The 238,727-nt window shown below is 42.7% G+C and overlaps 6 protein-coding genes and 1 pseudogene across 13 annotated transcripts; 4 read left to right on the top strand and 3 right to left on the bottom strand.

Annotated features, from left to right (window-relative positions):
• Positions 1–87,345: 87,345 nt before the first annotated feature.
• On the bottom strand, positions 87,346–105,068 carry LOC120051271 (inhibin beta B chain-like). Of its 2 annotated transcripts, none has more exons than XM_038998041.1 (2): positions 96,376–96,791; positions 87,346–89,688 (listed from the first exon to the last, which is right to left on the bottom strand). In XM_038998041.1, the coding sequence occupies exons 1-2, from the start codon at positions 96,788–96,790 to the stop codon at positions 88,913–88,915; spliced, it is 1,191 nt and encodes a 396-aa protein (XP_038853969.1). In that variant the 5' UTR covers position 96,791; the 3' UTR covers positions 87,346–88,912. The 2 variants fall into 2 exon arrangements, 1 of the variants encoding a protein (XP_038853969.1); XR_005477248.1 differs by lacking the exon at positions 96,376–96,791 and adding an exon at positions 104,972–105,068 and having other exon boundaries at positions 89,601–89,688.
• A 59-nt stretch (positions 105,069–105,127) lies between these two features.
• Positions 105,128–109,900, top strand: LOC120051269 (ras-related protein ralB-B-like). Of its 2 annotated transcripts, none has more exons than XM_038998040.1 (5): positions 105,128–105,160; positions 106,586–106,767; positions 106,960–107,168; positions 108,535–108,712; positions 108,950–109,900. In XM_038998040.1, exons 2-5 carry the CDS (start codon positions 106,654–106,656, stop codon positions 109,058–109,060), a joined length of 612 nt encoding a protein of 203 aa, XP_038853968.1. In that variant the 5' UTR covers positions 105,128–105,160; positions 106,586–106,653; the 3' UTR covers positions 109,061–109,900. The 2 variants fall into 2 exon arrangements, with proteins under 2 accessions (XP_038853968.1, XP_038853967.1); XM_038998039.1 differs by having other exon boundaries at positions 105,133–105,242.
• Positions 109,901–112,358: 2,458 nt separating this feature from the next.
• Positions 112,359–148,556, bottom strand: LOC120051268 (tyrosine-protein phosphatase non-receptor type 4-like). Its single transcript, XM_038998038.1, has 26 exons — positions 148,155–148,556; positions 143,562–143,716; positions 131,765–131,872; positions 131,078–131,120; positions 130,903–130,981; positions 130,720–130,764; positions 130,573–130,625; positions 129,130–129,250; positions 128,750–128,837; positions 128,517–128,605; positions 127,568–127,631; positions 126,541–126,713; positions 125,312–125,380; positions 124,925–125,071; positions 124,528–124,689; positions 122,803–122,959; positions 122,554–122,694; positions 122,269–122,428; positions 121,088–121,284; positions 119,617–119,707; positions 119,420–119,484; positions 118,975–119,121; positions 118,659–118,787; positions 118,331–118,479; positions 117,843–117,978; positions 112,359–115,703 (listed from the first exon to the last, which is right to left on the bottom strand). The coding sequence occupies exons 2-26, from the start codon at positions 143,697–143,699 to the stop codon at positions 115,281–115,283; spliced, it is 3,174 nt and encodes a 1,057-aa protein (XP_038853966.1). The 5' UTR covers positions 143,700–143,716; positions 148,155–148,556; the 3' UTR covers positions 112,359–115,280.
• An 821-nt stretch (positions 148,557–149,377) lies between these two features.
• LOC120051267 (ras-related protein M-Ras) lies at positions 149,378–153,685 on the top strand. 3 transcript variants are annotated; one of them, XM_038998036.1, is made up of 6 exons: positions 149,378–149,535; positions 151,169–151,380; positions 151,677–151,830; positions 151,987–152,086; positions 152,173–152,252; positions 152,357–152,583. In XM_038998036.1, exons 2-6 carry the CDS (start codon positions 151,188–151,190, stop codon positions 152,454–152,456), a joined length of 627 nt encoding a protein of 208 aa, XP_038853964.1. In that variant the 5' UTR covers positions 149,378–149,535; positions 151,169–151,187; the 3' UTR covers positions 152,457–152,583. The 3 variants fall into 3 exon arrangements, with proteins under 3 accessions (XP_038853964.1, XP_038853965.1, XP_038853963.1); XM_038998037.1 differs by lacking the exon at positions 152,173–152,252 and having other exon boundaries at positions 152,357–153,685; XM_038998035.1 differs by having other exon boundaries at positions 152,173–153,685.
• A 19,257-nt stretch (positions 153,686–172,942) lies between these two features.
• Positions 172,943–209,839, top strand: LOC120051266 (anosmin-1-like). 3 transcript variants are annotated; one of them, XR_005477247.1, is made up of 15 exons: positions 172,943–173,223; positions 175,307–175,354; positions 180,430–180,489; positions 180,797–181,019; positions 181,299–181,483; positions 181,673–181,802; positions 182,372–182,583; positions 183,325–183,457; positions 187,336–187,467; positions 188,127–188,215; positions 188,349–188,520; positions 188,762–188,991; positions 189,433–189,574; positions 190,489–191,429; positions 208,292–209,839. XR_005477247.1 is itself a non-coding variant. In XM_038998034.1 (14 exons), the coding sequence occupies exons 1-14, from the start codon at positions 173,026–173,028 to the stop codon at positions 190,533–190,535; spliced, it is 2,001 nt and encodes a 666-aa protein (XP_038853962.1). In that variant the 5' UTR covers positions 172,943–173,025; the 3' UTR covers positions 190,536–191,880. The 3 variants fall into 3 exon arrangements, 1 of the variants encoding a protein (XP_038853962.1); XR_005477246.1 differs by lacking the exon at positions 208,292–209,839 and adding an exon at positions 200,601–201,969; XM_038998034.1 differs by lacking the exon at positions 208,292–209,839 and having other exon boundaries at positions 190,489–191,880.
• Positions 209,840–228,306: 18,467 nt separating this feature from the next.
• Positions 228,307–234,386, top strand: LOC120050731 (annotated as a pseudogene).
• A 1,327-nt stretch (positions 234,387–235,713) lies between these two features.
• On the bottom strand, positions 235,714–238,429 carry LOC120051265 (patatin-like phospholipase domain-containing protein 4). Of its 2 annotated transcripts, none has more exons than XM_038998031.1 (7): positions 238,328–238,429; positions 237,800–238,000; positions 237,590–237,684; positions 236,732–236,867; positions 236,406–236,471; positions 236,131–236,283; positions 235,714–235,942 (listed from the first exon to the last, which is right to left on the bottom strand). In XM_038998031.1, exons 2-7 carry the CDS (start codon positions 237,983–237,985, stop codon positions 235,811–235,813), a joined length of 768 nt encoding a protein of 255 aa, XP_038853959.1. In that variant the 5' UTR covers positions 237,986–238,000; positions 238,328–238,429; the 3' UTR covers positions 235,714–235,810. The 2 variants fall into 2 exon arrangements, with proteins under 2 accessions (XP_038853959.1, XP_038853960.1); XM_038998032.1 differs by having other exon boundaries at positions 237,800–237,987; positions 238,328–238,427.
• Positions 238,430–238,727: the final 298 nt, after the last annotated feature.

Below are 238,727 nucleotides of genomic sequence, written 5' to 3'. Positions count from 1 at the left end.
GTAGGCCTCCTTGCTCGCACATGCTTTTTCAGTTCTGCCCACAAATTTTCTATGGGATTGAGGTCAGGGCTTTGTGATGGCGACTTCAATACCTTGACTTTGTTGTCCTTAAGCCATTTTACCACAACTTTGGAAGTATGCTTGGGGTCATTGTCCATTTGGAAGACCCATTTGCGACCAAGCTTTAACTTCCTGACTGATGTCTTGAGATGTTGCTTCAATATATTCACATAATTTTCATTCCTCACAATGCCATCTATTTTGTGAAGTCCACCAGTCCCTCCTGCAGCAATGCACCCCCACAACATGATGCTGCCACCCCAGTGCTTCACAGTTGGGATGGTGTTCTTCGGCTTGCAAGTTTCCCCCTTTTTCCTCCAAACATAACGATAGTCATTATGGCCAAACAGTTCTATATTTGTTTCATCAGACCAAAAGGACATTTCTCCAAAAAGTACAATCTTTGTCCCCATGTGCAGTTGCAAACCGTAGTCTGGCTTTTTTATGGCGGTTTTGGAGCAGTGGCTTCTTTCTTGCTGAGCGGCCTTTCAGGTTATGTCGATATAGGAATCGTTTTACTGTGGATATAGATACTTTTGTACTTGTTTCCTCCAACATCTTCACAAGGTCCTTTGCTGTTGTTCTGGGATTGATTTGCACTTTTCGCACCAAAGTACGTTCATCTCTAGGAGACAGAACGTGTCTCCTTCCTGAGCGGTATGACGGTTGTGTGGTCCCATGGTGTTTATACTTGCGTACTATTGTTTGTACAGATGAACGTGGTACCTTCAGGCGTTTGGAAATTTGCTCCCAAGGATGAACCAGACTTGTGGAGGTCTACAACTTTTGTCTGCGGTCTTGGCTGATTTCTTTTGATTTCCCCATGATGTCAAGCAAAGAGGCACTGAGTTTGAAGGTAGGCCTTGAAATACATGCACAGGTACACCTCCAATTGACTCAAATGATGTCAATTAGCCTATCAGAAGCTTCTAAAGCTATGACATAATTTTCTGGAATTTTCCAAGCTGTTTAAAGGCACAGTGAACTTAGTGTATGTAAACTTCTGACCCACTGGAATTGTGATACAGTGAATTATAAGTGAAATAATCTGTCTGTAAACAATTGTTGGAAAAATTACTTGTGTCATGCACAAAGTAGATGTCCTAACCGACTTGCCAAAACTGTAGTTTGTTAACAAGAAATTTGTGGAGTGGTTGAAAAACGAATTTGAATGACTCACCTTAAGTGTATGTAAACTTCAGACTTCAACTGTGTATTTAACATGGCCTCGGTACTTATGAGTCATTGTAGTTTCAAGTCATTGAAGCGTAATACTCGGGAAACTGTCTGAATAAGATAGGAATGGAAAGATGTTCCTCATCCCTAAGAGACTGAGAAGTGATTGAGTACAGTTGTCTAGTTAACCCACTGTCCAGTCCACTTCCTGTGTGCAAACTCAAGTAGGCAAAACACAGCTTCAACCCTCATAGCTAAACCATTGGAGACTTTCCTCTTGTTATTCTAATCCTCTTTTCACTAACAAGCTCTTAATTCCAAGAGCAGATATGAACTAAACATTAGCCATGATCGTTCGACCGTTAGACATAGTTGTATGAAAAAGAGTCTTGGACAAAAAGTATTGTATCATATGGTTAATTATGAGCAACAAAAATATCTGGGTGTAGTTCTGAGTTACTCTGACATGCATGCATTATTCTTGTGAGAAACCCAGAATAAAACCTAGGATTCAAAATGGCCTGCCCGTGAGAGAGAAGGGTATTCCCAGTGTCTTGACAAATTGATGTCTCTGCATTCCAGGTGCTGGTTTCCTGCTTTACCGGAGCAGAGTGCAGTTTGGCACATCACAGAGTATTACTTACAGCTTCCCACAAACCATCACCACGCTTAGTTATTACACCGCGAGCTGTCAGCCAAACAAATGACTGTGACTGAACACTGAAAGGTCACAGTAGTGCAGTAAAATCACAGAGCAGATTCAGGCCCACTACTGAGCCTCTCTCTGAAGGGACTGAAGCACGGTTGTCGGGCACTTTCTTGAATTTATGGTTACGTGTACCCTCTTCTGAAAAATTGTAATCTCGTAAAAGCAGGCCACATACTGTTTATGAATTTTTAGCACAAGTAGGAAGATCACTTGTGGTGGCGTTTGAATACGAAGAATCTTTATTATTTGGAGTACCGTATGTTTGCAACATATGTGCAGAAAATGTTCAAGTTAAACAGGGTTGTTGTGCCTAACAACGGAGACCAAACAATTTGAATAGATGAATCATTTCCCTCTCAAAAGGCCCACCAAGGGTCTTCTGAGAACACACTCTGAGGAGTGTATTAGTCACTGGATGAGTCTCTAGCCTAGAAACGTTTTATTACAACAAGGGCTATCACAGACACAAGAGCAGTGGCGTGTATTCATGGATGCCAAGGGAAGCCAGGCATCCCCAAAACATTTACCATGAAACATTTTAGAAAACCCCCCATAAAATAATGTATCTTTTGTCTCTCCGTGTTTCATAATTTTCCTTCAATTTGCAAGAGGCTGAATGTATCTCACCGGAGAAAGCATCCGAGTGAGCGAAACAGTGCCCCTCGGTCTCTGTATGTGTAGGCCATCTATCTGATGCTGTCTGGTCAAAAAGAGTAGGACATTGTTGCCGCCCGTAGCATTGAATTCAAGGGAAGCCAGCGAGCATTTGGCCTCCCTTGATAAAAAAAGTAATAATAATAGCCAACCAGCGTTGAGCTAAATTGAGAGAGGTCAAACGTGAATGGTCCTGGCGAAACACCCCAAAAAGTGTCAAGGGAAGCCAGTTTGGATTTGGCTTCACTCCAATCACATCACATCGAGAGCATACGTCATTGACAGAATCAACTTCAATTGTTGCATCTTGTTGTGTTGTTGTCCGGTGGCTAGCTAGCTAGCTAAAATTGGCCCTTTCTAAATTAGCCATGGATGGAGACAGGGATTTGGACTTATGGTTTTACTTAATTCTCCATACTGGCCAATGATTATAACATTGATTCTGATTCAACCATAAATTCATACATTGTGCCCCTGGCCTGAGAGGATGGAAGTGCAATATGTAGCTAGATGTATAAGGCTAATGTTAACTAGCTAACGCTGCCCATAAAAAGGGAGTTAGGCTACCGAGCAAGCATTTTAGCCAGGTAGCCTAGGACAACAAAAAATGCATGTGTGTACTGTATGGTAGAGTCACAGATCGTTCCGTCAACATGAAAGAGAGGAGGATGGCATTGGCGTTTCTCTACATGTAGGGTGAGTCAACATGTTTTTTCTACTTGCACACACACACACACACACACACACACACACACACACACACACACACACACACACACACACACACACACACACACACACACACACACACACACACACACACACACACACACACACACACAAAAACACACAGAAATCAGAACCATGGACAGCCACATCATATTTAGCTTACGTTGTTTGGACTAAATAGGTTGTGGTATATTTTAGATGTCACTGTATTAGACTAGGCATAGGTGATTTGATGGTGTCAAAATATTGAAGTTGAAATGGTGCTGGAATAGTGGCGGCAGCTCAAGTTTTCTTTGCAACTTGCGGTAGCTCTCTGTGGTTCTAAATCAATAGCTGTTTAGTAGTCCGAAAATGTCAAAAACATGAACTTGCTTGACCATGCTGTAGGTCATGTAACTGTTTGTTACATGCAATATGTTTTGTGGACTTCACCGAAAAGAGGTTGCTCTCCGGCTATGTGATGAAACAAAGGTGTGGTTGAATTTATTCTGCCACTGTCTTCTTATTGTCTCAGCCGTAGGCCTATATATTACAGTGTCAAGGCATATGAACTAACAGGTTATAGAGCAAACAACACAATTATCACAACACATACAGCAGGTTGTAATATGTCTTATTTTTCCTGGCTTGGCTTCCCCCGGTGACTTTACCCACGCACCGCTACCGCATAAGAGCAGACCGGAGCCTGGGAATCCACACTGAATCACCGCTATTCACTATCACACGATACATATCATGATTATTTCACTTCAATTGGTGTTTCACTTCAATTGGTGTGAGAAACGATAGAGAAACGAAGCATGATTCAGTTAAGAATCCCGAGAGTCACAGTCATCATGCAGAGAATGGCTGAGACTGAGTGGTCCTGAGGGGCAGTGATGTGATGCTTCTCTCTCTCTCTCTCTCTCTCTCTCTCTCTCTCTCTCTCTCTCTCTCTCTCTCTCTCTCTCTCTCTCTCTCTCTCTCTCTCTCTCTCTCTCTCTCTCTCTCTCCTCTCTCTCTCTCTCTCTCTCTCTCTCTCTCTCTCTCTCTCTCTCTCTCTCTCTCTCTCTCTCTCTCTCTCTCTCTCTCTCTCTCTCTCTCTCTCTCTCTCTCTCTCTCTCTCTCTCTCTCTCTCTCTCTCTCTATAGGATCAGAGGAGATTGGTTGGTTGGCTTGTTGTGGACAGACGAAGCCGAGAGGAGGCGAGACGAAGAGAGGAGCCCCGTGGATAAGAACCCATCCCCTGCCTGTAAGTGCAGTATCCTGTGGGCGATCTCTTCAGGTCCTGGCAGTGCCGTACAGATGTTGAGCTTACGGCACTAACTCCACTTCAGAGGAGAAATCACCTACTAGAGGATTTAGCCTGTCACCGTGACTCAGCCCAAAGAATGACTGCTCCTCTCTCGTCTGCTAGAGATATAGGCCTCTTCAGGCAAAGAGGAGGAGGCGCTCGTCTCTAAACAGATTCACAGTAGCAAACAGGGCTCGCTCCGCTATGTGTATAGCCCAGAGCAACGAGGGTTGCGCCCTGGGCCTTCATATCCCTGAGCAACAGTGAAGTGGCATATGGGCATTGATTAACCGCTTGGTATCACCACTATGTTTTTTCATCCAGAGGCCAAATGGTGTGTTAAACTGTGTTACACACCTCATTTTTTACAGCCACAGTTTGGACTCCTTCCGTCATCTCTGCTGTTGGCAGCTGAGGCTCTAAAAGGGTGAGTAACTGTTCATCCCCAAAACCTCACCCTGATCACCAACGCCCTGATCTCCCCATTTAGCACAACATTAACCTCTTAACCAACCAGTAAGCTCCTGCTTAGAGGAAGCTGTCGCCATGACAGGGAAACACCACAGCCAGAGGAATCTCTTCAAACACCCTTAAGCCATGGCTGTAACCACTCTCCAGTCCACCAGCCACAGCTGCCAAACAGCGGCATAACAGAGTGAAACACACACAGCTCACCTTAAAATCCACGCAGTACTAATGGCTACTGACACAGTGGAAGGCCCAGTGACCCCAGCGAGGCTCTGGTGCTCAGTGTGAAGGCATGAGGGCCCACAGGATGAAGACTGCTACTGCCTCTGACAGTCCTTGTCTGCGTCCCAAGTGAGACCCTACTCCCTATATAGTGCACTATCCTATGGGCCCTGGTCAAAAGTAGTAAATAGGGAATAGGGCGCCCCTTTAGGATGCAGTCCTTGCCTTCTACAGGGAGGAGCGAGGCCTCAGAGGGCCCACGGAGAGCCCCAACCAGGTTCTGACCCTGTGCCTGATTGTAGGAGCTGGGAGCTGAGTGTGCTGCCTTGTGGGGAGAAGATGGTAAAGGGGATTGATTGCTAAGGGATAACACATGGGCTGGGTGTATACCACATGTAAGACAAGCCCTGTCCTGGGTTCTCTAGTCTGTCAGTAAGGAGTCTGTGGCTTGGCAGCGTTTCAGCTCTTTTCCAATTTCATCACTTGTCGCCCTGATCTAATACAGAACCCCTACAGGCAGGATTTGGGTTGCCTGCTTTGAAGCTATTCAGCGCTGACAAATAAGTTATCACATCTCAAGTTTCTTCCCTTGCCATGGCCAAATCATGAATGCATTTCTTTATGCGAAATCAAAACTACCCCTTACCCTCTGACACCATTCAAAGTCCACTGAGTTACTGGCACCAGTCACTGGTTTTGGGCTGCATTTGAAATGGGTGGTGTTGTTGATTCTGTTTACTTCTTTTCACTGTATGATGACATTTCTATTACTGATATCTCACACACACACACACACACACACACACACACACACACACACACACACACACACACACACACACACACACACACACACACACACACACACACACACGCACACTCACGCACACGCACGCACACACACAAACACACACTCCCTGTTGCTGTCAAAAGGAGTCAGAAGAGATCATCAGGGTTATAGCGTCCCTTCAGGAATTAATTAACTGGTGAATCAAAGCAGAGCCATAGGAACTAAGAGTCACACAACATTAAATACTGTACTGAGGACGAGGAGCAGAGGAGGAGAGAGGCCCATGTCCCCTGTGGCCCTCTGGTTCGGACCTTTGATTTCTCGTGTGTGTGTATGTGTGTGTGTGTGTGTGTGTGTGTGTGCGTGCGTGTGTGTGTGTGTGTGTGTGTGTGTGTGTGCGTGCGTGCGTGCGTGTGTGCGTGCGTGTGTGTGTGTGTGCGTGCGTGCGTGCGTGCGTGTGTGTGTATGTGATGTCTCTTGGTCTGTGTGTAATGTCTTGTCATGTGTGTGTGTGTGTAATCTGTGATGCCATTGCATGAAACAGAGCTCTGTTTTCATCATGTATAATTGCATTTGTGTTAAAATAGATTTTTCTGCATATGATACAGTATCTTAGTATGAGGGGCACAACTGGTTGGGATTGATTAATAACAATTAGAATCCAGATTATGCAAAAACAAAGATATGTGAGAGAGAGAGAGAGAGAGAGAGAGAGAGAGAGAGTAAGAGAAAGAAAGAAAGAAAGAAAGAGAGAGAGAGAAATAGAGTAAGAGAAAGAGAAAGATATATATATATATATATATATATATATATATATATATATATATATATATATATATATGGAGAGAGCGAGAGGCTCAGTGAGCACAGCCTTGCCATTGAGAAGGGTAGACACAGGAAAACCTGGCTCCCTGTAGAGGAAAGGCTGTGCAACCACTGCACAACAGCAGAACCTGAGACAGAGCTGCATTTCCTGACAAAATATAAAAAAATATAAAACAATTATAGAGTGTCATTTCCCCAAATTTGAAACCCTAATTCAAGGTTTCAAAGACCTCTGTGATGAGAGTAGGCTACCCGTCCTGTTGGGGGAGGACGCAGAGAGCTGTGGGTTGGCAGCGCACTACATTGCTGCCTGCCATAAGATGAGGGACAGTGTCTGACAGACCAATCAACCTGCACATGTCCTCTACTGTATGCTTATTGTTATTGTTCAGTGTATGGTTATTTTGACCCTTGGATATTGTTGTTACTGTTGTTCCGTTGACAATTTTGAGTCTTATTATTTTCATATTGTAAATATCCAAGGTAAGCTTTGGCAATATGTACAGTGTTACGTCATGCCAATAAAGCAAATTGAATTGAATTGAAATTTAGAGAGCGAGAGAGCGAGAGAAAGAGAGAGAGAGAGAGAGAGAGAGAGAGAGAGAGAGAGAGAGAGAGAGAGAGAGAGAGAGAGAGAGAGAGAGAGAGAGAGAGAGAGAGAGAGAGAGAGAGAGAGAGAGCGAGAGAGAGAGAGAGAATATAGAGGCAGTCTAGCTGTGAGACCATTCTGGAGTTGAGTGCTGAGAGAGAAAACACAACTCACTGTTTGTTTGATCTAAAGAAATTAAATAAATATGACCTGTAGATATCCACAGTGGTTGAGCTGAGACTCTTAAAAGCTAAACTTTTAATGTGTTGTTAAGATGGTCTTATAATGCAAGATACATCCCAGCTAGCACATTTGATTCCTTGGAAGTTATGGGAAAGTACGATTTTGGTTTTCCATTGATTTTGGGAATGAAACCATAAGTTTCCTGACTGGTAAATGTGAACGTTTTTTAAACGTTCTGAGAACAGAAGTGAAAATTTGGCCTGTTCTGGGAAAGTTAATTTTTAGGTTGCAGGGAAGTTCTTAGAACATTTTACTGTGGTTCCCTGAAAGTTTTCCTGGGAGGTTTTATTAATGTACTGAGAATGAATATTATTGATTATTTGAAGATAATCATTTAACGTTCTTAGAACATGTTTCAATAAGACTTAAAAATACTGCTAACTTGAGTTAACAGTTTTGAGCTACGACAGAAATTAATCTGCTTAAGTATTAATCATGCAAACACATTTATTTTTTATTGTGGAACGGTTTCATGGAGATTCGAACGTATAAATCTTCAGCTAGCATGCCATGTGTTTCTTGTGGTTTTAATGGAACGTTTTCTAAATGTTCTGAGACCATGACTTTAAATAGAACCATGTCGAAACCTTTAGAAAACGTTATGCTGAATTACTGAAATAGCCGCAGAGGAACGTTCTCGGAACAATTTGAGAACATAACTTAAATAGAACCATAAGGAAACGTGTAAGAAATGTTATGCTGAAGTACTGAAATTCAAACCTAAGAAACATGAATGTTATGCGCTAGCTGGGTACCCTGCACCATTCCCAGAACATTGTGGGAAGGTTGTATGCAAAATAACCATAGGACAACCACACTCTCACCAAGCTCTAACAAACAGATGGTTCTCAGAATGTTATGTGCTGGCTGGGATATTGGCCTCTTTGTTTTGTTAACATTTTTGCAAATTAAAAAAAACTTATATTAGACAAGGCAGTGTAACGAGCAGATACATAGTTGATGGAGGCTAAGTTAAACAATGGAATTAAACAAAGTTTGATTCATATTCAAATTCCCTCCAAAGATAGCAATTGGTTTGACCTGAGCCAGATGTGATGTGGTGTTGAGAGGAATAGTACAACAATGTTCAGTAGAAACAGCCAAGCTGGATAACTGTATAATACCATTTACACGAAGGTGAAAATTCATGGTATTAAAACTGACAGTTTCAAACTTTGCGGTCAGAGTTTTTCCTCTGAATCAGAGGAAAGCATAGTTTACACAACCTGACAAAATCGACTCACTTCACATGATATAATCCATAAGGACTGTGCCATAAGAAATATGTGAGGTGAGCCACTGTTTTTTAGTGGTTCTAGTGTTGTCCCCTTAGGACAGAGACAGTTTAATGTGTTGTTAATCGCCTTTGTCGATAGAGCCATAGCGCAAGTGCAAACACACACACATACACACACACAGCCTCCAGGGCAGACTGCTGTGGTCAGGGGCCTCTCTGAACAAACCAAAATATTAGTTTTATGGAGGGTATGGCAGCAATTACTACTCTTTGCTGTGTGGGAAGAAGGGAACCTCTGAGAGAGAGAGAGAGAGAGAGAGCGAGAGAGAGAGAGAGAGAGAGAGAGAGAGAGAGAGAGAGAGAGAGAGAAAGAGAGAGAGAGAGAGAGAGAGAGAGAGAGAGAGAGAGAGAGAGCGAGCGAGAGCGAGAGAGAGAGAGGAGGGGGAGAGTAAGTAAGCATTTCACTGTTAGTCTACACCTGTTGTTTACGAAGCATGTGACAAATAACATTTGATTTGAGAGAGGGAAGGGGTTAGTCATGTGATGTGATTTAGTGTAGTTTGATTGTAAATTCCCACTTCAGATAACATTTAACATTTGAATTTTTTTTACGATAACAGTATATACTGTAGGTATCTCACAGTAATTTCTCATCTTTTCAAACAGGCAGAAATAAGAATAAGGTAGCATCCAATTCGAAAGCTTATTTCACTACATGGTAATGCCAACGGTTTAAGCCTTAACCAACCTGTTATTTCTAGTGTTTAGCCAGTGGCATTTCCCTTCACCTGCCTGAATGACTTCCTAGGCCAGATAGCTTAATTGGTGCTGTGTTCTTGTTTATGGGGGATAAGATACTTTTCAATCCTCTCAGTGGGGAGTTTGACTCACTTTTCATTCAGGCATCTCCCCTGCTCCTCTCTCTCTCCTGAATACTAGACTCAACTTCTATTCCACTTTTTCAAACACTTAAGAAACCAGGAAGTCCCTCTCTTTTTGTCTGTGTTCTCTGGAGAAGAGAAAAGCTAGCAAAATCAATAAAGGCATTCGTGGAGTGGGCCAGCGGTGTGAAAACGGCTGCAGAATGACTCTGCTTGGTGAGTGTCTACGTCCCAAATGAAACCATATTCCCGATCTAGTGCACTACTTTTGATCTGGGCTGGATAGGATGCCATTTGAGAGGCTGAGATGAAAGTGGGGGGTAGGTTGATGACCGCAGCCCCAAGCCTCAGTCCCCTTTGAATAATGTGAAAGGCCCATCATTTCTTTAAATCTTTTCAACTCTTCGCTGTCTGACTGCTGGAACTCTTCATTCTGCACAATAGCAAACGCACTAAAACTTTTTTCTAATGCAAATGAACTAAACCAACCGACAGGACATTCACATAAAAACACACGTTCCAGGCCAGAACCAACTCCGTTTGGAAACAGAGAGTGGTTACATATTAGAGGAAGGTATTGATTTATTTAGAACTTTTTTAAATATTACTCATCTTCGTACATTTTGATTATAATGCTTACCCCTATTAACAACCAGCCCTAGCTTATTTTCTCTCAAATAAAAACAAGACTATTAGCAAATGCATATTCAAATGTTGTTTCATGTTTTGATTGTAATTTATTCACACATTAATAACACACCCGGGAAACATTATCAAGGAATACTAATTGCATCCATTGAAATGCACAGCAATGTAGATTTTCTGCATTGAGTGTGACTGCTAATGACTCTCAGTAGTAAACACATACATTTTCTGCTAGTTGGATACCTTTCAGATTCAGGGGATTTAGGAATGGTATCTTTCATTCAAGTAGGCTAAACACACGAAAGCTCAAGTTAAAGCTGGAATCCTTAATTGAAACAATAACAAAGCGAACATCCAGACCCAGGGATGGGCCTGGAGAAATGTAACCACGCTCAAAATCATATACATAGATAGCTATGGATGCAATGACCATCCATGATATCAAAATGATAGTTTAACCATGTTCTGAGGATTTACAGCGTTTGTATACATTTACATTGTTTACAAATATAGGGACTAAAACAAGCTTATTTTTGGGGTTATGATGGGGTACGACAGTTGAACTAAACGTATATAAAACATGTATGTAGCAACTAATGATTCTCGCTAAGCAACAACAGGGCTATGATGTCTCCTGCACAGTTTTGAGCGCATCTACTGACAAATAGATAAAGTTGCAGCGCGGAATTTGTGACATTCCAATGTCAAGTAAGTTAAGTTGAAAGTGGAGATGTTTCAAGTAATTCCGAATGGGCAGTTTTGTCTATATCTATATGATTCATGTTCACAATGTTCATAGTTTTTAATTGTTTTTATTCTGTATGGTCAACATTCCAAAGAAAACGCTGTTTTAATAGGTTACGTTAAAATACCCTTTTAGGCAATTCAAAGTAACAATTTCAAATTTGCACTAAAATGAATATTTCAAATTATTGACTAGCCTATTCATAATAAGAATACTATTCTAATAATTAATAAGAAATATGATTTCCAGAGTTCATCATCACATGCATGTCCAGTCCACCTACCTCAGTGGTGATGCCTGTGGTCGGTATGGTCTTGACCCGGTGCGTCTCCCTCGGTTCTGTTTGCCCACTAGTTCTGTACAAGTTTCAGCAACGAGATCGAAGATTACCGTTATGTCAAACTTTCTCGGTCAAAAAGAAAGAAGTAACAAACTCCTTCCAATGCAAGGATGAAATCCATAAATTATATTCTAGTAGCCTAAACACGATCAAGACTAACTACAATCCTCTTCCCAACTTCTCATAAAGTTCACCGTAAGAGTTTATGTGTGTCGACTCAACTTTTTACAATCCATCACCGAGAATAAACGAAACAAGTTTTTGAAATCGATCCTCCCTTACTAAGAAAACATTGCACGATATCGAACTTTGTAGCCTAAAGAGGTCTAAAAGGTTTGAGGGTGGTTCGTTCTTCGTCAGAAATGTGGTATTGAGACGCCAGGCTGATATGTTTTCAATCTGGTCCCTCTCATTCTCTCTCTCCCCCCTCTCTCTCTTCTCTCACTCCTCGCTAGCTCTCTGGTGAGTATTTCCATTTGCTGTACCAGATGGGCCGGGCTAGCCAAACCAACTAAGGCTCAAGGTTTAGGGAAAAGTTGTGTAAAGTTTCACCATTGTTTAATATTAGGAGTTTGACTTGCATCCAAGCTCCCCATAAGGTGTTTAAGTAAGTATGTTTTAAATATACTTATATTTCCATATTTAAAACATATTAGACTAGTTTGTATGTGTATGATATTTTATGTGTAGATAGGACTTAAAAATACGAAAATAATTGCATAATAACAACATTACATTTAGATAAATTAATAAACTTGAGTCATTTTGTAAGCTGAAATGTATGCCATTTATTTATCCTCAACAGTAAACAACCAACGCCGTTACCACCCGAATTCCAGCCCTTATTACCTCGAAGTGCAGACACTGAAACGTGTGTAGCCCCATTTAACGATTCATTCAATTAATTACATAAATTATAACAAATATGATCATTAATACCTATTTGGAATATTGGAGCCAAGAAACAAAATCTGCCATAACAAGATAATTACCCTAATGTATGCCATAGGTATTTAGTCTTACTATAATTTATTAATAATGTATTCATTTGGACAATCATATCCATCCACGGCATGTTGTCTAGCCCAATTCTTTAGAGCACCTGTGTTTGGATTATGTGTTTTGTTGAGCGGTTATTAATCAATCGAACTAACGATATTGGACATTTGGAGAATATAGGTTTATGTAATTTCTAGAATTGATACTAACTCAAATTGTATGACTTCCATTGCTTCTTGGACCATTGAAATGTTTTATTTACATGGCCGAAGTGTATTTATTGTGTATAGGCCTGGTGGTCATTGACACATTTTGGAAGGGCCTCTTCCAGTAATTGCCGTGATTGCTGCAGACAGCACAGAACTTGTCCTTTCTAACCATTCAGACTAGTTCCAGTCTAAAATTGTCAGTGTTCCAAAACAAGCATACAGATAGGCCTACGGCCTGTCACTTTATTTAACTAGGCAAGTAAGTTAAGAACAAATTCTTATTTACAATGACGACCTAGCGGCGAACAGTGTGTTAACTGCCTTGTTCAGGTGCAGAACGACAGCTCTTTTATTTTTTTTTACCATGTCAGCTCGGGGATTCAATCCAGCAACCTTTCGGCTACTGGCCCAACGCTCTATCCACTAGGCTAGGCTCCCACTAGGCTACCTTCATACCTCATTCTTTAAAAAATATATTAATATATGAACCAATATATTAACCAATGAATATATTTAACCAATAGTCCACTAGCAAGGCTGCATATGGTCATTTCATATAAAATAATGACATCTAGTGGAGTGATGGATAACTTGCACGGACAAAGACATTTAGAGAGCTGTCAATAGGTCTACCATAGGCAATTAGAGCATCCGTAGTTTACAGTGCAGAACATTTATAAATCAAATGCAATGTATTCTAAGTAACCCCATCCACCATGGTAGAGATCGGTGCATTCTACAACCCACATGGCATACTTTAGAACTCATAGAGGCCATAGCAGTGCACTGTGGGTCCATGACTGTTTTTAAAGGTTTGTTCACAAGTACCAAGTGACTTTCGCCTTGTTCTTGTGCCAGAAGGTCGTAAAGACAGACATTTTAATGAGTTTCTTGGCATCCTGTCACCAGAAGAAAAGAAAACAAAGAGAGAGGAGGGATAGAGGCCTTGGGAGGGAAGAGGTAAAGAGGTGTCAGAGTTGGGGTGTGGTTGATGGTTGCACATTGTGAGATCATACTTGTGAGATTTTTCCGTATGATCTCACACATTCCTAAAACAGCTCCACCGCCTCCTGTATACAGATAGAGCTAACGAAGTCATTGTTGCGTGCAGCTGTGGGTTTTCAAAATCCGTTAATTTGTGTTTTGTAGCATGTATTGGAAAACAATATGAAAATGAGGATGGTGAGCAAAAGGGTTTCTAGCACCGCATAATACATTTAAATACTATTGTTTCTTGTGAATGAAACATGATGAAATCAGTCTTTTTATCGGAAAATGTTCCGTTTTCGTTCTAATTTCCAGCCGTCCACCTTGCTATTCCATATTACACCACATAGCGGCAGTAAGTCTCCTGTTGTTGATACGTTGACCCTTACTGAGATATTCATTAACCATATTTCTGTTTTTGAGTGCGTTACTACTGCTTCAGTATCTGGTCCTCTGTAGCTCAGTTGGAAGAGCATGGCGCTTGCAATGCCAGTAGTGGGTGCAATTCAAATGTATACACCCATTAGTGTAAGTCGCTTTGGATAAAAGTGTCTGCTAAATGGAATATATTATTATACAGTGCATTCGGAAAGTATTCAGACCACTTGACTTTTCCCACATTTTGTTACGTTACAGCCTTATTTTAAAATGGATTAAATAAAAACAAATCCTCAGCAATCTACACACAATACCCCATAATGACAAAGCGAAAACAGGTTTTAAGAAATTTCGCAAATGTATAAAAAATAAAAACATAAATACCTTATTTACATAAGTTTTCAGACCCTTTGCTATGAGACTCGAAATTGGGCTCAGGTGCATCCTGTTTCCATTGCGCATCCTTGAGATGTTTCTGCAACTTGATTGGAGTCCACCTGTGATAAATTCAATTGATTGGACATGATTTGGAAAGGCACACACCTGTTGTACAGTTGACAGGGGACGAAGACAGTGCATGTCAAAGCAAAAAGAAAGAAAGCCATGAGGTCGAATTAATTGTCCGAAGAGCTCCGAGACAGGATTGTGTCGAAGCACAGATCTGGTCAAGGGTACTAAAACATTTCTGCAGCATTGAAGGTCCCTAAGAACACAGTGGCCTCCATCGTTCTTAAATGGAAGAAGTTTGGAACCACCAAGACTCTTCCTAGAGCTGGCCGTCTGGCCAAACTGAGCAATCGGGAGGTTACCAAGAACCCGATGGTCACTCTGACAGAGCTCTGAAGTTCCTCTGTGGAAGAAACTTCCAGAAGGATAACCATCTCTGCAACACTCCACCAATAAGGCCTTTATGGAAGAGTGGCCAGACGGAAGCCACTCCTCAGTAAAAGGCACATGACAGCCAGCTTGGAATTTGCTAAAAGGCACCTACAGACCTCTCAGACCATGAGAAATAAGATTCTCTGGTCTGATGAAACCAAGATTCAACACTTTGGCCTGAATGTCCGGTGTGTCCAGTCTGGAGGAAACCTGGCATAATCCCTACGATGAAGTATGGTGGTGGCATCATCATGCTGTGGGGGTGTTTTCCAGTGGCAGGGACTGGGAGACTAGTCAGGGTCGAGGCAAAGATGAAAAGTACAGAGAGATCCTTGATGAAAACCTTCTCTAGAGCACTCATAATCTCAGACTGGGGCGAAGGATCACCTTCCAACAGGACAACGACCCGAAGCACACAGCCAAGACAATGCAGGTGTGGTTTCATGACAAGTCTCTGAATGTCCTTGAGTGGCCCAGCCAGAGCCTGGATTTGAACCCGGTCGAACATCTCTGGAGAGACCTGAAAATAGCTGTGCAGCAACACTCCCAATCCAACCTGACAGAGCTTGAGAGGATCTGCAGAGAAGAATGGGAGAAACTCCCCAAATACAGGTATGCCAAGCTTTTAGTGTCATACCCAAGAAGACTCTAGGCTGTAATTGTTGCCAAAGGTGCTTGTAAAAAGTACTGAGTAAAGGTTTCTGTTTTTTATTTTCAATAAATTAGCAAAAATCTTTAAAAAACAGTATTTGCTTTTGTAATTATGGGGTATTGTGTGTAGATTGATGAGGGGGGAAAACTATTGAATCAATTTTAGAGTAAGGCTATAACCTAACATAATAATATGCAGCAGGAATCCAGACAGACATTTATAAGTTCTATGAAATGAATAGTCCCTGAAATCCTTTAGTAAGTCTCTGTCTAGTGGTATTACAATCACTCACAGTACACAGAGAAAGGACACTAACGGCAATAGGTGTACAGTACAGTGAAGTTAATGTACGGTTGCTGCAATTTGAATGACATCTTTGGACATTTTAAACTGGGTCTTCGATAGCTAAGGCTATTCAGAAGATAACTTCAGTCCTTTAAACACGTTTACTAAATGTTCCAATTCACATAGAAAAATGGCAATTAAATGAAATGAAGGTGGATCTGTGATCAAAGACGTAAATCTGTAATGAATCTTGGCTAATTTACCTGATGGATGGGTAGAGTTTAGTCTTCAGTAACCTTAGATCCTGAACACATGCTAGATGACCTCTGACCTTTAATATCCGCACAGGTTTCTTTGTGCCCCTGAAAGACACACACATACACGCACACACGCACGCACGCCCTGGACGAGTGTGTTTTGTATCAGATATGCTTCCTGGCCAGGCTGCATGAATAACACCCTGTCTTACTTGACCCCAGGTGACCTGTACATTTTCCATGGTGATTGATTAACAGCCCAGACTCAGCCATGTTTGTTATGAGTGAGCCACACTGTTGACCTTAACGCTGGTACAGGATTGAGATTGATCCACCATGCAGCAGACCCACAGCACAGTACCATTTGATTGTGTGGTATCATTTCACCAGGGTGGGATGACGTTACGTCACTGTGAAAAAAGATACAGAATAGTGAAATCTGCTGAATGGGTACATTCTTTGACGGGGTTCAAAGACGCAAGGAATGAATGCATCATTCACTGTCTGGTTTACTTCGTTCTGTTCTGTCCTCTTTTGTAAAGTAGAACGCAATTAGCACACTTTCATGATGTTTTTTGTATTAGATCATGACGCTCAGACTACTAATACACATTATGCACAGAAATCTCAACTTCGGATTCAGATTTATTCTTACAAAACCTCCGGATCAGGGCGTTCAGCAACAAAGACACAAATGACGCATTGGTGTCCTCAGGGGTGTGAAAGGAGTATGCCCTCCGCTGCCATCATCTATTCAGCTTCCTGCCAGCCCTACAGTTCCCACAGATCACAGAGAGCACTCTCTGTTTCCCCCTTGAGTGTGTCTGCTGGCGCCACGCCAGGACGGGCTGAGCTGCCACTCTGAGGGACGAGGACAAGGGACGGCAGGCCCAGCCCAGTGAGACCAGAGACAATGGGCGCTGACACACCGACTGACTGACTCAGCCTGGCTGGCCTGGGCTCTGTCACACACGCTCTGTCTCCTCTCCTTCTGTCTTCTCTTTCAGCCTGCTAGACCAGGTTGAGGCTGCAGTCTGCAGGGACAAGATAGGGACTACTGTAGGAACTGTTTTATTCTATGATGTTGTACTCGTGAGATGGCACTTTGTCCTTCGTACTGTATCTTCGACCAGCACCAAGTAGGACAACGTTTTAGATCTTGTGTATGTACTGTGTCGGTAACCACCAGGCATTTTCAGTGGCATTTCTGTTGTTGAAACATACTTGAACACCATAGCTTGAGGTGTGGACTGTCTTAGAGTATTGTGGCTGTCATATATCCATGATGCCATGGTCATGATGTCATTCTCAGCCAGTAGTTTTATAATGATCAATCCATTTTTTTTTTTACATCAGCAGATTTCACAAAGTGCTATTTAGAAACCCAGCCTAAAACCCCAAACAGCAAGCAATGCAGATGTAGAAGCACGGTGGCTAGGAAAAACTCCCTAGAAAGGCAGGAACCTAAGAAGACACCTAGAAAGGAACCATGATCACATGCATAGATAGATGATGGCATCATGTTCACCTGTTGCCGACCTCTTGATGGACCCAGCCCCTCTTATGTGCTCTTTTGTTCCTGGTACTACAGACAGAGTCTGTTTCGAGTACTACAGCGAGTCTGTTTCTCCGTGATACCCCAGAAGGCTGTTTATCCATTCACATGCATTGGCAACACGTTGGACCACTTGTCTCATCCCGTTGCATACACGTGTTTCAGTGTGAGAACCAGAGACCACCAGACAATCCATGTCACTGTTGTTATCCTGACTGAGAGTCTGAGACACCACACTGGACCAGGGAAAAGGGAAAGTCACACTTAAGTCATCCAGATGAGTCCTTTTGTTTTGGTCCAGTCACATCTCAGTGGACTAAGACGCTCCAGTCCTTGTCCTGCCCCCATAAACACTCAGTAAAAGGCCTGCCTGCCCAGAGCTTCCAGTGAACTCCCTCCTCTCTATTCTGTCCCAGGCTTAGGTCTGTGTGCTGCTTATTCAATAAGTGTTTATTTGTCACATTCAGGAAAGCAATAAATGCCTCATTGTTTCATTTTGTCTTCATTTATTCAATTGCCATTCCCCCTGCATTCATTCAGAAAAGCCCACTCTCTCTCTCTCTTTGATATCAATAAGCAGCTCTTCTGTTGAGCAGACACAGGACACAGAACTTGAACCGCGGGCCATTTGACAGAGACTTGTTTTAGGGATGGGAAACTCGCTGGCGTTATTAGCGCCATTGTGTGAAGCTAGCTGCATCGTGGGCCGTGGCGGCGGAGGGGCCAGGCCCTGAATGGTGCGAGGCGAGTCCACAGCGAGGGAACGACCCGGGGGAGAGAAAGGGGATTAAAGCCTGTAGAGAAAGACAGGTCTCTGGTCATTGTGCGGGCCAACGTGGGGATACGGCTTCCACGCAGCAGTGGGAGATCTTCCGGCTGCTCATTGTTGAGAGGAGAGTTGCACGTCCTGAGAGGCTTACAGCATCAGGAATCCTTTCGGCGGCAGAGCTAACCCTGTGACATCACTCTACAGACACACTGCTGTGAGTATGAGTCTCCCCAAATCCAGTCAGACTCCACTGTGAGCCCTTAGAGCTTGGCTGCAGACTCCACTAGGCTACCTCATTTTCTTACTTCAGGGTATTGGGTTGGGCACTTCTTGGTGGTGCTCTGAGTGTAATGTAATAGTGTAGTGTTTTGTAGAACTGCATAATTAAAGCTGGGATCTGTGAAAGGTGAAACGTTGCCACTGGTCACCCCAGGCACATTTGTTATTGCTTTTGTTTTGTTTTTGAATAGGAGTAGTACACACTCTGCTGTTCTGTGGCGTGTGCAGTGATGTCCGAGGGAGTAAGACAGTGTTTGTTGTTTGAAGTCATTTCATTGTTGTAATATCACAAACAACTGTGGCAGTTTCACCGCAACTATCCAAACTTTTCATGTTTTTTTTTTATCTTCACACGCAATAGTGTGTGAATGCGGCCCGCAATTCGGAGTGTTCTTGCATCCCATTGGTTCCTGCATGAACGCCCCCACCCCCAATTAAAATGTGGGTCATAAAGAAAAATCAAGTATTATCAGAGTTTTTCGGTGGCGAAGGACACTGCCTACCCGTGTCCTAGCTAGCTAGCTGGTGTCGCCCCTGCCTCACTCCTGCTGTTTACCGGAGTCCTAGCTATCAAACACAGTTCTGTGAACGACGCCGAGGCCAGGTGTTCGGCAGGCGGAAGCAAAGGGTGTTTGGCAGGCGGAAGCAAAGGACACTGTGCTTTGCTTCCGTCTGCCAAACATCTGCCCTCGCCGTTGTTAACAGAACTGCGGGAAAGCACTGCCTCTTCTTCTTCTGTGGGGTTTATCGGCGATTGGCATCCAACGTTATGGTGCGTTACCGCCACCTACTGTACTGGAGTGCCCCCGCCTCCCGCCGGTGTACCGGAGTCAAGCTTAAAAATGGACCAATAGAAGTATAAAGAGGGGTTCCTGCAGATACAGGAATGCCCACATGCAGGAATGCCCCAAGTTGCACCTGTCGCTTCACACTAGGTATCACTGTTATTGCATATTTTGAGCTGTAGGGGGAGACATAACTCAATAAGTTTAGTGTAGTACAAGTATTTTAAAACTGAGCGATTTAAAGTAAAGCATCAAACTAACAAAAAAATGTCATCACACTGGTGCGTATATAAAGCAAACGGTTTCATCATGTAGGCATAACAATAAACTACAAACTATACATTGAAAACATCTTTAATGGAAGCTTTTCAGACAGTGCCTTTCTCTCTGTCAACCCTTATGGATAGTCTAATAGTTATTCGTTGTTGACTCTATTAAGGAGAAGTTATGGAGATTTGAGTTGGCTTTAGCTTTGATTATGGTCCGAGTTCTGAGGCCCATTCAACAGCTAGCCATCATAGCATGACCACCAATGATGCTATCACAAGGTAAATCCAAAACTTTAACTGCAAGGACTTACAAAGAGAAACCTTTTGTTGATTACTGGATTGAAATATAGAGAGGCTTACTATACATCAAAACAATTTAGTACGTGGCTATAATTGGCCATAAACACTGAGTACACCAAACATTAGGAACACCTTTTGCCCTCAGAACAGCCTCAATTCGTCGGGGCATGGACTCTACAAGGTGTTGTAAGTGTTCCACAGGGCTGCTGGCCAATGTTGACTCCAATGCTTCCCACAGTTGTGTCAAGTAGGCTGGATGTCCTTTGGGTGGTGGATAGTTTTTGACACGCAGGAAACTGTTGAGGGCGAAAAACCCAGCAGCACCTGGTACCTACTACGATACCCCCATTCAAAGGCACTTACATTTTCTGTCTTGCCTATTCACCCTCTGAATGGCACACATACACAATGCATGTCTCAATTGTCTCAAGGCTTAAAAATCCTTCTTTAACCTGTTTCCTCCCCTTCATTTACACTGATTGAAGTGGATTTAACAAGTGTCATCAATAAGGGGTCATAGCTTTCACTTGGATTCACCTGGTCAGTCTGTCATGGAATCTGTTCTTAATGTTTTCTATTCTGCTCCTGAGTGTATGTTTGCTCCCAAGTGGCGCAGCGGTCTAAGGCACTGCATCTCAGTGCTGGAGGCGTCACTACAGACCCTGGTTTGATTCCAGGCTGTATCACAACCGGCCGTGATTGGGAGTCCCATAGGGTGGCGCGCAATTGGCCCAGCGTCGTTAGGGTTTGGCTGTCATTGTAAATAAGAATTTGTTCTTAATTGACTTGCCTGGTTAAATAAATAAAACAATACTCTGTGTAGAAAAAGCAACTTTATTGACACCAGAGAGCAGTAACGAGCCATAGGACACTGGCAACCAGAAGACATTGAACTTGATGTCTTCTGTGTCATGATAGAAACAGATTATTTATGATATTTCTAGATGCACAACATGATCATGTTCATGAGACGTTTTTCATATCCATTTACAGGAGCATTATGAAATGTTATCGAAATATAATTATAATAAATTAGTGCATACAGTGCATTCGAAAAGTATTCAGACCCCTTGACTTTTCCCACATTTTGTTACGTTACAGACTTACTCTAAAATTGATTTTTTTTTAAATGATCCTCATCAATCTACACACATTACCCCATAATGACAAAGCGAAAACAGGTATTTGATTTTTTTGCGAATATAAAAAAAATACAAAACAGAAATACCTTATTTTACATTAGTATTCAGATCCTTTGCTATGAGACTTGAAATTGAGCTCAGGAGCATCCTGTTTCTATTGATCATCCTTAAGATGTTTCAACAACTTGATTGGAGTCCTCCTGCGGTAAATTAAATTGATTGGACATGATTTGGAAAAACACACACCTGTCTATGTAAGGTCCCACAGCTGACAGTGCATGTCAGAGCAAAAACCAAGCCATGAGGTCAAGGGAATTGTCCGTAGAGCTCTGAGACATGGTTGTGATGAGGTACAGACCTCGGGAAGGGGCCCAAAAAATGTCTGCCGTATTGAAGGTCCCCAAGAACACAGTGGCCTCCATCAATCTTAAATGGAAGAAGTTTGGAAGCACCAAGACTCTTCCTAGAGCTGGCCGCCTAGCCAAACTGAGCAATCAGGGGAGAAGGGCCATGGTCAGGGAGGTGATCAAGAACCCAATGGTCACTCTGACAGAGCTCCATAGTTCCTCTGTGGAGATGGGAGAACCTTCCAGAAGGACAACCATCTCTGCAGCACTCCACTAATCAGGCATTTATGGTAGAGTGGCCAGACGGAAGCCACTCCTCAATACAAGGCACATGACAGCCCGCTTGGATTCTGCCAAAAGGCACCTAAAGGACTCTCAGACCATGAGAAACAAGATTCTCTGGTCTGATGAAACCAAGATTGAACTATTTGGCCTTAATGCCAAGCGTCACGTCTGGAGGAAACCTGGCACCATCCCTATGGTGAAGGAAGGTGGTGGCAGCATCGTGCTGTGGGGATGTTTTTCAGCGGCAGGGCCTGGGAGACTAGTCAGGATCAAGGGAAAGATGAACGGATTGAACTACAGAGAGATCCTTGATGAAAACCTGCTCCAGAGCGCTCTGGACCTCAGACTTATGTGAAGGTTCACCTTCCAACAGGACAATGAAGCTAAGCACACAGCCAAGACAACGCAGGAGTGGCTTCGGGACAAGTCTCTGAATGTCCTTGAGTGGCTCAGCAAGAGCCCGGACTTGAACCCGATCGAAGATCTCTGGAGAGACCTGAATATAGCTGTGCAGCGACACTACCCATCCAACCTGACAGAGCTTGAGAGGATCTGCAGAGAAGAATAGGAGAAACAACCCAAATACAGGTGTGCCAAGCTTGTAGCATCATACCCAAGAAGACTCGAGGCTGTAATCGCTTCCAAAGGTGCTTCAACAAAGTACTGCGTAAAGGGTCTGAATAGTTATGTAAATGTGAAATTTCAATTTTTTATTTTATAAATTAGCAAACATAAAAAAAAAAAATGTTTTTGCTTTGTCATTATGGGGTATTGTGTGTAGATTGATGATGAAAAAAACATTTAGTCCATTTTAGAATAAGGCTGTAACGTAACAAAATGTGATAAAAGTCAAGGGTTCTGAATACTTTCCGAATGCACTGTATGTGTACTGTTGAGCCATGTTTTACATTCAACATCACTACGTCAAGGGAAATATATTATTCTTTCTAACAAAGATATCTACATATATTTCAGGATGTTGTTTATCCCCGGAAATAATCCAAATTCATATAAACATAACGTTTTTGAAAACATATTTGGTCAAAAAAAAAGTGGTCTCTTTCATTGACTTACCCCAGTAAGTGGGCGATGGTGTCCTGTGTCAGTGGGGGAAGGTGCTGGTAGGTCAAAGTGTAATTGATGGAATGGGGGGGCGGTATATTGTATATCTTAAATGTATGCCTTTAATATATAGACATTCAGACATACACTGAGTATACAAAACATTAAGAACACATGCTCTTTCCTTGACAGACTGACCAGGTGAATCCTGCTATTTCCTTGACAGACTGACCAGCTGAATCCTGCTCTTTCCTTGACAGACTGACCAGGTGAATCCTGCTCTTTCCTTGACAGACTGACCAGGTGAATCCTGCTCTTTCCTTGACAGACTGACCAGGTGAATCCTGCTCTTTCCTTGACAGACTGACCAGGTGAATCCTGCTCTTTCCTTGACAGACTGACCAGGTGAATCCTGCTATTTCCTTGACAGACTGACCAGGTGAATCCTGCTCTTTCCTTGACAGACTGACCAGGTGAATCCTGCTATTTCCATGACAGACTGACCAGGTGAATCCTGCTCTTTCCTTGACAGACTGACCAGGTGAATCCTGCTATTTCCATGACAGACTGACCAGGTGAATCCTGCTATTTCCTTGACAGACTGACCAGGTGAATCCTGCTCTTTCCTTGACAGACTGACCAGGTGAATCCTGCTATTTCCATGACAGATTGACCAGGTGAATCCTGCTCTTTCCTTGACAGACTGACCAGGTGAATCCTGCCATTTCCATGACACAGACTGACCAGGTGAATCCTGATGAAAGCTATGATCCCTTATTGATGTCACTTGTTAAATCCACTTCAATCAGTGTATATGAAGGGGAGGAGAGGTTAAAGAAGGATTTTGAAGCCTTTGAGTCTGCGACAGGAATGGTGTTTCGATGTGCCCATTCATAGACAAGTTCTCTACATGTGAGGCTACTAAGCCCACGAAGCAGGTCTGCAAGATTCTTGATGTGTTTAGCAAGCTCAGACTCCACGTCATCAGATATGAACTTGTGTGCCTCTGCTTCTCTATCATAGACTCTCTTTCACACCGCTACATGTTAGTTTATTTTTATTTTTATCAATGTACCTTTTCAGTGCCCTTCAGTCTATTTCCTCATCACTTGCTGCTGCTCTTATGTGCGTCTTCCCTTCTCTGATTTCCTTGGCTGCTCTCTCAAGAACTTCAGGGGGGAGGGGTTTACATTTGTATACACAGGACATGACGACGTCTGCTCTGTGACAATACAAATGCACTATCTTGAGTTCACATGCATGGCACATTGCTAAAAATAATATGCGTATTATGCATAAAACGGACGAAACGCAATCATCATTGGTATGGGGTATGGTGACCAGTGGCTCAACTTACCTCACTGCTATTGGCTCAACTTACCCCAGGGCAAACATTTTGACAATGTTAGCCCACACAGCTACAAGGATGCACTTTCATGTTACTGGAGGTTTAAGACATCATATTGTAGCGTATAGAGACCCCAACTGATGTATAAAATAATCTTTTAACTATCTACTTTGGTTTAGATAAGACGTCAATTCAACATCTATTCTACATTGGTTCAACGTAATTTCATTGAAATAACGTGGAAGCAATGTTGATTCAACCAGTGTGTGCCCAGTGGGAAGCGTCACGAAACCCAAAACACAAGAAATTCATTTGACTTTGTGAAAATCCGTTTTTTGGACCAATCTTGCTTACCACTTTTCCCATGTGGTTTCATCCTTCACAGACTCCATGAAATGATGACCTCGTCCTAAATATTCGGTCACATGATTCATTTTGTGTATGGTTTCCTAGAAACAAGGGGTGGCTCAATTAACCCTTTGGCTCGACTTACCCCACTCTCCCCTAAAGCACTCTTGTGCAAGGGCATTGCTTTAACTTGGAAACAATATCCTTCATGACAACTTTTTCACAATTGGTTGATCTAACTTTTCAGTGTGTACGTGTCTATTTGTGTGAGAGAGAGGAAAAAAAAAAAATGGTTTAACTATTGAGAGACTTGATAGTTAATCTCTCGAGGTCACCCTGGTTGAAATCCAACGACATTATTGTTCGGAGAATGGCATTTTCTCTTTCAGTCCTGAAAGAAACTCTACAGTTTCCCCTTGTTATTAATGGGAATGAATGCACAATGTCCTGTGTCTCAACAGTTTCCCAAGGTACCTGTGTACCAAGGGGAACCCCCCTGACATAAATAGGATCAGTGTACACCTCTGGAGTGATGTTCTCGAGACCCCTATGACTAAACAAATTGCTCCGTGACCCCAGCGCCCCCATATTTACTTGTGACAGGTGTATTAATTACAGCCGGGTTCCCTCCCCACCCTCCTCATTACACCCTGCTCTCTGGGCCTCTTTGTGAAGGGTTTTCCAACATGAGAGTGTCTAACCTTTGACCTTTAACTCTCATATGGGTCCCCTCCCCTGGCCCCTGGCCTTGGTGGTCAGGGCCCCCAACCAGCCTTGTCTAAAGACGCCTGATTTATTTCCCAACACTCTGAGACTAAATGACTCCCTCTCTTCCCTGACCTCCCGCATTGTGCCGGATGAAGAAGCGAGAGGAGGAAAGGAGAGGAGGAGAAGAGGAGGAAAGGAGAGGAGGAGAAGAGGAGGACAGTCTTCCTTCCAGGCCAAATACAAGGGAGGGAGGCTGGGATTGGCTGCAGAGGACATGCATGAACCAACCACGTCACTGACCAAGGAAGTATTTGAAAAGGAAAGGATGTTTCCCATCTGTGTCATCTCACAGTTTGTCAGAGGAAGAGAGGGTGAGAGGGAGAGAAGGGAGACACAGAGAGTGAGAGGGGAGGGAGAGAGAGAGAGAGAACATGTTTTTAATTATCACTGGTAAATACTTGTTGAAGAAGATAAGGAGATATATTAGGAACAGCTGAGATAATCACCTGATAGTAAGAACAGAGAGCCACTTGATAACATGTAACAGTACATTCATTCATGCTACATTTTCTTTGACCAAGTCAGTCTTGGTGTGAACCAGTGGACTGTGGTTGGGGTGATGAGTGACTCCCACCCCACAGGCTAATAACCCCCCTGTGTTTTGGTGTACGTGAGGGGAAGCATAGCCCTGAGGGTAGGAAGGGGGGGTTGACGGGCGCCTCCCATGCCCCACCCTCTGTATCCCCACTCCCCCACTCCCCTGCCCATAGTATCATCAGCACAGTGGATTGAGAGCCAGCGGAGCCCTGACCTCCCTCCCTGCCACACACACACACTCCCCTACACACATACACCACTCCCATACACACTCCTCTACACACACACTCCCATCCCACTGTGCTGCTCATCTCTGTCTGTCACAATGGAACGGCAGCGTGGCCTGGCTGTCACAACCTATTATCACTGAGGCGCCCAGAGCACTCTCTTTCTTTCTCCCTTCCTCTCTTTTTCTCTGTCTTTCTCCATACCTTCTTTCTCAATTTCTCATTCTTGGCTGTTCTCTCTCTCACTGCCTCCCTCTCTCATGCTCTACCTCACTCACTGCCTCCCTCTCTCATGCTCTACCTCCCTCCCTCTCACTCACTCACTCACTCACTCACTCACTCACTCACTCACTCACTCACTCACTCACTCACTCACTCACTCATTCACTCATTCACTCATTCACTCACTCACTCACTCACTCACTCACTCACTCACTCACTCACTCACTCACTCACTCACTCACTCACTCACTCACTCACTCACTCACTCTCTCACTCTCTCGCACACTCTCTCGCACACACACACACACACACACACACACACACACACACACACACACACACACACACACACACACACACACACACACACACACACACACACACACACACACACACACACCCAGACTGGACAATAGATGCCTGCTGTCCTCTCAGATGCTGATATTTCAATCAGCCTTTGTTTACTTGGCATCATTCGTGGCCTTGGGAGATCAATGGCAGCGGTGCTCTTTGTTAGCTCTGTGAACAGGCTGGAGGAGGAACGTGAGAAGAGAAGGGAAAGGTGAGAGCAGAGGGACGTTCCGTAATATGGCTCCTCCCCCCACAGCCAGGCCCAGCACCATGGAGGAGGCCTCAGAGACCAGAGGGACCAGAGGGAAGATAAAACCGCAGCACTAATCACTGGTCTTCTCCCTCACCTCTGTCTAACCTCTGGTCGGCTCTGATTTGCACGCCTCACTTTTCACACCCTGCAGTTTGAGCCTGACACCACAGAGAAAGAGACAGCATCGCTGATTGAAAAGATTGGAGGATGATGATGGCACTAACGATGATGGGGATTAGGATGATGAGGATAGTGATGATGTCACAGTTGATGGGGATGATAAAGATGATATTGGCAATGATGAAACACACTCACTTTTGCACGTACCAGAAAAAGGTTACTATCGGAGTCTGAGCCGCCCTAGCCAGCCAGTGTTTGTCTTATTTAGTGTTTGTGGTCCAAATGTCACCGTATTACCTATATAGTGCACTACATAGAGAATAGCGTGTCATTTGGAACGCAGGCAGTGGAATTAGGTGTGGTACAGGCTGAACTTCATGTGATGGCCTCGTACTGCATTCCAGACTGCTGGAGCATCTCTGAAATGTCATCGAATAAAGTGGACTGCATACCAACATCTTAATCCTCCAACGGGATGTCTGTAAAAGCAACAACACAGACAGGAAAATAAGTCACTTTCTGTGGGGTGGTGGCCGGCGGCCCCAGACATATTCCCGTGATTCTCCACAGACTCGCTAGATCAAGGCATTTCCTTTCAACATGATTTACATCTCCCCCAACTTTCATTAAACGTTGATGTTGCAAATCCACTGTTGCTCTTTGCTGTAGTATGCATTAAAGTACACCCGCAAGGTTACTCTGTCTGTCTGGAGCTCTGTACGACCACACGTCTGGAATTATTCTGCAGTAAGAATTCATTTTCGGAGGAAATGAAGCGACGGTGGTATTTGAAGTCGACAAAGGATGCATACCGTCACCGCGAGCCGCGAGGCTCTGACATTCCTGCTTTCTATCTCTTGTTTTGGGATAATAACTGGCGAATGTCTGGTGCAGACAGACAAAGGGGTTACAAAGAGAAAACAAATGCCAGCAATGAACTTTGTGCGAGAGAGAGAAAGAGAGAGAGCTTTTTCTCTACTTGCTCGGAGGAATCTGCAGTCTGGCCTCTCAATCTCTAGGGGTGGAGGTGGTGGAGGTGGAGGGTACTGGGGACAGAGGGGTGGAGGGAGTGGAGGAAAAGGTTAGCAGGGTCCCTTTTGTTTTTTTTTCTCTTCTTCTCTTCCCACACGGCACGTTAGTGGTGATGAATCAGACTCACACGGCCCTCCTCTGGCTCTCCTCTGGAACCTCTTTGAAGTTCATGGCAGGCGGTGGGCGAGCTCTTTCTCAGACGGATGCCCTTGATGACAAGAGGCACCCCCGTGTTTATAACACTACTCTGACATGTCATAAAAGTCTGGCCCGGGCCAGGCAGCCAGTGTGGGTCGAATAAACAGGCTCAGGCTGCCCACCCCTCCTCCTTTCTCAAGATGCCAATGAGAAGTTTTGGTTCCACATCAACAGTTTTGGACAATGTTGTCTGATATCAGATGAGGGAGTGACTGGTGGAATATGTGAGATTGTCGGGCTGGGTTACTTTAGGAATGAGAAGTATGATACCATAGATAGATCAGCAAATTATTCACAAGAGGTCAACATTCAAAGGCCAAAGGTCTCCGTTTAAGACTTTCTATTTAGACTTTGTATTTAGTCAATGCAAAGTGTTGTCTCCAGTACACATAATATATAAACTGAGTGTACAAAATATTAAGAACACCTGCTCTTTCCATGACATATACTGACCAGGTGAATCCAGGTGAAAGCTTTGATCCCTTGTTGATGTCAGTGTAGCCAGAAAGGGAGGAGACAGGTTAAAGAAGGATTTTTAAGCATTGAAACAATTGAGACATGGATTGGTATGTGTGCGATTCAGAGAGTGAATGGGCAAGACAAAATATTTAAGTGCCTTTGAATGGGGTATGGTAGTAGGTGCCAGGCGCACCGGTTTGAGTTTGTCAAGAACTACAACGCTGCTGGGTTTTTCACGCCAAACAGTTTCCCGTGTGTATCAAGAATGGTCCACCACCCAAAGCACATCCAGCCGACTTGACACAACTGTGGGAAGCATTGGAGTCAACATGGGCCAGCATCCCTGTGGAACGCTTTCGACACCTTGTAGAGTCCATACCCCGATTAATTGTGGCTGTTCTGAGGGCAAAAGAGGGTGTAACTCAATATTAGGAAGGGTCTGAATACTTATGTAAATGTGATATATCAGTAAAAAAAATATATACTTTTACAGAAACGTTTTTTTGTCATGATGGGGTATTGTGTGTAGATTGATGGGGGGGTGGGGGGCACACACACACACACACACAATTTAATCCATTTTAGAATAAGGCTGTAATGTAACAAAATGTGGAAAAATGTAAGAGGTCTGAGGAGTTTCAAAAAACATTATATATATACACTACCGGTCAAAAGTTTTAGAACACCTACTCATTCAAGGGTTTTTCTTTATTTTTACTATTTTCTACATTGTAGAATAATAGTGAAGACATCAAAACTATGAAATAACACATATGGAATCATGTAGTAACCAAAAAAGTGTTAAACAAATCAAAATATATTTTATATTTGAGATTCTTCAAATAGCCACCCTTTGCCTTGATGACAGCTTTGCACATTCTTGGCATTCTCTCAACAAGCTTCATGAGGTAGTCACCTGGAATGCATTTCAATTAACAGGTGTGCTTTGTTTAGTTAATTTGTGTAATTTCTTTCCGTCTTAATGCATTTGAGCCAATCGGTTGTGTTGTGACAAGGTAGGGGGGTATACAGAAGATAGCCCTATTTGGCAAAAGACCAAGTCCATATTATGGCAAGAACAGCTCAAATAAGCAAAGACAAATCCTTGATGAAAACCTGTTCCAGAGTGCTCAGGACTTCAGACTGGGGCAAAGGTTCACCTTCCAACAGGACAACGACCCTAAACACACAGCCAAGACAATGCAGAAGTGGCTTCGGGACAAGTCTCTAAATGTCCTTGAGTGGCCCAGCCAGAGCACGGACTTGAACCCGATCGAACATCTCTGGAGAGACCTGAAAATAGCTGTGCAGCGACCCTCCCCAATACAACCTGACAGAGCTTGAGAGGATCTGCAGAGAGGAATGGGAGAAACTCCCCAAATACAGGTATGCCAAGCTTGTAGCGTCATACCCACGAAGACTCGAGGCTGTAATCGCTGCCAAAGGTGTTCTAACAAAGTAGTGAGTAAAGTGTCTGAATACTTATGTACATGTAATATTTCATTTTATTATTTGTAATACATTTGGAAAAATAAAAACCTGTTTTTGCTAAGTCATTATGGAATATTGTGTGTAGATTGATGAGAAAAAAATATATTTAATCAATTTTTGAATAAGGCTGTAACCTAACAAAATGAGGAAAAAGTCAAGCGGTCTGAATACTTTCCCGAATGCACTGGATACACTGAGCGTACAAAACAGTGAAGACACCTTCCTAGTATTGAGTTGCACCCCCTTTTGTTTTCTTCTTCGTTGCATCCCCCACAGCTTTCATCTGGATTCCCCTGGCCAGTCTGTCATGGAAATGTTTGTGTTCTTTGCATATTGTGTAGAAATGTCTTTGAAGAGCAAGAACATGTGGACAATAGGCCTACACTGAGCGTTTGTGCTTCAGTGCTTGCCTCTAAAGTTCAGTGAATTGCCTTGTTAAAAGAGGTCTGTTGGGACAGTAGTACAACAGCAAACAAGAAAGCGCAGCATACTTTTCCAGGCACACTTTGTTCTCTCAGAGGCTGTGGAATAGCTGCCTTGACTAGCCTCACAGCAGAGTCAATGCACGTGTTTGAGATCGACTACCGTCATCAGAATTTCTAATCTACAAATCCCCTTGTGTCCCAAATAACTATGTATAAGCGATTCTTGTGATCGAGATTGGCTGTTCTGTGCCTCGTCTTGCTAAAACAGATCCCCTCTATCAGATAAAGCCTCTATCTGCTCCCAACACACCACCACCACCAGCGCATTGCCCACGGTCAACCTTTGTCTTGGTGCCTGGACCAAGTCCATCTCTCAACTCTCAAGTCCATGTCCAAGGACCATGTCCATGGCTAGGAGGGTGTGAGACGTGGGGGTAGGGATGGATGATAGGAGTGGGAACCAAACAGGACACGGCGCACAGCGAGTAACCTGAGAGAAGTGACCTGGGCGTCGGGCCATATCGACAGGGAGATCAGGCCTGGAAGTAAAGCCTTCTCCAAAGCAGTTCTGGGGGTTATCAGTCCATCTCTGGCCCCTCTCCAGCCCACTCTACTTGACCCCTGGTAGACCCTGACCCTCTCATGTGCCACTGTTTGTGTGTTTGCTGAGCACTCAATGACCGTGGCCTTTGGTTTGGGTTCTCTGTGTATGCATGTGTGTGTGTGTGTGTGTGTGTGTGTTGAGAGGGGGCTTGATGTTGTCCAGGGCCTTTGCAAGACATAATGCTGTCGCTGATGTATTTAGGAGTAGATGCTGTTCTGTGAGACAACACATTGTAAGGTTTCAGATTCTATCAGCTCTAGATACTGAGCCTTCCTCTGACCTGCCCTTGACACCAGATACTCCACTGTTTGGATACCATTACATTTTTATGGCTCTTTTTTCGGGAAATGGAAACCTTTCCTCCTCAAACTCTTTTTTCCCTCTCTACCGAGCAGCAGGCGCCTCATAGAAACCTCCCTGATACTACCGGACCGATTTTTGAAGAAGCGTTCTGTCAGAACCTCCCAAGGAGATGTCAAAATGTTGATGTTAAGTTAGAAAATTGTTTCCCCCGGCGTGACTTTAAAAGGGAAACATGTGTCTGGGCCTAAGAAAAGAAGAGGTGATATATAAATGCAGATGCACTCAGCCCGTCTCCAGTTCAGGATATGAATGGGTGAGATAAGAATGTGGAGTATTTGGCTGTGGATGTTATAAACCTGCACTGTAAACAGAGTGGGTGTGAGCAGCAGGCTGTGGCGTGGTGGTTGGTGCCCCGGGGCCTGGGGGTCCATGGGGGCTTGGGGGCTGGGGACACACCCTGGAGAGAGCCCTTCTGGGTGCAGGTTTACTAAGGCTGCTTTTGGCCACTGACTCTCTCTTCTCTCTCTCTGCCTCCTTTCACTCTATTCTGTCTCTCCCTCTGCCTCTCACTCTCTCTGTTCAGAAGAGGAGAGCCTGTATGTAGAGTGTAGAGCTTTCTCTCCCTCTCTTTGCTCTGACTCTGCCAGGCCAGCTGCAGGCTGCAGGCATTCCACTCGTTACAGCATGTCATCCAGCACCTCTTTAAACTGGACAGGCTGTAGGGGGCTGGAGCTGAGGCTGGAGCTGGGCAGCATGCCAGGGCCTCAACCCCTACTTAACCAGGCCTACGCACTTTATAAAGATACCCAGGACAGGTTTCTAGCAGGACGCACACTATGGATCATTTTTAATTACCCTACAGAAGTAGAACAGGAATTAAACTGGACAATAAGATGGCCGAACAGATTAGGTCTTTGTTAAATTGTAGTTGCTTAACGTTCCTAGCAAAGTGTCGTATCAGGATAATGCTGTACTGTAGAGGTGTCCTGTGGAGTCGGTGGATGTGGAAAAGAGACTGTGGAGACTTCTAACACGTATTTGTATACTGTTTGGAGAGCTTAAAAAAACAGAGTATGCTTGGTACAGTTGAAGTTGGAAGTTTACATACACCTTAGTCAAATACATTTAAACTGAGTTTTTCACATTTCCTGACATTTAATCAGAGTAAAAATTCCCTGTCTTAGGTCAGTTAGGATCACCACTTTATTTTAAGAATGTGAAATGTCAGAATAATAGGAGAGAGAATGATTTATTTCAGGTTTTATTTCTTTCATCACATTCCCAGTGGGTCAGAAGTGTACATACACTCAATAGTATTTGGTAGCATTGCCTTTAAATTGTTTAACTTGGGTCAAACATTTCGGGTAGCCTTCCACAAGCTTCCCACAATAAGTTGGGTGAATTTTGGCCGATTCCTCCTGACAGAGCTGGTGTTACTGAGTCAGGTTTGTAGGCCTCCTTGCTCGCACAGGCTTTTTCAGTTTTGCCCACAAATTTTCTATAGGATTGAGGTCAGGGCTTTGTGATGGCCACTCCAATACCTTGACTTTGTTGTCCTTAAGCCATTTTGCCACAACTTTGGAAGTATGCTTGGGGTCATTGTCCATTTGGAAGACCCATTTGCGACCAAGCTTTAACTTCCTGACTGATGTCTTGAGATGTTGCTTCAATATATCCACATAATTTTCCTCCTCATGATGCCATCTATTTTGTGAAGTGCACCAGTCCCTCCTGCAGCAAGCACCCCCAAAACATGATGCTGCCACCCCCGTGCTTCATGGTTGGAATGGTGTTCTTCTGCTTGCAAGCCTCCCCCTTTTTCCTCCAAACATAACGATAGTCATTATGGCCAAACAGTTCTATTTTTGTTTCATCAGACCAGAGGACATTTCTCCAAAAAGTATGATCTTTGTCCCCATGTGCAGTGGCAAACCGTAGTCTGGCTTTTTTATGGCGGTTTTGGAGCAGTGGCTTCTTCGTTTCTGAGCAGCCTTTCAGGTTATGCCGATATAGGACTCATTTTACTGTGGATAAAGATACTTTTGTACCTGTTTCCTCCAGCATCTTCACAAGGTCCTTTGCTGTTGTTCTGGGATTGATATGCACTTTTCGCACCAAAGTATGTTCATCTCTAGGAGACAGAACGCATCTCCTTCCTGAGCGGTATGACGGCTGCGTGGTCCCATGGTGTTTATACTTGCATACTATTGTTTGTCCAGATGAACGTGGTACCTTCAGGCGTTTGGAAATTGCTCCAATGGATGAACCAGACTTGTGGAGGTCTCCAATTTTTTTTCTGATGTCTTGGCTGATTTCTTTTGATTTTCCCATGATGTCAAGCAAAGAGGCACTGAGTTTGAAGGTAGGCCTTGAAATACATCCACAAGTACACCGCCAATTGACTCAAATTATGTCAATTAGCCTATCAGAAGCTTCTAAAGCCATGACATTTTCTGTAATTTTCCAAGCTGTTTAAAGGCACAGTCAACTTAGTGTATGTAAACTTCTGACTCACTGGAATTGTGATACAGTGAAATAATCTGTCTGTAAACAATTGTTGGAAAAATGACTTTTGTCATGCACAAAGTAGATGTCCTAACTGACTTGCCAAAACTATAGTTTGTTAACAAGAAATTTGTGGAGTGGTTGAAAAACGAGTTTTAATGACTCCAACCTAAGTGTATGTAAACTTGAGACTTCAACTGTACATTTATACATGTAAATGACTCTGAAACAACTTCCATTGACATGTGAATATGTCCTAATATGGACACCGTACTGAAAGTCATACTGTATGAGTCAGTCTGCGACGTTTGTTGATGTGCTTGGTCATGCTCCACACGTGATAGCTGTGTAACGGTTCTCTGGGCAGACAATTGCAACGCCAAGCGGCCGGAGAGGACACGTAAATAACAGCACAGCATCACTTGGCTGCTGCAGGCTGAGGCTATGCAGTTGGATAACTATAGGTCCCACAAAGCTAGCTATTTTGCTGCCCTTATTGTGCCCACAAGCTTAACAAACTGTAAATCTGTAGAAATCTCATTAAAGCAATACCGGAGTCTAGACTGGGGGATCTTCAGGCACGAGCGTTTATTACCCTATAGTGGATGCTGCCACATCCAGCAAGTAAACAAAGCGTAATCCTCTGAAAATGTTACAGCTCACTGAAGAATAAATCTTCCTAAGCTGCACAACATCAGTTGAACTGGGAGTACCAAACTGTATAAATGTGTACTACAGATCATATATCAAAGTAAGTAGGTATTACTAAGCATATGTTTGTTTCAATATGTTAAACAAAGTCATGTACGGTATCATATTTTTGGGTCATTGAAATGTATATTTAAAAAAAGATGATTTCATGTTTTGGCGTGAGTTGATTGTTTGTACTTCATGTTGGATATTAGAGCAGGGTAAGCTTTACAAACAGGTGTTTCATGTGAAACAGGCTTTGCCAAAAGACATTCAGATACAGTGCCTTCAGAATGTATTCATATCGCTTGACTTTTTCAAAATGTTCTAGTGTTACAGCCTGAATTTAAGCTGAGCTGAGCTGAACTAAAATATCCCAGAAATGTTTCATATGCACAAAAAGCTTATTTCTCTCAAAATGTGTGCATACATTTGTTTACATCCCTGTTAGTGAGCATTTCTCCTTTTCCAAGATAATCCATCCACCCAACAGGTGGATGGCATATCAATAAGCTGATTAAACAGCACGATCATTACACAGGTGCACCTTGTGCTGGGGGTCAATAAAATGGCACTCTAAAATGTGCAATATTATCATACAAAAAATATCACAGATGTATTGAGGGCGCATGCAATTGGCATGCTGCCTGGAGGAATGTCCACCAGAGCTGTTGCCAGATCATTTTATATTAATTGCTCTACCATAAACTGCCTCCAACATCATTTTAAAGAAATTGCAGAGCATGTGTATGGCGTTGTGTGGGCGAGTGGTTTGCTGATGTCAACATTGTGAACAGAGTGCCCCATGGTGGCGGTGGGGTTATGGTATGGGCAGGCATGAGCTACGGACAACGAAGAGAAATTGCATTTTATCAATGGCAATTTGAATGCACAGAGATACCATCAAGAGATCCTGAGGCCCACTGTCGTGCCATTCATCCTCCGCCATCACCTCATGTTTCAGCATGATAATGCACTGTCCCATATCGCAAGTATCTGTACACAATTCCTGGAAGCTGAAAATGTCCCAGTTCCTGCATACTCACCAGACATGTTCATGTTCCCGCCGATATCCAGCAACTTCGCACAGCCATTGAAGAGGAGTGGGACAACATTCCACAGGCCACAATCAACAGCCTGATCAACTCTATGCGAAGGAGATGTGTGGCGCTGCATGAGACAAATGGTGGTCACACCAGATACTGACTGGTTTTCTGATCCACGCCCCTACTTTTTTTTAAGGTATCTGTGACCAACAGATGCGTATCTGTATTTCCAGTCATGTGAAATCCATAGATTAGGGCCTAATTTATTTATTTCAATTGACTGATTTCCTGATATGAACTGTAACTCTGTCAAATCTTTGAAATTGTTGCATGTTGTGTTTATATTTTTGTTCAGTATATATTAAATTGAGATTTTTGGTCACAGGCCTACACACAATACCCCATAATGTCAGTGGAATTATGTTTTTAGAAATGTTTACAAATTAATAAAAAATGAAAAGCTGAAATGTCTTGAGTCAATAAGTATTAAACCCCTTTGTTATGGCAGGAGTAAAAATGTGCTTAACAAGTCACATAATAAGTTGCATGGACTCACTCTGTGTGCAATAATAGTGTTTAACATGATTTTTGAATGACTACCTCATCTTTGCACCTCACACATACAATTATCTGTAAGGTCCCTCAGTCGAGCAGTGAATTTCAAATACAGATTCAACCACAAAGACCAGGGAGGTTTTCCAACGCCTCGCAAAGAAGGGCACCTATTGGTAGATGGGTAAAAAAAAACGTACATTGAATATCCCTTTGAGCATGGTGAAGTTATTAATTACCCTTTGGATGGTATATCAATACACCCAATCACTACAAAGATACAGGCGTCCTTCCTAACTTAGTTGCCTGAGAAGAAGGAAACCGCTCAGGGATTTCACCATGAGGCCAATGATGACTTTTAAAAAGTTACAGAGTTTAATGGCTGTGATAGGAGAAAACTGAGGATGGATTAACAACATTGTACATACTCCGCAGTACTAATCTTAATTATAGAGTGAAAAGAAGGAAGTATTCACATAATAAAAATATTCCCACACATGTATCCTGTTTGCAACAAGGCATTACATAAAACTGCAAAAAAACAAAAATGGCAAAAATGTACTTTATGTCCTGAATACAAAGCTTTGAGTAACACTCCTCATATTTTGAAGCATGGTGGTGGCTGCATCATTTTATGGGTATGCCTGGCATCGGTAAGGACTAGGGATTTTTTTTTAAATAAAAATAAACGGAATAGAGCTAATCAAAGGCAAAATCCTAGAGGAAAACCTGGTTCAGTCTGCTATCCAACAGACACTGAGAGACAAATTCACCTTTCAGCAGGACAATAACCTAAAACACAAGGCCAAATATATACTGGAGCTGCTTACCAAGATAGAATTGAGTGGCCTAGTTATAGTTTAGACTTAAATTGTCTTGAAAGTCTTTGTCAAGACTTGAAAATGGCTGTCTAGCAATGATAAACAACTAACTTGACAGAGCTTGAAGAATTTTTAAATAATAATATGCAAATATTATACAATCCAGGTGTGCAAAGCTCTTAGAGACTTACCCAGAAAGACTCACAGCATTAATCGCTGCCAAAGGTGATTCTAACATGTATCGACTCAGGGGTGTGAATACTTATGTAAATGAGATATTTCTGTATTTAATTTGAAATAGTTTAGCAAAAATGTCTAAAAACATGTTTTAACTTTTTCATTATGGGGTATTGTGTTTAGATTGGTGAGAGAGGAATTGTATTTATTTAATCCATTTCGAATTCAGGCTTTACTCTTAACAACAGAATGTGGAAGGCACTCATCCTCATTGTCTGTTTGTTATGAGAGGATTATTTATTGAGATATAAATAGTGTAGTCTTCAGAAATGTACACAACATGTCAACTGGCCCATGTTGACTCCAATGCTTCCCACAGTTGTGTCAAGTTGGCTGGATGTGGTTTGGGTGGTGGACCATTCTCGATACACACGGGAAACTGTTGAATGTGAAAAACCCAGCAGCGTTGTAGTTCTTGACAAACTCAAACCGGTGCGCCTGGCACCTACTACCATACCCCGTTCAAAGACACTTAAATATTTTGTCTTGCCCATTCACTCTCTGAATCACACACATACACAATCCATGTCTCAATTGTTTCAATGCTTAAAAATCTTTCTTTATCCTGTCTACTTCCCTTCATCTACACTGATTGAAGTGGATTTAACAGGTGACATCAATATGGGATCATAGCTTTCCACTGGATTCATCTGGTCAGTCTATGTCGTGGAAAGAGCAGGTGTTCCTAATGTTTTGTACACTCTGGGTACTTTATGTGTGTCACCAAGAAGTGCACATTCACATGATACAGCATGTGCATTGAATATGATCACTCCTGTCATACAACCAAACACACAGAGGGTGATTAAGAGAAAAATGGCCTTTGAGACTTTTCCAGTCACCCAGGCAAGAGGCAAAGCTTCGTACTTATCCTCAATCAAACACCCCCCAAAAAGCACTTGTGTAGCATCAAGGAATTCCATCGGATGAGAGCCAAGTCAGTGAGTCAATAGGCGACGGATACTTATCCAGCTTTTATTAGGCCAGTGAATGAAGCGTTTTCCCCACTAACAGCAATAGGTCCTTAATCACAGCTCTACCGTCTGTGGCAGTCATAGTCTTATTCGCCCGGACGGAGGGACAAACTGTTATTTAAAGCAGATACAATTAAGTTCCTCACATAGGATTAGTGGTCAGTAGCATCTGCTGACTACTGGCCAGGAGGGGAGTCGAGAGGGGAGTCCCAGCTAAGGCCATATTCTGATTAAAAGGGGACCTTCTGCCCTCTCCAGTCCCTTGTCCAGTCTTAGCCAGGGCCAAAAAAGCATGGAGAGGCCTGGCCAAGGTTAGCGTACTGGATGTGGACAGAACACAGCGTGCCTAATAAAACGCCTGGCATTAACATGAACCCCCTCCTCTAATCAGTCCACTCCTCATCCATCAGTTTTCAACTGGACTGGACATATGGGGTACATTAGGCTAATCGACAGGGAGGGAGTAGAAGCGGGCGTGAGGGGCTTACTTTGTTCGCATGCCACTCACCCTCCTTCAACCCCCCCAGCAGAAGGTATTTTGGTAATGAATTTGACAGAGGTCAAGTTCACGAGAACCATGGCGTGTGTGGAAATCCACAGGGCTTATCTAACTGACCTTATGCGACGATGCAGAAGGGGTTATTAATACTGTGTGTGTGTGTGTGTGTCGGGGGGGGGGGGGGGGGGGCTGTTGTCTCTTCTGATTGGAAATATCTGTCCATCGGCCTGTCAGAACTCACATAGAACTGGATATCTTTTACCTACAGATATCGGATCTGTATAGCAAATATATATTTATCTAAGATCAATGTTTCGGTCACATAGAGTAGACCGTTGTCTGTTCACTTCAAAATCACTTCAACATCCCCCCAAAAGTTTCTGAGATTAGCCCCACGGCATTTTTTTGCGTAGTACACACTTTGTGGTATTTGGCTATTTTGCGTGTTTGTTCAAATGATGTGTTACTTTAAGTGTTAATCCATTCTAAGTTTAGTAGGGTAATGTGTTGAAACAGTGGGTCTACCCACTACTGGCTCTATAGGTCATCAGAGTCCAGACTGTATGGGGATTTGATAAAGTCACACAGTTTCAAGATAAACGAAGACGAACACGGCAGCCAACTGTCGTCTGCTGTAATGTTGGGATGGTAGTCAGTTCATGACGGTGGTGTGGTGCAGTCACTGACCAGGAACGCCATGAGTGTCCATCTGACGTCCCTAAGCTTCATGTCCTGCAGATGAATGTGCAATTTGTGTGGATGGATCATTGCTGTGGATTTTGCAGAGTCAGGAGGCAAAACAGGCTCCATTTCTTGAGGAACATCTTATGTCATCATGGTAAGTACCCTGCCATTAATGTGCAAGTCACAACCTATCAATGTTGACCCCTTCTCTGACATCTTGAGTCATTGGGTGTGTGTGTCACATGAATTGTGAATTAAAAAGTGTTTATGACAGAACAAAACACAATTTTATTCCCCACGAAAGTGCAAAAAACAACTTGCGATGGTTTTGCCTTTTTTTTGGAAACCACAATGCCATTTGAGAGCACAGCTAACTCTATCCAGCTGTGATGCTCACAAGTCTGTCCTGTTCTAAGAGTTGTAGAACCGGACAGCTGTTCTCTTGAAGACAACTTGGATCTGGGTTTACCCCATCTATCACTGTTTGTACTCTCTCTCTGTGTGTGTGTGTGTGTGTGTGTGTGTGTGTGTGTGTGTGTGTGTGTGTGTGTGTGTGTGTGTGTGTGTGTGTGTGTGTGTGTGTGTGTGTGTGCATGCTCTGGTAGGGGTCTCCCCTGTGTGTGCCCGCCACATACTAGTGTTCACAGGAAATTGACCACAGCTTTGAAGATGCGCATCAAGGGATTTTTTCTCCAATGGGGAGATCACAAGTTAGTTCTAAGCCACATTGGTTTTGATATATGGTGACTGTTGATGCGTTTTGATGAGAGAACCATGCTTGTCATCAGAGTTAAACATGTGGTAAGTTGTTGTTGGTTTGAACCCCACTTGGACTCCCGGATGTTCCAGCGGTGCGTAGGCATGGGATGTGAGGTGACATGTTTATGTCATTTGGCAGAAGTGAGTTGGGATATCTTTGGGTCGTGTATCTTGCTTTGAAAGAGATGGGTAGAGTGTATCATGTTCAGTTCTCTACGTTGTCATGTCTGCCACAATCCCACTGAGATTAGGCCTAGCTAACAAATGACAACTCATTATTAAATGTTTCAGGAAGAGCCTTCATAGGCCATGCAATGTCCATCGAAGCAAAATCAACATTCCTTTTGCAGTTCCAAGCATTCGTTATTTGTCTACTTAAATCATTTATTTAATCAGCGAATTAAACATTTAAGCCATTATCAGTTTATCAAGGCACTGTCATTCAATCGTACATTAACGGTATCAGAATATCTGTTATTGGTCAGAGTGAACACAACGGCCATATTGCAGCGTGAGTACAGTAATATAATAACTTTAACCAGCTGGCTAAAATCAGTCACTGTCACAGATACACAGGTTAACGGATCAATTGAATGATCATTCCCGCCATTTGGTGTATGACATGAGATGAGATCCTGTGACAATGAGGCTGTAGACAGCTGGCGTGTCTGATCGGCACAGATTGGTTTTAGTGGCACTAATAAAGCTGATTAGCTATTGGACCGCAGGCCCATTAACCTGATACAGACACCATGTATGCTCTCAGTGTGTGTGTGTGTGTGTGTGTGTGTGTGTGTGTGTGTGTGTGTGTGTGTGTGTGTGTGTGTGTGTGTGTGTGTGTGTGTGTGTGTGTGTCTGTGTGTGTGTGTGTGTGTGTGTGTGTGTGTGCCACACTTCCCCAGACACTAACACACACAACGTTAAGAGTATAGTTAAGAGATATAGACAAAATAGCTAACTTTCAGCACAGTTGTCTGAAAGTGCAGTGCAGAAAATCCACTATCTGCAATGAATAGATTCCTGTGCCTGGTTGCATAAAACAAGCCTTGAATCTAGCGACAGAGGTCTAGACAGAGGTGCACAGCGACGCTGAGGTAACATGCTGTCTGGAAGGTGCAAAACCTCGACTGGAGGAGTCTAGGGAACGCCTCAGAACACACTGAGAAGACAGGAGAGTCCAAGCAGCTAAAGCTGTTCAATATTTAATGCTTGGTTGGTTCCTCTTTTTCTCAAATGTCAAAAGAGCCCCCCAGAGTACCACAGACAATACTGTGAAAACAAACATTCACTGGATGTTTCTCTTTTAGGGTCTATCTATGTTGACCTATCAGATATCTGGATATAGGAATTCCTGGCTGACTGAGCCAGTGATAATAGTTATTGTAAAAGATTAGGAGTAAGGGAAGATGGGAGAGAAAGTGGAAGAATTCGCTGTCCAAAAACCTCACAAATGGTAAACTATCTAAATCTTTGTAAGTGCGTTACTTTTGGCAGCCAACAGTGCCATGTGAGGACATACAAACAATTAAATTAAATTAAATTAAAACATTGACTTCATATAGTGATCATGGAGAATATAGTTTCCATTTTTCATACGGTTTCTCCTCACATTTACAAATGACTCTAGGAAAGCAACATTGTCCTCACCTTAGTCACTAACCACAGTGTTAGGGCAATAAGGAACTGATACTCGGACGTCTCAGGTGGAATCCAACTTCTGGGCTCTACAGAGCAGGTTGGCATTTATTGTCATGAATCTTGACTTGGAGGCAGCTCTGCAGAGTATTCGCTAGCTAGCGCAGCCACAAAGTCATACAATCTAACCCTAACCTTAACCACACTGCTAACCCTAATGCCTAACCCTAGCCTTAAATTCAAAGCACATTTGAGTTTTCGTGAATTTTTACGCCATAGACAATTTTGCCTTTGCAGCTGGCACATTTAGCGGGGAATCGCCGAGTTCTGCCTCCAGGGCAACGTCAACCTGCGTCTACAGAGCTCCTCATTGTTTACTGTTCGAATTTGAGCCACCTCTTTAAAGGAAGTTAAAACCATCACGATAGCCCATGAAGATCAAATGACTTTGTACCCATCATTCCTTCACAAAGTGTTCAATTGTGTCCCGTTGTGGCTTTCTTCGACAGTGAACAAAGCTCCCTACAGTTGAACTGTACATGTTGTATAGGTGTACAGTGGAATATTTTTATTATGCGCTCCATGGACTGTGAAAGCAATCTGGCATCAAAGGGAAGCCAAGATAGAGGTAACACAATGCTACATCAGTGACCGTACAGTAGGACTGTTAAGGTGTGTTTCGTGTTCTCGTCCCTACAACCCCCCCCCCCCCCCCTCCCCTCCCCCTTCCCACAGTGATGTAACATAACAAGGTTTTAATGTTCACGCTCAAATGACAAAGACGCTTTGTGAGCGCAAGGCTATGTAAGAATCCATTTACCTTAGAGAAGTAGATCAGTAGATATAACAGCACGTCTCGTTCGTTCGTTAGAGAGTGACACAAGCAAATGTGCAGATGAAACAGATAAGGGCTTTTTATCCCTTTGTCAGAAACAAAGACTTGCAAAGAAAGATGATACATGTGTGTTGTAAGGGGAAGAGTACCATGTGATGTTTATTCTGGGCTGTAGGTGGGCGTGATGCCCGACATTGAGGTCTTGTTGCTTTTTCTTGATGAAGCAAATCAGGTAGTGGTTCTCCAGTTATATTTAGCTTTTAGGTTCGCTATGAATGATCTGCTACGCAGCTGGTATGACAACATAATCTTTTCCGTTGTCATTTATACAGGAGTCAATTGACAATGACATTCAGTTATTGTTTTTGACAATGGTTAAGAGCCTCTCTTCCACAATGGACCCTTATCTGACGGTCGGAGGCAGAGACCGCTAATCAGGATTACGCTTGAGTCTTTATGGGACATAAATGAATTCCGAGACTTTGATAGATGATTACTCCGAGATAAGATTTTAATGGCTTAATGTTGCCAGCAATTAATCTTCTAAGAAGCTGCTGAGTCTTTGTGCTGATTTGACCAGCGGGACCGCTGCACTGCTGGGGACCGAATCTATTTAATTAATCCTTCAGTGTGTTTGTTCTACAGGCCAGTCAAACATGCTGCCTTTCAATTAGAAAAACAATGACTCATAATAACAATTCTTCATATGTACTGTAATGTACCTCTGAGAGAGGCGAAAGGAGCGATATGAGAAATAGAAAGAAGGACAGGTCAACTACGGCGTTACTGTCAGGGATTAAAGGGGAGAGTCTAGTTTAAACGATGATCCCATTGGATCATTCTTAAGACAAACAAACAGACAGACACTAGCTACAATGCCACATATAACTCCAGCGACAGAACCACATGCTACAGTTTCTCAATTAAATGATAACTAGGTTTTAGCGCTCATACATAAAATCAAGGCAATTATGCAATAATATCGAAGGGTTAAGGTAATTACAGAAAATATAGATATTGACTAAAATTCAAGTTCGATTGAATATTTTATTTGTATTTGGATAGATGATGTCATATCAATATTTTGAGATATAGCCATAGCACCATGTGTAGATCCTAACATTGAATAGATATTGACATTGACTACTACTTTTATTTACAGTTGAAGTCGGAAGTTTACATACACTTAGGTTGGAGTCATTAAAACTCGTTTTTCAACCACTCCACAAATTTCTTGTTAACAAACTATAGTTTTGGCAAGTCAGTTAGGACATCTACTTTGTGCATGACACAAGTCATTTTTCCAACAATTGTTTACAGACAGATTATTTCACTTATAATTCACTGTATCACAATTCCAGTGGGTCAGAAGTTTACATAGACTAAGTTAACTGTGCCTTTAAACAGCTTGGAAAATTCCTGAAAATGATGTCATGGCTTTAGAAGCTTCTGATAGGCTAATTGACATAATTTGAGGCAATTGGAGGTGTACCTGTGGATGTATTTCAAGGCCTACCTTCAAACTCAGTGCCTCTTTGCTTGACATCACGGGGAAATCAAAATAAATCAGCCCCTGAACAAGGCAGTTAACCCACTGTTCCTAGGCTGTCATTGAAAATAAGAATTTGTTCTTAACTGACTTGCCTAGTTAAATAAAGGTCAAATATTCCTCAGAAAAAAAATTGTAGACCTCCACAAGTCTGGTTCATCCTTAGGAGCAATTTCCAAATGCCTAAAGGTACCATGTTCACCTGTACAAACAATAGTACGCAAGTATAATAACCATGGGACCATGCAGCCGTCATTCCGCTCAGGAAGGAGATGCGTTCTGTCTCCTAGAGGTGCGAAAAGTGCATATCAATCCCAGAACAACAGCAAAGGACCCTGTGAAGATGTTGGAGGAAACAGGTACAAAAGTATCTATATCCACAGTAAAACGAGTCCTATATCAACATAACCTGAAAGGCCGCTCAGCAAGGAAGAAGCCAATGCTCCAAAACCACCATAAAAAGCCAGACTACGGTTTGCAACTGCACATGGGGACAAAAATCGTACTTTTTGGAGAAATGTCCTCTGGTCTGATGAAACAAAAATAGAACTGTTTGGCCATAATGACCATCGTTATGTTTGGAGGAGAAATGTGGATGTTTGCAAGCAGAAGAACACCATCTCAACCGTGAAGCACGGGGGTGGCAGCATCATGTTGCGGGGATGCTTGCTGCAGGAGGGACTGGTGCACTTCACAAAATAGATGGCATCATGAGGAGGAAAAATTTGGTAGATATATTGAAGCAACATCTCAAGACATCAGCCAGAAAGTTAAAGCTTGGTCGCAAATGGGTCTTCCAAATGGACAATGACCCCAAGCATACTTCCAAAGTTGTGGCAAAATGGCTTAAAGACAACAAAGTCAAGGTATTGGAGTGGCCATCACAAAGCCCTGACCTCAATCCTATAGAAAATTTGTGGGCAGAACTGAAAAAGCGTGTGTGAGCAAGGAGGCCTACAAACCTGACTCAGTTACACCAGCTCTGTCAGGAGGAATGGGACAAAATTCACCAAACTTATTGTGGGAAGCTTGTGGAAGGCTACCTGAAACATTTGACCCAAGTTAAACAATTTAAAGACAATGCTACCAAATACTAATTGAGTGTATGTAAACTTCTGACCCACTGGGAATGTGATGAAAGAAATAAAGGCTGAAATAAATCATTCTCTCTCTACTATTATTCTGACATTTCACATTCTTAAAATAAAGTGGTGATCCTAACTGACCTAAGACAGGGAATTTGTACTAGGATTAAATGTCAGGAATTGTGAAAAACTGAGTTTAAATATATTTGGCTAAGGCTAAACCTCCGACTTCAACTGTATGTATTTTTTAATTTAGTTTACATTTTTATAGTTTTTTTTTCACCTGCAGTGAAGCCACTCAACATTTACATTACATCAGTCATCTAGCAGACTCCCTTCCCGAGCGACTCACAGGAGCAACCTGGGCCAAGCGTCCCACCCAAAGGCATGTCGACAGATCTCCCACCAAGTCAAGTCAGGGACCCAAACCAGCAACCTGTCGGCCACCGGCCCAAGCTCCCAAACCCCCCCCCATTCACCACCCCCAAACACCCACCAAGCCACTGTCTCCCAATGCGCCAACAACCAACAAAATGAACAAAAGAGAAAAAAATGTAAACGAAGGAAACCAACAGAAAACAACAATAAAAAAACAAAAGACATCAAGGACAACGAAAATCATAACAGCAAGGCTGACTGTATGCGTTTTGGCGTCATTGTTTCTGTTTCTTGTCTGTGCGTTGTTCGTGTTTCTTGTTTTGTATTATGCTTTGTTCATTTATTAAAATATTCACTCCCTGAACTTGCTTCCCGACTTCCAGCACAAATGTTACAGTGTGTGTCTGTGTGTCTGTCTAAAGGCTTGAGAGGAGGAAGGCTCAGGGGGTAAAAGCACCCTTCCCGGCTGTCCCCCTCTTTTTGGAAAAAGATAAAGGTTTGCATGCGTGCAGACGAGTCCAAGCAGGCCCAACAAAAGCCTCTAATAGCGATTTAGTATCTCAATCCTTCGGCACATTTCTGTATGCTTTGACAGGTCAACTACCATGCAGCAATCTGTTCCTCAAACATTTGTTTTCCTCGACTTAAATTACTTATTACCTAGAGCGAGGAGGAGGGGGAGGAAGAGGATGAATTGAACCAGTAGGGGGATAATTAGGAGCTGGAAAAGTCCTAGTTCTAGAAGCCCTTGTCTGTGACATTCATCAACAATGAGCTTTCAATAATGTAGTAATCACAGTCAAAGTATTTCCGTTATAGTTATGCCTAATTACCTGTTGATTTATTGGTATGCGATCTATGATAGATAATTTGACTTGCTCATAATTCAATCACATGGACCCCAATATACAATTTGTTAAAACATCAGAAATGCCTTGGTTGAGTCCTCTACCTATTTGGTGTCACAAATTACAATAGTTATGTTGAGTAATTTGCTTGCTACTGTACAATGATTGATCCAGTATATACAGTTGAAGTCTGAAGTTTACATACATTTAGGTTGGAGTCATTAAAACTCGTTTTTCAACTACTCCACAAATTTCTTGTTAACAAACTATAGTTTTGGCAAGTCGGTTAGGACATCTACTTTGTGCATGACACAAGTAATTTTTCCAACAATTGTTTACAGACAGATTATTTCACTTATAATTCACTGTATCACAATTCCAGTGGGTCAGAAGTTGACTGCGCTGTACACTAAATTGACTGAGCCTTTAAACAGCTTGGAATATTCCAGAAAATGATGTCATGGCTTTAGAAGCTTCTGATAGGCTAATTGATATAATTTGAGATGTACCTGTGGATGTATTTCAAACTCAGTGCCTCTTTGCTTGACAACAAGGGAAAATCAAAAGAAAAATTGTAGACCTCCACAAGTCTGGTTCATCCTTGGGAGCAATTTCCAAATGCCTGAAGGTACCACGTTCATCTGTACAAACAATAGTACGCAAGTATAAACACCATGGTACCACGCAGCCGTCATACCGCTCAGGAAGGAGACGCGTTCTGTCTCCTAGAGATGAACGTACTTTGGTGTGAAAAGTGCAAATCAATCCCAGAACAACAGCAAATGACCTTGTGAATATCCTGGAGGAAACAGGTACAAAAGTATAAAATCAAAATAGATGGCATCATGAGAAAGAAATATTATGTGGATATATTGAAGCAACATCTCAAGACATCAGTCAGGAAGTTAAAGCTTGGTCTTCCAAATGGACAATGACCCCAAGCATACTTCCAAAGTTGTGGCAAAATGGCTTAAGGATAACAAAGTCAAGGTATTGGAGTTGCCATCACAAAGCCCTGACCTCAATCCGATAGAAAATTTGTGGGCAGAACTGAAAAAGCGTGTACGAGCAAGGAGGCCTACAAACCTGACTCAGTTACACCAGCTCTGTTAGGAGGAATGGGCCAAAATTCACCCAGCTTATTGTGGGAAGCTTGTGGAAGGCTACCCGAAATGTTTGACCCAAGTTAAACAATTTAAAGGCAATGCTACCAAATACTAATTGAGTGTCAGTTGTTGATGTGTGCAGAGGGTCCCTGGTTCGCGCCCGTGTCGGGGCGAGGGGACGGTTTAAAGTTATACTGTTACATATGTACACTGTTACATCACACTGGGAATGTGATGAAAGAAATAAAAGCTGAAATAAATCATTCTCTCTAATATTATTCTGACATTTCACATTCTTAAAATAAAGTGGTGATCCTAACTGACCTAAGATTAAATGTAAGGATTTGTGAAAAACTGAGTTTAAATATATTTTGGCTAAGGTGTATGTAAACTTCCGATTTCAACTGTACTGTAGCTATTTACCTTGACTCTGGCTACCCACTCACCAATGAGATTTGACATGATGATACTGACAGATTTACTGTTGAAAAGTGGAGGCTAAGCTTTGACTAGATCATCTGCTAACTCTCTTGTTAGCTAGCTAATTTGTTTACAAATTAGTTCAGTTAATGAGTGTGCTAGCAAGCTAAACATCTAGATACTAGCCAGTTAACTAGCTAGCTTGCTGACTGTCGGCTAGCCAAAACAAATGTTTTGAAAGTTTAATATTTGGCTCTGTTTTAGTCCATGTGATTTGGATATTTCTGCCCATCATATTTCCACCTTGTGTGCAGCCAGGTGTCCAGTCCTGATGATGTCACAGGGTGCATCCAGAGTGCATGAGGACACAGAATGACCATGAACAGGTTGGGTGAAGTCAGGTGAACTCTGTTACAGAAGCCTACGTGGAGTTTTCTAGGTAGAACGGATGTGTTCTTGCTCTAATTCCCATTGATACACAGTGAAAGCCTCTAACTTCCAGCTTGTCTCACACGCCAAACAAACAAACAACTGTAGGCAATAACCTTATTAGTCAGGACAAGATGTCCACTGTAATGACCAACTGCTCTCACTCTGGCCTCACAACGTAGGCTACTCAGTTCCCACTGTATTTTGTCTCCCAGCCTAAAGTGGTGGAATTTGAAATAAAGCAATTTTTGATTTCTGTAATTATCCTGCATTTGAAGAGCAAAGTTCCTGTGTAACTAAAAATTATTGACCTTTGCTGACTTTATTAATCTTTCTAAAAAGATGACAAAACTTGAAAGCTGAATTAAAGAACAAATCAATTCCCCAGATCTTGGCTCTTCGTCACGATAACACTGACATAACATACCCTATGTCCCCTCATTTGATTTCCATTGATTTTTCCCTCCACCTATTGCCTCTAAGATATGAATTAAAATGAGGTTATACAGCGGCTCAGCAATTAAGCATCTTTTCAACCCTTTGGTTTCCTAAGCTGCCCAACAGTTTACCTCCCTTTCCTCCCAACTGCTCCCCCAGAAGTTGCCGGGCCTGTGAAGCCCCTACCAAGCCCATACCATACCCACCTGTGGAGAGGAGAGCATAATGTCCTAAGTCCATCTTAGTGTTCTTCCCAAAGGCTTTGGCCAACAGATGGTTCCTCAAATCCCCTGGTTTCCTCTGGGCTTGAAAATGTGATCTCATGCCCCCCCCCCCCCAAAAAAAAACTCAGATATGTTTTTCCACATTACATCTCTTCTGGCTGTGGTTCTGCCTGTCATTTATTTGTTCATAACCGTCAAGCAATAAAAAACAATCATACTTAGATTTGTAATAGCTGTTTTAATCTCTTCAAGCATCTTTCTCAACCAAAGAATGCAACTTATTGTGATTATGCTGAGAAGAACATAAGTTAATATCTTAAAACTGTCAAGTCAGTTCTTATGGTACGTTCTCTTACACTCACTCAATGCCATGAAATGATTTAATTTCTGAAAAGCATGTGTGAAAACTCCCTATGAGAAACCCACACTGTCCAAAACAAAGCTCACACTGTAAAATGACATTTGTGACAGGTTTGTGTCTTATTTTTTTTAGTTATCCATGTGTTCTCTTGACAACTGAAAAGAGCACGGTCCACCCCGATCATGATGGACATTGTTCCTGCAGTCAGAGGCCATGATATCACAGTGGGACAGATTCCAGCCAGCCAACATTTCCCTTTGTCTCCAATTATGATAATGTAAAAGCCTTGGCTCCATGGAACCTGTCTGTGTATGCCCAAATTCCCAGCGGACATTCCTGTTTTCTTCATATGGAGGAGGGGTTCTATCATCCTGGTTTGTATTCCGCTCTTGAGAAAGTGATGAACTTGTGCTGCCACATTTGGTAACACTTTATTTGGAGAGTCCTCTTACAGATGCTTTATAGATGCTCAACTTACAACTCATTGTTTAATTCAATATTCACTAACCCTAGCCCTATAACCGTAACCCTTAACCCTTAACCCTTAACCCTTAACCCTTAACCTAACCCGAGATTCTAAAATGCAGATGTACGTTCAGCCAATGTAAAAGGTGATCGACCTTAGTGTTGCTGCCCACTAAGGCAGCGCTAACCCAGGACCGACATCAGACTGAGGATGACAGGCATCTTTGTGGTGTGTGCGGCCTGCCTGTGGCTCGCTGGGCTCACAGAGAGAATAATGGCGGTGTTGTTGCCGTGAGCAGCCTTAATGGCTTGTGATTAAGGAGACACACCAGGTTGTGTTGCTAATGACAGGGTTCACTGACGACATCAGCCCCGCACTGCCACTCAAACGGACCCACTATGAATGCCATCATTGTTCTTACTCAGACTCCGAGAGGCAAAAGTTGCCATTGTGTGGTTTTCTAGGTCACAGGATACATATTTATGTGACTGAAAAGATTTAGTAAGAGAGAGAGACAAAAAAACGATAATTTACTCATCGTCTATTCTAGTGTTTTATTTTGCCAGTGTGTTAGTTCTGCATTGATAAACTGACGCACAACGGGATCCCCCCTCCCTCAGTAGCCAATGATTTCATTATCAGTAGCAAAAGATTTTAGCTACTCATGCAAGACGTATTGTTGTTATTTAATCATCACTTCCTTGTCATGTTAGACTGTAAGTTTCCCCACCACAACCTGCAGTTCATTATCACAAGCTTTCACAACAGCATTTTCCCCCCGTTGACATCAATTAATCAAATCTCCCTCGTGGGATCTTGTTTTAACAAGTTACAGATGTCCGTTTACTATGTTACGTCTAGTCTATGAGACCAGGCTTGCCAAACATAGCTACACTAACTGTCAACAGTGTGTGGCCAAAGCCTGGCCAGTGTTGTCATCGTCTATCCTGATCTTGTTTTCACCGATGTAGTGCGTGCGTCCGGCCATATGAAAAGCCAAAGCGATACATACAGTGAAATCGTTAGCGTGAAGAAGAAGACATGAAGAAGACCGCAGGTGCTCTGAGCTCCCTAATTCCCCACACCTGTGAGGGCACATGGGCAGCGACACCCTACCCGCCATTTTCACCAACACCTGTCAGCAGGCCGACTTCTTCAAAAGGAACCTTCTATCCTTCTCAACGTCCTCCCAACGCCCCAACAACAGCCATTGTTACCACAGCCCACTTATTGAAAGCAGGGCGGGGGAGCCCATCATTAGCAAAAGCTGCTGTCAGTGGCTGTGAGGCTCCGAAGCTCAGCTCTCTGTTTGCATCCCACAATCGCCCTGACCACATCTCTTTCAGGGCCAGAGGAAAGAAGGGATAGGTGGCCATAAAGGAATTCAAATGATATTGACATTTATACACAATGCCATGTGAGTGGGGTTACAGATGGTCGGGGAGGGAGGGAGAAGCGGTGGTGAATATCCCACCAGCGCTCTAAGGATGTGTTACAATTTTCCTAAAGCCCTGCTTGAATATGAGGCAACGTGTTGCGCTCGGCAGGATGCCACGTCCGCAGAGAAGCAATTATATTTCCCCTCCCTACGCAGAAGGAAGCAGCAGCAGCACGACTTAAGCATGACCTTTTGTGTGAGCGGAGCGGAGCGGAGCGCCACACTAGGCTACGACCCTAAGTGCCACCATTCTCTGAATTCTCAATTTACCAAAAGGCAAAGTCTGTCAAAAAAAAGTTACAGTTTGGCACAACCTTTGGCACGTATTTTGAATTTGACTACAGGCCAAAGGAAGGGGAGGAGTGCCGTGTTCAAATCAAATCAAATCAAATTTATTTATATAGCCCTTCTTACATCAGCTGATATCTCAAAGTGCTGTACACAAACCCAGCCTAAAACCCCAAACAGCAAGCAATGCAGGTGTAGAAGCACGTGTTGTGCCGTGCTGCGAGAGCCGGTCTCTGCCTGTGCCTGTGTGTCGTAATCAGATGCTGTTTATTGTCCATAAAGGGTCAAGGAGATGAGATTTGGGGTTTACTGCTGCTTGAGTGCGTCAAGTTGTTCACTACTGACGGTAATAGGACCCCAGCAGGGGACCACTCCAATGACGTGTGTTTGTTGGGCAACTGTGCCTCAGTGCTGCAGCAGTGCATTAAAATGATGACCTAAAGGGCACACACACACAATCAGCGGGCTACGCAGCGTATTCACTCTGCTCCCAGGAATATCGCTCTGGTCATGCAATGCTCTCCCTCTCACAGCATTCTATATACAGTATCTTCAGTATTTCAGTCAGAGTGGAGTGGAGTGCAGTATGGGGTGCAATGGGATGGTCTTGGTGTGTACACTACACCGCTCTCCACACATTGCTGTAGTGGATCAACGTTGTTTCCACGTCATTTCCACGTCAATTTCGACCAAATAAATCTATGTGATGACATCGAATCCTCTGCAAAGGTCATCAACGTAAGGGAATTTGATCTTTTTTTCACCCAACTTTTAACCGTAATCCAATGATGCTGATATTTGTTGTTGATTTCACGTTAGCTGACAACTGAACCAAATGCAAATCAAAACTAGACGTTGAAACGACGTCTGTACTCAGTGGGATTGTTTGGAAAAGTGTGTACAGTACATGTAACAGTACATATGCATGTAACGTAAATGTGTGTCTGTGTACACACATTCTTCCTGGTTGCTTTTCTTCTCTATCCACACCATAGATAAGGTGCTGAGAGAGGTTGTTTGAGGTCAGTGTCCTCAGATGGCCTCGATTCTGGGCTCTCTGCTCTCTGCTTAGACTCAGAGTGTTCAGTAACTGCCCAGTAAGCACAGCAGTTGGTCGTTTCATCCCATCCCGTCCTCTCTGGCATCACTTCACCACATCATCCCTGAATTTACTCACAGCCACTCAGACAGTAGGACTGCTTTGTCACAGGAATGGCTTTCTGACTGGAAGCATTTTTTTTACTCTGTAAAAAGACATGTAGCTTACATGAAGCTCTTTTTGTTGTGAGCTGGCTTCAAATCTCTTTATCATTGGCCATCTGATAATCAGATGACATGTTCAAAATGTATTTGAATAGTGAGTTGTGCAAGGTGATGGCCCTTTGTCTTTTATCTGAAAAGTAAAGTTGCTCTCTTTAGACGATGTTGAAAGAAGAAGTGAGCCCATTGGAGCTTTAAACACATCTGGTCTCTCTCTCTCTCTCTCTGGGCATGGTCTGATCAACCCTCCTGCCAAACCGCCCTCTTTCTCACTCTCACAGAACTGTCACCCCCGAGCCGAGGCCTGACAATTTTCTGTAATAAATTGACATATAATAGGCATGTCCAGTGGCCATTGTTTTGTCGGGGTAAAGTGTTTCAAATGAATTTAACCGGTGAGGCTGAAGAATACATTTCGTATTACGCATGTCAGTGATGTACAACGGCCCATTAGCAAAAAAATAAATGATTGGGTATGATGCCAAACTCTGTAATCAAGGCCTCTCGCAGAGCCTGTGTGCCAGACAAAAGACTGCACAAAATCCCAAGCGTTGGCTATGCATGCTTTTCAGTTGCCGTGGCTAAGGGGGGTGTGCCACGCAGGGACAACATGCATGCGCACTTTGTTTTATTGCTCCTCCACAGATGCTTTTTTGTTCACATTTTCAAGCTTTGTCAATTCTACTCTTTTCTCTCTCTGAGCTGCCTGCCTCCCAAAAACCAGAGAGAACGTGACAGAGAGATGCCCTTCAAAAAAAGCTCTGTTAAACACAATTGTGACTTACTTTGGGGTTAGAGGAGAAGGAGAAGGTTGGATACAGAGCTGGCTGAGCTGTAGACCTGGACGGGTGAATATACAGTGGAAATAGAAGGTAAATAGGTAGCTGGTCAGTTGGCAATAAGGCCTTGTGTCCTTCTTAGGGCAACCTATAACCTCGGCGCACTGCCACGATAAGACACACAGTTCTGGTTTTCTTGACACAGATTCATCCTAGTCCAAGACTTGTCCTATATTTTACTCAGATTTTTACTCAGAGTTGTAGTATGCATGGTTTTGACTATATAGGTAGTATGTTGCTATTTGTTCTAGTAGGTTCAAGGCCAGAGGTTTGGGTTAATGAGTTTGTTGCACGTAGCATTTCATCTATTTACGACAGATTTATATGATTTATAGTCACACTTGATCTGTGTGTGTGAAGTACAGATGTAGGATCTTAATTTGATCACTCTTTTGTTGCTGAGAATTTTCTTGAAGTGTATTCGAGGTTTAAAAAGGCTTCAAAGTTTGGAATTTCCAGTTTAAAATGTCAGACTTGATTTGCTCGAACGAAAAATGTATCACCCCCACAAAAAAGTCCATTAATTGTAATCCACATAATAATTCACATTTCCTGTTGCTGCAGGATTATTTTCCTGCTGTAGCAAACTGGCTCAAATTAAGATCCTACATCTGTATCCATAGTATATGATAATGATGAGGTAATGCTGAATGGTCAGAAAAATACAGCTAATAATGTGTTAAATAGCGAGGTCGTGGGAAAAGCACAGTCTTGCCAATTAGTGGGATAGTGCTGATTAACCCTCCCTATGCCACATTGTGTAGACCCTGGCCCTCTATAAGGGGTGGGATTCAACAGGCCACAATACACACCCCTCAACACAAAAACAAACCTCTAGCTCATCTTTAGGGACGTGCGTGTGTGTTTGTGTGTGTTCGGGGGGAACTTACTCAGGCCGTATTGAGGTTAAGCTTTCAGTTAGTATCGCAAGCCTTAACCAGCTCCTCAGCTAACCAGTATATTTGTATGAATGACGGGCACGTTCATAAGAGACTACATATTAGTCGTTTAGAAGTTAGGTATAAAACATGATGAATTTCAAACAAGTTCAACCCAGCCCATAAATGTCCTCTGAGTGCCTCAGAGAACAGGTGTTGTCAGACGAGGTTCCTGTAGAAGAGAGATGGATGATCTATTCAACGCTCCTCTATGTGTTTGGTGTTTGATGGGCCACATCAAAGCAGAGTCATCAACATGACTCATTGTATTTCCAGAACCCCAACAATTCATGTTTGATGTTCTGTTTCCAGATCATTGGTTTCTGTGCTACATTTAAACATGGATGTGTTCTTGTCCAACGCTCTTGGAAATGCAATAGTGCATGTCTGTTTTATAGCAGGAAATTCACAGATTGTTTAGATTCAAATCGTACATTTTAAAAATGTTGATTTTCATGCAATTCACTTTTGTGGGATCTCACATGGCATATTCCGGTTTGGACAAGAGAATAGCTGACGTTGTTTTTAGGTTGACGTTGCGACTACATTACAGAGATGCCTGTATCTGTATGTAACCTCAAGAGATTCAATTGTCCATCTGCAAATGTGCTTTGTCTTTCTGTCTTTTTCTCATGAATATTCATGTTTTTCAGAGCAGTACAAACAACACATTTTTATTCCACACAAACAGTCACGATCATGGACCATCACCGCAATTCTAGAGACGCATCTTTGTTAACCCTGACACAACCTTTTCCTGAAAATTGTGATGCATTGTATATCGGTCTGAAGATATGATGTGAGTTTATTCCACTGGGAAAGAGCACTTTAAATGGCCTCTTGTCGATTGACGTGTCTGAGAGTCAGCGGCAACAATATTGCTCATATGCAGTTATTCCCAGCTCCTCCGATGAGATCGAGCTATGAAAGTGTGAGTACTCAGCTTTCTCCTGCTCCCTACCATTGACTGTGAGATCCCACTGGGCCCACACGGGTTGAATCAATGTTGTTTCCACGTCATTGCAATGAAATTACGTTGAACCAATGTGGAATAGACGTTGAATTGACGTCTGTCCCCAGTGGGATGTTTTTCCACTGTAGAAAGAGGAGCAGTATTTGCACTATAAGTGTTCAGTCAGGGGACACAGAGACTTCGAAGCTACTCCGATGTGTAGAATACTTGGTAAATGTTTTGTAAATCATCCCCAAGTCTAGATAATTGCTGAGGATGTGGGTGAGAAGTTTTGTTTTATCATAAGGATTCCTATGGTTTGCAACCCCTTTTACTGTGGTACTCCTTTTATCATCTGTGAAGTTAGGACAAATAATTCTTGCTCTAAGACAGCCTGTTCCCAAACATACTGTACCAAGTGTGAACCTCATATAGCAGAACAATGAGAGCAAATCCCAACGTTTCTGGAAGATTGCATGTATACATTGAGCCCATTGCCACAAGTCACAGATATGGTTCTGTATAAGCTTTCTTGAGCACGGGTAGATTTCCAGTCTGTAATGGTTTTGGACCCCATTAAGATCCGAGGGTTAAGCTGAAGGCCTAACGTCTTAGTGCTAGGGTCAATATTTCTTGACAAATGGTTGGAAGAGTGCTTGAAATGCAAAGGTCGGGGGTCGCAACCCTGTTTCACCAGCGGCCCTTTATACATTTTACCTCTGGAGCGCCAACAGAATGGCCAAACATATGTCAAGGATAATTCAAGGTCAAATGGACCTGACCTGATAATCTACTTTGAAAGAGTCCAACTCCAGTCATTTACTGTGTTTAACCAGGCCTATATATTCTGAGGATCTTCTGGACTTTATTGGACCTTTTAAATAGTGAACAAACTGTGAGCCAAGAGAACAGAAAATATCTTAAACATTGTCTACTTTGAACTTGACATAATGTTTCCTTCGCCTCCGAATTGATTGACAATCCCATTGAATGCAATTCTTTGGGACAAAGGCACAGAACACAGAATTAAGGCCTAACAAAAGGCTTTAGACGATATTTTAACATCGTAAATTGACCTTGTCGGCCTGTTCACCTACCCCCACCTCTCTCTCTCTATTCTGTACCTCCCACCCTCTCCCCTTACCCACAAGGTCGTCCCGAATTGGGGTCCAGAGCCAATGGGGACAGACATCCTTTATATGTTCTTTAACGGTCCACTAAATGGGTTTGAGGTCAAGCGATTAGTCTCTCAGGTCAACCCTGGCACCTGCATGGTAACACCGATTACACAATAAGGGCAGTCTGCAAGGAGGCTGAATTTGGTAAGCGTAAATGGCTGTAGGAGATGAATTGATAGATTTGAGAAACAGTCCGTGTTCTTTAAAGCTCCATTCAGCACTTCGATAAAAGGTTTTTGTGTAGAACCTTCCGTAAAAGGAGAGAGAGGCTATCAGATTCTTGAGGTCAGCCACCATGGCTGAAGAGAAGTGAAGTTATTTCAAAAGCCTCCCTGTCCATGGTCTCTGTTTCGTCCCTGTGAGAGAGAAACCACACAGCCTGACTGGAGATGGCTTTTAACAGCCGAGATTACAGTAGAGCAGCGTAGGAAGAATACGCATCCTTTTATTCTCGCTTGTCTCCGCTTCAATTGCATACAACTGCCTCCCCTCTCACCATGCTGAGCCCTTCATGCATGAGCTTGTCCGCTTTTCAATAGCCTTTGTGTTAGTCGGGATTCAAACAAGATAGGTTGCCTGCCTTTGACTCCTCTGCTCTCTCTCTTAGGAGAAATATTTCACCTGTCACACAAAGAAGAATGTTTGGGATCACTTGCTACTGTAAAAATCCACTTTGGGATTTAAATTGAGTGAATCATGTTCAAAAAGTCTCATCCAAAAGGCTGACGTTGGCTTTCTTCAGACGCCGTGATTTGCTAGGCTTCCAGGGAGCTCAGGGAGAGTGAAATTCTGTTGTAAACCCATCGTCAACTTTAAACAGCGCCACAGTACACACAAAGCTGCCTTGAGAAGTACAGTCGTTGCCCAAATGTGTGGTGGGATTAGAATTGATTAGATTTAAAACCTTATCGCCGTTGTTTGGAGAGACGATAGGTCGTCAATCATCTAGAAGCATAGATAATCAGTGTGACGTGAACCACCCAAACAATAATGGACATTACGTCATCACTGTGAGACATCTCTCTACAGGATACAACTCGAGGCATGACCAAGATCTAGTACCTCCTTGACTATGATTGATGAAACTGTATATCTACCGAGGCCATTCCCAAGCCTCCTGTACTGCAGATCCTTTCTCCTCTGCAGTCTTAAGGCAGAGGCCTGGGACGGAGGGGACTGTTTGCTCTATAGGTCCTGGGACCTAATTAATAATGTTTGTTAGGCCCATTGTGAAGAGGGATAGTAAGGTCACTAACTCGAACAGCAAAAGGAATTTTAAAAGCCTTGGAAATGCATAAATTATGTAAATATGTCTATTGCCTTAAATACGTATTGTTCCCCTCATTCAGAGGAATCTGTGAGAAACGAAGCACCCAGATCTCTATTGACTCCGCCTAAGGGTTTTAGATGAAAACCATGAGCACCATACATAAATGTTCATATAGGCTATATGGTCCCGCATATTATATGTTAATTAATCTGTTCATGGACTCAATTCTTGACATCATTCTTTGAACATAAAACGTGTTTTCCTCCAACCACTACATAAAACTCTCTATAGTCGTGTTGATATTCATGAACATTTTGGATTTATGTGTAATGGAGAATAAAGCCAAAGCGGCCATTTTTGTTCTCGCCTTGATCAGTGTTGTATTGTATTGTTCCTGCTGGCTGGTAGTTTGGCAGGCCAGACAGATATGTAGTAGTAGATCCATGGGTTAATGGGGACCAGACTACTGTGGAGATGCCAGGGCCCGGGGCCCAACACACACTGTGGTGAGGCCTCAGCCCCCCCCCCCCCCCCCCCACTACACACACAACCCCAACACAACAAAGCACCAGGCCATCTTGTGGTTCACTACAATCGCTCAAGAGAGAGGATTTTGGATCAGTAAGTACCAAAAACGAAAAAGGGGATTGAAAGGGGGCGAGGGGGCGAGGAGCTGAAGGGTGTCCTGTGAGTTGTGATCTTTGTTCAGTTCCGAGGGGCTTATGTTCCTGGGCTTCTCTCCTAACAATCAGAGAGGGAGCGGTCTTCTACAAGCAGGGCCTCTCTCGTCTCTCTGTCCACTCTAAGTTTCACCTCATTCTGGGAAGAATTACCGCCATTGTAGATATAGCACCTCTTACAGATCCTGTACCAATCTATGAGCTTGTAATGGACTAATCTGGGCCTCCTCTCCCTTGGGAGTGAGGGAATTCCTAGAGGTTTAATTAAATGACTAGTTAATTGATTCCCGTATTGATGTTCTTGTTAGGAGGTGAAAGCGAATACACAATGACGTGGCAACAGTCAGTTACAGACTTGGCTGGGGATTCCTGGTCTAAAAATGGAACAGAGAGGATGGTTGTCCCAATAGAACAAAGCACTAGGAAAGTAAACAATCAAAATATTTGCATTGATGGTAATTAGCTAAAACCGAACGTCAGTGATTTGGATTTTACACTATAAGTAGTTACAACAAAATTACAGGGAATCATTTTCATTTCAGACCGGTTAGACACTTTCTTGGACAAAGATCACCTTTGTTCCACACGTTTCCCTGAATTGAACGCAAGTTTACTTGTAACTGCTAATGGCTGTGCTATGCATGGGGCTACGACAGTAGGTTTTAGTTTCATTGGATTGTTGTTAGTGTTACTTTTTTACAGAGTGAGGCTAGATCAAGCTTCAAAGCCAGTGTTCAATTACCAAGAAAACAGAGAAAGTCTTTGCAGTGTTTTTTGTTATGGCTAACAGCTTTCAGAATATCATTATTTACATATTTTCACCATTTCGGATTAGTTCTGCCTTCTTTATCAAGCACATTCTCAAAGTTGTGTGAAAACTAACACTTCAGGGAATCAATTTTTTTCTCAGGGTTAATTTCTTCCCTGTTTAGATCAGGGCTCTCCAACCTGTTCCTGGAGAGCTACCCTCCTGTAGGTTTTAACTCCAACCTGTTCCTGGAGAGCTATCCTCCTGTAGGTTTTAACTCCAACCCTGTTCCTGGAGAGCTATCCTCCTGTAGGTTTTAACTCCAACCCTGTTTCTGGAGAGCTATCCTCCTGTAGGTTTTAACTCCAACCCTGTTCCTGGAGAGCTATCCTCCTGTAGGTTTTAACTCCAACCTTGTTCCTGGACAGCTACCCTCCTGTAGGTTTTTGCTGTAACCCCAGTTGTAACTATCGCCTGTTCAGCTTATGAACTGGCTAATTACTAGAATAAGGTGCGTTAGATTAGGGTTGGAGTGAAAACCATACAGGGTGGTAGCTCTCCAGGAATAGGGTTGGAGAGCCCTGGTTTAAATTACAGTCCGCTATGTTTTAACTATCCCCTGTTAATTTATGATTTTTGATTGGATTTCATAAAAAGGGACACATCAATGACTAGGGCCTTCCACTTCCTTGGGAAACCACAAATGGAATTCAGAACTCAGTGGAATTGGACTCATTCCTTGATAGAAAACATGAGTAACTACAGTATCACTGTTATTTCCCAGCCATTCTTGATTCATTTTACTTTAATGAAATTGACTCATTATTGAGTCACCATTAGGGCTGCAAATTTACGGTAACTTCCTCCCCCCCACCTTGTTGACCTTGACTTTTCCAACCATCGAAACTAATACATTTCACTAAGAGCTCCCACCCAAAATCATTTCACTAAGAGCTCCCACCCCAAGGTCATTTCACTCAGAGCTCCCACCCCAAGATCATTTCACTAAGAGCTCCCACCCCAAGGTAATTTCACTCAGAGCTCCCACCCCAAGGTCATTTCACTAAGAGCTCCCACCCCAAGGTCATTTCACTAAGAGCTCCCACCCCAAGGTCATTTCACTCAGAGCTCCCACCCCAAGGTCATTTCACTAAGAGCTCCCACCCCAAGGTCATTTCACTAAGAGCTCCCACCCCAAGGTCATTTCACTAAGAGCTCCCACCCAAGATCATTTCACTAAGAGCTCCCACCCCAAGGTCATTTCACTCAGAGCTCCCACCCCAAGATCATTTCACTAAGAGCTCCCACCCCAAGGTAATTTCACTCAGAGCTCCCACCCCAAGGTCATTTCACTAAGAGCTCCCACCCCAAGGTCATTTCACTAAGAGCTCCCACCCCAAGGTCATTTCACTAAGAGCTCCCACCCCAAGATCATGTCACTAAGAGCTCCCACCCCAAGATCATTTCACTAAGAGCTCCCACCCCAAGGTCATTTCACTCAGAGCTCCCACCCCAAGGTAATTTCACTAAGAGCTCCCACCCCAAGGTCATTTCACTCAGAGCTCCCACCCCAAGGTCATTTCACTCAGAGCTCCCACCCCAAGGTCATTTCACTCAGAGCTCCCACCCCAAGGTCATTTCACTAAGAGCTCCCACCCCAAGGTCATTTCACTCAGAGCTCCTAACCCAAGGTCATTTCACAATGGTCGCTTTACTTGAGTTTTATTTCACCATTTAAAAAATAAATAATTTGAGGCGTGGATGGAACCCCTGTTTTTGCTGGGACCACCACTTTTAAACTCACATTGACTTTATTGTATCAAGTCACGTCGATGTTCACACACAAAAGAACAGCTTAGAAAAATCTATTCATTTTGCCCATCTCCTCATAAGGTCAGAAGATCCACTCATTCAGCCACTGAGAAGATAAGCCTGTCAATCGTAAATGTGAGGAATGGAAGAAACTCCAATTGAAAGACAGCGTTTACGCTCTGCAGTGTACCAAATCAATGGAAAGACAGGATCAAAGACATTCTTGACTTCCTGCACTTAGAAAAGCCTGTATTATTGCATGGTCACCTGTGTTATAAAAGTAGTGCTGCATCCCAAATGGCACTCTATTTACAATAGTGCACTACTTTTGACCAGGGCTCTGGGCAAAAGTAGTGCACTATAGAGGGAATAGGGTGCATTCAGTGGAGTTTGAGGGCCTTCCCTTCCCTTCTTCTGCCCATGAGCTGAGCTGTGCTGGGCATGCCATGCATGTGAACCCCAATGATCAAATATAGTCTTGTCAACACCCCAGGGCTTATAAGTGGGAACTGGACCAGAAAGGCAAAAACATTGGGAGGGTAGAGTGGGATGCAGTGGGGAGGGGCGTGTGTCGGGGTGGGTCGTTTCGGAGGGTTTAGGGGGGGGGGGGGCTACCCTATGAACCCACCCAGGGATAATACAAGGATATAAAAGCACTCTGTTCCAAATACAGCACTGTGGGGAGCGCTCATGTTTGTCAGTTTAAAGGAACCAAAGGAGACTTTGTAACCTTGTCTACCTGTTACAGAAATGATATATGGAACCAGTTTTTAAAAAAATCTGCAATTACAAGGAATAGGAATTTACACAACATCATCTAATGATTTGTACCAATGCAGACATTGCTGTCAGAAATCCCAGAGAATATCAACCTCCATGGGTGTGAATTCCCCCCTTATTTCCAGGCTGGAAATGTGTCAGCCAGACAGCATGTCGTACATCTGGCAGTATAGCAGTTAACGTGAACAGCTAGCCTAACCCAGGATGTGTATGTGTGTTTGGGTACCGCAGCAGATGAGCGTTTTCGGGAACGGACGCATTAGCTAACAGGCGTGGAGAATGCATCTGATGTGTCCAGTCACATCCAGTCCTTTTCCTCTCTGCCCATCAGTCCAGTTGTGGTTAGCGGGACGGAGTGGGACTGACACAGATTGACTTGACATGGCAGGAGCCCGTGGCGATGCTCGCCACACCACTGGCCCCTGGGCAGCTCCCCTTAATCTGAGGGCAGAGCCAGGGACAGGCACCATGAGGTGATGTGTGTTACCCTGCCCAAACCTCTCTCGCTGTGTGCACGCACGCACGCACGCACGCACGCACGCACGCACGCACGCACGCACACACACACACACACACACACACACACACACACACACACACAAACACACACACACAAACACACACACGTACAGACACAGATACAAATGCACACATGCACACACACCTTCCACCACTATTCTTCTGGTACACTGGGGTCCTAGTCGTGTCCCATCACTCTCCACTATAGAGGAATGTTCTAGAACTATTTAATGCTCTTCATTGCCTTGCACTGCTGCAGTGTGGGAAGCAGAAGGGTCATAAATCTTTATCAAGCCCCATTCAAGCTTAGATTGGGACAAGAGGTGGACAGCAGTGCAGGTCTTCTCATTCACAAGTTGTCAGTGTATGCTTGGGCCTGGCTGGTATGCATCAATTCTCTTTCTGTTGATTTTTCCACCAGAATGATGTATTACCTTTTGATTAGACCACCTCTACCTGTAAACATCTTACACTTACGTCTACTCTTTACTATAGTGTATAAATGAAACAAATGGCAAAAATGAAACAAATTGCACATTTTCTTTGAAGAAGTTGAGAGGGGTAGCTGGGTGGTATCTGTTCATTTGTTGAAGTAGAGTCCTTCTTTTGTCTTGATAGCAGGTCCGTCTTATCCTACTGTCTGAGACACACGCAGTAGAAGGAGATGCCGGCTGGGACAAGCCCAAGCTGTGCTTTCTGAAACACCTTGTTAATGTGGGGTCTTTAGGAAACGTATCGTGATTCATGCGGGACATGCACAGTAGCACATTAATGCCTGATTGGTAAGTGTTTAAGTTTAAAATTTGCGTCACCCCTGCGTCAGTGGGGACTGTGTAAAGGGGTACCCTTTACATAATACTGTGGTTTGAAACTTGCAGCATTCACTGTGGTCTTACACCACAATGAATGTGTACAGTGTTCCGATATGAGTGTACACTCTTAGAAAAAAGAGTTCCAAAAGGGCTCTTCAGGTGTCTCCATAGGAGAACCCTTTTGGGTTCCATGTAGAACCCTCTGTGGAAAGGGTTCTACATGGAACCCAAAAGGGTTCTACCTGGAACCAAAAAAGGTTCTTCAAAGGGTTCTTCTGTGGGGACAGCCGAAGAACCCTTTTAGGTTCTAGATAGTATTTTTTTGTTCTAAGAGTGTAGGCTACACTATCATTTGTCCTTAATGTGATGACCCTCCCATTGTCTGCATGGTTCGGATTGTGCCGCGGGAATAAAGGGTTGAATTCGTTTCTGGTACTTTTCCTGTCTATGTCCTCACAGAGCTCAGATAGTTGAACGTAATCTCCTTGCACCATTCACAATGAATTGGAATTGATTTCCCCCTGGGGGTCTTAGCAATGACCTCTAAATTATTGTCCGGCCTTAATTGTTTGAGTTGGGCTTTTATTATGAAAAGTACCCGTATCTATGGGGTCAGAACTGAATAGCTGCATAGCTCAATAAAGAAGCCTAGATTTAACATTTAACCCACTTAGTCATAGCGAGAAGTTTCCATGGTTTAACCTGATTCTGAGTTGATGATTATAATAGGAAACTATTTTGGGGAGTAGTGAAGCAGCTTTATTCTGGACTCCTGGTGACCCTCCTGCCTGCCTGTTCAGCCTGAGGTGTCCAATAACCCAAATTGACTTGACTTTGCTTGTCCAGGGAGAGAGGTGGCCTGGGGTTATGGAATGGGATAATTCAAGGAACACAATGAAGTCAAAGATAGAGCGCACACTCACACACGAGCGTGCGCACATCCATGCACACACACACACACAAACACGCACACACACACATGTACACACATGTACACACACACACATGCACACACACACACACACACACACACACACACACACACACACACACACACACACACACACACACACACACACACACACACACACACACACACACACACACACACACAAATGCACACACTCACGTGTAATGCTTGAGTGAGCTAATTCTGTTTATTTTAGTGGCTGCATTGCAATCCCAACATCTACAGTAGTTGATGTGTGTGTATGGAGTATATCTCTACTCTTCTTCGCTCTACCTAGAAGATACATTCTCTCGTTGAATTTTGTCTATTATCTCAATACAGTTTTATAATATTCATTATTATGAAAACTCTTATCTTAAATGAATATTTTCCGTGAAGTTTGAATAATTAAACGGAATAGTAAAGTGGAGTTGAGCATCTGAACTACACTTTACTGTTCAGTTGAATTATTCAACTTGAGCCTTGGCAATGCATGAGTCATTCTTCACTTACGGACAAAAACGTCTTTGTTGACTATGAATCAGAGAACATGGATGAAATGTAAATGAATTGAACCAGCTCCCTGCTGACTCCTGATTATCAGACCAAATAGTGCGTTAATTGCATTAAACAGGGCAATTAGTGAAAACAGAGTTATGAGAAACATATGCATCCCTCGCTCACAGCAGATTGAAACACATTTCTTCACCGATCAACTAGTATTTATGAAAATGAACGAAACATTCTCAAACGACTTAGAATGTACAGAAGATTGATGTGTGTATAGTAATTATGTTGTGTAATTTCCCCTCGAATGTCATGAACAATGATATTATTCATAAAAGTCGCGCGAAAAAAGAAATACAAATGTCAGGGGTTCCCTTTTACACGTGATTCACTTGATTGATTCATAAACAGAAAGAAAATCTAAAATCCACTTGAATACTACGTGACAACTATTCCACGCTCCATCCCGAAGTGATTTCGCCCCTATATGTTTTTGTCAATATTGATTGATATCTTCATTAATTGCCAGGCGGCGTCGGACCAGGTGCCGAGTGTGTGGAGCTCAGGGATACAGTGTGCTGTGAACGTCATGCCATATTAAGAGCCGGGCCCGACGGCCTCGGAGCGAGCAGTAAGCCATTGTTGGACTTGGCAACAGCTTATAGCTCCCTGGGGTTTGTGCCATAAAAGGGCTTTCTGTTAGTGGCCCGAATGCTTATTGTAGAAAAATTGTCACTCAAAATAATTAGCATAGAAGAATGCAAAATGCATAATGTTAGGCAATTGACAGCTGCTTAGCTGAAACAAAGGGCTGTAAAATGGCTTTTGGTGTGAGCAGCACTTCTCATGGAAATGAACCATTGCCGCCTTTTGGGGGCAAAGGGATATATCTATGTGGTTATGCTAATTGTGTATTCATTCATATATCTGATTCATTATTAGTGTATTTAGTTACGTATTCATTTGTATTCAAATGGGACGTGTAGGCTAGATTGTCCTCTCTCTCTTTGTCTCGCTCTCTCTCTTTGTCTCTCTCTCTCTCTTTGTCTCTCTCTCTCTCTCTCTCTCTCTCCCTCTTTCTTTCTCTCTCTCGCTCCATCTTGTGTTAAGTAAATGTCATTCAGGGACAAACTTGCAGAAATGTCACACAGAAAACTACTGTTGAATTTAAGAAAAAGTTAAAATAATTTATGATTATTTTAGGATCCACAAGATTCCTGGTGTCTACGCAGCAGGCTGGCAACTCACATCCCAACATAACCTTTGCAGATTAACATCCTCCAAAAGAACTCCCTTGTTGAGATAACTAGAAACAAGTTATGACTTTCTTGCCCGAATACTTCTGGAATGGGGTTAGTTGTGTCCTTGTGGTCCTCAAAAGGTTGGGGTTGTGGGATAGAACACATATTTAAGTAATGTAAAGTGCTAACAGCATGTATTCATAGAGGGAGGATTCCAGAATGTTGTGTGATTCCTGAATGATGTAGGCTATGGAAAGGACTGACATTATCTCCAACATTCCAGACAGGGCCTGTGCCCTGTGTTTAGTATGCTAATTCTCCCTCTAATTCAGCTTTGGGCGCAGAAACAAAAAAGTGAGCAGTGCCAGAGGCATCACGCCCATTGGGGGCAAAAGCAACATGTGCCCCTCAACCACTCCACAAATTTCTTGGTAACAAACTAAAGTTTAGGCAAGTCGGTTAGGACATCTACTTTGTGCATGACACAAGTCATTTTTCCAACAATTGTTTACAGACAGATTATTTAACTTATAATTCACTGTATCACAATTCCAGTTGGTCAGAAGTTTACATACACTACGTTGACTGTGCCTTTAAACAGCTTGGAAAATTCCAGAAAATGATGTCATAGCTTTAGAAGCATCTGATTTGATTTGATTTGATTTGGATCTCTTTTAGTCCCCAGTTGGACTAATCTTCCAAGAGTCCTTAAACATTAAGATACAATTTATAATACAAACACATTTTCACATATAACACACTATTACAAACATACATAATATACTAACATAATGACCCTATAAATACTCAATCTAAAAAATATTGATTGATTCTTCATCTACTATAGTCCCACAACATTTCTATGTATTATATTTAAATCGTTTAAAAATCATGTTTAAATGTATATATTGAAAGGTTTCTGGTTTGCTCAGTTAATTTATTCAATTTCTTTATTGCTCTAAATCGAAATGTTCTTTTGCCTATTTCTCTTTTCTGTCTGGATAACGCATAGATGGTGGACAATCTATTCCTAGTATTTACGGAATGTCTGTCTCTGATAGGCTAATTGACATCATTTGAGTCAATTGGAAGTGTACCTGTTGATGTATTTCAAGGCCTACCTTCAAACTCAGTGCCTCTTGCTTGACATCATGGGAAAATCAAAAGAAATCAGCCAAGACCTCCGAAGAAAAATGGTGGCCCTCCACAAGTCTGGTTCATCCTTGGGAGCAATCTCCAAATGCCTGAATGTACCATGTTCATCTGTACAAACAATAGTATGCAAGTATAAACACCATGGGACCACGCAACCGTCATACCGCTCAGGAAGGAGACGTGTTCTGTCTCCTAGAGATGAACGTACTTTGGTGCGAAAAGTTCAAATCAATCCCAGATCAACAGCAAAGGACCCTGTGAAGATCCTGGAGGAAACAGGTACAAAAGTGTCTATATCCACAGTAAAACGAGTCCTATATCGACATAACCCGAAAGGCTGCTCAGCAAGGAAGAAGCCACTGTTCAAAAACCGCCACAAAAAAGCCAGAATACGGTTTGCAACTACACATGGGGACAAAGATCGTACTTTTTGGAGAAATGTCCTCTGGTCTGATGAAACAAGAATAGAACTGTTTGGCCATATTGACCATCGTTATGTTTGGAGGAAAAAAGGTGAGGCTTGCAAGCTGAAGAACACCATCCCAACTGTGAAGCACGGGGGCGGCAGCATCATGTTGTGGGGGTGCTTTGCTGCAGGAGGGACTGGTGCACTTCACAAGGAAAATTATGTGGATATATTGAAGCAACATCTCAAGACATCAGTCAGGAAGTTAAAGCTTGGTCGCAAATGGTTCTTCCAAATGGACAATGACTCCAAGCATACTTCCAAAGTTGTGGTAAAATGGCTTAAGGACAACAAAGTCAAGGTATTGGAGTGGCCATCACAAAGCCCTGACCTCAATCCTATAGAAAATTTGTGGGCAGAACTGAAAAAGCGTGTGCGAGCAAGGAGGCCTACAAACCTGACTCAGTTACACCAACTCTGTCGGGAGGAATGGGACAAAATTCACCCAACTTATTGTGGGAAGCTTGTGGAAGGCTACCCGAAACGTTTGACCCAAGTTAAACAATTTAAAGGCTATGCTACCAAATACTAATTGAGTGTATGTTAACTTCTGACCCACTGGGAATGTGATGAAAGAAATAAAAGCTGAAATAAATCATTCTCTCTCCTATTATTCTGACATTTCACATTCTTAAAATAAAGCGGTGATCCTAACTGACCTTAAGACAGGGAACTTTTACTATGATTAAATGTCAGGAATTGTGAAAAACTGAGTTGAAATATATTTGGCTAAGGTGTATGTAAACTTCCGACTTCAACTGTATATATAATATTACATAAAATTTAAAAATGTTTGTTGTTGTTCCTGTGTAATACTACTAGCCGGTTAGCAATTTTATGACGTTGGCTTTAGCTAGTCCAGATAGGTTCCCAAACTCCAACCTCATAACTAGGTACCAAGAAACCATTTCAGGCTATCAATCAAGTTAGAGTAGCTAGCTTGTCTAACTATCTTAGCTGGCATGCCTGCTGGCAAGGTTGGTAGACCTTAGAAAAGCAAGCAATTGCTAAGACTAACATTCCTTTCAATCTTTTACCCAGATTTTAGCAGAGAAGCATATTTAGTTTATTTTCAAAAATAACCACCAGTCAGGAGGATACAGACAGCTCAACAGGTATGCTTAGATATGCAAAAGAATAAACATATTTTTGACATAGAATCAAGCATAATGATTATGGTTCTAGATTGCAGGAAAAAGCTTTTTCAGGTGTTTGAAAAATGCTAAATTCTACAACTTCGACCCCCCCAGCCATTCTCATGTACTTTGTGCCCCCTCAAGTTTTCAGGGTGCGTGACGCCCATGAGCAGTGCTGCTGTGATTGTGAGGAGATCAGGTTTCAGCGGCTGTATAGGGCTAATTACTGGCAGATGAATCATCACAGAGGACACGTGGACTGACTGACTGACTGACTGACTGACTGACTGACTGACTGACTGACGGACGGACTAACTAACTGACTGGCTGGCTGGTTGACGGACCGAGTAACTGACTGACTGGCCACCTGGCTGACTGGCTGGTTGGCTGACTTGTTCACTGACTGACTTCCTATCTCACGAACGGACGTACGGACAGACTGATTGTCTGTCTGTCTGACTGGCTAATTGGCTGACAGACTGATTGGTTGACTGACTAGCTGACTGACTAACTTACTGGTTGGCTGATTGGCTGACTGACTAGCTGACTGACTGGCTGGCTGACTGACTAGCTGACTAGCTGACTGACTGACTGGCTGACTGGCAGGCAGGATGACTGGCCGAGGCCAGAGGATGAAACACAAAACTCAAAGCTGTCCATATGAGCGATCTTCAAGAAGACAGGTCCCACCTTCCCTTCCCTCCACCGGGGGCTGCAGTGCTCTTTCTAGGTTCAGATGTTTTAGTGTGGTTTTCAAGTCACAAACTTGATAGAATGCAGAAGCATGCAGAGAGATCCCATAAATTACACCTATGGATTCTATATGTAATCATATTGAAGCATGTACTGTATATAATATGATGCTCCAGACTGTATGCTTCTACATCATTTAAACTTGTATGTCAAAGCATAACTACACCATGGGAAAGGGATTGCGTCATATGAAGTTCATAAAGGATTGGAGAAATGACTGAGATTTACCGAAATAGATCTCGCACGTTACTCCAGACCTTGACATGTATGGATGGCACTGTAGGCTCTAATTCCAGTCATGTTGATGGCCTAAATAACCACATTGGAACCAATGCATCATTTGGTGGTGAGACATACTGTATCTCTCTCTTATCTTAAACAAATTCACATTAAACACTAACTTCCTAAAAATCATTATCCTTCAAATCCCAGTATAGTCTTCAATCATGGAAAATCACTGCTAATATTGTGCCAACATAACAATTTCCATCACAATATCTCTTTCTGTGTACACTTTAGAGATGTCAGTCAGAAGGCTGTAGAGATAGGCAGCAGTGATTTCCCTGCTCTCTGCTTCACGCTCTTTAACAGTTGAACTGGCGCAGCAGCAGCACACCCATTCTCCCATTGTTCCCAGAGCAGAGAGCCAGGCGCTTGGTATTCCCAGCACAGGCCGACCGCTCCAAACTTCAGCCTGGAGGAGGATAGTTAATGCATTAGGAATCCAGCCTAGTGCCACTGGTTCTCTCACTGAGCTTTCCAACTCAATCTCGGTCTGTGGTGTATGCCGTTCCTCCTCCTTCCTCCTCCCCAGCCCATTCCTTTGGACTATCATGTACATCATCACTAGAGGAGTACAGCTTGTTTGAGTTATTTTGAGTTATGGCTGTGTAACTTATTTACTTGTATTATTTCAACTGTTGTCCCTGTGTATACTGCAAGTCCACTCCACCCCAACACGAAACCAGAAAGTCCCCTCATTCGGGTGTTGCAGCAGCAACTGATTCAGACTTCTCCTAAAACACTTGAATTATGTGTAATATTTGATCCACTGTCATTTAAGATTTTTTTTTTTTACCTTTATTTAACTAGGCCAGTCAGTTAAGAACAAATTCTTATTTTAAATGATGGCCTACCAAAAGGCAAAAGGCCTCCTGCAGGGACAGGGGCCTGGGATTCAAAAAAATGTATAAATACAATATGAATATAGGACAAAACACACATCACAACAAGAGAGACAATACATCACACAAAGCAGCCACAACTGTCAGTAAGAGTGTCCATGATTGAGTCTTTGACTGAAGAGATTGAGATGAAACTGTCCAGTTTGTGTAACGTCCTGACCAGAGTTCTTATGTGTTTTGCTTGTTTAGTGTTGGTCAGGACGTGAGCTGGGTGGGAATTCTATGTTGTGTGTCGAGTTTGTCTGTTTCTATGTTCAGCCTGATATGGTTCTCAATCAGAGACAGCTGTCAATCGTTGTCCCTGATTGAGAATCATATATAGGTGGCTTGTTTTGTGTTGGGGATTGTGGGTGGTTGTTTCCTGTCTCTGTGTTTGTGTTCTGCACCAGCTAGGACTGTGACGGTATGTTCTTTTGTTATTTTGTATAGTGTTTTTGTTTTGTCCATTAAATTTCATTATGTCAAATTACCACGCTGCACATTGGTCCTCTGATCCTTCTCGCCTCTCCTCGTCTGAGGAGGAGGACGAAGTAGACAGCCGTTACAGAACCACCCACCAAACCCGGATCAAGCAGCGTGAGAACGGGCAGCAGCGACAGCAGCAGCGGTACCAGGAGGAATGGTCATGGGAGCAAATATTGAACGGAGAAGGACCCTGGGCTAAGGTTGGAGAATATCGCCGCTCTCGGGAAGAGATGGAGGCAGCTAAAGCCCAGGAGCGGTGGTATGAGGAGGCAGCAGGGAAGCGTGGCTGGAAGCCCGTGAAGAAACCCCAAACATTTCTTGGGGGGGGGGGGCTAAAGGGTAGTGTGGCGAAGGTAGGTAGGAAACCTGCGCCCACTTCCCATGCTTACCGTGGAGAGCGGGAGTACGGGCAGACACCGTGTTATGTGGAAGAGCGCACGGTGTCTCCTGTACGGGTGCATAGCCCGGTGCGGGTTATTCCACCTCCCCGCACTGGGCGGGCTAGAGTGAGCATTGAGCCAAGTGCCATGAAGCCGGCTCTACATATCTGGCCTCCAGTACGTCTCCTCGGGCCGGTGTAAATGGCACCAGCCTTACGCATGGTGTCCCCGGTTCGCCAACACAGCCCAGTGGGGGTTATTCCACCTCCCCGCACTGGACGGGCTACGGGGAGCATGCAACCAGGTAAGGTTGGGCAGGCTCAGTGCTCAAGGGAGCCAGTACGCCTGCACGGTCCGGTATATCCGGCGCTACCTTCCCGCTCCAGCCCAGTACCACCAGTGCCTACACCACGCACCAGGCTTCCAGTGCGTCTCCAGAGCCCTGTTCCTCCTCCACGCACTCTCCCTGTGGTGCGTGTCTCCAGCCCAGTACCTCCAGTTCCGGCACCACGCACCAAGCCTCCTGTGCGTCTCCAGAGCCCTGTACGCACTGTGCCTTCTCCCCGCACTCGCCCTGAGGTGCGTGCCCTCAGCCCGGTACCACCAGTGCCGGTACCACGCACCAGGCCTATAGTGCGCATCGAGAGTCCAGTGTGCCCTGTTCCTGCTCCCCGCACTAGCCTTGAGGTGCGTGTCTCCAGTCCGGTACCATCAGTTCCGGCACCACGCACCAGGCCTACTGTGCGCCTCAGCAGGTCAGAGTCGGCCGTCTGCCCAACGCCGCCTGCACTGCTCGTCTGCTCAACGCCGCCTGCACTGCTCGTCTGTCCAGCGCCGTCTGAGCCATCCGTCTGCCCAGTGCCGTCTGAGCCATCCGTCTGCCCAGCGCTGTCTGAGCCATCCGTCTGCCCAGCGCCGTCTGAGCCATCCGTCTGCCCAGCGCCGTCTGAGCCATCCGTCTGCCCAGCGCCGTCTGAGCCATCCGTCTGCCCAGCGCCGTCTGAGCCATCCGTCTGCCCAGCGCCATCTGAGCCATCCGTCTGCCCAGCGCCGTCTGAGCCATCTGTCTGCCTAGCGCCATCTGAGCCATCTGTCTGCCCAGCGCCATCTGAGTCATCCGTCTGCCACGAGCCATTAGAGCCGCCCGTCTGTCCCGAGCCATTAGAGCCGTCCGTCAGTCAGGAGCTGCCAGAGCCGCCAGCCAGTCAGGAGCTGCCAGAGCCGCCAGCCAGTCAGGAGCTGCCAGAGACGCCAGCCAGTCAGGAGCTGCCAGAGACGCCAGCCAGTCAGGAGCTGCCAGAGACGCCAGCCAGTCAGGAGCTGCCAGAGACGCCAGCCAGTCAGGAGCTGCCAGAGACGCCAGCCAGTCAGGAGCTGCCAGAGACGCCAGCCAGTCAGGAGCTGCCAGAGCCGCCAGCCAGTCAGGAGCTGCCAGAGCCGCCAGCCAGTCAGGAGCTGCCAGAGCCGCCAGCCAGTCAGGAGCTGCCAGAGCTGCCCTACAGTCAGGAGCTGCCCTACAGTCAGGAGCTGCCCTACAGTCATGAGCTGCCCTACAGTCATGAGCTGCCCTCCAGTCATGAGCTGCCCTCCAGTCATGAGCTGCCCTCCAGTCATGAGCTGCCCTCCAGTCATGAGCTGCCCTCCAGTCATGAGCTGCCACCCAGTCCGGAGCTGCCACCCAGTCCGGAGCTGCCACCCAGTCCGGAGCTGCCACCCAGTCCGGAGCTGCCACTCAGTCCGGAGCTGCCATTCAGTCCGGAGCTGCCATTCAGTCCGGAGCTGCCATTCAGTCCGGAGCTGCCATTCAGTCCGGAGCTGCCATTCAGTCCGGAGCTGCCATTCAATCCGGAGCTGCCATTCAGTCCGGAGCTGCCATTCAGTCCGGAGCTGCCATTCGTCCTGAGCTGCCTCTCTGTCCGGAGTTGCCCCTCTGTCCTGAGCTACCTCTCTGTCCTGAGCTACCTCTCTGTCCTGAGCTACCTCTCTGTCCTGAGCTACCTCCTAAATCATGTGGGGGCCTTGGGGAGGATTCTTAGGCCAAGGTCGTGGGCGAGGGTCGCCACTCAAAGGACGCTAAGGAGGGGGACAAAGACAGTGGTGGAGTGGTGTCCTCGTCCACCGCCCGGAGCCGCCACCGCGGACAGATGCCCACCCAGACCCTCCCCTTGAGTTTTAGGGGTGCGTTCGGAGTCCGCACCTCAGGGGGGTGGGGGGGGTACTGTAACGTCCTGACCAGAGTTCTTACGTGTTTTGCTTGTTTAGTGTTGGTCAGGACGTGAGCTGGGTGGGAATTCTATGTTGTGTGTCTAGTTCGTCTGTTTCTATGTTCAGCCTGATATGGTTCTCAATCAGAGACAGCTGTCAATCGTTGTCCCTGATTGAGAATCATATATAGGTGGCTTGTTTTGTGTTGGGGATTGTGGGTGGTTGTTTCCTGTCTCTGTGTTTGTGTTCTGCACCAGCTAGGACTGTGACGGTATGTTCTTTTGTTATTTTGTATAGTGTTTTTGTTTTGTCCATTAAATTTCATTATGTCAAATTACCACGCTGCACATTGGTCCTCTGATCCTTCTCGCCTCTCCTCGTCTGAGGAGGAGGACGAAGTAGACAGCCGTTACAGTTTGAGTGTTTGTTGCAGATCGTTCCAGTCGCTAGCTGCAGCGAAATGAAATGAGGAGCGACCCAGGGAGGTGTGTGCTTTGGGGACCTTTAACAGAATGTGACTGGCAGAACGGGGGTTGTATGTGGAGGATGAGGGCTGCAGTAGGTACATAGGACAGGAAAATACTAAAACCATTTGTATTTTGTTTTAGAAGTCACCCTAAATCATCAAAGACTTGAGAGAGGCCTCTCACCTGTTTTCTCATGAAACGATCCCTTTCATATCAGCAGTCCAGCTGGTTTCTGTACTCTCCTGGCTTGATTAGAAGGTATGAGAGGGGGAGAGAGAGAGAGAGAGAGAGAGAGAGATCCAGACTGATGGTGATTTATTTTCTTAACATGACATCTGTCTAAAGTGTTTTTTTCTTCCGTCTTTCGTCAGTCACCTCTGTACCCTTACCAACCAACCTCTCTCAGTTGTACTTTCAACGTTGTTCTTTCTCCCCGGGCTTCTTCCATGCTGGGCTGGTGGTAGTGTGATGGACATTATTTGGCTACACTAGCGTTAGTTTGATAGACAGTGTTTGGCTCCACTTGTGGTGCTACCGTAGTAAATGATGGACAGGGTCATAGTAGGGGACAGTGGCTCAGTGTGCTGGGTTCTGCCCTCGGAGCACACAGACTGCAGACACTCTGTTCTGGCCCCATGGGGGGTTACAGAGCTCTAAGCCCCTTACAAATCTCTCAATTGTGCTCCTCAACATACACACAACAGACACACACACACTCACACACACACACACACATACATACACAGGCCCCACGTGATTGTTATCAGGCCTCTCTCCCTAATAACACACACCCACCTTAAATCACCATCCATGTATTACATTCACCATACACTCAACCATACACTCACCATACACTCACCATACACTCACCATACATTCACCATACATTCCCTATAGATTTAACTATGGTGATCACATCTTAATGGGGTATCCATCCGATATCTAATATGAGAAGTGTGATTAGGAGAAGTAGGTGCTGGAGAGCAAAGCCCTGCTTGCGAGCGGAAGAGACGTGTCCACCCTCAGTTCCTCGAGGCTCCTTGCCAATATTTGTTCATGTTCCCTCAACTGAGATCTCAGCCCGGCTGAGTTTTGTATGAACACAAGCTGCGGGTGATGTCATTCATTGAGCGGGGGACCCGGTGTTTGAATCCCAGTAATGAATTGTGAATGGGAACAGATTAGTTGCAGGCAGCAACTCCCTAGCTCCCGAGCTCCATAGCTGGCTTCTTGAACGGTTGCCATCTCTCCTGGGGAATGGTGTGTGGAGCCGGGCGCTCTTTATTCTACGCTCGTTAGCACGTGCACTTACCAGGTCAGTCAGCAGTCAGTCAGGCTGGAAACAAGGAAGGTTAATGAGACCATGAGATGTTGGCTGAACTGTTTTGGGAGTCAAAACCACCATTGTGAGTGATGAGTTATGCAAATAGATATAGGATAAATCAGCTATGTGCCAGTGTCGGGTTAGATTTATTGCAAAAGCAATATAAGCTAAGAACACAGTGGTTCATTGTGTACATTGTCTTGAAATCTAGTCACCTACAGTATGTGCACATTTCTTTAGATCACAAGACAGGTACTGTTTTAATGGCAAGCATTGAGTCATTTTCAAAATATTTTCAAAATGGTCTGTTTCTGTAGTGTTCTCTGTAGTTTCTGTACAAATGACTACTGAAAGTCATTAATATACCTGTACATATTTGATGCTTTTTATGGTTAAACTGCCTGATTTACACTGAACGTATAAAACACGCTCTTTCCATGACAGACCAGGTGAATCCAGATGAAAGCTATGATCCCTCACTTGTTAAATCAGTGTAGACGAAGGGGAGGAGACACCTTAAAGAAGTATTTTTTATTTTTTATTGAGACATGGAATGTGTATGTGTGCCATTCAGAGGGTGAATAGGCAATACAAAAGATTTAAGTGCCTTTGAACAGGGTATGCTAGTGGATGCCAGGCGCACCGGTTTGTGTCAAGAACTGCAGCGCTGCTGGGTTTTTCACGCTCAACAGTTTCCTGTGTGTATCAAGAGTGGTCCACCACTCAAAGGACATCCAGCCAACTTGACACAACTGTGGGAAGCATTGGAGTCCATTAATTGAGGCTGTTCTGAAAGGAGGTGTAAAGAATCATTGTATCATGTAAATCACTGTGAAATATCTTTACCATAATCCTAAATATTGTATTTTCAGCTGTTTGACGCTGGTGTACAAAGCCTAAAGTAAAAGACGAAAAAACTCAACTTAAGAACGGGAAGCATAGAAATAGCGCACAGAGAACATATCTATCGCTTCTTAGACTTGCTTTCAATGAGAATGGCAGATCTAGAACATGCATTTCTATATGAATTTGATCGGGTCTGCCCAAAATGCAGCTTTAAGTCGTCGTAGTAAACAACTTAGTGACTCAGCTTAAAGAAATATGGCGTAGTAAGTCCCCTTTCTTTAGGAACAAAAAGTGTGGCTTTAAAGCAAACATTCCAACATGAAATCCACCTAAGACCATAATAGCATTTTGGTATTCCCACACAAGTTTCTTTAAGCCCCGTTAATCATGTGTGTTGTACACTCTTTTTGGCGACTGCGTTCTTAACTGGTGAAGTCACTAATACCAGCCGATTAGTGGATTGCTTGTGAGACTGTGACCCTAAAATAGCATGGCTGGTCTGCAGCTGACCCATAATAAACATGCATCAGATTGGCCTATTGGCTGAGCTGCTTTACTATCCAGCGTGTGTATGGATTTCTACAGAGGCCATGCAACCTCGATGCACACAACGCGTCTTTATGTCTTTCACGGAAGCATACGATTACCAATAATTAGGAATGTGGAGTTAGTTAATAATCAGGTGGTAGAGCCCAATTCCCTTACTCTTTCACACTGATAGGTCTTCATAGGTCCCTGGGCCCCGGACCGGTACACAACAACGACCCTGTGTGTGTGTGTGTGTGTGTGTGTGTGTGTGTGTGTGTGTGTGTGTGTGTGTGTGTGTGTGTGTGTGTGTGTGTGCGTGTGTGCGTGTGTGTGTGTGTGTGTGCTCCTATTCCCTATAGCCCCTTACATACATCAGCCAGACAGACTCCGCAAGACACAGTAATTGCTCCCTCTAAACGTTGAGGCAATCAGCAACTCAATCAGGCCCCAGCGTTACTACGTAGTACAATGGGAACTGCACTACTCAACACAGGAGGAGCACTCTGGGGGCCCCCAAATCTCTGGAACTAATGACTGTGAATATGTGGCCCAGAAATATGTGCCCTAAAGAGATGCAGCTAGCTAAGCAAAAATATGGGGATCCTGGAGGCAGGCAGGCAACACCCTATAGAAAAAGAGAAAATCACCCAGAAATTCACTCGTTGGAAATATTAACCCCTCACGCCCCACCTAGCTACCCCGGGACTCCAGGAGCGTGCTGGAACCTGCCTGGGTAGAAGCCTGTGTATACATGGAACAGTGCAGATCTGTTTCTCCTACAGGCCCTCTCAGCCAGTCAATGTTCTTCCTTCTGCCAACGGAAAACACTGCAAATCATTCTGCCAACGGAACACTGCAAATGGTTCTGAGGGATTCTAGAGCTTCTAGAGATGCCACAATGATACTGTACATATGTATTCTTAAATAATATGGATGTCAGGGTGAAGACGTCTGCTGTGACCTAATTTGATAGAGTTATAGGTTTTAGGGTGCTTTTGACACCTCTTTGGTCGATGGTAGTCCTACAATACCTGACCAGAAGATACTGGAAAGGGCAATTAAGGCCCACTGTTACGTACTCAACATACTATGTGCGCTGACCTAGATCTCCGTATAAACAGTATAAAAAAAGATATATTGAAGATCTTCTAGTAAAACTAAAGTATAAGTGAATGTATTCGTCTTTACTAACCAATTAAATGCAAGTCGTCAGTCCAATCCTTGCAAAAAGAAAAGTTCTTGGTATGCCTCGTCTCTCTTCTCTGTGACATAGAAAAGATGATCAGCATCTGCCTTCATCAGGGAGAAAAATATCCGCTACTTCACAGTATTTGTATGAATTACTCTCATTATTTAAGGTTACTGATCTACTGTGAGAGATGTGTCACGGCGTAATGTACTGCATTATCTAAATCTTCATAGGACCATTCGCATTAATATTTATGAGCAGGACAGGCAGACGTCATTCTCATGAGCTCTGAGCAATATGAGTATTCTAATGAGGCTGGGGAGGGGAGGGGGGGGACTGTCTTCACTCCCAACAAGCAACAAACGTCCTGCATCAATATTCATGAGGGAAAGATGCTGCGATGCTGCTCCGTGTTTCCAACGGCACCCAGGCCGTGTGTGCGTACGTGTGTGTGTGCGTTCATGCACGTGTGTGTGCGCGTGTTTGTTGCGGGGGGACAATTATGCTCAGTGGTCCCACAGTAAAAGCAACACACCATCTGTAGCATTTAGCAGAACAATGTTGTGGCTACTCTGCTAGGTCTCAAAAGTAAAAGGACATGCTACAAGCCTCCAGACTGGACCACGTTTCTCTGCCCATGCTTTTACTAGAAAACATTACATGACTGTCCTAGCTGACCGCCATATCACCTGTTAGGATACAGTCTAGATCTGCACTGTCTAGGTCAATCACTTGGTGTTCTTTCTCTATTCTTCATCCATGTTAATTGAATAATTGATCAAACCTGCAGAATAGTGGTAAATGTTAGCCTGTTGTCATTCATTCCTATGCAACAGCGTTTTCTCTCTTCTTAGATGCCCTCTTCCAAAAGGCTGTGGTTCAATAACAGTGGTATCGGTGAAGGTCATCTATTGGTTCATCACCAGCACAGCCCATGTGCTCTGAACAGACTAGTGCACACATCACGTTACCGACCACATGCCACTAGGATTGTAAGGGTTAATGACCTACAGGTTATTTTCAGAGGTGAAGACATTAGCTATTTCTTTGAGATCATTCTGTTCTTATCGTACCAACTAGCAACCTTCTCCCAACGTTATCCCACGTACAGCCAAGTGTTTGGGACGGGGTGGTTGAGCATCTGACTTATCATCTTATCATCTTGAGACCTGGGTTGGGCTGAAGTGGGCTGAATGCCTGGAGCCTGACTGGAGAAGATAAGTATGCAGGGCACTGATGCTGCGTGGGGATGGATGGCTGCAGGAAAGAAGCTTTGACTAACAGCTTGACCATTGTGTGAATTCAGTGTGTCTGTGTGTGTGTGTGTGTGTGTGTGTGTGTGTGTGTGTGTGTGTGTGTGTGTGTGTGTGTGTGTGTGTGTGTGTGTGGAACATGTATGTATGTGTGTGTGTGTGTGTTTGTGTGTGTGTGTCAGGTTTTAATGTATTGTAGTTCTTGTGTTGCTTTAATGAGTCTGTAAAAACACAGCCATTACAGGACTCTTCATCTTGTGTGTCCTGACTGGCCTGTCTGAGTGTCTCATTAACAGACCGTTCACAAGTTAAACATTTTGTCTGAAAACATCACTGGGCTACGGAGGTCAGACAAAGAGAGATCTGCCTAATGAAACTCAAGGAAGAGGGAATACTTTAAATGTAAGAACTATGAATTGTTGTGTGTTGATGCCTTGGGTAGAACAATCTAGAGATGTACTTATTTTGATAACTGAAGTGGAACATTCCAGTCATTCCCTGTAATAAACTCATGAGAACGAGAGCCAGAAAAGTGGTGACGCCATTTTAAACAAGACACTTTACTTCTGCCTATAGCTAGTATCACTCTGTCTCTTTGAGATACAGTATGTCAATGGAGTTTGCTGGTATTTTTGGTCATGTGCAAGATGATATCATAGGAAAAGATAATCTTGTCATGTTCTTGCCAAAAGTTATGCGTCAACCAATTCAAGCTTCTGTCAATTGTTCATGTTCCCAGCATGCTTTGCGGTGCCAATGGGAAAAGATAAGCATCAACCACTTGATGCTCATGTCAATACATCACAGTCAATGGCAAAAGATGTGTCAACAAATTGATGCTTATGTCAATAAATTAATGAGTAACATAGGTTTGACGCTAATGTCAATACATTTTCAGTCAATGGTAAAAGATGAGTGCCAACCAATTGACGCTTATGTCAATACACTGCATTCAACGGGAAAAGATGAGTGTCAAAGGGTTGACGTTTACGTCAGTACATTGCAGCGAGAGGAGGGAGGAGAGAGAGTCAACAGACAGACAAAGGTGAGAGAGATGAGGGAGGGAGTGAGAGAGAGATGAGAGGAGGGGGATGGAGGGGAGAGAGAGGGAGAGAGAGGGGGAGAGGTGGAGGGAGTAAAAGAAGTGGAGGGAGAGAAGAGGAGGGGGATAAAGAGGACGTAGAGAGATAGAGACAGAAGGAGGCAAAGAGAAGGAGAGAGAAGGTGGGAGGGAGGGAGAGAGAGAGAGAGAGAAGAGAGAGACGCGGAAAGAGAAAAAGACTGTGAGTGTCATCTTTTCATCTTTCCCATTGACTGGAATGTATTGACGTAAGCATCAATTGGTAGACCGTATCAACCAATTGACAGTGTCAACCAATTTCACATTAACTGCAAAGTATTGATACAGTGCCTTGCAAATGTATTCACCCCCCCTTGGCGTTTTTCCTATTTTGTTGCATTACAACCTGTAATTTAAATGGATTTTTATTTGGATTTCATGTAATATACATACACAAAATAGTCCAAATTGGTGAAGTTAAGCGGAAAAAAACGAAAACGGAAAAGAGGTGCGTGCATATGTATTCACCCCCTTTGCTATGAAGCCCCTAAAGAAGATCTGGTGCAACCAATTACCGTCAGAAGACACATAATTAGTTAAATAAAGTCCACCTGTGTGCAATCTAAGTGTCACATGATCTATCACATGACCTCAGTATATACACACCTGTTCTGAAAGGCCCCAGAGTCTGCAACACCACTAAGCAAGGGGCACCACCAAACAAGTGGCACTATGAAGACCAAGGAGCTCTCCAAACAGGTCAGGGACAAAGTTGTGGAAAAGTACAGATCAGGGTTGGGTTATAAAAAAATATATGAAACTTTGAATATCCCACGGAGCACCATAGAAAACCATTAAAATGGAAAGAATATGGCACCACAACAAACCTGCCAAGAGAGGGCCGCCCACCAGAACTCGGACCAGGCAAGGGGGGCATTAATCAGAGGCAACAAAGAGACCAAAGATAACCCTGAAGGAGCTGCAAAGTTCTAAAGCGGAGATTGGAGTATCTGTCCATAGAACCACTTTAAGCCGTACACTTCACAGAGCTGGACTTTCCGGGAGAGGGGCCAGAAAAAAATAAGCAAACATGTTTGGTGTTTGCCCAAAAGGCATGTGGGAGACTCCCCAAACATATTGAAGAGGGTACTCTGGTCAGATGAGACTAAAATTTAGCTTTTTGGCCATCAAGGAAAACGCTATGTCTGGCACAAACCCAACACCTCTCATCACCCCGAGAACTACATCCCCACAGTGAAGCATGGTGGTGGCAGCATCATGCTGTAGGGATGTTTTTCATCGGCAGGGACTGGGAAACTGGTCAGAATTGAAGGAATGATGGATGGCGCTAAATACAGGGAAATTCTCGAGGGAAACCTGTTTCAGGCTTCCAGAGATTTGAGACTGTGACGGAGATTCACCTTCCAGCAGGGCAATGACCCTAAACATTTAAATGTCTTGGAATGGCCTAGTCAAAGCCCAGACCTCAATCCAATTGAGAATCTGTGGTATGACTTAAAGATTGCTGTACACCAGCGGAACCTATCCAACTTGAAGGAGCTGGAGCAGTATTGCCTTGAAGAATGGACAAAAATCCCAGTGGCTAGATGTGCCAAGCTTATAGAGACATACCCCAAGAGACTTGCAGCTGTAATTGCTGCAAAAGGTGGCTCTACAAAGTATTGACTTTGGGGGGGGTTTGTCTTACTTCTTGTTTGTTTCACAATAAAAATATTTTGTATCTTCAAAGTGGTAGGCATGTTATGTAAATCAAATGATCCAAACCCCCCAAAATGTAATTTTAATTCTAGGTTGTAAGGCAACAAAATAGGACAAATGCCAAGGGGGATGAATACTTTCGCAAGCCACTGTATAAGCATCAATTGGTTGACGTTCATCTTTTCCCATTGGCACCGCAAAACCTGATGGGTTGCATGGCTAATTAACATAAGCATCAATTGGTTAACACCAGATTTTTTGCAAAAATGTGACAGGTTTATATTTTGAGGCTGATAATAGGCTGGCATGAATGTCCCATCTTGTTAAATCCTTTTCCCTAATTAGGAATTATGTTTATGCTTTCAGAAAGTATTCATATCTCTTGACTTATTCCACATGTTTTTCCCCTCAACCATCTACTCACAATACCCCATAATGACAAAGTGAAAACATGTTTTTAGAAATGTTTACAAATGTATTGAAAATTAAATACAGAAATATCTCATTTACATAAGTATTCACACCCCTGAGTCAGCACTGTAGAAGCTCGTTCGTTTGGCAGCGATTACAGCTGTGAGTCTTTCTGGGTAAGTCTGTAAGAGCTTTCCACACCTGGATTGTGCAACAGTTGCCCATTATGTTTTTCAAAATTCTTCAAGCTCTGTCAAATTGGTTGTTGATCATTGCTAGACAACCATTTTTAGGTCTTGCCATAGATTTTCAAGTAGATTTAAGTCAAAACTGTAACTCGGCCACTCAGGAACATTACTGTCTTCTTGGTAAGCAACTCCAATGTAGATTTGGCGTTGTGTTTTATGTAATGTCCTGCTGGAAGGTGACTTAATCTCCCAGTGTCTGGTGGAAAGCACACTGAACCAGGTTTTCCAATTGGATTTTTCCTGCTCCATTCCATTTCTTTTTCATCCTGAAAAACTCCCCAGTCCTTTGTGATTACAAGCATACCCATAACATGATGCAGCACCACTATGCTTGAAAATATGGAGTGTGGTACTCAGTAATGTGTTGAATTGGATTTTCCAAACATAATCCTTTGTATTCAGGCCAAAAAGCTAATTACTTTGCCACATGTTTTGCAGTATGACTTTAGTGCCTTGTTGCAAAGATGATGCATTTTGAACATTTTTATTCTGTAAAAGATTCCTTATTTTTACTCTGTCAGTTAAGTTAGTATTGTGGAGTAACTACAATATTGTTGATCCATCCTCAGTTTTCTCCTATCACAGCCATTAAACTCTGTAACTGTTTTAAAGTCACCATAGTCCTCATGGTGAAATCCCTGAGCGGTTTCCTTCCTCTTCGGCAACTGAGTTAGGAAGGATGCCTGTGTTTTTGTAGTGACTGAGTGTATTGATACACCATCCAAAATGTAATAATAACTTCACCATTGCTCAAAGTGATATTTAATGTGTGCTTTTTTATTTTTAACCATCTGCAAATAGGTACCCTTCTTTGCAGAGAATTGCAAACATCCCTGGCCTTTGTGGTTGATTCTGTGTTTGAAATTCACTGCTCGACAATGGGACCTTACAGATAATTGTATGTGTGGGGTACAGAGACGAGGTAGTTATTAAAAAATAATGTTCAACTCTATTATTGCACACAGAGTGTGCAATGTTATGTGACTTTTTAAGCAAATTTTTACTCCTGAGCTTATTTAAGCTTGCCATAACAAAGGGGTTGAATACTTATTGACTCAAGACATTTCAGCTTTCATTTTTAATTCATTTATAAACATTTTGAAAAACATAATTATGGGGTATTGTGTGTAGGCCAGTGACCAAAAATCTCAATTTAATTCATTTCACATGGAATGGTGTTTTTCATTCTTACATTCCTATCCAAGAAGGGGACTTTCAGGCCAAGCCTCGTAATTCAGTCACCGTTTCGATGAATTTTCAGGACAGAGAAAAGTCCCTACATAACGAGAAGAAGAAAGACAGAAAAAGAAGAGAACTACAAGGGAAGGAGGGAGTCTAGAGTCCATAATCATAGTCCATAATCGACGGGTACCTGTGTTCACTTTAAAGTTGTCGAAGAGAGCGCTATCTCTCTCATAATAATAGTATAGAATCCTCTTTGTTCCTGTGTTCTGTCTTTGAAACAGAAGTTATAGACATGTTTTACGTTACCGCATTCCATTGAAGTGCACTCATAGAGCGTATAAGGTTCATTCATGCATACACTCAGGGATTTTCAATACCGCAAGCATCTCCCTGACGTTCACAAGAATGTGTCTGTTGTTGTGTATAGATCAATCAAGTGTTTTGTTGACAACTTGTTGTGAACTTTGACTGTCTGGCGAGAACAACATTGACTTGTCCTGTCACCCTGTCAAGGCCACACCCAGCCATCTCATTGAGGTTGGAGTGAGGAGGGGTGAGAGGAGGGGTAGGTTGGAGTGAGGAGGGTGAGTTCGGAGTTAGGAGGAATGAGAAGGGGTAGAGGAGGGATGAGGTTGGAGTTTGGTCAAGTCACGAGGGGTTGATGACAACGTGTTATGGCTCTTCAGATGTTTCTTTGTTGTCTCTTGCTTTAGCTATAAAGTTCCTTGAGAGGGGGGCTGAGTCAATTCCATGAAACCGAAGAGCATTCCTACTGTACAGAAGAGGTCATGTTTGACATATTTGTGGATATTGGGGTAGTTTATAGGACTGAAGGGCAGAAGGGTCTTGGGGCATGCAAGGTTTTTCTGAGTGAAAATCACATATTTGTCTTTAGTAGGTATGTTTTTCAATTTGGCATTTTGACAGTCAAAAACCTCATAAACCAAACAGTGATCTAACAGTGAGGGAGACGTTCACACCTTTATTCAGGACAGCCTTTCCAGGGCTGATGGGCACGTACATGTAATAAGACGATCTGTAGGTTGTGACTGGTATACGGTTTGATGGGTTCAGCTAAATGAAAACCTGCAGGTACATGTTCAACCACAGCTGAACCTATAACCACCTCACAGAGTGATACGTCTTGTATATAGCCCACAGATCAATTGCATAAGTTATGGCTAATAACTTCTAACTAAAATATCTTCAAAAGTTCTTGGAAAATGGAACACCTGACTTAAACAATACATGTCTTAAGAGAAGGTTTTATTGCTGGTGCTCGTGGGGATTTATGCTAGTATGAATTTATGATCTAAAAATGAGATTAGCGAATCGCCATACCATAAATCAATATACCTGTAGCAACATACGCTTGGCTTTAGCTATGTTCATGCCATGTGATTCTAATCGGATCATGCTGTCAGTTAGCGTCAAAACACAGAGCTGGCCTATTCTCAGCCTGCTTAGCTCAGCCTGCCTAGCTCAGCCTGCCTATTCTCAGCCTGCCTATTCTCTCTGCCTGTCTCTCTTTCTCTCTCTCTTTCTCTCTCTCTCTCTCTCTGTCTGTCCTCCTCTCTCGGTCTCTCTGTCGCTCTCTCTCCATCTCTCTCTCTGTTTCGCTCTCCATCTCTCTCTCTGTCCCTCTGTCTCTCCCTCTCTGTAATTTAGGAAACATCTCTCTTTCTGTTATTTCCCACTCCTCTTGCTCTCCTTCGCTCTCTCTATCTCTGTCCTTCCTTCCTTCCTTCCTTCCTTCCTTCCTTCCTTCCTTCCTTCCTTCCTTCCTTCCTTCCTTCCTTCCTTCCTTCCTTCCTTCCTTCCTTCCTTCCTTCCTTCCTTCCTTCCTTCCTTCCTTCCTTCCTTCCTTCCTTCCTTCCTTCCTTCCTTCCTTCCTTCCTTCCTTCCTTCCTTCCTTCCTTCCTTCCTTCCTTCCTCTCTCTCTCTCTCTCTCTCTCTCTCTCTCTCTCTCTCTCTCTCTCTCTCTCTCTCCCTCACAACACCAGATTATAACACTGACTCATCCCTTCACTGCCAGATTGAGAGATGGTCTGTTTTTATCTGAAACATATTAATTCACCCAGCTGACAAAAACACTTAATTCCCTTGGCAGACAGTGATAGATACATTTAAAGTGATTATCTTGCTGATGGACGTGAAAGACACAGCATCGTGTTTTCAAGAGGCCCGGGCTGTCATGTGTGGTCTCCTGGCATTGGTGTGTGTGTGTGTGTGTGTGTGTGTGTGTGTGTGTGTGTGTGTGTGTGTGTGTGTGTGTGCGTGTGCGCATGCGCGCACGCGTGTTTGTGCGTGTGCAGTCCTGCCCTGTCTGTCTTTCTCACTGATTCTGACGTGTGAGGTATTTTGTTCACCCTCAGGTTGACACTGAGTTGTGTTCTTTAAAAACACTACTGCAAAACTAACGAGAGCCTATAAGTAACCAGATCTGATGCTATCAGCTAATGCTGTTGATTGCTTCTGTTTACCAATCACTGAGAGTATGACCTAGGGCCAACCACTTAAGCCCTGCCCAGATTCACTCTGCACTAATTATTGTGTGTTTGTGTGTGTGTGTTCGAGTTTGAGTGGTCACACGTTTAACGGCTAGATTAGAGTTGACCACTCCTGCCATATCTTACATAATAGGGCGGCAGGTAGCCTAGTGGTTAGAGCGTTGGACTAGTAACCAAAAGGTTGCAAGAGCAAATCCCCAAGCTGACAAGGTAAAAATCTGCCCCTGAACAAGGCCTAGGCTGTCATTAAGAATTTGTTCTTAACTGACTTGCCTAGTTAAATAAATATAGAAATTGAAGTAGTCCCCAGAAAGACTCAAGAGAGTTCCAACCTAATTCAGAATAAGACATTTATTGTTCAACAATTTCAAAGAACAAAATATTTTAAAATCATATTTATATCTTACATCAGCTGTACAGAGATGACGTGTTTTTTCTAAATGATTCTGGAACAAGAGCTGAACTAGAAAACCGAAGAGTATTTAAGTCGATGAAAAAATATTTGTCTATACAAAGTAGAAAAAAAGATGTTGAACTGAAAATGGAATCCATAATATTGTACCCTGATGCAGTGTTTGGGCCTCTTAACTGGTCACAAAGTATTTTACAAAATATTACCATGGCCTCTTATAATAGCAACAAAAAAAATCTTGGCCTCTTTGGTTCCATGATTAGGTATAATACATTTGAACAGAACTCAATTTGCTTTCTATAAAAAAATGTTTTTTTCCAATGGCAGTTTCTTTCTTTTTTAACTAATCACGCAACTTTTCAGTGCAAATATTGTAACTATCATTCACTTTGAAGAGGAGGCAAAAGATTACATTTCAAGTACTGGTAATAGTTAATGACTGTAACTAAAAGTTCAGTTTGTCTGGTGTCTGTGGGTCAATACTATACATTGCATAGCTCATGCGGCACTTATATTTAAAAGGATTGTGAGCAACGGTCGGTGTACCACATTGTACTCTTTAAAGGCATTTCAATCTGCAAGTGCTATTTAATGTGCATTAGGAAGTGCTATGCTGCACCAGGACTTTAGCCAAACAATATGGCAACTCTTCGCTTTTGATTGGCTGACTGAAATGAGAGGTTGTGCTTCAGCTGTTGAAGAGATGTGACTCATCCCGTTAAAAGAGTGAACGAAAGAAGAAAGGATTCAGAAGGAAGTAACGGGAAGGTCAATGTTTCTTCCCCATTGTCACTGTTTCATATCACAGCCTAAACTCCCAGGTTTTGATGACAGCTTCAGCATTTGCATGGTGTGTTGGAATGTATTTTTATGTTCTGCTCACTCTTCTGACATGGAAGCCATTTTGATTTCCGGATGCTGGCCGTAAAATGAAAAAGTTTTTTTATATAAAATGGAATCTTGTGACACATCAACAAGATGTATTTCTTGTTATAAGTGCTGAAGTTGTACAAGAGGTGAGTTGTCAGGGCTTTCACTTTCATTTTGCAGTCATACTTTCTGGAAAGAGGCGTGGTTTGGAATTGTCTATCAGCAAGTGCACCTCCTTCATAATCTCAGGCTCTTTTCCACCTTCGTCAGAGTATCGAAATAGAACTCTCCATTTTCAGAATAGAAATGGCAATCTTGGAAAATATATGATGCGATAAGTACCATTTAGTTCCAATCCCTCTGATAATGACACCGACGTGAATTTGCAAACACGTGTTCACAAAAAATGGGATTGGATCATATGTTCATATGTTGGCAAAAGAAAAAAGGCTTCTATCAGAGAATATTATTAACAAACATAAATATATATACAAGTGTTTGTTCAGGCATATGTGAGAATGAGTGTGTAGGATATGTGTGAATGAATGAAGCTGTGTGTGTATGTGTGTATGCCTTATAATTGTCCATAAATATCACTTTGATTTGTATAATTCATTTTGGAATATCCTCTTCTTGTTTACAAATGTTCATAAAAGTCCACTTGAAGCACATGCAGTCTCAACTCAAGCACATCCACACTCCTCCACGATCATATTGGGTACGTCTCTCTTGACGATGTTGTATTCATCGTCGAAGTAGAGCATTGACATGGTGCTGAGCTTGGTGGGGATGCAACAGGAGTTCATGGAGCCGGGGCTCATGCCTCTCATCCGATACTGATTGACCACTGCGGTGTGGAAGGACGACGCCGATCCTGGCACTCCCGCCATGTACGGTGGACAGTTGCCCTCACAGTAGTTCCCAAAGTACCCCGACGGCGCGATGATCCAGTCGTTCCAGCCGATGAGGCGGAAGTCTATGTAGAACTGCTGTCTGCAGCACAGGCTACTGCTCCCGTCACACTCCAGCCCCCTCTTCCTGATGCGGTGCTTGTTGTCCGCTTGCCGGGCCTGTACGACTAGAAACGGCCTGTGGGACTCGTCGTTCTGGTTCACGAGGATCGGTAAGACCGCCAGGTCCTCGCAGCCCTCACAGCGCACGTCCAGGTTCTGCCGCCGGCCGCCCTTCTCGAACACCATCTGGATAGCGTTGGTCAGGGGGAAGGTGTGCCAGCCGCTCCTCTTCAGCTCGACACGCTTTTCCACCAGGTTCCACTTGCTGCCCAGACCAGGCTCCTGGTAGTACACCTTGACCGTGACCTTCCTCCGCTGGCCCTTGTCCAGGGTGTTAGGAAGCAGCCTTAAATACAGCCAGAGGGTGGCCTGGGTCACGTACAGGTGCTGGTTTCCCTCGTTGGATATCAGGAAGAACAGGCTGGATTTGGATGATACCAGCTCATCTGGGAAAGACAGGAACAGAATTGGAAAAGGTCCGTTAAAAGTCAGTTTAAACCTTTATAGGTCAGTATGGCAATGCTAAAAAAGGAGACAAACACACAGATTCATTGGCTATATGGTGTAAACAAACATCTTTCAAAAACCTTACTGCTATTGGACAAAGCGTCAAGAAGATACTACCACACTGGGTGGTCCCAAGCTTGGATTGTTGGATGAATAGCTAGACAAGAACTGGGCACATTGGGAACAGTTCAACAGTTTGGGATTAAATTGAGATAGACGGTTACTATGGCCTCCCTGGTTATAGCCTGTCTTAATGTCATCTTTATCTGGCCTGGGATGTAAACAGAGTTTGGACTGGTACTAAAGGGATTTGGTGGATGGGTGTACACTGGGAGACAGCTCAAACAGAGACACTCAGCCTCTTCTTGGTCCAGGGCCCGTATTCAGAAAGCGTCTCAGGGTGCTGATCCAGGATCAGTTTTGTATTTTAGATCATCATGAAAAAGAGGGGGGGGGGGGCTGTTCCTAGATCAGCACTCCTACTCTGAGACGCTTTATGAATACAGGCCCTGGTCTTGTCACATAGGCCTACATGAGGTCTGCAACAACAGTGCAGCATCAGCAGGTCTGGAATCAGTTCCAGCTGGCCCTTGCTTATAGGGAGCCTTGACAGTGACAATGACAGTACAGATCTGGGATCAGGCCCACTTGAAGTTGCCCCTGGCCCTGAGTCAGGCTGGGTATGGAGAAGAGGGCTTATCAGAGCCAAGTACAAAGGCTCAAAGGCTTTGCTGTGAATACTGCAGAAAAACGAGAGCTTACTGAGCCTAACTGCTTACACAATGCACAGTAATGTGATGTAAAGGCATGGTAAAGCCAGGCACATTGAGTGAAGAGGAGCACAGCTTCACTGTGGATTAATGATGAAGGAAAAAAGGAATTGACATGAAACTAGCTGGCCTTCCCAACAACCCAACTATCACCACAGAAACCTTTTCTGGCTGTACAGTGCGTGCCAATGTTTAGTCGTTTTAGGTTTGTGCCATATTGTTTTCATGTGTGGGTAGGTTCAGGTTCAGGTTAGGGTAGGGTCAGGGTCCAAAGTCAAATTCAAATCTAACTTGCACTTGTCACATGACATGACCAAAACAACTCCTACTCTTCCACGCTGACTTTGCCTGGTCAGGCTTCCTGCACCACCATGCAGTTGATCAAGAGAAGACCTGAACCTTGAACTACCTAAAGAAACCCAAGAGACAGTAACATCTTCAGTAGCTAAGGCAGGAACTGAAATGGATGGTTTCTCCCCAGTCCTCCAGTGAGAGTGAAACCTTGTAACCTGAGAGACCATCAGCAACACTCTACATGGATACTCTGTGACTGACTGAGCAACATGCAGCTGTCAGGTGAAGGAAAGTGGGGAAACACACACATGTCAAGGGTCACCTCTACAGCCTGAACACTGAGCTGTGCTGCCTGCCTGTTTGCTTGCCGCCCAAAGTGAGGGGACTCGACCTGGGCGGGCCTGGGCCCCGTCATCAGGCATCAGCTATAATGGAGGCTGCTCTGGCCTGCCCAGCCAGTCTCCATCTGCACTGCTTCACACAACACAAGACAGGTAATCTCCTTGTTATTACTCAACTCAAAGACTTAGTCAACAGACAGCTATAGACCACACTCTGACTGTACTAGCACCAGGCCATGGGTGGCAGCACAGCTGTCAAGACGTGACCAACAATAAGCTAAAAGCTAAGACCTAGTGTCTCCTGATTTGAAATGGATGTTCTATTTATCTTCTGTTTACCAATGGATGACTTTGATATATTACTGTATCGGTTATTTCTTCTTTCAACAGGGGAGGCGGGAAGAGGGGGGCTTTGTGAAACAAACCTAAGGGGTCCATTTTTCACTCTGTGAGTAAAGAGGGAAATTGTCTCAGATGGAACAGGATACTCAAGAAAGGAATACTCCCCAAAAAGACACATCCAATCTGAAAGTGATTTGTCAGGTGATCTTATGAGAGAGCCAATGCAGTATACAGCATTCTTTCTTTATCCTTCTCAGGGACAGAAACAGAGTTGCAGAGAAAGCGTCTTCAGATGCTATCACTATCGCTGACACTGTTGCATCTTTGTCAGGCGACTGCTGTAGTAACGGTACACAACAACGGCAAATACAAGGTCTAACGTACAAGCATGATGAAGTCAATGAGTACTGTGCAGGCAGGAACCAAGTCCCACTCTAGGACTATATAAGGGATATGGTCCCTCACACCATGCATTCTAATACGGAACAGTCTGTGGCAGTGAGTTCACCATTCCAGTTCACTCTACATTCAGCATGCATGGTCTTGGCACAAAGTGCTGACCTTATGTAGATGTACAGCCATTCTAAAGCAGCCCTTCTTTCAGGTCAGCTTATAGCTGGTACCAGGACTCTCAACAGAAGATCACAGTAGAATCATATTATATGGGTGGCATTCAGATGAAACGCTCAGCATGGGTGAACATTAGATTTTTATCAGGTGTCTTAGATTGACTGTACAATCTTAGAGAAAAGGCTTCCAAAAGAGTTATTCGGCTGTCCCCATAGGAGAACCCTTTTTGGTTCCAGGTAGAAGAACCCTTTTGGGTTCCATATAGAACCCTCTGTGAAAAGAGTTCTACCTGGAACCCAAAGGGGTTCTACCTGGAACCAAAAACGGTTCTCCTATGGGGACAGCCGAATAACCCTTTTAGGTACTAGATAGCACCATTTTTTCTAAGTGTATTTGAGAAGCACCAAACAGGGTTGGTTTTGAACATATCTCTGATCAGCTAACCAAATCACTGACACTAATTGTGTTGGAGAGATGCGCAGCCGGTTAGAAAAACTCTGGGGTGACTTAAACTGCTGTAAGAATAAGAGGCAATAAGAGGTTTGATTTGAATAAACGTGGGCCCAAGCAGGTGGCATCATTGATAATTTTCAGTCCCCCTTTAATCATCTCTAAGCAAATTGTACTGTGAGCTCTTCTCGGTGCCACGACCAGCTGGCAGCAGCTACCACCCTGGGTAATACTGCCAACTGGCAAGGAGGGCAAAGAGGCACAAGGAAGGCAACCCAACTGAATCTACACCAATGTACAGTACAAAGTTACAGAGCTTTTGTGAATAATGTGAAAATATTATGGGGCTTTTCAAATCTTTTTGGGATTGTCCATATCATTCCTTTGAATGTGAATGTGATATTATACCTACCCTTAATCTATTCTGTTGTTTTGAAGATGAGTGCTATGAGGCTGTTATAGTGTCATTTTTTATGAGTCTCTGGGGGTCTCACTTTTTCTGTGCTCACACTAACACATGCTTGGTTGTTTGGTTGACCTAACTGCTGGGTTGCAGGTGTTGGGTCACTTAGTTGGGTTGTTTTCTTTTAAAACGGCTGGGTTATTGACGCTGGGTTATTGAGATATGACCCAGAGGATCAGAAGACTGGAGGCATAGTTTAGTAGGGGGCGTGGAATTCAGATTTTTAGCCACCTGAGCAAATGTCATTCCTGTTCATCTGTTCTGTTGAATAGCTATCACATGCTATGGTTAAACATGGACTTCTTTGTAGCTTTAATGATGCTTATAGAAGTGTATGAGTTCCCTAAAAGCCACTGTAAATCCCATTGTTGGGACACAATAAGGTGGTATACCTTATTATAATATGTAATAAAAAAAAAATATATATATATATATATATTTGCAGTATGATGAACAGGAATGACATTTATGATGTTAGATAAGGTCTCTGATACTAACAGTTGTCCTCTCAAGATGAAGCATCTTACTGTGACTACAGTTGAAGTCTCAAGTTTACATACACTTAGGTTGGAGTCATTAAAACTCGTTTTTCAACCACTCCACAAATGTATTGTTAACAAACTATTGTTTTGGCAAGTCGGTTAGGACATATACTTTATGCATGACACAAGTATTTTTTCCAACAATTGTTTACAGACAGATTACTTCACTTATAATTAACCGTATCACAATTCCAGTGAGTCAGAAGTTTACATACACTAAGTTGACTGTGCCTTTAAACAGCTTGGAAAATTCCAGAAAATGATGTCATGGCTTTAGAAGCTTCTGATAAGCTAATTGACATCATTTGAGTCAATTGGAGGTGTACCTGTGGATGTATTTCAAGGCCTACCTTAAAACTCAGTGCTTGACATTTGCTTGACATCATGGAGAAATCTAAAGAAATCATCCAAGACCTCAGAAAAACAATTGTGGACCTCCACAAGTCTAGTTCATCCTTGGGAGCAATTTCCAAACGCCTGAAGGTACCACGTTCATCTGTTCAAACAATTGTACGCAAGTATAAACACCATGGGACCACGCAGCCGTCATACCGCTCAGGAAGGAGATGCGTTCTGTCTCCTAGAGATGAACATACTTTGGTGCGAAAAGTGCAAATCAATCCCAGAACAAGAGCAAAGGACCTTGTGAAGATGCTGGAGGAAACAGGTACAAAAGCGAGTCCTATATCGACGTAACCTGAAAGGCCCCTAAGCAAGGAAGAAGCCACTGCCCCGAAACCGCCATTAAAAAAGCCAGACTACGGTTTGCAACTACACATGGGGACAAAGATCGTACTTTTTGGTCTGATGAAACAAAAATAGAACTGTTTGACCATAATGACCATCGTTATGTTTGGAGAAAAAAGGGGGAGGGTTGCAAGCCGAAGAACACCATCCCAAACGTGAAGCACGGGGGTGGCAGCATCATGTTGTGGGGGTGCTTTGCTGCAGGAGGGACTGGTGCACTTCACAAAATAGATGGCATCATGAGGATGGAAAATTATGTGACTATAATTGAAGCAACATCTCAAGACAACAGTCAGGAAGTTAAAGCTTGGTCACAAATGCGTCTTCCAAATGGACAATGACCCCAAGCATATTGGAGTGGCCATCACAAAGCCCTGACCTCATCCCATAGAAAATTTGTGGGCAAAACTGAAAAAGCGTGTGCGAGCAAGGAGGCCTACAAACCTGACTCAGTTACACCAGATCTGTCAGGAGGAATGGGCCAAAATTCACCCAAGTTATTGTGGGAAACTTGTAGAAGGCTACCCGAAACGTTTGACCCAAGTTAAACAATTTAAAGGCAATGCTACCAAATACTAATTGAGTGTATGTAAACTTCTGAACCACTGGGAATGCGACGAAAGAAATAAAAGCTGAAATAAATAATTCTCTCTACTATTATTCTGACATTTCACATTCTTAAAATAAAGTGGTGATCCTAACTGACCTTAAGACAAGGAATTTTTACTAGGATTAAATGTCAGGAATTATGAAAAACTGAGTTTAAATGTATTTGGCTACGGTGTATGTAAACTTCCAACTTCAACTGTACCATACCAGACACACAACTATTGGTCTCTTACGGTACCCAAACCAAAAACAGATTTGAATGCGTCGGTCAGTTACAGTATGTATAGAGCCATGTCATCATGGAATGCTCTTCCACCAGAGGTTACTCAGGCAAAAAGCAAGTCTAACTTTAAAAACAGATTTAAAAAACATATTGTATCACAACGCTTCTCCTATTTCTAAAGATCTAATTTAACTGTACTGTATATAAGAATATTGATATGTATATGTGAACAGCGTGTAAATAGTGTTTTTGTTGAATCTTGGTGTCTTTCCTATATATAAAACTATTTATTTTGAATTTAATGTAATATTTTATGTTGTTCTTGTCTATTACTGTTCTGTACTTTGTCATGTATTTGTAGGTTTCTATGTGGCCCACAGGAGGTTGGTGGCACCATAATCGGGGAGGATGGGCTCGTGGTAATGGCTGGAGCGGCATAGGTGGGATGGTATCAAATACAACAAACACATGGTTTCCCAAAAATGTCAACTGTTAATTTGACAAAACCTGGATCCTTCTAGCCATGACCATAGCTAATGGGGATCCTAATAATCTAAACTCATGGGTGGCCAATAAGATATAGCTGAAAGCCACGCCCCTAATAAGACACGCCTCCTGAAAATAACCTAAGGATTACATTCAAAAAGGCCAAGGTACTTGGTCCACCCAGCATGAGAGTAAAAAATACCCAACTGATGGTTAAATTAACCCATGTTTGGGTAATCCCAACAAACCAACATGTTGAGTTATTCACCCAACCCAACTGGCTGGGTCAAAATAACCAAACATATGTTCTGTCCACTAGTTAACCCGCGCTGGGTTACCAAATAACACAAAGTGTTTGCAGAATAGCTTGGGGGAAAATAATAATTTAAAACATTTATAAATGATAAACAGAAGCAACATTTGGTTTTGTTTAGTTTGATATTTCAAGCTATTTTACTGACTTTACCTGTATGCATGGAACCCGCATCGGTTGATTTCTGGTTTCATGCTCCCTACCCTTTAAATATAAATACACAATATTTAGAAAGTAGGCTACTACTGTGCCTACTGTAAAGAATTTGTGAATGTATTGTTTTCAAATCACAGACCCTTTCTGCTCTTAGCGGGGCCGGGAATGATGCGCTATATCACCTTGATCAAATGTTTAGTCCAAACTTTACGCACCATACCCAGCTTGGTCTTTGCGTAAAAGTGGTTTTATTTGTTCGTTTTTTTCCTAATACAATAGAGTTAACGGTAGCTTGCCTGTAATACACAATAATTACACACCTGTCTCTGCGAAACTGATTATCTCCGAGCTTTCCTCCAGCACCTCGTTGGCATTGCTGGTCGCGTGTCCGTCCAGATTCGGGATTTCAACTCTCCCATCCTCGCGCACTTTACCCGCATGGAGTTTCCGAAGCGCAGTCACCATCGCCGCCTTCGGGATAGGATGGGTGATGTTGGGTCTTACCCTCATCTGTAACCTGCTCAAGATATGCCTTTTCACCGCCTCCAGAAAGTCAATGTCCACCTGTCCCGATTCTTCGGGCTGGCCGATGCCACACGAAGAGCAAGTTTCCTGAGCTACGGTTTGCGTCTCCATTCCCGGCAAAGGGTTCAAGGATCCCGGCGCCGCTTCTTTGCAGCGGACAGACAGCACGCAAGCCACAAATAATGCCACTTTGATTATACAGTTAATCATTTTCTTTATGAAGAAGAAAAGTCGTGATATTTGAAGTGCAATAATTCGTTTTCTACTATAAAAAGGTATGCAGAATATTTCTGTCAAATGTAGGCTATTCACTTGGCGTTTTTAAGAACATACGATTTCGAATGAAAAGAAAGATCAAGTTGAAGAATCCCGTTAGTCCGTATACATTTGTAAGGAGTCCAAGCAATAATAAATATTTCACTCAATTCAGACGCATTTTGATGGAATTAACTATTCCATTCACCGTAACTTGAAATATTCCCCTTATTTCGTGTCTGTTTTCATTCCCGATGTCTGCCACTCAGTTGACTTCACTTCAGGGGCACATTGGGAGTCAAGTCCGTTCTGCTTGTCTTAATGACTGCTTCACCCTTTCAAGGTAACACAATTTAAAAACCAGTAGGCTACCATTATCCGTCAATTGAGTTTCAGTTCAACGCCTGACGTATCATGCCATGGTTTAATTGAACTGCAATTCGCAATAATCATCATTTAGAAACGAACAGAAAATCGCCCATTGGTTGATAAACACAAATCAGGATATTCCATAAATGGAAAAAGCTGAAGGGTCGGTCAAATAATAACTTATCGCATATTGTAGCATCCAGTTTGTCATTTGCTCTGGACTTATTCCTTCAGTTTTTGTTCCTGTGTATCCTTATTAAAATGCACCTTAATTGGATTTGAATTCCCGATATGAAATTGCCCTGATATACTTGAGTACAAAGAGGTCTGATGATCGGACGAACCTTTCTCTTGCTAGGTCGATTTAGGAGCCCTCCATAGACTGAAAGTTTTTATACAAGGAGTTGAAACCACGTGGGACGTCCCACCAACTAAACAGACTCCTAGTATTTGGTAGGAGATTATGCATAGGCTTAAGGTAAACTATCCTCCTTAGCTCTCCCGTCCAGAGAAAATGCTTATGGGCCCATGGAAAACGAATTAGGAGAGATAAAAAAGAATACTGAAGAATTGAAGTAACCAATTGGTTACCAGACTGCCTGATGACTTGTGCATAATGCATTGATTTGCGCACAATATATAGAATCATTAGCATAGGCTATCTTTACAGTGGAAACGATCTACTTTAGAAATAAGAACGAGGATTACATCAATAAACTTCAATTATATCATGAATTAACATTTAATATGTTCCTTATGAAGCCTGTAGGTCTAATAGTCTAGACAAGGCCATGTTTTAATATAAAACATTTCCATCAACACATGCTATACAAATGTACAGATTTTTTTTGCCTTTTCATGCATCAAAAAAACAGAAAACGTGTCCCCTATAGATGCTCCAAATGAAAAAATAAAATACCGACAGATTTTTGACAAGCCTTTCTTGTTGTGGCTCAAGCATGACAGCATGGCGACCATAAGCATCTCCCAAACAATGCTGGATGAATTGGAAACAACGCCAAGGTAATAAAGATTTAAGCGCCAAAGGTGACACTGCCAAGGCACCACTTTTATTATTTGAAGTGATACAAAAACATTGACCAATTCAAGTCAGAGCTCTGTTTTGTCGTCACTCAAATATTAGTGAAATATAAGCCTAATACATATATCACATAATACATTTTACCTAACATTGGCAACACAGTAATTTGTGAATGCCCAGCAATTTTTTTTATGTGCGCTCTCCCAATACTATAACAAACAGATCAAGTTGAAAGTTGTTCAATGCTGCCACCCTTCTTCTAAATATTGCAACTACAATCTGCAGCCAGGCAATAAACCGATAGGCCTGAGCCATATAGCCTATATAGGCATATCTATCTAACAGTTGAACAATAAAACATTAATTTACAGCATAGATCATGAAATATACTGGATAATATTGAGGGAAAACAATGCACAATGACTATGTAGGCTACTATAGGTAATTAGGTGTGATAAATTAAAACGTTTTCATCCGTTTCTAATTGTCATAGGCCTATAGATAATAATATCTGTAATAATAATAATAATACGATATAAGCCGATGTATTTGTCAAACGCAAGTCTGTGCAATTCCGGTCCTGGAGGGTAGAAACAGTTTTGGATTCTGTTTCTACCTGTAGTTAATTGTAATTACCCATGAGGCCTCATTTATAAACGTTGCGTAGGCCTATATACCAAATATATAGGCTACCCAAAAACATGCGTGCGCCATTTAAATAAACTGAATTTGACCTGCGAATGTTCTTAGCTTTCGCAAAGTTAGACCATGCGTACGCACAGTTTCTAGTGGTTGGATGAAGTATTGCATTGCAAGCAAGCAAGCAAGCAAGCAGCCGAGTATTTCGAAGAGTGAAGATCCATTTTTCTGCAACTTTGCATTCTAAAATAGGTATTTCCTATGATCATTGCAGAATAAATTCCTCACATTTTCTGGCTGACAGTTTCATAGTCACGAAGTACCCCACAGATTAACACTCCAAACACTCTACCGGCCGCTCTGAGGCGTCCGCATGGTCCTAAAGCACACTGTTGCCATGTTTTGTATTACATTCCAATGATAAAACCCGGGGACAAAAATGCAATTTCAGAATGTGGGAGGGACGTTCCCCCTTCGCCTACAACGTGGACCCACTTTATAGTAGTAATTAGATTTCAAGTAGCCAATTTTACTCCATGCGATCCGATTCGGAGCGCAGTTTAATGGTAGAACAAGCGGTTCACCTTTTCCATTGCCGTTTTTTAGGCTAGGCTACTGTATATCTGAATACCCTACTGTAATTTCAAATGCCTCAAGTAAACAACATTTCATTTATAAGCATAATACATATTTTCATGCAGAGTAAATTCCTCCCCACCTTTCCTGGTGTAACAGTATAACTTTATGGCGTCCCCTCGCCCCGACACGGGCGCGAACCAGGGACCCCCTGCACACAACAACAACAGTCACCCACGAAGCGTCGTTACCCATCGCTCCACAAAAGCCGTGGCCCTTGCAGAGCAAGGGGAACCACTACTTCAAGTCTCAGAGCAAGTGACGTCACCGATTGAAAGGCTATTAGCGCGTACCACCGCTAACTAGCTAGCCATGTCACATCCGTTACACTGGCCATGGTAGGTTCATGTTACAGAATAAGTTTTAACCTACAACAGATTACAATGCGCATCTCTCATTTAATTGGGCCTATTAGTTAGTCTATTATTTCAAGTATTTTGCTCTATGCATCCAAAAGGGAGCGTGGTTTATAATATAGCCTACAGTAGAATTTAACAGATGAACAGACAGTTGATATTTTGCTTTGAAGAGTGTAGGATACCACTGTAAGTAGGCCTAGGTTTGACATTTTGTCGAGCATGCTAGACAACGTTTCAGAATTCGCGGGCAGTGCAGCTTATTTAGGTTTGGGGAAAAGTAAATGCAAAACATATTTGACTTCAAATGATCTGTTTACAGGTCCACAACAATTTGCAATTGTTTTATTTTAATTTTAGAAACGGTCAGATACAGCACATGTCACTGTAAAAGTTTTAAACATTCTGCCAACACCTCCAGAGACATTTGATCACGTTCGCCATTGCTATTTCCTTTACAGACTGCCCTGGCCTGATTGCAATAGAGATAAATAGTAGCCTAATGGAGTCTTTTTGTAGGCACTAACTCTGCCATGGTTTGTTGGACAAAACCTATGAGGAAAATGAATGGTGTTTTTGGAGGGTTTTTGGATAAACCCCGAAAACAAGGTCTGTGGCGGACACAGGCTTGTGTGATCTTATACGTTTTGTTCTATGAAATAATCTTCATCAGCTAACTTAACTTTTTGAGGAATTTATGTTATAAAAAAAGCACATTAATTAACATCAGACCCTATTTTCATAATTTATTCCAAAACCCTGTTCTTTCCTCATTCATTTTCCCCCAGGGATGGCTGAACAAACCAGAGTTAACTCATTTCTGGGTTTTAGGACTACAAGCTGGCAAGCTCTATAGAGCCCCACAGTGGAGGTGTCATAATACCCATAAAAGCTAGTGGTCAACAGGGAAATTATTCCAATCGTTTTTCCACCATTAATTTTTCCCATAGGGGATTTTAGAAACACTTAAAATAAGGGCTGTGTAGGCTTACCCTGGCGTGACGTTTTGATAACCTCTCTCGGACAAGGTGACTTTTATCAATATATTCGGCTCTATTTACTCTCAGATTCGAAAATGCTAATTAGCATCAACGTAGACATGCAAGACTACAAATCCCTGCAAGGTCCTGCACGTCATCTCTAGCTGACACCTTTGCTAACATGTATTGTGTCAATTTAAAACTTGCACAAGACAGTTCACAGAATTGTCAATTTAAAGAGATTTAGCCAATTTATTAATTACTACATTTAGCTAACTACATTAGATTGTTAATCCAGAGATTCTTACCTTTGCCTCGATTCGACAGTCTCGTCCAGATCATCATGGCATTTGTAGTTCTTTATGATAGCCACATTAACAGCTAATTAACATTACATTTTTGGTGGGTAAATACAGGCAAAAATATTGATAAAAGTCACCTTGTCCAAAAGAGATTTGTTATCAAAATATCATGCCAGGGTAAGCCTACACGAAACAGCCCTTATTTGAACGGTATCTAAAATCCCCTATTGGAAAAATTAACATTGGAAAAACTATTGGAACCATTTCCCTGTTTGACCGCTAGATTTTATGGGTATTATGACTCATACTGTGGTAGGGAAGACCGGGGATGGTTGTAACACTGGAAAGTGTAACACTGGAAACTCCAATCAGGAGCGAGGTAGAATCATCTGATTCCCTATGTACATGCTCACTTTAGTCCTGAACCCTCATGTGAAAAAGCAAGTCCCTGTGATAAACTCTGCAGATTCCATTGACAGAAATCTGATTTTGAGGTAAGAAAGTAATTATTTCGACAAATTTGTTTTTTATGATGGCATCAACTGCTTTGTAGTTTTATTCACCAGACTTATATCTGGTTTATAAGCAGTCTGTGTAGAGATATTTAATGCATGTTAGCAATGGAAGCTAGCTTATGTCTGCGAGGGTCAAGATTTTTTTTCTCCCTTTTTCTCCCCTATTTTGTAATATCCAATTGGTAGTTACAGTCTTGTCCCATCACTGCAACTCCCGTAGGGACTCGGGAGAGGCGAAGGTTGAGAGCCATGCGTCGACCCTGCCAAGCCACACCAATGTGTCAGAGGAAACACCTTACAATTGGCGACCATGTCAGCGTGCATGCGCCCGGCCCGCCACAGGAGTCACTAGAGCGCGATGGTACAGGGACATCCCGGCCAGCCAAAGCCTTCCCTAACCCGGACAACGCTGGGCCAATTGTGCGTAACCTCATGGTTCTCCCAGTCGTGGCCGACTGCGACACAGCCCGGGGTCGAACCCGGATCTGTAGTGGCTCCATTTGGGAGGCCCTAGTTGTAACAACTTGTTTTCTTATACTTTCACCATGACTGGATCATGGAAAAGAAAGACAGACAGTGGAGTACCTCTCCACAGTTTGAAAAAAGATGTAGCAGATCATGTAGCAAAGCAGGGGAAGTCAATCAGATCAAAGTTGTACGGCATATGTCATGTCACTCTGTACAGATGCTGCAAAGAGAGAAAGAAGCTACTGGACAGGAGCGTCCATTGAAGAAAATGGTGAACTCAGCCAGTGATTGTTTGAGGATGAAGCCCGGAAAGACCATGACCCCTGCTCCAGCTGACACACTGGTCTTGTCAGCTGCCTCCTAGGTCACCTCTACAGACACCGCTCAGGCCATTGTGCCCACAGCTATCAAGAGCACCCCTCCAGCTGCCTCCCAGGCCAACTCTCCAGCTGCCTTCCAGGCCACCTCACAACTGCTGCCTCCAAAGCCACTTTTTCAGCTGCCTTCCAGGCCACCTCTCCATCTTCCTTCCAGGCCACCTTTCCAGCTGACTTGCAGGCCACCTCTCCAACTGTCTTCCAAGCCACCTCTCGAACTGCCTTCCAGTTCATCTCTCCAACTGCTTTTCAGGCCATCTCTCCAACTGCTTTTCAGGCCATCTCTCCAACTGCTTTTCAGGCCATCTCTCCAACTGCCTTCTTGGCCACCTCTCCAGCTGCCTTCCAGGCCACCTCACAACTGCTGCCTCCAAAGCCACTTTTTCAGCTGCCTTCCAGGCCACCTCTCCATCTTCCTTCCAGGCCACCTTTCCAGCTGACTTGCAGGCCATCTCTCCAACTGCTTTTCAGGCCATCTCTCCAACTGCTTTTCAGGCCATCTCTCCAACTGCCTTCCAGGCCATCTCTCCAACTGCTTTTCAGGCCATCTCTCCAACTGCCTTCTTGGCCACCTCTCCAGCTGACTTCCAGGCCATCTCTCCAACTGACCTTATATGACATTCCAGGCCTTGTCAAAACAGGTGCCACAACACCCACCTACTGTCTGGTTCAGGTGCACTGGCATTTGGCCATACAACCCTGATATATTTCAGGAATGTGACTATTTCAGGAATGTGACTTTGCACCCTCACTTATCACTGATCGTCCTGCTCCAGCTGACACACTGGTTTTGCCAGCTGCCTCCCAAGCCACCTCTTCAGCTGCCTTCCAGGCCAGCTCTCCAACTGACCATATGGGACATTCCAGGCTTTGTCAAAACAGGTGCCACAACACCCACCAATATACTGGCTGGGTTCAGGTGCACTGGCATTTGGCCATACAATCCTGATATATTTCAGGAATGTGACTCTGCACCCTCACTTGTCACTGATCGTCCTGCTCCAGCTGACACACTGGTTTTGCCAGCTGCCTCCCAGGTCACCTCTTCAGACACCCCTCAGGCCAATTTGCCCACTGTGCCCACAGCTATCCAGGCCACCTCTCCAGCTACCTCCCAAGGCACCTTTCCAGCTGACTCCCAGGCCACTTCTCCTACAGCCTTCCAGGCCACCTCTCCAACTGCCTTCCAGGCCTTCTCTCCAGCTGCCTCCCAGGTAACTTCTTCAGCTTCCTTCCAGGCCACCTCTCCAACTGCCTTCCAGGCCACCTCTCCAACTGCCTTCCAGGCCACCTTTCCAACTGTCTTCCAGGCCACCTCTCCAGCTGCATCCCAGGTCTCTTCTACAGCTTCATTCCAGGCCATCTCTCCAACTTCCATCCAGGCCCCCTTTCCAGCTGCCTTGCAGGCCACCTCTCCAACTGTCTTCCGGGCCACTTCTCCAACTGCCTTCCAGGCCTCCTCTCCAGTCACCTCACAGGGCAACTCCCCACATGTATCAGGCTGTGGCTGGGAAACACCTTGTTACCTTTCTAATTTCAATCCAGTTGATGTACGCCCCTTCCCAAAAGCAGGGCCCAGGAAAATTACAACAAGGGGTAGGAAGAGGAGAAAAACTGTGATTTTGACGGATACACCCATCAAGCAGGCACTGGAAGAAGAGCATAAAAAGTCTCACAGACACACACCACAAACATTCAGGTGTAGTTGTTTAGTTTAGACTAGTTGTTGTATGGTTGAGAAATACCATTTAGAGGGTAAAATAATACATTTGATTATTTAAGTGTATTATTATTTCTGCCATACAAAATGTTAAACATGGCAATGTTGCTCTCATGTTCTCAATAAAGGTGTTTAATAATTAGTCGCATGTCATGATTTATGCACTTTTCATTCTGTTACAATTCACCCCAAGCACTGTTACAATTTACCCAAAGGTTAGTAACACTTCACTCCTTGTATTTAAGACAACACCATGCATATGCAATTTGATTTACATATATAATAACCACACCAATTTGTAAAGGACTACTGTAGGTTGTTTGTGTCAAGTTTCAAATACACTACCATAAACAATCTCTGAGAAACTGACGAAAAGGTGAAAAGTGTTACAACCATCCCGTCTCCCCTACTCTATTCATCAAAAGCATGCAGCAAACAAAGGCATTATTGTCACCATAAAAGTTGAATGATGGGCGTTTTTCAGGCAGTTTTAATGCTAGTTCACCTGCGCACAGTTTCGGGGCCGGTTTGATTTATAAAGGGAAAAATGCATATGTATGGTGTGCGCCAAGTTTCTAAATATTAATATTTTTTTACATGCAGTCTTTTCAAAAATGGCGCATGCCTTTCGAACAGTCATCCTACTTGGATTTCCAACTCGGGAACTCGGGCCTCTTTCTAGAGCTTCGACTTTCCGACGTGAAGATCACGACACCATGATTTGGTTTTTACCTCGGCATCAGTTATTCAACCTCGCCATGACATCGCCTACAAGTGTGATCGGAGAGAAGCAGTCTTAGCCCATCTTGTTCATATTGTACTGTCTTTGATGGCACAATTCCATATGACATCACATCCTGTTCATAGAACATTTTTTCACACGACGTCCGGGAGTGGTCAAAATATCCGCATTTGCGGCTGGTAAGTGAAACTTGTCCTCTCTTTATCGTTCCCATGGTGTATACCGGATAACAGCCAAGAAATACACCAAACTCATTACAAGGTGAGACGTTTGCTATCTCTATGCACTTTTGTAGAAGTATGTACAAGTGGAAATCGATATCAGAAGCGAGTTTTGATTTAGATTTTATCTTGGTCAAACATACCGAAGTTTGCGCTAACGTCTTTTGATTGACAGATTCTCATCCAATATTCGGTTTACCACCGCGTTCTAATTTGTATATATCCAATCGAGAGCTGCTCCTTGAGAGAAAGTGGCGGGTCTAGAAAAGTAGCAGGAAGAAAGTATCAGAAGTCTCAAATCATTATTATTATTTTTAATCTATTTTGATTTTGGCAGGGGTGCACCTTTCACTGGGGAGAGGGGAGACATGCCCCCACAGTTTTATCTTTGGAATGTGATGCAAAATACGGCAACGGTATAATGTCCCCCCAAACCAAATTTGTGCCCCTGGATTTTGGGGCAGTAGTTAGGGCATTTAAAAGGGGCATGCATTTAGCTGCATTGTTTTTAAAATACCTTTTGGCTATGGGGAAGTTATGGTCTTATAGTTCCTGAGAACAGTGTTTTATTATGCTTTTAGTTTCTGTTTTGGAACTGACAATAAGGCCTATTACATTGTGGGAAAGTTTTCTCTGGTCTTGTAGAAATACATTTGTTTATATAATTTTTTTATAATTCATATTTGGATCCTCATTACATTTTGCAGCAGCTACACTAGACATGATGCCTTCATTCAGTTGATGACATCAGGTTCTCACACACTTTCTTCTTCTGCTTTCCACTCTTCTTGTTGTGTGCTTGATTTATACATCCATTTCATGATCTACTGATATCATTCCTTCAGAATATTTTAACTATGGTCCTTGCTATCTGGGGTCCTTGGGATGTCTACTCCATAAAAATGTTAAATGTTAGGGGGGGGGGGGGGGGGGGTTCGGCAAACAAAGACACGCTTCAACAGAGGACAAACATACACTTTTTTTTAACGTAGGGACTGCATAGCGAGTCGGAGGTTCATTTAAAAACTGCTGTCCACACTCAACTCCGTGGAGGAGGTACTTGGCTAGGCACATGTTTGCTTTGCTTCCCAACCTATTGGCTGTGAAGGTGTGTACTGAAAGTGCATCATTTTGCCCTAGAAGGCAGCCACACCACTGCTGACCTCATTAATGAAATTATAGGGGTCACCCTATGTTTCAATCAGCTGCCATTTTGAGATTGGCTGTTTTGTCAACCTTTTAGGTCCATGTGGATCTGTTTTGACATTAGATGTACATGTGTATACAAAACCCTGCCTTCTTTTTCTGGGAACTTTTTTGCAACTTAAAAAAAAAAATGTTTAAGTTTTGTAGGCTAATTTACATGTTTGTGTCCAACTGTAGGAAGTTCTAGTGTTGGTGGAGGCAGTTTCCGTTAGTGTATTAGCTGCAGACAGTGTCCAAATCCAAAGATGTCTACCGGAAAGAGTAAGAACCAGAGCTCTCTGGTGCTGCACAAGGTGATCATGGTGGGAAGTGGAGGTGTCGGGAAGTCAGCCCTCACTCTGCAGTTCATGTATGACGAGGTAAGAGCGATAAGTCTGGTCCTTACCAGACTCCATACATTGCTCCCTTTGTAGAATGTGGTCTGGACGCCCAGGCTAAAGAGAGACTTGGGCAAGCTACCAGTCAAACCTCCAATACTGCTTTTCCATTGAAAAGAGTTTACGATTCTGTAAATAAAATAATTCCCTCCCTCACTCTTTCCCTCCTCCTAGTTTGTGGAGGATTACGAGCCCACCAAGGCAGACAGCTACAGGAAGAAGGTGGTTTTGGATGGAGAGGAGGTCCAGATCGACATCCTGGACACAGCTGGACAGGAGGACTATGCTGCCATCAGAGACAACTACTTCCGGAGCGGAGAGGGCTTCCTGCTAGTCTTCTCCATCACCGAACATGAGTCATTCACCTCCACCTCAGAGTTCCGGTACGTCCACTCTGATAGGCCGATTTATAGTACATCAAACACATGATCAACTGACCAATGGCAGGCTATGCCTTACCCATGTACAATATAAGGCCAGGACCACATGACCTGACCAGGAAATATTCTGGCTATATACATGTATTTAGTTAGAACATTTAGTGCTTTATATAAACTTTAAGCCATTCAGAAACATTCACTGTCTTCTTGATAAGCAACTCCAGTGTAGATTTGGCCTTGTGTTTTAAGTTATTGTCCTGCTAAAAGGTGAATTCATCTCCCAGTGTTTGGTGGAAAGCAGGCTGAGCCAGGTTTTCCTCTAGGCTTTTGCCTGTGCCTAGCTCCATTCCATGTATTTTTTTTATCCTGAACAACCCCTTAACGTTACAAGCATAACCATAACATGATGCAGCCACCACTATGCTTGAAAATGGTACTCAGTAATGTATTGTATTGTATTTGCCCCAAATATGACACTTTGTATTCAGGACAAAAAGTGAATTGCTTTGCCACATTTTTTTCCAGTATTACTTGAGTGCCTTGTTGCAAACAGAATGCATGTTTTGGAATATTTGTATTTTGTACAGGCTTCCTTCTATTCACCCTGGCCTTTGGTTGATTCAGTGTTTGAAATTCACTGCTTGACTTAGGGACCTTACAGATAATTATATGTGTGGGGTATAGAGATGAGGTAGTCATTCAAAAATCCCGTTAAACACTATTGCACACAGTGAGTCCATGCAAATTATTATGTGACTTGTTAAGCACATGTTTACTCCTGAACTTATTTAGACTTGCCATAACAAAGGGATTGAGTCAATAAGTATTCTGGACTTTTCAGCTTTTCATTTTTAATTAACTTGTTAATTTCTAAAAACAATTCCACTTTGACATTTTAGGGGGTATTGTGTGTAGGCCAGTGACATTAAATCTCAATTTAATAAATGTTCAATTCAGGCTGTAAGTCAAGTGGTGTGAATACCTTTTTAAAGATGTGTTTTTGGTAACGTAATCACAAGGCAATAAATGTGTTAATGTTAGTTGGCAGGGGTCTTTGTCAACATTGTGTTTTGGTGTATTTCTGATACTTTTTCCCATCTGTTTATCCAGATATCAAAGCCTTATGCCATAAAATAAAGTATACCATAAGCTTTCATTTGACAACTAATTTGATATGCTCCTATGTTCTTCATGTTGGTGCTCGTGGGTCTTTTTTAGATGTAAATGCCCAGAAGTAAAAATACAGCTCCACACTACTAATTACACCCCAGTGCTAAGTTTTTTAAATTTATTTATTTATTTATTTTGGACAGTGTTTAGATCCTACTGGTTCTTCATCAGGACTAATGTATTGTATGTGTCTTCCTAGGGAGCAGATTATGCGGGTGAAAGCAGAGAACGATACCATCCCTCTGTTGGTGGTGGGGAACAAGTCGGATCTGGAGGACCGCAGGCAGGTGTCGTTGGATGAGGTCCGGGCCAAGGCAGAGGAGTGGGGGGTGCAGTACGTGGAGACCTCAGCCAAGACACGAGCCAACGTCGACAAGGTATGTAACCAAACTTAAACATACGGTGCACTTCGCTACAGTAGGACTAGAAACAATACACCTTCATGTCATTTCTTACTTAGGATTTCTACATTTTTAGTTAGGTTATAGAAATGTTTCAAGACATGGGATACCAGAAACAACAAGCAAGCAGGATTTAAAAACAACCTTTACAGTAAATCAACTTTCAATGTAACTATATGGTTGAAATAATAACTAACTGTCCATTCTTTTCAGGTGTTCTTTGATCTTATGAGGGAGGTGCGAAAAAAGAAAATGTCAGAGAGCAAAGACAAGAGTGGAAAAGAAGGCAAGATCAAGAAGGCTTTCAAATGTTGTCTGCTTTGATCTAGGCCAGACCTTTCAGACACACAGAGCCAAACCAGACCAGAGCCTCCGCAGCACAGTGGCATTAGACAGGGACATGTTCATTAGGACATACTGTAGCAAAATGTTTTGAAACCTTTTGCAATGGGGGGAAGAAAAAAAAGTGTGTTTCTTATTGGACAATATATTATGTCTCCCTTTGGAGCATTTTCTTCAGTTTCTTGCCTACTGAACACAACCCAGATCTACAGATCCTTCCCACTGAACTGAGCCTTCTGCCTTTAACACACGCATATCAAATCCATATACAATACCTCTCGCATTGTGGCAGTCAGAGGGGTGGCCTTTATCACTAACCTATGTTAGTTATGCAAACCATCCTTTGTGCCACTGTTGGGGACGGGTCCAGAGGGGACTGTTTAGATGAAGTGCCTCAACATTGATTGTGAATATATAGGTTATGATCGCAGATAATCACTCACTCGCACACTACTTAAATATGGCCTTGGTTTGATACTCACTTGTAGGAATAAGTAGCCTCATCACCAAGATAAATTGGCTATGCTGTTTGATGTCTTACTGTTTGCACTGCAATCAATTTTATATTCCTACTTCCACTACTACACTATTTTTTTTGAAGTTTTTTTTATTTATGGTCCACTGCATGAAAATCAGTCAGATTATTAAATCACCTTATTCATAATCCAACATATTATCCACATGTACAATCCAACATGTACTATATCCACATGATATATAGAACCAGTCAAAAGTTTGGACACACCTACTCATTCAAGGGTTTTTCTTTATTTTTTTACTATTTTCTACATTGTAGAATAATAGTGAAGACATCAAAACTATGACCCCAAAAGTGTTAAACAAATCCAAATATATTTTAGATTCTTCAAAGTAGCCATCCTTTGCCTTGATGACAGCTTTGCACACTCTTGGCATTCTCTCAACCATCTTCACCTGGAATGCTTTTCCAACAGTCTTGAAGGAGTTTCCACATGCTGAGCACTTGTTGGCTGCTTTTCCTTCACTCTGCGGTCCAACTTATCCCAAACCATCTCAATTGAGTTGAGGTTGGGGGATTATGGAGGCCTGGTTATCTGATGCAGTACTCATCACTCTCCTTCTTGGTGTAATAGTTCCTACACAGCCTGGAGGTGTGTTGGGTCATTGTCCTGTTGAAAAACAAATGATAGTCCCACTAAGCGCAAACCAGATGGGATGGTGTATCGCTGCAGAATGTTGTGGTAGCCATGCTGGTTAAGTGTGTCTTGAATTTTAAATAAATCACAGTGTCACATCACACCACCTCCATGCTTCACGGTGGGAACCACATATGTGGAGGTCATCCATTCATCTACTCTGCGTCTCACAAAGACACGGCGGTTGGAACCTAAAATCTCAAAGTTGGACTCATCAGACCAAAGGACAGATTTCCACCGGTCTAATGTCCATTGCTCGTGTTTCTTGGTCCAAGCAAATCTTTTCTTCTTATTGGTGTCCTTTAGTAGTGGTTTCTTTGCAGCAATTTGACCATGAAAGCCTGATTCATGCAGTCTCCTCTGAACAGTTGATGTTGAGATGTCTGTTACTTGAACTCTGAGAAGGACGCATTAAGAAGGAAGGAAATTCCACAAACTTTTAAACAAGGCACACCTGTTAATTGAAATGCATTCCAGGTGACTACCTCATGCAGCTTTTTTTGGTTACTGTTATTTCCTAGTTTTGATGTCTTCACTATTATTCTACAATGTAGTAAATAGTAAAAATAAAGAAACCCTGAAATGAGTAGGTGTCAACTTTTGACTGGTACTCTTTTCTTTTTTGTGAACACATTTTGTTGACTGTACTTTTCCTCCACAACAATGTCAAAGTTTCAGTGTTGCCTTTCTAATTCTACACTTGAAACCGAAGCATTAAACTAAATTACTGTTTGTATGCACACTTATTATGGGTTATATACAAACTGTCTTTGTGTTGCCAAATAAAGTTGTTCTCTTTTGTAATGAATTTGCAGTGGGCTCAGTGTTTAAAAGTAGCCCCTGTACATCTTAAATTGAAATGGAATTGACCCCAACCCTGCTGTCCAACTTCTGGGTCTGTCATCTGAGTATCTGTCTTATCAGTTGCCAGTCATTCAAGGTCAAAGGTGCTGTTCAAAATGTGCTTGAAAAGAGTGCGGTAAGGAATTGTGGCTCTGTCAGATGTGCTGGACTATTTGTTGCTGGTGTGGTTTGACTAGTGCCTTTGTGTTTGAGGGCAGCAGAGCACCAAAAGGGTATATGTTTATGAGTGTCATAAAACACCATTCCAGTGCTGTTCAACTTGACTTTGAATGAATGGACGACAGAGGCCTTATGTGGCCTTCAGTCTGTTAACACTCTGTTGCAAAGCAGCAGGACAGGGTCATATCCATTAGTGCACATTGTAGCAAACCATTTTTGCTGCATAAAACTAAACCAAACTAAAGTGTCTCTTATTGGACAAGTCTAGGTAGTTCCTCCCTGTTTTAGCCTGTTTTCTTCCGTTTGGTGCTTAATGAATACAATCCAGGTCAGCCTTAGATCCAGTAGCACACAGATGGCATGTCCCATTGACGGTTGGCTAACCTCTTCCCACGCCCCAAGTACAGCCTATCTCACTGACACTCTACAACACCTATGGCCTGAGAAACCTCAACTAGTTCTGAGTTCTGAAGACCCTTCTAGCTTGGCAAGAGAGCCCTCTACTGACTCAAGTCATTCAGTCACTAAACACAGAATAAGAGACAAGCCACATCTTCATCAGACCTATAGCCTCTGTAGATGTCAGGATTTTGCAATATAATGTCCTGCGGTCAGAGAGGAATATAATACAACATCTTTGCTGTAGCCTAGTTGAGTTGTTTGCCTCAGGATCATCAGCCACAGCAGTCTGAAATTGAACACTAGGTGGAGGCAGAGAATCTTGATAGAAAGGCAAGAATAATTTTTGTTTCCTTCTGCTGAACATGGACAACTAGGCCTGCCTCACCAGTAGAGAGGGAGGTGCTGAGCGTGTGACTTATACAGCCTGACTCCACTCCTTCCAGCTGACTGCCCTAACCTGACCTGGCTATTAGTGTTACTGTATACATACTGTATTGTCACATCATAGAAAAGACTGTATACAGTAGAAATTGAATGGGCAGAATTCTGATTCAATGGTGGTTGTTGCTGCAGTGTTGAATCTAGAATGGTGAATGTGGAAAGGCAAATGAAGCAGTGTTGGTGCTGTGTACATATTCACAGTCAAGGCATAGAAAGAAAGGACCATGTCAACAAAAAAATACAGCAGAAATTAGACTTTACTTACAGAACATTGGCACTTCACTGACATGATATGGCTCCTATTTACAACAAAAACACAGAGCATGTCGCAGACCAGGCAGAGCCCATTGAGACACAATTGAGAATCTGATATTTACCTGCATTTACAAGTACAGTAGTATGAAAAATATTTCCCCTCAAAAGTAAAATTGTACATCCCTTACGTTTTCGAGCAAACTAAAAGATGGAGATGGATACATTCAATTTCTGTACAGCTTCACCACAAACATTACATTTGTACATCCTCCTGATTGATCTTTAAATATATTTCACTAGTTCACAGATGAAGCTTATATTTACATCACAGTTGTGCAGAATGTTGTACTATTACTAAGTGATGATGATGATGATCAGGTAGAAAAGCATCGCGCAATAAAAACCAAACATATGATCCAGGTTTCCCTTGAAAAAGAGGTGTTGGACCTTGAATGGGACAACCTGGTAAAATAAACATTCCAGTGCCTCAGTCTATTTCATGTTGAAGTGGTAGACACCGTCTGAGTCCCAAATGGCTCCCTATCTAGTGCACAACTTTTGGCCAGAGCCCGGTCAAAAGTAGTGCACTACATAGGGAATAGGGTGCCATTGGGGACACAGTGGTGGGTGATCTGATTGGGCCGAAGTTCCCTGTCGCACAACAGCTTTTGTAAACACACTGACTTTCAGTAGATACACATCCTTTTTAAATCACAAAACTAACTCACGAACCATTGTAAACATTGTCAGCAAGGTACTGCATAAACCCACTGCAGAAGTATCAGCTACATTAAGTTTGACCAAGCCAGCTTTCTGATTTCAAAAGCACAATCACATCTATTGATTCAACCAGAAATCATGGGAATAAAATCACTATGCGGGTTTAAATTGTCAAAAGATAACAGTATTAATGGTGATTAATTCATCTATTTGTCAGTGTACAGAGTTTCATGTTGCCCGTCCCAATTCTTTCCACTGCCACTGGACTTATGGAGAGCACTTTTACACAGCATACATCTATTGCAATGCTTTCCCATAACAATAATGTCTAATTCCAGCAGGACTTTACAGTGGAAAAGTTTTGAACTTTTCTGTTCTTATAAAAATAACTTTGTCTCACATTATTTTAATTTCATTAAGTCTTAATTTATAACATAGTAAATTTACACTAGTTACATTACACAAATCTAGATGACACCATATAAGCTTAAATTTCCTATAGTGGTGTCTACATCCAACAAAAATTGATACAATTATATACAATTCCAAAATAATTTTTTGGGGTCTAATCATGCATAGCAGCAAATATGCTACACGTTCAGTTGAAAAGTGCTGTCCATTCCCAAGAAGCAAAAAGGGTCTCTTGTAAAAATATCAGAAGCAAATCTATCGCTTGAGCCTTATAGCTTTTCAACACATGGTTAATTTGAAAACATTTTGTTTTACTCACAAGGCTAAAAACCTATTGGTCCTGTACCGTCTGTATGTACTGTACACCAACTGCATAAAATCCCAATGTACAGTACCATGGTACCAAAACCCCCAATACTCTTATTCAGAGAGCTCTGAATACCTCATATTCAATTTCAAAATCTGATGCAATGACACTTGATAAACCACCTTTGTACTGTACCGACCCAATCCTGCATGGCAAGATCATTCTATGTTACTAGCAATAACAAAACCTGCATAAAAATACTACCCAGATTTGGGCTAGTCGCATAGTATCTTGGAGAGACCGATGTAACATCACATGATGAGCCATCTCGAATCAAAGTTGAATAGCTGCCTCAAAAAAAACCCAGCAACACCACCACCACGTAGTGCCGAGCTCAATGACAGGTAATCAGCTAATGAGATGGTAAAGGAGGCAGGATGCCTCCCCTGACCAGTGGAGGCTGCTGAGTGGAGGACGGCTCATAACAATGACTGGAATAGAGTCGAAGGAATGGCATCAAACACGTGGTTTCCCATGTGGTTGATACCATGCCAATGACCGCACTCCAGCCATTATTATGAGCCGTCCTCCCCTCAGCAGCATCCATTGCTCCTAACCTACCCTGCCTTTACCCTGGTTTGGAACACCTTCACAAAGGACTTGGAGCTGTAAGAACTTGCACTGGAGATGATTCCAACCTACAGACTAATAAATATAAAAGCTCAAAAAAGTACCCATCTGATCGAAACAATCAGACAACCTATAGCCTCAATGAGGGAAATAATGAGATGATAAGATGAGTAGTGCCATAGAGTAGAAGTCAGAGAGCTTTACTAGGACCTTACAGAGAGGGTCAACACACTTCTGAACGGATCTTTAGTTGATGATGAATAGTTTTTGATTTAAAAATAGAACGTTGACTCTTAAGTCTACGGAGTGATCAAAGACAGAGACTAGTCTGTGAAGAAACCACTGATATGACACCTGGTGATGATGCACTGATGGGTTGAAAACAAACGTCAGTCCACTTTCCATTGAGTTGTCCTGTTCATTATGAAGGTTAGTCTGAAAGTACTGACACTACAGCAATCTAATCCAACCCAGCTACTGTTCTGTTTCTCACTTCTCTCTTGATCCGGGACACTTGCTAACATCCCAAATTCCAGTTGATCATCGTAACTTCTGTTCTTCTTTTTCTTCTTTCGTTCCAAAGTATCGCGTTTTGTCGTCATAAAGTGCAACAGTGCTTTGTTTCCCCTCCCAGGCCAGTTTGAGTGGTTGTTCGGTAGTTGTCTCCATGGTTGTGACTAGTTTCTCTTGCCAGACTCAAGATGTGGGAAGAAACTATTGTGACTGAGAAAGGGAGACAGACAGACAGGCTGTGGAAGAAGAGGGTGGTGCTTAGGCCCATGCAGCCCTGTGTCAGTCAATGTCAGTCAGTCAGTCAGTCAGTCAGTCAGTCAGTCAGTCAGTCAGTCAGTCCCAGAAGGTCTAAAGCCGACTCTGTCTCTGTCTCTACCTCTGGCTTTGTGGGTGTCAGGGGCTCTAAAGTCGTCAAGGGCTTTGTAGGCGTCAGAGACTCTACGGGTGTCAGGGGCTTTGTGGGTGTCAGAGACTCTACGGGTGTCAGGGGCTTTGTGGGCGTCAGAGACTCTACGGGTGTCAGGGGCTTTGTGGGCTTCAGAGACTCTACGGGTGTCAGGGGCTTTGTGGGCGTCAGAGACTCTACAGGTGTCAGGGGCTTTGTGGGCGTCAGAGACTCTACGGGTGTCAGGGGCTTTGTGGGCGTCAGAGACTCTACGGGTGTCAGGGGCTTTGTGGGCGTCAGCGGTTTGACCAGCTCCTCCTCGTACACCTTGAGGATCGCCTCACAGACAAACCTGTACTGGCTCTGGAAGCAAACAGAGCAAAGAGACCGGGGTTAAATAAGAGTGAACGGTACTGATGACACCAACGTCATAGAGTAACTAGATTCAGCTTAACAGCAGAAACATAGCTTAGGCCAACACATTCCTCTCTTGATAGATGCGCTAGAATTACACACAAAAATACAAATTTGTTCGTATTTTTTTTCCAGACCTCAAATTGTCTTCGGATGTGATTTAGGCATTGACATGGACTCAGAACATCAATTTCTGTTGTTTGTCTATGAATTATTGTAATATTGACAGTTAAAAACTGAAGAAAAAAATTCACAGAGAAAACTAAATTCAGACCCCTAGAATTTTTCATGTACCATTATATTACCAGATAATCCATAAACTCAGCAAAAAAAGAAACGTCCTCTCACTGTCAACTGCGTTTATTTTCAGCAAACTTAACATGTGTAAATATTTGTATGACCATAACAAGATTCAACAACTGAGACATAAACTAAACAAGTTCCACAAACATGTGACTAACAGAAATTGAATAATGTGTCCCTGAACAAAGGGGGGGTCAAAATCAAAAGTAACAGTCAGTATCTGGTGTGGCCACCAGCTGCATTAAGTACTACAGTGCATCTTCTCCTCATGGACTGCACTAGATTTAACAGTTCTTGCTGTGAGATGTTACCCCACTCTTCCACCAAGGCACCTGCAAGTTCCAGGACATTTCTGGGGGAATGGCCCTAGCCCTCACCCTCCGATCCAACAGGTCCCAGACGTGCTCAATGGGATTGAGATCCGGGCTCTTCGCTGGCCATGGCAGAACACTGACATTCCTGTCTTGCAGGAAATCACGCACAGAATGAGCAGTATGGCTGGTGGCATTGTCATGCTGGATGGTCATGTCAGGATGAGCCTGCAGGAAGGGAAGCACATGAGGGAGGAGGATGTCTTCCCTGTAACGCACAGAGTTGAGATTGCTTGAAATGAGAACAAGCTCAGTCCGATGATGCTGTGACACACTGCCCCAGACCATGACGGACCCTCCACCTCCAAATCGATCCCGCTCCAGAGTACAGGCCTTGGTGTAACGCTCATTCCTTCGACGATAAACGCGAATCCGACCATCACCCCTGGTGAGACAAAACCGCGACTCGTCAGTGAAGAGCACTTTTTGCCAGTCCTGTCTGGTCCAGCGACGAGTTTGTGCCCATAGGCGACGTTGTTGCCGGTGATGTCTGGTGAGGACCTGCCTTACAACAGGCCAACAAGCCCTCAGTCCAGCCTCTCTCAGCCTATTACGGACAGTCTGAGAACTGATGGAGGAATTGTGTGTTCCTGGTGTAACTCGGGCAGTTGTTGTTGCCATCCTGTACCTGTCCCGCAGGTGTGATGTCGGATGTACCGTTCCTGTGCAGGTGTTGTTACACGTGGTCTGCCACTGCGAGGACGATCAGCTGTCCGTCCTATCTCCCTGTAGCGCTGTCTTAGGCGTCTCACAGTACGGACATTGCAATTTATTGCCCTGGCCACATCTGCAGTCCTCATGCCTCCTTGCAGCATGCCTAAGGCACGTTCACGCAGATGAGCAGGGACCCTGGGCATCTTTCTTTTGGTGTTTTCAGAGTCAGTAGAAAGGGCTCTAGTGTCCTAAATTTTCATAACTGTGACCTTAATTGCCTACTGTCTGTAAGCTGTTAGTGTCTTAACGACAGTTCCACAGGTGCATCTTCATTAATTGTTTATGGTTCATTGAACAAGCATGGGAAACAGTGTTAAAACCCTTTATAATGAAGATCTGTGAAGTTATTTGGATTTTTACAAATTATCTTTGAAAGACAGGGTCCTGAAAAAGGGACATTTCTTTTTTTGCTGAGTTTATCTTGTACACCAAGGACCCGGGGAAGAGTTGCATGGTAGAGAAGAATGTGCCAATTTGAAAGCTATAATAAAATTAAAAAAATTGTAGCTCGCGTCAATTCTTTTAAAAGTCGCTCTCATGCTAGAACAGTTTGGAGACCCCTGGTCTAAGCCAACCCCGTCTGTTTTGCCCCATAGTTGCGCATGTGTCGGCTTTGTTGCTAAACAACCAACCCGTCTATTGCGGTAAGAGCCTCCGCTGTTCTCTTAGTCTCATTTCTATGCATCACAGATCAGATTACCGGGGTCTGGATCATCATGGCCCTCTGGTCTCTCATTGTCCTCACGATATCCAGCGGATACACAGGCTGATTGCACTCAATCAAACACATGGCTGTTTCCATGGTGATGAGCACCCCAGTCCGACCAATCCCAGCGCTGCACAGAGACACAGAGGACGAGGTGAGTGAGATGAGGCTGAAGAGGGCAGCAATGACAGAAGAGGATTCAAACCCTCATTCCCTCAACTTACACTGTCATCAATCACTGTTGCTACAACAACATGTAAAGTGTCTTAACGTCTGATTCGAAGAAAAAGGGAACCTGTTTTCTTTAAGTCAGGCTATGAGGCAGATGTACAAAGGCTTATATTCTTCAAAGATGTTGCGTAAAATGCCTTAGACCTACTTCAAAGCTGTATCAACAGCGATATGGCTTACAGATGTTAGTTGAGGGGATAAGAGCTTCCTTGTTAGTGTATGCAGTGTTTTGTGTTTGAACTAGGCCTTACCTGCAGTGTACTATCACCGGCTCCTCCTTGCCCTCCCTCTTTCTGCGGACCAGACTGACAAAGTCCAGGAAGTCAGTGTAGTCGTCTGGAACACCGTGGTCAGGCCAGGCCATGTACTGGATCTGAGTCAGCGGCCTGCTCTCTTCACTCTGAATATAATCAGTCAATCAAATGTATGATTATGTTTTTATACGTTTTTCATACAGTTTTCACCAAGTGCAAGAAGTAATCTCGGTTAACCCAGAAATAAAATCTCAAGTCATTTTGGTCAGATGCTCGATGTTTACGTAGTCTGTCCACGAGAGATGATACAAGAAATGGTCCTTACTTGCAGGTGTGTGAGAGTTATCTCTCTGACCAGAAATGCTGATTTCCCTTCTTCTGTCACACAGGACACCTGGAAGTCCCCATGGGTAGCGATGGCACCAGAGTTGGGCCAATACTGATGACACTTCACCTGGGAATGAAACAAAAAGATCATTGGAGATAAGAGGAAGAATAGTTTGTCTATTTTCTTTGCGGGGATTGGAAACGTCTTTCATTTTCACCTCATATGTTACCACAAGAAATTACAAAACGAGACCAAAAGCATTGGGAAGGGGCTGAAATGGAGAGAGCGAACCCTGGTTGGGGACGTGACATACCCGTCCTCTCTCCACCTGCGTGGTGAGCATGACCACCATGTTGGAGCCCTGTTCCCAAGTCATCCTCCAGAAGTCAGAGCAGGTGGCGGGCAGCGGGCCCTGGCACGCGATGTAGCGGTTTACAGCACTGGACGCTGCGATCGCCATCTATGGGTCAGGAGAATGGCATGGGTTGGCAAACATACACATATGTATAGCTGCATATTGGCAAATTCATATATGTAAGCATAATCCATGTTTCAGTCTATGTACACACACTTTAAGAAGTGAGTATCTATCAAGCAAAGTCAGTCTGTCTCTTTCCGGGTGGTGTTTTTGTCTGTATGAGATATTCATTACCTAGGTCGAAGGAAGGTGTCCGGTCTTGGTAATAAAATCTAAGATTGTGGCGTATATATCAAAGAGTGTTGAGTATCAAGAAAAGAAGAAGGGAGAAGGCCCTCACATTGATGTAATTTGCATTGATATAGTCCCCATCCTCGCCCTTCAGAATAACCCTGGTTGCATCATCTGAGACAGCAGATACAGGAAGAGACAGAAAGGGGAGGCAGGTGAGACAGAGGGCATTTACTTACATCATTGTATGAGGAAGTACAGCATATGCAACAGAAGATGTCACTTCTGATGGTTCAGTATACTCACATGGTGAAATGTCTCGATATCGATTTTTGGAAATGTTCTGAGGTAATTTGGCACATGACATTGTCAATCCAGGCCTTTTCCGGTAGAGTTGCTGAGAAACATCGCAACAAAAAACAATGGTTAACATTTGTCATAAGTTAACTGAAGTTCAGACCTGGCCTTGACATGAGCTTGGTTTCTACGTTACACTAAACCACATTCTCACGGATAACCCATCAGTGGAACACAAACAGGAAATGTTTCAGACAGTGTGGAACAATAACAGGAAGCAATAGACTTTCAATATTTCCCTTCATCTCTCTTTTTTACTCTCTTCCATCTCTCTCTTTCTGGTAAATTACTTAGATGCTATCTGATCAGTCTTGGCCATGTGCAATGTGAAATACATTCTAGAACCAGTGGAAACGTTGAATAACCAACTGCATTTAATAACATCAAAGTGGACTTGGAGCAGTTTAGAGTCACAGGGGCCATTGGGCCACAGAGGTAGCGCTAGTTATTTGGCCCATGTGAACAACAAGCATATTACTATAGTTAGTATGAGTGGACTAACATCACACCACAGATAGAGCAAGGAGCCAGATGTTACACTGGATGTATAAATCTGAAGCACCCAGTTGAAATGTCCACTCCCCACCAGATATGGTGAGGAGAGGAAGCCTGGTGGCCAGCAGTGGCAGAATATGGAGTGAGATGGAACTGGGCCTACATTCTGTAGATTTTCTCATCGAAGAAGCATGATCTCCATACAGTTTTTTGTTCCCAAAACAACAATATGTTTACGGAAAGAAAGGACTAAGTTTGTGAACTTTACCCTTTGCCAACGTTTCCAAAAAGTGCATTGTTTAGGAGTGCAAAGGCTTATTTAGTTATTGCACATGAGCACTTCACAGAGTAGGCGTTCCCCAATGGAATTATGCAAATACATGCTAAAATGCACCAATAGGATCTCACTAGCTCGTGCTTGGCTTTGCCCACCTCCTTGCTTGTTCTACCCACTATGCTTAATTTGCTCCCAATGGAAACAGGCTGTGCTGTATCTTGGGTTAGTTACAAAAATCTTTGATCAAATTGTGCCTGTATGGACCCAGTACTCGCAGGTTGGCATTTAATTATAATATAATTTGGTGGGTGTTTATATCTGTCCTATTTGATGTGTTTTCTTGCATATCCCAACTCCCTCTGAGACACCCCTCAGAGAGTGAGGTCACGACCAGGGTCTGCCATTGTCAAAGGCGACCCCGGAGCAATTAGGGTTAAGTGCCTTGCTCATTGGCACATCGACAGATTTTTCACTTTGTCGCTCTAACCACTAGGCTACCTGCAACCCTCATGAATTAAATCACTTATTGGGATGACTCATGTATTGGAGGCAGGTATGCGGGGAGTCACCGACAAAGTCATAACACCTGATTTTAAACCTAACGTTAACTACAAAAATATATATATTTTGTAGTATATGTGGACTAACATCAAACTGTTGCTGTACGGCCCCAGTGCTCAAGCCTTCTTTCAGCTGTAGTATGGAGTCTCTCCAGCAGGATGGGTGGTGGTCTGGCTGGGGCTGGTCCTGGGGCTGGTCCTGGGGAGCCCTCTCTGGGGAGTACTGGTAGTTAGACTCCGTATCTCCATCCTCCAGCTTCTCCTCCTCCACCAGGTCATACATGGCTGGAGGAACGACAGGAAGGATGACAGCGTGATTGAACATTGCACATCCATCGCAGGTGACAGGCACTCAGACAAACTAAGCAACAACGACAGCAAAACAGAGAAAAGGGAACGGCAAAAAGGCAGCAGCCACATTAAAAAAGCCACATCATTACACTGTCCGACTGATGCTCTGCCTTAAAGCTGAGATCCGCATTAGGCGAGACAGCGCCACTGGCTGCCCCAGGCACATTTGTTGTTGTTTTGGTTTTGAAAAGGAGATGAGCATCCAGAAACATAATAAAAAATCAATCGTAGAACACACTGCTGCTCTATCACGCGTGCAACCATGTCTGGGGGAATGAAACAGTGCTTGTTGTTTGAAGTAATGTCCTTGTTGTTGTAATATCCCACACGGACGTGGCCATTTCACCGCAAAGGATTCCAGCTTTAATCAAACCAATGCCTATAGTATAGTGGATCTGTATTGACCCAATACAGGACAGGAAAGCTATGGTCCCTCACTCGCTCTTGTTTCAGGGACAGGCAAGCTATGGTCCCTCACTCGCTCTTGTTTCAGGGACAGGCAAGCTATGGTCCCTCACTCGCTCTTGTTTCAGGGACAGGCAAGCTATGGTCCCTCACTCCCTCTTGTTTCAGGGACAGGCAAGCTATGGTCCCTCACTCCCTCTTGTTTCAGGGTCAGGCAAGCTATGGTCCCTCACTCCCTCTTGTTTCAAGGACAGGCAAGCTATGGTTTAACAAACCCTGCTGTAAAAAAATCGAATAATAATACATGCCATTTTGCAGAAGATTTTATCCAAAGTGACTTACAGTCATGCGTGCATATTTTTTTTTTTAAATGTATGGGTGGTCCGGGGAATTAAACCCACTATCCTGGCGTTGACATGCTCTACCAACTGAGCTACAGAGGACCGCAAAGGATCATAAACGACCGTAAAGGACCACAAGGCCTGTTAGAGGGCTGTTCTGTTCTCTCCTCACCGTTGGGTCTGACCAGCAGGTTCAGCTCTCCTGAGTCGCTCTCCTCACAGCTGGCCTTGATGAACATGACCACCTGGTCGTGGGTGTGCTCTGAGATGTCCTGACCGTTAATCAGAACCACCTGGTCTCCCTCGTTCAGCCGGGGAATACACAGGTCAGCCTGGGGAGGGCATTAAAACAGAATAGAAGAGAACAGTGTGTTTTTCATTATTCATTACATGTGAAGGTCATTTGAGAAATTCAGGGGTTTGGCAGTGACGGTGGCCCAGGTAGTAGGACACGTACCGCTGTTCCCGGGGCCACTCGGGACACGATCACAGGCATCTTCTGGTCCAGCCCACCCTTCACATTGAATCCAAATCGTCCTTGTTCGTCGGGGCACATTTTAATGAACACCAGATTGTCATGAGGAAGCACTCCATTGGGCTGTGAGAGTGAGAAGAAACACAGAGCACAAAACAAAGTTTTAGTCAAACGAAATGACAGCGTGTGCGCGCGAGTGTGCGTCCGTGCGCGCGGAGGTCTCTCTCCTACCATAGTCTTGTCTTCTGACAGAGGCGTGTCGTACAGCTCATTGATGTGGTTGTCCAACTCCTGCTGAGAGTGGGACTGGGACTGGCTGGACAGAGGCCTCCTGGTCTGCTTAGGGGGAAGAGCGGGCGGCTGGCCGTCGACGGTCGAGTCTGGTGACCTGGACACAGACAAATCCAAATGAGTCCTTGCGGCAAAATTCGAATACAGAATACATATTCAAACCTCAACCCAGTGCTGGTTTTATTGAGAACAAGTCAATAAATACATAAATTAAGCGTGTTATTGCGTGTGCTTTCCCCCTTTTTGAGGGTTATATGTGAACCTGGAAACACACACGCTTAGTCGAGAGCTCTCTGACTCAACATTAACTGCACAGTGGAAACTGTAACGTTCCAGAGCTTAACTTCTCAATGGAATATGGTCCTTTCACCTGACCCCATTTCTCAGAAGGCAATGATCATCTTCTGTGTACACTGAATCATTACAGGGCTCAGTCAGAGCAGAGAGTTTTCTCAGTTCATAGGAACTCTTCCCCCTTATTTCCTATCATTGCTCAGTGCTATAGCCTCAACCTGTGGACTAGAGCAGCTTACGAGCCCCTTGGGAGAGGCGCTGTGTGTCCAACCAGCATATTACCCTCAGCTTGAGAGCATCCATGTTGTCTAGCCTGCTGTCTGCCTCGGAGCAGCCCTGAGCTGCATTGGAGGAGGTTAACTGGTTGGGACAGCACTCACCAAAATAAACAGCGCCTAGCGCTATGGACTCCTCAAAAGGAGTCACAGAGATGCACAGAGGACCACAGAGAGCGATAAGGTCAAAAACGACAGGCACAGGTACACTGAGGAAGTGCCTATCCAAAGAAAGAGGGAAACAGCAAGCGAGCGAGAGAGAGAAGAGAGAGAGAGAGAGAGAAAAAAACCCGATCCAAGTCGAAACAAACACGCCAAACCACTTCAAAGAATTCTGCTCTTTCAGAGAATACTGTCTGTGTGTCACCATCCTTCACAAGAGTGAAAGAGAAACGAGGTAATGGCATATTTCCTTGATGTTATAAGAAGATTTGCAATGGTTCAGCCCACTCTGTCTGTGTTATTAACATAACAAGCATTCACCATTGTGATGTGCCTGCAGCCCCAACCTACTGCTGCAGCTCTTTGGCTTCGGCCTGCCTGCCAAGCACCAACCTCATTATGGACGCTTAAATGACAGCCATGAAAGAGGCCTATTTTGTAGTCGTCAGGCAGCCGGAGCTTGGTGCTACAGCCCCGGGGTATTTACATAATAAAAACAAATGGTTTGTAAAGACATAGAAATTAGAGGGCGGTGTGTGTGTGTGTGTGTGTGTGTTTGTGTTTTTACGGTATGAGGACATTCAACCCGATCAAGTCTCGATGAAAGAGATGCTCATGGCCTGGTCTTTTGGTTTGAAAATTCAAAAGCACATCTGAGCTGGTCTTTGTTGCAGGTGCATGGTAACAGTTGAATAAGATGAGAAAAAAGACGAAACATGGACACCGCTCTTGATAGTATCACTGCTCTTTAATACGCTTTAGGTATCGGCCTCAACGCTCTGACAGAGGCCTTGAGGCCGATACCTAAAGCGTATAAATTAAAGAGCAGTGATACTATCAAGAGCGGTGTCCATGTTTCTTCTTTTTTCTGATGTTTTGGTTTGAAATGACTCAGGGCTGTGTGTGCGTGGGCGTGTGTGGCAGACAGACTTACGGGGTAGAATCTAGGCTGATGGAGTTGGCCTGGGTTGAGGAGGCTGACTTGTGATTGGTGAAGGTCGGGCAGGGCGAGGCATGGTCGTAGTAGAGCACATGGTCCAGCAGGTGTCCCACGGAGGACGGCCGCAGGCGCTCTTGTGCAAACTTGGAGTTCCTGCTGAGACAAGAGGAGAGAGGAGGAGGGAGGGCCATGTAAGGTACCCGAGTGTACTGTCATCCAAAGTTATTTAGAGTTACTTGACATCGCTCCTCCTCCTCAACAGTAGGTTACATCTATAGCCCAATTTCCTTCACCCTCCGTCTCCCCGAAGTGTGCACTTGTTCAGTCCCGCTCATGGATTTGACACTAAGGAATGTACTGTTTGCTTACACTACGGGTTAGGGCTACTCACTGGTTGGGGGTGCCTGGTGGGGAGCGTGTGGGCAGGCTCTGGGTCTCCAGGCGGTCGTCAGACAGAGAGGCTCTGGAGTTCCGGCTGACTGACTCCCAGTCCATCCCTCCACCCATCACCCTCCTCACCAAGGGCTTACTGGGAGACCTGATGGGTTGATGATATGGAGGTAATTGTTATTGTTAGATTGGATTGCAGCAGGTAACATGTTCATCAGATTTCAATTAAGCAGGATGAGAACGGTTTCCCACTCATTAGACTTTTGCTCCTTATTCAGTGTAAGATTCCTCCGTCCCCGTCTCTTCATGTTCTCACATTTCTGACGTCATTCTCTTAGTATCAGTAAGCAATAGTGTCACTTCATTTGGGCTTCAGAATGTGTCTTACCTGGCGAACACCCTGTCCTTGATGCCCTTCTCCTTGCCGTACTGGACAGACTGCACCTCTGTCCTACCACTGCATATAACACAGAAACACGATCTTTTTAACATTTAATGGAAAACACTCACCACCAACCTCTGCCCTCACACTTTCATTTCCTGGAATAAGAGGGGACCAAACCAGTGTTGCACTACCTACTTTTTAGACATTTTATAAATGTGTGTAGTGAGCCAGCAGGACGTATTAAGAGGGACACGCCCCAGTGTGTGAAACCACAGCTCTCTTTACTCTGTCACATTATTTGTCAGTCACTCATATGTCGTGACATGGCATTGGGAAAGCTGAGAGGACTGGAGCTTTGGGTCTCTACTGGCAGTTGTAGGAGTCACAGTAAACATATTCCTGTGTTATGCAAACCAGCCCACACGATTTCTGTGATACGCGGCACAATGGGTCAAATGGCACCGTCGTGATTGGTACAAAAATGTAAATATGCTTCAGCAAAATTATGATGGTATTATCCTGATGGCAACACCAATTAGGGAGGACTGGATCTGAACTGAGTGAGTCAGGGGAAATTGAAAGGATTAGGTAATGTGTAGCCTACACTCTTAGAAAAAAAGGTGCTATCTAGAACCAAAAAAGGGTTCTTCGGCTTTCCCCATAGGAGAACCCTTTGAAGAACCCCTTTTGGTTCTAGGTAGAACCTTTTGGGGGTTTCATGTAGAACCCTCTGTGGAAAGAGTTCTACATGAAACCCCCAAAAGGTTCCAAAAAGCATTCTACCTGGAACCAAAAAGGGTTCTTCAATGGGGACAACCGCAGAACCCTTTTTCTAAGAGTGTACTGTTTTCCCTGGTGAGGTTTAGACACCTTCAGGCAGCAGCTATACAGTTACACACACTATCGCTCACAAGACTCATGTAAACATTGACAAACAAACATAATCTTAGCGGGAAAAGCTGGTTGAAACGCCATCATTACAGCCAGTTCTGCCTGCTGTGATCCCAACTTGATCACTGACTCTCTCTCAAAACACATCTTAATATGCAACCTCAGCACCAAGGACCAAATCGGCTAAAGGCTAACGTCACCAGAGACTATGCACTTCAAAATGGCACCATATTCCCTACATGGTACACTCCGTTTGACCAGGGCCTGGTCTAAAGTAGTGCACTTTATAAGGAATAGGGTGCCATTTGGGACACAGTGACACATTCCCCAGGCCCACTCACCAGTAGCGGTACTTGGAGCCCAGTTGGAAGACATGTGCAAAGAAGTTCTTCTGTGGTGGTAAGGGTCGGTCCAGTCTGAAGAAGGTGTGGTGCTCTACACAGGCCTTCCATAGGTTCTTACAGGCTCGGTAGTTCACCATGTTAAAGGCTAACAGCGCCTCACGGCTCTCATTCTGGAGAGGGAGGGAGAGAGAGGGAGGGCGAGAGAGAGAAAGAGAGGGTGAGGGCAAGAGAGAGAGGGCGAGAGAGAGAGCGTGAGAGAGAGAGAGAGCGAGAGGTTAGTGGTGGGCTCAGAACACTTAGGTGTACAGTACAGCATGAAGCATGGTACAGTAGGTGTGTGTGATTATCACACATGATCAACTGATGTCACACAGATCTAGCTAAAAGAACACGGATACAGAGGAAGAAATCACCCTTCGCATTGCATAGCGGCCATGAGATGGCTTCGTCTAGGCCAGACGCTATGGTGTGCTCTGTAATACTTCTCTACTCGGATACATGAATTATAGCGCATGACATCATTTAATCTAGATATCAAGTACAGTACAACTGCTTTCAAAGGTCTCCTTGGCTTGCATTATTCAACCAGGTGTTTTTGTGTGTCTTCCACTGCTAGACGCCCTCGTTGGGATCAAATCCTTTTAGATTTAGTTTCATATGACCAGCCTAGCGCACACACAACGTGCATTATGTATTCTCCAATATGAATAAGAGAAGAGAGAGAATTTGAGCTCGCACAATACTGCCCTACCAAGCAGAAAGGCGGTAACTGCTCATAGCGTGGAACTGAGAGAAATGGCTTTTATTTACCTCGGTTTCACAGTAACTTTACGCAGTTACTGCTAACATGAACCCCATTTTCTCCAAAACACAGTACAATAGAGGCAGGATACTTGTCCACATGATTAAGCATGTATTTAATGTAGCAAAAATGACATCAACCAAATGAGCAGTTACTGCCTTTTTGCTCGGTAGGGCAGAATAGTAGGGATGTAAATCACAGTTGAAACCAGGACATACTTACCAACTCTCTTCGGAGTTGAATAAAAAACTGTCTACATTTAAACGAGATCTTTACAATCTGTAGCCTGAAAGAAAGAAAAAGAAGCTTTTACCACCCATAGGAAGGAATCTCTCATTTATTTCCTACATAATAGAGACCTTATCCAGTATTCTGAAGCCACTGGATAAGCTTATAGAATACATACTCCCCTTTCCACCCATGTTATCATCCATAAGAATCCCCTCCGTTCTTCAATCAGAAACAAATCATTTTCAGGTGTTCTAAAGTTCCATTGTGCCTGCTGGCCTATTTCCCTGGTTCCTTAAAGCATGACTCAGAGAGAGAATCTAAATATAGACCGCACTGTCGCAACCTGACACAATTACACTATTACTCATTTCTGCAGAAGTCTCTTTTCATGAAGATAAACTCTCACTGTACTGTACCATCAAAGGGAGTAGGGCAAGATCAAACAGTGGGGAGAGGGCTCATGTTGTCACATTACAGTAGAGCTAGAGTAAGTTATGGCTGAATCTGGGCCATGAAAAGTAGCAGAGCATCATAAACGCTATTCATCCATAACCGCTTTCATGCTATGTTTGCTACTACTGTTTGTTACTTAAGCAATAAGGCCAATATACCACGGCTAAGGGCTGTTCTTAGTCACGATGCAACGCGGAGTGCCTGAAAACAGCCCTTAGCCGTGGTATATTGGCTTTATACCACAAACCCCCGAGGTGCCTTATTGCTATTATAAACTGGTTACCAACGTAATTAGAGCAGTACAAATAAATGTTTTATCATACCCATGGTAAACGGTCTGATATACCACAGCTGTCAGCCAATCAGCGTTCAGGGCTCGAACCACCCAATTTATAATACTCCTTAGGTTCTGTGTGTCTCATCCAATGGCTCCCCTATATGGAGAATGTGGCTGAATGTGGAAACATACTCAACTTATTTGACTCACCATGGAAAGCAGTTGATTTGTACCCTGTTCTTATAGACGACAATCCCAGTTGACATCACTCCGATTAAAATCTCTGTGTTGCTTTGATCCTGTAACGGAGGAGGGGAAAGAGGGACAAGGAGGATTGTAAGGTGCCCAGCTTTCTGACTCCCTATGGATGGGCTCTACTTAACAGAGGTTGATTGGGGAGCATAGTATGCATGCATCACTCCATTTCACACCTGAACACTTACCCTCGCAGAGTGCAATTCGACTCCATAGAGCTCTAGCGTCCGTGCTGTGTTTAGATAATTGAACTCTGACTGGGCAGGAGGCAGTCCCCTGAAAGGAAAAAGAGTGAGAGTGCGAGATAGGGAGAGAGAGACACTTTAGTTGGCTCCACACAGGCCATTCAGAGAGCAGAGTAGGCCACCCTACCATCTACGCGAGAAGATAAACAATGACAGCCCTTGTTCTGACCTGGGCACAAAGTCTGAGCCGCCTCAGCTGCAGTGAATGAGCAGAGTTCATCCCTGTTTAATCTACAAGTTATTTGATATTTTCTGTGTATTTCCCATTTTACACCAATGTATCCACACACTCACGCAATATCAGTTGAGAGATTGCTTCTTACTTGTGTTGCTGATGCTGTTTGGCAATCTCTTTCTCAAAGTCTTGTGGTGCGTTGGGGATGAAAGAGTATTCGGAGAGGTAGCCGGGCAAGTTCTCGTCCTGACTGTAGTCCCCTAGCTCAGCTGCAACACAACACAAAGCACACAGTGTGTGAGTGTAAGTGCGAGTGTGCGTGTGTGTGTGTGTGTGTGTGTGTGACACAGAGCACAACGAGGCCTTTAATCCTCTCCTTCGCTCCCTCCTGCACAGCTCCCATTCATTCACTCATTTTCTGGTCAAACTTCTCCTTTGTGTGCAAACGGAAAGAAGCAGAACTGTTGCAGCTTGAGGAGCCAAACACTTGCCTTTTTCTGTTGTCAATGTTTAGAAAAGAGAGACAGAGAGACGAGTCCTCCTGCTGAGTGTCTCAGTGTTTCCATACTGTATAAACAGTCTGCCCTCTTCCCAAACCGCGCCCTATTCCCTAAATAGTGCACTACTTTTGACCAGGGCTCATAGGGTTCTGGTCAAAAATAGTGCACTATATACGGAACAGGGTGCCATTTGGGACACGGTCCCGTCTTCCATAATGAAAAGGGAGCAGACATGAGGAAGTTGGGGGTTAAGTGCCTCTATTTCCAAAGCACTTTAAGAAAAGTATGTAGCACAATAATGTGAATCAATTAATAAAGAGCCTCGCTCCTTCATTTTAATAGAAACTACATCAGTATGTGAACACAGAGGGAAAATGAACAGTAATAGCCCAGTATACACTAACTATCCTGGTCAGAATTGTGACTGACAGACAGACTGGCACTTGTGAAATGTCCCCCATTCTATTGTTGTTATTACAGTAATTGCGGTGAGACCACCATGGCCACTTCCATTTCCTCCTGTGACCTCTATACCTCCCACATAGCATGATACGTTTACTACAACCCCACGAGGGAGTCAGCCAGCCAGTCAGCCAGTGATCCCAGCCATCCAGTCCACCAGTCAGCCAATTATCCCAGCCATCCAGTCAGCCAGCAAGCCAGCCAGTGAGCCAGCCAATTAAGCTAACAACCAATGAGCAGTGTTCTTCTGCCCTGCTGCCAGCCTGGTTGTGGTCATTGTGCTGTTACTCCTCCCTCTCAGCGGCGTATTGGGGTCAATGTGTAAACAAAGACCCGCAGCAGTCAGGCTACATGAAAGCTGCATCATTACAAGCCAAGTACAGTATGAAGTAGTATTACAGTTGTGTTTCGGTCTGGGGTTTCTAAGCTACTGTAATAGTCTGATCCCCCATACTCTCAATTCTTGAAATCACATGGTGGATATTAGGAGGGTGATAGGGAAAATACACTATTGAACATATTCTATCATTAGTACAGTTAGTTACAAGGTTTCAGGCAGAATCTATGCGACCATAAGTCAGTAGTATAGTTCTAGTTGAATAGCTGAGAGGAATAATTGAAGTACTTACACTGAACAGCGTATGAAGCAAGAAGAGCGGCTGTGATGTATGGACACGGCAGTCTGCGAGCCGAGGATTCAGTTATAACTCAAATTCACTACATGAATATTATTAAAAATGTTTGAATAAACCAACCAAATACAAATCCACACTCACCTTCCACTAAGTATGTCCTGTTTAATCTGCAAAAAGTACTGGTACCTAAAGGGGACCCAAAACAGCAAGATGAATACAGAGCTTTTAAGTCCCCTTATAATAAAACGGTATTGAGAATAGCATAGAGGAAGGCCTATAGTGTACTACCTATTTCTTCCACAATGCCACCCATTAAGCACTTACCTTGTATACTCCTCCTGAAGTTTATTGGGGTCGGTTACAAAGAATTTAACCCTAAAATTTAAACTGTGTGGAGACCCCCCTGAAGAAAAACAAACAACCAGATTAATGGAACTAAAACGAGCAATAAATATAATATTGAAAATACTAGAGAATATTCCAAATGTATCAAACATACTTTTTAATTGCTTTCTTATGGGTTTGGTTGGATCCAGCCACCTCTGTAAAATATGGATGAAGACAACCTCAGACACAAGAGGGAAAATAGGCCATAAAAAAATTAAGATACATTAAGATTTTTACTCAAAACATTAGAGCAAGTTCAGAATAGAAATCGAACTGTTCTGCGAGACAGCATCATCAAAAATATACATATGTATAAAAGTCTGAATTTCTGCTGTTTGCATTGTTATTTGTGAACTTTCAGAAACACAATCTGTAGCCTCTACACACTATTCTAGCCACTGTTTCAACTCCATTGTTTGCAGATCATGACCCATAATCGTCTTAGTATCTCAATCTGTTTCCTGCAGAAACGCCACAGTTTGCTGACAGGGCTGGAGAGAGCCTATTCATGAGATGCTGCTATGCTGCCAATCAGAGTATTTGAGGGGATCAGCCAGAGCAGGGCTCTGCGTAGATCCGCTAATCCTGATCACATAATAATTAGTCATTTCGGAAGCCAGTTGATTTGCAGATCAGTGATTCTGCGCCGTCCGTCTGCAATGTAGTCTAACGTGCACAATCTCATGGCCTCACCTAATCTCTTGCGACAGCCTGTCGAAAATAAACGAGTCAATCGAGCAGCTAGCTAGTTACCTAGCGTACGCAAGATTTGGTTCTGGGTTCCGATAAGAGGCCTCACCTGACTGTCTGAGGAGTCGTTGGCCAGCTGTAGGCCGAAGTAGTCTCTCTCCGTCAGCTCCAGGTGTTTGAACACTATATCCAGCAGGACCTGTCCTTGATCGTGCTTCTGCAGGGAGAGAAACCAGACAAGACCGTCAAAATTCTGTAGTACAGATATATGACTATCTCATAATAAAGATGACTGAAGCAACATAGGACTGGGAAGTGTGTTGGCCATAAAGCGATTGACACCTCCAATACAGAGTAGCCTAAAAATACTTAATTGATAGAGGGCTATTGCAAAACTATCACACAAGTATGTGTAATGCTTACCCTACTGGGTTTCTAACTGGAGGTTGGGCATTGTAAGCGTTTCACAACAAGCCTGCTTTCTAGAAGTGTCAGGGCAATGTGCAGCCACAGGCTTCCGGAACACAGAACCAGACCATGTATTATTTACAGAGAGCTGGGAGAAGGAAGGAACACAAATTATACTACACACAGTGACTTCTCTTTGCCTGATTTGATTGGCCCATGTTATATAGGCTACCCACTAGGCTACTATTTTTGTAATTTTTTATTTCACCTTTATTTATTTATTGGGGCGGCAGGTAGCCTAGTGGTTAGAGTGTTGGACTTGTAACCGAAAGGTTTCAAGATCGAATCCCCGAGCTGACAAGGTAAAAATCTGTCGTTCTGCCCCTGAACAAGGCAGTTAACCCACTGTTCCTATATATATATATTTCTTTTTTTAATTAACCAGGTAGGCTAGTTGAGAACAAGTTCTCATTTACAACTGCGACCTGGCCAAGATAAAGCAAAGCAGTGCGACAAAAACAACAACACAGAGTTACAGTTACACATAAACAAACGTACAGTCAATAACACAATAGAAAAATCTATGTACAGTGTGTGCAAATGTAGAAGAATAGGGAGGTAAAGGCAATAAATAGGCCATGGAGGCGAAATAATTAAAATTTTGCATTAACACTGGAGTGATAGATATGCAGATGATGATGTGCAAGTAGAGATACAGGGGTGCAAAAGAGCAAGAGGATAAGTAACAATATGGGGATGAGGTAGTTGGGTGTGATCGGTAAGCTATAAGACTCCAGCTTCAGTGATTTTTGCAATTCGTTCCAGTCATTGGCAGCGGAGAACTGGAAGGAAAGGCAGCCAAAGGAAGTGTTGGCTTTGGGAGTGACCAGTGAAATATACCTGCTGGAGCGCGTACTAAGGGTGGGTGTTGCTATGGTGACCAGTGAGCTGAGATAAGGCGGGGCTTTACATAGCATAGACTTATAGATGACCTGGAGCCAGTGGGTTTGGCGACGAATATGTAGTGAGGGCCAGCCAACGAGAGCATACAGGTCGCAGTGGTGGGTAGTATATGGGGCTTTGGTGACAAAACGGATGACACTGTGATAGACTACATCCAGTTTGCTGAGTAGAGTGTTGGAGGCTATTTTGTAAATGACATCGCTGAAGTCAAGGATCGGTAGGATAGTCAGTTTTACGAGGGTATGTTTGGCAGCATGAGTGAAGGAGGCTTTGCTGCGAAATAGGAAGCCAATTCTAGATTTAATTTTGGATTGGAGATGCTTAATGTGAGTCTGGAAGGAGAGTTTACAGTCTAACCAGACAGCTAGGTATTTGTAGATGTCCACATATTCTAAGTCAGAACTGTCCAGAGTAGTGATGTTAGTCGGGCGGGAGGGTGCAGGCAGCAATCGGTTGAAGAGCATGCACTTAGTTTTACTTGCATTTAAAAGCAGTTGGAGGTTTGTTAGCACAGTGTCCAAAGAAGGGCCAGATGTATACAGAATTGGGGTTGCAACAATTTCGGCGGAACATTTTAGAAAGAGAGGGTCCAGATTGTCCAGCCCAGCTGATTTGTAGGGATCCAGATTTTGCAGCTCTTTCAGAACATCAGCTGTCTGGATTTAGGTGATGGAGAAGCGGGGAGGGGGGGGGGCTTGGGCAAGTTGCTGCAGCAGGTGCTCAGATGTTGGCCGGGGTCGGGGTAGCCAGGTGGAAAGCATGACCAGCCATAGAAAAATGCTTATTGAAATGATCGATTATCGTAGATTTATCGGTGGTGACAATGTTTCCTATCCTCAGTGCAGTGGGCAGCTGGGAGGAGGTGCTCTTATTCTCCATGGACTTTATTCGATGCTAATACAGAACGCCACAGGATGTTTTTGTGCTGGTCAAGGACAGTCAAGTCTGGGGTGAACCAAGGGCTATATCTGTTCTTAGTTCTACATTTTTTGAACGGGGCATGCTTATTTAAGACAGTGAGGAAAGCCCTTTTAAAGAGAAACCAGGCATCCTCTACTGACGTGATGAGGTCAATATCCTTCCAGGATACCCGGGCCAGGTCTATTAGAAAGGCCTGCTCACTGAAGTGTTTTCGGGAGCATTTGACAGTGATGAGGGGTGGTTGTTTGACCCTGGACCCATTACGCATGCAGGGAATGAGGCAATGATTGCCTTGCCTTGTTGAAGACAGCAGAGGTGTATTTAGAGGGCAAGTTGGTTACGGATTCAGGGTTGTACTTGAAAATTTGTGTGAGATTGAGGGCCTCTAGCTTAGGTTGTAGGACGGCCGGGGTGTTAAGCATGTCCCAGTTTAGGTCACCTAACAGTACGAACTCTGAAGATAGATGGGGGGCAATCAATTAATATATGGTGTCCAGGGCAGCTGGAAGGGGGTCTATAACAAGCGGCAACGGTGAGAGACTAGTTTCTGGAAAGATGGATTTTTAAAAGTAGAAGCTCGAATTGTTTGGGCACAGACCTGGATAGTATGACAGAACTCTGCAGGCTATCTCCGCCCCCTTCGGCAGTTCTATCTTGTCGGAAAATGTTATAGTTAGGGATGGAAATGTATGGATTTTTGGTGGCCTTCATAAGCCAGGATTCAGACACGGCTAGGACATCCGGGGTTGGCGGAGTGTGCTAAAGCAGCTAAAGCAGTGAATAAAACAAACTTAGGGAGGAGGCTTCTAATGTTAACATGCATGAAACCAAGGCTTTTACCGTTCACAGAAGTCAACAAATGAGAGCGCCTGGGGAATGGGAGTGGTGCTGGGGGCTGCAGTGCCTGGGTTAACCTCTACATCACCAGAGGAACAGAGGAGGAGTAGGATAAGGGTACGGCTAAAGGCTATAAGAACTGGTTGTCTAGTGCGTTCGGAACAGAGAGTAAAAGGAGCAGATTTCTGGGCGCGGAAGAATAGATTCAAGGCATAATGTACAGATAAGGGTATGGTAGGATGTGAATACAGTGGAGGTAAACCTAGGCATTGAGTGACGATGAGAGAAGTTTTGTCTCTAGAGGCACCATTTAAGCCAGGTGAGGTCACTGCATGTGTGGGGCGTGGAACAAAATGGCTAGCTAAGGCATATTGAGCAGGGCTGGAGGCTCTACAGTGAAATAAGACAATAATCACTAACCAAAACAGCAATAGACAAGGCATATTGACATTAGGGAGAGGCATGTGTAGCCGAGTGATCATAGGCTCCAGTGAGTAGCTATGCGAGCTGGAGACACGGCGATTCAGACAGCTAGCGGGCCGGGCAAGCAGGCTAGCAGATGGGCCTTCGGGGGACGTCGCAACGGAAGAGCCTGTTGAAACCCCCTCGGACGGTTACGTCGGCAGACCAGTCGTGATGGATCGGCGGGGCTCTGTGTCGGCAGTAAAAGGGTCCAGGCCAATTGGTAGAATACGTATTGTAGCCCAAGAATTGGCTGATGGACCTCTTCAGCTAGCCGGGAGATGGGCGTAGCTCGAAGCTAGCTCTAGGCTAACTGGTGCTTGCTTCGGGACAGAGACATTAGCCAGGAGTAGCCACTCAGATTGCAGCTAGCTAGCTGTGATGATCCGGTGTAAAGGTTCAGAGCTTGCGGTAGGAACCCGGTGATGTGGTAGAGAAAAAGCAGTCCGATATGCTCTGGGTTGATATCGCGCTGTGCAAACTGGTAGGAATTGACTGGGCTGAGGCTGGCTGATGTCCGAGTTAACGGTGATGACCGCTAGCAGTAGCTAACTGACTACTAGCTAGTTAGATGGCTATCTTCTGATGGTGGTTCCGGTTCTAAATTGTAAAAAATAGCAGATCCGTACCACATTGGTTGAGGCGGGTTGCAGGAGAGTATGTTCAGTCCGTAGATGGAAATTGAGATTTAAAAAAATATATAAAAATATATACGAAAAAAAATATATATACATGGGACGGGACTGGACAAGACAAGACAAACAGACGTCCTAGTAGTAGGAAGACCATTGGTCCGAACATGGAGCCTTGAGGAACACCATACTTCTCAATCTCAACTGAGGCTCCACAATCACAGTCTACCTTGTAATGCCAACCAGGCAGGAAAGCAGAAAAAGCACGTTTCAATCACCTAACTACATACGCCAATCTCTCAGTAATGTAAAGAAACCGGACCAACCAGTTGACTGGCATGTTCAGTGACACAGTGATTTTCATGGAGCTTCACTATGTCCCCCATGCACTGAAACGGAAGTACTTCCATGACTGTGTTTGACTGTGTAACTGGCATTAAGTGACCAATAATGTAGAGGAAATGAATAATAACTGAAAGTATCTGCATAAATTAGTAAACACCACTAGGGCTGTGGCAGTCATTACATTTTGTCAGACGGTTCTTGTCATGCAATAGTAAGAAGGATGTAATTGAACTTAGCTGAATGAAATAGAAGGATATTTTTCCCATTACAGAGCGAGTGCGCATATGAAGTGGCTATGTCGAGTGTAAAAGTGATCATTTGAAACAAGTCCTATACGCTAGATTTTGAGTTATTTGGCAACTTTAGTTATGAATGATACAAACCTCAATGTCTTAGAAATCAAAACATATATGATGCGACTATAGGCTATTGATGATTTGACAAAGTCGCCAAAAAAAAGAAGCTTGCCTCAGGCTGCACAGCTGTTCTCTCATCAAGTGATCCTATTTTCACCCATCAGACTATTTTCAATTTAATCCTGTCTTTACAAATATGTCAAATTAGTTTTGATTTAGATTGGCCCATTATCAAATGGGCAGGAACAGGTGGTGGGGGAGCCATCCGTATGCACGCAAATAGGCTACTTCGGTTTTATAGCGGAGCTGTGCTTAATATGAGCAGCTGAGAAATAAATATAACACTTATTTCACTCGCTGCGAGACAGGTGATAATCCGCCCACACTCTGTATGCCATGGCCTCTCCAACCCTGTTCCTGCCGCTACCCTGTACTTCATTTGGGAAACTAAGTGAAATCTGTTCAGGACCATCAATATGAAACATATTTCACTAAACTGTTGACAGCCCCTCTGCGTGCTGAAGAAAGCAATAAAGGAGAGAGAGGAGGAGATGGAAACACACGGTGGTGAAATATTCTGTAGCTAAAAGGTCATTTGTCACCCAATGAATAATACTTTAAAAAAAAAAGCCCTATTACTAGGCCATTCAAAATCAAAATTCACTACAATTGTAGGATAACTGTTAGCACAATCAATGAACCAACAGCATCGCCTAGGGCTATAAGTTCCCTCCCAGACACGTGGATAGAAATTTTAGAGCGTAGCATAAGGTAACCAGACCACCCAGTATGCATAATGATACTCAAAGCCGATTACTCGAATGTGTTTAATTTTGGAGTTTAGGCTAGACCGATTATGGACCAAAGACATCTTCAATCTGTTTCGTTTTTTTTGCCATGCGTAATATGCGGAAGGCTATATTGTATAACGGTACAATTATCATTTTGATTCATAAGCTCTAATATGCATATGGGTGTTTCGAATGAATCATCACCTTAGAAAGCGCTGTCCATTTCGTTGTTAGGCTTTGAAACAACATCCACAAGGACCATGTTTCACACTCAGTTTCAACCTGCTGTTGAACTTTCTTCAAAAGGATCATCGCAGTGAGGCGAGTTTTAAAAGCACATGCTGTTCTGATGATAAGTGTTTGATGTGATTTGAGACTGCATTTGCATTGCTCTCAGAGTGGTTAGAGGGACAACAGAGCCCCGAGTACCAGGCCATTAGCACCCTGACCGGTAGCGAGTTAGGTACTACCACAACATGTCCAGAGTGCATAAGAGGAGATTACGAGTCAAGTGGAATTTTACAACGGTCATGACTCATGACTGCCCGTGTGGCGGTTATACGGTAACCGCAACAGCCCTAAACACCACACACAAGTCTATGTGGCGCCAACGGGTCAAATCAGAGTGCTGTGCGTCAACCTGGAGATGAGCTCTAACCATAGCTTTCAGCAGCTATCAGGTCATACTCTGTCCAGCCACTCGGCTAATGCACAGCAGCCACGTTAGGAACCAAACTACCTAGCTAACGAGGGGCTTTACTGAAACTCTCCAGCTCTAGAAGTTAAACAGATGCCTGTTAGAAGCCTTCTTGTTGATTTCCTGTGCAGTGCAAGTATTGGAGGTGGCGCACGGCATGGCGGTAGAATGCCAGAGGACATGATAATGGAGCTGTCAGTTGTCATTCAGTACTGACTTCACCTGTGTATACATGATGTGTGTCTGTGCACACTGGATGGTTCCCAGAGGATAGAACCCACATCAACGCCAACAAAGTATATGAAACACATATGCACACAAACCTGAGGGCCTGTATTCACCTAATCCTGACTGGCAGTGAAGCCTTGACCTGGTTCAGCCCCGCATAGCACTAGTAAAGACAGAGGACTCCATAATGACAGCTCTGTAGTCCCTGAAATGAACTCATCTTAATTCATGACCAGGGGATTAGTGGTCAGCAGCTGAGCAGATTTATTTGACCCAGAACAGAACAAAGAGTATCGGGGCAACAGAGATGGTCGGGGGTTAGACTGAGGTGCTATGTGTGTGTGTGTTGTAATTAGAGTACCTCACAGAGGGGAATGCATAAACATTGTGCCTCTCTGCCCCCGTTCCCCACAGTACACCACACGGGCCAGATATCCCCCACGCTTGGCTCGGAAAAGCCATTGTGATGTGTACATTTACATTTACATTTACATTTAAGTCATTTAGCAGACGCTCTTATCCAGAGCGACTTACAAATTGGTGCATTCACCTTATGATATCCAGTGGAACAACCACTTTACAATAGTGCATCTAACTCTTTTAAGGAGGGGGAGGGGGGGGTTAGAAGGATTACTTTATCCTATCCTAGGTATTCCTTAAAGAGGTGGGGTTTCAGGTGTCTCCGGAAGGTGGTGATTGACTCCGCTGACCTGGCGTCGTGAGGGAGTTTGTTCCACCATTGGGGTGCCAGAGCAGCGAACAGTTTTGACTGGGCTGAGCGGGAACTGTACTTCCTCAGAGGTAGGGAGGCGAGCAGGCCAGAGGTGGATGAACGCAGTGCCCTTGTTTGGGTGTAGGGCCTGATCAGAGCCTGTGTACAGTGTACTGTGTACAGTTCAGTCCTGGTGTAAGTGTTTTACTCCATTGGCTAGTAACACCTGGAGTCTCTTTTTAAACCAGAATGCCAGACATTCTGCTATGTCTCTGCAATGCTGCTATTAATGACAGATATTTCCTTTGGTCCCTACTACTACAATGCATCTGTATTTTAAAGTGCAATTCCATCACTTTTCAGCCACATTTTCATTATCTCCAGCACAATACCAGTGTCTATATACAGTGCATTTGGAAAGTATTCAGACGCCTGGACTTTTTCCATATTTTGTTACGTTACAGCCTTATTCTAAAATTGATTAAATTAAATGTTTTTCCTCATCAATCTAAACACAATACCCGATAATGACAGAGTGAAAACGGGTTTTTTGAAATGTTTGCACATTTGTGACCCGATTCAGGAAACTAGGCGTATGTCGCAAGTCACGACTTCCCAGGAGAGCCTTTTGAACATCATTTATTTTAATTTTTATCAAAATGCATTTTTTTAGTAGAAATGCCTTCTCAAATATGTGAACTTTCATGTGCCTTGATATCAAACGTGCATGTCATCTGTAAATACAAATACAATTGTTAAATTATGAGCCTAGTTGGTTTAGCCACAGAAAAAGAGCAACCTTCCCGCTAGCCTTGATTGGCTGAGATAATGAGTGGGCTGGACATGCCGGGAGATGAGTTTGATGGCTGGCTTGCTAACTAACAATGAACCTAATGTTATTTGGTTAACTTTAGCTTGTTATGACAATCGGTTTGTATTGCTAGTAACGTTACTCTATGGATTGGGATTATAGTTCATTTTTTAGCTAGCTAATGTTAATGTGACATGTCTAAACAAAAGATCCCAAGTTAAAGTAAGTATAAACACCATGTGACCACGCAGCCGTCATACCGCTCAGGAAGGAGAAGCATTCTGTCTCCTAGAGATTAACGTACTTTGGTGTGAAAAGTGCAAATCAATCCCAGAACAACAGCAAAGGACCTTATGAAGATGCTGGAGGAAACATGTACAAAAGTATATATATCCACAGTAAAACGAGTCCTATATCGACATAACCTGAAAGGCCACTCATCAAGGAAGAAGCCACTGCTCCAAAACCACACCATCCCAACCGTGAAGCACGGGGGTGGCAGCATCATGTTGTGGGGGTGCTATGCTGTAGGAGGTGCACTTCACAAAATAGATGGCCTCATGAGGTAGGAAAATTTGGTGGATATATTGAAGCAACATCTCAAGACATCAGTCAGGAAGTTAAAGCTTGGTCACAAATGGGTCTTCCAAATGGACAATGACCCCAAGCATACTTCCAAAGTTGTGGCAAAATGGCTTAAGGACACCAAGTTTGCCCCTGACTTGTGCTTCGGCCTCATCAAGCAGCGCTTCAGAAAGACCAGAGTGAACACTTTGTCTGAGATTGCTGGTGTTGTGAAGGACAGCACAGTGACAGGGGTCAACATCCCACAGCTGGTTGGCCTGGAGAATGGTACGGTGCTTGTGGAAAGCTATGGCTGGCAACAACACCTGACTCCGTACTTCAGTGCCGCTGCCACAGATCAAGCAGTACCAGCACTTCAGGTAAAAAATATTTTTCTTTGTATGAGGTTATTCTTATCTAAACTTGGGAGGTGAATTGATGTTGTGTAGGGTTGTAATGTCTTCAGATTTTTTTGTTATTCGCTGTTTTACACCTTCGATGCTCTGGAGCCTGGTGTTGTCGCCAAGGGGAGTTCGGACTGTCGGGACCAGGTTTCAGCTGAAGCGCAACGCTGACATCCTTCCTCCCATAGATGGTCTGCCTGTAAAAGCACCACCTGGACCGGACACAGCTAGACAAACTGTCTTTTTGACAAGATCAGGGAGTTTTGCGACGAAGAGGCTATGGACATCACATGCCCTGCACCAAAGTGAAGGGCAGGACAGAAACAGGCTCTCCGACTATAGATTCCCTTGTTAATGCGTATTTATCAGCACTATCTGCAGTCCCTCTATTCACATGACTCTCTCCTAACACACACGCCATACGTTGCTGATATTGTTGATATGTGTGGTCGTAACATGATTTTGTGAGATACCACAACAATATCATGTGACCGTATTAAGTGTCCACCACTTAAATATATGGCGCGTGCATCTGTTTATGTACTGTACATGTGTACCTCACTCAGGTTTCAACTCAGGTTGCATGGCCTTAACTTATGTATGGAATACTATGTGATAAGTGCATGTGTAACAGTATATAAAGTATGCTAATGTATTAGTGTGAAGGAATTTTGGCAGTGATATAAAGTCCTTAAGTAAAAATACATTAAAGTACTACTTAAGAAGTTTACTTTACATTACTTTACTATTAATATTTTGGCAACTTTTACTTCACTACATTTGTAAAGAAAATAATGTACTTTTTACTCCATACATTTTCCTTGACACCCAAAAGTACTCTACATTTTGACAAGAAAATTGTCAATTTCAAACACTTATCAAGAGAACATCCCTGGTCATCATACTGCCTCTGATCTGGCAGACTGACTAAACACAAATGCTTTGTTTGTAAATTATGTCTAAGTGTTGAAGTGTGCCCCCTGGCTATCCATCAAAATAATACATTTGTGCCGTCTGGTTTAATATACGGAATTTGAAATTATTTACACTTTCACGCAAGTATGACAATGTAGTACTTATTCCACCACTGGATGTGGCTGGGGGTTATAGCATTTCTTTCACATGACCCATCAATTTAGACAAGTGTATCTGGCTCTAATCTAATATTTATAAAATATTTTTATCTGGACACTTTCTGTTTACCTGGAATGTTTCCTTAGTGTTTTGCACATGACCTCATGTGAATCCTTAAAGAGATGGGTGGGGCTGGCTTAAGAGGGTGTGAACAATGCTGAATGGGTGTAGACAAAGGAGAGCTCTCTAGTAGGTACCAAAAAATTCAGAGGCCCTTTTCTCTAAACTTTCAAAGTAGAATTACTTTCCCATAGTTCCTCAAAAATGCTGTGTATGATACACCATTTTGTAGCTCTGAGTCTCTATTTTTATCCAATGTAAAAAAAAAAAAAAATGAAATTCAAAGACCAAATCCAGGTGGCGAGTCACATTTATTAAAAATAAAGAACGAAAATACTTTATTTACATAAGTATTCAGACTCTTTGCTATGAGACTTGAAATTGAGCTCAGGTGCATCCTGTTTCCATTGATCATCCTTGAGATGTTTCTACAACTTGATTGGAGTACACCTGTGGTAAATTCAATTGATTGGACATGATTTGGAAATGCACACACCTCTCTATATAAGGTCCCACAGATGACAGTGAATGTCAGCGCAAAAACCAAGCCATGAGGTTGAAGGAATTGTCCGTAGAGCTCAGAGACAGGATTGTGTCAAGGCACAGATCTGGGAAATGGTACCAAAGAACACAGTGTCCTCCATCATTCTTAAATGGAAGAAGTTTGGAACCACCAAGGTACACAGAGATCCTTGATGAAAACCTGCTCCAGAGCGCTCAGGATCTCAGACTGAGGCAAAGGTTCACCTTCCAACAACGACCCTAAGCACACAGCCAAGACAACGCAGGAGTGGCTTTGGGACAAGTCTCTGAATGTTCTTGAGTGGCCCGGCCAAAGCCCGGACTTGAACCCGATCGAACATCTCTGGTGACACCTGAAAATAGCTATGCAGCAACGCTACCCATCCAACCTGACAGAGCTTGAGAAGTTCTGCAGAGAAGAATGGGAGAAACTCCCCAAATACAGGCGTGCCAAGCTTGTAGCGTCATACTGAAGAAGAATTGAGGCTGTAATAATTGCCAAAGGTGCTTCAACAAAGTACCGAGTAAAGCATCTGAATACTAAAGACCTGTTTTTTCTTTGTCATTATTGGGTATTGTGTGTAGTTTGATGATGAAAAAAACAACTTAATCCATTTTAGAAGGCTGTAACGTAACAAAATGTGGAAAAAGTCAAGGGGTCTGAATACTTTCCGAATGCACTGTATGTGAAAATTGTGATTTTCTACATTTTGTAGAAAAATATTTAAAGTAAAAAAGTTCTACCCGATGACATTTTTAAACGTTATAAGATTTGTGGGGAGCACGAAAATACCCTCCCTCACAGATCATAGAATCGTGCCCTTTTCACATATGCAGACACTGGTATGGTGCTGGAGGTAATGAACATGAGGTTGAAAAGCGGTAGAATTGCCCTTTAAACAAAGTCTAATTTATCTTTATAGGCCTACTGGGTTACTGTGTAGCCCATTGATAGACAACTGGTCTTGAGAGAAGGCCCTGACCCAGTCATTCTCTATGGTGATATGTAGGGCTGTACAGTCAGTGTAGGTGCCGGGGGTAGTATAGTACAGTACTTACGTTAACTTTGAAGGCTTGGACTGTGTTATCCAGCAGAAGAACATTACAGACCACCTCTGTGTGCTGCCTGTCTTGTGCCAGCTCTGATGCTCGGTCATTGTAGTTACTGCCAGCTGGCAACTGGGAGGGTGAGGTCATTACTGTCCACACTGGGTCTGCAACACAGAGAAAGAAAACAGCAGGGTGAGGAACCTTTTATTATACTGCATTTAAATACATTACATCGCTCCAGAGTGGTGCAGTGGTCGAAGGCACAGCATCTCAGTGCTAGAGGCATCACTACAGACACTGGTTCGATCCCGGGCTGTATCACAACCCGGCCGGGATCGGGAGTCCCATAGGGCGGCGCACAATTGGCCCAGCATCGTCCGGGTTAGGGGAGAGTTTGGCCGGGGTAGGTATTTGTTCTTAACTGACCTGCCTAGTTAAATAAAAATAAAAATTCTGCAATGGCGAATGGTTAGCCTCGTCTTCAACACCAGTATACCACTTTTTATTTAAACAGTCGGCAACGGCATATTTGAGTCAAGTAAAAATAATAAAGACAACGCACTCCTCCTTAAATCTGTGACTGATGCTGAGGATGTCATACTTCATTCTAGTACTTTCTAGAAAGAGATCCCTAGCAGTTCCAAGGCCCTTGATCCTCTATGGTCTATGCTCTCACAGTCAGGCTGCAGTACGATGAAAGGATTCAGTGATTCAGTGATGCATGACCCAGTTCCCTACCGCTTGGAGGAAGAGAGATACACACACTACAGAGGACTTCCCCAGGAGGGTTAGCAGTCTTCACGTCCCTACCAGAGTCCGTCCACACACACACACACACACACACACACACACACACACACACACACACACACACACACACACACACACACACACACACACACACACGCTCGGATGGATGCGGTTAGGCCTAATTCTGAGTTATAAAGTTGTAATAACAGGGGGAAGGGTGATACATACTTATTAAAATCATATTTCACAATCATATCAAATATTAGGGAGAAAAGTGACTGCAGAAACATAGAAAGAGTTTTAAAACAACTAGGATAGGCTATATCACCTTTGACCTTTTTCCTGCCTGACATCATCCATATACCGCACACGGAAAGGTCCCGAAATAAACCATGGCCACACCAGCAGCAGGGCTTTTGTCAGTGACAATGGTGTTCCTGTGAATGTCACAGTGCAACACACAAAGACGCGCTGAGGCGCTGTACGGTGTTGTGATACTGGCCCCATCTCTAGAACGCCCACATGGGTCAGTACCCTGTCACAGGTCTCAACTTCTCACAGTTAGAGAGAGGTTAAAGCAGGGGGATCAGGGATCAGGCGCTTCAAAACCTACTAGCTATTATTCTATCATGTTTATCCTTCCCATTATTTAAACATGTTTTTAACAGTTCACATGCACTTTGTCAATGTTTTCCATGTTCTGAATTCTTGAATGAAATGGTCAAACTAGGCCTGAACAATATCTCGGGAGTGGAGCTGTCCTGGCTTGAACCATACCTTATTATCTATTCAAGTCTATTCAGGAAATGACCGTTTTTGTTTACTATCGCTTACCAACAGAAAAAAGACAAATGCCCCAACGAGTCTCAGGTTAAGACTAAGGTTATTTACAGCGTAGGCCCTCCTTTGAAACAAAGTTGCCGTCCAAAAACATCACCTACAGTGTGCAGATGTCAACACATGGAACAGTCACAGTAGAATCCTAATTAACATACTGATCCATAAATACCTACTTTGACCTTTACTGTCTGTCACTGTGTTCGTTTACTGCACTTTCTGTCACTATAGCATCCAGGACAACCACACAAAGTTGGCAGTGAATGGCCATGGCAGCTAGCCTTGAGGAGGGTGGGTCCATCCAATAGCCATGAACTTGAGGGATGGGAGCAGATAGACTGTGTGACAGTGTCAGTGTATCCCGCTTCCAACCTGGCTCGCCTGCCAACACCCCCCCCCCCACCATAACAGAGTCCAAATCATAGGCTGAGTCTATGGGGCTGAGTGACCTTTCAGTAATAGAGCCACAGCTCTGGATTACTGGAGCTGGGTGGAGAGACCAGACAGACACCATGCCAAATGCAGAGGAGCTAGCCTACCTTGAATCCCAATGCAACTCCTAGGCCCTAGACCGAAGTTAGTAACCTAACTCCTGAATAAAGTAGGCTACACATTGCTTTATAGATCCATCAGGTGATATATTGGCCTACCGTTGTCTTTAGTATTTTCACACCAAGTACAACAGGACAGCATTACCTATCTGATACAGTAATCACTATGGGTTATAAAACAGAAATCCTTAATGTACTAAGGCTACATTCATTCTTCAAAGCATCTGTGTACAATAAACTGCTGTGACAGCTAAGGGACATAATCGTTTTATTAAACCTTGGCTCCTGAAACACTCCCACCCACTCCAGCACTGGATTAACATGCTGTGTGTACAGTTCAGACACATCTCTCCCCCAAGAGGCTACAGTACAAACAACCAGGGTCATGTTCATTAGGCATGAAACTGAAGAAAATTGACTAAAACAAGGAGGGACTTGGACTTGTCCAATAACAAACACTCCTTTTCGTTTCAACACATTTTGCCACAGTGTGGCCTACTGAACACAACCCAGATAGGTTATGTTCCACACACAAAGGGAGTTCCCCTTCCTCTCAGATATTCCACTCTGCAGACCTCAGTCACCACAGATGCGTCCCAAATGGCACCCTATTCACCATAGGGCTCTGGTCAAAAGTAGCGCACTATGTAGGGAATAGGATGCCATTTGGAGGGCTACCATCATTAGATCAACTGTGGAGCGCCACACATGCATCACAGATCACACACTCATGCGTGACACTAGAGAGCGTATGCGCTCTTTTTTCTCTCTCTCTTTCCACTATTCTCAGTTTTTTTCCGTGCGTGGTCTAGCAAGCCTTCTTAGCTTTGTGTGGCTAAAGCCAACAGTAGCTAACAAGCCATTTAACCCTGGGCACAAATCTAAACAACATTGTTCACGACAGAAGAGATTCACTCTGAAAAGGCTTCTGGGTCGCAAATTAAAACCACCTGCACTCCTGTGCAACATAGGCTATCAATTATGTCCACACAGAATTGTGCATTATGATGAACAACCTAACAAACACAATTACGTCGTCGATTGCTGTGAGCTCGAGGTTAGAGAACGTTGCCATTGATAAAACCCCATTTGCGGCCATTCTCATTCTCCCCGATTCCTTCCTTCTGCCTCTCTCTCCCGTTCTTAAAGCTCCAGAGGTGTTTGTTGCTATCGATCTCATTCATTCAGATATTTAGCCCCAGCAGCAGTGTAGTTACTTACTCACCACCCCCAACCGTGGAGGTGGGGGACACTACAGTGTAGACCCCCTGGTGACTCATCCTGTTTCAGAGCTTCATGAGCACATATGTGTTTATATGTGTTTTTATGTCATTTACCACACACTTTTCCGTTGTCTGCAGCACACACTACGTTGCTTGGTTTCATCCGTTTCAGCACACACACCCCTTCTCCCCCATCAAATCCCATGTACTCCATCACTCTCATTCACTGCACTGTCAAAAGCCTTGCACTTGACAATAACTGACCCAGTCTCTAAAAGTGTGAGGCTGCTTTAGACAGACGGAGAGAGATGGAGAGATGGAGGATTCAATCATCCTCTTCTTTCTACTCTTTCTCTTGATTTTCCACTATAGCCCTGCAGCTCTTTATCAGAGAGAGAGAGAGACAGTTGAGATTGTGTGATAGCAAATGGCTGCTCCTCTAGCTCTATATTCCACTATGGTCAGCAAAGGAGGCAGAGAAGGAAATATCATGATGACATCACTGGGGAATCTATAGATTCCAGGGACAATGCCATTTCTGTGAAGCTCTATTCACTCAGGCTTTCTTTGTAGCAGCAGGTAGATTAGAAGCCTGGTGTTTCTATGAAGTCATTCAGTGCACTAGACTAGAGCTTCCATATTTCTTGTGATAGGAACCGAGCACTGGGTCTTGCATCCAGCAGCATGAATACAACATGAATACGTGTCATAACTGCATTATTACAGGCAAACAGGACTTGTATGAAATCCGAGTGGAGTTTATTATGTCAACCAGCTAAACCAGTGTTCAGCCTACCTGGAATCAGAATCAGTGGGGTCTCTCTGTGTACTGATTCTAGAAACAGGGTTATCCATCTATTGACCCAGACATATATTTAGCCTCTACCTTCTCCCCTGGCCTACACTCCCTCCCTCTCCCAAAACCAGACATAGGTTAGAAGTGCACACTCTATTCTGTTCTGTTCTATTCTAGTTAACTGTAGCCTATATGGCTGTCAACTGGCATACGACAGGGAAAAAATTACAACACATTGATGTTAGCTAGCTAGAAAGCCAACCACCAGGCCATCAAATAGTTGTCACTGTCACTAAGACTGGCATCAGCTAACGTAGAGGTGTAGCTATACTGTCTCTGGATAGATTAACATCTAGTTAGCTAACTTGCTACAACAGCTGTGCTATGCAAGCTAGCAAGCTAACCATGGCATGACGTTATTATTATGCAGGTTGCTTAACGTTACCTTCATAAACTGCGCCGGTAGAGTCCAGGTTTCGAGGGATAAAATCAAGAACGCAGCAATAAGTGGGCGAGGTGGTGCAATTCAACCGCTGCAGATCCACAGAAACCTCCTCATCGTTCGCAGCAGCAAACACTCGCCACGGCCGCACAGGTTCGTTTCGGCCGCACAGGTTCGTTTCTTTTCAGCACCACAGCGATGATGGACCCAGGCAAACGTCAATACAGGACGCAACCATTGTAATGCGAGCAAGGCAAGCACCAGCAGGTAGGTATGATCACACAAAAACAGAACTACCTTTCCGCGGTCCCCAAACTGTAGTTGAATTCAAAGACAACCTCGTTTGAAGACGTTGATCATTTATACCGTGCAGCATAAACCATGGGGCAGCAACGAAATATGGCGTAAACTCCACAACACATTTTTTTTTGAACGGGGGTGATGTCTGTCAAACTAGTAGGCGTGGTATTATATTTCACATCACGCACGCGCGCAGCCTACATTAAAGAAATGGGAAAAATATAAAATATGAATACTATTATTATTGTACGTAACTTCAAATCTTTTTCCATAAAGGTAGTTTGTGTGTGATATATTAAACGCTTATTAAACATTTATCTACCTTTGCAAATATATATCCTATACTCCCATCTTGTGGACAATTCTATGTTCATGCCACTTCTATTTGAGATTAATGGTAATAACTGGTATATTGTATATAGTTTCAAAATTAAATGCAGAAACTCTGATATTGTACATCCCCATCTAATACTGCCCACTTGTAGGTAAATCGTAAGTAACATTAAGGTGTTGCCTATTTAAAATTATTCATGGAGAGTTTGTAAGTTGTTAATAAATGGTTCTTTATTCGTTTTTGTAGATAGTTTATAGATACTTTGTAAATAAGCAATAGGCTATACATTGGTTGAAAATTACTTACATTATTTTTATATGATCACATCTGGATTTGAGTCATTGTGGAATGCTCCATTTCTACATCAGGGGGCTCCTGTTCAAATATTGTTTTACTTACCCTCCAAAAATGGCAGGCTAAAAACATAACACATTGAAAGTCAATAATTTAAGCACTTAAATTAAGCCCGACAAACTCCAAATGTGACCTATAATCATTAAAATAATGGCTTATTTGCTAAAAAAGAATAAATGTTGACCCCCCCTTCTCCCGCTTGAAGCAAACCTATCGTATCAGCTGTTGCAACGCAAAGTAACTGTTAAATTTTTGTGGCAGATGCTGGCTTTTCCAGCAGCTGTGATATGAAATTGATTGGGTATAAATGTACAGATCTGAATGAAGTCAGCTTTACAACATGAGAAGGCAAGAAATGTGACTTCATGCAGGCGACTTTACAGTAAATATATTGGGGTAAGCTTTTTTATTTAATCGGCTACTACAGATTGCGTTGCTTTGGGATGTCTGGTGTTTTCAGATGTAAAGTCACGGCTAGCTGTATCCTACTGAAATGTGTGTGAAAGTCAAATTATACCATGGCATAATATGGAATGGCGAGGAATTGTACAATACGGAATCCCACTTTATCTGGTTATGCCTAAGCAAATAATTGTTCAACTTTGTTATTGGGTCGAATATGGCACAATAAAAACTAAAGTGTTCTGTGGGGTTATGGGATTTGTGAATCACAGATGAACGGGGATTTATGAGTCACAGATCTGACTGATCACAAGGTTAGGTGAATGTGTGCGCGAAATGTGTCTGAGAAATAAGGAATCACCCACGTCAGACTACATACAGTAGTCCTCTTGATCAACAAGTTGTGCTCTGCAGGTAGACCTACATAATATGCGATTAGAACAGCCTTTGATGACATATAACTGAAAAATAACTTAAAGGCCTATCTTGAATACTTAGAAAAAAACAACAACAGTATTTTCATAATGACCCTAGATCAGGGATCATCAACTAGGGTGGTCGGGGGGCTGGAACATAATTACAAATCATTTGTAGACATCAAATTGTCCACAAGAAGCCCAAATAGATATAATGTCTACAACAATTATTTAAAATCTTGCTAACATTTGAATGAGATCACGTGTCTCTCGATTATGCGTGGGAATACTTTAACAGATTTCTTAAATTAAAATAACTTGAAGCTGATTTCCTGGTGTTTTTACAGTCTTTTATGTAAAAAAAAACGTGTTTTTGTTGTTCTCTGAACACTTTGGGGGACAACCCCCCCCCCCTCCATGTGGGCCAATTTTGGCCCACAGGCCGCCAGTTGGGGAACCCTGCCCTAGAGAATATGATACCCCTTGGAACCCAAAGAAGTACCACTCAGAATAGGGTCTCCCCAGCCCCCAGGTTTGACTGAGAATTGTTTGAATTGGTCGGCCCTTGGCCCATTCTCTGGCTACAACATTGTTCTGGAGGGCCTGTAAGTTCCACAGGCATCTGGGTCCCTTTCCTGCTTTGGCCAGGGACACAGGCTACAGTATCCACTGAGAAAGGAAACCATCCACGTCCCGCCATTGTTGACTGCAGGAAGGAAGAACTCTCTGTGTGACGTCATCCTGTTAGACCAGTGCCATTGTATGGAGCTGCAGGCTGGGTTTGCTTACTCATGGTGTGTGTGTGTGGGTGGGTGATTCCCTGACTTAAGTACGTCAGTGAAGATCCAGCAGACAAGGAATAGACAGCTACAGTACAGACCTCAGCCTTTGTTTGAGTGTTTGATGTGAAAAGGTGTCGGTATTCCAACATAAGAATGATACTGTTTTGGCCCAGTGATTAAGCGACTATATAAGGAATGGAAGATAAACATTATGATTACCATGTTTTCTATGCATTGCGGTGAAAAAGAAGGATCTCTGCTTTTATAACATTCATTTAAGATGTATTCTATTACCACACTATTACCTGTGGCATTTCATTTGTGATTTTTGTCAGGTATTTTGTCCAGAGCAAGAGAGGGGCAAAAAGCCCATTCTAAATGGCATCAGTTTAGACATACACCATCTTCTGTCTTCCCTCTGTGTTCCAGGTATAGCATAGCTGTCACTATGGCAACGAGCGCTGTTCCCAGCGACAATCTCCCCACGTATAAGCTGGTAGTGGTGGGGGATGGGGGAGTGGGGAAGAGCGCTCTCACCATTCAGTTCTTTCAGAAGATCTTTGTTCCTGATTACGACCCCACCATCGAGGACTCCTACCTCAAACACACTGAGATTGATGCCCAGTGGGCCATATTGGACGGTAAATGGATTTATAGATAGCACATACATTACAAATAAAAAGCCCAACCTCTTAACCTGGCCAAAGTACTATATCGTTTCCCCCGAAATAATCTTTCCAATGTACTGAAGAACAAGATTGAATGTTCTGTTATAAGGAGAAAAAATGATAATATTATTGTGCAGCCATTTTTAGATCTGAGGGATCAGCACACAGTTACAAATATTTATGAATAACCAGGATCATTCATAATACTTTTCTCAGTGTAGATGTTATATGTGGGACCTGTCTGATCGTGTATGTGTCTGTCTCTGCAGTTCTGGATACAGCAGGCCAAGAGGAGTTCAGTGCTATGAGGGAACAGTACATGAGGACTGGGGACGGGTTCCTCATCGTGTTCTCTGTCACAGACAAGGCCAGCTTTGAACACGTGGACCGCTTCCATCAACTCATCCTCAGGGTGAAGGACCGGTGGGATTTACTACTTAACTTCCCACTGGTGGCCGTGGCCAGGACAACAGTCATTCATTCATTCAGTTATTCATGCATTCATGCATTTATTAGTCCGTCCATTCATTCACTCATTCGTTCATTCATTCATTCATTATTATTTTCCTTATTTTTTAGGGAATCCTTTCCTATGGTTCTTGTGGCCAACAAAGTGGACCTGCTGCATTTACGTAAAATACCCAGTGATCAAGGGAGGGAGATGGCTAGTAAACACAGTGTGAGTGAATGTGTGAACTTTACATATATATCATCTACAGATATTGTTTGATCTCCATACTAAATTCGGAGCTTTTTAATTTACAGATAGCTTACATTGAAACAAGTGCTAAGGACCCAGCCATGAATGTTGACAAGGCGTTCCACGAGTTAGTTAGGGTAATCAGGTATGTTACCGCCACAGATTATTTAGAGAAGGTTTGTCTGTTTGATACAAATGCTATGAGAGTCTTTCTCTCTCTCTCTCTCTCTCCCTCTCTCTCTCACCCAGGCAACAGATTCCAGAGAGGAGCCAGAAGAAGAAGAGGAAAACCAAGTGGCGGGCCGACAGGTCCACTGTCTCCCACAGACTGCACTGTGTTGTCCTATGATGGTTTTTACTTGTACAGCTGCTCCCTACAGGACAGCGGGAAGATGATTACATTTAGGAGTGTTTACTCTCTACACAGAGTGCCAGGAGGCAGTTTGTACCCTCTACCCTGGCACATGAGTTAGGTAGTAGGGAGTTGCCCAGACATGGGATGTGACTGACTCGCCCTAAAAGGACCAGTGGAATAATTTACAGCTCTTCTGGGGATGTGCACTAACTTCCTCAACAACATGGGGATAAAGTGGCATCACTTTAGCATTACTGCCTTTATCTACCAATGAAGCTCTTTGACAGAGAAACTGGACATATGGGCTCACAAAGATAATCTGTAAATAATTAGACATACTGTACATTTTACTAAGAGGTAGGCCTTTAAACATTGTTTTACCAAGAGGTAGGCGTTTAAACATTGTTTTACTAAGAAGTAGGCCTTTAAAACTTGGTCCATGTTTTCATTAAGATGGAGGCCATTGAGTAAAGCACAGGAAGGAGGGAGGAAACAGAGAGCTTTCCCCAGCGAGGGGGAGTATAGTAGAGAGGGGAGTGAGAGGAGGGGAGAGGATGTGTCTGTTTGTGTTGGAATCAGTGGGCCTGTCAGACAACAGAGAGAAGAAGGGAACGTGAGGAAAGAGATACAGAGAGAGAAAGAGAGATTCCAAATGCATAGCAGCTGGCAAAGGGACTCCAGACATTGTGTCAAAGCCTGGGAGGCAGCCAATGTGTAGCCCCATAACTTATACAGGGAGAATGTCTTTATAATCTCCGAACAAGACTGTTATATAACTGCATTGTAGCTTATTGAATGCACCAAATGTCTTATTTGAATGGACATTTATGAACCATGACCATTTTGACTTATCAGTGCTCACTGGATGTAGTTGTGTACTTCTCAAAACGCTTCAAACACACTATTGTGGTGTTTGTGTGTGCGTGAGTGCCCCGGATATGTTGTGGCCTAGACGATGAAATCTTATTTTCACATCTGAATATTAGTTTGCTTTGCTACTATTTCATTATTTATTTTATATAAGTAATTTATATCTGTGTTATCTTTAGTACAAGGCTACTCCAGAGAGGCACAAAGCACAGAGCTTAACTAAGAAATTGAAGGAACAAAACATTTGTAAGCAAAGTAATAAATGTGTGTTAATACATTTTGTGTTCTATTATATGTGTACACATCTTGGGTAAAATGGTTTGTCTGGATAAAACCATAATTATGACACAGAAGACTGTCTGTCTCTGTCATTCTCAGTGAATATTAGTGTGTTGATGGTGCCCTCCAGTGGATATAAATATAATTGCAAGAATGGAACAACATTTAGCATGGTTGTATATTTGGCCCTTTGCTCTGGGGGATATACAGTGCATTCAGAAAATATTCACAACCCTTGACTTTTTCCACATTTTGTTGTGATGCAGTCTGACTTTAAAAGTGATTAAATTGAGATTTTGTGTCCCTGGCCTACACACAAGACCCCATAAAGTCAAAATGGAATGACGTTTTTTGAAATGTTTACAAATGATTTAAAAATGAAAAGCTGAAATGTCAGCTTTTCATTTGAGTCAATAAGCATTCAACACCTTTCTTGTTGAAAGCTTAAATAAGTTCAGGAGTACAAATTAGCTTAACAAGTCACATAAGTTGCATGGACTCACTGTGTGCAATAATATTGTTTAAAATGATTTTTGAATGACTACCTCATCTCTATACCCCACGCATACAGTGAATTCTAAACACAGATTCAAACACAAAGACCAGGGAGGTTTTCCAATGCCTCGCAAAGAAGGGCACCTATTGGTAGATGGGTAAAAAAACACAAAGAAAGCAGACATTGAATATCCCTTTGAGCATGGTGAAGTTATTATTACACTTTGGATGGTGTATCAATACACAAGGTCGTTACCAGGGCCGGCTCCAGGCATAAGTGACATAAGCAGTCGCTTATGTGTGTTTTCTTTTGGAACTCAGTCTGAGTTTGAACTTACTGTTGTGAGTTAGAATAGTAGAATACACAAGGTGCAAGTTCAAAATATTGTTTTGTCTGTCACTGACAGTCACTCAATTAGCCATGTCAGCTAACAATTTTTAGATTGCTAAGTTTGTCTGTCCAGTTATCTAAACTTGGGGCATGTTTGTAGAAATGCAGGAAATTAGCTTTAAAACTGCAAAAAAATCTGTCTGCCACATGGCAAAATGAGTAGAATTGCAAAGAACGTGTTATAGAATTTCAAAATGTTCTCTCCACTGCATGGCAAAAGTGTAGAACTACAGAAAACTTTCTTTAAAACTGCAAAAATGTCTCTGTGCCCCATGGCAAATGTGTACAATTGCATGAAATGTGTTATTTTTTATTTATTTTTATTTCACCTTTATTTAACCAGGTAGGCTAGTTTACAACTGCGACCTGGCCAAGATAAAGCAAAGCAGTGCGACACAAACAACAACACAGAGTTACACATGGAATAAACAAACATACAGTCAATAATACAATAGAAAAAGTCTATATACAGTGTGTGCAAATGAGGTAGGATAAGGGAGGTAAGGCAATAAATAGACCATAGTGGCGAAATAATTACAATATAGCAATTAAACACTGGAGTGACAGGTGTGCAGAAGATGAGTGCAAATAGAGATACTGGGGTGCAAAGGAGCAAAATAAATAACAGTATGGGGATGAGGTAGTTGGATGGGCTATTTACAGATGAGCTATTTACAGGTGCAGTGATCTGTGAGCTGCTCTGACAGCTGGTGCTTGAAGCTAGTGAGGGAGATATGAGTCTCCAGCTTCAGGGATTTTTGCAGTTCGTTCCAGTCACTGGCAGCAGAGAACTGGAAGGAAAGGCTACCGAATGAGGAATTGGCTTTGGAGGTGACCAGTGAAATATACCTGCTGGAGCACGTGCTATGGGTGGGTGCTCCAGCAAATAAAATGTGCATTTTTAAAAATCTCTGCCCCATGGCAAAATTGGTAGAATTGCAGGTAATTTGCTTTAAAGGGCAACTTTTCAACCTCATTTGCATTATCTCCAGCACAATACCAGTGTCAACATATGTGAAAATGGCTCATTTCTAAGTTTTGTAGAATCAAAAATAAAGTTGAAATGTTCTACCCGATGACATCATCAAAAGGTAAAACATTTTTTTAAACTGATTTTCAAACAATATGAGATTCAAGGTGATGTGGGGAGCAAGAAAATATCCTAGCTTGTGCTAGATACTCGTTCAGGTGTCACGGATCCCTCCGGAACTTTCATTACGCACACCTGTCCCCTATTCTCATTGATTAGTATTTGTATATATGTGACCTTTGGTTTCCATGGTCTTGTCGATTATATTTACTATGTCCGTTGGTGCGTGTGAGTACCTGTGCTGTGTGTTTTGGCTTTCGTTCCATTGTGGATTGCGCAGATGATTACGGGTCTCGTCCCGTGGGTTAATCATTGTGCGCGTGTGTATTTATTCAAGGTACTCCTCGCTCTTTTGTTTGGGTTTCAACCCTGTGTTTTTGTTACGTGTTTGTTTGTTCTTCGTCCCCGTGCCCTTACACAGCACTCCGCCATTTGGGATTAATAAAAAACCCTATTACACATTCCTGCGCCTGTCTCCCGAATCTCTTCATACCAACGTGACATCCAGGTTTTGAAAATCACTGTTTTGTACTTCTAATCCTACCATGTGATGTCACAGAGAAGCATTTTTTTAGGACATTATCTTTTTAACCACAGATCATAGAAGCTCGCTGCTTTCACATTCACTGCCTTTATTCAGACCCCTTGACTTTTCCACATCTTGTTAGGTTACAGCCTTATTCTAAAATGGATTAAATTGTTGTTAATTTCCTCATTAATCTACACACAATACCACATAATGACAAAGTGAAAACAGGTTTATAGAATTTTTGGTTATTTAAAAAAAAAAAAATAATAAAATATACATTTACATCAGTATTCAGACTCTTTACTCAGTACTTTGTTGAAGCACCTTGGGCAGTGATTACAGCCTTGATTCTTCTTGGGTATGACGCTACAAGCTTGGCACACCTGTATTTAGGGAGTGTCTCCCATTCTTCTCTGCAGATCCTCTCAACCTCTGTCAGGTTGGATGGGGAGCGTTGCTGCACAGCTATTTTCAAGTCTCTCCAGAGATGTTTGATCGGGTTCATATAGGGGCTCTTGCTGGGCCACTCAAGGACATTCAGAGCCACACCTGTGTGCTTAGGGTCGTTGTCCTGTTGGAAGGTGAACCTTCGTCCCTGTCTGAGGTCCCGAGCCCTCTGGAGCATGTTTTCATCAAGGATCTCTTTGTACTTTGATCTGTTCATCTTTGCCTTGATCCTGACTAGCCTCTCAGACACTGCCGCTGAAAAACATCCCCACAGCATGATGCTGCCACCACCATGCTTTACCATAGGGATGGTGGCAGGTTTCCTCCAGACGTGACGAATGGCATTGAGGCCAAAGAGTTCAATCTTGGTTTCATCAGACCAGAGAATCTTGTTTCTCATGGTCTGAGAGTCTTTAGGTGCCTTTTGGCAAAAACCAAGTCGGCTGTCATGTGCCAACAAACTCCTTTTACTGAGGAGTGGCTTCCGTCTGGTCACCATAAAGGCCTGATTGGTGCAGTGCTGCAGAGGTGGTTGTCCTTCTGGAAGGTTCTCCTATCTCCACAGAGGAACTCTAGAGCTCTATCAGAGTGACCATCGGGTTCTTGGTCACCTCCCTGACCAAGGCCCTTCTCCCCCAATTGCTCAGTTTGGTCCGGTGGCCAGCTCTAGGAAGAGTCTTGGAGGTTCCAAACTTCTTCCATTTGAGAATGATGGAGGCCACTGTGTTCTTGGGGACCTTCAATGCTGCAGACATTTTTTGGTACCCTTCCCCAGATCTGTGCCTCGACAAAATCCTGTCTCAAAGCTCTACGGACATTCCTTCTACGTCATGGCTTGGTTTTTGCTCTGACATGCACTGTCAACTGTGGGAACTTATATAGACAGTTGTGTGCCTTTCCAAATCATGTCCAATCAATTGAATTTACCACAAGTGGACTTGAATCAAGTTGTAGAAACATCTAAATTAGGTATTTCTGTTTTTTTATTTTTAATACAATTCTAAAAACCTGTTTTTGCATTGTCATTATGGGGTATTGTGTGTAGATTGCTAAGGATTTAAAAAAATCAATTTTAGAATAAGTCTGTAACTTAACAAAATGTGGAAAAAGTCAAGGGCTCTGAATACTTTCTGAAGGCACTGTATGTAGACACTGGTTTGGTGCTGAAAATGATGAATACGAGGTTAATTTCCCTTTAAAACTCTCCACCCCATGGATAGAATTGAAGGAAATGTGCTTTAAAAATGCAAAATGTCTCTCTGCCAAATGGCAAAATTAGCAGAATTGTTTGAAATGTGTTATAAAATTGCTACATTTTCTCTCCACCCCATGACAAAATGTGTAGCACTGCAGAAAATGTGTTTTAAAACTGAAACATTTTCTCTCCACGCCATGGAAAAATGTGTAGAACTGCAGAAAACTTGTTTTAAAACTGCAACATTTTCTGTACGCCTCATGACAAAATGGGTAGAATTGCAAATTAACTTTAAAACGTACAGTCAAGAGGGGGGCTACTAAAACATTTTGCCCTCTTGGTGACGGGGCCCCTCAACCAAATCTCGCTTAGGGCCCAAAAAAGCTAGATCCAGCCCTGGTCACGACAAAGACAGGTGTCCTTCCTAACACGATACTAACCTAAATGACAAAGTAAATAGATGAAAGCCTGTTCAGAATAAAAGTATTCAAAATCATGCATCCTGTTAGCAACAAGGCACTAAATTAAACCTGCAAAAAATGTGGCAAAGAAGTTAAGTTTATGTCCTGAATACAAAGTGTTATGTTTGGGGCAAATCCAACACAACACATCACTGAATACCACTCATATTTTCAAGCATGGTGGTGGCTGCACCAGGTTATAGGTATGCTTGTCTTTGGCAAGGACTAGGGAGTTTTTAAGTGTAAAAATAAACGCAATAGAGCTAAGCACAGGCTAAATCCTAGAGGAAAACCTGGTTCAGTCTGCTTTCCAACAGACCATGGGGAGACAAATTCACCTTTCAGCAGGACAATAACCTAAAACACAAGGCCAAATATCCATTGGAGTTGCTTACCAAGACAACATTGAATGTTGCTGAGTGGCCTAGTTACCGTTTTAAAGCTCTTAGAGACTTACCCAGAAAGACTCACAGCTGTAATTGTTGCCAACAGGGATTCTAACTTGTATTGAATCGGGCCTGTGAATATTTATGTAAATTAGATATTCTGTATTTCATTTTCAATAAATGTGCAAACATTTCTGAAAACATGTTTTCATTTTTTGATATGGGGAATTGTGTGTAGATGGGTAATGAATTTAAAAAAAAGATTTAAACCATTTTCATTTTAAGGGGTATGAATACTTTCTGAAAGCACTGTATCCCACAGAAAGCTAAGCACTGAAATAACCAAATCTAATTTACGTAATGAATCAATTTGTTGTTTCTTAGATTTAGAGACTGAAAATATTCTGAATATATCAAATCAGATTTATGTAGCCCTTTTACTAAGCATGCTGCATTTTAGCCAGTGATGTTCTCAATTCATGATAATCTAAATTAGGCTTGTGACTAAGTGTAATTCGTAGTGAAGAGGGTTGATGATGAATAATGCGATCCTTTGTGATCAACCTCTAAAAGTGTAATATAGGGGAAATGGTCTAGCTCCGAGAGTAGTACAATGGATCACGCAGAGCACGACATACAGTACAAAGACCAACAGCAGCATAGAAAATTAACATGCTTATTTCAATAGGCCAGCATAATGTCAAGGAGTTCTGGAGAATATATCAGATTTTTCATATTTGCTTGCTAGGCTTATATATTCATTTTATTCTATATGTATTTTATTCTATTCTATATTCTAGTTTTCTGGAAGCGAATAAAGTGAGAACATTATTGTTTTAACCTGTTTTAAACGTACAGTATACTCCCATTTTATTTGGCATATTGTCAGTACAGTGCTGTAAAAAAGTATGTGCCCCCTTTCTAATCTTCTCTATTTTTACATATTTTTGATACTAAATGTTATCAGATTTTCAACCAAAACCTAATATTAGGTAAAGGGAACCTGAGTGAACAAATAACACAACAATTATATACTTATTTAATTTATTTCATAAACAAAGTTATGCAACACTCAATGCCCATGTGTGAAAAAGTAAATAACCCCTTTCACTCAATAACTGGTTGTGCCACATTTAGTTGCAATGACTCCAACCAAACGTTTCCTGTAGTCGTTGATCAGTCTCTCACGTCAATGTGGAGGAATTTTGTCCCACCTTTCCATGCAGGACTGCTGCAACTCATCAACATTTGTGGGTTTTCAAGTCCTGTCACAACATCTCAATTGGGATTAGGTCTGGATTTTGTCTAGGTCATTCCAAAACTTCAAATTTCTTTCTTTTTAGCCATTTTCATGTAGACTTCATTGTGTGTTTTGGATCATTGTCTTGCTGCATGACCCACCTTCGCTTCAGTTTCAGCTTACAGACGGATGGCCTGACATTCTCCTGTAGAATTCTCTGATACAGAGCAGAATTCATGGTTCCTTCTATTAAGGCAAGTTGTCCAGGTCCTGAGGCAGCAAAGCATTCCCAAACCATCACACGACAACCACCATGCTTGACCGTTGGTATAAGGTTCTTACTGTGGAATGCAGTGTTTTTTTTTTTTTGCCAGGCATAATGGGACCCACTCTGACCTGCAGCATCAGGTAGGTTCACAGCGCGAGCTGCACAGCCTCCTCATCCTTTGGTTTGGCTTCTCTTCAAGGTTACCCACCACTTTGGCATGCTAGGAAGGCCTAACGTTTCAACTCTTTATATTTCCCCCTTTTTTTTCTTTTCAATATTTTTATTGTAATTTTCAAAGCTTTACAGGTTCATTTCAAATAGTTAATCTTATTTTTTTATTTCCCCACCTCCTTTTTCAAAACTTTTTTAATGAAAAATAGATGGAAGATGAAAAAGTGTGTTTAACTACTGTAACTGCTACATAGCACAATCACAATTACAGCTGATGCCAGTTCAGGATATTAAACCCAATGATCCTTTCATTTGAGTGATAGGCTACCCATTCCAGTACTGTATGTATTCACGTCTGACACTGCACCAGTGTCCTTGCTTTAAAAATAACAAGTTTCTTAAAAATCTGGTTATTTTCCCACATCACTGTCTTTATCAGTCTCATATTGCTGTATAAAAGGAGGGGCCGGAGGAAGGACAGTTACACTGAAACCTGCAGAGGTCCAGAAGGTAAGATGGGCAAAAGGGCACTGACTTCACACTTTTTTAACCTGTTTGAAACATCTGTCTGAGCCTAGGACACAAAGACTTTCAGGCATTGAACAATATGTTAACTGTAGTGTCTATATAAGTTACACTGTTGAAATGTGTCTTTCTATCTCCTAGAACCACATCCAAACATGAAAGTCTTTGCTTTTGGTCTCCTGCTCCTGGTGGCCGTCATCTATGGCAAATAGCATCTCTTCATGTTGAACCATCCTAATGTTTTTATTTTCAAAAGTTCAGATACAAAACCTTGATAGTAGGTCAGTAGTGTGCACTAGACTACACACTATGGCCTATGGCCAGTGACTTTAAAGGTTTAGTTGTGTTTTCGTTCATGTTTCTCTATTTCTCTCTCTCTTTCTCTCTCCCCTCTCTCAGGTGAGGCCCTGCAGTGCCATAACTGTGTCCGGGCCACGCCAGGCAGTGGTGATTGTGTGGAGACTGTGGAGACCTGTCCTCCTGAGCTGGACGCCTGTGCCAAAGTGACCTACCCTTCCCCTTATGGTGAGTCCCAGCACCATTCAGTCAGCATGGCATATAGCCACAATCACTGCCACAGTGCCTTATTAATCCAACCAGAAATCAATCAAAGACACACACACACAACACAAATCAATTTACTAGGTAGACCTACAAGATTATCACTCAGTCGTCAGTCATTACCCACTGGACAAAAACTGGTTGAATCAACGTTGTTTCCATGTCATTTTAACCCCCCCCAAAAAATCTATGTGATGACTGATTGGATTTGCAAAAGGTAATCAATGTAAGGGAATTTCCTCTTTTTTTCACCCAGCTTTTAACCTAAATCCAATGACATGGTGACATTTCTTGTTGATTTCATGTTGAATTCAGGTTAGTTGACAACTCAACCAAATGTAAATCAAAACTAGATGTTGAACTGACGTCTGTGCCCAGTGGGTATCATCATCATCATCATCTCCCCCCCCCCTCTATCTTTCTCTCTCTATTTCTCCAGAGAACACCTTCCACAAGTCCTGCTTCAAGATGATGGAGTGCCTGAAGCTTGGTGTAACCAAGGGTCTGAGAGTCACCTGCTGCAACTGGGACAACTGCAACCTATAAGACCTATGACCCATACTCACCTTCTGTATCATTGGTAAGCATGTGGCTGGAGCCCAGTTCAAATGGCAATGAAATACATTCAGTATTGCAAAATTATATATTTTTTATCTTTTGTTCCTGATTTCAACATGTGTCTAAATGTCATAAGAACTTGTTTACATATGATGTGAATGATTCATCATCCAACACCGCCTCTTACATAAACTATGCACACCAGTCAGTCGTTTTGTTGAGCTTTGATATCTCTAAACACCCTGTCCCAATGTGGAACACAACACTACAAACCTTTGTCTTGTGAAATCTGGGAATTTCCATTCCTTTACAGAAAGACATAGGGTACTACTTGTGCCAAACCTGAGTAAATACATTGCCCAATATCTCACACAAGTGACTCATAGATAGCAGCTTTATTAGCATACTCTGTTGTATAAAAGGAGAAGGAGAAGGAGAGAAGAGTAAAGGAAGCTCAATACACCTAAAGGAAATACAATCAGGTGAGCAACTACTCTACTATCTACAGCTGCTAATAACGTTGTCTCGTGATATTGTGCTACTGGGGTTGTGAAATGGTTGGTTTCAGAATGTTTCTGCACATTTCAAATAAATCAGACTTACATGGACCTACATGTAGCAATTGTTGAACATCGCATAATCCCACCGCATAGAGGGAGTCTTTGGTGATGCCTTTTTTCTATTGTTGGAACGACAGATCAACAGACTCCTGAAGAAAGATAAAGGAAAGATGAAAGCTATATGTTGTGCTCTCCTTCTCCTGCTGCTGGCATGTAGATTTGGTGAGTCTGCCAATCAAAGTCTTCATCTTATTTCATGTCTTTATTTGACAGGGACAATGCCAAATAAACAGATTCATCTGTACCAGATTAAAGCTTGCTTGCTTATTCTCATCTCCATTCTTTAATCTCCAGTCTCCCAGTTTACACAATGGATAACCAGACTCCTTCCCAATACAACAGAGATAATGTTGCTATTCTGTTTTCTCCAGGAGAGGGCCTGAAATGCAACCGTTGTGTTGGCAAAGGCTGCAGAAACACAGTGGAGACCTGCCGTATTGACCATGACACATGCGGCAGGGTCTTTTTCAAGCCCCCACTCCGTACGTATCTATTATCCCCATTCACTAGGCAGTATTCCCTGAGTTTCATCGGTATATATCCCTTCACTAGGCACTTTACTATGTGTGTAACCAGAGGATCAGTAACCAATCGGTAAAACACAAAATACCCGATCCTTTTGATTGACATTTAGGAAAACGTTTGCTTTATCCAATCAAGAAAATGTGCTGGTTTGTGTCTTCTATATCTGTGTTTTACCCTGTCTCGCTTCTCTCCCTCCACAGCTATCTCATACTTCAAGAGATGCATGAAGATGTCAGAATGCATGTTGCTGGGAAGCAACAAGGACATTGATGCCTATTGTTGCACCACCAACCAATGCAACTGAGAGACACATCTTCTGTCCACCATAATGTATCCTATACAGTCCATTAATTGTACCAATCAATGCACATGATTGAAACTGTCAAGAAGTAACATAAATAAAGTTGAACTTTTTTTCCAAACAGTTTGCATTTATTTATTATTTATGTTCGACATAATTAACATGTGATTAGACAGGTGATGGCCTGGAACATGAGCACTGCAAGTTCAGTTTATACATAAGTCATATACAAGTCATATACAGAACTAGTTTATAGCCTATATTATGTATTACCCAATACCTCCACAGAAAATATAAACTCCATTTAGTTGTTCTGTTGAGGGTTTGATATCTTAAATTATCATTACACACTCTGTCCCGATGTGGAATGTCCACATGTGGAAAAGAGCAGACCATGGATAACTATAGTTTCGCAAAAAGTGTTTTTCCGGGAAAATAAACTATTTAAATATAGATCCCAAAAATGACTACTTAAAACAATTTGAACACAGCTCTCAGAAATTGCTCACTTTTTAAAACTATTTGAATAGATCTCAGAAAGTGACTACTTTTCTAAGCTATTTGAATACAGATCACAGGAAGTGACTACTTTTCTAAGCTATTTGAATACAGATCACAGGAAGTGTCTACTTCTCAAACTATTTGATTGGCTGCCTTCAACTAATGGCAGGGCTGTATTTTGAACTTTTGTTCCTGATTTCAACATGTTGAAATTTCATAACTTGTTTACATATATGAATGATTCGTCATCCAATACCACCTCTTACATAAACTGCGCACACCAGTCAGTTGTTTTGTTGATGTTTGATATTTCAAAAGGTTCTTTACAACCTGTCCCAATGCGGAACACAATTGCTGTTTTGTTGCACGCCCTGTTTCTGCAAACTTTTGTGTCTTGTGCAATCTCTTGGGAAAACCTGGAATTTTCATTGATTTAGAAACAAACATTATTATTGCTACAGATGTAAAGTGTGTGCTGGGAGTCCGGAAGCAAGTTAATAAAATTATTATTATTTAATAAATTATTTAAATTATTTAATAAATATTATTTAAAATTATTTAATAAATTAAATTATTTAATAAATAAAAACATAATACAAAACACGAACAACGCACAGACATGAAACTGAAACAATGACCCCTCGAGAAGGAACCAAAGGGAGTGACATATATAGGGAAGGTAATCAGGGAAGTGATGGAGTCCAGGTGAGTCTAATGATACGCAGGTGCGCGTAACGATGGTGACAGGTGTGCACCATGGTGAGCAGCCTAGTGACCTAGAGGCCAGAGAGGGAGCACACGTGACAGTACCCCTCCCCGATGCGCGGCTCCAGCCGCAGGATGTTGACCAAAATGATGATCCCGGGAATCAGGAGCGGACCGGTCACCTCTGCTGAGGCGCAGGAAACCTGTCAGTCCGGCTGAGACGCAGGAGCATGGCGACCTAGAGTGCCGGAGAGAGCATACGTGACGATACCACCTCCCCGGCGCGTTCGGCTCCAGCCGCAGGACGCCAACGAAAGGGACGATCCCAGGGATCAGGAGTGGACCGGTCACCCCCGCTGAGGCGTGGGAGTCCTTCGAGCCCGCTGAGGCCTCCCCGGTAGCTCCAGTTCTGACATCAGGACCCAACATCACCTCCAACATGAAAAAAAAACGCTCCCTGATGCTTCCCTTTGGTGAGGCGTCATTCTGTAACATGTGCGCTGGGAGTGGGGAAGCAAGTTCAGGGAGTGAATCATTTAATAAATAAATGAAAACCATACAAAACATGAACAACGCACAGACATGAAACAGAAACATTGACGCCTGGGGAAGGAACCAAAGGGAGTGACATATATAGGGCAGGTAATCAGGGAAGTGACGGAGTCCATGTGAGTCTAATGACGAGCAGGTGCGCGTAACGATGGTGACAGGTGTGCGCCATGATGAGCAGCCCGGTGACCTAGAGGCCAGAGAGGGAGCACACGTGACAGAATCATATTCCAAGTTTTATATTTCCATTTTACAACAAACGTCATTTTCATCAGAAATCCCACACAGCTACGTTTAGACTATATATAGAGTAGGCTAAGGGAACTACTTGTGATAAACCTGAGTAAATATTGCCAATATCTCACACAAGTGACTCATAGATTAGCATATTATGCTGTATAAAAGGAGAAGCAGAGGAAAGTAAAGTATTACTACTGCAGACACTACCACTACTATAATGTATTTCAAAACCATACATACATGGAAACAAGCTAGCAAACATACCACATTTTCTTCAGGATATGTACGTTTCAGTGATTACTGTTAGCCTAAAGAGTTTATTAGATAGAACTACAGCTAGCTATCAGTAGACCTGAATATAAACCTATTCTACATAGTTCTTCAACTACCACAAAAATACTTTTAAAGAGCATGTCACGTTCGTCGAAAGGAGCGGACCAAGGCGTAGCGTGCGTAGAGTTCCACATAGTGAAACTTCACAAAAACAACAAAGAATAAACGAACGTCCAGTACAGAGCACACTTAGACACTAACTCAAAACAAAACAAAATCCCACAAACGCAGGTTGGAAAAGGACCACATTAATTATGATCCCGAATTAGAGGCAACGATAATCAGCTGCCTCCAATTGGGAACCATACTCACACCAACATAGAAATATAATACTAGAACACCCCCTAATCACGCTCTGACCTACTGCACCATAGAGAACCCCAAGGGCTCTCTATGATCAGGGTGTGACAGAGCAGTCATCTCTAGATGCACCATCATATTTCTCCCTCCAAATAATAGCTTAAATCTTTCTAATCATTATATAATCATTCAACTAAAATCAAGCTTCATTCACACTGAACATCTACTCATCTGAAACCCACAGCATGAATGATTTAGAGTTGCTTTACTTTCCTAAGAGCGCTGTCCACATGATCCTGCTTTTTATTCCCATCTTCTGACATCTTCGCTTTGTCCTATGTCTTTCTTCTTCCAGTTTTTACACGCAACAACTGTAGTTTAGACATTTTTGTGATATAGCTGCCCTGCAATCCAACATAATATGGTTGATATAGTAGTCTATCAAAGTAGACAAAGTTACTATGTGTGTAACCAGAGGATCAGTAACCAATCGGTAAAACACTAAATACCTGATCCTTTTGATTGACATCTAAGGAAAACATTTGCTTTATCCAATCAAGAAAATGTGCTGGTTTTTGTCTTCTATATCTGGTGGTTTACCCTGTCTCGCTTCTCTCTCTCCACAGCTATCTCATATTTCAAGAGATGCATGAAGATGTCAGAATGCATGTTGCTGGAAAGCAACAAGGACATTGATGCCTATTGCTGCACCACCAACCAATGCAACTGAGAGACACATACTCTGTCTACCATACTGTATACTATACAGTCCATTTATTGTACTAAGCTGAATATCACTAATCAATGCACATGATTGAAACTGTCAAGGAGTTACAGAAATAAAGTTGTACGTGTGTGTGTCTTTGTTCCAAACAGTTTGCAAATAGTTACTTTGGAGGTGCCTACAACTATTTGAATACAGATCCCAAAAATGACTACTTTTTAAAACTATTTGTATTTTCAAATAAACTACAAAATATAATGATTTTCGGCCCAGGTCTGGAACAGTCACTGTTATGTGGCACTGATCGCTGTAAACTTTCTTGTCTTGCGTAATCTCTTCTGAAAACCAGGAATTCCCAGTCTGATATTCAGATCCAGACAAGAGGACATCTAGGAAATACTGTGCTAAAAAAGGACAGCTCCACACACATCGAAAGGAAACTTAACCGGGTCAGAGATTCTGTTTGAGTTGTAGCCTACCTGCAACTACTTCACTATTTATTGCTCATAACAACGCACTATAACAAAGCTTAGAAATCGCCACGAGAACAAACACAAACACTAAAATGCATTAAAAGTTGTAAGGTGTCACAAATATTTGTCTCAATTAAATTGTGCTACTTGGGTTTCACCATGTCTATCATTATACACAAGCCTACATGTGAAGCAGTGGGAAAGGACCAACTGTATACGTCTGTCACACTAAGAACTTGTTGATGACATATCGTTAAAATGACAGCTCAAAAGACACCTGAAGAGAAGGAAAGATGAAAGTGGTGTGTGTTTGTCTCCTTCTCCTGCTGCTGTCTTTAAGCTATGATGAGTCTGCCCGAAATAGAGTTTTACTATGTTACTATGTTTTACTAGGTATGATAAACTGTCTCACTGAATACTTGCTTGGTTATTAACCAGACTGAACCATTGTGAAATCATTTTTTTCAGCATTGTTTAACATGGAGCGTTCAGTCAGGTTTAACCAAGTTACGAAACAAATGTTTTCACCATTGTTTAAAATGAAGCGTTCAGTCAGGTTTAACCAAGCTACTAAACAAATGTTTTCACCATTGTTTAAAGTGGAGCGTTCAATCAGGTTTAACCAAGCTACTAAACAATTGTTTTCACCATTGTTTAAAGTGGAGCGTTCAATCAGGTTTAACCAAGCTACTAAACTATTGTTTTCACCATTGTATAACGTTAAGCGTTCAGTCAGGTTTAACCAAACTACTAAACTACACCAGAGATAATGCTGGTCTACTGTATGTCCAGGAGAGGGCCTAAGGTGCCACAAATGTCTTGATAGTGGAGACCACAGCCGAGACACAGTGGAGAGCTGCCAAAGCGGAAAAAAAAAGGTCTGCTCGAGAATCACGTTCAAACACTCACTTCGTATTTAGCTCCCTCCTTCACTTGGCCACTTTACCTTGTTCTTCATCGGTGCGACCTACCAAGGCTAAATGATCAGTAAAACACACACATTTTGGAGTAGGAGTGCTGATCCTGGATCAGTTTAGCCTTTTAGATCATAATTTATAAGATTATATGGGACACGGAAGACCTATTCCTGGATCAGAACTCTGAGATGCTTTATAAATACAGGCCCAGGTTATGTCTCTTAGGTATCTGGTATTTTCAATCCTCTCTACACAGCTCCCTAAACATTTAAGAGATGCATGCAGATGTCAGAATGCCGGATGTTTGGAGACGAGAGTGAGAACATTCATGTCTTGTGCTGTCCCTCTGACCTACGCAACTGAGACAACCGTTGACTACCATAGTTGATTCTATAATTTGGTGTGATGTCTGGCACCGCAAGAGTACCACATACAAAATGAAAGTTGCTTCGTTCCCCAACAATTTGCATTTGCTTATTGATGTCAGGTTTAACTTGAATGCTTGATTCAGTTGGATAAAATAGATGGGCCTATACAGATATCATCTGACTCTTTAGCATGTGATTGGTCAGGTAAGTTGATGGCATAAAACATGAGCACTGAGCAGCACTATATGCCACCACCCAAGGCTTGAGCTGCTCTGCCGTTACTATAGTGACCAAGTGGGAAAGATCCAGGTGGCATTCCTAGAACACATCCCATGGCAGCCTGCCGTGTCACAATTCCCAGAACACTACACCATCTTTATCAGGAACTTCAGTGATAAAGTTGTATTTACGTAACAGTGAAAAGACGGTTTATATTAGGACAGGACTGTGTTTACACTAGAGTTTCACAGACACCTGTGAAGCACAAGAACTCAGATGAGATTATTACATTCTGTAGGTGACATTTACATAACCATTCTAAAATACCTGGTAAAGAAAATATCTCGGACTATCTTGTGTTTGGTTATGCAGTGAAGATGAGTGTCACGCTCATCATTATGAATGGACCAAGGTGCAGCGTGGTAGGCGTACATTTTCCTTTATTAAATCAACACCGAACAAAAACAACAACATACCAAACGAAACGTGAAGCTAATAATAGTGCTGACATGCAACTATCCATAGACAAGATCCCACAAAGCACAAAGGGGAAATGGCTGCCTAAATATGATCCCCAATCAGAGACAACGATAAACGGCTGCCTCTGATTGGGAACCATAACAGGCCAACATCGACATATAAACGCCTAGATGACCCACCCTAAATCACACCCTGACCTAACCAACAAAGAATAAAAGCTCTTTATGGTTAGGGCGCGACAATGAGAGTCTTGGCTATATCTTTCCTTCTTCTGATGAGTTCTACTTGTGGTATGTGAGTGAATAGAATGTTCCGGAAATAACTTCAAAAGAACATTGAAACTCTTCCACTCTGTGTTCATGATAATAACATGCTGTATAGTGTTTGTGAACTGTATTAACAACCTAATTGATTCAGTGAATATACAATATACTGACAAATAAGAACACAATATTCAAGTTTACAAAAAAAAAGATGTTAACTGAGTTTGTGGTACTGTATTGTCTAGATGAGAGAGAGGCCCTCCAGTGTTACCGGTGTCACCCAGACACTCCTAATGAAGATGTGTGTGGAGACGTCTCATTTATCACTTGGTTATTGGAATGAATGATTTCAGATCAAATGTGAGAAAGTCACAAATCAAGGTTCCACTCACTCTAATTCCTCCTCTTCCCCAATATCTCTATTGGGGAATATCATCTACAACATTACGATCAGTGAAATCTTGTTTTTATATTGTTTGTGTATGTTTGTTGATGTTGTGATTGCATCTGTTTTGTGTCCCATGGTCCACCTCTCTCTCCTTGTAAGGGTGTCATGTTTCCGAGGATTCATCAGCAGCAAAGGGTGTGAACATCTCCAGGGCATCGAGGGAGGACTCCTCCACACCTACTGCTGCAAATATGACCTCTGTAACCACTAAAGAGAGAGCATTTAAAATGTCTTCTCTAGTCTTCCATTTGTTATATCACACGCAGCCTAAAAATAAAATTAATAAATACCTGCATGTTTACACAGTTCGCGGATCTTTTTTAGGTTATAGTCTTAGGTGGCTTTTAGGTTGCAGTTTCACACTTCAACTCAGAAAATATTACAACATAATTACAACATGATTTCAGGGCCGATTTGTCAACAGTGAAAAGAAACTGATACATAATTCATCCACTAGATGTCAACAGAGCTCCTACTTACAGCAGAGTCCAATAGAAAGAGCTTATGGTTTAGCTGGGCACAGCATAAAGATCACTCCATAGTGACCGACATGCATTATTAACACGCTGAATTAAACTACATTTATCAGTTCCCTACAATACATTATGATCATGCATTTGAGATGAATAAAACCAAAATGTATTAATAATTCAAACTCTATACAGATAATGATTATTTGTCTGTGTCCCAAATGGCACCTTTTCCCTATATAGTGCATTCATTTTGACCAGGGCCCATAGGGCTCGTGCACTACTCTGACCCGGGCCCATAAGGTGAAACGTAGTGCACTATGTAGGGAATATGGTGCCATTTGGGACTCAGCCCTAGTGTCAAGAGACTCTGTGTAGTAGTGTATGGACTAAAACACCCATGCTGAGAGACAAGCTCCGTCTGTGTCAATAGTTATTGATTTATTTCATTACCTTCCAATAACCGATCGTTATACCTCCTAGGGAATTGTATGATCACACTCCAAATGTGATTGTTGTTTTCTAAATACTAGCACAGTCGAGGGAATATCTGTATTTGTAAATAAAGGTTGCCAGCGAAAATCCCCCCACTCACACACACACACACACACTGACACAGGCACGCACACACATGCATGCGTAAACACACACAATCACACACGCAATCACACACACACATAAAAACGTTGATGGCTGAAGTAGGCAACTCGTATCACGTCCATTCCTTCCTTCCCACATAGACACAGGGCTTCCCTGACCCTGGTTTTATGACCCATATTGTAGGGGACACCCCATTGGCAGAGGCTTCCCCCAGTCAGGAAAGGAAACCACCAGGGTTGTGGAAAATACCATTCAGCAGCCTGCAGGAGACTACAGGACCCCACACCAACTAGCTACTTCTTCCACCACATAATTGCAAGGATCTCCTCTCTGCACACACGCATGCATAACCATTTTTTTAAAGGAGCAGGGGGTATTCCTCCTCTTGAAAGTTGCAGTGTGGTTGGACCACCAGGTGAATAAAATGTACATGCGTAATTTATTGAGTAACTCTGGCATTGCCTGATATATAGCCTTAGAGTTTAAAGGCGTAATCTGTAGTTGAAACAATAACAAAGTGGCTACCCTGCCTCTGTTTTGGTAAAAAATACAGAGCTCTTGATGCAAGGACTGAAAAAATATAGTTTGAAGTTTATTTTGAGGCGATATAGTGTTTGTTTACATGTACAATGTTTGCACACATTGAAGTAAAACAAGCTTATATTTTTGGTTCTGAGGCATTTATAAGTTATATTCTTCTTATTTTATGAGCCCAAAATGGATGTAGGATCTGTGGATTGCCCCTTTAAGATACAGTCACACACTGTCACTCAGCGTTGCATGACCAACGACTTGAGAGGGGCCCCATGCCATTTCTACTAAATACATGATTGCATTTAAACATGCAATTGCGGTCCAAATGACAGAAGACAGAGACTGAGTTACCAAACTCTTCACCATTCACTCTCCGCAATCTCACTCTGTGTAAACTAAAGCTACTGTAAATGAACAGATTGAACCTGACTCTGGTTCTGAACTGCAGACAGTGTCAGAAACGCTCCTCACCTGTAGACTAATTATGACACTGTAGTTAGTAGACAGCACAGCTGTTGTGATTCCACACAGCTCAGCACAGCACCACTCTATTAAACCTAACATAGAAGAGGTATGGGCCAGTCATTATCACCCCAGGAGGCTAACGCACCAAGCAGAGACTATTTTTCAACGAGCATGAGCAAAAAATACCAACTACGGGAGGATTTCTTCAATATTTCCTACACGTCATATTCTCTCCGTTCTGTGGGCCAGAAAACGGTGCCAAAACGTGGAGAGAAACTTTGTGAGATATGGTAGTGGTTAGTTTTTATAGTTTTGCCCATAAAAATGTTGTTCTCTGCTACCGGTGAAAATGATGGGGATCCCTGGAAGCTGTGTAACTTCCCGCCCCCCAGATAGGTTTCCATGAGGCAACACACTTGTTAGTTAGGTAAGTTTCGATGAATGAATTGATGAATTAATTAATTAATGAAAATGTAGGGATGAATCCCAAATAAGACACAATGAATATGTATAACATTTTTCACTACAGTGAAGGATAACATTTAAAAGATTATGAAGTGATTGTTGCAGTTCTATGGTTTTTGGGGCTCCAGAAAATGCATTGGGCAAGACCATAAACAGGTGTAGTGAGTTACAGGTGAACAGGAGTGCTGAGGGGTGGATTCTGTCGATTTTGTTAATGTATAATTACCCTTTATCAAAATGCATTCTTCATTAGAAGCAGGACATTATCATTAAAGATAATACTAGACCTAGTTTTATAATGTGAGGTAAATGAGCCCTTACATTTAGATTGTACTTTTGGAGGCTATTTGGCAATCATAATTTAAAATATGTCAGCAATTAAACAATTAGATGGCATAAGTCCAAACTCATCACACACATCATACCTGAGATCATTTGCCGTTTATGGGAGATGTCTTCCAATGGCAGGCTGAGCTCAGTTCCTGACTCCTCCCTTCGATATAGAAGTTTCATCAGTTTCCCGGGCTGCATCCACAAACTGTCATAAACCCGTCCCGTCGGTACGAGGGGAAACACGCAAGAGAAAAGTCCTCGACAATGTCATTATTCAAAAGTCGAGGTGTATTTGCGAGTCTTTGTTTGTGGAGTATCTTGTTCTTGAGTGTCAGTGCGAAGACGCGGAAGAAAGACGAGACCCAGTCGATGAACGACATCTACCGAGGGAGATGTGCGTCTAGGTGCCTCAGCTTGCACAGCACTCGCATAGCGACGCTCTCCAAACAATCTCAGGTGGAGGTAAGGCCAAAACAAGCCCGCGAGCATGCTGCTGTCGTCATGGAATAAAGTCAGTTGGATCAAAGGCAGGCAATCAGAAATGTTCTACTGCATTCTATAATATTCAAATTACTTTTTATGCGTAAATGTTTTAATAAACAAGAATGTGCTTGAAATAGACCATCCCCTTAATGAGAACGTGTTTGTTTTTATTTGTATTTGTTTATTTAGTTGATTATTAACAGATAACTGAAGTTTTGTTTTTGGCCTCATAATAACTGCTTTAGATTTGGTAAGTTTGCAAGCTAACTAGACACAATATATAGAGACAATTCAGTACCAATGTTCTGACAGGAAACTGACTATACACTGTACTCCTCATTAGAAAGTTCTCTTTACCATGTCCCATTTGTAAATCTGCATTGAGAAGTGGAGCAACCTACTGGCTGATGGAGAGAGATAGAGGCTTGTTATCCTAATTATGTCCATACCAAGCCCTTCACTACCCCTCCAGTCCCAAGCCTACCACACTGTGACTGAGCCACCCATGTCACATGATCAAGTTCATGTCCTCCTCCTCCTTGGATAACATACAGTACATGGGGATAACTTTAGCCTTAGCAGTGAACATGCCCAGTTACTCACTATTCAGCCTCAGGATTTGGAAGGATGGCCCCGTGAGAATACCCACTAGTATACTCCCACATAGTAGGCCTATATAGTTTACTGAATGAATTGATCCATAGGGAATATGGAATGGGGAAGTAGTGAGACACATGGCTATTAGCTATGGTTTATTATCATAGGACTGGAACTGCACTGACATTAGATCACTAGCCACGCTGTCAAGCACTCGTGACCTCTCCAAGGGTCAGGATATGACCTTTAACCTGTTTAATCACTACTTCCCACGGATCATGTAGCAGGGTCAATGTTAGATTGCAAGGGCAGTCCATCTATTCCCTCTGTGATGGAATTCTTGTCATAGATCAAAGATCAAATCTACCCATTGTAGGAGTGGATAGGATACTATGTCATGTCAGCCTATAAAATGGCTAATTCTTTTTGCCAGACTTGGGTATAGCTACAGTACGCTTCAGCTATACGTTTTCATCAATTCGACACATTGTAATGGACAGATGAACGTGACTAAAATGAAGCATATCGTTTGAAAGGTCTCTGTTGGAAGCAGCCATGGAAATACATCTTGGTACAGATCGTTGAATCTATCGTAACTTTCCATATTGAAAAGTCCCTTTCTGAGATTTGATGGAGACTTTTTTTATCATGACATAATCTACACCGGGCGGTGACTTCAAATCATGTTAATGCCACCATCAATCAGGATTAGTAGTGCACTATATAAGGAATAGGGTTCCATTTAGCCTTACCCTTGATTTCCAGTTTCACATGTAATATTTTGGAAACAATTGTCTTACTTGTGAGACGAGTTCTGATTTGCGTCAGAGGTCTTATTGTGCTCCATTCATTGAGTCAAAGTGACATAACAAAATGCCCCTATCTGTCCTGACTTTCATGTCTCTTGGGCTGCCATAGTAGCCTTCATAACATGGGTATGATGAATTGAAGGAGTCCCCAATGGTACCCTATTCCCTTCATAGTGCACTAATTTTGACCAGAGCCCTTTAGGCCCTGTTCAAAAATAGTGCACTATAATGAAAATATGGTGCCATTTGGGATGCAAGCATTCATTGACCTGATAATGATAGAGAAGTCAGATGACTATCTGTCTTTAGCCTTGCCTGCACTGGACACAGCAGCCTTTTTTTGCCCACAACCACCCCTTCCAGACCCTTGTGCCTGCACTGGACAGATGAAGGCCAGGGTGACTGGCCTGCTCGGTCTCCTCAGACATTAGCTCACTTAAGGTCACTTTCACTTTACGTCACTTTCTTTGCCACTTCAAAAGCCATGTTGCCAACATGAATGGGTAAACCAATCGTGTTTGTACACTTTCGACTTTTGTTACATGGTAGTTATGACAGTAGTTAAGACTTAACTTTTACAGTACTGACTGTCCTCTGCTCTCTTCTCTCCCTAGTAATTACACTACTGACTGTCCTCTACTCTTCTCTCCCTACAGAACAACGGATCCCTGGGCTGGTGTCAAAATCATAAACAGTGTGCCAAGGTAACGTACAGATGTTTACATGTGCACCATACCTAACATGACAGAAATCACACAAAACTGAATGATCTATTTCCAGAGAGGAAAAACTCTCAGGGAAAGTCAGCAGCTGACAAAATAGCATGATACATCATTGTCATAGTGGTTCTTACACAGTACTCTATTTACCATGCAATACCATACATCACTGTGTCAGCCAATATACTGCGGATAGCTATGTACTGTTCCTCTGTAGGTCACAGAGCCTACATAATATATGATTGCAACGTATAGCGACAGGTGCTTTAGATGGATGCTTGGCTGTTAAGCTCTTAGTCTCCTCCACTTTGTATTTTCATCAAATACATTTCTGCATATCCCTCTCTGGAAGTCATAATTGTCTTTGGGTAATGAGGTCCACTCATTTTTGGTGATGAGGACAGTAACCTTCTCTAACAGCCCTTCGGTATACTACCCCCACAGTGTACAGAAGTGAAGCTGACATGTTGCTTTTGTGCTTATTCCACAGGCTTCAGTATACTGTAGCATACAAAAATATAATGGTTGCACAGTTGTCATATCTCATAATGAAAACAGCAGTCGAATACCATTATGAACAATATTATCTCATATGTTTTTGAAAATTTTTATGTTTTTTTCAATAACACGTTCACACTCGTAGCTATTTATTCTGAAGCCACATTCCTAATTAGTTTTGAATTGTCTTTGTGATTGTTTTGTTGCTTTGTTTACTACAGTATAATACTCTGGCTAGTTGTGTGTTTGTGTCACCATATGGGCGTAAAGCACAACAACGCGTCTCTCTCTGGGACAAACAGACAGTCACACCCCAGGGTTGGCTCGCAGCAGAAACATAGTCAGCCAGGCACCGACCTCTCTTGGTGGGTCCATGAAAACATTTGGCCAACTGCTCAGCAGATTTCTCCAGAACTCCAGATAGAGTATTCACTCAAACTTTAAACCAGGTCAATCCCTGTAGCGTGATCGCATCCTCCACACAAGGTCCGTGTAATATAGCCTGGAACCGAAACCGATATGCTCTGTTTTTAATGGTGAAACTGAGCATATCAGATTGGATACCAGGCTACAGATAATAACATGTCAGCGCTCTCCTTGTTTTCTTGAAGAGTGACAATGCTATTTTATTCTCGTTAAGAAAGTAATAATGATATTCTATTCTCGTTAAGAAAGAACACAGCCAATTAGAATCCTCTTCCTCGTAGAATGTTCATTACACGGCAGCTAATTGCCAAATTAGAGGCTCTGAAGTAGAGATGAAGAATCAATTTATTTTCACTAAGGAGATCTTAATGTCTCTGCGGTCTCACTTTAAAAGTAAACTTGCTTTGCTTTCAGTTCAGTTACGTGTCACCAATGGCTCTGTATATCACTAGAACTCAACATTAGATTTGATAGGCTGCCCAAGGATTCCAGTCTGATTTAAGGTGTTCCTGAAATGCCACTGCCTACTATGTAATCTGTAGTTCCAGCTCAACCACAAAATTGGAAGTCAGACCCTCATGTTTTGCAGTATTTGATTACAGATGATTTGTTTCGCTGCATAAGCCATCGGATGTCTGCATTTGGTTATTGCTTGCAGCCGTGCTTACGGCTACACTGAAAGTCCACCCACAACTTATCGGAGACAACAACAGTGCTGCCATTTTTTTTTTTTTTTAAAGCCCTCAATGATTGCATCCAGTAGAGCTATGATAATGTTTGGTCACAATAGTCCGATCATCCTGTACTTTGCCCATGCACACTCAGCATCACGTTGTCTCAATGGACCTCCCTGGTAACGATGAGTGACTGTTAATCCGCCTGTCACTATCTCGTCGAGGCAGGCAGTCAATTAAGGCTACTATAGATGATTACCATAGTCTTGACACAATAGAGTCCGGTCACATCTTCATTTAAAGGCTTAGCAGGGGATGACAGGATCGCTTCAGTGCCTCATTTAGGAGAGCCGTGGACGGTCATAATTACCATGCCATTACACCGGGCTGCCTGTCAGCCTCTCAGCTCTGCAGATATGAATGCTTAGTTGAAGTCATTCTTTTTTTTTATCCCCTCACGACAAGCCACGGCTCCTTCAGATTGGCGTTTAGGCAGCACTTGGGAGTCATTAGTGTACTAACTAACACTTACTGGTCTAGCAGTTGGGATGATGTGGCCCTAAGGACTAAAAATAAGGCTGAAATGGCACCCTATTCCATATAGAGTGCACTACTTTTGAATGCACACCACATGAATGCATCTTCCACCACAGACATGACCATGTGAAATAATGAGCAGTGTTAGTACTACAGAGAGGTGGCACGGGCTTGTCCTCTTGAGAAAGACTCTGGAACCCCCTCAAAGCCTGTTCAATTTGTAGAAACAGGAAGGGGGAGACAAATGCAAGGTCTCTTTCCTCCGGGGAGGGTGTCATCTGGGCACTGTATCAAGCACTGTTGTGTGCTACAGTACAGCCAGGGCGCATCCCAAATGGCACCCTTTTCCCTATTTAGTGCATTTATTTTGACCAGGGCCCATATGGCGCTGGTCAAAAGGAGTGCACTATATAGAGAACAGGGTACCATTTGGGAAGCAGGCTCAGTCTCCCCCAACCCAACAGAACAGCAGCGTTATGCACGGTCAGCAGAGAAGTCACTGAGGCCATTATTTACCGTCGTTCACAAAGGAAACGGTTCACTCTTGTCCTACTACATCCTGAAATGGCCATGTGCACTCTGCTGGTGCTTTTCCTGTTTTCCCTGGTTCCTTTGTAAAAACAGAGCAGGTTTTCCTGTGTTCAAAATTAAGAGTAAGCATTATTGACTTTCAAATGTCTTATCAAATTTATGCCATCAAGGGGTAACACTCCTTTGTCTTTTGCCATCAGTGGAAGAGAATCCTTAGGTGTTCTGTAAATTCCTAGACATTCTATCAGAGTCCTAGAACTGCTTTATTTGCGGTCGGTCTCTACTGGAAAGTAATGCTTGGTTTGAGTTTGAAATGGGGAGGAAAACGGAGCGTAGCCGAGGCACAATAAGAACAAGGAGACGAGAGTCTGAGCGTCAGTTGGGATTAGAGGAAGAACCTCCCGTTGGAGACCAGAGAAGGGAGATAAGAGATGACAGGACAGGGACACTCATAGTACAGCATGGCACTAGGCGATGGCGGGGAGCCGAGGATCTAGACACAATGGGAGAGCTTTAGACATGCATTACATTGTAGTATGGAGGGACTGTAGGGGAGAGAAAGCAAGGACAGGGCACTACAGGAGAGTAGAGGGGTAAGAGAGAGCTAGCTGACTGTATGAGCAATGTATGAGCATGTGTTACTGAATGGGAAAGGGTACAGCGTCAGGCTTTAGCAGTTTCAGGATGTTCCTTCCATACAAGTAGCAGTGGAGCCTGGGGCGAGCTCGGCAGGGTCTCCGCATTTCCCCCTCCATAAAGTGGGCACCTCAGCTGCATTTAAACGTGTGCCTCCTTCCTTCACATTATTCAGAGTTTCCGACAACTACCAACACTTTCCACCCCTCACACACTTACTCACACGCTCACACACACACACTTGCTCATGTTTTCACAGCAACTGAAGATAAATGTGTTTCCCACTCTCATTCCGACCAAAACGTTGCCCCAGGATAACTCCAATCTTCACGCCTTGAAAACTTTCAACAACGCATTACATGGCTGAGGTTTTCTCTAGAAGGTTGTAGGAGTATATTGGACATGCTGTTATACTTGTATCAAGGCATAAGTAAGTAAAAAATAATAACCATAAGCATATCGAGCAAAAGTGTTGGTCCCATGTTTCATGAGCTGAAATTAAAGATCCCAGAGATTACCAAGACAATCCATCCACCTGACGTGGCATATCAATAAGCTGATTAAACAGCATGATAATTACAAAAGTACACCTTGTGCTGGGGACAATAAAAGGCCACTCTAAAATGTGCAGCTTTGTCACACAACACAATGCCACAGATGTCTCAAGTTGAGGGAGTGTGCAATTGGCATGCTGACTGCAGGAATGTCCACCAGAGCTGTTGCCAGAGAATTTAATGTTCATTTCTCTACCATAAGCCGCCTCCAACGTCTTTCTAGAGAATTTGGCAGTATGTCCAACCGGCCTCACAACCGCAGACCACTTGTAACAACGCCAGCCCAGAACCTCCACATCCGGCTTCTTCACCTGCGGGATCGTCTGAGACCAGCCCCCCGGACAGCTGATGAAACTGAGGAGTAATTCTGTCTGTGATAAAGCCCTTTTTTGTGGGGAAAAACTCATTCTGATTGGCTAGGCCTGGCTCCCAAGTGGGTGGGCCTATGCCCTGCCAGGCCCACACATGGCTGTGCTCCTGCCCAGTCATGTGAAGTCTATAGATTAGGGCCTAATTTATTTAATTAAATTGACTGATTGCCTTATGAACTGTAACTCAGTAAAATCATTGACATTGTTGCATGTTGCATTTATATTTTGGTTCAGCATAGTTACACCTAGATAAAGAGTGACATCACATATCAAATGGATATTGTTACTGTAATATGATAACTTTCAAATTACCCCTAGATGCAACATTCCCAACTGCCTTTCCTCCATAGCTACCAACCACTGTGTTTCATTGCAGCATGAAATTGGAAATGTGAATATTCCCCTGGGCAGTCTAGCCTGGTTTACTCATGCAGGACGAGTGTCTCTCAGGGGACAAGGACATCAGTACAGATCTACAAGCCGCTACAGGAAGCACATAGTTAACAAACACACTGTGGAAGAGTGGTGTTCTTTGATTTTCAAACATCCTATTTATTTCCCTTATAATGATGTTCCCCAAATTAAATGTAGGTCCAGCGACCGGCTGTCAAGTTCTTTTAGCTGTTCTCCCCTCAAGAGAGTCAGGAACACCGACAAGGCCACAGATGTCAGATACATACAAAGATTCATCCCAATAATCCTCAAACTGCTAATGTTTGTGGCAACTGTGGTGACACCTTTTTACTGTAATAAGCTGCTTCAGAAATCCCCTGTGGTGGCATGGAAGGTGTAACAAGCCCTTACCTCCATCTCTGTTTCTCTCACCTTCAAAGTGCCTGGAACCCTGCAAGGCCTCCTGGGACCTGAAGAGCCAGTGCTGGGAGCTTTGTGAGGTATGATGACTTTTGACAGCCTCCCATTTCGTTAAGTTAGGGGGGAGGAATGCGCTGAGGAGAGGCTTCATGTTGAGAGGCTAAATTAGTAGAGTTCAGTTCAGATTCTCCTCCATAGGAATTTTTTCGGCAAACGTAATCAGACACAGACATCTTTTACCTCCGTGCTTCCTCAATTTCCTTACTCAGTCAAAAGTAATCAGACACTGATCTTTTTCCTACAGTTTTTTGGTCATGTTATTTTAGTAGCAAAGCATCTGTGCTTTCTAACACTCTTCTCGCTCTCTCTCTCAATCCTCCACCCCAGCGCTCATTTCCCAAGAAGCACTGGGAGTGTGTGACGAGTTGTGAGTTCCTGCGCTCGGTGGTGGCAGTGAAGCAGGGTGACTGCCCTGCCCCTGAAAAGGCCAGCGGATTCGCGGCGGCGTGCGTGGAGGGATGCGAGGAGGACAGAGAGTGCTCTGCCCAGAAGAAGTGCTGTTCCAACGGCTGTGGGCACACCTGCCAACCTCCCAAGAACCTTTACAAAGGTACAGCAACCTCCAGTACACACAGTAGAAACTACAGTATGTACATTTTTTGTTGGTTGGTTACAACCAATATATTATCTGCAACCAATTTGTGGGCCAATTCAAAGATGAGATTAAAATTCACTGATGTCATGTAAGGTTCGAATCTATGTGAAAAATCTGTCGCTGTGCCCTTGAGCAAGGCACTTAACCCTAATTGCTCTGGATAAGAACGTCTGCTAAATGACTAAAATCAAATGATCACATGTGACGTTGAAATGACCCACCTCACCCTTCCAGGAGCCCCTCTGAAGCCCAGAAAGGAGCTGAGTTTTGAGGAGCTGAGGTCTGGTCAAATGGAGGTGAGCTGGTCCACCCGATTCAACGTGTCAGCCGAGCCGGTCATCTACGTGCTCCAGAGGAGGTGGAACTACGGGATCCAACCCAGTGAGGACGCTGCTACACAATGGGAGGTGGTAGCTCAGGTTAGTCAGCCTTTTTGGGGATGCTTACTTATTGATACTGTATTTAGTTGATTATAAAGGGACAAATGAAAGTAATCTACTTAGAATTCAAAGTGTGGCAATGTATTGATTGTTCATGAAGTTAAACAACGCTCTGTCTCTGTTTTACGCTTTCTCTCTCTCTCACGCTCTCTTGCTCTCTCTCTTTAGACCACGGAGGTGAAAGCGCGGCTGGCTGATATCCGGGCAGGCCGGTGGTACCAGTTCAGAGTGGCAGCAGTAAACGTCCACGGGACCAGAGGGTTCACCACTCCCAGTCGCCACATCCACACCAAGAAAGGTCAGGCAGAGTGTGTTTGTGTGTGTGTGTCTGCTTGCGTGTGTATGTGTGTGTATGTGAGGCTGGCTTAATCACCCTGGGGTGATCTTGCACTGACTGTGATGAAGATGAATACAGACTAATTACATTGGCTTTTGGCCATTTCTGAAGTGCTGTATTGTGCTTTAGCCCCATAGAGCTGTAATACCTTCCAGTCAATATATGAATATCTTTAATAGACAGTTACTAAAGCTTAATGTATTTGGCAGCTGTAATGTCATTAACCTTTTTACTGCAGTTGGCTAAATCAGGGTCACACAGATTCTTAGTAGTCTTAAACAAACCTACTTTGAAACAAAAGTATACACCTCACACACATGGTTATGGGCTTAAAAAAAGAATCAACTGTACCATGTCAGATATAGAGTTGAACTGTATTACATTTTGAGTTTGCATCCCAATATTACACCTTAAATACATTACAGAAGACTGAAATATAACAAAACGCTTTGACATAGAAACACCGGAAACACTACTGATGTCTACTTCAGACCAATGGCACCTGATTGATTTAACGATGTCTTCCCCAGACCCCTCCAGCCCCCCTGCCCCATCTGAGCTGAGGATGTCCAACATGACCTTTGGCCCCGGCGGCAGGGCGGTGTCGGTCCGGCTGCGCTGGTCCATCCCCTCAGACCTGGATGTCCCTGTACACCACTACAAGGTGTCCTGGAGCTGGGCCACAGGCAGCACTGGGGCCATTGCACCACCTAAGACCAAGAGGAGGAAGATGGTCAATGGGGTAAGTCATAGAGTAAGTCCCCCACCCTGACATTATTGGCCCATGTGGTAGGTCAGTCATACCAATAGAAATGGAATGACATGCTCTGAGGGGCTTTGGCGGGTCTAGTCAGTCTATTTCTATGGTCATAGCCTCTACGCTCCTAGAAAAAAAAGGTGCTATCTAGAAACTAAAAGGGTTCTTCGGCTGTCCCCATAGGATAACCCTTTGAACAACCCTTTTTGGTTCCAGGCAGAACCCTTTCCACAGCGGGTTCTACATGGACCCAAAAAGGGTTCTACCTGGAACCAAAAAGGGTTCTCCTATGGGGATAGCCGTAGAACCCTTTTGGAACCCTTTTTCTACCCTGACATTTAGGCACTCATTAACATGGGACATTCCCTGGGACAATGTACAGTGGAAGCCTGTTCTTTCTTTCCTCAAGCCACAACAAATGTAATGGAAGGATAAACAATGGCAGTGTGTGTGGCTTTGATGCCATAAACTCCATCGGATGATGCTTAGTGCTTACACACCAAACCAAGTAATTGTATAGTTGTCGCCTCTGGCAAATGAATTGCAAATCGATGCTATTAAATAGCCAAAATCTGCATTAGCTCATGTCTGTTTTGGAAAATGGACATATCCGACAAGTTATGCAGTGGTTATTGGACTTACTTTGTACCTTTTGTTGTGTGGATGCAGAGGACACAGCACGGTCTTCCTGACCCCATAACCCCTCTGTCCTGTGTGTGTATCCAGGGGCAGAGCTATGTGGAGCTGGAGAGTCTGCGAGCTAACAGGAGTTACAGTGTGGAGCTACAGGCTGTGTCCTATTGGGGACAGACCCCACTGAAAAGTCCCAAAGCCACCCTGCACTTCAACACACGACACAGTACGTCAACAACAGTCGATGCTTATCAGCTCCCAAATTCTGGGGACATTCTCAAAGTTCCCAGGTTTTTACAGAAATCTCAGTTGGAGGATTTACAGAATTTATCAACTCTATTAAATATTTACCCAGTATATTGAGGTTGGAAGCGTGATACACTACATTACCAAAAGTCTACTTGTCGAACATCTTATTCCAAAGTTGCTAGGGCTGTTACGGTGACCATATTACCGCGACACCGCCGGTCACGAGTCATGACGGCAGTCAAATTCCACAAGACCGTTTATCATGGTAATTAGGCTTCTCCAACCTCTGATGCTGCTGATGGTCATTAATAGCCTACCAAACTTGCTAACTGCCTGCTACTCAGCATCAATGCAATTGAAATCGAAAATCTAATCAAACACTTCATGAGAGCCAATGAGCTTATATTGCGCAACATTACAATAGGCTATGCAATTGCGCGAGAAAACAGTGCTGGCCTCTACTAAAAAGAGGTGGATCCCATCAGCTTTTTATAGGTTAGGCCTACTATATTTATTTCTCAACTTTCCTAATATTAAGCACATTGTTTATCTTTACAACAGGAGTATAGCCTACCTGGCTGGCATGAAAATGAACCACGGGAAAAGCTTCCTCCATTCGCTATTTAAGTGCATAGATGACATGTATTTTTTCCACTGCCCCTGTTTTCGAGATAGGTGCATGATAATGGTCCATTTTAAATCAAAACAAATTTAACACATATTATTTAGTATATGTAAATACAATCATTAAATCAAGGATAGTCTGATGGGTGACAATATTAGCCTATCACTTGTGAATTATACAATGATGCCCAGCACAAGAAACAATGCCTTTTTTTTGCGACTTTTCCTAATCATAGTCGCACACCTCATGTAGCCTAGCCCAAAGGCCTGTTTTGATAAGGTTTGTATCACAACTAAAGTGGCCAAATAACTTCTTAAAATTAAGCACATTCATCTGCTTTACAAGGGGTGTAGAGCCTGACTGGCATACTGTACATAAGCAGCGTGTGACTTTCAAGTTTGGGGAAGCTCATTTTCACCATTAAACAGTCACCTTTTATAGTAAAAGCATTACATGCATAATCACATTTGCGGTCATCGCCGCAAAAGGCATGGATTTATTTAGGGGGCATTACGGCCACACGAAGGGGATGTCGCTGGGAAATCTGAGGCATTATCAAGTGCTCGTCAAATTCTGAATCAGACTGTGTACAGCCTGCGCAAAAAAAACAAAGCAGAGCTCAAGCCTTTCATGCAACTTAAAAAAACATTAGTCTCATCATGCAGCCTTAGAATGTATTAAAAATCAAAACTTATAGTCCAACGTTTGTATCACAACTAAAGTAACTCTAAATGAAGCATAGGAGGACCTGTTTCGTTGTTAACCGCTCAGCACAGAATAGCCACATGTGCGCACACCCTCAAATCGTTTGGAGAAAATATGCTTTCTATTGTATTCTTCATACTATTAAATAATATAAAATAATGCCACGGAATTCTAAGCAAATCTTGTCTGCTAAATGAGCTAGTGTACTGTAGCCCACAGACGCACGCACGCACACACGCACTATACATACACATGGATTTAGTACTGTAGATATGTGGTGGAGTAGGGGCCTGGGGGAACACAGTGCGTTGTGAAATCTGTGAATGTTTTAAAATTGTATAAACTGCCTTAATTTTGCAGGACCCCAGGAAGACCCCAGCAAATGGGGATCCATAATAAATACAAATATGGCATAGCCAGATCAGGGCCTAACATAAGGACAACTCAGAGTATGCTATGCTGTTCTTCTGAAATAGACTACAGTTTCTTTAGACCTGTATAAAATAATGGCTTTATTGTGATGGTGTAGACTATATTACATGGATTTAGCGGACTTTAAAATGTAGATGTTCCAAAGGTCTGAATCAATGGCTTGTAGGCTGCGTGGAAGCTAGAAGATGCTAAATATGTTTTTGTTAATTATCGGTCAATTACTGTGAGACCAGCAGTTATTTGCTTGACAATCACCGGCTGACAAAATTTCACGATTGCCACAGTTGATAAATAAGTAGTTGGTCCCCCCTTTGCTGCTATAACAGCTTCCCATCTTCTGGGAAGGCTTTCCACTAAATGTTGGAATATTGCTGCGGGGACTTGCTTCCATTCAGCCGCAAGAGCATTAGTGAGGTCAGACACTGATGTTTGGCGATCAGGCCTGGTTCACAGTCGGGGTTCCAATTCATCCCAAAGGTGTTCGATGGAGTTGAGGTCAGGGCTCTGTGCAGGCCAGTCAAGTTCTTCCACATCAATCTTGACAAATCATTTATTTTTTCCCTTTTTTTTTACAATTTTTTCTCCCCAATTTCATGGTATCCAGTTGGTAGTCACAGTCTTGTTTCATCACTGCAACTCCCGTACAGGGAGAGGTGAAGTTCGAGAGCCGTGTGTGAAACACAACCCAACCAAGCTCCCCTGCTTCTTGACACAATGCCCACTTAACCCGTAAGCCAGCCGCACCAAAGTGTCTGAGGAAACACCGTACACCTTGCGACCGTGTCAGCGTGCACTGCCGGCCAAACCCTTCCCTAACCCGGACAACGCTGGGCCAAATGTGTGCCGCCCCATGGGTCTCCCGGTCGCGGGCGGCTGCGACAGAGCCTGTACTCAAATCCAGAATCTCTAGTGGCACAGCTAGCACTGCAATTCAGTGCCTTAGACCACTGCGCCACTCGGGAGGCCAATAAACCATTTCTGTATGGACCTCGCTTTGTGCACTGTCATGCTGAAACAGGAAAAGGTCTTCCCCAAACTGTGGCCACAAAGTTGGACGCACATAATCGTCTAGAATGTCATTGTATGCTGTAGCGTTAAGATTTCCCTTCACTGGAACTAAGGGGCCTAGCCTGAACCATGAAAAACAGCCACAGACCATTATTCCTCGTCCACCAAACTTTACAGTTGGCACTATGCATTGGGGCAGGTAGAATTTTCCCGGCGTCCGCCAAACCCGGATTCGTCAGTCGGACTGCCAGATGGTGATTCATCACTCCATATGTATTTCCACTACTCCAGAGTCCAATGGTGGTGAGCTTTGCACCACTCCAGCTCGGCCATGGAAACTCATTTCATGAACCTCCCGACTAATAGTTATTGTGCTGACGTTGCTTCCAGAAGCAGTTTGGAACTCGGTAGTCAGTGTTGCAACCGAGGACAGGCGATTTTTACGCGCTTCAGCACTCTGCGGTTCCGTTCTGTGAGCTTGTATGGCCTACCACTTCGCGGCTGAGCCGTTGTTGCTCCTAGATATTTCCACTTCACAATAACAGCACTTAGTTGACCGGGGCAGCTCTAGCAGGGCGAAAATTTTACGAACTGACTTGTTGGAAAGGTGGCATCTTATGATGGTGCCACGTTGAAAGTCACTGACCTTTTCAGTAAGGCCATTCTACTGCCAATGTTTGTCTATGGAGATTGCATGGCTGTGGGCTCAATTTTAGAGATCTGTCAACAACGGGTGTGGCTGAAATAGTCAAATCCACTCATTTGAAGGGGTGGCCACATACTTTTGTATATACAGTGTATGTACATTGCGCTCATTGATCATGTCCCTGCTTATAATTATCCGGATTGACAGAAAAGGCTGATTGAGGATCTTTTTACTGAAGAATGTGTTTGTTTCCTGTAATTGTGTTTTGCTTTTCGTGTATTGATGTGAGTATTGATGTGTGTATAGTGTATATTGATGTGTATACAGGGCTGATCTGTGTAAGGGTAAAAAAGGAAAGATATAGTATTTTGGCCATGTAGTGTATGTTTGCATCTGATCTAACATTGCTTTGTTCCCATTTTCATTGTTCCACAATCAGGGCAGGAGCAGACGTCTGGCGCCCGCCCGGTCCCCGTCCCCGAGGGCCTTATCCCTGATGTGTTGGATATGGGCACCCCTTTCTACCAGGACGGCCAGCTGCAGGTCCGGATCTACTGGCAGAGGAGCACAGGTATGCAGGGGGAAACCCAGACACAGCCACACACGCATGAATGAACCCACACATAGGCACACACATACATACATACATACGCAAGCATGCTTGCACGCATGCACACACACACAGTCACACGCATTTGATTTGGCCTTCGACAAGAACAGCAGTGTTGCTGAGGAAATAATCCTCTAACCACCACCTCCCTATCGTTATGTAAACAGAGAGATTATCGTAAATGTACAGGCTGCTTGTGGGTAATTAAACACGAAACAAAAGGCTGCTTTCTTATAAGCTGATAAGATGCACAAAAGTACATCCGGAATCCTGTTCATGCAGGAACATGAGCACAGTAAGCTAGCATCGCATGTGCCCTGGCTACCCGCGGCACACACACTGGGCTACCCGCGGCACACACACTGGGCTACCCGCGGCACACACACTGGGCTACCCGCGGCACACACACTGGGCTACCCAAAGAGCCAACTGAGGAACGGCTTCTCTTACATTTTGCGTCAAATAATCTGTTCTGTCTGAACAAGTTGAGCTTTATAGAAGTGAACTATTGATTCTTATTTTGAAAGGCCAATGTGTGCTTTGTCACCAATGTTATGCGACAAATCGGCAGTTGATTGATGATGAATGATTATTGATTGATACTACTTTCCATCTCTCAGATCCCACTGTAGTTCGGTATCGTGTCCAGTGGGTACCAGAGTACTGTGGACACAACCAGACCAAAGGAGTGGACAAGATCATCACACGGGTAACCAGTTTCATTCAGCCATACAACCGATTTATGGTGTATCTTCAATTAAGACACAGGGTATCTATCTCTATTGGAGTTAAAGTATAGGCTGCTCATCATATCTGTGTCCGCTGTCTTTAACCTCTTATAGGAGGGCTTTGCCAGCCTCCACAGCCTGCTCTTCTCCTGTAAGTACAGAGTGAACCTCCAGCCACTGGGTACTAAGGGACGTGCCCATGCAGAAACCACCTTCTTCTTCACCCCCTCCTGTGCCACCATCAGGGCCAAGAGCCCCAAACACATAGCCTGTCCCGGCCAGGAAGGTGAGACACCACTGACCACCCAAATACGACTTTAGTCACTTTGTCATTGACCTAGTGACCCTTCAATTCACACTATCTATGTTTGAGATCAACTACATTGAAGTCGGACTGTGCAGAATCACTGATCTACATATTACCTTGCATCTTAAATAACTAGTCAGTATGTGATCAAGATTTGCAATTCTGCACGTTGCTTTGCTCAAACTGATCCCCTCACACACTCTGTATGTTTGTCCCATAGGAGCTCCTCCTCCTCCTCCTCCCAAGGTGCTGTCCAAGGCAGAGAACCTGACCGCCTCCTTCATGGCCCACAAGGGTAACGTCACAGCTGTGTTTACATGGGAGGTGTCTACGCCACTCCCACCCCAACAGCTCCACGGGTTCCAGGTCACATGGGCGGAAGTGACCTCAGCCGGTCGCCATAACAACCTTCCCAACAGCCTAATCTCACAGTCCCAGATACTACCACCAGTAAGTCCATCAGTATAAACCCAAATAGTGCTGTCCCACTGGGCACAGACGTAAATTCAGCCTCTTTGCCACATTGGTTCAACATAATTTCATTGAAATGACGTGGAAACAACGTCGATTCAACCAGTGTCTCCCCAGTGGGGTGCCACCATAACTGGAAACCCATATCAACTCAATGAATTAGCCCACCTTTATGCAACAAATCTGACCATTTGTCTCAGTAAATCAAAATCCCTGCAATAACCAACAAATGTCAAAGTAATCCATCTTCATTTTCACAAATTCCTTTGATTTGTTGCGGTTTAAATATGTAGCGTCACGGCAAAGGGTGGATGTGTAGTAGAGTAAGGTGACCAAAACATCCATATAGGAAAAAGCCAACCAGCTCCCCCTTTTCAGAGTTAATGAGCCCCTGTATTGCTGTCTTCTCTCTTCTCTCAGGAGCGTAATGTCCTGGTAGTGTCAGGTCTGCAGCTAGCCACCCTCTACAGGTTGGAGATCCAGCTGATTGGAGCAGGAGGAGAGGGTCCCGCCACCACCAAGACTTTTTGCACTCCCACCACCTCACCAGTCCAGCAGCACAGTAAGATCATTGATTGGATTATCTTGCTCTTTTCCAGATGTTAAAAGAGAAATACAATGAGAACACGCACATGCATAACCACTGATAACTGATGTTCTCTTAAATATGGCCAGTTTGATAGGTGATAGAAAATGTAATGTACATTTTTTTTTTTTTAAGTGGTGATTTTGCAGTCTGACTATGGTTGCAAAGGGAGAGCATATTACTGGAAACTAAGTCTACCATTAAACTATCATAATTTTGGTAACTTTCAAGGAGTGTATGGAATTTTACAAGATGACATCTAGTTGCCTTTTTGGGTGCCGCCGACTATCACAGGTGTCTGTGATTATCTCTGGCCCTCTGTGTGGCCTCATGTAAAATATATAACAAAAATTCCAACAAGATGATTTTAAAATGAAAAATATAAAGACAAAGCTATAAAACATTATTCTAAATATAAACCAACTTAGTAAATGTATGTGTTTTAATATGAGGATTTCAGCGTGAAATATACTTTATATTTTTTACACACTTATTTATTTGACTATATCAATATGTTTTTGTTGTAAATGTTTTGGGTACAAACTGGTTGTAGTTGTGAAAAAAGTCAATAGTTGGAAGAGTTGCAGAGTTAATTGAAAATAATGCCATTGTTGATTAGATGCTTTTTTTCATTAATGACGCTATTTTCTCTTGAACCATGTGGTCTATCCACTAGAAACTCATGGACAATATGGACACAGATAAAATAAATGTATACTTTATATATGAATAAAAATATGTTTTTGTTATTCAAGTATAAATCACCAAAGTTGCCATAGATTACCTGTTAATTACCATTATTACTGAAGAATCTGGTAACTTTCGTAAATTACTGGTAGCTTTGCAACCGTAACTCTGACCGTATCGTTGACTTGTTTGGCCTATCTCAGGACCTAGACTCAGGAACCAGCACCAGCCCAACATAGAGAGGCACTGACCAGACTGCACAGAACTAACCTCCGAGACTCAGGACACTGGAGAACAGCCACCAACAGAAGAGAGAAGTATTCTCTTTCAGACACTACTCAGTCATGCCTCTACTGTTGTATGTACACTCTACCAATCAAAGGAATTGCTAACAAGTAGCCCACCGATAAACCGTTCACCCAACACTTCAATGAGGAAATGCTTCTGAATTTTGCATGTGGATATGAGTCGTTATACAGTAGATTAAGATTCCTTAGACCTTGGCTTTGCATGTAAAATCCTAATGTTTCTGGCATGAAATGATTTGTATTACAACCTCCCTGTCTCCGACAAATAGACAATGACTTGTCACTGTTAATTAATACACTTTTAAAATATAAAAGTGATGTTATTTTACATTTTAATAGGCTGAAGATGTCATTTTGTGCCCCAACTCATGTACTGTAAATGGTGTACATACAGTTTGTCTATAATTTATTAATGTCTACAGTGGTTTATTTGTATGTATTACTGTACACAGTTGTCTTTGTTACTTTTGACTGTATGTTCTTTCCAGTTCACCCTTTTGTAAACTGACATACCCTGTATAGAGATGTATAAGTAAATTCCATGTCAAAAAGTGTTGTGTCTGTGCATATTTTATACTGTATGGTTCAAAAGTCCATAGTTATACACCAGAGAAAATGAACAACCATTGTGTTTCTATTGACATGGTAGCTTGTTTGGTGTGCAAACAAAAGGTTAGCTAGTGAAACACAGGTCTCCTGGGGACGTGTGGAAATACAAACACACACACCACCCGGCAACGCAGTTTGTCAGCGTTCTATACCCATGGTGCATGGCGTCACACTTATTCCCGTTCAACCCAAACAACTGGGTCTCTGTTTCTGCCTGTCTAACTACGGTATGTGTGCACATGCGTCTGAATATGACTCTGCTATGGTATCTATCTCTCTTATATATATTTGACATCTTTGGTGTCCTTTACCTTTTTATTTTTAGCCTATGAGGGAGTTGTTGGTTCAAGCGTTGAAGCAATCCTAACTGCTCTATATGTTAATGCTGATTTAATTTGATATCTATGATTTTAATTCTATCTTTAATTTGCTATCATCCACAGTTTTTATGTGAGTTAAAGTCATGACAGCTGTGATGGAAACAGGAATTTTCTGTAAAATTGTATAAATGCCAACAGATAATTTATTTGTTCGACATGGTGGAATCTTTTTGTTTCGGTCAAATGTATTATACGACAAATGGTGGTGGAAATGCCTTTAAGACGCAATTATTGATATAATAGCCATCATATGGAAGTAAACTTGTGGTCCTGCCACTACAATTCGGGAAACCTGGCAGTTTAAATTAGGCTAAAGATTAAATAAATAATGATGAACTTCACAGGGTGGTGAAAATGCATTGTATGAGCTTGATGCTCCTTTCCAATAAATGTCAAGGGCCTTATTCTGATGACATGAGGATCGACGCTTGACAACCGTTTTGACAAATAAAAACATTGCCGCTCTTCTCCATAATCTCTTCATGTAGACTAGCCTACCTGCAGCGCCTACCCGCACTGTATCTGCGAGCTGTTGGCTACATCGCACGTGCTAAAACCAGAGTAGGCACATTTGCTATTTAACAATGTCAGTGACAAAACTATCCATAGAGTTGAAATGCGATGGAAACACATTGAACACTAGATTTATATTCGGTACATGAAAACTTCAGCTAAAAAGTACATTTTGTGTGCACTATGTCATCACGCACTGTTTTTTTTTTAAAATCTGCAACAAGTCAGTTTGATGGAAACAACTGGTGGGAAAATAATCATATTTTCTTTATGCAGATTTGAGAATATTCATATGAAAATCTGTCTCCAATCGGATGTAAATCTAGTTTATGGCAGGCAGTGGAGGCTCTTCAGAGGAGGAAGGGGAGGACCATCCTCCTCAGTGAATAAATGTAAAAAGTTATAATTTTTCGATAAAACTATACAAAATAAATGTACGTCCCCAAATAATTGATTAAAACATACTGTTTTGCAATGAAGGTCTACGGTAGCCTAAACAGCACTCTGTAGGGTAGCACCAGTGTGTAGCCGGAGGAAAGCTAGCTTCCGTCCTCCTCTTGGTACATTGACTTCAATACAAAACCTAGGAGGCTCTTGGTCCTCACACCCTTCCATAGACTTACACATTAATTATGACAACTACCGGGGGATGTCCTCCAACCCATCAAAGCTCTTGGAGCATGAACTGACATGTCCACCCTATCAAAGGATCATAGAATGAATCTAGTACTGAAAGCATAAGCTACAGCTAGCTAGCACTGCAGTGCATAAGATTTGGTGAGTAGTTGACTCAAAGAGAGATAAAGACGATAGTTTAACAGTTTTCAACAAATTCAATAAAGGAGAAGCAAGAGAGAGAGAGAGAGAGAGAGGGAGAGAGATTTAATAAAACAGATTTCACTTTCAGTTTCACTTGGCTAGCAAATGCACATGGCTAGTTAAGCTTACTCAAACACCCGGCTCAAACAGAGGGATACTATGTTAACTAGCTGGCTATGACGATTCAACACAACACTGGAACTCTTCCAAGTCAAGGTAAGCTTTTGGTTTAATTAATTTATTGCCACGGGGCCCGCTGGTGTAACTGCTAAACTGCTGTACACTGCATGATTGTAGCGGGTTTACTAACACATTAGTTCTGTTAGCTATGTTGACTAGGACGTTACTTTAGCTAATATGGGGACAAAGATGTAGGCTGTGTGCAGTGGTTTTTATATGATTTGGTTGAAATGTTTTTTTGCATGGTCACATACAGCTGATGTTCTCTGCATTGAAAAGGTGAGAGGAGGAGAGTGCATAGATGCGAGAAGGAATACAACGTGGCTGCTATGAAAGTGAACTGTGTTTCCATGTGATCAGGGTTGTATTCATTCCACTGATTCTGTTGAAAAACGTTTCTTAAACAGAAGCAAACGAAACGGGGATAAAAATACCTGAATTTATCCAATAGAAACTCTCGTTTGCAACTGTTGGACTGATGATTACACCCTTGATAAGCTAGATGCAGGCAAGAGTGTGCAAGGCGGTATTGAACGTGTCACTGTCTGTCCATGTGTCACTGTCTGTCACCTTTTCGCTCAACCTTTGCACACCTGCGTTGTAAACTTTCATTCATAGGCTAGGTTATAGCAACCTCATGATGGGTATAGGGAAAATTTTAGTATCATGTAATAGCCTAAACCTATTGATGTTACATTGAACTGGGTGAATGGAATATGAATGACAGTCAACCAATATGCTGTAAAAGAAACAAGGCCCCCATCATCGTGAGTGGCATTGACCGCCACTGATGGCAGGTAATGCTGTAAAACACTTGAACAGTAAACGGCTGAATGCTCTAGTATACACTGTACTGGGAGTCCTGAAAGGCCTTGCTGCGAACATAACCACATCCATCCAGCTCCATCCTGGTTTGGGATTTATGACTTTTTCAAGTGTATGGTCCCTCGTGTTTATGACCTTCCCTAGAGAGAGAGGGAGAGAGAGAGAAAGGAGGTAGACAAATAGAGGGAGAGATGGAGGAAGGAGGATGGAGGAAAAAGGGAGAACACATGGGATATATATCAAAACAGTTTAGAAGGCATGGTTCAAGTATATAAATATATTTCACATATTTATTTGACTGTTTTAGCACCTAGCAACAAACGTCAATATCCTAGCAACTAATTAACTTAAAAATATACAGTACCAGTCAAAAGTTTGTACACACCTACTCATTCAAGGGTTTTTCTTTATTTTTTACTATTTTCTACAGTGTAGAATAATAGTGAAGACATCAAAACTATGAAATAATACATATCGAATCATGTAGTAACCAAAAACATGTTAAACAAATCAAAATATATTTTAGATGTTATATTCTTCAAAGTAGCCAACCTTTGCCTTGATGACAGCTTTGCACACTCTTGGCGTTCTCTCAACCAGCTTCATGAGGAATGCATTTCTAATAGTCAATAAGGAGTTCCCACATATGCTGAGCACTTGTTGGCTGCTTTTTCTTCACTCTACGGTCCAACTCATCTCAAACCATCTCAAATGGGTTGAGGTCAGGTGATTGTGGAGGCCAGGTCATCTGATGCAGCACTCCATCACTCTCCTTCTTGGTCAAATAGCCCTTACACAGCCTGGAGGAGTGTTTTGGGTCATTGTCCTGTTGAAAAACAGATGGGATGGCGTATCGCTGCAGAATGCTGTGGTAGCCATGCTGGTTAAGTGTGCCTTGAATTCCAAATAAATCACAGACAGTGTCACCAGCAAAGCACCCCCACATCATCACACCTCCTCGTCCATGCTTCATGTTGGGAACCACACATGCGGAGATCATCCGTTCACCTACTATGCATTTCACAAAGACACGGCGGTTGGAACCAAACATCTCAAATTTGGACTCATCAGACCAAAGGAAAGATTTCCACCAGTCTAATGTCTGTTGCTCGTGTTTAGTGGCCCAAGCAAGTCTTTTCTTCCTTTAGTGGGGTTTCTTTGAAGCAATTCAACCATGAAGGCCTGATACACGCAGTCTCCTCTGAACAGCTGATGTTGAGATGTGTCTGTTACTTGAACTCTGGGAAGCATTTATTTGGGCTGCAATTTCTGAGGCTGGTAACTCTAATGAATGTATCCTCTACAGCAGAGGTAACTTCCTTTCCTGTGCCCGTCCTCATGAGAGCCAGGTTCATCATAGCGCTTGATGGCTTTTGCGACTGCACTTGAAGAAACGTTCAAAGTTCTTGAAATTTTCCGCATTGACTGACCATGTCTTAAAGTATTGACGGACTGTCATTTCTCTTTGCTTATTTGAGCTATTCTTGCCATAATATGGACTTGGTCTTTTACCAAATAGTGTTATCTTCTGTATACCAACCCTACCTTGTCACAACACAACTGATTGCCTCAAACGCATTAAGAAGGAAAGATATTCCACAAATTAACAAGGCACACCTGTTAATTTAAATGCATTCCAGGTGACTACCTCATGAAGCTGGATGAGAGAATGCCAAGAGTGTGCAAAGCTGTCATCAAGTCAAAGAGTAGCTACTTTGAAGAATCTCAAAAATAAAATATATTTTGATTTGTTTAACACTTTTTTGGTTACTACACGATTCCATGTGTTATTTCATAGTTTTGATGTCTTCACTATTATTCTACACTGTAGAAAATAGTAAAAATAAAGAAAAACCTTGGAATGAGTAGGTGTGTCCAAACTTTTGACTGGTACTGTACGTTTAATGGACACAATCTATTTTACAATAGTTACATTTTGTTTGTTTTTAGTCCTGTCCTTCCGCTACCCTCAACCCCTCCCAACTATCTCTTAGCACTATCCATATTGGATTTCTATTTTCCATATTTATTTTTTTACTGTGCTGTGATTCTTCACAAAAGTTCTGAACCTTTTTATTCACATAGTTTCTACAGATTGTAAATTAAATATTAGTTTTTTTCTAAAAATATTATATTATTAATCGATTGACTATGACTTTTCAAACCACCCAGTTTTGCTATCTGCAGCATTAGCTCCAGGTAAATGTTGCAATTCTTCCGCCATTCCTGGACCTGTGACCATAAACAAGCTACATATAGACAGTACCAAATTGAATGATCTAGGTTGTATCCCCCATATACAGTGCCTTCAGAAAGTATTCACACCCCTTGATTATTTTCCCACATTTTGTTAGGTTACAGCCTTATTCTAAAATTGATTTAAAAAACATTTCCATCAATCTACACACAATACCCCATAATGACAATGCAAAAACTGTAAAATAAAATAAAAATAAAAAATCTGCTAATTTATTGAAAATAAAAAACTGAAATATCACATTTATATAACGACTCAGACCCTTTACTCAGTATTTTGTTGAATCACCTTTGGCAGCAATTACAGCCTTGAATCTTCTTGGGTATGACGCTACAAGCTTGGCACACCTGTATTTGGGGAGTTTCTCCCATTCTTCTCTGCAGATCCTCTCAAGCTCTGTCAGGTTGGATGGGGAGTATTGCTCCACAGCTATTTTCAGGTCTCTCCAGAGATGTTCAATCGGGTTCAAATCCGGGCTCTGGCTGGGCCTCTCAAGGACGTTCAGAGACTTGTCCCGAAGCCACACCTGCATTGTCTTGGCTGTGTGCTTAGGGTCGTTGTCCTGTTGGAAGGTGAACCTTCACCCCAGGTACTGAGCGTTCTGGAGCAGGTTTTCATCAAGGATCTCTCTGAACTTTGCTCCTGTCATGACTTCCGCTGAAGTCGGGTCCTCTCCTTGTTCGGGTGGCGCTCGGCGGTTTCAATTCCCTCAATCACTTGTTGTGTGTGTATTTAACCCTCTGTTCCCCCCATGTCTTTGTGTGGGATTGTTTATTGTAAGTGCTTGTGCACGTGTTTATTGGTGCGCAATGGGTTTTTGTACCCAATATCTTGTTATTTTTATGCCGTTGGTTTTGCTATTAAACTGCTCCGGCTATTACCAAGTTCTGCTCTCCTGCGTCTGACTTCCCTGCCACCGGTTACGCACCCCTTACAGCTCCGTTCATCTTTGCCTCGATGCTGACTAGTCTCCCAGTCCCTGCCGCTGAAAAACACCTCCACAGCATGCTGCTGCCACCACCATGCTTCACTGTAGGGATGGTGCCAGGTTTCATCCAGACATTATGCTTGGCATTCAGGCCAAAGAGTTTCATCAGACCAGAGAATCTTGTTTCTCATGGTCTTTGAGTCTTTAGGTGCCATTTGGCAAACTCCAAGCGGGCTGTCATGTGGTGTCCGTCTGGGCACTCTACCATAAAGTCCTGATTGGTGGAGTGCTGCAGAGATGGTTGTCCCTCTGGAAGTTCCTCCCATTTCCACAGAGGAACTCTAGAGCTCTGTCAGAGTGACCATCGGGTTCTTGGTCACCTCCCTGAGCAAGGCCCTTCTCCCCCAATTGCTCAGTTTGGCCGGGCGGCCAGCTCTAGGAAGAGTCTTGGTGGTTCCAAACTTCTTCCATTTAAGAATGATGGAGGCCACTGTGTTCTTGGGGACCTTCAATGCTGCAGACATTTTTTGCTACCCTTCCCTAGATCTGTGCCTCAACACAATCCTATCTCGGAGCTCTACAGACAATTACTTCGACCTCATGGCTTTTTTTCTCTGACATTGTTATGGGATTTTTATGAATAATGACTAAATTATGTGTACATTTGACTTAGAATTATAACTAAACAGAATACTATTATGTTACTGTATGGATGTATGAATCTTATTATAATCATAAGGCTGAATATAATGTGTGTAATTGTAATCAAGAATTGGAACAAGGAATGTCTGTTCCTTGTTAGAAAGAATGGAGTTATCATCAGACAGGCTGGAATGATGTGTTCCTTACAGGAAATTCCATCTCTACCCAGGGAGGGAAGAGACCTTGGGCTGGTTGTAGATTGTTTAACAGGTGGCAGACAATGTAAGGAGGCTGTGAACTGTATTGCCATTGTATCCGAGAGGAGGAAGGACATTTTAAAACCTATGACATCATTATTATTATATAACCTGATGTAAATTGTACTATGGTCAGTACTCTCGAGAATAAACGCTATTGATTGATTGATTTTGAGACTGGTTCTGTCCATTATATGCAAATAAGTATCTTACAAATTCTTATGAATGGGCAGAGTGTTTTAATTGAACATATAGGAATTAAATTCCTTTAACAGACATGCACTGTCAACTGTGGGTCCTTATATAGACAGCTGGGTGCCTTTCCAAATCATGTCCAATCAATTGAATTTACCACAGGTGGACTCCAATCAAGTTGTAGAAACATCTCAAGGATGATCAATGGAAACAGGAGTCTCATAGCAAAGGATCTGGTTACTTATGTAAATTCAAAAAAAATAAAAATGTTTTAGCTTTGTCATCATGGGGTATTGTGCGTAGTTTGCTGATGTTAAAAAAAAATACATTTTAGAATACGGCTGTAATGTAACAAAATGTGGAAAAAGTCAATGGGTCTGAATACTTTAAGAAGGCACTGTATATAACATTCTATTGGTTGCAAGAATTTTGTATAATAATTTACATTGGGAAATTCTAAGTTTTGAATCTGGCATCGTTTTGCGTATCAATTCGCAAACCATGTGCCATGGAATCGGTACATCGAAAATCTCATCCCAACGACTTTGCAATCTATATGGCAGAACTGTCATTTTTTTGGTACTTAAATGAAACTGGTATATATTTTTATTTATCACAATTTTCTTTAACCAATTTTGGTCTTTAATGCAGGGCTGACAGACAAGTTCCTTACTTTTCCCCCTTCCACTTGCCTCTTCCATTTTTGCGGTAATGCTGCAATTAGTTGGTTGTAATTTTGGGTAGAGCAGACATTTTCATATATTTTTGTTAGCTGCATGTGTGACAACTCCACCAGTCCTATTTATGATAGAATTTACAAAGAGTATACTTTTTTTTTTAATGTATAGAAAAATTATGTTTTTTTTAATCAATTAGTATATTTGAGTTTAACCACAATATTTATTGTATTATTTGTTCTGTTGTTTCTGGTGGATTAAACTGAAATTGCAACCAACTTTCTATGGCTTGTTTTAAAAGTAGTGATATTTTTTGAGATTATTTTGTTTGCAACCTCTCACTTTCAGTTATTTGAAATCTGAATAAAGGGAAAAAGGCCATTCTTGAACATGGGGTGAGACTGTCACGTTCGTCGTAACATTTAAGTGAGGAGGACCAAGGCGCAGCGTGATAACAATACATTATTCTTTAATGAAGACGAAAACGAAACGAACACTATACAAACTAATCAAAACAACAAACGTGAAGCTATACAAACAATAAGTGCAGACACTGGCAACTTACACATAGACAATCACCCACAACCTACCTAATGACTATGGCTGCCTAAATATGGCTCCCAATCAGAGACAACGATAGACAGCTGTCTCTAATTGAGAACCAATCTAGGCAACCATAGACTTACATAAACACCTACAATGAACACAACCCCATGAACTCTACAAACACCCCCTAGACAATACAAACACCCTAGACGAGACAAAAACACACAAACATCCCCCATGTCACACCCTGACCTAACTAAAATAATAAAGAAAACAAAGATAACTAAGGCCAGGGCGTGACAGAGACATTTTTACTAATTTGCTAGCGAAGCAGTTTGGATTTAAGTATAACTTTTGTTTGACTGATGCCTTTAGTGAGAGGTCTAATGCTTTAATATTTAATCATTTCTGCAGTCTGAATTCATATTCATTATATAAATAGGCCCTTTTTATTTGGTCTGGCTTGCCGTTCCAAATCAAATGGAATATTCTTTGCTCAAATAATTTCAAAAACAGGTCGCTAGGTGTAAGCAAGACCATAAGCAGATAGGTAAACTGGAATATAACTAAGGAGTTATTCAGAATGATTTTTCCACAAAAAAAAAGTTGTATTTTTTGCGATTCAATACTTAATATAGTACACATTTGGTTTTAATCCAGAGGTTAGAAAAAGTATCTAGATCCTCCCTCATCTTAAATGGCACGACCGCCACTGATTGATGTTTAAAATTAAGGTTTCAGTATGAAATATCCTTTATAGATTTTTTTTACACACTTTAATTTATTTGAATATGTCAGTATTGTAAATGTTTTGCCGCCAAACTGGTGGCTGTAGTGAAAAAGTCATTAGTTGGAAGAGTAACAGAGTTAATTGAAAATAATGCCATTATTGATTAGATCCTTTTATCCTTAATTAGACTATTTTCTCTTGGAACTATTTGATCTATCTACTAGAAACTCATGGACAATATGGACACAAATTTAAAAAAAAATATACTTTATATATGAATATTTTTTTTAAGTATAAATGACCAAAGTTACCATACATTGCCATAGATTACCTGGTAATTACCATTATTACCTAAGATGCCGTCATTTTGGTAAATTACTAGTAGGTTTGCAATACTAACCCTGACCGTACTGTTGACTTGTTTGGCCTATCTCAATGTGACCATTCAGGACCAAGACTCAGGAACCATCACCAGCACCAGCCCAACATAGAGAGGCACTGACCAGACTGCACAGAACTAACCTCCGAGACTCAGGACACTGGAGAACAGCCACCAACAGAAGAGAGAAGTATTCTCTTTCAGACACTACTCAGTCATGCCTCTACTGTTGTATGTACACTCTACCAATCAAAGAAATTGCTAACAAGTAGCCCACCGATAAACAGTTCACCCAACCCTTCAATGAGGGAATGCTTCTGAATTTTGCATGTGGTTATGAGTCGTTATACAGTAGATTAAGATTCCTTAGAGACCTTGGCTTTGCATGTAAAATCCTAGTGTTTCTGGCATGAAATGATTTGTATTACAACCTCCCTATCTCCGACAAATAGACAATAACTGAGTGTTAATACATTTTTTAAATAAAAAAGTGATATTATTTTACGTTTTAATTGGCTGAAGATATTGTGTCTCAACTCTCATGTACTGTAAATGCTGTACATACATTTTGTCAATAATTTATGTCTACAGTGGTTTATTTGTATGTATACTGTGTTTGTTCTTTCCAATTCACCCTTTAAAAAACTGACATACCCTGTATAGAGATGTATAAGTAGATTCCATGTCAAAAAGTGTCGTGTCTGTGCATATTTTATACTGTATGGTTCAAAAGTCCATAGTTATACACCAGAGAAAATGAACAACCATTGTGTTTCTATTGACATGGTAGCTTGTTTGGTGTGCAAACAAAAGGTTAGCTAGTGAAACACAGGTCTCCTGGGGACGTGTGGAAATACAAACACACACACCACCCGGCAACGCAGTCTGTCAGCGTTCTATACCCATGGTGCATGGCGTCACACTTATTCCCATTCAACCCAACCGACTGGGTCTCTGTGTTTCTGCCTGTCTAAATACAGAATGTGTGCACATGCATCTGAATATGACTCTGCTATGGTCTCTCTCTCTCTCGCTCTCTATTTTATGTCTTTGGGGTCCTTTACCTTTTAATTTTTTATCCTATATGGGAGTTGTTGGTTCACACATTGAAGAAAGCCATCCTTGCTGCTCTTTATGCTAATGCAGATATAATTTGCCGTCTATGGCATGTAACGGTGTAAAACAGTTGTATGAACAGTAAACTGCTGAACGCTCTGGTAAACACTGTACTAGGAGTCTATTTAGTATAAGGAATGAATGGCCTTGCTGTGAACATAACCAACTCTATCCAGCTCCATCCTGGTTCAGGATTAATGACTGTGTTTTAAGACCGTGGTCCCTCTATGCCCCAAACACATTTATGACCTTCCCTAGAGAGACAGAGTGAGAGCAAGAGAGATAAGGCAGAAACATAGAGGGAGAGATGGCAAAAGAGAGGAAGGAAGGAAGGAAGGAAGGAAGGAAGGAAGGAAGGAAGGAAGGAAGGAAGGAAGGAAGGAAGGAAGGAAGGAAGGAAGGAAGGAAGGAAAGAAAGAAAGAAAGAAAGAAAGAAAGAAAGAAAGAAAGAAAGAAAGAAAGAAAGAAAGAAAGAAAGAAAGAAAGAAAGAAAGAAAGAAGGAAGGAAGGAAGGAAGGAAGGAAGGAAGGAAGGAAGGAAGGAAGGAAGGAAGGAAGGAAGGAAGGAAGGAAGGAAGGAAGGAAGGAAAAAGGGAAAACATGGGATGTACAGTTGAAGTTGGAAGTTTACATACACCTTAGAATACATTTAAAATCAGTTTTTCACAATTCCTGACATTTAATCCTAGTAAAAATTCCCTGTCTTAGGTCAGTTAGGATCACCACTTTATTTTAAGAATGTGAAATGTCAGAATAATAGTAGAGAGAATGATTTATTTCAGCTTTTATTTCTTTCATCACATTCCTAGTGGGTCAGAAGTTTACATACACTCAATTAGTATTTGGTAGCATTGCCTTTAAATTGTTTAACTTGGGTCAAACGTTTCGGGTAGCCTTCCACAAGCTCCCCACAATAAGTTGGGTGAATTTTGGCCCATTCCTCCTGACAGAGCTGGTGTAACTTAGTCAGGTTTGTAGGCCTCCTTGCTCGCACATGCTTTTTCAGTTCTGCCCACAAATGTTCTATAGGATTGAGGTCAGGGCTTTGTGATGGCCACTCCAATACCTTGACTTTGTTGTCCTTAAGCCATTTTGCCACAACTTTGGAAGTATGCTTGGGGTCATTGTCCATTTGGAAGACCCATTTGCGACCAAGCTTTAACTTCCTGACTGATGTCTTGAGATGTTGCATCAATATATCCACATAATTTTTCATTCTCATGATGCCATCTATTTTGTGAAGTGCACCAGTCCCTCCTGCAGCAAAGCACCCCCACAACATGATGCTGCCACCCCCGTGCTTCACGGTCGGGATGGTGTCCTTCGGCTTGCAAGCCTCCCTCTTTTTCCTCCAAACATAACAATGGTCATTATGGCCAAACAGTTCTATTTTTGTTTCATCAGACCAGAGGACATTTCTCCAAAAACTACAATCTTTGTACCCATGTGCAGTTGCAAACCGTAGTTTGGCTTTTTTAAGGCGGTTTTCGAGCAGTGGCTTCTTCCTGGCTGAGCGGCCTTTCAGGTTATGTCGATATAGGACTCATTTTACTATGGATATAGATGCTTTTGTACCTGTTTCCTCCAGGATCTTCACAAGGTCATTTGCTGTTGTTCTAGGATTGATTTGCACTTTTTGCACCAAAGTACGTTCATCTCTAGGAGACAGAACGCGTCAACTTCCTGAGCGGTATGACGGCTGCGTGGTCCCATGGTGTTTATACTTGCGTACTATTGTTTGTACAGATGAACGTGGTAGCTTCAGGCATTTGGAAATTGCTCCCAAGGATGAACCAGACTTGTGGAGGTCTACAATTTTTCTTTTGATTTTCCCATGATGTCAAGCAAAGAGGCACTGAGTTTGAAGGTATGCCTTGAAATACATCCACCGGTACATCAATTATATCAATTAGCCTATCAGAAGCTTCTAAAGCCATGACATCATTTTCTGGAATTTTCCAAGCTGTTTAAAGGCTCAGTCAACTTAGTGTACAGCACAGTCAACTTCTGACCCACTGGAATTGTGATACAATGAATTATAAGTGAAATAATCTGTCTGTAAACAATTGTTGGACAAATTACTTGTGTCATGCACAAAGTAGATGTCCTAACCGACTTGCCAAAACTATAGTTTGTTAACAAGAAATTTGTGGAGTGGTTGAAAATCGAGTTTTAATGACTCCAACCTAAGTGTATGTAAACCTCCGACTTCAACTGTATATGAAAGTTTAGACGGCATGGTTAAAATATTAAAATATATTTCACATATTTCTTTAACTATTTTAGCACCTAGCAACTAACTTCAAAATGATAACCGAGCAACTAACTAACTTCAAAATATTTATTTTTAACATTGACCTTATCCTTCACCTGATACCTCCACCTTCGTCCTCTGTTTTTACCACCATGACACAAACCTGTATCCTCATTGGGGAAAAATAATTCTAAATCATTCTACAAGGTCATCTTTGTGACTGAGGAAATATCCAATGTTGATATGTCAAGTTTATGTTACTGTATATATTAACGTTATACTGGTAACTGCCAAAATAATGGAAACATGTGAGTAAACGAGGACTACAAAACCTATTGAAAGCAGGTGCTTCCACACAGGTGTAGTTCCTGAGTTAAGTAAGCAATTAACATGCCATCATACTTAGGGTCATGTACAAAAATGCTGGGCAGGCCATTATTTTGGCAATTATTTTGGGTACCATGGCTATGGATGGCAATGGCAATGCCCCCAACCACAGGGAACGAGTGGTCACTAAATAGTTTGATGAGCATGTAAGCAATGTAAACCAAATGCCATGGCTGTCTAAGTCACCAGATCTCAACCCACTTGAACACTTATGGGAGATTCTGTAGCGGCGCCTTAGACAGTGTTTTACAACCCATCAAGAAAATACCAAATAATGGAATTTCACGTGGAAGAATGGTGTCGCATCCCTCATAGAGTTCCAGACACTTGAAGAATCTATACCAAGGTGCAGTGAAGCTATACTGGCTCATGGTGGCCCAATGCCCTTGGTGTTTCCTTTATTTTGGCAGTTACACATATATTAACGTGTTAACGGAGGCTGTTTCCCAAACACAAAATCTTGTGTGGTTTAGAGGAATTTATTCAAACCAACTCCTCAGAGTCACCTTCAAAGCAGCTCTTGTATGTCTTTTTTTTAAATGGCCCATGTGAAATGTATGTATAAATTAATGATCTGACACCATACTGAGCTGTGGGATTAGCGTTGGCTGAAAGCAGCATGGTGCCCGGAGAGGAATGCTTTATGTTCCCGTTATGTTTGTTACAGAGAGAGTCATTCATTCCTTTCATTATAAAAAATTGCTCTTTTGAGAGAACGCAACATCTGTTAGGGACTCACTAGGCCTGAAGTGTGAGAGGAGAGGAGGACAGATGCTGCCTCTCTACTCCCTTGTTCAGGGCATCAGCATGGTCCTCTACCATTGTAAATGTTGGCTGGTTCGGATAACATTATATTATGGGGTAACATAACATAACACCACATAGCATAACATAAGGGTTTACAAATGAATTCAATGTGGCAGATTGATTGTGGCACAATACAGTTGACAACAGTATGAAAAGAATTGAATCAAATTGTATTTGTCACACGTACCGAATACAAGAGGTGTAGACCTTACAGTGAAATGCTTACTTACAAGCCTAAATAAACTGATGTAAAAAAGAAAAAAAATAGAAAATAGAAAAATAACTACTAATTAAAGAGCAACAATAAAATAACAGTAATGAGGCTACTGTATATACAGGGGCTACCGGTACAAAGTCAATGTGCGGGGCATGTAGGTTTGTGGTCACTTAGAAATTTCCTAATTTTTTAAAGAAAAACACAATTTTTGTCCATTAAAATAACATCAAATTGATCGGAAATACAGTGTAGACATTGTTAATGTTGTAAATGACTATTGTAGCTGGAAACGGATGATTTTTAATGGAATATCTACATAGGCCCATTATCAGCAACCATCACTCCTGTGTTCCAATGGCACGTTGTGTTAGCTATTCCAAGTTTATCATTTTAAAAGGCAAATTTTTCATTAGAAAACCCTTTTGCAATTATGTTAGCACAGCTGAAAACTGTTGTCCTGATTAAAGAAGCAATACAACTGGCTTTTTCTTTTTAGACTAGTTGAGTATCTGGAGCATCAGCATTTGTGGGTTCGATTACAGGCTCAAAATGGCTAGAAACAAAGACCTTTCTTATGAAACTCGTCAGTCTATTCTTGTTCTGAGAAATGAAGGCTATTCCATGCGAGAAATTGCCAAGAAACTGAAGATCTTGTACAACGCTGTGTACTACTTCCTTCACAGAACAGTGCAAACTTTCTCTAACCAGAATAGAAAGAGGAGTGGGAGGCCCCAGTGCACAACTGAGCAAGAGGACAAGTACATTAGAGTGTCTAGTTTGAGAAACAGATGCCTCACAAGTCCTCAACTGGCAGCTTCATTAAATAGTACCCGCAAAACACCAGTCTCAACGTCAACAGCGAAGAGGCAACTCCGGGATGCTGGCCTTCTAGGCAGAGTTCCTCTGTCCTGTGTCTGTGTTCTTTCGCACATCTTAATCTTTTCTTTTTATTGGCCAGTCTGAGATATGGCTTTTTCTTTGCAACTCTGCCAAGAAGGCCAGCATTCCGGAGTCACCTTATCACTGTTGATGTTGAGACTGGTGTTTTGCGGGTACTATTTAATGAAGCTGCCAGCTGAGGACTTGTGAGGCGTCTGTTTCTCAAACTAGACACTCTAATGTACTTGTCCTCTTTGCTTTTCTTTCAAAAACAAGGACATTTCTAAGTGACTCCAAACTTTTGAACGGAGTGTACATGTAGGTGGAGGGGTGATAGATGCATAGATAATGAACAGAAAGTAGCAGCAGAGTAAAAAGGGGGGAGGGGTTCAATGCAAATAGACCGGGTAGCTATTTATTAGCTGTTCAGGAGTCTCATGGCTTGGGGGTAGAAGCTGTTAAGTAGCCTTTTGGACCTAGACTTGGCGCTCCGGTACCGCTTGCTGTGCGGTAGCAGAGAGAACAGTCTATGACTAGGGTGACTGGAGTCTTTGGCAATTTGACACTCTGGGGGTGTCAAATGGGGGGGGGGGGGGTGCTCGGCCCTCCTTTTTCTGTAGTCCACAATCATCTCCTTTGTCTTGATCATGTTGAGAGAGAAGTTGTTATCCTGGCACCACACTGCCAGGTCTCTGACCTCCTCCCTTTAGGCTGCCTCATCGTTGTCAGTGATCAGGCCTACCACTGTTGGGTAATCGGCAAACTTAATGATGGTGTTGGAGTCATGCTTGGCCATGCAGTCATGAGTGAACAGGGAGTACAGGAGGGGACTGAGCATGCACCCCTGAGGGGCCTGTCATGCCAAATAATGTCCCCCTCTACGTCACAATGGGATTTGATGAGTTCTAACTTCTGTTGCTAGGGTTGTTGCTAGAACTTGCAACATTCTGACCGGATTACGTAATGAACCAAAGCGTCCATTGCTATGCTGGTTGCTTGATTACCTTGTAGTGGGCGTGAAGGAAGGAGGACACTGGCAGTTCTAGTTGTATTTCACCTCAGAAGTGCCACCTCAATCCGTGCAAATTTGTTACCTCAGAATTGCTCTCCAAGGACTGTTTTTGACAGTGACAACCTTCTGACTACCTGCTGCTTCAGAGGCCCAAAAGACTGGAAAGAGAACACTATTTCTTTCCCATAAATTTGTCTTTATATAAGAAAATATTGTTAAATAGGAATAAATCATTTAAGCTGTTTTTAGATTGATTTTATATTGACATTGCTAGGTACTTATTTACCTCAGCAACACAGTTTTATTTAGCTAACGTTATCTAAGTCAGCTAGCTAACTGTTATTGCTGCTTTCTGTTTATCTAGCTAGCTAACTTATTGTAGCTGCTTTCTGTTTGTATGTAGTTTGCACTTTAATTAATGGCATCTCTCGAGGAGATTTTCTTTTATCTTTCCAACCAGGCAAAGTAATATGAAGGCAGCACTGATCTCGACTAGAGGCGCAACATTCATAGGGGGGCAGATAAATTCACAATTCAGGGTAACGTTAACGTTAAGCTGTTCATTTATATTACTGTTACTGTTAGATAACTGGAAGGATTTATGTACAACCATTTAACAACCATTTTTCATTTAGCTAATGTTAGTTGGTCATCTACATGTCGCTAGCTATACATTTAGTTAAACTGTATGTCTGTCACATTGAGGTGTCTAGCTATAAGTTAACCCTGATCAATCAAATGGATAGGTGTAAACAATTATGGTAACTCCAACTGCCCTTAACTCGGTGTCACTAGATGACAGAGAGAGACCCATACAGAAAGAGAGGGAGGAAGAAAGTGAGAAAGAGAGAGGTGGGAAGAGAGTGAAAGACATAGAAAGAGAAAAAGAGCAGTGCAAATTGACTTTGACTTTAGTATTATAACAGCTCGTCTTCCAACTTGTTAGGCAAGCACGTGTACCTACTGGGGAAGGATGGCCAGCAACACAGGAGGGTGATTTTCACTAAGGAGAAGGAGGACGTGCTGACAGAGATGCATGTTGGACATTTAATATTAAATATGTTTGCATTCATTTCTGTTATCAATCAAGGTGAGACTGAACATCAACAAGGTGCAGGATAAGCAGAAGCAGAGCTACCAGAGGAAAATCAAGAAGGGGACCAAGTGCTTCGACATCCGGGCAAATTACTTGGTTTGGAAGAAGGATGAAAGGAAGGCGAGACCTGGGAAACCTCGCTCCTCTTTCGCTCCTAGCTGTGGTCATCATCCGTTAGGGTTAGGTAAATATAAAAAAATCTCAGATAATAACTATTTGAATTTGCACACAAAATAACCTGAAGCTAGTTTAAGTTTTCCTAACACTGACATTTTTCTCTTTATGTCTTCATAATGGTTACCTCGGTGGAAGCCAACAATCTTCTCCAGTTGGAGCAGTTGGACACTTCCAACTATTCCGTCACACTCCTGGTTAGACAATTTTACAATTGATCATGCTCAAGCTCTTCTGCAGGTGCAGCATTCAGAAGTAGGAGGCTTCCTCGCGGTGGGCGGCAACGCCATGCTGTCAGCAGTACCAACACTGGCCCAGGGGTTTGTCCAGATAGTCAATCTCAAGGCTAACTACTGGGTCACGGTAAGTAACCTTCGCTGAGCGGTAGGTACTGTTAAGGTGTATGACTCCAGTGGTCATAACACCACCCCAGAGTTTCTCTCACAATTGACAGTTCAGTTGCCTAGTTCCTTACTGGTCCTTAACCCCTTCTCCCTAAATATTCATCTTTTGTGTCCAATTCCAAATCAAGTTTTAGGCCAGGGTTGGCATGGAATTGGACATTGGTTTCTAGTTAGTGTTTGCATATCTGGAGGTTCTAGATTTGTGTACGTAATATGGTAGAAGTCTCCCAGAGTCCATTACACAGCAGGGTTGAGTCATCACCATATTACTACACCTATCCCAGCCCCATCAGGTCAAACACTACAAAGATAGAGTAGCGGGTTAAAGCCTTAATTAAAAACAAAATCCTTCTCTTGGCCCATACCTTGATGTGGTGAGAGGGCTTCCAACTAAACCAGGCCCATGTTATTGAACCCCTGACTGAGACTGGCTGCCTGTTGAGAACAAGTGACAGGAAGAACTAGCCACAGCACCTGATTGAACATCTCTTGATTCTGCCTCTTTCCTCTCTCCTCATCCTATAACTCTTTCTCTCCTCTCCCTTCAGACGAAATTCTGTATCTAGTGATGTCTGATTGCCCAACAATCTGACCACTCATCCCATCCCCTCCTCCGTCTCATTACATTGTCTAAAGCTACTGTCATTGTCATGTTGTCATTATCTGCTAATAAAGTTTGCTAGCCGTATCATACTGGGCATATAATATGTAAGATACGCAGATGAACTAAAAACCACTAGCAGTGCAAACACTCAGAACAAAGAGAGCAGCAGTGCCTGGGCTTCACATTCTCCCTCATCAAGTCCCCCATTCCGAGACTGCCTGTTGAGAACAAGTGACAGGCAGGCCCTCCCACCCACACAGCACCCACCTCTTCATTCCACACACCAGAATGAAGTATTTCAGTCTGATTGCAATGTGAGTGTACAAAAAAATGACCTGTGAAAATAAATGAAATGACACAACTGTACCAAAAAACGATCAAAGTTTATGTATTACTTACATTTTTCCAGGATGGTTTTCACAGCTGTTTCATAAGGTGTTCATTCCTGTAAGTTGTAAGGTTTCCTTTGATGGTATGTATTTGTTCCACATTATTCATTGCTGTATCCTAGGACCTACAATAGATACATATATATTCAACCACAATGTTGTACCAATGAGCTATGCGAGATAGAAAGAAATTAAACATAATAGAGGACTACTGAAATTATATTATTTCAGTGTAGACAAGGGAAAGGCAGGATAAAATAAAAACATGACAGCCAGACAAGCCAGTGTATGACTCAAATGGATTTGCATACGAATGGAGTGGAAATTAGCCGACTTCGTGATCTGTAAGGTAAGTGACTTTAATGTGTCAAGCAGATTACACGTTTACACATGGATTTCGTGTTGTAATGTTAACAAGGTACCAAAAAATAGTTAGAATGAATGTTTTCATTTTATTAACTAAACAAAATTTGTTTAAACAGCGAAATTGTCACGGACATCAGCCTTGTTTGCATAGCGATGATGAAAAGAACATCATTTAGGCTATAATGATCTCCAAAATTTTAATCATTAGGTCATCACACTGTTGATATAGCAACGGACGCTAATAGTTTATTGAATCCCATTGTGACGTAGAGGTGGACACTATTTGGCCAGGGGACATTATTTGTCATGACAGGCCCACGCGTTGAGGATCAGCGTGGCAGATGTGTTGTTACCTACCCTTACCACCTGCGGGCGGCCCGTCAGGAAGTCCAGGATCCAGTTGTAGAGGGAGGTGTTTAGTCCCAGGGTCCTTAGCTTAGTGATGAGCTTTAAGGGCACTATGGTGTTGAATGCTGAGCTGTAGTCAATGAATAACATTCTCATGTAGGTGTTCCTTTTGTCCAGGTGGGTAAGGGCAGTGTGGAGTGCAATAGCGATTGCGCAATCTGTGGATCTGTTGGGGCGGTATGCAAATTGGAGTGGGTCTAGGGTTTCTGGGATAATGGTGTTGATGTGAGCCAGCATTTCAAAGCACTTCATGGCTACAGACGTGAGTGCTACGGGTCGGTAGTCATTTAGGCAGGTTACCTTGGTGTTTTTGGGCACAGGGACTATGGTGGTCTGCTTGAAACATGTTGGTATTACAGACTTGGTCAGGGACAGGTTGAAAATGTCAGTGAAGACACTTGCCAATTGGTCAGTGCATGCACAGAGTACACGTCCTGGTAATTCGTCTGGCCCTGCGGCCTTGTGAATGTTGACCTGTTTAAAGATCTTACTCACATCGGCTACGGAGAGCATGGTCACACAGTCATCCGGAACAGCTGATGCTCTCATGCATGCTTCAGTGGTGCTTGCTTCAAAGCGTGCATATTTAGCTCGTCTGGTATGCTCGTGTCACGGGACAGCTTGCAACTGTGCTTCCGTAGTAGTTTGCAAGCCCTGCCACATCCGACGAGCATCGGAGCTGGTGTAGTAGGATTGAATCTTAGTCCTGTATTGACGCTTTGCCTGTTTGATGGTTCGTCGGAGGGCACAGCGGGATTTCTTATAAGCATCTGGGTTAGAGTGAGTGGCGCAGAGGTTTAAGGCACTGCATCTCAGTGCTAGAGGTGTCACTACAGACCCTGGTTCAATTCCAGGCTGTATCACAAATGGCTGTGATTGTGAGTCCCATAGGGCAGTGCACAATTGGACCAGCGCTGTCCTGGTTAGGGTTTGGCAGGGGTAGGCCGTCATTGTAAATAAGAATTTGTTCTTAACTGACTTGCCTAGTTAAATAAAGGTTAAATAAAAATAAAAGAGTCCCGCTCCTTGAAATGAAAGCGGCTTCTGGTTGGGGTATGTACGTACGGTCACTGTGGGGACATCGTCATCGATGCACTTATTGATGAAGCCAGTGACTGATGTGGTGTACTCCTCAATGCCATCGGAAGAATCCCGGAACATATTCCAGTCTGTGATAGAAAAACAGTCCTGTAGCTTAACATCTGCGTCATCTGACCACTTCTGCATTGAGCGAGTCACTGGTACTTCCTGTTTTTGTTTTTGCTTGTATACTTGCTGTAGTGTGTATATTGGTTATATTGTATCCAACACACTATACACTAGAACCTTTCATGTAACTACAAATCATATAGTGTGCAATATTGATCGCACAACACATATAGACAGCAAGTATTTTATCCAAGTGGTTTGTGAGTGAGTGAGTGATTGCCTTGCTTGTTGAGTAGTGAGCAGCAAAATGTACAAGGTCAAGCAGGACTAGCAGATTTAATTAGGAATGTTCCTGTTTATTCTAATGAATAAAAAGTCCTTGAAATGGAAGTGTGATTTCCAATGTAACCTAATATGATGTGCTCTGGATTGTAAAGGGGGACCTCTCTCTCTGTCTCTCCCTTTCTCTCTCTGTTTCTCTCCCCCCTCTCTCTTCACCCCCCTTCTCTCCCGCTCTCCTCTTTCTTGCTCTCTCCCTCTCTCTTAGGGGACATGCATGATCTGTTGTGATGTGTGCACACTATTGAAATGCTGGAAATTCGAATCTAGAGACACAGCATGTCAGTAAGGGGGACAGTCCAAGGCCCAGACAGAATATCCCTCTAATAAAAGCAGAGACGATACTGTGGGTTATGTCAGGGAGGTGGTTATGGACGAGAAATGCATTGTGTGTAATTTATGGCGTGGTTTATAGCTAATTGTTTTTAAACTCAGCAATAGGGCAACAATGATTTATTGTACATGCAGGAGAAGCACTTTTTTTTTTAAAGTACCGGTGTGCACTCATGCATAACGTATAGGGTTTAAACCATTTTCTATGATCACGTTTTTACAAGCTCGCCATGGTAACTGCATTTATTACCTGTAGAATGAATAGTAGCTTGAAGAAGTGTATGTACAGTGTTGTTATGGAATATGTATGCAGTTAGGAACTACAGGGCAATGGCAACACCCTGTATAACAGTTGTTGGTGTTGGAGATGCTGTGCTTTCTGTAAACCCTGGCTGGGTTGATTAAGTGTGCTGGGAGTAAAATACTTCACCTTCATTCTTCATTGGACCTACAAGACAATGAAACAGCAGACTTCACCTCGAGGCGCTCTCTGTCTCCCATTGTTTTCGAAACGCTGTGTTGAAGGTCGTCAACTCACTCAACTCACTTGCACTGTATCTTCCATCCTGACGGGGTTTTCTTCTTTTCGAACAATGGGCACTGCGATCAGCCAAAAGAGAGAGAATGAGAGAGATGAATTATCTCATAAAGAAAGATAGAGAGATAGTGATAGAGAGAGAGAGAGAGAGAGAGAGAGAAAGAGAGGATTAGAGAGAGATGGCTTGAGAAAGAGAGTTTGAGAGAGAGAGGGATAGAAAGCGAGAGAGAAAGAGACAGAGAGGGAGAGAGAGAGAGAGAGAGAGGGGGGGGGGTGATGGCAGCTCTGATAGGTTGATAAAGCACACATTGACACTTAATCTAAACCAGAGGGGCTGGCAGCAGCAGTTAGAAGTGATGAGGAATCAAGGTAATACATTACAAATGGACGTTTTCCCAAAGCTGTTATGCCAAAAGCAGGGTTTAACACAGGTGTGTAAGAGAGGGAAAAATGTATGCAAAAATAGAGCAAAGTAAATTGGAACAATAAATCAATATCACATAGGGATGGTTCATCTTACAATGCAAGATGCCAAACAACTAAATAATAAAATCTCTATGTAGAAGTATGTATACTCTGCACGATTTAAACCTAGCCTTGATTCCCAGGCTTCATCAACAATGAGACTTGGAAGGATGGCATCGCAAGACTAGCTTAAACCAAATTTCCGCATTCTCTTTGGTCTGCTATGTGTATTAAGCCAGTCATGAATGTCCTCGTGACGGTGATAGTGAGAGCTAGGTCACCACTACAGAAGTCTACAGTGCTGGGGTCCAACCACACAACCTTGGCCGCATTGATCCGCATTCCTATTCACTTAGCAACAAGCCAAACACGCTGCACACCAATGTTCTAACTCACCAACTCATTAAATAAACATGGATATTGATTGATAGGGTCTGTTGCACATAAGGGGTATCTGAGCTCCAATTGTCACGTTTATGGAGATTAACATGTCTTTGAGTAAAGTGTCAGCACAGTATGTGTAAAGCGTACTCACTGTGACTGTAGAATTAGAGAATAGACCATAGAAATTTGAATAATTCTGTGGCTGTGAGCCTGTGACTGCATTTCTGAGGAGATGACAGAGTATTTGATGTGGAAAATGAATACTTGAGAATGAAAGTATGACCTGACTTAGGGTTTCCATCAACACAGACCCTGTTACTGTACCCTAACCAAGGAGGAGATGAATCAAAGAGCATGACATTCTATACTGTATTTTCCACCTTCCTCATTAGTGAACTATTAAAAGTGCTATAGCAGTATGACTGAGAAAACATCAGCTTGTGTGTTGAAGTGATATCAAAATTCAGACACACTTGCACGCATACAGGCTCTCACTCACTCACACACACACACTCTAACCCTCACCCCCTCACACACATACACGATTGCGTGCGACAATTCCCCTCAGAATATCCACAGTCTCTTTGAAAAGAGAATTTGGCGGTTTCATAATTCTGATTTGTGCTTCATGGCAGATCTACTGCATGTGATCTTCAGGGATCTATAACTTGGACGCTTCCAACAGTAAGGAAGAGGCCTAGCAGAGGATATTCCCATTGGAAGAGCTGCTTCTAACACTGATAGATTCAAGCTGCCTCCCAAATGGCACTCCTGGTTAAAAGTACTGCACTCTATAGGGAATAGGGTGCCATTTGGGATGGAGTCTCAGAAGAGTAGGTTTCCGAAGAGAGGGCAGCCTGACCCACAGATATTGATAGACTTTAATATCACATAGTATTGCATGATCTCTGGCCTCTCCTCTGCATTTCCATCACGCCTATCAATGTTTAGGTGCTTATAATATGGTAGGTATTGAAACAAAATTGGCAGAGACACTTTACATGTGTAATAATCACTGAATTAGTTGCTGATTGTTATGAATTATGGATCCAACTCCCTCTGCCTCCTATCTGATGGCATCTTCAGAGAATCATTCATTAGTTCATATAAACAAACTGGGACCTGTTACGGTATTGACAATATAATGACAAACTTGAGTCTCTGCCATGGCCTCAATGGTCGTTGTTTACGTGCCACAACCAGCGTTTCACATCAATAAGGAAACAAATGGAGTTCTTTGCAAGCATAGTGGAATAGAGTCAGAGCTGTCCTCAATAGAGATGAATGATGAAAGAGCTGGGTACCTGGTTTCTCTCCCCTCTCCTTCCAATAACGCTAATGATGTGGTCATACACATCAGATTTGTACAAGGCTTGTGATCCACTGCCAGTTACCTAATTAAACACTAGGCTACAGTGCCTTGCAAAAGTATTCATCCCCCTTGGCGTTTTTCCTATTTTGTTGCATTACAACCTGTAATTTAAATTGATTTTTATTTGGATTTCATGTAATGGACATACAAAAATAGTCCAAATTGGTGAAGTGAAATGAAAAAAAATAACATGTTTAAAAAACTTCTAAAGAATAAAAAACGGAAAAGTGGTGTGTGCATATATATTCAACCCTTTGCTATGAAGCCCCTAAATAAGATCTGGTGCAACCAATTACCTTCAGAAGTCACATAATTAGTTAATAAAGTCCACCTGTGTGCAATCTAAGTGTCACATGATCTGTCACATGATCTCAGTATATAACACCTGTTCTGAAAGGCCCCAGAGTCTGCAACACCACGAAGCAAGGGGCACCACCAAGCAAGCGGCACCATGAAGACTAAGGAGCTCTCCAAACAGGTCAGGGACACAATTGTGGAGAAGTACAGATCAGGGTTGGGAAACTTTGAACATCCCACGGAGCACCATTAAATCTAGTATAAAAAAATTGAAAGAATATGACACCACAACAAACCTGCCAAGAGAGGGTCGCCCACCAAAACTCACAGACCAGGCAAGGAGGGCATTAATCAGAGAGGCAACAAAGAGACCAAAGATAACCCTGAAGGAGCTGCAAAGCTCCACAGCGGAGATTGGAGTATCTGTCCATAGGACCACTTTAAGCCGTGCACTCCACAGAGCTTGACTTTACGGAAGAGTGGCCAGAAAGAGCCATTCCCTAAAGAAAAAAATAAGAAAACACATTTGGTGTTTGCCAAAAGGCACGTGGGAGACTCCCCAAACATATGGAAGAAAGTACTCTGGTCAGCTGAGACTAAAATTGAGCGTTTTGGCCATCAAAGAAAACACTATTTCTGGCGCAAACCCAACACCTCTCATCACCCCGAGAACACCATCCCCACAGTGAAGCATGGTGGTGGCAGCATCAATCTGTGGGGATGTTTTTCATCGGCAGGGACTGAGAAAATGGGCAGAATTGAAGGAATGATGGATGGCGCTAAATACAGGGAAATTCTTGAGGGAAACTTGTTTCAGTCTTACAGAGATTTGAGACTGGGACGGAGGTTCACCTTCCAGCAGGACAATGACCCTAAGCATACTGCTAAAGCAACACTTGAGTGGTTTAAGGGGAACATTTAAATGTCTTGGAATGGCCTAGTCAAAGCCCAGACATCAATCCAATTGAGAATCTGTGGTATGACTTAAAGATTGCTGTACACCAGTGGAACCCATCCAACTTGAAGGAGCTGGAGAGGTTTTGCATTGAAGAATGGGCAACAATCCCAGTGGCTAGATGTACCAAGCTTATAGAGACATACCCCAAGAGACGTGCAGCTGCAATTGCTGGCTCTACAAAGTATTTACTTTGGTGGGGGGGATGAATAGTTACGCATGCTCAAGTTTTCAGTTTTTTGGTCTTATTTCACAATAAAAAATATTTTCCATCTTCAAAGTGTTGTGTAAATCAAATGATACAAACCCCCCAAAAATCAATTTTAATTCCAGGTTGTAAGGCAATAAAATAGGAAAAATGCCAAGGGGGGTGAAGACTTTCGCAAGCCACTGTACTTTACTCTAGATCAGGTATTCCCAAACTGGGGTACACATACCAATGCCGTCGGGGGTACGCCAAATAAAAATGTGATTCACATTTAATAAATGTTTTTTACATTATTATTATTTTTTTTCTCTAAAAAGTCAATTTTATTTTCCAACTGGGCTATACATTTGGGTGAGTTTTTTTCTCTCGCCTGAGTAGCCTCGTTTCACTGCCAAAAATAAAATGCATCCTACAGTACATACATGCCGAGAACTTCATGTTAGCTAGATTTGACAGATGTATTTATTTTTTGTCTATTTTTATAATTGTTCACTTTGTCACTGCTCAAAAGCTTTGTTTTAAAGTAATAATATCACTCTTGTTAGACGGTCCTAAATACAGTTAATTATGAGTTATTGATAGATATGTCAAGCACCACTGGCTATACGTCAGCACCGGAGGCGTGTGTGTTCATCGATTTCTACATGATGTGCTTGCTGTCAGGGATCCGAAGCCTGGCCAGCTCAGTAAATGATGAATGGATCACAAAGTCATAGTTAGTCACAGTTATAATTAATTATTAACCTACTAACAGTAGAGTGCTGCTGTTAGTTTTAGTTCAGTATGCAGTGGTCTAATAAACATTTATATTGGTTAATCTAGGAAAGTGGGCAGCCCACAGGGTCTTTCAGACAAATGTGGTGCATTTTTAGAACATACTATAACATGAGAACACTGTCTCAGGATTCCACAGTGTGACTAGCTGTGTCAGACAGATTGTTCTAGATGGAGAGGAAGATCAGAAATGTGTCTGCCTGCTGTTTTAGTAAAGTCCTGCATTTGTGTGAGATTTAAGTACTGGGACTGCAGACCACACTGTAAAAAAAATCTAGTTGTTTCAATGAAATATTATTAAGTAACTTGGTTCCACAGCCTTTTTTTGTTTACGCAACTTTTCGGTCAAAGTGTTACCCAAACGTAACGTTTTTAGTTGGCGCAAACTTAGCTCCAACATGAGAAAACTATAGGCAATAACTTAAAATGATGTGTTTGCTCAAACTGTCTCATATGTTAATTCAACTAGAAATTATTATTTGGGCATCTTACCAGAAAAAAGGCTGTGGAATTAGTTACACACAACAGTGGCAATAACAATGTTTCCAACTTAAATATTTTACACACATGATTACCTGGGGCACATTCATTTAGAGTAATTTATACTCAACATGTCCTCAGCTGGGATTTGAACTCACACCCTCTTGTTTCAAAGCACATCAAGCTTCCTGCTATGCCACCATGTCTGTGTCAATAACTGATTTCACCTGTATTGCTACACTTTGCACTTCAAAGTAAATATCAGTTCTGTTAAAAGTACACTCAAGAAAAACTATTTTATTCATCATAGTGATTAAGGAGAGCTACAGTGCTTTCAAAAAGTATTCACACCTCTTGGCTATTTCCAAGTTTTGATGTGTTACAACATTCAGATTGTGTGTCAGTGATCTGCACACAATACCCCAGGTAGCCTAGTGGTTAAGAACATTGGGCCAGTAACCAAAAGATTGCTGGTTCAAATCCCTGAGCTGCTAAGTTGGAAAAACCTGCTATTATGTCCTTGAGCAAGGATGTTAACCTTCAACGACAACTGCTCCCCGGGTGCTGATGAAGTTGATTAAGGCAGCCTACTTAATGTCTTTAGTCAATAAGTATTCAACCCTGTTGTTATGGCAAGCCTAAATAACTTCAGGAGTAAAGATTTGCTTAACAAGTCAGATAATAAGTGCAATAATGGTGTTTAACACGATTTTTAAATGACTACCCCATCTCTGTACACCACACATACAATTATCTGTAAGGTCCCTCAGTCAAGCAGTGAATTTCAAGTATAGATTCAACAACAAAGACCAGGGAGATTTTCCAACGCCTCGCAAATAAGGGCACCTATTGGTAGACGCTTAAAACATTTTTAAAGCATACATTGAATATCCCTTAGAGCATGGTGAAGTTATTAATTAATTACACTTTGGATGGGGTATCAATATACCCAGTCACTACAAAGATACAGGCGTCCATCCTAACTCAGTTGACAGAGAGGAAGGAAACCACTCAGGGATGTCAGCATGAGGCCAATGGTGATTTTAAACCAGTTACAGAGTTAAATGGCTGTGATAGGAGAAAACTGAAGATGGATCAACAACATTGTAGTTACTCCACAATACTAACCTAAATGACAAGAAGGAAACCTGTACAAAATAACAAAAATACTCCAAAACATGCCTCCTGATTGCAACAAGGCACTAAAGTAAAACTGCAAAACATTTGGCAAAGAAATCCTCAATACAAAGCATTATGTTTGGAGAAAATCCTAGACAACACATCACTGAGTACCACTCTTCATATTTTCAAGCATGGTGGTGGCTGCATCATGTAATGGGTATGCTTGTCATCGGAAAGGACTAGGGAGTTTTTTTTAGGATAAAAATACATGAAATAGAGCTAAGCACAGCAAAGTCCTAGAGGAAAACCTGGTTCATTCTGCTTTCCAACAGACATTAGATTTTTTCTTCCACTTTGACATTACAGAGTATTTTATGTAGATCGTTGACCAAAAAAAAATGACAATTAAATCCATTTTAATCCCACTTTGTAACACAACAAAGTTTGGAAAAAGGGGTGTGAATACTTTCTGAAGGCACTATAAGTTTGGGCCGACCTTTTTTTTCCTTCAGGTAACACTTAGACTGAAAAAATTGTGTATACCAAAAAAAAGGCTGTGGAACCAGTTACTTAATAATACTTAGTTGAAACGATTAGATTTGTGGGATTTAAAAAATATTTTTTACAGTGTGCAGGCTGTTGAGGTATTGGAGATGGAAATCAAACTACTTGTTTTCAAATGGAAGTAAGACTGGGAAATCAGTCCTCGCGTTCAGTGGTTAGTTCAGGCTCTGTGTGCCAAAGGTCAAATAGGGTGTGCTTATATTTGTCCTGCTTCACTGCATGTGCAAGTGGATAACCTGTACGAGTGTGAGGTGTGAAATGGAAATGTGTATTTTTGCATATCCCAACTTCCCCTGAGACACCCTCGGAGAGTGGGGTCATTGCCAGGGATCAGCAATTATTGACCGCGACCCTTGGGCTAAGTGCCTTGCTTAAGGATTGATCGACTGATTTTTTACAACTTGTCATTTCGGGGATTCAAAATCGAAACCTTTTGTTTACTGGTCCAACATTCTAACCGCTGCCAATCAAGGGAGTATTTTGTTAACTTTGTTGTTGAGGTACTTAATGTTAAACCACCAAACTGTTACAATGTTCAATATTTAACAGTTGCGCATGCATTACGTGTGTGTGTGTGTGTGTGTGTGTGTGTGTGTGTGTGTGTGTGTGTGTGTGTGTGTGTGTGTGTGTGTGTGTGTGTGTGTGTGTGTGTGTGTGTGTCTGTGATTGTATGTAGTACTGCTGTGATCCTCATGCACAAGCCTGGTCTGTGCTTCAGTGCTAATTTTGTTGACAGTTTATCACACACACACGGCTCTGACAAACAGCTTAAGGCCTTGTGTGTCTTTCCCGGCTTCGACCTAAACCCTGCTTGTGAGCGATGAGGTTTAGCCACCCCACTGGGAAAACCACAAAACACCCTCAGATATTTGACGGGACAGCACAAAAAACAACGCTCCAAAATAAATGGCTTCAAATGGCACATCGATAGTTGTTTGCTGTTCACATATCTGGCATTTTTTATCTGCCCGCACCCAATCATGCTTTTACATTTTTTTTAATGCTTTTGTTCTTTATAGTGATGTAAGTACTCATAATTCCAATTAGGTTTTATAGAGGCTGTCTGATTCCAGTTCAAATACGGCATAACTGTGAACAAAATCAAACACTCTGACCAGCTGTTGTGGTTGCGGCATGACCGGAGGGCTGCAGACAAATGAATGCATCAAGTCAAAAGCTTTTCGCTGGCTTGAACATCAAGTGAAACAGACCCTTTTGACTGCACTGTGAAACCACTTGAACAGTTTGTCCCTGACTTGTATTCTTATAGTCATGTACATGTAAACAGAAAGACAATTGTTTTCAGTTGCAATCCATTTTGGAAAATGTATGATAAACCCTCAAAAACATTATAGTCTTGTTATTGCTTCAGGGTCAACCAAAGGCAGAGAAACTTAAGAGCATCGGATACCCAATTTATTTTGATAGCTCCAGTATGAATGCCCCAGTATGCCACAGAAGTATGGAAATGACTGTCAGTGGAACAGTATAGTCAGTGGAATTGCAGGCAACATAAATGACGGATCATTATAGAAATAGAATCAGATATAAATCATTGAATTTAGTTTTTAGAAATTACTCCACCCTATTAGTTATTTTTCCCTCTCCTGACACGAGGGACAATTTGAAAGAGATCTCTGCCTATTGCTCCTGATTTCTCTATTTGTGATCAAAGAGAGAGCATGCATGACAAGATCGTATGTTTTCAATATGGCAACATGTGAAGATGCCAACAATGAGGATTCCCGCAAATGTTTCTGAGTCATGGAGGTGTACCGTAAGACACGACCACAAACACTCTACCTCACCTCTCGGTCTGTCACCACCATGAGTGAGGGATGCCTGAGCTGTCCCTATCCAGGTGTGCTGTCAATGACCAGTATGATAAGATCTCGATGGGGGTAGAGAGAGAGAGAGAGAGAGACTACATGGAGAGAGAGAGACACACACACACAGAAAGAGAGAGAGACTACATGGAGAGAGAGACACAGAGAGAGAGAGAGAGAGAGAGAGAGAGAGAGAGAGAGAGAGAGAGAGAGAGAGAGAGAGAGAGAGAGAGAGAGAGAGAGAGAGAGAGAGAGAGAGAGAGATGCACGACCCTAACCATACCCTTAGTCTGTTATCCCTCTGGGTGGGCAGGAAGGACCCCAGAGCCAGGAGGAGAGGCCCTCAGGGGCTATGGACACTCTTACAGGTCATCTGTTGCCACTGAGAACCAGTCATGAACCATTCACATATCACATATCAAACGAAATCTGGCCCAGGCTGATAGGGGGAGGCCTGGGGAAGCCCTGGACCTCACAGGGTGATGAGTGAATGTGTCCCAGACCCAAAGAAATTGAGCTGCATATTGGGGGGATCTTGAGGGGAGGGGAATGTCTACCAGCCACATTATGACGAGTTTGTCTTTGAGTATCAATCAATCACATTTATTTATAAAGCCCTTTTTCAGCAGACGTCACAAAGTGCTATACAGAAACGCAGCCTAAAACCCCAAACAGCAAGCAATGCAGATGTAGAAGCACGTAGAGGAGAGTTTGTCTTTGAAAGAGGCCGGTGAAGCCGACAGAGCTCCATCAGAAGACATAAGCTGACTCAAAGTCAAACACTAAATAAATCACTGCATACTGTGGTGAAGTTGTTTTTACACAGCTCTCATTGTAAGACGTCTTGAACTGGAAGATCTGCTGTGCAATGCTGCTCCCTGCTGGAGACATATCCATACCACGTTGAATTTCAAAATAAAAGACTACAGTGCAAAGCGCACAATGTGCATTTTTTAATAACCACCAATTTAAAAAATATATAATATCATCAATATTACTGTTGTTTACACAAACTCAATAAGAACCAATACAAATGCTCCAATCCCTAATTAGCACAGCATCAAAGTGATGCTGTAGTGAATGTGGAATGACTGTTCAGGTTCATCCCTCTCCTGATTTACTGTGTTGTCAGACAGCTAGTGTATAATCAGCCTAATTACAGACACTTTTTCTGGGCTGGAACTCGATTCCCCGTGGTGCCGTCTTGTCACCATCAGGCCTGTGATTCTGTGAATTATAGTACAATGGATACACCATAGATAGAACTGGTTTCATCTCTATGGGATGCACATTCTGTGAACAACGTACAATGGACACACATTCAGAAGAGACTCTCTCTCTCTCTATCTCAAACCTGTCAGGGCCTAGTTCACGTATGCATGGCATACAGACTGATTTATGACACGCCACACACGCCTTGTAATTTATACAAGCGTTGCACTTTAATATTTATAGGAAAAGTAGTTGAAAGATGGTCCAACAACCTTCACAGAAGTTTGACTGCATGGACTAAATAACATATCTGTTGCAGTTCAATATCTAAGGGGTCAGGAAAATGTAGGGTTTTACTGAGTAGTGGGTAGGACAGGCCTATTAAATGATCAGTTAATCGTTTCAAACTTCACCTAGTGTAAACATGCCTATCACGCATATAGAGCCCAACTCGGCCCCCTGTTCTGCAATATATGGCTTAGACAACAGATGACAGTATTTATCCATATGAGACCAGACCTGGGAGAGAGGCGAAACAGAGACAGTTCTCTCCTAGGAATAGGTTTCAGAAATACAGAGAAAATTAAGGGATAAATGGAAAATCCCTTAACAGATTTGTATTACAAACGGCTGTAAGAAATGAAAAGCCGTGTAACAAACAAACACCCCCACCATCTGAATCTCAGCTAGCTTTTCATAAGGGTATGTATTCCAATGGAAATATTGTATTACCGTTTCCTCAATTGCCAATTTCACATGGTTGGAATACTTCCATGAAAAGCAATTGATGTGTTTGTAGGATTTCACCCCTCTCTTCTTTTCAGTCAGTCATGTGCTTCTCCTGTGGAATGCAGCTCGACATCAAAAGACTAATCAGCTTGCCAGCATCAATACAAAAATCTCAGCCGAAAGCTCTACATTTTGTCATGAGTATTTAGACTTCAGGGACACTCATCTGCAACCATGCATACTAGTTAACCCCTTTGCTGAGGGATTTACTGTGTGAAAAATTCATATTTGACAGACAAAAACAGCACAAGTGTGAATATTCATCATTACTCATATCACAGTGTGATCAAAGAGTCTGTTCTGAGAGTCGACCACGTATAATTAGAATGGGAAGTCATTCTAGAAGTAATAGAATTTAGAAGTCATTCTAATTCTATGGTCAATCCTCTGACCAGTGTGTGAACCAGACTGGACCTACTGTACCGTCACCATTTCCTTTTTCGACAGTATCTAAACAATAACTGGTCAATGCCTGTAGACCAGTTCAGTTCATCCAACCACGGACAATGATAACATCATCTGGTTCTACAGCACATCTAGGGCATTCCTATTCTGTGCCTCCTATTGATGTATGAAACAGTCATGTCCTATTCTGCTAGAGGGGTAGAGCGGAGCATCAAGAACATACACCGGGAACTTTGCATTCAAGGCAGAGACAATAGCATTGGTCAGAAAGTGAAAAGTGAATATTGCGATTGTAGGGCTCCTGGGTGGTGCAGCGGTCTAAGGCACTGCACCTCTGTGCAAGTGCTGTTACTACAATCCCTGGTTCAAATCCAGGCTGTATCACATCTGGCTGTGATTGGGAGTCCCACAGGGTGGTGCACAATTGGCCCAGTGTCAGCTGGGGTAGGATGTCATTGTAAATAAGAATTTGTTCTTAACTGACTTGCCTAGATAAATACACAAATCGTAGGCCTACTCACAGAGCTATGATGGGACCTCTTGTTTGCAGTGTTCTACTGTAGGCCTATGCCGGAGTAAATTTACAAACACATTTTTTTTTGTAAAGGTGCAATCTGTAATATACCAGCCTGTGAATTTGTCATTTTAACTAGTGAAATAGAATTATAGATTTTTTGAGGAATAGTGTCTTACCTTATTAATATGATCCACTAGTGTAGGCTTCCTTATGTTCCTGACACAAGGGGTATCTAAACATGTTAAATAAATATTGGCAGGGATTAAGGCTGCAGGATTGTAGGATTGCACTATAGAGGGTTGAAATCTACAGTATTTTAGTCTTGATTGCACTACATTTAGGCAGCACACAGGTCAGCTAAAATATTTGGATAAACCATAATCCAATGAGACTGCTTCATTCTTAGTCACATGACAGTTGACAAAAAACGTACTTCTTGTTTCTAGCGTAAACATTTCGAGACATGCATATCCACAAAGGTAGGATTTAAACGACTTGGCAACAATATAGCCTTCACCAGGGATCATCAACTAGATTCAGCCGATTTTTTTTTCTTGAGTGGATGGTCAGGTTGCCGGTGTTGTGCCGAAAATCTCCCCCCTGTCAGAACTCCCTCCCCCTTCGCGTTCTTCATTGCTGCGACTTGATTGCTAGTTGATAATTTGTATACTGTAGATTGATAGCAAGAAGCCCAAACAGATATAACATTTGTCTCAAACATAATACTTTCAAGCCTTGCTTACAATTGTATACAATCACATAAATATCTCTATTATGGGTGGGAATACTGTGCTTCGGAGCAGCGTTCCGCCAGTTGGAGAACCCTGGCCTAAACTGTAACGTTAGCGATCTATGGTTTCGCAGGCGCTCTACAGACACTCCAGTAGGGCTCTAAAATGTTCAAAAGTAGTACACTATATAGGGTATAGGGTGCCATTTGGGTGTAAATCTTTAGTAACATTTGCTCTAGCTCTCTTCAAAGCAAAGTTTATTGCGTACACAGATTAGCGGATGCAGCGAAATGCTTATGTTACTAGCTCTTAGAAATGCAGTAAAATTTCAAACAATTAAAATGTAAGGAGACAAAAAAAGACAAGAACTGCGGGGCAAATCTTATTTTAGCAAGCCAAATAGTCCTGTAGCAGTAATCAAATGAAATCTATACGTATGTACACCTGATTTACAGGTCAACTGATATGTACAGCAGTATATTGAAAGAGATTTGCGTCAGTTCAAATCTGGCATCAGGACAAAATGTGATTCATAGTCACCGAATATATTTTAAGTATTTTAATTAAACTCAAACTATAAATGGTAAATGCAATTTTCGTATATACGGGTTCACTGGATCTCCGCGCAGGGTAGATCAGAGAACTGTGGAATGTACTCAAAATAGTAGTTTTATACTATGACAAGTTTATTCTCAACTCGTCCAGTTGGCCTATCATAGTAGAGGTTTAGCATGGTTCATACTCTTGCTCCTCCTTTGTGGGCCCCCAAACTTGTCCAAGCCCCTTGACGTTTTCCTTCTCCACATCTGGTTGTTGGGTAGAGCAGCTCCATTCTGTGTCCCCCTCGATTATTCCCTCAAACAATTCCTAATATGGTATTGTCCAGTCTCTTCACCATCCTGGTTGGTCTAGAGAGATGCACCCCTCCCCTCTCCAGACTGTCCACAGCTTTTATGGCCTGTGGTGGTCAGTTCTTACACACCTACCCCCTCTGTATTGTGTGTGTGTGCAACAAAACATCATTCACCTTCAACTAATATGCTAACAGCCTATAGTGCATAAACATAAATCCTAACAATATGCAGCCCCCCGCATCTCTCTGATTCAGAGGGGTTGGTTTAAATGCGGAAGACACATTTCAGTTGAAGGCATTCAGTTGTACCACTGACTAGGTATCCCCCTTTCCTTATGAAGTGCATTCGAAAGTAGTCAGACCCCTTGACTTTCAGTTTGTTACATTACAGCCATTTTCTAAAATTGATTAAATGAATTGTTTTCCTCGTCAATCTACACACAATATCCCATAATGACAAAGGGAAAACAGGTTTTTAGAAATGTTTGCAAATTTGTTAAAAATAAAAAACAGATACCTTATTTACATAAGTATTCAGACCCTTTGCTATGCGACTCGAAATGTAGCTCAGGTGCATCCTGTTTCCATTGATCTTCCTTGATATGTTTCCTCAACTTGATTGGAATCCACCTTTGGAAAATTCAATTGATTGGACATGATTTGGAAAGGTACACACCTGTAAGGTCCCACAGTTGACAGTGCATGTCAGAGAAAAAAACAAGCCATGAGGTCGAAGGAATTGTCCGTAGAGCTCCAAGACAGGATTGTGTCGAGGCACAATTCTGGGGAAGGGTACCAAAACATTTCTGCAGTATTGAAGGTCCCCAAGAACACAGTGGCCTCCATCATTCTTAATTGGAAGAAGTTTGGAACCACCAAGACTCTTCCTAAAGCTGGCCGCCCGACCAAACTGAGCAATCGGGGGAGAAGGGCCTTGGTCAGGGAGGTGACCAAGAACCCGATGGTCACTCTAACAGAGCTCCGGAGTTCCTCTGTGGAGATGGGAGAATCTTCCAGAAGGACAACCATTTCTGCAGCACTCCACCAATCAGGCCTTTATGGTAGAGTGGCCAGATGGAAGCCACTCCTCAGTAAAAGGCACATGACAGCCAGCTTGGAGTTTGCCAAAAGGCACCTAAAGACTATCAGACCATGAGAAACAAGAAACAAGGAAACCTGGCACCCCTACGGTGAAGCATGGTGGTAACAGCATCATGCTGTGGGGATGTTTTTCAGCAGCAGGGACTGAGAGTCTAGTCAGGATTGAGGGAAAGATTAACGGAGCAAAGTACAGAGAGATCCTTAATGAAAACCTGCTCTCAGGACCTCACCTTCCAACAGGACAGCGACCCTAAGCACGTAGCCAAGACAATGCAGGAATGGCTTCGGGACAAGTCTTGAATGTCCTTGAGTGGCCCAGCCAGAGCCCGGACTTGAACCTGATCTAACATCTCTGGAGAGATCTGAAAATAGCTGAGCAGCGACGCTCCCCATCCAACTTGACAGAGGTTGAGAGGATCTGCAGAGAAGAATGGGAGAAACTCCCTAGATACAGGTGTGCCAATCTTGTAGCGTCATACCCAAGAAGACTCGAGGCTGTAATCGCTGACAAAGGTGCATCAACAAAGTACTGAGTAAAGGGTCTGAATACTTATGTGATATTTTTGTATTTTATTTTTTATACATTTGTAAAAAATAAAAAATAAAAAAAAACCTATGTGCATTATGTGGTATTGTGTGTACATTGATCAGTAAAAAAAATATTTAACCAATTTTAGAATAAGCGGTCTGAATACTTTCCAAATGCAATGTACATATATGAGTAAGCTTTGTCAAGAATCCAGTGTATAAATAAATATGCGCTGTATATAAACAGTGTAACTGAAATACAATGTACAGTAGGAGAAATTAATATTATGATGTGCTACGTCGGTGATAAAGTATTTAAATAGACAGTGTGAAATGGGAAGTGACCAGTGGTTCTATGTGTGTGTGTGTGTGTTTGCATCACGTGGTAGACGGCTAGTGATGGCTGTTCAACAGTCTGATGGCCTAGTAATAGAAGCCATTTTTTAGAGTCTCTGTCTTAGCTTTGATGCCCCTGTACTGTCTGTCGGACGGTAGCCGAGTGAACAGTCCGTGGCTCGGGTGGCTAAGGTCCTTAATGATCTTATTGGCCTTTACTTTACTTTGCCCCTGGTAATGCGTTGGATTGCCCGCACTACCTTCTTGAGAGCTATAATGCAGTTGAGGGCAGGTGGTGATGCAGCCCAACAGAATGCTCTCAATGGTGCATCTGTAGAAATTTGTAAGGGTCTTAGGGGCCATGCCGAATTTCTTCAGCCACCACGATGTCGGTGTGCCGAGACCATTTCAGGTCCTCAGTGATGTGCATGCCGAGGAACTTGAAGCGTTTGACCCTATCCAATCTTCTCGTATTGCCTCTGTCTTTGCTTCCCCATGGATCCCATGCTGTCTAGGTCTACTGTTGTTGGCTGCATTTTGTCCTGATTATGGTCGATGACTTGGCGGTTGGAGACAATCCTTGCGGTAAGTTACAGCGATATAAACTGCAACAGGCTTTTTTATGTGCTTTCCCATGTTTCTAAGCATGGCTTTCCTGCATTACATATACTTCTCATTTGTAGTTGTGTTACCAAACAAAAATGTACATCCTCGGAAGACAACATTCTATTCTGTTCTTTTTATTCTGACTTCTAATTCTTGCTGTGCTCTCTGCTCACCTTTTTAAAACACGACTGAAACGTATCCTTCCAGATGATGAGCCCAGCTGGGTGGTAATGTGTTGTGTTGTTGTGTCTACAGGACCCCCAACATCGACATGCTGGCTCAGGAGGGGGTGAGGCTGACGCAGCACATCGCTGCTGCCCCCCCCTCTGTACGCCCAGCAGGGCAGCCTTCCTGATGGGCCGATACCCGATACGATCTGGTGAGGCGAGTCATAAACATAAAATCAAATGTTATAAGTCACATGCGCCGAACGGGCGTAGACTTTACTGTGAAATGGTAAAAATAGTAACACAATAGCAATGAAATATACTACACAACAACAACAAGAGCTCAATGTGTAGCCTATCCTCCTGGGGTTTGACAAAGCTTTGCCTAGTACTATAATTTGATCACTTAACAGATCACTAGGTAGTATTGATAGGCCTAACTAGTATTATGTGGTGTTATGGATGCATTAGTTAGGCTATGTGGAGAGGACAGTTCGTAGAACAGAATAAATAGCATGTTGACCACAATGCAGCAGGATGAAAAGTACATCATCATTCCACTGTATAATGTTATACTTTGTTACTCTCCCCACTTTGTGATTTCACATCAGTTTTTGATCCTATTTTTGTCTTGGACAGTTAGGGGGTGTATATCATCTCTGCTGCGTCTGGCGGTCTTCCCAAAGAAGAAGTCACCTTTGCCAAGGTCGCCAAACGACAGGGCTACGAGACTGCTCTCATAGGTGAGCCAAAGTCCTCTCCTTTGCTACTATGTCAAGCGCCTTTAGGTCCATGGAAAACTCTACGTATAACCCATTTATTGTCGTCATGAGTACGTGTCAATACACTTTGGGAATAGGGAACACGCAGAAGCAGTGGCAGTTAATTTGATTGGTTGCAGCGATGTGTCTGTTTTGTTGTTTGAAGGTTTTTTTTCAATTCTGACTGTATAGCTACATGATTGATTTGAACTGTATAATAGCTTTCATACTCATTATTGGCTTCTCAATGGTTGTACAGACAAAGTACATTTACATGTGAGTTGACATTCAAGGTCTTGTTCTTTGATATGCAACATGCCTCACAGGCTTTTCAGTAACCCATGTTGACGTATTATTAAATGTAATCATTTTCGTCATCGGCCTTTTTTCTCCACTGCTGAAAACACTTTATGTGCTGTCTTCCAAGGTCGTTGTGCTTTGAAGATGCCTGAAGTTGCCAGTTTATATGGTCCGTCACCTGGCCCCTTCTCTCCACTGTAGAAAAATGGCACCTTGGTCTTAACTGTGAGAGGAACGACGACTACTGTCACCACGCCAGTGCTCACAGCTTCGACCCCTTCCACGGTATAACCCTGACCAACCTACGTGACTGTCAGCCCGGCCACGGCTCTGTCTTTACCAATGTCCAAGCACACATTCCCTTCAAGGTAATGTACAGTATACAATACATGTCGACGACGTACACTATTTTGGTTGAACCTTTTAAAATGTTGGGAGCGTGTATAGAGTGTCTTCTCCATCTGCATTGCTTGCTGTTTGGGGTTTTAACCTGGGTTTCTGTAATGGCACTTTGTGACATCTGCTGATGTAAAAGGGGCTTTCTAAATACATTAGATTTGTCTACAGTTTACTCTCCATTAGTCAGCACCTCTACAGCCGTTTTGGGGTGTGCTTCAGCTCGTGCTTTTTACTACAGTGTTGCGTTGAGTATTTTAACTTTTATTTATGTATCCTGATGTAGCATGCGGTCCCGGATCTGTTTATGCTCTTGCCAACTCCATTGCTGTCATTGTCAAGCCAAACAAAGTGATAAGGAGTTGGCATGATGGCATAAACAGACTGGTAACCAGACTAGTTTTAATGTTGTTTGTTGTATGTACTTTGTTTGACCTTTTAGCTAATAAAGAAAATTGTCCCTCAGGGATATAGGATAGTAAATATTCTCAACTCTACCCTACAAGACCCTGGGAGTGGGTGTGGCTACAGTGACCCTTCTGCATGCGCGGGGCGTGGTCACCGCGTGGAGGAAGCTGGTGCTGAGTGTGGCGGCGTTGGTGGGTGCCGCGGCGGCCATCTTTGGTACGTTCGTTGCCACGTTCCCCGACTTCAGCTGCTTTCTGATGAGGAACCGGGAGGTGGTCGAGCAGCCGTATGTCTCAGAGAACCTGACCCAGAGAATGACAGATGAAGCACTGAACTTTTGAGAAAGGTGTGTGTTCAGTTTTTTTATTTATATTTTGTGACCTAGGTGATTGTGTCTGTAAAATGAAAGCATACTGTACACGGTAGTTTCCATTGTTGTCATACAATTATTTTCTTCCATTTACACTGTGTGTGTTGACTATTTTGACAGGAACTCTGCACTACACTTCCTGTTGTTCTTCTCCTTCATCCAAGTGCGCACGGCCATGTTTGCATTAACCAGCCTTCCAGGGGACCAGTCAGCACGGTATCTATGGAAACGCCATCCAGGAAGTAGACTGGAGTGTAGGTAAGACTTGATATTTACTCTATATTGCTGTATGGTTTTCTTTTTTATGTCCATAAGGTTGGAAGATTTGAAATGTCCACACTAATTATATTTGAAAGGTTGGAAGATTTGATTGGATTTGACCTATTATGTCCTGTTTCATAACATCTATTCGTAGGTCAGCTCATGCAGACTCTGGACCGGTTGAACCTGAGGGAGAACACACTGGTTTACCTGACCTCAGACCAGCTGGCGCACCTTGAGGAGATCTCAGTCCGGGGGGAGGTGCACGGAGGCTGGAATGGCATATAGAAAGGTACAGTCTGTAACAGCTTCAAAAGAACAGGTCAACAGAGGCCGAACAGCCAGATGTCGAATTTTCGGTTAGGAGTAAAAATACCCAACCTGGAAGTGCAGGTACAGAGAGGCTTTAGTTCGCATCTGCGGTGGTTTAGTAGGGTATATTAATAGGAATGTAAATGAGAGGTCAGAACCAGTCAATGTATAGAATAGAATAATAGATTACTAGATAAATTGCTCAGATTATATAAATGTCCTCATGCATAAGAGACGAGACGTTTCCATGAAAGGTTCTGGTAAGCCTTATATTTCGGGTCGAGTGATAAAGGACTTCCCCTATTCTCAGTCCTCATAAAGTGCCTCGATCTGTCTCCGAGCAGTAGGGAAATCCACCAACTGGGAGGGGGGGGGATCCGAGTTCCAGGACTGCTCCGTTGGACTGGGATGTTACCTGCAGGGAAAGACATTGATGAACCCACCAGCAACATGGACATCTTCCCTACTGTGGTGAAGCTAGCCGGAGGGACGGCACTGGGGGACAGGTGAGTGCTGTGAAATTGCTGAGGTCTGAGGGGCATTGTTTGTTCAAGTACTTCTATTCCTATGGTTAAGTCCAAAGCACTAGAAGGGTTTTCTAGCAGCCTCGTCTGTCAGTCAAAACTACAGCGTTTGGAATCTAGGTCACCATAGAAATGATATGCACTCTCAGTGCTCTGAATCACCCCCTAACTAGAGACATTATATTCACAATAGGTGTCAAAAGGGACCTGCTAGAAAAAATCTCAGCTAATGAAAAAACGGATCAGGCTGATCTAAACCTTTGATCAAAGGTTTTCAAGGGCCTTTGAGGTCTCTCTGCCTACGCAAAGGATCATTCCTACTGCATGCTCCATTTCTGTCTCAGAGATCATTTATTGTGTGTTTGTGTGTGTCTTCTCTTCCTAGAGTGATAAACGGTCATGACCTCATGCCCCTGCTGCAGGGGAAAGTTGAGAGATCAAAGCACGAGTTTCTCTTCCGTTAGTGTAACGCCTACCTCAACGCTGTCAGGTGGCAGCCTCCCAACAGTGAGTCCACATTTCCAATGTAATGGTTTTAAGAATACAATTGAATTACTGTAACAGTGCTGCTAATTATGATTAAGAATTCCAATGTTTTTTGTAAGCAAGTTAACTTGAAACGTAAACTACTATGGTGGTTGTAATTCATTGTAAATCTTTAAGGTTATTCAAAATGGAAGGTGTTCTTTTTCACTCCGGACTTCTACCCCGAGAACGGGACAGCCTGCATGCATACCCATGCCTGTTTCTGCACCGCATCCTACGTGACCTACCATGACCCCCCCTTTGCTCTTTGACCTCTCCCGTGACCCCCTCGGAGACCACGCCCCTGACCCCAGACACGGAACCCGCCTTCCACTCGGTCGTGGAGGAGATCCGGGTTGCAGTGGCCATCCATAAGGAGTCCATCACCCCCGTTCGGGACCAGCTCGCCCCGGGATACCTCCTATGTAAGCCTTGGCTGCAGCCCTGCTGCTCCTCCCTTTCCCAGCTCTGCAGGTATGAGAGAGATGGTGGGAGAGACGGCCACCGGAGCACTGCAGCGGCAGACTCTCCACAGGACCGGCACATCATTGCTTAACACTGCGGGGAGGGTAACGCAGGAACCCAGAACCAATCTTTTAGTATGTATGTAAACAAAATCTGAGAGAGACAAACGGCAGGGGAAATACCCCCATTTTAACTGGACTTGTTGGTAGAAGTAACCTGGATCTACTTTACATGTGTGGGTGACCTCACTGGGTGATCCGTAATAACAGACTTTTTAGTATTTGTCCTCTCAGGAACACCTCCAGTAAAATATACAGTAAATTGTGTCACCTACGCTTGCTCCCTGAGGGGTTTATGCAGATGCTGCTATTTGGACTAACATGTAATTTTAAAGCAATTTGTGACAAATGTATTTGTGTGATGTGATTGTTGAGGCCAGCAACTCAGTGCACTGATTAGCACAAGGTCCAACTCAAGTTGGAGAATTTCTAGTTTTATTCTCCGGGGTGCTACTATAACCCTGTGTTACCCTTGTAGGTTACCGATGATCATTTAATCACTGTTCATCATGTAGACACTACAGGGTCTCTGTAAAAGGCATCTGCACATCCAAGAAGCAATGAAACTGAGTGGACAACCGACATGAAAAGACATGGCTGTATTAACAAATAGAGCTGTATTAAGATTTTCAGTAGAGCTGCCGTGTCTAATGCCAGCAGTCAGTACAGAGTCAGCCAGAGTCCCTGAGTCACACATGGCTCATCCCCCTGTGGCCACAGCCAGCAGCAAAACTTCATCACCCAGACTAGCTTTAAGCTTAGCTCTTCATTTGATCTCAGATTTCAGTGACGTTTAGTTAATATGTATCTTAGTCTCCCGTTAACTCTATATCCAGCAGTCTATTTGTCACCAACTACCATTAGCAAATCTCTGAATATTAAGGAGTGCTCTCTCCCCTGTTTAGTCATTTATATGATGGATGCTGAATTCTGATTTATTTTTGCGCATTCCCACACACCCGTTGCATTTTATGCCATGTGGTATTTTGTTATTACCATGTGTTCATTTGTTTCAACAGATTTTTCTAATGTGAATGATTAATGGTCTGATTTAGGTGGGGTACCAGCTACAACAGCACTACTGAGGCTACCAGCACCAACTACAGAACGACAGCCACTATCACTAGAACTGGGATTGATATTCTACTTGACTGATATTCTGACATTGTGTATAAATCTAATTATTTTCCTCCATCCATGGCCCTGAAATCACGGTGGCTGATCATTATTGGATCCATCCACAACAGAGAGAGTTTGGCAGTGATAGAAGCCAGCTGTTTATCTCGTCTTTGACTCGGGGGGTTGCGTCCCAAATGGCACCCTATTCCCTACATTGTGCACCACTTTTGACCAGTGGCCAGGGCTCTGGTCAAAAGTGGTGCACTATTTGGAGTGCCATTTGGGACGCAACCCTGTGTGTCGGCTTGGCCACTGGTCCGTCACATCCAGCACAGCCTCTCTGCTCCTGGACGCCAGAGAAGTGGAGCGCAGCAGAGTTTTCCTCAGAGGAGAAAACCTAAACAATATTAAACCATACGCTAGGGAATCTATGTCCCCAGGTGTTAATTACAACTGTGGACAAAAATCAGGCTAATTATTAACAACAGCAGGGAGGCTGGATAGCGGTAGGAAAACACCATGGTTACTTCACTTTAGTGTGTGGATGGTAAGTCCTGTTTACTTACAGGACTGTATGGCCTAGTTGGTGATGTACAACTGATGTACAATTCATTGAAACACTGATTGTGACATAACAGATATTTTTATGATTGCACAAAAATGTTTACATAGTCATTATGTGGTTTCTGATCAAACTAAATCTCAGCTTTAGTGTACAGATCAGCTCTTTGCCCTCATGCTAATGAGTGTACAGTGCTAAACGTTATTTATTTCAACTCATCCAAGTCTTTTTGGACAATTATGCTTTTATCAGTCACATTTGGTAAGTAGTTATGATAATTCAGCCTTGTCGTGTTAATAGATGCAGATATGGTTCTTTGATGTTTTGGGGTTAGACTATTTCAGCAATTGCTACTGGATATGCAGACCGTGAGTCATTTAAACAGAGCGCATTTTGCCTTGGTTTCTATCCAGGCATGAAGAAGTATCCTCAGAAGATCTGGAGGAAGGTGTGTGTAGGGAGTGTGTGTGAGTTCAACCACCGGGAAAAATAAGATCTCTTGAACACAGTACACGTCGATACCCGAGGACCGGAGGAAGTTAAACGGTTCCTCAGGTGGAGAGAAGAACGTGCAGAGTTCAAACAACCATTTCTATGGTAACATCAAAGGGGTACTCCATTCTTGTCCTGGAGGAGCTGAAGGACCTCTGCTAGGTTAGCGTGACGCCACTGCCCTATATATATTAGGTACTTCCGTGAAGTGCCCTACTGATTTCCCCACCGCCTGCCACTACTGGCTCAGGGGTAATGGATCGCTGCTGGAAATTGATGGTGCGGCGTGTTCAAAGACCGATTTTCACCTAGTTACCTCACATGAGAGATATAGTTACATGCAGTTGGCTGATATTCCAACGTCTCCTCGGATTATTGAGTAGCTATTACTGTTGATTTTATGGGCTACAGTGGATTTGCAAAGAGCAAATTATACATTTTACTTAAATGATTGTATTTTCTTTATTTTACACACTTTAAAATCTAAAATAAATAATGTGATTTACACCATATTTAAAAGTAAAAACACTATAATAAAAAAAACACTCAATTGAAATACAACACTACTTGATCCAGTTTTCGTTCTTCAGAAACCTCACTGCATCGTCATGACCCTCTTTACAATACTGGTTCATCCTTTCCTCTAATGGAGGGAATAAGGACTGGTTTAACCTGATGATGTTCTCCTTGGAAAACTGAGGGATAATAACAACACAAAACATCAACAAAAACATCTACAAAATCGAACCAATTTAAATACTGCAAAAGGACTGTCCAGGCAAAATGATGTGCAAAACCATACAATGAATGCAATAAGCACTTGTTGAAGATGTGTACTGTCTGTATCCCTGTGAACATTTAATCAAACGGTGATCATACTCACCATTACGTCCATGTTGGCCAGTTTGAGGTGGAGGTTCATGAGCCCTCGGTGTTTTGGGCAGATGTCTTGGGGACCTGCGAAGGGGGAGACTGTGATGGTACGTCCCTCTGGCAGGATGGGCAGACTATCCGTGAATCCCCCGTCAATCCATTTCTGAAGGATATGTGTTACAGTTAAGTTTATAGATTTTCAGTTATGAAAAAACAAAAAGTAACAGTAAGCTCGTAATGGACAACATCCATTGGTTGAGTTTGAGATGCAGTTAAATTTATTACCTGTCCTTGCCATTCCACCGGTTTGATTCCTGCATAGACAGGCACAAAACTACTGGCCAAGAGTGCCTTAAATTAAAAAAAGCAAAGGCCAGGTCAGACCTAATCCTAAAATATGTAGTGAAAGAGATTTGTAAATGTTCCTTGACCCACACATATTGTTAGATATGCATTGCTCTGTCACTTGACTGGCTTAAACACAGAACTGACCCAACAATGCAGTGTATCAGGGGGAAAACAATGGCCATGCTCCTCAAACATTTACGACAACATTTTGTGTTAAAGCCAAGCTCCAGTAATATAATCTGCTCAGGCTTGTGGCGGGCTACCTTTATGAGGTCCTCCCTGGAGGCAAAGCTGGACACGATGGTGTTCTTGCCACTTTTTGAATGTGTTATAGAGATGTGAAGGCGATTGCCTGCTTTACTGTGGGCATCGCCAGGCAGAAACTCCTCGATGCCCTCCCTGGGGAGAACAAAGGGACAGATGCTTTTTTGTCATGTTTTTAATCATTAATTTAACAACACTGTACGGCTCTATAATAAAAACATGCACTTATTACACAATCTGTTGGCTGTGTAATGCGTGCACTTAATGAAGACACAAATGCAACCATTGTTCAGTTCTATAGCCGTAGGTTTAATTTAATCCCACATATGAATAGCTACATTTATTATAAAGGTGTTACAAATGAAAAATGATTGACATACCCAGTTATCTAGACGTGGCTTTAACGCAACGAAATACACAGTGTACAAAACATTATGAACACGTATTCCCATTCAACCCAACCAACTGGCTCTCTGTGTTTCTGCCTGTCTAACTATGTGTGCATATGCATCTGAATATGACTGTTCTATACACTGAGTATACAACACATTAAGAACACTTGCTCTTTCCATGACATAAGACTGACCAGGTGAATCCAGGTGAAAGCTATGATCCCTTATTGATGCCACTTATTAAATCCACTTCAATCAGTGTAGATGAAGGGGAGGAGACTGGTTAAAGATGGATTTTCTTCACCTAAAGGACATCAAGCCAACTTGACACAACTGTGAGAAGCACTGTAGTCAACATGGGCTATGCTTTCGACAACTTGTAGAGGGGGGAGCAACTCAATACTATGGTGTTCCTAATCTTGGTATATTCAGTGTATAGCTCTCTCAGAGTTAGGAAGTGACTACCTGAGTGTAAGCATGAAGTTATATCCAGGAGTCACAGCTCCAAGCCTCTGGCTTCTGACATCTTTCGCAAATCTGAAGGTAAATTCTTTGACACTCTATTGGAAAAAGACCAAACGTATCAACCAACAGTAGGCCTAAACACAACAAAAATGTACAAGGAATAGACGAAAGAAGAATAGGATGATGATGATGAAGACCTTACTATTTTACCTCTAGTTTGTCTGGAGCAGTGACCATCACTGCAGCCACCAGAGCTCCAGCAGATGCCCCGGCACATGCCCTGAGAGAGCTCACCAGCTTGTCTCCATGTCTCAGGATGGCTCCACATGCGCCCAGTTGGTAGATACCCAGGAATCCACACGCAGCAAAAGAAAGGTTCACCACTGGCACTGTCATCTCTATAAAGAGAACCTAGATAACATTATTCATTGAATAAACTATGAGGTTAATTGGCAAACATAGCTACTGTAACTTCACCAGTGAAATATTGTGTTAAAGCCTAATCAAATCCATATTAGCACAGTGGAATTTTGTAGCTAGATAACTGCATGTGGCAGGCGGCACTAGTAAATCTGATGTGGGAAACTGTAGTAGGCTAGGCTGAACAACATACCTAGTAGGCTTATTCACGCATTACAGAGGCAGTCGAACTAATACTGTAAACTACAATTCCCTGCACGTTAATAACAAGCGTAGCATTCAAGGTTAATCTACACATACATAAAAAAGCTTCCTTACTGTTTATGGTTGCATTACGGTTTTAGAAACAATTGCAGTAAACTAAAACTGCTTGTTCTGCACTGCTTTACAAATATGATGACAATGTAAAGAAGTGCTGGATCCGTGCTTTACTTCCGGGTTTTCCGCGGTGTTTCAAAATAAAAGCCTACAACGATTTACAAAACTATCCGTTGAAATACGGTGAAATTGACTAAACCTGTAAGAAAACATTGGGATACATTGTCTGGTTTGTGTTTGTGCAATAAAAAGTGAAATGTCTACTGAACAAATTGTACTTTGACATCTATAGCAGCAGCTGAGCTAATGCATATTTGTCCCGGTATCTTTCAGCGCATGTGTTGCGGCTTCAGGCAAACACGCTGCGGTCTTGGGCCGTTGCGAGCTACGCATTTACACT

Source organism: Salvelinus namaycush, chromosome 7 (assembly GCF_016432855.1).
Source record: "Salvelinus namaycush isolate Seneca chromosome 7, SaNama_1.0, whole genome shotgun sequence".
NCBI classification, from domain to species: domain Eukaryota; kingdom Metazoa; phylum Chordata; class Actinopteri; order Salmoniformes; family Salmonidae; genus Salvelinus; species Salvelinus namaycush.
This window is presented reverse-complemented; position numbering and strand designations above follow the sequence as displayed.

What these genes read in the sequence shown, in the direction of transcription:
- LOC120051271 (XM_038998041.1), bottom strand. Translation starts at nt 96,790, where the DNA reads ATGATTAACTGTATAATCAAAGTGGCATTATTTGTGGCTTGCGTGCTG. An exon ending in AATCAGTTTCGCAGAGACAG is followed by an intron (nt 89,689 to 96,375) that starts GTGTGTAATTAT and finishes TGTCTTTCCCAG; the next exon opens with ATGAGCTGGTATCATCCAAA.
- LOC120051269 (XM_038998040.1), top strand. Translation starts at nt 106,654, where the DNA reads ATGTCTACCGGAAAGAGTAAGAACCAGAGCTCTCTGGTGCTGCACAAG. An exon ending in TGCAGTTCATGTATGACGAG is followed by an intron (nt 106,768 to 106,959) that starts GTAAGAGCGATA and finishes CCCTCCTCCTAG; the next exon opens with TTTGTGGAGGATTACGAGCC. An exon ending in ACCTCCACCTCAGAGTTCCG is followed by an intron (nt 107,169 to 108,534) that starts GTACGTCCACTC and finishes GTGTCTTCCTAG; the next exon opens with GGAGCAGATTATGCGGGTGA.
- LOC120051268 (XM_038998038.1), bottom strand. Translation starts at nt 143,699, where the DNA reads ATGACCTCACCCTCCCAGTTGCCAGCTGGCAGTAACTACAATGACCGA. An exon ending in TGCTTCATACGCTGTTCAGT is followed by an intron (nt 129,251 to 130,572) that starts GTAAGTACTTCA and finishes GTTGTGTTGCAG; the next exon opens with CTGAGCTAGGGGACTACAGT. An exon ending in GAGTGGCCCCGGGAACAGCG is followed by an intron (nt 122,429 to 122,553) that starts GTACGTGTCCTA and finishes TGCCCTCCCCAG; the next exon opens with GCTGACCTGTGTATTCCCCG.
- LOC120051267 (XM_038998035.1), top strand. Translation starts at nt 151,188, where the DNA reads ATGGCAACGAGCGCTGTTCCCAGCGACAATCTCCCCACGTATAAGCTG. An exon ending in ATCCTCAGGGTGAAGGACCG is followed by an intron (nt 151,831 to 151,986) that starts GTGGGATTTACT and finishes CTTATTTTTTAG; the next exon opens with GGAATCCTTTCCTATGGTTC. An exon ending in AGATGGCTAGTAAACACAGT is followed by an intron (nt 152,087 to 152,172) that starts GTGAGTGAATGT and finishes TTTAATTTACAG; the next exon opens with ATAGCTTACATTGAAACAAG.
- LOC120051266 (XM_038998034.1), top strand. Translation starts at nt 173,026, where the DNA reads ATGTCATTATTCAAAAGTCGAGGTGTATTTGCGAGTCTTTGTTTGTGG. An exon ending in GCACTTCAACACACGACACA is followed by an intron (nt 183,458 to 187,335) that starts GTACGTCAACAA and finishes TTCCACAATCAG; the next exon opens with GGCAGGAGCAGACGTCTGGC. An exon ending in CTCACCAGTCCAGCAGCACA is followed by an intron (nt 189,575 to 190,488) that starts GTAAGATCATTG and finishes GGCCTATCTCAG; the next exon opens with GACCTAGACTCAGGAACCAG.
- LOC120051265 (XM_038998031.1), bottom strand. Translation starts at nt 237,985, where the DNA reads ATGACAGTGCCAGTGGTGAACCTTTCTTTTGCTGCGTGTGGATTCCTG. An exon ending in CTGCTCCAGACAAACTAGAG is followed by an intron (nt 237,685 to 237,799) that starts GTAAAATAGTAA and finishes TTTTTCCAATAG; the next exon opens with AGTGTCAAAGAATTTACCTT. An exon ending in CGGTGGAATGGCAAGGACAG is followed by an intron (nt 236,284 to 236,405) that starts GTAATAAATTTA and finishes CATATCCTTCAG; the next exon opens with AAATGGATTGACGGGGGATT.